At 41.1% G+C, this 288358-nt stretch overlaps 12 protein-coding genes, 2 long non-coding RNA genes and 1 other non-coding gene across 51 annotated transcripts; 7 read left to right on the forward strand and 8 right to left on the reverse strand.

Annotated features, from left to right (window-relative positions):
• Positions 1–2126: 2126 nt before the first annotated feature.
• LOC110486309 (galanin receptor 2b) lies at positions 2127–6432 on the forward strand. Its single transcript, XM_021557806.3, has 2 exons — positions 2127–2508; positions 4284–6432. The coding sequence occupies exons 1-2, from the start codon at positions 2135–2137 to the stop codon at positions 5035–5037; spliced, it is 1128 nt and encodes a 375-aa protein (XP_021413481.1). The 5' UTR covers positions 2127–2134; the 3' UTR covers positions 5038–6432.
• Positions 6433–21727: 15295 nt separating this feature from the next.
• On the reverse strand, positions 21728–68634 carry LOC110486310 (axin-1). Of its 13 annotated transcripts, XM_090196394.1 has the most exons (14): positions 68357–68634; positions 65217–65326; positions 64833–65061; positions 54642–54839; positions 43641–44615; positions 36316–36462; positions 34924–35020; positions 30966–31103; positions 27658–28214; positions 27353–27511; positions 26959–27210; positions 26421–26522; positions 24744–24893; positions 21728–24484 (listed from the first exon to the last, which is right to left on the reverse strand). In XM_090196394.1, the coding sequence occupies exons 5-14, from the start codon at positions 44534–44536 to the stop codon at positions 24364–24366; spliced, it is 2619 nt and encodes an 872-aa protein (XP_090052520.1). In that variant the 5' UTR covers positions 44537–44615; positions 54642–54839; positions 64833–65061; positions 65217–65326; positions 68357–68634; the 3' UTR covers positions 21728–24363. The 13 variants fall into 13 exon arrangements, with proteins under 13 accessions (XP_090052520.1, XP_036796921.1, XP_090052521.1 ...); XM_036941026.2 differs by lacking the exons at positions 54642–54839; positions 64833–65061; positions 65217–65326; positions 68357–68634 and adding an exon at positions 47724–47918; XM_090196395.1 differs by lacking the exons at positions 54642–54839; positions 64833–65061; positions 65217–65326; positions 68357–68634 and adding an exon at positions 47724–47910 and having other exon boundaries at positions 27353–27508.
• Positions 68635–69507: 873 nt separating this feature from the next.
• trnat-cgu (transfer RNA threonine (anticodon CGU)) lies at positions 69508–69579 on the forward strand. The gene has a single exon. It is a non-coding gene; the product is annotated as a tRNA-Thr (tRNA).
• Positions 69580–70465: 886 nt separating this feature from the next.
• LOC149978910 (uncharacterized) lies at positions 70466–103060 on the forward strand. Of its 2 annotated transcripts, none has more exons than XR_016485949.1 (3): positions 70466–70574; positions 98780–98960; positions 100538–102461. It is a non-coding gene; the product is annotated as an uncharacterized LOC149978910 (long non-coding RNA). The 2 variants fall into 2 exon arrangements; XR_016485948.1 differs by lacking the exon at positions 70466–70574 and adding an exon at positions 92704–92901 and having other exon boundaries at positions 98416–98960; positions 100538–103060.
• On the reverse strand, positions 102733–105896 carry LOC110486311 (phospholipase A2-like). The gene is made up of 4 exons (XM_021557808.3): positions 105809–105896; positions 104277–104445; positions 103427–103533; positions 102733–102910 (listed from the first exon to the last, which is right to left on the reverse strand). Exons 1-4 carry the CDS (start codon positions 105843–105845, stop codon positions 102762–102764), a joined length of 462 nt encoding a protein of 153 aa, XP_021413483.1. The 5' UTR covers positions 105846–105896; the 3' UTR covers positions 102733–102761.
• Positions 105897–106429: 533 nt separating this feature from the next.
• Positions 106430–116614, forward strand: LOC110486312 (zinc finger CCCH domain-containing protein 7A). Of its 8 annotated transcripts, none has more exons than XM_021557811.3 (23): positions 106430–106593; positions 107573–107668; positions 108032–108071; positions 108176–108379; positions 108484–108642; positions 108750–108830; positions 108923–108976; positions 109094–109130; positions 110327–110697; positions 110868–111147; positions 111508–111533; positions 111641–111785; positions 112111–112269; positions 112405–112610; positions 113383–113483; positions 113868–114049; positions 114402–114475; positions 114604–114740; positions 114832–114937; positions 115083–115191; positions 115318–115451; positions 115566–115729; positions 115842–116614. In XM_021557811.3, exons 1-23 carry the CDS (start codon positions 106547–106549, stop codon positions 116029–116031), a joined length of 3102 nt encoding a protein of 1033 aa, XP_021413486.2. In that variant the 5' UTR covers positions 106430–106546; the 3' UTR covers positions 116032–116614. The 8 variants fall into 8 exon arrangements, with proteins under 8 accessions (XP_021413486.2, XP_090052527.1, XP_090052528.1 ...); XM_090196401.1 differs by having other exon boundaries at positions 106431–106593; positions 110868–111114; XM_090196402.1 differs by having other exon boundaries at positions 106441–106635; positions 110868–111114.
• A 13525-nt stretch (positions 116615–130139) lies between these two features.
• LOC110486313 (stannin) lies at positions 130140–132405 on the reverse strand. 2 transcript variants are annotated; one of them, XM_090196404.1, is made up of 2 exons: positions 132275–132405; positions 130140–131426 (listed from the first exon to the last, which is right to left on the reverse strand). In XM_090196404.1, exon 2 carries the CDS (start codon positions 131313–131315, stop codon positions 131052–131054), a length of 264 nt encoding a protein of 87 aa, XP_090052530.1. In that variant the 5' UTR covers positions 131316–131426; positions 132275–132405; the 3' UTR covers positions 130140–131051. The 2 variants fall into 2 exon arrangements, with proteins under 2 accessions (XP_090052530.1, XP_021413490.1); XM_021557815.3 differs by lacking the exon at positions 132275–132405 and adding an exon at positions 131872–132008.
• litaf (lipopolysaccharide-induced TNF factor) lies at positions 132344–135609 on the forward strand. Of its 2 annotated transcripts, none has more exons than XM_021556161.3 (4): positions 132344–132472; positions 133841–134041; positions 134369–134525; positions 134647–135609. In XM_021556161.3, the coding sequence occupies exons 2-4, from the start codon at positions 133843–133845 to the stop codon at positions 134753–134755; spliced, it is 465 nt and encodes a 154-aa protein (XP_021411836.1). In that variant the 5' UTR covers positions 132344–132472; positions 133841–133842; the 3' UTR covers positions 134756–135609.
• On the reverse strand, positions 135108–136684 carry LOC110486314 (uncharacterized). The gene is made up of 2 exons (XR_002468056.3): positions 136338–136684; positions 135108–136233 (listed from the first exon to the last, which is right to left on the reverse strand). It is a non-coding gene; the product is annotated as an uncharacterized LOC110486314 (long non-coding RNA).
• A 1446-nt stretch (positions 136685–138130) lies between these two features.
• On the reverse strand, positions 138131–157741 carry LOC110486315 (uncharacterized). 4 transcript variants are annotated; one of them, XM_021557817.3, is made up of 55 exons: positions 157608–157741; positions 156645–156733; positions 156437–156462; positions 156140–156168; positions 155968–156025; positions 155728–155859; positions 155397–155596; positions 155195–155298; positions 154961–155073; positions 154615–154824; positions 154086–154160; positions 153727–153989; positions 151772–151868; positions 150838–150972; positions 150534–150736; positions 150283–150386; positions 150044–150159; positions 149726–149893; positions 149598–149629; positions 149398–149495; positions 149268–149296; positions 149097–149121; positions 148974–149001; positions 148799–148886; positions 148502–148648; positions 148101–148312; positions 147886–148010; positions 147623–147741; positions 147369–147524; positions 147068–147276; positions 146837–146922; positions 146164–146291; positions 145941–146066; positions 145612–145802; positions 145397–145491; positions 144823–144956; positions 144604–144728; positions 144278–144395; positions 143891–144103; positions 143576–143746; positions 143260–143415; positions 143078–143127; positions 142766–142898; positions 142404–142486; positions 142112–142241; positions 141835–142025; positions 141611–141701; positions 140590–140713; positions 140289–140482; positions 140021–140176; positions 139761–139894; positions 139386–139537; positions 139130–139224; positions 138808–139021; positions 138131–138555 (listed from the first exon to the last, which is right to left on the reverse strand). In XM_021557817.3, the coding sequence occupies exons 2-55, from the start codon at positions 156712–156714 to the stop codon at positions 138482–138484; spliced, it is 6735 nt and encodes a 2244-aa protein (XP_021413492.3). In that variant the 5' UTR covers positions 156715–156733; positions 157608–157741; the 3' UTR covers positions 138131–138481. The 4 variants fall into 4 exon arrangements, with proteins under 4 accessions (XP_021413492.3, XP_021413491.3, XP_021413494.3 ...); XM_021557816.3 differs by having other exon boundaries at positions 156645–156729; positions 157608–157662; XM_021557819.3 differs by having other exon boundaries at positions 157613–157649.
• Positions 157742–164110: 6369 nt separating this feature from the next.
• On the reverse strand, positions 164111–169595 carry LOC110486317 (ubiquitin domain-containing protein UBFD1). 4 transcript variants are annotated; one of them, XM_021557822.3, is made up of 7 exons: positions 169463–169595; positions 168375–168662; positions 165899–166107; positions 165703–165768; positions 164868–164973; positions 164697–164779; positions 164111–164543 (listed from the first exon to the last, which is right to left on the reverse strand). In XM_021557822.3, exons 1-7 carry the CDS (start codon positions 169476–169478, stop codon positions 164433–164435), a joined length of 879 nt encoding a protein of 292 aa, XP_021413497.1. In that variant the 5' UTR covers positions 169479–169595; the 3' UTR covers positions 164111–164432. The 4 variants fall into 4 exon arrangements, with proteins under 4 accessions (XP_021413497.1, XP_090052536.1, XP_090052535.1 ...); XM_090196410.1 differs by having other exon boundaries at positions 164648–164779; XM_090196409.1 differs by having other exon boundaries at positions 164643–164779.
• On the forward strand, positions 169502–180597 carry LOC110486316 (UNC93-like protein MFSD11). 4 transcript variants are annotated; one of them, XM_021557821.3, is made up of 13 exons: positions 169541–170114; positions 171071–171126; positions 171288–171395; positions 171537–171616; positions 173579–173675; positions 173781–173839; positions 174033–174180; positions 174374–174423; positions 174587–174652; positions 174736–174861; positions 174964–175138; positions 175278–175413; positions 177442–180597. In XM_021557821.3, exons 1-13 carry the CDS (start codon positions 170025–170027, stop codon positions 177595–177597), a joined length of 1347 nt encoding a protein of 448 aa, XP_021413496.3. In that variant the 5' UTR covers positions 169541–170024; the 3' UTR covers positions 177598–180597. The 4 variants fall into 4 exon arrangements, with proteins under 4 accessions (XP_090052534.1, XP_021413496.3, XP_090052533.1 ...); XM_090196406.1 differs by lacking the exon at positions 171288–171395 and having other exon boundaries at positions 169984–170114; XM_090196407.1 differs by lacking the exons at positions 171288–171395; positions 171537–171616 and having other exon boundaries at positions 169978–170114.
• Positions 180598–182952: 2355 nt separating this feature from the next.
• On the reverse strand, positions 182953–189214 carry il21r (interleukin 21 receptor). Its single transcript, NM_001124623.1, is given in 11 exon segments — positions 182953–183239; positions 183242–184267; positions 184409–184485; positions 184709–184787; positions 187508–187601; positions 187697–187841; positions 187947–188098; positions 188227–188393; positions 188495–188609; positions 188722–188819; positions 189072–189214. Coding segments are annotated over 10 exon segments (1968 nt in total). The 5' UTR covers positions 188777–188819; positions 189072–189214; the 3' UTR covers positions 182953–183181.
• A 75-nt stretch (positions 189215–189289) lies between these two features.
• Positions 189290–195055, forward strand: LOC110486319 (non-structural maintenance of chromosomes element 1 homolog). Of its 6 annotated transcripts, none has more exons than XM_021557829.3 (8): positions 189290–189697; positions 192808–192940; positions 193149–193270; positions 193364–193441; positions 193541–193687; positions 193796–193912; positions 194261–194387; positions 194571–195055. In XM_021557829.3, the coding sequence occupies exons 2-8, from the start codon at positions 192823–192825 to the stop codon at positions 194678–194680; spliced, it is 819 nt and encodes a 272-aa protein (XP_021413504.3). In that variant the 5' UTR covers positions 189290–189697; positions 192808–192822; the 3' UTR covers positions 194681–195055. The 6 variants fall into 6 exon arrangements, with proteins under 6 accessions (XP_021413504.3, XP_090052538.1, XP_021413505.3 ...); XM_090196412.1 differs by having other exon boundaries at positions 193202–193270; XM_021557830.3 differs by having other exon boundaries at positions 189542–189707.
• Positions 195056–195282: 227 nt separating this feature from the next.
• Positions 195283–198657, reverse strand: LOC110486318 (lysine-specific demethylase 8). The gene is given in 9 exon segments (XM_021557824.3): positions 195283–195745; positions 195904–195964; positions 195966–195994; positions 196116–196265; positions 196954–197001; positions 197099–197231; positions 197322–197494; positions 197690–198151; positions 198258–198657. Coding segments are annotated over 8 exon segments (1212 nt in total). The 5' UTR covers positions 198143–198151; positions 198258–198657; the 3' UTR covers positions 195283–195580.
• Between the last annotated feature and the right edge of the window lie 89701 nt (positions 198658–288358).

Here is a 288358-nt window from a genome sequence, read left to right on the forward strand (position 1 = left end):
ACCCGATGTCACAGGAAAGCCATAAAGATCATCAAGGACAACAACCACCCGAGCCACTGCCTGTTCACCCCGCTATCATCCAGAAGGCGAGGTCAGTACAGGTGCATCAAAGCTGGGACCGAGAGACTGAAAAACAGCTTCTATCTCAAGGCCATCAGACTGTTAAACAGCCACCACTAACATTGAGTGGCTGCTGCCAACACACAACTCCAGCCACTTTAATAATGGGAATTGATGGGAATTGATGTAAAATATATCACTAGCCCCTTTAAACAATGCTACTTAATATAATGTTTACATACCCTACATTATTCATCTCATTTGTATACGTATATACTGTACTCTACTGCATCTTTATGTAATACATGTATCACTAGCCACTTTAAACTATGCCACTTTGTTTACATACCCTACATTACTCATCTCATATGTATATACTGTACTCGATACCATCTACTGCATCTTGCCTATGCCGCTCTGTACCATCACTCATTCATATATCTTTATGTACATATTCTTTATCCCTTTACACTTGTGTGTATAAGGTAGTAGTTTTGGAATTGTTAGTTAGATTACTCGTTGGTTACTACTGCATTGTCGGAACTAGAAGCACAAGCATTTCGCTACACTCGCATTAATATCTGCTAACCATGCGTATGTGACAAATAAAATTGATTTGATTTTGATTTTGATTTATTGTAACCTATTTTTCCTGTGGTTTAATGGTATAACTGATAACAAATCTCTGATAACAAGTAGGTGTTGGACCTCAGTGGAGGTAGAGCAAACTAGCTTAACCGAACCCTACACAATAACTGTAAAATCTACAACACCATCAATGCTTTACTCCTTTCATGATATATCCCGATAGTGACATACTATATCTCAGAGAGAAAAATTAGCAAAAATATGAATTACAGTGAGTGAAATGGTGGATTGCACAAGCAGCTTCTGCTGTATTTTGGAGGATGAGCCATACTTTTGTCCAGAGTGGCACTTACAGCAAGTGCCAATTTACCAACACTCATCGTTGGTCCAACATGAACATTGAAAAGGAAAAATAGAGTGAGAATGGTCCAATGATGTCAGTATGCATGGTCCTCATATATAGACTGATTTACTATCTGCATGGTGTTAGGAAGTACAGTATGCATGTGTATTTCTAGTTTAGTTCACAAATGAGATAATGACTGCAGAAATGTAGACTCAAACAAGCCTCCACTGTATAGGCATACCTTAAGCTTTCATACAGTACAATGTAATCACTCTCACACTTAACAAATCAACTTCTGCATCCTCTTTCATGGTTTCATCTGAATCTGCATTTTAATATTATTAGTGATTGTGTATGTGTGTCATGTCATTTCAACCATTTCCATTAAGACGTGGGCATCTTTGAAGCGTTATTGAGGCACACTCCAAAGCCATTGTGCTGGCAAGGGCTACTGTAATCACATGTGATCTGATATGCTGATTTCATCAGTATGTAAAACCAAACTCGTTTTGTTTTTTTGCCCTAGCACTACATGGCTGATTCAAATAATCAAAGCTTAAATGATGACTTGAATATATCAGCATCTCTCCCTACTCAATTTTTAATAGACCTTGCTGCTGGTATGGCTTAGCAGCCAATGGATGTGTGCATCTTCATGCTATGAGGATGAATGCAAGAGGATAACCAGGTCACTTTGGGTGGGAAGGCTATAGAAAAGACACAAGCGGAGTGGACAGGTCCCTTGGGTAGTCTGAGCATGCATCGGCTCCCTGTTATGAAAATACATGGTGGTCTTTTTTTCATTTATCCTCACAGTTGGAACACAATCCACCATTCTTGTCAAATAAAACATCCAAAAGGAAATAATTGCTCAAATTTGTGCAATGTGGGATTCAGGACATGAGACATAATAGAAATTGATGTGTTATGAGAAATATTTAACCAACTTTCCTCCCTATCCTCGTGGTTTGAACATTTTAATTAACTGGTTTTAAAACATTTGTGAATATATACGTTCATAAATTATCAGTATTGTGTTCCCTAAAGTCCCTGTAGCCCCTTTGCAGTCATAATTCAACAGCATTAACCACATCGTGTACTTCTCTCATTCTCTTCCAGAACTTCTAAAATACTCTCAAAATGTCAGATCTGGAAGACTTCAGCAAAACAGCAGGGCACTGGAACACATCGGACAGCTACCAGCTGAATCCCACCAGTGTGATCGTGCCCGTTGTGTTCTCGCTCATATTCCTGCTGGGGACCATTGGGAACAGTCTGGTTCTGGCCGTCCTCCTCCGCAGCGGCCAGGTGGGATACAACACCACCAACCTGTTCATTCTCAACCTCAGCGTGGCCGACTTCTTCTTCATCATCTTCTGCGTGCCTTTCCAAGCCACCATCTACTCCCTGGAGGGCTGGGTGTTCGGCTCCTTCATGTGCAAGGTGGTCCACTTCTTCATCAACCTCACCATGTACGCCAGCAGCTTCACGCTGGCCGCCGTCTCGGTTGACAGGTATGTACACTGTAGCTCTTGTTGGCTAATGTCTCATTTAACATTTTTTTAAATTCAAAACATTGAAATACTCTATACAAATGTTTCTACATGCATACAAATTCCATAAGGAAGATCTTAATTATCATTTAGGGGTTAACTACTTCTTTATGGCTCATAACGAGGAGCTGATAGGAATATACTTCATTTGTGAAATATTTTGTCATTTATATTCGGTTGAGTTCTAACCGAAAGCACAGAGAGATAACCTGTGCTGCAGCTCTAAAGGTCAATGCCAATTATAGTACAGAGTTCTATTGCCAAGGTCACTATATCCCTCACCTCATTAAAGTCCAGCACACTTCCTCTCTATTCAAGCGCCCAATGCTCTCTCTACAGAAGAGGATGGACGCTCATTTAACGCTCATTTAGCAAAGCACACGGCAGTAACCTATACTGTAGTCATCCATTGGTCATTATTACAAAACAACCTTAACATTTTCACAGGGAGATAGGGAGAATGCTGTTCAGGCATTTCTTTTTTTGGCAACCCTGTTGGTCACGTTAATTGAAACCCAGTATTCATGTGATCAAGGGAAGGGCATTTTATCTCCATTAAAATGTGGAAATGAAAGAGTAGGTCTTGACCTGAAATCGAGGCTGAATCTGTGATTGAGTACAGTAAAAGACCACTAATGTGTTATCCCTACATGAAATTGACATATTCTTCTTTCCTGCATAAATGGATGCCGTTGATTCTGCAGGGCCCTCGCTATGCTCAGCCCATTGAAAATAGCCGGTCTTTTTTTTTTTCTTACATTAAATAAGGGAGCAGAAACCCTGGTGTTGTTTACCTTTTGTAGGGGAACATTCATTTGATAGATGTCCTCTATGTGAAAAATGAGCATCCACTCAGGCTTCAGCTGAGACCTAGAATACCCAGCAGCAATTATTTCACTGCCAGCTTGGGATGAGCAATATACACACACACTGTTTGCCCGTTCATTTGTTGCATTTGCAGCACCAATGTGCCTCTTGTCTATTAACCCCCAGAAGCAAGCGCTCATAATATTTGTGTGTCTTTGTGCAAGCAACACAACAGTAAAAACAATTAATTCCATTTAGAAGGTGGAGTGTAATGAAATCCCAGTTGACTTGCAATTACACATATAAAGCAAACAACATACAATGAGTGTACAAAACATTAGGAACACCTGCTCTTTCCATGACATAGACTGACCAGGTGAATCCAAGTGGAAGCTATGATCCCTTATTGATGTCACTTGTTAAATCCACTTCAATCAGTGTAGATGTAGGGGAGGAGGCAGGTTAAAGAAGGATTTTAAGCCTAGACACAATTGAGACGTGGATTGTGAGTGTGCCATTCAGAGGGTGAATGGGCAAGACAAAATATTTAAGTGTCTTTGAATGGGATATGGCGGTAGGTGCCAGGTCCACTGGTTTGTGTCAAGATCTGCAATGCTTCTGGGTTTTTCATGACCATGAGTTTCCCGTGAGTAACAAGAATGGTCCACCACCTAAAGGACATCCAGTCAACTTGGCACAACTGTGGGGAGGATTGGAGTCAACATGGGCCAGCATCCCTTTGGAACTCATTCGAAACCTTGTAGAGTCCGTGTCCCGAAGAATTTAGGTTGTTCTGAGGGCAAAATGGTGGGTGGGGTAAAACTCAATATTAGAAAGGTGTTACTTCATGTTTTGTACACTCAGTGTATATTGATTCATGGCATTATGTTTTAATACAATATGTAACTAAGTCTTTCTGTTTGGTCTAGGTATCTGGCCATTCGCTACCCTCTTCGCTCTAGAGAGTTGAGAACGCCCTGTAATGCCGTGGTTGCCATGGTAGTCATCTGGGGACTATCATTGATCTTCGCAGGACCGTATTTGAGCTACTACGACCTCATAGATTACGCCAACAGTAACGTTTGTGTTCCAGGTTGGGAGGAGTACAACCGCAAGGTGCTGGACACTTGCACCTTTGTGTTTGGTTATGTGATCCCTGTGCTCATCGTGAGCCTGTCCTACACCAGAACCATCAAGTACCTGTGGACTGCTGTGGACCCTCTGGACGGGATGTCGGAGTCCAAGAGGGCTAAGCGCAAAGTCACCAAAATGATCATCATCGTCACAGTGCTCTTCTGCTTATGCTGGCTGCCCTATCATGTGGTGATCCTATGCTATCTGTACGGAGACTTCCCCTTCAACCAGACCACATACGCATTCAGGATCCTCTCTCACTGCATGGCCTACGCCAACTCCTGCCTCAACCCCATTGTGTACGCCTTGGTGTCCAAGCACTTTCGCAAAGGTTTCAAGAAGGTGTTCAGCTGCATTCTCAGTAAGAACGGCAGGAACAAAGTGCATGTGGTACATGTGGCCAACACAGTGCCTGGGTTCCAGGCGGGGTCCACAGAAGTGTCACAAATGAATGAGGACAATGTACGACAAAATGACTGTGAGATGAGCAGCCGGCCCATCGCCGAGCCGAGGGAAGCAACTATAAGCCATTTCCAGAAACAGCCTTGAATGATGAGGCCTATGGTAAAGGACTGTGCAGATTGCCTTATCACAAAGACTTTGCTTTCCAACCTCAAAGGGAAACTCAATGGTGACATTATCTCGGTTTTTGAGATGGTGACAACTGAGAATTTGATGAGAGGGTAAAGAGAGCATGATCCTTAAAAAAACAAACATGAGAATGGTTCAAATAGAGAATTATAAATTAGAATACTAGTCATTTAATTTATGGGTTGCACCTATGTTTCATCACAATATTTGTTTGAACATTTGTTTTAGAACTGATGCCGACTGAGCATTCTACTCTATGCATTATCAATGAGCGCTGAGGAAGATATCATCAAGTGCATTACAATGGCTTGGAAATACAATTACATTTCAAAACGAGGCAATTAATTAGTAGGAAAACCTTTTGTCATCATTTTGATGTCATCAGATGGACTTGCAGAATAACGTTAGCTAGCAAGCTAAGATTGAGTGGAGATCACCGGATTTTAGCTAGCTAAGTTTAGCATTGCTAGCTATTTTCAATAAACTTTCCTAGCTAATGACAACAGTACCCTCTGTCTAAAGTACGTTTTATGAAGTGATAATGATGGCATAGTTGCGTCCTACTAAATATTTGCAACGTCATTGTAATTTAGATGAAGCAGTCATTTCCCTACGTTCAGAATGAATGTGTTTAATCTCAAGAGTGCGGCTTGAGAATGCTCATAACAATGGCATGACGCGACCGAGTGATGGAGGTGCAACCTACGAATAGGATCTCTCTTAGGTTCAAATGTATTAGGCTGGTGGTGTTATCTTTTTGCTTTGCACACATTTGTATTTTTCGCATGATTCTCTCTGATGTTTACTGAACTCAGTCACTTAAGAGTTGTGTTGCTGTTGTAAATGCCATGCTGCTAACTATATTATCCTTTATGGCCTCTATTCACTTGTATTATCTAATCTGTCTGTTAAACTCTATGAAGTCAAATGTCTCTTTTCTCTGTTTGCTTTCTTCACTTTCCTAGTTTCCCCTTTTCTAGTCGAGTCTCCTTAAAAGCTTGTATACTACCTCACTGCTGTGTTAAACTACCCTGCCTCTCATGTTCTTACTCTCCCTCTCATTTAGAAATTCCAAGAAATGCAATTTTCCACCAGCAGGACTGATTTTCCTGCAAAAGGCCAGAACAGAAAGGTATATATTTTATATTTAGAACTCTCCTTCATACCCAGCAATTTTGTCAAAATGCAATGTGCTTTCTGTATTATTTGTTTTCGCCTTTGTGACACTTCCTTATGTCTGTACTTTATGTACTTCTCTAACTTGTTTATGTGTATTGGATGAGATGATGTATTTGGTTAAATATTGCCTAACATTTTAGAAGTGGATGTAAATATCAATTATCAAATCAAATGTTTTTTTTTTGTCGCGGTATTTAATGCTATTATTGGTAACATATCAAACCCTAATCCTAGCTTCATGTGCACAACCCTGGGTTCAACCCTAAACCTAGACATATCCTTATGTAGTTTTTATGAAAGGTACGTTCGTGTAATGTAGCTATTCATAAGCAATGCGTTTAAACTAAGACGAACAAATATTGTGTGTTCTAAACATTCAAGCTCTAACAGACCATGCTTTAAAAGCTCAATTGGTTCAGCTTATTAACATGAAACAAATAGCTTACCACCTCATGGGTATCTTAGCCCATATGCTGTAGATTTTCAACGTCTCTAACGTCTCAGTATGACTAATTAAAAGCAAATTCCGCCTGGAGGAATAACAATTGCTTTCATGGGAATTGCTTTTTATCCCTATATGGGATTTCAGTCCCTACATCAGTATTCATAAGTACAGTACTGAGATAGAAAAGCAATAAGGAGTTGTAACAGTCTCATCATAGCTCATTGTGTTCTTTGCTATGCTAGGTTTGGCAACATGCACACGACCCATCTAAAAGTCAGGATGGAGTATGTATCCTTTTCTTGTTCACCCATTAATAATAGCAGGATACACACGTGACACACACTTCACATTAGAAAAGCTCTGTGTGTTCGTTTTGAGAACCTTCATTGGTAAAAAGGTAGAGGGACAACAATGCTCTAAAGTGGTCAGTATCACACATCATGTCTTCTGAAGGTTGGAAAATATAATGAGCTAATCCGATCTCAATAGAAGACAGCAACTATTATCATGCCAAGAGTAGAACTAATTTACCTTGCAAGACGTGAGGAGCCTCAATTAGCTAAATCCCATTTCAGGTATGCTATATGTCTAATAAAATGACTATTATCATGGTAACAGTCACAGGTTCAGTCTCACCCAATTCTTATGAAGCGTTTTCTAAGACCTTTCTAGTCTGGCTCACCATCCTACACATTTTATAATTGTCTCTCCAAATGGTGGTTCGATACATCCACCTACTCCATTGATCCTATTCTTCCGGTGGCAGGCAATAATTTCCCATGTTTCATTCACTGGCATTACAATAAGTACAGACAGTAAATATAATTATTGAACTACAGGCTCTCTGTTTGCACTGATATGATTATAGAAAGGCATTGTTTGTCGTGAGATTTTTTTGAGGATTTTTCAATGACGCTCTATAAGGCTCAGTACTTGTTTCTGAATTGTCGTGGCAACCAATCAATAAGCCTGCAGCCTCCCTTGTCCTCAGAGCGCTTACCCTCATCTGTTTCACACCTTGTAGCGTTACATCCTTGAATGCATCTGACCACGTTTGTACATTGAATAAATATGAAGCTGTGTGAAGATAGAGCACACAGTGCTGAGCGTGCACACAAAAGAGGATTATTTTTCTCCATTAAAGCCAGTTGAGACTGCTGAGGGGAGGACAGTTCATAGTAAAGGCAGGAATGGAGTCAATGGAATGGTATCAACCACATGGAAACCACGTCTGATACCATTCCATTGACTCCCCTCTAGCCATTATTATGAGCCGTCCTCCCCTCAGCAGCCTCCACTGATTTAGGCCTACCTGTTCTTGTCAGATTGTTACTTTTCCTCTAGGAAGTAACTCATACTGTAGTAGAATATCAAGGAAAGCAGCAAGAGAGAGTGAGAGAGCAAGAAAGGGGAGAAAGAGGGAACCCCCAGAGATCCTTGCATCTCTGGAATTTGACCTGGGAGCAGGCAGCATTTGCATACAGGAGTTGCCTCTGCTTCACTTTGAAGGAGCTCCTGATTAAAGAATAAAGCTTGTAAAGAAGAAAGTAAAATGTAATTATCATGCATAGACATTACAGAATGACTCTGGCCAATGTGTGCTACACGAAAGCAACGTTATGCATAAACAGCATGATTTGGACTCATCAGTGTATCATCATCATGGTGGGAGTGCATTCCTTAATGTAATCACGCTGTAAGGCATTTCAATCGAAAATGTAGCTTGTCACACCCAAAACCCAAAGCAAGAAATTAAGACTGGGATGAAAGCTTTTATTTTGGCACACGGTAATTGACGAACATCTGCCAATTGTGCAGTGGTGGTACAAGATGTGAAGTTAAATAGAGAGTGGTTTGTCTCTGCGAATTCGTCCCTGAGATGTGTTCCCTGACTCATTGTTGGGATAACTCCATTGTGCGGGAGACTTCCTCCATCCCAGAATGACGCAGCTCGGACACAATGTCCTGGATTTGTATATTGAAAAAAGACAAGAGATTGAAATCCATGTCCACCACACCAGCTGAGTCAAGAATCAAGTGTCTTACTGTTTGACATTGTCAAACTTCAATCTGTGGGCAGATGATACAACTGCAATGAGTTATCTTTCAAAGACAACTTCATTGGTATCCTAAAATGTCCATTATCCTTCAGTATTACCAAACTAGAAGCAGGATAATGAAACATTTGTGACAAACAAATGAAATGTGTTCCCGACAAACTGGCAAAATGTCTGGTCTTTCATTTTATGAACTGTTTTATCTTCCAGCAGGTCAATACTCCATCTAATTGTATTTTTAATTGAAAAATACGTCATTGTCTCTCACCACAGAGAGTTACTAACTCCTCAAGACCCTTATTTAAGACACTTAAAGTTTTTATATCAGGCTACCCTTATTGCTTTAAGCCTCAGACACTTTTTTTCTTGAAGAACAATTTAGTGGTTGGTGATTAATAGTTTCATTTGTATGGTTTCAGGCTTGTACTGAATTGAATCTGTTCTTATGTAACAGTCTCTCCTCTCTCATGAGCATTACGGACTTTATTTAGCTTGGGTGATAAAGTGTGGGCCAACTGGGTGGATTACAAACATACCTTAAGTGTATATAGAGAATATGCTGTTAGATTATCTCTTGAAAGAAGACGTGAAATACGTAGTAATGTGTTGTAATTACTGATGATCCAAGGAAAAGTCATAGAGGTGAGTGGACAAACCATAACCTCCATTTCCCCCAGAACCCATCTGCAGTGTAGACACTTCCTGTGAAGATGATCATAGCAGAGCAGAAAGTCTAGAGGAGTGGAGTGCTTTAGTCATGGCCTTGATGCTGTTTAAACCCCTCCATTCCTGAAACCTGTGGGTGTGAGGCAGCAGTAAACCTGATCTATGAGACTTCAGCATCCAATTGCTATGACTCAGGGTAGAATTAACTCTGATAACAATTTGGAACATAAATAGACTTTTGAAAAAAACTCACCCCAGTTACTTCTTAGCACGATATAGACTGTTCTTTTTAAAGCCCTTTTGCTTGAAATGGATCTAAGAAAGTCAGGCAGAACAGACTACACACACGCATGCACGGACACACACACACGCATGCACGGACACACACACACTTTAATTCTCTAAAATAAGGGACTTAATCATTTCCAACACTCAGCATGCAGTTAGCAAGCTCCATCTCTGCTTTTGATATATCCTATATCTGGTATATGACAGTTTATAGCGGTCTCTACTTGGTCATTTTGTACACATGTATACATTCGATTTTCTGTGACTACTACGTGTCTGTCTCATTGATATCAAATTATTAGAGGTTTGTAAGTTGTTTTTTGAAATAGGTCACTGTAATTATGTCTACGACCACCGCGCGTCCTGCGCGTAATGGTTATATGAGCAGGAGTTCCAACAGTTTCCAACACAGGGCCTAATATTTCCACTCTGGTTGTGTCTGTTCATTAGTAATTCCAGCTCAGGGCTGGTGTCTGCATAGGGGATGTAATACTCACCCACGGATTACATTTATTATCCTCCTCGCTCCCTGCAAAAGAAGCCTTGTCCTACTGCAACAGATGTAGGCCTAATTAGAAAGGCACCAGGCATATAAATGGTAGGAAACATTTACAAATTAAAAGGTTTCTCTGGGCAAGAGTGCTTGTTCAATCCAATATGTGAAATCAAACAAGGACTGTGGAAAGATCCAACAACAATCCAACAAGAACTACATGGCTGGCTGAAGGACGGAGCTTGAAGAATGTGCTTAGGCTTAAAATGCTGCCAAGTGTGCCTACGGACCCTTAAAGGAAATACAGTATACTTAACCCCTACTTGCTAATAGTGGTGCTGTGAGTCCCTCTTGACTATCAAATTTCTAGAATATTGAAAACACTAATAGGCAAGGTTGGCATGGACAGATCAGCTATTAAAGGGAAATCAATTGTTGGGTCAAGAGAGGGTAATGCCAGGGAGTTGGATATATGGTTTGAGATTGTCAAAAGCACAGGTTAATCTAAGGGCCGTGAGGAATTAGTTTAGAATTAGGAATTAAAATACTAGGTCATGAACCTCCTTATGATGATATAAAAGGTCAGACATTTTGGTAAGGGAGTTGTGAAGCCATTGGTCAGCCAGTGCTGTAATAAGATGCTATGTAAAACAACTCATGTTTATTTGCTAGCTAGCCAGAAGGTTTAAGTGGAATGATTCCCACCCCAAAAAAATCTAATGACCTACATTCCATACAAACAATGGAGTCAATCCACAGCTATACACTGCTGAAATTAATTAATTAATTACTCAACTAATTAAATTAGTTGACAGGACTTAGAACACTTGTAAATGCAACCAGTATCAATATTGTACCACACAGCTTTTCAAGAAAACAAACATTGAGACATTTATGGTCTGTTTACATATATTTTACAAGCTATTTATACCAAACATTGGTATAAAACTGGTGTAAAATGTACGTATAATGATATGACAATATTTTGGCTTGACAATAATTCTGTTGCACAATTTCTGATTGCATGCCCAGGGGTGTCACTTCGGTATGGCAGAGTAATGGCAGTCGCCTTACCCTAGCTCACCACCAACAATTTAAAATAGGCAACTAAAATCATTCCAATCCCGATTAAAAGGCAAATGCAGTTTAGCAGTAATAGTGGGCTGGTTTAAGGACCATGCGGATAACTCAGAGCAGGACGGGAAGGTTGTTTGGCCGGCTAGCTGGCTTTAGGCCTATGGACAGCGCATTGACACAGCTCTGCAGTGAGTGAACTTTTCTCTCAAAACAGTGCAGATCTGGAAGATGTCTCTAGATGGCTAGATAACTGCTGTTTGACTTGACATGAAACTAGACTTTTTGATTCCGGTGCTGAGCTAGTGCGCATAGCAGAGAATTGCTGTTTGACGGGTTTGTAGAATGTTAAGTCTCCTGTCGACTGAGGTGAAGGAAGTTACAGTAGCCAAGGTGATAATGGCTGGAGTAAATTTTTTTTTTTTTTTTTTTGTTCTCCAAAATGCATTTTAGAGTTTTGAATTGTGTAGAAATGCAGTAAATGAGCTTGAACTTTATAAACCCCATCCCCTGCCATACCCTAGGTTTAGCTTAAATGACACCCCTGCACATGCCTTGCTTTTATTTCCCTGCATCAGTAAGAGAAGGAATGCATCACCTATGCCTCTACTGCCATTCATTCCAATTAGACTGGTTTGGATTTCTGCCTGACCGCAATGGCTGCCATTTTCATACCATTCTGGAACTTTGAGGGTTTATAACATAGCGCCTCTAGTAATTTAATCGGATCTTTATAATAATAATAGCACTTTTTGTACAGATTCTCAGTCACACACAAAAAAAGATGTCAGGGAGCTGGTCTTCCACAGCTGGATGATGATGCAGTTCTGTACCGGAGACGCTTGAGTCAAGCTGGTGTCGATGGGCCAGCTAGGGAGTAAGATTATTCAGACAGGCAGGCCCGGAGCTATTCATCAGGCACCTTTGTCTCTGAAGTTCACAGCGACTACTCCTCCGCGGTCGGAACAGATTCACCACTGAAAAGTGTAGCACCCACCTGGGTGATGCTTCGTCAGCTATAAGCGCCTTAGAGACCACCACACGTCAGCAGTAATCAGCAACAGTCTCCTACAAGGCGAGCCTCTGCCATCCCCTTACAGTCCTTCCAGAAACCTGGGCAGGTGGAACAAACAGCCGGTGCATCATTGAAATTTAGATTAGCCAGCTAATGTTAGCTAGCTAAGTAAACAGACTTGCCATAGTCAATCCTGTAAATCCATGGGTTAACACCAGATATTGTAGCTCAAGGTTATCAGTTAACCCCCAAAGATTTTTAAAAAACATTCTTCAAAAATCACTTAAAAAATAACAACAGTAGGTACAATATTGACAGAGCTCTCCGTTGTACAAGGCTTTGGATTCTTCTCGGCATGATCCTGCCATCGCTGTTTGGTGAGCATTGAAACGTATTCTCGTTTAAAGAGAATTGAAAAGAGTTGCGTTAGTAGCTGTATTTTCTCTATTTTATATGGTGAAGGCTGCAGTCTTCACAGGGAGTACGAGTTACTTACAGGTCCACAAATCAATGATTATGCATTTTTTATGCTGCATGTGGTCTTTCCCTTTCACCTCTGAGCAAGATACCAGCGTAGGACTACTGTATACTGAGGACAACGAATGGGCTGATAAAAATCTAGTCACAGATTAGAATTTTGAGCAGATGTTACATTTTATATAGACGTAAACCTCAACATTTGCAAAGAAACCCAGATGAATGCAGTTTACGGCTGGAGTATCAATGTTTTAGACAAGCAGAATTTTGGACAATGTTCACTTTTCCCAATTCTCCACTTTACTACATTTTTTACTGTACATTTTTCGCCTAGACATGGCTGTGACATCCCAAAGCCCTTGATTGCTTTCTGTCTGGATCTCTAGCACTGTGAAAATCAAAGGCAGCGGCATGGTGAGGAAAATACACACACATGCGCGCGCACGCACACACACACGCACACACACACACACACACACACGCAAAATGAATGAATGCATTCTGCAGACAACAGGCTGGAAGCCATATCTATACATTTCGGATGAACGCGAGGAAAGGCCTCAATGGGGATCCACACAAAATAAAATCTGAAAAGTATGCATTAGTATGCTTTACGATAACGCCGCTATTTACATATGAAGGCCACATGCAGTATACAGCATATAAAGGCTGTGTAGTATAATTGACCTCCATATGATTTCTAGAGTATTGTTTGGTCTCAAACAAACACGTAACAAAAACACAGGGTTGAAACCCAAACAAAAGAGCAAGGAGTACCTTGAATAAATAACACACGCACACGATGATTAACACACAGACCCGTAATCATCTGCGCAATCCACAAGGGCACGAAAGCCCAAAACACACAGCACAGCTACTCACATGCACCAACGGACATTGTAAAATAATCGACAAGACCATGGAAACCAAAGTTGCACATATATACAAATATTAATCAGTGGGAATAGGGGACAGGTGTGCGTGATGAAAGTTCCGGAAGGATCTGTGACAGTACACCCCCCCCCCCCCCCCCCCCCACCCCCCCCCACACACACCCCCAACCAGAAGTGCAATGACACCGGCCTCAAGGCTGATCACAGGAACGCAGTGCGGGTTGATCAGGACATGATGCAGCTGCTGAAGTTCCGTTGTCGTTGGACAGACCAGTAGCAGTGGCGTCGGACGGTCCGGTTGTGGCGGCATCGGACGGGCCAGTTGTAGCTGCTGAAGTAGCGTCGTCGGACGGACTCGATGTGGTGACGTCAGACGACCCAGTTGTAGCTGCCAAAGTTGCGGCGGCCCCGGACGGACCAGTTGCAGCATCGTTGGACGGGCCATTCCCGCTGTCTCCCTCAATGGTCGATTATTCTGTCACGTTGGTAACAATGATTCAGGAGACAGGCGCAGGAATGCATATAGGGTTTTTTATTCAGCCCAAATTATGCCATGTAAAGGCCAACAGCATACCACCCTGCATACCACTGCTGGCTTGCTTCTGAAGCTAAGCAGGGTTGGTCCTAGTCAGTTCCTGGATGGTAGACCAGATGCTGCTGCTGGAAGTGGTGTTGGAGGGCCAGTAGGAAGCACTCTTTCCTCTGGTCTAAAAAAATATCCCAATGCACCAGGGCAGTGATTGGGGACACTGCCCTGTGTAAGGTGCGGTCTTTCGGATGGGACGTTAAATGGGTGTCCTGACTCTCTGAGGTCATTAAAGATCCCATGGCACTTATTGTAAGAGTAGGGGTCCTGGCTAAATTCCCAATCCGACCATCAAACCATCATGGTCACCTAATAATCCCCAGTTTACAACTGGCTCATTCATCCCTCTCCCCTGTAACTATCCCCAGGTCGTTGCTGCAAATGAGAACGTGTTCTCAGTCAACTTACCTGGTAAAATAACGGATAAATAAAATAATTCAAAAGGCATGGGGACTTCCACTGAAGGTGGCTCCTCTTCCTGTTCGGGCGCCGGTCGTTGTCACCGGTCTACTAGCTGCCACCGATCCCTTTTTCTTTTCTGTTGGTTTTGTCTTGATTGTTTTCACCTGTTTCTTATTTTGGTTCATCAATGGTCTATTTAAACTTCCAGTGCCCGCCTGCTTTTGTGCGGCCTTATTCCTACTGTCAGTGGTGAAGTTATTTTTCTCCTGGGTAATTTGTTGTATGTTATTTCCTGGTTTTTGGAGACATACCTGATTGATGGTCATTGCCTGATTGTTGGCTAGACCAAGCGAAATAAACGCATCCATTGGAAGTATTGCTCTCTGCGCCTGACTCTACACCCACCATTCCTATACACCCACCATTCCTAGAATTCCGTGACAGGGACGAAGACCAAACAAACACGTAACAAAACACAGGGTTGAAACCCAAACAAAAGAGCGAGGAGTAGCTCAAATGAATAACACAAGCGCACGATGTTTATCACAGAGGACGAGACCCGTAATCATCTACGCAATCCACAAGGGCAGGAAAGCCCAAAACACAGCACAGCTACTCACACGCACCAACGGACATTGTAACGATAATCGATAGCACCATGGTGAACAAAGGGCACTTTTTATACAAATACTAATCAGTGTGAATAGGGGACAGGTGTGCGTGATGAAAGTTCCCGGAGGGATCCATGACAAGTATATTCAAGACAGACTATGATATAAGAACAAAAAGCATCTCTATATCTATAGAAACACTGGCTACACATTAAGGAGCAAGACTGAAAACCAGAGCTTTGAGAGTAAAAAATGTTGAAGCCATTCTGTGTGCCACATGGGAATATCCCAAGGCCAAGGAAGAAATGAAAATGAGAGGAGATAGATGGGGTAAAAGAAGATGGCTCTTGAAGTTCAGTATTCTGAAGCAGAAAAGTGTGGTGAGGGCTGAGATGGAGTGGAAATGAAGCATGGAGAGCATTGGAATACTGTAGCTCAAGTGCTGAGGGATTGAAGTGAGAGAGGCAGAGGGAGAGGGAGCGGAGCAAGAGCGAGAAAGAGAGAGAGAGAGAGGGAGAGCAGAGAGGGAGTGAGAGCGAGGGCGATAGAGAGAGTGATAACAGCTCAATCAATATTCTACAGTGGTTTAGGAAGATGATTAGATTGAAAAGGGATACCATGCGCACTAAAAAAAGAACAGCAAAAAATGAAACAAAGCAAAAGGTGTAAGAGGCCGGATGTGACACTTCATCAGATTACAAACATTACCCCTAAACATCCAAATATGGCAACATCAGTGCGAAAGATAATGTGGAACGAAGAGGGCAAAATTCTTAGCACTCAAACACACCTGTGGTTTAGATGCTGTAGTCTGGATGAAAGCAAAGGAGTAGTCTTGATTCTGTATCGCTTCAATAGCCTGCAGCAGCTAAGACTGATACAGCAGCAGCTATGACTGCAGGAGTGATCAGAAAACCAAAGAGTCTGAAACAAAGTGATGGCCATCACTGTATGAAAAAAATTGTGGAGGTGAAATGTCAGTCACAGCCATCACTTCCATTACTAATGACTTTCAGTGAATTAAGCCCTGTCGATGTGATATGTTGGTTTATAACACAATTATAAATGTTTTACATGACCTCTCTAAGAATCGATGGATCCCTGAGAATATCTGACTCAACTTCGATCCGATCCCCGATATTACAAGGGACCTGATTTCATAGACCAGTGTTTCCAAGGGCTACAACAAAACGGTATACTGTTGGGGGTACTCGATGACCAGGGTTGGAAACACTGTCACAGACCTTCCACAAATTGCTTTCTTTATTAAAACCTCTCTAGGGTATGTGGGACGCTAGCGTCCCACCTGGCCAACATCCAGTGAGATTGCAGAGCGCCAAATTCAAATACAGAAATACTCCTTATAAATATTCAGAAAAGATACAACTATTTTACATAGGTTTAAAGATTAACTTCTTGTGAATCCAACCACGGTGTCAGATTTAAAAAATGCTTTACGGCGAAAGCATACCTTACAATTATTTGAGAACATAGCCCAGCAGACAAATCATTACAAACAGTAACCAGCCAAGTAGAAGAGTTACACAAGGCAAAAATAGAGATCAAATTAATAACTTACCTTTAATGATCTTCATATGGTTGCACTCAGAAGACATTAATTTATTCAATAAATGTTCCTTTTTTCAATAAAGTCTCTCTTTATATCTGAAAACCTCCGTTTTGTTTGCGCGTTTTCTTTAGTAATCCACTGGCTCAAACGCAGTCACAACAGGCAGACAAAAAATCCAAATGGCATCCGTAAAGTTTTTAGAAACATGGCAAACGATGTTTATATTCAATCCTTAGGTTGTTTTTAGCCTAAATAATCGATAATATTTCAACCGGACAATAACGTCTTCAACATAAAAGGTAAACAAGAAAGGCACTCCCTCGGCCGCGCGCATGAAAAAGCTCTGTGACACGGCAGGGTCCACTCATTCAGACTGCTCTTACTCCCTCATTTTTCAGAATACAAGCCTGAAACAATTTCTAAAGACTGTTGACATCTAGTGGAAGGCATAGGAACTGCAATTTGAGTCCTAAGTCAATGGATACTGTAATGGCATTGGATAGACAACTACAACAAACAAAAAAATCCTACTTCCTGAATGGATTTTTCTCAGGTTTTCAGCCTGCCAAATCAGTTATGTCATACTCACAGAGATTATTTTAACAGTTTTGGAAACTTTAGGGTATTTTCTATCCAGATCTATTTATATGCATATCCTATCTTCTGGGCCTGAGTAGAAATTCCATCCAAAATTCCAAATGCTGCCCCCTACCCTCATGATGTATCCAGGACACCAGTGGTGTTTTTAATTGATTTGACATTTCTCAAGCTGTGAGAAATGTGTGATATGCTGGAGTGCTGCAATTTGAACAGAGTATCCTGAACTGAGAGTGTTCTGAAATTGACTTGAGAGCAAGTCATCTTCAAAAACAGGAAGTTGTCATACGCACACCTCAAAACACTTATTAATAAATGCACCTGGTCGAATGAACATACAACAAAATCTTAACATGTTCATACTATTTGATTTAGGATTAATTTTCATCAAGGCAGGTCCTACAGGCCCTAGTTTTGTCGCACCTGAACCAGTGCCTGAGGGCACACACTTAATGTGTTGTGAAAAGTGTTATGACATGTAGTGTCATGTAATATTTGTTATTGTATATAACTGCCTTCATGTTGCTGGACCCCAGGAATCCACAATAAACACAAATACAACAATCCATGTTACAAGTCTCGTAAATGGGGAGGAAATGAAGGGGCTGAGCTGAGTCACATTAAGACGTTTTTCACAACAATTAACACAACCCCATGCAGTGGGAAAATATACAGCAGAAAATAGCTCAACTGAACCTACTGTTACTCTGGCCTAGTTAGAAAAGATGCATGTTGCAATTAGTTTGACACATCCATTGTGTTATTGACTGGTTTGACCACATGGAAGTGGGCTCACGGTCTGCCTGTTTACATTGTGGTTTCATCAACGCTGTTTTTCACACCCGCACAGAACCTGACTGACATTACTTCATTCCTTTGCCCACTTTTCTTTTGTCATATCCATGGTACATGGAACACAGTCCGTAGACAGTTGACAATTTTACTGACACCTATATGATGATTATCCTACCTACATAATTTGCATGGTTCTATTTAGCTGCCCACAGACATTAAGCAGAATATGTCATAAACAACAAGTACTGTAATTGTGCATTTTCTACACGAGGGACATCCTGTGTGTCCTGCTGGCTGCGCATTCCTCTCGGCCATGCACGATGAATTGACTGAGTCTAATTAGGCATACTGTTTCTGTTGGGTGGGAGTAATGTGCCCAGCTGCTTTTTATGTGTGCTTTAGACGCCAGTGATTCTCAACACTGGATACACCCCCACACACAGCAACAGCGACTGTATAACTGTCTGAATGTAGAATGGGAGTCCTGGCACAGTCTAACGGAAAGCAATAATTGATTCAAGGGGAGCATATCTTCACCATGGTATCTTGATGGAGGCCATATTGACGTTTACTTCTGAAGGATGTATCGGGATTAAATAAAATATGAGTGTTTAGATTTGGTTACCATGGGGATTTCAGACTCAGGTTCAGTGGGATTTATTGACTGCTGTGCTGCAATCTAAAACATGTATAAATTAGTCAGCAATACAAGGACTGCATGCAATTAAAATATATTATCCCTCCCTCCTCCCTCTGTTTCTCACACACTGCTCCCAGTCAATACAGGTTTCTCCGTCAGAACATTGCCTACTTGGGTGTTACACACAAAGGATATGTTCCATTTATAGGTCTATGACCCTGTAAAGTACGTGAGGCAGTGTGGTATTGTGTGGAAGGTTATGCATGAAAGGAGGTTGGACTGGCATTTACCTTCCGCTAGCCTGGGACATTGGACAATAGTGACCTGACAGGCTGACATTCATTTCTGACTTTTGATGTACAGTCCAATGCAGGTCTCCATACTAAGCACAGCATGTACAATGACGTACTGATATAGCTGTATCTGAAGTCACCAGCCTAGCCAGCGCTTCAGTGTGGCCTTTCTTTAGGTACAGGAAGTGCATGTCAGTGCATGTTCAAGCTTTAAGCAGGTGCATCCTGCTGCTTGTGTGCATGTGTCAAGACAATGAAGAACACTATGGTCTGAAAAAAACGCAGTAGACTTACACTAGTGCATGTTAAAGAACCGAGGATGCTGGAAAAGGACATAACAGCATCATACAAAGCGAGTCATCAACAGGGATGGTGTGAAGAAAGATCAAACCGGTTTGGGAAGTACACAGAGTCTCCATCAGAAGTGAGAAGAAAAGCATGCGTCTGATCATTACAGACAACCTCGAATTGATGTTCATTGCAAAAGGGTGCGAAGAGCAAAGTTTTTGCAAAAACAACAGTATATTTATATATATCTTAGAGCAGTGGCGACCGCTAATGAAGGCCTATTTCTTTTGATTTGGTCTGGCTAGTTTTAGGCACTGCTGGAGAACACACTAATGATCTTACTTTTTCAATTAAGCTGCTTGCTTCTCTAAACAGAGCCCAACATTGTGTTCCAGAATTAATTACAAGTCTATATGAGCTGGGGGCCTGTTGGGATGAAACAGCAGGGGCCTCACGGTACTGCTATTGGATTGGAAAGAAGTGAGCGAGAACACAATTAACCAACCGTGTGCTAGCAGCAGTGTTTTTAACACTTGTCTGGGACTAAGCCTCAAACTAGGGATTGGAAGACAAAGGAAGATATTTCTGAGCAGTAACAGTAGCTAATGTGCAGATATATGAAGAGTTCTTTATAAGGAGATTGCTCGATGCATAATCACCCACACGGCAGAGAGACTTGAAGAGTGTCATTGGAGGTTAATGGAGAACGTCCTACAAAATGCACTAATCAGTTTTGATCTTAAAACCCTGTCATTTCTGAGAACACTTGTTTTAAATGTAACGTGGCTTCCGCTTTATACAAATGTCCAGCATTTCCACAAACCATCTTAACCTAATAACATTTATTAACATACAAACCCATTTTGCAAGTACTTGAATCTGACTCTTATCACAACATTATCCCTTCGTAAGTCTACATCAAAGTGAATCAATCAAGTCTGCCATTCGTTAAATGTTACCGCTTACGTCTGACTTGTGTCTGTATACGCAGCTATTTCTGACAGTAGCCAGTAATGGGCCAGGTTAACCTCTAAAACTCGTTGGGGTACAAAGCTAACATATGCAATTGTTTTAAGATGGTCATACCATAGATCATTTAGCTATTTGATTTGGAATTTTAGGACCCCTTTAGGTATCCCCCCAAAATATATCCTATAGCCCATAGAAATGCATTGAATGGCACAATCATATGTGTCAAAAAAGACAGTAAAAAAATGTAATCATAAGGAATAAGGTTTTGAAGTGTCTGTCCTATATCTAGGAGATATAAGAAAGCTCCGGATTTTTTTTCTTCTCACATAATTAACCCCATATTTTTGGGACACAAATCTACCTCCATACTTCCATTCATTTGTGTGGGTTATCTTCAGACCAGTCCCGTGACACTTGTGGGGGTCATAGTTTGTAGGCCAAACCGTAGCTCAACTACATTCCACCGCAGATGCGGAAGGCAGACAAGTACAATTAGTGGATTGAGATTCAGCCCATGCAAACTGTTACCTCAAGCTTAATTTTACAGATTTTGATGGGGATTTTTTAAATTGTTACTTAGATTGACTCACGGGTGTCAATAGACAGTTAAGGATTGTTAACTGACAAGAGTGAACTGCAACATCTTCCTTTGTAGTTAGACTTGAAATACTTCAAACTTGATTCAAACTCATTAACAAAAAAGCAAAGCTGTTCTAATTACAATCCACAACAAGAGTCAATCAAGAGTTTGATTCCGATTCTCAAGATTTGATTCTGTAGCAATGTTCCAATTAATCACCTCCATCTGGAAGCCTGAACCGTTATTCAGACAACAGCCACATTCTCCAAAGCTCACCTCCAGGACCATTATCAAAGACTTTGTCTGAAACAGCTGTCATCTCAGCCAGGTTTGAGAATCTACTCCTCACACGAGCAAATGCTTCTCTCACTCTGCTGGTCATGGACTGCCATAGGTTACAGTACTGGTTTAGGTGTCATATTCTAGAGCCAATATTCTATAAGAGGTTCCCAGTGGTCAAGCAGTAGAACACTTGAGGTGCAGGTACCAGTACGGGTGAGAACCAGCCCACTTCAAGCAACGCTCACAATGCCAGCGGATCAAGACTGCCATCTTCAGTTGAAGCTGTGCCAGTCAAACACTGCAGATGTTTTATTTATTGTAACTCTACTTTGTGGGTAACACATTATATAGTGAAGTATAGTTTAATAGGATATTAAGTATTTCATAAAGTGTTGTTAGTTTATCGTGTTAAAGTGTTAGTTGACACATTTGAATGACTACCAAGTAATGGAGGAGTTCAGGTTTATTACATGTATTCATTGTTGAAGTACCTTTAAATGATAACCGCACAACTCAGCACAAAGAAACAGGTCCGGGGTATTGAATATCTCCTAAGTGAATTGCTGGTTGATGACATGTACAATGTTTTTTTACATATTTACACAAAACGTTTCTATCCAAAGTGAGATGTGACATAGGAAACAGTTGAACAGAACATGGTTTGTAAGACGCTAAATAAAAATATAAAAGCAAGGTCTTGGTAACACTTGAGAATCACACAGCGGATGTCATGAGAGGATGGCAATAAAAGGCACTCTGTGATGGTCGTTATATACATTTCATTGACCATAAGTGGGGGGGAAGTTCACTTTGGGGCTTTCACAGTAAGAATCACTGCCCTCCATTGGTAATACATACAGACAGTGAACATCTAATGATAATCATAACAGAGAGCCAAATTCTACATTGTAGTGTGACAGATGATGGCTGAGTACCAATATTGTCAAAGATCATGGAGTAAATGCCTCTCGTTATAAAAAAACATAAAGTACGGTTATTCAAATCTTTAAACAGGAGCAATAGAGGGTTGTCCACTACGCATGTTAACTTTATACAGATTCTTTAAAAATATCCATCTAAATAAATACAAAAACAGCATCTCAGAAAAGGAGATCGTCCTCTTATACGTGGTGTTGATACAGAACAACACCCAGCAATACAGCACTCTGATGAAAAAGGTCCTTACCATCCTAATCACAACGGTTAGCACATTCCACCTTGCACTGACCCTCGGCACAACGCCATAGAACAGGGCTCTCCAACCCTGTTCCTGGACAGCTACCGTCCTGCAGGTTCCCTCCGACCCTAATCTAGCGCAAACCATTGTAGTAATTTGCTGATTGATGAGCTGAATCAGGTTAGCTACAGCTGGGGTTGGAGTGGAAACCTACATGGAGGGTAGCTCTCCAGGAACAGGGTTGGAGAGCCCTGCCCTAGAAAATTGTACAAGAGAATTCCACTTCAACACAGGGATTTGGAGAATAATCAAAGAGTACCCATGTGAATGAGGGTAAATAAAGAAGAGAAAAGGGGATGACAAACATATCGACTTCTACTGTTCTCTTTGGTATATTGTGACCTATCAAAAAAAAGTAGATCACTTCATACTAAAGTTATTTCTAGAGACAATTTCTGCCAGGCACCAAATTTAGCTCTATAGAGCTATGAAAGGCTACAAGTCATTATTCAGCTGTGTTTGTGATATATTTACTAGGTAAGCATATACTATGTCCTTTCATTGTCCAGTGTGAAACCATGGGGTCAGGAGCCTTTCTGAATGCATGTGAACACACATTAGGCGATCAACACTCTATTGAGTGCGGTAGTTACTTGGTGACAAACTTCCGCCCACAGACCCTTTCTCTACACAGACACCCGTGTATGAACCTTCAGGAGACTTTTACTATGGACCCTGGTCTTAAATGCCTAACAAAAGCTCTAGGCTGTAAATAGAATCTGGATCTGAACTGTCAGTAGCATGTACACAACTGGTTGCGATTATCACTGATCAAAGACGTTATTTTCTGCCCAGATCTGCTACAATTAAGACCGAAATGTAGCAAAAATCTAAGTTACTGAACATAGTGGGGATCAATTTAAGTTGGCAGATGTCTGCAGGTATGGGAATAATAATATATTTAATGTGCATACATACTATGGGGAAAGTTAAGAGACCAGTACAGTACATTGGACACAGATCGAGCTACTGCTGGAGATGTCCCTTCCTAATTGAAAAAACGCAAAACATGAAGGCAGAATCAGTTAAGGGCAACCTCAAGGCGGCATTCCTTTTTCATTTTGCGCCATTGACACTAACGCATAATACAGTGATAAGTGCAGCACGACAACTCAATGCCACTTAACTTTAGAGGACTGGCAAGGTTGAGTGTTCCTGTTAAAAGCACTTGGTAGAACATGGGGCTGTGTAATAGTTCCTACAATACTTGAAAAACAGCCTGTGTCAAAACACTTGGATCTCGTCGAATTGGAACAGCGCCACTGTTTTAATAGGATTAAAACGACCGCTTTTTCAAATATTTAAATAGATAATATAAAACTTTATCGTTATGTTTTAAAAACAGACAGACAATCTGTACACATCTGGTACCAACACATAGAAAAATGACACGCTTACATTAGAAAGGATACCTTCTGATACGTCATATCAAAAATAATATGCTGCTTTAGTAAGCAGATTCATAGCATTTCTCTTCTAGTCAAAATTGTACAATGCTACATTACATTACACTCAGAAAGACACGGAAGGAGAGAATGTCGGCTTTCTTTTGTTTTGTCCAATGCTTTCCTACTCTGCCTGCACAATGCAGTGGCACTGAGCAGATATGAAAGCCTTGGAGTCATAAGGGTCTACCACAGTGACCACTATGCACTCGTCTCTTCATTCTCTCATCCCTTCATCCATTCCCTCCTGTAGCGACTTACTCCGTACATTTTCTGCCCCTGCCAATCCTCCCTCTAATCAAACACTTTCTCTCCGTCTCTCTCAAGTGAACAGCTCATCCGTCGATAGCGCCATCGCAGGCCGACTTTGTGAACGTCTCCTTCCTCTCCACCTCCATGTCAATCAATCTTTTCCACTTTCCCAATGATCTTCTCCTCAAAGATGGGCAGGACGGCGTCATCTTCGCGTACCTCTTCAAACACCACCCCAAAGTCATTGCTTACCTTCTTGAAAAAATACCTAGAGTCGGTTGGATAGAGAACAGTTGGTTGTTAGTTCAAGTTCTTTGAAAAAGCTTGATTTATTATGCACCAAATTTACATAAGATGAAAAAAATTGACTTTGGAATGTGGTTAATCCTTTTCCAGATGACCATAAACACAACAAAAACGTGATATTCAATTTCAAGGACTTCAGAGTTTAATAGACTAAAATGTTACATAACATCATGCTGTAAATCTAGTTCCCTGTGCCTCACCAGGTAGAGTAGTGACCTCACCTGTAGCTTCCTTTCTTAGTCAGCAGCTCTTTGAACTGGCCCAGCATGACCATGCGACCTTTGACCGACGTCCTGTACGGGATGGGCTCCCCACAGAAGTAGTAGGCCACCGTAATGTTCTCACAGGCGGGCTTCTTTGTCACTTTATGTCTGCAAACAAACAAAGCAAGAGGTTCATTCAATTTGTCAAGTCAAGTTTTCCTTTCATCTTGAGATGTTTCATGAGATGCATGAGATGTTTCAAAGACCTCAGCAGAACTCCAAGCTTTGATCATTTGATTGGGGGGGGGGGGGGGGGGATTCTGACATCCAGAGGTATAATTTCCTCTCAGTCAGAATCTGATGTAAGAAAACAAGATTTCAAGTCACTCATCCTCCCTCTTTACAACGTAGAAATGTTTTGTCTGTGAGCGCCACCAGAGTTGCTATGCAGTGAATGACTGTTTAGGGGGCGAAGCATAATCAACCAGGGGGCCTTAGTTTGATTTCCAGAGGTCTGCCAAAAAGGAGACAACCAATAAATGCAAAAAATTTGTTTGACAAACAAATTCAAAGAATCGGTTTCATGATTGGAATACTTCATGAGCCACAATGTGTGACTTTACAGCATTGATTTCCTCTAAAATGCTATCAAATTGAGCACTCCTGGTACAGGTAATATTGCCCTAAGGACCTTGTCCAGGGAAAGTATTCATTTATCAATCAGAGTTATTGGGGGTAATGTTGTTCCAGCAAGGAAATGCTCACAAGTTTAAATGAGATTGTGATGAAGAGGTGTTATGCCCAAATGCTACCAGCAGGGAGCAGGCTACTACAGTAAGTAGTGTTCCAACTGCATGCCCCTGGGCCTGTTGTTGGGTTTGATGGTGTGGGGTGAGGTGGTGGAGGCCCAGTGATAGGATGGGGTTGTAGAGGCCCAGGGGCTATGCCAGGATAGCCCGGCTTTCATCTGCTCCTTACTGCAGCCTATCCTGTCCCCCTACATCACTAAAAACTGTCCATCGGAGGAAGAAGCCACGGGACATCAAACAAACAGCAGCTTCACACAGAGAACATCAAAGCACTGCGTTCTCGCCCCACGCAGCTTACAGTACACGCCTCTCCCTAGCTGCTGCCTCCTACTACCTCCCTGTCTTCCAGTTCTATCTTCCCCATCTCTCTCCACTTAATGTCATTCTAATCCCGCTCATCCCACTAGTGTGAAGCCAAAGGTATGATCATTCTCACGGTCATCCACTGTTTTAGCCCTCACCCTGCAGCTATGGATTACTGTCTGACTAAGAAATGGCTGAAGAGGTGAGACTGACTTTTCTAATCCCCACCCATACGTAAGCAAATAATCAGATCAAATATGAATTTCTAATTGACAAAAAACTAAAACTACACACATATGTTATTGTACAGGAAACTACTACTAGATTATGGGGATACAAGGATTAGTAATCAGTAATCAAACATATACGCCTCTGTTAATCTCTATGTCTAGTCATACAGACAGGCCTCTGCTTGGCTGTGCAGATACAGAGCAGTCCGGTCTGGATGCTGCTGGTGATAGACATGGAAGGAGGTGGTGAGGTGGGGTGCTGCTGTGACCAATGGGAAGGGGGGGGTTTGAGTGCTGCTGTGACCAATGGGGTGGCTGTTAAGGGCTACTGGGGTAAACCAGACTGGACGTACTCGGACAGCTCCGTGTCAGAGACGGCAGGCACCACGCCGAGCGGCGGGAACAGGGCGGGCCTGGCGGCAGCGCGCCCCCGCTGGATCACTTCCATCACATACCTGAAGGACCCAACAACCCTGGGAGTTAGACACAGACCAGCCACAGGGCCACACCAACCAGGATACACACACCAGGGATCATGCACAGATGCGCAATGAAAATGTAAAACCAGGTTGGTCAGTGCATCCCGCTACTCAAAATGGGGTTTGATCAGTGAGGAATGTGAAGGGGAAAAAAAGGGAAGAATATTTCATTCTTTAGAGGTCTGAGACCCTGTCATGCCTCAGCTCACCCCAACATTTGCTGTTTCAGCACAAACATTACTTTTCAATAACATTATTCCTTTTTTCCTGTATTATCAAAAGGATGAGTTTGGTGATTCAGTCACATGGCTGCCACAATCACTACAACAATACAACGGATGGCTAGACATGACATGAAGAACCAGGCTGTGACAGAAACATCTCCCTTCCTCCCTAGGTAACGCCGACTCACCTCTGTTTGGTCTGTAAGGTCCCCGTCTTCTTCTTCTCCTCCTCCAGTCTCCTCCTAGCCTCCTCCAGCTGGGTGAGGGGATTGGGGGCCGGGTTGGGGGGCATGGTGGGGTCCTGGATGAAGGGGTGTGAGGGCTGCACATTGTTCCGCAGCTGGGCGCTGACCCACGGATGCACTGCCCCGGGACGCTCCACAGAGCTGGGCCGCGACACTTCGTGGCTCGACGGGGTCTTCTTGGACCCTGTGGTGCACCTGGGAGACATTCTTGTCATTGTTTGACCCAAATGTACACATACACCCATAATACAGATCAGTGTTAATTCAAATGACTTGCATCACGGTGGTTGTGGAGCGGATTCCCTACGTGGGAAAGACCCATAAAGTCGGAACTCACCCGTAGGGGCTCTTCTTGTTACGGACCGCCTCTCCCTCCATCATCCACTGGAGGATCTTCTGGTTCCTCTCCACGTCCTCCGGAGGCACGGGCACCTCAAAGGTCCGCACCTCCTCAGCCTTCTTAAACGGCCGCTTCGATAGCGTGCTACCTTTGCTACTACGGAAATTGCGTGATAAAAATGACAATGACGTTAATGGCAAGTGTATTTTTTTTTTATACAAAAATAAAAAACATCGGAGACATGGAAGAACTAAAAACACAATTCAAAGAGACATGAAGGGGCTGTGTGTTTCTGTGTGTACCTGTAGCCCATAGGATCCATCGGGCTGGGGCCCATGCCGTCAGCATAGTTGCGAGACTTGGACCCATAGTTGTGCTGCTCCATCCCCCAGTGGAAGTTACCATTGACCCTCGTGGCTGTGTCAGCCTCCACCTGCTCTTTGGGCTTCCCTCCGGCCGGGTGGTGGATGTGGTGCACGTGTTTGTGGTGGTATTGCTGGCTGGCAGCTTCCCCCTTGGGCCCCTGCCGAGCTGGGTGTTTGCCCGGGCCTGTGGGCAGTGGCATCCCAGATCCGGGCACCTTGCCACCTGCAGGGAAGCCGTCGGGTGAGCGGGACTTGGGAGAGTGGCGGCCGGTGCCCGGGGACTGGCAGCCGGGGGTCTTCATGACTCGCTGGACGTGGTCGTCCAGGATGCTCTCGGGGTTCTCCTCGTGGGCGTCAGGACGCAGCGCCAGGCCGTTGTAGCCGATGTCAGAGTAGCGGGGGTTGTTGTAGTGCTGTGGGTGGGCACCAGGGGGCAGTCTGTGACTGGAGAACGAGGTGGATGTGGAGATGTCTGCATCCTCACCCTCTTCCTCCTTCCAGAAAGAAAAATAACTCATTAAATATACTGCAGATGGTTTCTACCCAACTCAACAGCAATACTACAAGTTGACATATCAGAGATCACGTCAGTATATAATACACAAATATATTCTACACATTAATTTGTGCTGTACATTGAGACATATCTCAATTACAACCCACATGTATGAGCTTCAGTGTCTGGTCATTTCCCAAGAAAATAAATGGAGCCCCAACTCACCACATTGTGAAAGAACAACTGCTAAAGTCATTTCAAAAGGCAATTTGTTCCAATCAGTCACACCAGCAGATGGCACACTTCCACGAGCCCATGTGTTAACACGTGCCATGGCATTATCACGGCTCTGCTGCAGAGGCAATGTTCTTCCTCTGTGGTGCAAAGCTATTTCGCTCTACATCATGTCTGCCAGTATAATCTTACCTCTCAATAGAGAGGTTTTACTACAATTAAATAGCTCAATATATTTCAAGCTATTATATTGCTATGAACTAGTTCCTAGACAAAGGCGCAGTCAGCCATAGTAACAAACTGTATGATGCGTACAGCCATAGTAACAAACTGTATGATGCGTACAGCCATAGTAACAAACGGTATGATGCGTACAGCCATAGTAACAAACTGTATGATGCGTACAGCCATAGTAACAAACGGTATGATGCGTACAGCCATAGTAACAAACTGTATGATGCGTACAGCCATAGTAACAAACTGTATGATGCGTACAGCCATAGTAACAAACTGTATGATGCGTACAGCCATAGTAACAAACTGTATGATGCGTACAGCCATAGTAACAAACTGTATGATGCGTACAGCCATAGTAACAAACTGTATGATGCGTACAGCCATAGTAACAAACTGTATGATGCGTACAGCCATAGTAACTAACTGTATGATGCGTACAGCCATAGTAACTAACTGTATGATGCGTACAGCCATAGTAACAAACTGTATGATGCATACAGCCATAGTAACAAACTGTATGATGCGTACAGCCATAGTAACAAACTGTATGATGCATACGGCCCTAGTAACAAACTGTATGATGTGTACAGCCATAGTAACAAACTGTATGATGCGTACAGCCATAGTAACTAACTGTATGACGCGTACAGCCATAGTAACTAACTGTATGACGCGTACAGCCATAGTAACTAACTGTATGGCACGCACAGCCATAGTAACTAACTGTATGGCACATACAGCCATAGTAACTAACTGTATGGCACGCACAGCCATAGTAACTAACTGTATGGCACGCACAGCCATAGTAACTAACTGTATGGCACCTACATCCATTTCACCAGGTCTGTCTCCGTCTCTGCAACTAACTGAATTGCTAAGGATTTGTGGACTCGGTCTTCCACTCCCCTAACTAAAACACATCAGCCCCCATTGGCTCCTCACCGCCTCACCCTTCCCACACACCTTTGATGGCATTTCAACATGGGAATCATTGGCAAATAACAGTGGGCAATTTATGTGTTGGAGGCTTTGATGCTCACTCCAGGTAGAGGAATCCTGGGCGGGAGCTAAGGACTTTTTGATGAGGGTCTGACTGGCGCGAGCAGATACTGGCCTGGCTCTCGGTCTCTGGCTCAGAGCAGCTGTGCAGGCCATTGCTCTGCACTCTCAGTTACCCTGTTCGTGCCAAAATGAGGCCAGATCCAGACCTGCTGAGCCCATCCTGCTAAAAGGCATCTACTAATGAATGTACTGAGTCTCTCTCACTCACTCTCACCTCAGGGAAGAGGAACGTAGTGCTGCTATTGAACATGTAAATTATACATTAGGTGGGCCAATATTCAGAGCGTTGAAAAGTAAAGTGAAAAACGCCTATTAGGTTATTTCTCTCTCAGTGGCAACAATGCATTGATCCTAAAGGTTCTGCATAATTTACGACTAATTATTTCATCAGTCAACAGCAATATGACAGGCTATCCTGCTCTATTGACCCGTTCCTGTCAGACACTACTGAGGGAGTATGCCTAGACCGCATGTGACCTCTCCATCAATCAACATTGGATTGAGGCCACATTCAGTGAGATCAGGGTGTAAGTCTGTGGATGAATACCAGGTAAGAGAGTAGTGGAGAGGAATGGAAGGGGGGGGGGGGGGGGGGGGGGTACTAGCTTATCTTTGATTTAGGTAAGAATATCAGTTAATAGAGTCACTATTTGTCACTCCCCTGTCTGCCACCAGCTCTTAATAAAGAGAAACCTACTGTTCCATGATGGCGGCTCCTCTTACATATGGGCCAAACGACATAAAATATCTGCCTTGAGATTTAAGACCTGGCTCTGTGTACCGAAAGGGATTCCATTTGCGGTGAGCGCAGGCATTTCTTCACGCTCCAACTGACTTCAAACAAAGTCATTACAGTGCGCCAGGCTCAAAAGCGGCTCAGGCTGTCTACAGGTGTTCCATCTGATGCCAGAGACAAAAGGGATCCAGGATACAGTGGGATGGATCCCCGATAGGCCAGAGCCACACTTCTATCAATGATTCATAATGGAATAATGTCGGTTTCCTTTGAATGAATCAACCCGGTCCTTTCAAACAACAGAGATATTACAGTGTACCTTCTGATAGACAGCCAGACAACACAGCTGTAGAGAACATGGTAAGAGGTTGTTAAGAGGATGATGGGGGGGGGGGGGGCGTGTAGAGTAGTATAGCGCCCCACCAGGGAGAGGGGATCACACCGACAAGCATGGTAGTACTTCTGTGGACAACAACGTACCAGTCGGACTCTCTTCAGCCGCTCCTCCAGTTTCTCCTGGGCCTCCCTCTCCCTCAGCACTCCCTCCAGCCGGCTGATCAGATCCGCCGCAAACTTCTCCGGCTCCACGTGAATGTCCTTTGGTATCCGGTTGGTGCGCTAACAGAGGGGGAAACACACAATTTCCAGTTCATTTCAAATTGTACCGGTAGCCATTCGCCGATAACATTGTTGCCGTTTTCTCCTGAAAAAAAGGTCAAACCCGTGGCCACTATGCTGTTCACTTCTGTTGATAGAACAGAAGGGAGAAAATGAAAACAGGAGGAAAGACTTATCAAACACGTCCACAGTATATCAGGGAAACGCTAAACAGGGGACCTGTAATGGAAATGAACGTGCCAAAACAATAACCTCAAACCAAAGTCAAGAAGACTACTGCTTAGCAGCTCATGTGGTACCTACAAGGTCTGATTTGACATGGTTTAAGGCTTTGAATAGGCTGATATAGGCTGCTACGCAGAATGTATGATGTGAGCCGCAGGCATTCAACATAGGGTACTTCCAAAAGGTAGAGAAAAAGCATAAGATAGTTTAGTCAAATATCAGCCATAAACAACTTTTGTTGGTCAGTGACTTTTATAATAGCCGTTTAAAAGAAAAAGAAAACACCGAAATCAATCTCCAGGTCGACCCGTCGCAGCGTGACGCCGTGCCCCACTTGCCTGGATAAATAAAAGGTTAACAGCGTCTGAGCTACACGCCGCGTCTGGAAAAACACAGTGAAAGCCCACTGGTACACCACAGACCAGACTTCCTCTCTAAAAAGGTGATTGTCCATTCAAAATAAACCCCATCATTTCATGTTTAATCACAGGCAGCAGAGTGAAGTACATATTTTATCAAAAGGAAGATGCTGGGAATATGCAGCTCTTAGCTGGTATTCCCAACACAACTCAAGCCTGTAAGGTGCATTGTTGTAGTAATCCAGCAGTGAGAGATTAAAGTACATTCTGGGTATAGCCTAAATATTGTAGAGGGACGTTTTACTCAGGGCCCGACTGAAGCACACAGGATATGTCCACATGCTGATTACAAAGCCGGAGACTTCTCCAGCTCTGACTGCTATTTTCTCTTTGAATTTGGTTTCAGTTGGATTCATATTACCCAACACAGACAAAGCTTTACACACAAACAGCCCAGAGTAGCTTTATGGCCATTAGAAGACCTGGCTGTAGAAATGATTTCTCTACTGTGGCTATTACCCTCTATTAGTGATGAGTGTACACAGAGTGTACAAAACATTAGGAATTACCGTCCTAATATTGAGGTGCACCCCCTTTTGCCCTCAGACCAGCCTCGACTCATCAGGGCAATGGACTACAAGGTGTCAAAGAGATCCACAGGGATGCTGGCCCATGTTGACCCCAATGCTTCCCACAGTTGTGTCAAGTTGGCTGGATGTCCTTTGGGTGGAGGACCATTCTTGATACACAGAGGAAACTGTGTACGCGTGAAAAACCCAGCAGGGTTGCAGTTCCTGAACCAAACTGGTGCGCCTGGCACCTACGACCGTACCCTGTTCAAAGGCAATTCAATATTTGTCTTGCCCAGTCACCCTCTGAAGTGGCACATATACACAATCCACTTAATCTATAGTCACCTTCATCTACACTGATTGAAGTGGGTTTAACAATGACATCAACAAGGGCTGATTGCTTTCACCTGGATTCATCTGGTCATTCTGTCATGGAAAGAGTAGGTGTTTCTAATGTTTTGTACACTCAGTGTATGCAGTGCATTCAGAAAGTATTCAGACCCCTTACTTTCTCCACATTTTGATACGTTAGAGTTGTTATAAAATGTATTACATTTTTCTCACCAATCTACTCACAATACCCCATAATGACAAAGCAAAAACTGTTTTTCAGATTTTTATTACTTATTTATTTAAAAAACTGAATCATCACAGTTACTTAAGTATTCAGACCCTTTACTCAGTACTTTGTTGAAGCACCTTTGACAGGGATTACAGCCTCGAGTCTTCTTGGGTATGACGCTACAAGCTTGACACACCTGTATTTGGGGAGTTTCTCCCATTCTTCTCTGCATATCCTCTCAAGCTCTGTCAGGTTGGATGGGGAATGTCGCTGCACAGCTATTTTCAGGTCTCTCCAGATGTTCGATCGGGTTCAAGCCAGGCTCTGGCTGGGCCACTCAAGGACATTCAGAGACTTGTCCCAAAGCCTCTCCGGCGTGGTCTTGGCTGTGTGCTTAGGGTCATTGTCCTGTTGGAAGGTGAACCTTCGTCCAAGTCTGAGGTCCTAAACGCTCTGGAGCAGATTTTCATCAAGGATCTCTCTGTACTTTGCTCCGTTCATCTTTCCCTCATTCCTGACTAGTTTCCCAGTCCCTGCCGCTGAAAAACATCCCCACATGATGCTGCAACCACCATGCTTCACAGTAAGGATGGAGCCAGGTTTCCTCCAGATGTGACGCTTGGCATTTAGGCCAAAGAGTTCAATCTTGGTTTCATCAGTCCAGAGAATCTTGTTTATCAAGGTTTGAGGGTCCTTTAGGTACCTTTTGGCAAACTCCAAGTAGGCCGTCATATGCCTTTTACTGAGGAGTGGCTTCCGTCTGGCCACTCTACCATAAGGCCTGATTAGTGGAGTGCTGCAGGGATGGTTGTCCTTCTGGAAGGTTCTCCCATCTCCAGAGGAACTCTGGAGCTCTGTCAGTGGCCATCGGGTTCTTGGTCACCTCCCTGACCAAGTCTCTTCTCCCCCAATTGCTCAGTTTGGACAGGTCGCCAGATCTCGGAAGAGTCTTGGTGGTTCCAAACATTTTCCATTTAAGAATGATGGAGGCCACTGTGTTCTTGGGGACCTTCTATTCTACCAACATATTTTAGTACCCTTCCCCAGATCTGTGCCTCGACACTCTCCTGTCTCGGAGCTTTACGGACAATTCCTTCGACCTCATTTTTTACTCTGACACTTTCAACTGTGGGACCTTATATAGACAGGTGTGTGCCTTTCCAAATCATGTCAAAGCAATAGAATTTACCACAGGTAGACTCCAATCAAGTTGTAGAATCATCTCAAGGATGATCAACGGAAACAGGATGCACCTGAGCTCAAGTTCAAATCCCATAGCAAAGGGCCTGAATACTTATGTAAAATAAAAGTATTTCCGGTTTTGATTTTTAATACATTTGCAAAAATGTCATTATTATGTAGATTGATGAGGATCATTTTTTTTATTTAATCCATTTTAGAACATGCCTGTAACGTAACAACACGTAGAATGTCTGAATACTTTCCAAATGCACTGTACGTCTCTCCATTACCACTGCAGTATGTGTCAGGGACTAATCCATTACACAAAAATGGAACAATCAAGGACAAGACAGACAGCGTTTCCATTATTCTGCTATGCATAGTTTGTTTCTTTATTATTCTGTATTCTGTGTACCGAAAAACAGAAGTCGATGAAAAAAAATATATATATATTCTACACAAAAGCATACATGCATCCTAATGTGAGGGAGAGAGTCTTGTTAAACAGGACTCTTGACTCCGAGGCCCAATTAGGATGGGAGTGCTCTTGTAGGGAGCTGCAGAGGCATGCAGGGAGGCGGGACTGCCACAGAGGAGAAACACTGCTGTCTGATGGGCTTCAACACAGACAGACAGCTGATGGCGGGGGGACAGCACCAGGCACAGTTTAGAAAGCACAAGCCTCACTATGAGCTATTCACACAGCCTACACGGGCCCAGAGAGAGATGCAGTCAGGCATCTTACAAATGCAGGAAGGTGGAGAGATGGGAACATTTGAGAGAGACTGATGGTTCTAGAATACCAGGTTACAGCCATGTCAGCAGTCTTTGATGAGCGAGTGGGGTTCTTGCAGGTATGTGTGCGTACTTGTTTGTGTAGGGGTGTGTGTGTGTGTGCAGCTAAACCAAGGTTAACTTACAGGAATATGAGGTAGTGGCACACGGCCATTTGCTTTGGCACTTTCGTGCATCTCTCGTCGATGCTGTTTGCGATATTTGTATGGTGGTACCCCATCTCTGGAACAAAAACAAAAAAGGACAATTTTACACACATATTCAAAACTAGAAAACTCATAGGTTACTTTGAAGCTGGTGTGGTCGCTGACACCAACACGAAGAACTGTTTTATCCCAAGTCTCAGTGGCCCTGCTGGGTTTGCCTCGTCTGTGCCAGGAGCTGTGGAACAAACAGCTGATAATGGCCTCTAATCTAACCTGCTTCAGACACATGTTTTTGTCCTGCTGAGCAGCCTTTGATGTTTCTTTAAACATGCGTTCCCCCGTGCCATCTCTGAACTTACAGCACCGTTCCGGTCTTCTCTGGCTTCCCTCTGCCAACACATCCTAGCTCGATTTACTCTAAAGGAAACCTGCTGCTTCCCGCTAAGGCGGAAGAAAGAGGATTACTGAGCTAAATAACAGCTGGTGTCCAACATGGGATCCTCCAAAGGTGCTGCGTATACATTTACCCATCCTGAAACAAACCGTTGTCAGGTATGTCATATAAGACGTAGGCAATAACATTTGATTTTTTATTCATTGTGGACCGACTCCTTTTACACAATTATGAGCGCCTGTCAAAATCTACTCAACCTTTTACCGTCAATTCTCCACCATTTCCTCAGAATTCCGGGAAACTTGATTTAAAAAAGGGTAACAGGTCCCTGCCTTCAAATGATATACTTTGGCCCTGTCGTACCTCCCAGTTTATAGCTCTATAATTAGCATAAGTAATGACATTTAGCAGCGATCATTCGTGTGGGTAATGAACAGGCGGCTGTTCTCTGAGGAGAGGAGCAGAGAGAGATGTGTTGCTGCTCTCAGTGACAGACAGACAGACAGGGGGAAATGGCACCAGTCTGTGTGCAGCAGGAGGCACTACAGTCAGACTAGGGCCCTATTCATTCGGCACCAAACGGAAGAAAACATACTCAAAAAGAGGGACTACCTGAACTTGTTCAATGAGAAACCTGTTTCTGTTTTCTGTGGCAAAACGTTTTGCTACTGTGTGCCCTAATGAATACGACCCAGGTAGAGCTCAGATATACTGGGCATGGGTGAAATTGAAAATAACACACTCTCACTATTGTTTTCTATACCCACACACTCACATGTCATAAAATTGTTTGTGACGGTCCTCATGCTGAATAGCAAGGAACAGGGAAGCTAACCTTCATTCTCGAAGGCATTCTGCCCTTACTTCTGGTATGTACTATTACAGTTTGACCGATTGTGTGTGTGTGTGTGTGTGTGTGTGTGTGTGTGTGTGTGTGTGTGTGTGGGAGGTGATGCGGAGGCTGTGCGAGTACGTACACACTGCTGTCGGTCAGGGAAAGTGTGTCTACGTCGCTGGCACTGGACATGCTCTGCTGCTCGCTGTCGTTGGCGCTGGTGGCAGGGGCCATGGCGTAGCCCGAGTTGACATAGTACGGGTTGACAGGCTCCCGCCACGGCACGCGTCTGGAAGAAACGCCAACATTCAGAGAGATAGCATTAAGGCATTAACAATACATAGCACATGATATAACACAATCAATGATGTCAGAGTGTATTAGCACTGTTAAACAATAGAGTCAGGTTCACGAGACACACGCAAGTACATTTTACGAAGATTATTGCACTGTATTATCATAGCATTAAAAGGGAAGGACGTTGCTAGTTATTCTGGTTAAGAGCCGATAAGAACTGAGTGACAATGTAAATGTCATTAAGATGTAAAACAAAAGGAACATTTCCAAATAAGACTACTGTAGTATCTCTGTAGTAATACACGCCTTTCACACCAAACCACCCACATTGACATAATGAATATCCTTCAGGGGGTTTCTAAGGGTAGGTACAGTAGAGATGCTGATTTAATTCTTATTGGAAGCATCGCATCACCACAGCCTCCATCGTTGACTCATCCTCCCTCAACTGCTCCCTTCACATGCATTATAGATCTGGGTAGGCCTCTGTTCTCTTCATCTTTAAACTGAAAAAGATCCCTAAAGTGGTCCGTGCGTGTTCCCTCCCTGGGAAGTCTGAAGCTCTCAGTCTTACCAGAGACCAAACCCAGGCTACTTCTGACTGGCTATCAGTCAGCCCATATTCTAGCCAAACAAAGAGAAAGAAAATATTTTGCAAAGTGGTAAGTCAGTTTGGATTAAGAGAAGAATGGTTGAAGAATGTCTTTTCGTTCTACATCATGTAAGTAAAGGGATGAGATTCTAATATGTCTAGAGATGACACATTACAATTGGTTCTCTTTGAAAAGCAATGGCAGTCGTAACGGAAGATGGCATGTGTGTCATAAGTAGACTGCCAATCTATCGAATAAAATGACGATATAAACTAGATTTCCATGCGAATATTCCTAAATCCACAAAGTGAACACGCGCATTTTCCCACCAGTGGTGTTTCCACCAAGCTGAATTGTCACGGATATATATATATTTTTTTAAATCAGCGCATGATGACGTAGTGCACACAAAAAAATATATATTTTCAGCTTACCGAATAAAATGCGAATGTTTACCGTGTTTCCCATCGCATTTTCATCTCTACCGACAGTTTTGCCACAAAAACTTTTTGCGTTAAATAGCTAAATATGACTAGTCTGGTCTTGATGCTTTAGCCAACAGCGCACAGACACAGATCGAGTAGGCTCTGCGGTAGGCTAGTCTACATGATGATATCACAGAGAATTTTTTATTTTATTTTGTCAAAACGGCAGTCAAAGCATCGATCAATCAAAGTCACCAGAATAAGACCCTCGACATTTATTGGAAAGGAGCATCAAGATCACCATGCACTTTCACCGCCTTGTGAAGTTCATCGTAACTTATTTCCACTGTAGCCTAATAAAGTGTGTTGTTTCCTGAGTCGTAGTGGGAGGACCACACACACACACACACACACCATGTGATCGAGTGACTCCAAGTTTACTTCGATATGACGGCTATTACATATTTGCGCATAAAGGCATTTCCACCACCATTTCTCACATAATAACATTTTACAGAAACAAAAAGATCCCACCATGTTAAACTAACAACTTATCTGTCAGCGTCTAGAAAATTGTACTGAAACTTCCTGTTTCCATCACAGCTGTTATTTGATTTTTTTATACTGTATGACTTTACTCACATACATGGTTGAAACATGGTTATTGGCTATAAATGACAGGGCCGAGGCTAGTGGTACTGCCGTCACATTCAGACAGGATCATATCAAGGCGGTGTTCAACTATTCGGCAAAGAGCAATAAAAGTAAGAGACTATTCCTCGACAATCCCGGAGGCAAATTTCCCCCAGAGGAAAAAAAACAAGACAGAAACGTGCCTCACTTCCTATTCAACATAACATGAAAATAAAATACAGGTCTAATCTTCGTAAAGAACAGGTGTACAGTCATGCTTTCTGAACAGAGTCCTGTCCATCAACCATAAGTCCTATCAGCTTTTATCACTGGAAAAGAGATTACAGTTTAATACTAAAGCACTCGTCATTAAATGATGCTTATGGCCTTTTTGCATTTTCCGTCCATAAACACAGTCAGCAGTAAACCATTACATAATCTGCCCTTCAAAGGAAGTCTACTGAATTACCCATGGCGAACATGCATGACATTTGCTTTCAGCTTACAAGCCAAATCTAACAAAAACATGAAATGTCATAACGTGAACAACTAAGAAAAGAAGGGAAAGAGCTCAGATAAGTACTTCATTTGGAATAGTCAGCAATTTTGCAAAAAAAAAGTGAGTTTCCATTGAAGTCAAAAATGACTCAATATAAAAAAATTAAATAAAAAGTTGAGTAGTAAAAATCGATTCACTTCTCAAAACAGAGGCTCTGAGGAGAACACTTCTTTGCTCCGGATGCTCTAAAAAAAAAACTGCTTTGAGGAACAAAACCCACACCATGACGGCATCCCTCATGCTACATTTATCAAACAAAAACAAGTCCAACCAATACGAGCCGTCAATGCATAGAAATGTACATTTTGTGGCTGCGGTGCAACGTGGTTGTGGATAACGACAACGTTATATGGCCACGGTTTCAAATGAGTGGGATTCATTTACAAGAAGGAGCGTTACGAGAGGAAATGCAACTGAAAGGGGCAGCTGCAGGAGGCCACAGTGTTTTAAGGAGTGTGCACGGCACGGGAGCGAGCGCCAAGCAGGAAGCCTCCTTTCTACCAGGGTTTCCCCTTGACCTGGAAGCCTGCTTCCTCCTAGAAACCAGGGCTTCCAATTCTAAAACCTGGCTGTGTTCTCTCTTCAGGGCACCATGTGGAAAATGGCAGCCTCCTACCAGAACCTGAACCATCCATCCTACTGACTGGTAGTGAGGCATCTGTTTATGAGCCGAGCAGCTCTCGGATTACTGCAGCCTCTGATGATTATTCCCAGGCAGCACTCAAGCCCATGATCTAGAATCTTCTCATGATTGAAGCAGCAGCCATGATGTCAATGCTCACAGAATCACAGAGAGAGAGCAAAGAGACGGAGGTGAGAGATGCTTTCAAACTAACACTGGTTTCATCATGGTTGATTTTTTTCTGCTGTTTAGCTATGACAGTGTGGGTGCACAGCTGTAAATGGATGACATTTCATCACGTTTCTTACGACCGACGAGTAGGCCAGATGGCTTTCGATGAGCATGAGGAAATACCCGAGTGCAACAGCAGCACTGGCCAAAACATTAGTCATACCGCTCAGAAAGCCCATCAAAACATCATCCGTACCTTTGAATACCCTTGTCCTGAAAAACTTAATTAAATTGTCCTCCTGGTGCACAGTGATCGAAGCTCAATGCCAAAACAACTTTTGTTGTTCCAATGACCTGGGCATTTCTTTGGACCGAGAGAATAATTACTGGTCCTTTATCACTCCCCTTTACATTGGAGTGCAGCCACCCCTGGATCACCACTGATTGGTTTATCAAAGCCCTGCCCATACACAGCAACATACAGTTGAAGTCGGAAGTTTACATACACGTAGGTTTGAGTCATTAAACCTCGTTTTTCAACCACTCCACAAATTTCTTGTTAACAAACTATAGGTTTTGGCAAGTAGGTTAGGACATCTACTTTGAGCATGACAAGTCATTTTTCCAACAATGTGTTTACAGGCAGATTATTTCACTTATAATTCATTGTATCACAATTCCAGTGGGTCAGAAGTTTACATACACTAAGTTGACTGTGCCTTTAAACAGCTTGGACATTTCCAGAACATTATGTCATGGCTTTAGAACCTTCTGATAGGCTAATTGAGGCTAATTGACATTATTTGAGTCCATAGGAGGTGTACCTGTGGATGTATTTCAAGGCAATCCTTCAAACTCAGTGCCTCTTTGCTTGACATCATGGGAAAATAAATTTAAAAAATCAGGCAAGAATTTTTTTTTTGTAGATCTCCATAAGTCTGGCTCATCCTTGGGAGCAATTTCCAAATGCCTGAAGGTACCATGTTAATCTGTACAAACAATAGTACACAAGTATAAACACCATAGGACAACGCAGCCGTCATACCGCTCAGGAAGACGACACGTTCTGTCTCCTAGAGATGAACGTACTTTGGTGCGAAAAGTGCAAATCAATCCCAGAACAACAGCAAAGGACCTTGTGAAGAAGCTGGAGGAAACAGGTACAAAAGTATCTATATCCACAGTAAAACGAGTCCTATATCGACATAACTTCAAAGGCTGCTCAGCAGGGAAGAAGCCACTGCTCCAAAACCGCCATCAAAAAGCCAGACTACGGTTTGCAACTGCACATGGGGACAAAGATCGTACTTTTTGGAGAAATGTCCTCTGGTCTAATGAAACAAAAACAGAACAGTTTGGCCATAATGACCATTGTCATGTTTGGAGGAAAAAGGGGGAGGCTTGCAAGCTGAAGAATACCATCTCACCCGTGAAGCACGGGGGTGGCAGCATCATGTTGTGGTGCACTTCACAAAAAAAATGTATGTGGATATATTGAAGCAATATCTCAAGACATCAGTCAGGAAGTTAAAGCTTGGTCGCAAATGGGTCTTCCAAATGGGCAATGACCCCAAGCATACTTCCAAAGTTGTGGAAAATGGCTTAAAGACAACAAAGTCAAGGTATTGGAGTGCCCATCACAAAGCCCTGACCTCAATCCTATAGAACATTTGTGGGTAGAACTGAAAAAGTGTGTGAGAGCAAGGAGTCCTACAAACCGGACTCAGTTACACCAGCTCTGTCAGGAAGAATGGGCCAAAATTCACCCAACTTATTGTGGGAAGCTTGTGGAAGACTACCCGAAATGTTTGACCTAAGTTAAAACATTTAAAAGGCAATGCTACCAAATACTAATTGAGTGTATGTAAACTTCTGACCCACTGGGAATGTGATGAAAAAAATAATAAAATATAAAATAAATAAAAAATAAATAATCACTACTATTATTCTGACATTTCACATTCTTAAAATAAAGTGGTGATCCTAACTAACCTAAGACAGGGATTTTTTTACTAGGATTAAATTAGAAAAACTGAGTTTAAATGTATTTGGCTAAGGTGTACGTAAACTTCTGACTGTAGGTGAAGGAATCAGACCTGCTAACAGCTAAGTTACTCATTACATTCTCTCTACAATTACTCTGAAGATGACATGGTTATATAAAAATTGAGGTTATATATATCTAACCTGTTCATACCAGAAATTGTCATTGAGGTAAACCATCTAAACTACTTTCCGAGGGAGACCTGGAGAGAGAAGGGGCACCAGGAGAAAGGTTCCCGGTGGAAAATGAGTCAGGGGTGAATTGAATGAGTTGACAGACAGGTTGAAATGAGTCTTTCTGAATGAACAGGTTCATATAAAATGTGTATTCATGCTCATCATAGCACGTACACATATTCAGAGAGCTTTGTCTCTACAAGAACAGTGACTGGCTGAGGCCATCACCTGCTTGTCTGAGAACAACGCACAAATATCCCGCAACGTCTTTTTGTGCATTACTACACAACTGTGAAAAAAACGTGTTTTTCTCCATATTCATCTTCACTACCGAGCTGCTCCCTTTTAATTCCCTGGCTTCTGGTCTTCACACATTAAAAGACATCTGACTGCTGCAAAATTTAGTTGCACAAAACCCCGAAGGGTGATGCTAAAAGGCTATTTAAAAATGGAGGGTAATATTTTTTGTAATTTCCGCCAAATACTAGACCTAATGAAATAGTCATTTGAAAACAACCTCAAAAAATGCACTGCTCTCACTAATTAAAGCAAATCATATCCAGGGGCCATAGAATACACAATCAGAAGTAGGGTGGAGTGGGGAGTGTTTGTGGTTTTAAAATATCCTAGTCTTTCATTTTGTCACATTTATAGGCCAGCTGGAAATGAGAAAAGGCAACAAAGGCCTATACACTATAACTATACTAAAAACACTGTTCGGAGCATCCAAATAGACTGAAGTCAGACAAAACAATATTCCTTAGCATAGGCCAATAGTCTAAACAATGTGCTATTTCTGAGTAGACCTATTTCCAAAATCACAACACTAGTCCTAAACTAAAACAAAGACTTGGAAACGTTACTTTTTTAGTCAGGCTAATTGAAGACGGATTTCAAGTCTTTCAGCCCTGCAACCACAACTCTTCAACACATTCTCTGCACAGAGTGCTACTGCATCTTCTGGTTTGTTGAAGACTGTTGATAGAAAAGTGGGTCAACTTCTAGGGATAGAATTCTGCAATCTTCAATCTCTGCACCAGACAATGCCAACAGTGAATATCCGTAAGCCCATCTGAAAAGTAAAAATGCTGTGTTCTTACATATTTCAGAGCAAGGCTAAATAAATCTGCAAAATCCCTCCGCGTATCCTTCTCACAACTGGTGATGATAGCAGCTTTGCTTAGTGACCAATATGGAACAAATTCAGAGATGTGTGAATATGTCTTTTAAAAAAAATATTGATATTTAATTCGCAGACTTTGGCAGGAACATTTAGAGGCCTAATCCTTTGCATAGTGGGCTAAAAAGCCCAGAGGCGCTGTTTCTGTTCCAACAGGACGAGGATTAGAGTTTTAAGTAGTCAGTCACATCGCACAATCCCATTCTGCGCAAATGAAATGACACAAGGCTGTGACACAAAGGTTTCTGTCAAATGTAACATAAGCATCATATTACTATTGATTAAAGAATGGAAGACAGATAAACAAGACCGTACTTTTACAATCCTATTTTAGTCATCCAGAAGAGAAATATCGGGACTGCTTCCTTTGACTTTCGGCTGCAGTTAAACCAGACTTCTCCATTTTCCACAGTCAAAAGAGAAATCACGTTGAGCTTTTCTCTGAGAGAACCTTTCTTCCACTAGAAAAGCCGGCCATTCACGGGACACCTGCGTGGGGAACACAAAGAGCGTCTGCCTCCACCTTCTAACAACCAGCAAATGCTCTCCCTCCGACCCCTGCCTCACCATCACAGGTACTTAAAGGCCTCTGCCTGCACTGCATTCCTCTCACCTTAAGCTGTCCGCTGTGCTAAACTCAGAGACACTTTTCATCTCCAACTTCAGGCAGCACTCGGACAGAGGGGGGGAGGACAAGTTTATTTCTAATTCAGCACTTGCACAGAGAAGCTAGATAGTTATAGAGACTGGAGAGAGAGAGGATTTACCTGTACTCGTGACTGTCCTGGAATCTCTTGGTGCTGGTGACGCGTTGGGAAGCTGTCTCCTGAAGCAGCTTCTGAGTGAGCCGGTTGCTGGGAGTGGGATCACTCTCCTGCTGCTCCTCCAACTCGTGGTCACATCTCCACTCCTCGTCCTCGTTCAGCGTGGGCAAATACCCTGGTAAAACCTTCCCACCCCCAGAGACAGAGCTCTGGTCGCTGTAGAGCTTAGGGCTCTCCCCCCCAGTCCTGGTGTATTCCAGATAGATATCTGACTTGAGGAACAGCGGGTAGGTGTTCTCCTCCATCATAGTTTGAATCTCAGTCTGAGCCTGGTCAAACATGGCCGGGTCAATGTGCAGCCTCATCACACAGTCCTTGATGAAGCTCTTGGTGGCCGGTTTGATCTGTCTCGAGACTATTCCATTGTTGTCCAGGATGTACTTTTTATAAATGGCTTTCGCCAGTTTCAGCTTCTTCTCCTCGCCCTGGCCCTCGTTGGCCTCGAGCTTCCGGAAGCCAGTGCAGGCGAACCAGAAGTCCAACATGTCGGCACATTCCTCCTGCTTGAGGAACGTCCTGAACAGGTGGATACCATCCTGGTCGTCCAGGAGAGAGTGCAGGGACTCTGCCCACTTAAGGTAGGGCGGCGTGGGGGAGGCACTGCCCTCCGGCTCATAGCCCAGGTCCAGGTCAGGTCGTCTTGGCGTGGCCGTGGAGGCCTCGTTCTTGAGGCTCTTGAAAGAATAGAAGCCGTGGCTGTAGGGCCGTCCATCGCTGGACACCAGCTCTCCTTCCTCCCCAGGGACCGGGGGTCTGGGGGCATCCTCAGTGAAGCTGCCCCCCAGATCCACCAGGTAACCCCCCAACTTGTCGCCCACGCTCATGTTCACAGCGTCCATACACCCCGTCCCAGTACAGCCCACAGTGCAGAACGATCAGATCCACCCCTCTACTTATGCCACCGTGAAAGAATTTCTCCTGTAAGAAAAATACAAAAATAATGAGTGGAAGCTTTAAACACACGTTTAAACGTATTCACAGGCAATGACTCAAGACGTTTATTATCTCATTTTGACAACTTAGTAAAAAAGAACAAACGTTTGAGACAAATTGGAAATCCATTCAATACTGAGAAAATAAAAGCAGACTGAATATCTATGTCTAAGCATAGAATTCACACAAGTCTAATATTTCAAAAAGAAATCCTGCCAAAACAGAGATGCCATAAATTATTTCATTGCTCACATCGATAGCACCCATTTAAAAGGTTGAAAAAATATTTTGACTACTAAGAAATAAAATTCAATATCCCCTAAAGCAAAGGGCATTGAAGAAATCGATACTCACGAAAAAAAGTGATCTGTGTGTCATGTGTTCACACAGATTAGCACGTTCCATTAATGACTCCCTACAGCAATACCTTAACATCAGAAGATTCTAGAATATATTTTTATTGTTGGGTTTCTGAACTGCAGCTAGGCTATATGTTAGTGTGAATGAAATCTATTCTATAAAATACAGCGGTAGCGAAAATTAAGAACACCATTTCAGATATAGCCTAACTGCTTCATCACAATCCTATTGAATGTATTTCTGACTTGGAATGGTTGGCTGAAAATAACTGAACGGAAAAGGGTTATGGACACCCAGTAGTAGGGTGCCTCTTCCTTCCATTCTTTAAAACTGTCAGGTTCTTATTTTGTTGTTTTTTCCTGTAAGTAGAGACAGATGTGCACATCGACCCCTCTTCACTATTGAAAATAAACGTGCACGTTTGACATGTGTCATGTAAAGGACACAGAGAACAAAAACTCCACTTGAGGCCACTGATGACAGACACAGATCCGAGCAGTGTACTACAGGAGCCGACCCTGAGCATGAAATAGAGCGACAAGGGCAGAGCATTCTGGAGGTTAAAAGAGGAACTGCGGGGTGCAGGCAGAGCCCAATCTGCCATGACTGTGACCACGGCTGCTGTGTGTGGTGAATGCAGCCAGGCAGGCACTCCGACTGATCATATCAGAGGACGACCTTGAGTCAAATATTTTCAGTCCCTGCTGAGACCTGGAGGAAGTGGCCCTCCCCTGTGGCTGTCCGGGAACTATGGAGTGGACAGACAGGGTATTTTACACATCACAGTGCAAGGAAACACTAACTATACTCAATCTCTCCTTTTCACCTTGACAGAGATGATGAATCTACACAAAAATGTGATACGCTCAATTCTAGTAGCAGGAGTAGTACTTCTCTTTAAATGTTACATTTCAAGATTCTCAATATCTTTAGAATGTCCTCATCTATCTAGACACCAACTGACCTAGAATGTCAGCTCATACAAATACCTGGGTATCTGGCACTATCGTTCCACACACAAATCAATAATCTTCAAGCAAAGGTCAAGTCCAGACTCGGCTTTCTCTACCAGAACAAATCTCAATTCACACACAGTGTTAAACGCACCATGGTCCAAATGACAATACTCCCATCCTGGATAGTGGTGATGTCATCTACAATATGGCCCCAAAGTCCACCCTCAAGAAACTGGACGTACTTTACCACTTTGCCATAAGCTTTGTCACTAGTGCCCCATTCCAAACCCATCACTGTGACTTATAAGTCATTCATTAACTACATGTATGACATAAAACACACTGGCTCACATTCATATACAAATCCCTCCTCGGCAAGACCTCCCTTTATCTCAGCTCACTATACTAAGACTCCACACCACCAACAACCTGAGATCCAGCAATTACATCAACCTGGCAATCCCCAAGACACTCAGTATCTTTGGTGAAAATGCTGTTCAATTACCTGCTGCTAGAGACTGGACCATGCTACAAAAAAAACGCTAAAGCTATGCTATTTTGAGCCAACTGGTACTTTTAAAAACAAACTGTCTGAGATTTTAACTGATAACGGCATGTGTTTTCCCAGTGCCTCTTAATTAAATGCTGCATATTACTCAATCTCTTGCTGACTGGGCATTGTGTGTACTTTTGACTGTTGTATCTATGATATTGTTTCACCTATTTGTGTGTTATACGTGCTGCGCCTGCTACCTGAGAGGTCTCATTGTAAAATAAGAATTTGATCGTTATAGACACAGTAGGTGTGGACGTTAGCTAATGGCAACTGCTTTGACTACTGGGCATTAGTTCAGCCAACTGCTCAGAATGATTTGTGCAAACATTATACGCAATTGGTCATGTCAATATCAAACCCTAAATCTAAGTTCCCCTCTTCACTGCATCAATTAAACGGCTCAATTTAAAATTCAGGGGGAAAAGCTTAGGTGTGAATTCGTTGTGGGATTCGTTTTTCCATTCTCAACTTCCACTGTGTACAATACCAAAACAACACTGTTGGAATCAATTAACTTAGCAACATAGCCTTCCAGCAACAACGTAACAAACACGTTAGGAAGCTGACGTTATACTGGAACAAAATAAAAGTAACAATATTGATGCTGAAATTCTATTAAACCACAATGTAGCCTACGTAGTAGCACATTTACCAAAATAGCAAGATCACATTATCAAGAACAGGCTGTGATATGATTCCAACTGTGAACACGTAGACCGTGCAAGCATTACCATGTGCACATTCACAAATACTGTGTTGCGGTCTTCAGTTTCGTAATATGCACGTACATTTCCAAAGAGTGTAATCTGTATTACTACACCCATTCCCTACCATCCCTAATGCTTTGAAGTGATCACCACATTCATTGCATTCATGTCTTGGCCTCTGAGTATGAGCAGCACAGCAGCAGAAACGGATGGGGGAGGGGAGGCAGAAACAAACTCCGTGCACACAGCCAGGCCCTTCCGCAGCCGACCGACTAGTACACAACTTTGCAACACTATTTGCCTACTAAAATGGAAGTATCTTAGGTAATGAATGTTCAGAGTTGTTCACGACCAACACCCCACCACCATTCAGAATCGATAAAAGACGCAGCAGAGATAGAACACTCGATCTCGGAATTGACTAGCCCACACACACAGCAAAGCGATGGCACATATCATCTCCGGCTACCGCAATCCCAAACCATGAGCTGAAAAAAAGTACTCTGTACTTCACCTGTGAAAACCTACTTGCCGTTTTCGAGTGCATCGGGAATCTTTGCTTGTACAGCTCACTGTGAATCGTGTCATAGATGCGAATGGGAAGAGTTTAAAAATAACAAAGAAAACAGTCCGCTCTCCACCTCTCCATGACTGTCTCTCACTCCTGTCTGTGTGGTGGTTCAGAAGATGTACAGCGCCACGAGCGTTCAAAAAACATACTGCCGCGGTGTGGAAGAAGGGGGGGGGGGGGGGGGGGGGGGGGGGACCTGAACTGGGGGGGACCTGAACTGGAGGGAGAGGGATGATGTGCATTCTCTTCAAATATTCTACATTGTAGCTAGGCTTTCTCTACCCAGACGACAATATATTTTATCACACGTGTTGATGATAATAAAGACAACCTGATCAAACCATCTAAACAAATCAAAAGCCTAGAATGATAATGCTACATCTATACCGTTATTTGGAAATCATTTGGCAGAAAAGGGTCAAATGAAAACGCTCGTATCAGGGGGGGGGGGGGGGGGTATGTATAAGCGATATTCTTACAGAGATAAACATAACATTTGTGAGGAGAGGAACAATGCCGCATGTAAAAGCAGATGATGTGGCAATAAGAGACTGTCGACCACCTGTCTCTATACGAATGCTATTTACAATATTTTCACAAGAGCTGTTGCCAAGGAACTGTTTTGAGAATATAGATTCAAAAAGGCAAGTAATAATTTAATGTGGTTGTCCTTTGCCCCTGTTATTTTATGTATACGGCTGGTACAGAATAATGAAGAATGGAGTTATTGTGTTTGCCTGCTGCCACTGTACTGTGGTTAGTTCACTTTGAAAATGTCCGTGAAACATCAATATCAACACACGGGGAATATGAACGTGGAGTGCAGCTTATCTACTTTGAATGTCACACAAGAAGAGCCAGAGAGAGGTCTATTATCACCATATGTCCACTACATTACAACAGCCAATGAATTATTGTATCTTATCATTTAATTCTATCAGCTCTGTCAGAGTTTACCTAAGAGAAATGCAGGGTGGTATGATGGCACTCTTTAACTCTTCCAGCTCCATTCTCACAGCTTGTAAAGAGATAAAGATCAAAGGTATGCCCGTGATTGTATTCCTCCACCTGAACCAAAGGATAGAAATGCTTAGACAAAAGTTAATGCAGGTGCCTTTCAACTTGCTATTCGAATCTTTAGCCCCCTTTAAGAAATGCACAAGGGAGTAAGAATTAACGTGTATTTTTACTGGAATGTATATTTGCAAGGGCAATGTGTGTTTTGACTGTGTATCACACGCGGTGTGTTGATCTAGACCTGCAAACTAGCTGCACATTCCTGCAAACAATCAGGTCTGTAATCTCAAGGCTTTACTGTACTGAGATCAAAGGCCATTGGAATGCAGAAAGCCATTACTGGTCTTGATGGTTTGATTAGATTAGATCGTTCAAAAAGTACAGAGAATGACTGTACATATTTTTCAACTACATTATATTTTAGGGGGGATTTGACACCTGCACTGCAACAGAATGAGCCAACACAAATCTGGCATATGTGCAGCCCTTCAAGATTTGGAGGTCCTGGTGTTGTGTAAAATGATCAGAGTAAACAACATCTTGAGGTATACTTAGTTACACCCAGTGTTGTTGTAACCTGGTTGAGGTTAGATATGACTGTATGTGCTTCAAGACACATTTTATTAAGGAGATTCTCTGTGTACTTTTGTATACTTGTTAGCCAGTAGTTCTGAAAGTATCACTCAGGAGCCAAAAGTGGTCCCCGAAAATTGCGTACTACGTCACATATGTGCAGATATGTGCACCAAGTAATTGCTCTCTCTCTCTCCTGTGTCCACAGAGCCGTTGGGCATGCCCTGCAATCTCATTGGGTAATGCTGGGCAGGACTCTTCCTAGCTGTCACTCAAATGCAAGGGGCTAGAGCTCATTGGCTAGAACTCCAATTGGTAGTGGGCTGGCCCACGTGGTGGGAAATGTGCATGACATAAGTAATTTTTCCAACATTTGTTTACAGACAGATTATTTCACTTATAATTCACTGTATCACAATTCCAGTGGGTCAGAAGTCTAAATTGACTGTGCCTTTAAATAACTTGGAAAATTCCAGAAAAGGATGTCATGGCTTTAGAAGCTTCTGATAGGCTAATTGACATCATTTGAGTCAATTGGAGGTGTGTCTGTGGATGTATTTCAAGGCCAACCTTCAAACTCAGTGTCTCTTTGCTTGACATCATGGGAAAATCAAAATAAATCAGCCCAAAAAATTAATTGTAGACCTCCACAAGTCTGGCTCACCCCTTGGGAGCATTTTCCAAACGCCAAAAGGTTCTACACTCATCTGTGCAAAAAATAGTACACAAGTATAAACACCATGGGACTATGCAGCCGTCATAACGCTCAGGAAGGAGACGCGTTCTGTTTCCTAGAGATGAACGTACTTTGGTGTGAAAAGTGCAAATCAATCCCAGAACAACAGCAAAGGACCTTTTGAAGATGCTGGAGGTAAACAGGTACAAAAGTATCTGTATCCACAGTAAAACGAGTCCTATGTTGATATAACCTGAAAGGCCGCTCAGCAAGGAAGAAGCCACTGCTCCAAAACCGCCATAAAAAAGTCAGACTACAGTTTGCAATTGCACATGGGGGACAAAGATCGTACTTTTTGGAAAAATGTCCTCTTGTCTGATGAAACAAAAATAGAACTATGGCCATAATGACCATCGTTATGTTTGGAGGAAAAAGGGGGAGGCTTGCAAGTCAAAGAACACCATCCAAACCGTGAAGTACGGGGGTGGAAGCATCATGTTGTGGGGGTGCTTTGCTGCAGGAGGGACTGGTGCACTTCACAAAATAGATGGCATCATGAGGTAGGAAAATTATGTGGATATATTGAAGCAACATCTCAAGACATCAGTCAGGAAGTTAAAGCTTGGTCACAAATGGATCTTATAAATGGACAATGACCCCAAGCATACTTCCAAAGTTGTGGCAAAATGGCTTAAAGACAACACAATCAAGGTATTGGAGTGGCCATCACAAAGCCCTGACCTCAATCTTATAGAATATGTGTGGGCAGAACTGAAAAAGTGTGTGCGAGCAAGGAGGCCTACACACCTGACTCAGTTACACCAGCTCTGTCAGGAGGAATGGGCCAAAATTCACCCAACTTATTGTGTGACGCTTGTGGAAAGCTACCTGAAACATTTGACCCAAGTTAAACAATTTAAAGGCAATGCTACCAAATACTAATTGTGTATGTAAACTTCTGACCCACTGGGAATGTGATAAGAGAAATAAAAGCTGAAATAAATAATTCTCTACTATTATTCTGACATTTCACATTCTTAAAATAAAGTGGTGATCCTAACTGACCTAAGAAAGGGAATTTTTACTCTGATTAAATGTCAGGAATTGTGAAAAACTGTGTTTAAATATATTTGGCTAAGGTGTACAGTTGAAGTCGGAAGTTTACATTCACATTAGCCAAATATATTTAAACTCAGTTTTTAACAATTCCTGACATTTAATCCTAGTAAAAATTCCCTGTCTTAGATCAGTTAGGATCACCACTTTATTTTATCTTCTGAATTTTCCAAGCTGTTTAAAGGCAGTCAACTTAGTGTATGTAAACTTCTGACCCGCTGGAATTGTGAGACAGTGAATTATAAGTGAAATAATCTGTCTGTAAACAATTGTTGGAAAAATTATTTGTGTCATACACAAACCTAACCTAACCGACTTGCCAAAACTATAGTTTGTTAACAAGAAATTTGTGGAGTGGTTGAAAAACAATGACTCCAACCGAAGTGTATGTAAACGTCCAACTTCAACTGTCATTTCTATTCAATTAATGACACATTTGTCAACCAAAAATAATTATTTTGAAAAAAATAATAATAATAATTTCTCATCGGGCTGAATTTTGTGTGCACTTACAAAATACAAACGTGCTTTGACCTTGCTCAAGCTATTTGCTGGTATTTCTCAAGTGATCTTTTCTTGTTCATAAACTCTTTCACCTCCAATGGCAAAAAAAATGTAACAGTAAGGTGTGGGTCATGTACTGTAAATGATCTACTTTATATGATTGGCCTGGAGCCATCTTCTTCTGAGAATTCCGTGACCTCATCTTTTTTTTTTTTTCTTTGACTCTTCTTATCAGGTCAATTCATTTTTTATTGTTAAAAAAAAAAGTAAGATGGACAAATACGAAAGACTCTGAGAAATAAGTTGTATGAAGGTTCAATTCTTGTTATATTCTTTTGAGTCTTTGAAATGTAGATTGTATGGAACAATGGTGTGCCTCAAAATACACCACTGTGCAAGACAAATAAGATAAGGGTGATTCTATGGGAAGGTCAACCTGAGCGTGTACAAATAAAGTTAGTCATTTCCAAATGAAACCACGTTGATAATTATTCTATATGTTGGAGTTCAAGCTTTATTTGACCAGTTTATGAAGGAAATTGCCTGAATTTGGACCATTACAGATTAGGCTGCCAAGACTCAAAAAAGGCTTTTCAGAAAGGGCTCACAGAGCTTATTTTTTTCCACTCACAGCTGTTCTTCCATGTTAGTTATGAAGATGTTAATGAAGCAATACAGACCAACATTTTATTTTATGTTCTACTATCTTATAAAGATAGTGGGGTGACTGGGACAGGCAATGTAACATCAATCCAGGATTTTTTGTCGTTGTAAAACATGCACCATACATTGGATCATCTTGAAACTTCCTCTGTAAAGCCAACTTTCAACAAGGTTTCATATGGTCTATAATTGGGTTCTTACATTTCATTAGGAGTAACCTTTTTCAGCGCAATGATATCCTTAACATCCATAACGGTTGTGGATGTGATAGATATTGATGTTCACAGCCTTAGCTTCAGAAGCTTGTGAATCCACCACATTTTGTCTGCTTGTTCTGAGAAGTGTTCTTCAGACTTGCCCTGAAGTGATTGTTGATATCTTGAAAATGACGTGTTCTAGATAAGATTGTCTTGGATAATAAATTCTGATTTCTCATACAATGCAGTGCTGTTTTTTTTTTTTAGATAGAAAGATGAGAAGAGTGTATCAACAATTTTTTTGTCTTTTTCAAATGGAATATTGTTTCATGTGCATATTTTGTTGCAATATTTGTTTTTGTTTTTTTTAATACAAAAACATCTTATATTTGTGTCGACATTCAACGGGTCTGTATTGCTTCATTAACATCTCATCTACATAACTAACACTGAAGGAAAGCTGTATATGTTTAAAGATTAAAAAAATTAAATAAAAGTGGTGCCTGGCCTTGTATTCTATTCAGGCTGCCTCTAGTTATGTTTTTTTTTTATTATTATTTTTGTTATATTTGCACCCCTTTTTGTGATATCCAATTGCCGCACTGCTTCTTCACACAATGCTCGCTTAACCCGGAAGCCAGCCACACCGTACAGCTGGTGACCGTGTCAGCGTGCATTGGGCCCGGCCCGCCACAGGAGTCGCTAGGGTGCGATGGGACAAGGACAAGCCGGCCTAACCTGGACAATGCTGGGCCAATTGTGAGCCACCTCTTGGGTCTCCTAGTCGCAGCCAGCTGCGACACAGCCTGGGATCGAGCCAGGATCTGTAGTGACACAGCTAGCACTGCGATGCAGTGCCTTAGACCGCTGTGCCACTCAGGATGCGTAGCATCAGTCTCCCCAAAAAGTGTGTCCATTTCATTTAACATCCATAACACTTCTTTTTATCTTTATTTCTCCAACATGCCAATATTTAGAAGTCCACTTTTAGAGGATGTACGCTCACCCCAACGGGTACTATACACACACACACATGAAACGTTTCATTTCTATTTTGTTTGTCCCGTCTGTGAGACATTAAAGCAGTTGCAGTTTCACTCAAGTGCACTATTATTCAACCGTTGTAGCCACAAGGGCACACAGCATGCCAGAGGTCTCAAATGACACAGAATGTCTGACTAGAGGAATTGTCTGTCAACATAGAGTGACTTGGAGTGCAGTGCCCCTGCGCTAATCACACCTCCTCTATGACACATGTACATGTATTCATTATGTAAGGGATAGGAGGCTATGCACTCTATGGAAACGAATGAACGACACACTGGCGGAGTGGAACTGACCTTCCACGGAGTTGCATTATTTTCCAGAGAACGCATAGAGCAATGAGTTGATTGTCCCTTCTATACCATGGCTGTAATTTAAGACATTTGCCGCTAGACGTGTTCATTTGCTGCTAGAAATGTGTTTAGCATCCACGCAAGTAGCTAGCAAGTCTACTAGATGGTAACCAAACAGTATTCTTAGTTTAGCTAACCAAACCATCGGTCCTAGCTTTCTATTATGAAAATCAAATTCAACAATGCCATTCATGTTTTCAATTCACTTTTGTTTTCAAAATTCTACCGCGCGCCATAGGGAAATAATGCACACTCTGGAATGCCCTGCAAGCCAATCAGAAACAAGTATTCAAACGTTGCCATGGTATAAGCAGTTATTACATGGAGTGTCGACATGGAGTGTCTACACATGACTGCACAGCAAGCAGTGTGCGGTGTGTGTAACATTTCCAAGAAATATGTTCAGAAGAGATACAGAAACAGCAGCAGAGTGGTGTGCTAGTAATAGAATGCTCTATTCTCTCGGTGAAGAAAACCATCTGAAAGACCACACCTAAACCATGGGCTATTCTATAGAGAGGAGGACATGCAGCACTGCTCACAGACATGCTGTATCTGCCTGACATCTGTGTCTCATTATAAATAAGAGCTCAAGTCTTAGGCTGCAGGCCCATGAGACTGAAGACATGATGAACAGGCTCGATATTGAAAAATGCCACAAGTTCTGTAATAAAATAAGAAAATATATGTCTTAATTATGTAAAGCAACATGCCTTACCTTCAGTAAAACGTTACTCCATTGTTTAACGGATTTCTCTCCTCCAATTTGACACCCATTTGCTGAGGCTCCCATTGCAATCTCATTGGATAAATCAGGTGCCAGTAAAGACAACATCTCTCTCAATACTAGCAAAATGAAGGTGCCTGCCCATGGGGAATCTTGCCATTCCAGGATGTATTTTTTATCCATTCGGTTCTGAAACAGAGGAACAAGAAAACATTTGGTTGCATTATCACCAAATATAAAATATTTTCAATTTGTCAACAATGCTCTGAGGATGTGAAAAGCCAAGTAAAAAGTTACTTGTGCTTTTATTTTTTAAAGTTTTGACACCTCACTCAAATAGAAATTGAAGAAATGCATAAACATCACATGAATTTATGCCATTATTTAGAGAATAAACCAGCATCTCAAAATAATATCTACAACCTGCCAGACACAGCACCTTGAAGGAGACGTACTGCTGTGCAGAAGCCCCCTACCCTTTTTTTTAAAACTCAAGACTGTGTTAATTTCAATATTTCTCAGCTATGTAGCACTGTCATCCAGATAAGGAGCTATTTCAACATTACCTGGTGAATAATAACACAAGGTCTGTAGCAGTGTTCCCCAATTGAATGGAAACGGCAGAGCAGATCTCCCATCAGATGCCACCAGCAGCTGCCACCTGGGCCCTGGCTTTGATCGCTGGGCCCCCCACGGCGAACAAACCCCAGGCCTCCGGGATTCCAGGGAATACCAATTCAGCTCAACACCAGCTCACCAGCAAGATAAAAAAACGGAGAAGTTTGGGCGTAGTGCCAAGTGAATGGATACGATTTACACAGATTGCAGGAACTACCTTTGCAATTCTGCTCAGTCTTGCATAAAGTATTACATAAAGCCATTGAAGCTGCCTTCAAATAATCGTTAACCCTTACATGAATTTTATTTGGCTTGTGGCCACGTTCATTTTACATTATATCAATGTCGGCACAAAACGTATGGATATCATGTTCCCCCCATAGAGCAAACTTTTAGAATCATTTGACAGCTGTGTTTGGCAGTTTTCCTCTACTATGATGTGTAGGGATTGCGACTAGCAGCTGTAGATGCCAATCAGCTACCTGTTGATTGGCCTTGGGACTGATTGACAAATGACATGACAGGTGCAGGCTGCTAGTACCTGCCCCCTCTACAAGGCAGCTGACAAGCTAGTGAGGGGTGGGTGTGTTATTGACAGTAAGGGCTGTCTTCTGTCCCGCCCTCAAGGCAGAGCTGCCCTCAGAAAAAGTTTGAATAAGGAAAACTCCACTGAGTTTGTAATCACAAGTATAACCGGCATCAGTCTAACTTTTCCTGACCAATGCCAATTCCTCAGCAGCAAGGGTACAGTGAAGGTCCAACAAACCATTGTGTTATACGAAATCACATTTGCTTTGCAGGTATGGCAAATCTTGTCATCTGCCTTACAAGGTTTGGTTGGAATATACAGTTGATATGCAAGGGAAAGCACAGTGCAGTAACAAAAATAAAGATGGGGTACACATCAAGTTTGGTGTGGCAAGAGATTTTTACGTACCACCATTACCATGTACAGTGGGGAGAACAAGTATTTGATACACTGCCGATTTTGCAGGTTTTCCTACTTACAAAGCATGTAGAGGTCTGTAATTTTTATCATAGGTACACTTCAACTGTGAGAGACGGAATCAAAACATTTTTTTAAAGTAATTAATTTACATTTTATTGCATGACATAAGTATTTGATCACCTACCAACCAGTAAGAATTCCAGCTCTCACAGACCTGTTAGTTTTTCTTTAAGAAGCCCTCCTGTTCTCCACTCATTACCTGTATTAACTGCACCTGTTTGAACTCGTTACCTGTATAAAAGACACCTGTCCACACACTCAATCAAACAGACTCCAACCTCTCCACAATGGCCAAGACCAGGGAGCTGTGTAAGGACATCAGGAAAAAAATGTAGACCTGCACAAGGCTGAGATGGGCTACAGGACAATAGGCAAGCAGCTTGGTGAGAAGGCAACAACTGTTGGCGCAATTATTAGAAAATGGAAGAAGTTCAAGATGACGGTCAATCACCCTCGGTCTGGGGCTCCATGCAAGATCTCACCTAGTGGGGCATCAATGATCATGAGGAAGGTGAGGGATCAGCCCAGAACTACACGGCAGGACCTGGTCAATGACCTGAAGAGAGCTGGGACCACAGTCTCAAAGAAAACCATTAGTAACACACTATGCCGTCATGGATTAAAATCCTGCAGTGCACGCAAGGTCCCCTTGCTCAAGCCAGCGCATGTCCAGGACCGTCTGAAGTTTGCCAATGACCATCTGGATGATCCAGAGGAGGAATGGGAGAAGGTCATGTGGTCTGATTAGACCAAAAAGCTAAGTCCTCCTGGGGATCTGCCTTTTTACTGAAGTTGCTGGGAAATGACTGACAACACAGCTCTTAGCTCCCTCAGTAGATGGCTACTGGAGAACTTATTTGTATTGCTTTTAATCTTTTTAAATGAATATCTTATTAACACTTTGTTCTAGCTAGCTATTTGTGTAGGTAGCTATCAAGTAAACCCAATGATAAAGGCAACAACACTCGCCGTGTTTGGAGGAAGAAGAAGGATGAGTACAACCCCAAGAACACCATCCCAACCATGAAGCATGGAGGTGGAAACATAATTCTTTGGGGATGCTTTTCTGCAAAGGGGACAGGACGACTGCACCGTATTGAGGGGAGGATGGATGGGGCCATGTATCGCGAGATCTTGGCCAACAACCTCCTTCCCTTAGTAAAAGCATTGAATGGCTGGGTCTTCCAGCATGACAACGACCCAAAACACACAGCCAGGGCAACTAAGGAGTGGCTCCGTAAGAAGCATCTCAAGGTCCTGGAATGTCCTAGCCAGTCTCCAGACCTGAACCCAATCGAAAATCTTTGGAGGGAGCTGAAAGTCCATATTGCCCAGCAACAGCCCCGAAACCTGAAGGATCTGGAGACGTATGGAGGAGTGGGCCAAAATCCCTGCTGCAGTGTGTGCAAACCTGGTCAAGAACTACAGGAAACATATGATCTCTGTAATTGCAAACAAAGGTTTCTGTACCAAATATTAAGTTCTGGTTTTCTGATGTATCAAATACTTATGTCGTGCAATAAAATGAATTACTTAAAAATCATACAATGTTATTTTCTGGATTTTTGTTTTAGATTCCGTCTCTCACAGTTGAAGTGTACCTATGATAAAAATGTCAGACCTCTACATGCTTTGTAAGTAGGGAAAACCTGCAAAATCGGCAGTGTATGCAATACTTGTTCTCCCCACTGTACCTAGGGAGTTTAAAGGTCTCTCCTTGACCTTTAAAATCATGACACCATGTCACAGTCTATCTGTCTCAAGTGGTATTAACTAGCTTTCAAGGGCATCCCTGACCATAAACTCAGCTAAGGAACAGAATGGTACGTGACACGGCACATGTCACGATGACAGCCTCGTAATGGTGTAGGGCTCTATTTTCGGCTACAGTTAACCCAGCGCAATTCTCAAATGCACAATATTTTGCCATTTCAACCTCTTAAAGCAGGCACTCTGCTCTTTTCAAAGCATTGCGCCAGGGTCGGTAATTTACCTGTTTTATATCAGTCTGCTTACACTGAGGTGATATTAGAGACAGACCAAAAGCTGGTCTTAGCAGTAGGGCTGTTGTCTATGGCATGGATTTAGCCTGCACCCGGTATCCTAATCAATAGAATAGCATATCGCCAATGGTATATTAAAATATCACTTTTGGGAGCAGTTTTTCGATAATATTTATGTCCAGCTCCTGTAAAAAAAACTTTAGACACGTGCGATGCCCATTGAATGAAAGATGTCAGTAAGCCTATTTAGAAACATCAAGTTATCTGTAGGAAGCCTATTTAGAAACATCAAGTAGTTAAAAAGTCTGCTTGTTTCTCGTTTATAATTTTGTTGAAAAATGAATCTTCCACTGTCCTCTGCTGATGTCAAATCGCAGGATTTCTGAATGTTGTCAGTGTTGCTGAATCCGCTATTGTATTAATATTTGCATAGTCTGGTAACCCCGACCCTAGGTGGTTACATTGTGGGAGGCAACCCACCCCGCTGCCTATAGGGAGGCTAATATTTGACTGTTTGTTTGTTTACCTGTAAAATTCTTCACATGGCAAAGTCACCATACAGGCCATATCACTGCGAAGGTAGGCTAATCTTATTATAACATTTGGTAGGCAATGTCTCTTGTTCGGATATGCAATGCAATTTGGGCTATAGGCTACCGAAATTTGAATGCAACATTCCCACGTTGAAGGATATTACCTTTTTAAAAAGGCAAATGAAAAATTGGATTCATAAACATGTGTTATAACTAAACTATTATAGGGTTACTACTGTATGTTATTTATACTCTATGCTATTTAATAAACTAGTAGCGCTATCTTTCACGGATAGGACGAACATCCATTTTCTCCCGCCGGAGTTTATGACAACAGAACACCAAACACCGTAAATACACAACTTAAAGCAACCACAAAAGGCTTTGGAGCAGTTTTTCATTGGCCAGTGAGTGGTCAAGCCATCATAACACCTACAACATGCGCCCATAATTCCCATTGTCAAAATATCAAAAATATTTCTGACACACCCACAACTTGAGTGCGCTTAGATTTATGTTAGAGGTTAGTTTGTCAAAATAGATCCCATCGTGTACAATGATGTCATCCACTGCAGTGTATTATTATCTAACCAAAAAAAACATTCATTAACCAAGCACTTGCTCTCTCTTTCTTATTGACACCATGCCATCCAACTATCTCCACTTGTAACCAATGATGTCACTTCCTTTATAAGTATTCACATAACTTCACATAACAATATTACACATTATTCTCATAAGTATATCCTTTTGGTGCTTGTAATATAATCACTTTAAGATCAACAAACAGTTAGATGGTCAAATATCCTATCATTGCATGTAGCAGAGATAGAGCATAGCATGAGTAAGGAGGTCAGGACATCAGATACAATGTTCAGGGTGGTAATCCCAACCCTATCAAACCCTCTACGTTACACATTAACCTGACATCAATACATCATGGTGGTAGTTAGCTCCTAAAACAGGGACATGTACTGTTCATAAGAACGATTTCCTTGTGTATCCCTTTGTTCAATGATGTCTCAAATGTTGACGATTTTTCTGTGCACATGAAACAATGCAAAGTGATGCAATACGGAGGAATATGTCTTGGTTTCAGCTATGCTTTAATTTGTCTTCCTCTCTGAATTATCAGGATACAAACCCTTGGGTACAATAATGCAATGTTTATATTATACGCATGGATGATTCCTTCAATCCATTGTAACGGTCCAAGTAATATGTATTATCTGTTGGTACACTATCAACATATTGTATGCATGCGGTGTGGAAAGTACAAGGTTTACAAAGTTGCTGTGCTGTGCATGCAAAATACCATACTGCTTTATTGCAAGAGAATATTCATGGACAATTAATCATCCTACTGCTTTACCGTCAACATAGTACGTGTTATGAATTGAGTTATAATTTAACATGAGGCCTTTTAGCATTAGTGGAAAAATCCAAGTAAAACTTGGGACTCAATCAGACCGGACATTGAATTGCATCGTTTCTTTCTCCACCAAAGACTACAAGTCTTGTTTTGAAAATTGTAAACATTTACCTGTATGGGGGGGGGCTAATGTGGAAAAGCATGTTCATGCTACTGCAATGTGAGCTTGATTGAATTGAGCCCATTGTCAGATATTCACTGAACTAAGATCCATTGTTACATGTGAATAGAACGAACAGGCACACACAATGGAATACTCCATCTTTATTTATGTCTCATCAACCAGGAGTCAAAATGTTCATACCTGAATTAACAGCAGCTTAAACATTTGCCACCTATGGGCAATGGCGCACTTGATTTCCTGTGCTGCAATTCACAGCTGCCGAAGATGATAAGGTAACCTAAACCAGGCCTCTAGGTGTCTTTCACGTTCTCCATTGTCTGTGACCCAGCCATCTGCTCACCTACAGCAGATGAAAATGCTTCTACATGGATCCCTCCAGTGAGTTATATCACACAAGAATGGAGCCTGGGCCACTCAGGGAATTCATGCACTGTCTTAGACTGTGATGAAATTAAATGAGCTTTCTGCATAGCAAGTGGTATTTCAATTTTGTCTCCTCCTCCTCACCTCCTCCCCTTAAGATTGCTTAGCTTCTCATTTTCCAGACACATTTCCTGTAAATCCAAAATAAATCTCAGGGCTCTCCCACGGTCCTGCCCATTTTATCTAATTTGCACATCTGAGAGCTGTGTTTGCTTAAAGACAGTAAAGTCTCCTTGGTGAGGGGAAAAACGACCAATGTGCAAGTTTGACAGTGACTATGTTAAAGGTCACATCCCAGAATAACAGCTCATTAAATGTAATGAAGCAACAATGGGCATGCCTTTCTTTTGCAACTTCACTCCTTTTTGGGATAATTTACTGACTGCAGTTATTTCTCTAAATGACTTCAGCATGTCACACATTATTCACTGCTGTAGAAACGTGGATAGTACTGAGAATAGGATCTGAACTTACATGACGCTTGCCAACCCAACATGCTATATACCACTTTCCCAAAAGTCCAGACACATAAACTCCTATTTTGTGTATGGCTTTTACGACGATACTGTGCACATGTACTTTACACTTATGCCTCATTTGCTTGATTCATTGCTTTTTATTTCAGAGTTTCTTACTTCCTTTGAGGACATGCTGGACAATCACTCCTACATCCTAATCAGCAGGAACGAAGACAAATGACATTCTGATCTCTCAACTGTATGTCACTAATTCATGTACCCATTCAAAATGCTCAAGTTCTGTTCCGACTATTTCAGTGGCTGTGACTGAATAATATGCGGCTCAAGCTTTCAATAAACAGGCAATGACAGCCATAACGGCCGGTTGAGATTGAGAGGGAACAGAATGCGACCTGCAGATGTTCCTTTGACTTCCTTTCACACTGCACTGGAGAACCACTGTTGGCTGTAGAGAGATCTTTTGAAATAGGCATCGACTCAATACTACTGTAAAATAGTAATTGCCACCATTCTAGCTGCACTAGGAACAGTTTTAAGATGCAGCGACGGATGGACGAAGCATACATACAATGGATACACAGTCATTTTTTCTTAATAAACATGAATAAATCCTTAATTTCACATTTGTCACTTGATGTTATTAATTTGTTTGCATTATCATCGGACTGAATCAGGATAACCAAGATAAAGGATCGGGTTTTGAGGTTAAAATACAGACAATGAAAACGAATGACGAAGATCTAAAAATCACCTTCATCAGAATGTTTTGTGTTTCCTCTCCTTCGTGACAGGATAAAAGATGATGGCAATCAACAACAACAAAAATCGGCAATCATCTAATGGAATGATGCAAGCTTCCTTTCATAGAATAATCTTAACAACTTAATACATCTCCAGTTCTTATTTTCTATGTCCTTTTGTTCCAGCTGCCAATGTGGATTTTCACTCCCTTTGTAGGCCTTGCTTGAAATAGGCTTATCTCTGGAGAGGCCTCTTCACTTGACAATAGCCCATCTATACATTAAAATGAACGCTCTATTTCTTTGTACACACACAAGGCGGTATCATGTTTCAAAACCAGTAGTTTTCAAGTCACTCACAAAAAATGAAGTTGGCATAAGAACAAAAGCGCTAAAAAATATATATGTATGTCTCAAGGTTCTCATTTAAAAAAAAGGATGGAACAAGACTCAATGAAATGAAACACGCACAAATGTTTTCAGCAGCTGAGGTTGTTTTTTTTCTTCAGCTGAGGATACTGTGAACCACAGTGCAAGCTTTGGTCAAGCTTTGGTTAAGAATAATTCAGTTGCTTGAATAGAAGGGACTTAAAAGAAAGAGTGTCTCTTTGGTGTGTTGATATGCTGCTCTTTTTAGTGCTTGAACGTCTTAAAAGAGCAATACCCCCAAAGACTGTTCTGAAAATGTATTCTGGAGTCCTGCTGATGTTCTTTGTCATTGCTGAATATATCGTGACTAACAAACCCAAGAGTGGATTAGGCACATAGGATTAAACGATTTGCCGCCTTGAGTTTATATTACTACTTATAGTTTCTACTCTTCGAAACATGCATATAATATAACTACATATTCAGGCTGCTTTTTGTTTGTTATGGAATGGAAGGAACCCTGAAGAGACATGCAGCGGTGGCCATGCACCCAATGGCGAAAGTCCTCTGATCATAGAAGATCTGTTGGGTTGGACAAATGCACATGAAATTAGGCATGAAAGCTTGTCATTATGCCCAGTATTTTGGGCTTGGGATGCACTTCAAGCAGTCAAAACAATTGATGTGCTCTGCCTTGGCAAACAAGGAGGCCCGTGACAGTAGCGAGATCATCTGGGAAAGAAAAAAACGGAAACGGTTTCGAAATGACAAAGAAATGGATCGATAAACAATGCAAAAGCAGCCGTCGCTCTCAAAGGTTCAACGCTGTGCAGACAGCATTTGAATTTACCTTGTTACGCGATGCTTGTTTTTGTTCTGCTGAAATGCAGACGGCTCCGATTGTCTTGCTGTGGATCACGTCCCGCGCTGCGCAGTCTGCGGTATGCAGAGCCGCCATCTTTAATCACAACTGAGTTCATCTGTCGATGGTTCTTTCCTTTCTCCCCTCTCTTACTCTGTTCTTGTCTCTCCGTCCCGGCCCCCTCTGCGATTGTTGTGGGGGTTCTTCTTTTCTGACTGACATCAAACTGCCATATCGACAGGCTCATGTGCCGCCTGGTAGGGGGGCAGCTCAAAACAAGCAGCATTGGCCGCTCTCCTTAACCTCGCCCCACATTCACTGACCACATTTCTAGTTTTTCTCCCAAAGAATAGCGATTCCAAACAAAAATTAATCTCAGCACTGATGCCTTTGATGTGTGGAAGGCCAAATTCAAAGCTCCTCAATAGAGTCTATTGAATACATCTTTCTGTCAGATGTTCCGAGTAATGAGATTTAGAGGACTTTGATTGATCTCGGCCAATTTGTTGTCACCCGTACTGTCTCAGTCACATATTTTACGGATAACAAAGGTATTAGAGACACAAACACTTGATCCAACCAATCCGACTTTGTTGTTCTTCCGTTCTTCCGATGTACAAAAATCGAGAGCAAAAAAACATATCGTAAGTAAACAAGGGCTCAGCTGGAGTTCTATGATCGCGCCATTTGAAACCAAAACAATTCTGAGAGGCCTTTGACTACGTTTTTGTTGCTTTCATCCCGACGATGCTCTTCATCCATTCTGACACCCCACTCACATGACTCTTTTCCCCCTTTTATGGTCGGAGACTCGATTTTAAGGCTAATCTTGTTTACTGTCGCAGTTTTTTGTTTGTTCCGTAAAGTACTTTTTTTCGTGCAATAACCAGTTAAGACTCAAAATGGTCGATGCTCTCACCTGGCTCTCCTGCTGAGTGTGTCGTCGGTTCTGATTTCTCTGGTCCGCCATGACTGGGCGCAGTCGCCTGCTTGCCACTCTAGATTACTTTCTTATACTCATGAACCTGTTTCTGTTTCTTACTAGTGGATAGCTGAAAGATGTGCATCTTTACTTCATGTTGCAGCTTCTTCACTGCAACCCCATTGGAGGATGCGAGGACCAGATGATAGTCTGCAGAATCCTATTGTAACTATAGCAACAGACCCCGCAGGCATGAGTGACTTGCTCCTAATTGCTGGGTAAACATTAGAAATAGCCCACTTACTATTAGCGGATATGATCACAGTTTGTGACGAGACTTAGGGGTGACAATTACAAAAATGAAAGTGGCTTTGAACAAACAAAGCTGAACGGAGTCCTCTTCCGCAATCCAGTCTGGTTAAAAAATAAACTCTCTAGCCATGGAGAGTGGTGGAAATAGCTGTGCTTTGTTATAAAAACCTGAAGTTTGGTTATTTTTAGATCAAAGCTAACATGTGTTTAATGGATAGTGAAGATTGCGAAATGCCACAAAACACACAACAGCCACTGAGAAGAGGTATAAGCAGATGAGAGTAGTGAAAAGAACATTGGGGAAAAGGGGGAGAGATGATTATTGCCTTTGTTGTATAGCGTTATCAGCTGCTTACCTTTCATATGAATTTCACACTTGCTTGTCTTGTAGCAGCCAGGGTCAGATTTAGCAAACCCTTCCCACAATGACCGATTTTCCATTCACACTACCCCAACGAACATCCATGGTGTCGCCTGCCACTTGCATTTGCCTTGATTGCGCCACAGTAACACAAATTTTACTTTCAGATTTTCGCTTGATTTCAGTGGTTCTCTTTTCGCTCCTTCGGGCACATTCGCCAGCATCTGTAATAGAAACAAGAGAAGCTACAACACTCAAAGACATGTAACTCTGGACAAACAGCTGTCCAGTGGTATCAAGGAGAGCCAGGATTAATGTTCGGGAGTGGTGAAATGTTGGAGCAGTCAAGTCCTGGCTTGGGGAGAAAGATTTTATTTACCTCGCTCTTCATCGAAGATGAGTTGTAAGTTGTCATGGACACAAGGATTTTGTCTTATTTTTTTCTTATCCTGCAGATTCTCTCTGACGCTCCCCCAGGGGAACACAGACCTACAGAGAGGAAAATTGATCGAAAGTTTCGCCTGACATTTTTTTTGTATTTTTACCCGAACAGATGGATTAGAGAAGAAAAAAAAATCTAGGGCCAAAGTACAGTCTACAAACCTTTCATTTGGTGGAAGTGACCATTATAGTAGATGCACATTTTTACAAAATAGTCTGTGTGTGCATGGGTGTGTTAGGAACATATTGTCCTCTCTATATTGTGTTCGATTTTGTTCGTATTGCCACCTTCCAGCATTCCCTGCACATTCTCTGACTATGACGTCCTCACTACATCAGAGAGACTCGTCAAACAGATCCACTACGGCAACAATACAAAGCAAACATTACCCCGCCACGTACGCAAATGAAGACATCGACATTGTCTGACCACAGAGACAAACACTCAAAGACCTCCGTTTGGACAAAATAAACTACAAGTGCTAAGACGTCTGGCCACACAAGTGTTTTATATTATACTCTGTGCGTGTATCAGGTAATATTCCATAGTGGTGGATTTCTCATTTGAAGCCGACTGTCTTTTCATGGACACACTCACTCCCATATTTCCACTCATGAACAGAAAAACAAGCGGTGCTTATAAAAGAGAAGTTTGGCCAGTGTGTCTATAACAAGGAGCAATGCATTATTAAAAGGATAGCTACATTAAATAGTTGTCTTATTCTCGGCGGGAGAGAGTGAGTTTCTTGGTGTTTCACCACATGAATAGAAATGCCTCATAATGATGTAATTTCAGGCTAAGAAATAGCTCTCAGGGTTTACAACTGAATTGATTTACGATTCTGTTTACGGATTTGCGGGAGTTGTTCTGAGCACAAAATCAATGCTGTATGACATTACAAACTCCATACTATTTTAGTTTCAGGGATACAAGTTCTTTTCACAAAGATTCAAACACGGGAGCAGACACCATTGTTTTAGTCTCATTTCAAATGTTCCCCTTCATTCTCCATGCCTCAGATACCTGTTCTTTACTATAAAGCCTAGATGTTCTGCGGCCTTTGTTCTTCATCCATAATGTGCAGTAAAGCCTAGTTAAAGTCACTGAACAAAATCCTATCAACAGAAGTGCAATGGACAATGGATATGGCTGGTAATGACTTCTAGGATGAATGTCCTCATGTGTGGATCAGGATGTCCAAGGCCAGAGCCTCATTTTCTGTACCAACTGAGCTCTGGACAGAACCTTGAGCTCTGGCTACTGGAGAGTGTGATATATTATGGATGTTATAGGCAGGTATATGTGCTTGGCATTTATAATACGGGCCTGGCAGAGCAGAAAAGTAAGAATAACCCAACTTGTGTGTTGCTGTGTTTGTTGATTCTAGCTACTGGGCACACACTGGTTGAATCAACGTTGTTTCCGTGTCATTTCAATGAAATTACGTTGAACCAACGTGGAATAGATGTTGACTGAGGGCCCTGTGTGGCTCAGTTGGTAGGGCACAGCTCTTGTAAGGCGTGGGTTGTGGGTTTGATTCCCATAGGGGACCAGTACAAAAATGTGTGCAGTCAGTCTGGATAAGAATGATGCAAATGTATTGATGTCTGTGGGTAGTCACTACTGAATACAGTAATATCCATCCTAGTGACTTTCTTATACCAAATGTGCTTAGTGAGCTACAGATTTGTTACCCATTTTAATTGTTTTAACAATGGTTTTTTTTAGCTCAAGGATCATCATTTAGGCCTCATAGAAATGCTTTGGGTTGTGGTTGATGAATATTGTAATCCACAAATTCCATAACTTTCCACGCTTCACTGTATACCCTGTATTTATGGATTTCATAATTCTTGTGAACCAACAAATAATCTCCTACTATTGGTGTTGTTTTCACCTCATTTCACTAACTGGGCAGCCCTGCACCTATCAGCATCCCCAGACTACAGAACATGGAACCCTGAGATAAACCGCACACAATGAAATTCCACCAATGATCAACAGAGGACAAAGTAGCAGCCAGCAGCTGCAGTCACTTTTAAATCTCAACCTACAATTCAGTCACAAACAAAACAACGAGCACGGAAAAAAACAATAGACACCCTCCACAACTAATCTTGACTGACACATTCTGTATGTCAAAGACACTACGGCAGGAGCAGAGCTCATTCAAACCATTTGTGTCCCGAACATTGCATCATGACATATTGCATTTCCATTGTCTTTCTCAAATCACTCTGCTCATGTTACTTCCGAAACAATTACAACTATTTGGGACTTCATTAGCTGTGATGGCTGTTCAATTTATGTTGGCCATGCCTGTGCCGTGATGTAGCAAGCAAAGACAAACTAAACACAACTCATCTTTTCCATTGAGTGCTTTTAGATTTACATTTTTTTATTTAAACTTTAAAATGTTTTGTTTTAAATATGGCTCAGTATAGTCGCTTGTTATACTTACGAAGCATAAAAGGTAACACTAGTTTAATAAAGACATTGTTAGCACCAGCAAACCTCAAGAATAGTTTAACATAAAACAGAGCAAGCTTTTGTTCGTCTCTGGGTACTGATGATTAGGGATAAGCAGGTCAAGGTTTCATCCACAACATCTGTTGGTTTTCAACACTGACTCATTCCCAATGGTAATGAGTCTTGTTCATTTTGGAAAGCCTTTGAAACAACCCCTAGGATATCTGATCAAATGAAAGCCCCAAGGCAAGCATTTCTCTCTGAGGTTTTGGGGAAGAAGAAGATAGTGAGAGCTCCACCAGACTCATGCATATTGTATCACAAAATGTAGAGGCAATACAAATGTACTGACTATCCATATCAATACCGTAGAGCAGTTCAACTCCAGTTTCCTTTTCTCGGGTGCATTTTCCCAGTAGACTCAGAAATAACACATAAATATATCTGCAGTATTATAAAATACAGATTTGTACTTCTATAACCATACACCCTCAGTAACAATGTAACATTCCCCCCCTAGAAAGGGCAATTAAATTTGAATGTTAGTCCTTCTGTTCCCAGTGTTCCGCAATTAACAGTCTGAAAAAAAGGATACAGCTCACGCTTACATTTCCTGTCTCATGACTCTCCTTCTCCTCTCTCCCCTCCCCCATCACTAGCAGTCTGTCTCCTTTCTCTCCCTCTTTCTTTCTTTCTCTCTCCTCTCTCCCAAAGGTGTTTGTTTATTCCTCCCTCCAGGCTGTAGGACTGAAGCCCACTCCCACTGTCAAAGAAACCACCGACAGAGAAGAATAAGGGACCCAGTACAACTGGTGTAACTCTGCTGACCAAACCATCGGTGCCTCTAAGAACACATCGGAAACAGCATAGAACACACACTGCCGTTAACAAATCATTTCCCCCCCCCCCCACAGATCCCGTTAACAAAACATTTTTTTTTCACAGATTATATTGCATTTCTGCTCAGGCGTCTTGTCGTTTCTGCATTCCTGTTTAGGCCTCAATAAGAATTTTGAGCACAGTTTGGATGGACGAAAATTACAGACGTGTTAACGTTGGGCCAGTAACCCGGAAGGTCGCTGGTTTGAATACCTGAGCCGACGAGGTGAAACATCTGTCAATGTGCCCTTGAACAAGACATTCAAGGGCGCCGTAATACTATGGCTGACCTTGTAAAACAACATATTTCACTGCACCTAAAAAATATATAAATGGTTGGCCATTCGCAATTACATTCATTTAACATTACTAGCTTGGTCGTTCTTAAAATGTTGTGACAAATGTGTCCCATGTCTGCAACAATGAAAACCTCACATTTTTGAAGGGTCATTTAAATGTAAAAAGCTGTTTGAATAATAATTTTAATTGTTCTGTATATTGCATAAATTGTGTGTGTGCGTGTGTGTACTAGCTAGTCTTGTGAAGTTTTGAAAGACAGTGCAGTGTAATAGCCTCCCCCTGTGGTTCATGCAAAACATTTTATTTTTCTCATTCTTTTTTTTATTACTCACACCAAATGTCACTTCCAAAGTGACAGTTCATTTAAATAGGCCTATACTAAAATACATTATATTTTACATGCATTCAACTGAAATGGTGTTACTTCTGTCTTAAACAAAACATCACCTATTTCCAATTTAAATACATGTACACGGCATAAGCCATAAAAAAAACAAAAATTTCAGGGTAATAGCTATGTAACACATACTACTTTGTCTACATGAGATATGGAACACTCTTTCATGCGCTCACCAGCGCAGGCGCGGTGGCCAAGTGGTAAGGCGTCGGTCTCGTAAACCGAAGATCGCGGGTTCGAACCCCGTCCGTGCCTTTTACGAGATTATCAATAGCATTTCTGCTAAATCAAAAATCGATGTACCATTTCCGTACTAGAAATATAATTTATAATAGTAAGCGTAATCAGCCACAACAACAGTCATATTTGTGTTGATTTTCACTTCGACTGGATACCTGACTTTTGAAACATTGTGTGGGACTACTTTAGCATCAATAGGGGGCAGCAAACACTAATGTTTTTAATGCGCCCATACAATCTTTCCTTTACAATGAATGAGTACATAACATTGTAGCTACCTTAGAGTGAAACGTGACATATAGGCAACAACTGACTAAATTAGTGTGCTAAATTGCGCAATATATTCATATTTTAAAAGAGACATGGGGACTTTTGTAAGAATTTTACAAAAGAACGCAATGTTTTGTTTTTCTTACATCCCATTTCATCTGCATTTTCAAACCCTTTCACCAAGTCTTATTGTGAATTCCTTTTGGCGCGCGCGGAACCCTGTTCTGGGCACCATAAACGCACAAAACAGTGTGACGCTCCATGGATTTCGATGAATCCATTTCCCAGTTTCAATATTTGTATAATACTTCTAGGAAAATAAAACTCCTACTTCCATTTACAGTAGGCCTAGCATATGCCAAACTTTCCCCCCAATAGCTGCAGAAAACAACGCAGGACAACGTCATATCTGACTCTGATACGACCCCCCCCTAGAATGATTCTCTGAATTTCAACAGCCTATAATCAACAACAAAAACACATTTATTTGGATAAATGCCATATTGCTGTTGTCTGTTTTTGAGACTGCATCACCCCCTTCACGGCCTCTCTTACCTCGTGGCGTGACCATGAAGCAATGTTAGAGGCAATGTATCGAGATTTTATTTTAATGCATTGAGTCAAATCCGCCAGACACTGCTGAGCTCACCACTAGGAGCACGGATACTTAAAGAAACAACAACACATAAAATCAGACAGTCGTTCCTTCCTATCCTGCTGACTGGTCTGATATTATCATGGTAAGTTTAAAGCGACGTTATATCCATGATACACGGAATATGTTTTGCTTGAGAGTTCGGAGCGGCTGTCATGTCGTCTGTCTACTAGGGCTGGGAGGGCCAGCAGGTGTGAGGGGGATTCTTATTGCTGTCACTCCGATTATCTAATAATTAGAGGCCTATGTTATTGATCATTTTGAATAGCACAATGAACGCTAAACTTGTCTGTGAATATTTAGATAATGCTATTGTTTTGATATTAGGTATGCATGATTAGTTGTCGTATTAAATGTGCTGGGTTTTTTTTACGGGGTGGTCTCTCAGAGTAGCAGACAGATTGTGTCTGAGAGTACCTGAACTCTCTAGGGATCACCAGACAATGTCTGGGACTCAACTAACGCCCAGTGAATTCACTAAATGCACACAAGAGCTGTATATTAAAACATGTTGTTTTACATTCTATACAGAGGGACATATTGCAGAAATATGATATTAATGTGCACGTTATAATCCAGTTGTTGTACAAGGAAATGTCAGCTTGATGCTAATCAAGTGTGTAGTTTATGAAAGGGTATGTTCAAGGATTGCACAGTGATTCAAATCATGAGGATTGCATAATCAGTAATCACATCATTTGTATAAAATACACAGGCTACTGTAAAGCCGTTGTTCTTATGAAACCAGCCTTATTGTAGGTCATGTAGGATGTAGCTAGATTAACTAATTATTATAGCAGGCTGACACTGACACATTCTCAATAACAGTGGGTGGAAGTGTGTTATCTATTTTATAGCCAGACAAAACCCCTACCTAGACCATAACCCAATATCGGTTATGCAATAGCTTACACACAAACTGCACTCTTTGAAAATAAGTTGAGGATAAAAGCTGAGGATGATGTAATATTGTATCCATAAGTAATTGTAATGTGTATGAGAATGTCAGGTGGCCTCCGTGTGGTCTCAGTCACGGGATCTTGTGGGCGAGATGAGTTTGATTAGAATCCAACTGGCCCGCAAAGTCCCGCTTCTGGAACTCACCCTCTCATCTTAACCAATTAGCCCAACTTTATGTGTGTTTGTGTGATACTCTGGTTATGTTGGGACAGAATAAATAGACAAACTAGTGACAGGCGGTGGTGCCCAGTGAAGTTCAAATGTAACGCCGCAGGGAGAATGAGGGGCTTTTGGGGGCACTTGTGTTTCAGTTTCACCATCATAATGCCCCTAAAAATCCTTATTGCTCTTGCACTGATCTCCTATCGCTGTGCTTATGGGGGTGTATAAAATACATATCAGATTAAACTAAAACACATATCAGATTAAACTAAAATACATATCAGATTAAACTCATATATATATATATATATCAGATTAAACCAAAATACATATCAGATTAAACTAAAATACATATCAGATTAAACTCATATATATATATATATATCAGATTAAACCAAAATACATATCAGATTAAACTCATATATATATATATATCAGATTAAACCAAAATACATATCAGATTAAACTAAAATACATATCAGATTAAACTAAAATACATATCAGATTAAACTCATATATATATATATATATCAGATTAAACCAAAATACATATCAGATTAAACTCATATATATATATATCAGATTAAACCAAAATACATATCAGATTAAACTAAAATACATATCAGATTAAACTCATATATATATATATATATCAGATTAAACCAAAATACATATCAGATTAAACTAAAATACATATCAGATTAAACTCATATATATATATATATATATCAGATTAAACCAAAATACATATCAGATTAAACTAAAATACATATCAGATTAAACTCATATATATATATATATATCAGATTAAACTAAAATACATATCAGATTAAACTCATATATATATATATATATATCAGATTAAACCAAAATACATATCAGATTAAACTAAAATATATATCAGATTAAACTAACCCAACTCTTTCCCCTCTATACATTTCACAGTGCCCTTGGATTAATGTCCTAACTAGCTTTATTGTATTGGATTCCATTACATGGGCTGATGTTGATGGTGATGATGATGATGTTGAAGATGATGATAATGTAATCATAATTTTTTATGTTTAGTTTCAGTTCAGCATATTTTTTGATGATGATGATGTTGACTTGATGTATTTGATAAGGTGATACTTAACTTCTATCTAGGTTTTACTTTGTACTATTAGTGGTGCTAATGTTGATCATTAATATTGATATATTTATATTAATGGCTGCCCACCCATGACTAAGGCACTAGCATTGTATGTACTACCTTTGCATTCAGTATCTTTGTGATTCATATGTGTTTTATTTTATGTTTCTACGTCTTATGTGCTCCTTGTTTCAAAACCAATTGCCTTCTGGGACAAATAGAGTTGAAACATGAACTAATGTAGACCACCGTTCAAAAAGTTTGGGGTCACTTAGAAATGTTCTTGATTTTGAAAGAAAAGCAACTCTGGGATGCTGGCCTTCTAGGCAGAGTTGCAAAGAAAAAGCCATATCTCAGACTGGCCAATAAAAATTAAAACATTAAGATGGGTAAAAGAACACAGACACTGGACAGAGGAACTCTGCCTAGAAGGCCAGCATCCCGGAGTTACCTCTTCACTGTTGATGTTGAGACTGGTGTTTTGCGGGTACTATTTAATTAAGCTGCCAGTTTGAGGACTTGTGAGGCTTCTGTTTCTCAAACTAGACGCTCTAATGTACTTGTCCTCTTGCTCAGTTGTGCAGTTGTGCACCGGGGCTTTCTATTCTGGTTAGAGCCAGTTTGCGCTGTTCTGTGAAGGGAGTAGTACACAGCGTTGTATGAGATCTTCAGTTTCTTGACAATTTCTCGCATGGAGTAGGCATAATTTCTTAGAACAAGAATAGACCGATGAGTTTGAGAAGAAAGTTATTTGTTTCTGGCCATTTTGAGGCTCTAATCAAACCCCCAAATGCTGATGCTCCAGATGCTCAACTAGTCTAAAGAAGGCCTGTTTTATTGCTTCTTTAAACAGAACAACAGTTTTCAGCTGTGCTAACATAATTGCAAAATGGTTTTCTAATGATCAATTAGCCTTTTAAAATTATAAACGTGGGTTGCTGATAATGGGCCTCTGTACGCCTATGTAGAAATTCCATTAAAAATCAGCCTTTTCCAGCTACAATTGTAATTTACAACATTAACAATGTCTACACTGTATTTCTGATCAATTTGATGTTATTTTAATGGACAAAAAATTTGCTTTTCTTTCAAAATCAATGAAATTTCTAAGTGACCCTAAACTTTTGAACGGTAGTATACATCTCTGTCAAATTGTTAATTTCATGTCTAAGGATAAAGAAAAGGTTATACCTGTATTTTGTTTATTGGTCATATATGCAAATAGGTCCACGGTGTAATGTTTGTATATAGTATTACATGTACTGTAGGTAGAAGACAATTTATAATTTTATAGATTGTTATCTCACTTCTAATGATGAATAAATAATGATTGCATTGCATAAATCATAATTCAGTATGGTTATTGGCTTTATATCAATTGTGAGAGGTTTGCGTCAGTTACAACATGTAAGGAGGCATTCAAATTCCTCAAAATATTAACGCAGGGGACTTCTTAGAATTTCCCTGTAAAGAAAGGAGCCGTGTCTTCTTTCAAAGCCCAGATTGTTCCATCCTAGTCCTGAGGCAAAGGCCAGAACACACTCTTTCAGTGCTCAGAGCATGTGACACAAACACAAGCCACTGCTCAATATTTGTTTGTGTTAACATTGCCAATGTATCTCCTTGGCTTGAACAAGCCCTTTGGTAGGGAGTTCACATAATGTCATGCCTACAATTTGTGCTTCTCACAGATGGCCTTGAGTGCACAATTAAGTTGTTTTGCACCAAGGTCCGCTTACAACCCCTGTGTGTGTATCACTTTCCTGCTAAATTCCAGCTGACTGGGATCACTGAATTACTTACTATACACTGTAAAAAAATAAATAATGTGCTGGTTCTACTTTTTAAAAATGAACTGTTTGCCTCAGCTTTTTGAGTATTTCCAACTTTTTTTTTTTTTTTTTTCTTTTTTTTTTCACCTTAATTTAACCAGGTAGGCAAGTTGAGAACCAGTTCTCATTTACAATTGCGACCTGGCCAAGATAAAGCAAAGCAGTTCGACACATACAACGACACAGAGTTACACATGGAGTAAAACAAACATACAGTCAATAATACAGTATAAACAAGTCTATATACGATGTGGGCAAATGAGGTGAGATAAGGGAGGTAAAGGCAAAAAGGCCATGGTGGCAAAGTAAATACAATATAGCAAGTAAAACACTGGAATGGTAGATGTGCAATGGGAGAATGTGCAAAGTAGAAATAAAAATAATGGGGTGCAAAGGAGCAAAATAAATAAATAAATAAAATACAGTAGGGAAAGAGGTAGTTGTTTGGGCTAAATTATAGGTGGGCTATGTACAGGTGCAGTAATCTGTGAGCTGCTCTGACAGTTGGTGCTTAAAGCTAGTGAGGGAGGTAAGTGTTTCCAGTTTCAGAGATTTTTGTAGTTCGTTCCAGTCATTGGCAGCAGAGAACTGGAAGGAGAGGCGGCCAAAGAAAGAATTGGTTTTGGGGGTGACTAGAGAGATATACCTGCTGGAGCGTGTGCTACAGGTGGGAGATGCAATGGTGACCAGCGAGCTGAGATAAGGGGGGACTTTACCTAGCAGGGTCTTGTAGATGACATGGAGCCAGTGGGTTTGGCGACGAGTATGAAGCGAGGGCCAGCCAACGAGAGCGTACAGGTCGCAATGGTGGGTAGTATATGGGGCTTTGGTGACAAAACGGATTGCACTGTGATAGACTGCATCCAATTTGTTGAGTAGGGTATTGGAGGCTAACATGAGGTATCACTATGTATAATATACAATTCCAAAACATTTAGAATTACTTCATCTTTTGGATCAGTTACTTTCAGTGATCATGTCAAATATGTTTTTTATGTCTTTGATTATTTGCCATTTTAACCCATTGCTGAACACAGTGTGCATTCCACTAGCAGTCAGTGGAGGTTGAACTGTGGCCATTGTAAGATGCTGCATGTGCCTCTAGCATTAAGGGTTGTGTAACCTTGTTGATGGTGGGAATCTCATCGTTGAACGTCAATTTGCCCGATGCTTTTCATATCAGTTCATCATTATCCATTATAACTCATAGCACAACAAGCTGCTTAATACTGATACAGAAACATGCATATAAAGTTGTGTAAAAGTATCATAAAGTCAAACAATTTAGAATTACCCACAATCCTCTAAAAATGAGGCCACATGGCAAGTTGTTGGAACATTTTTTTTTATTAAGCTGAGAGTAAATATTATGAAAATATAGTAAATTATACACTGTATATTAAATTGAATTGACATTTTCAAATGTAATGCTTTTTGAAAACATACAAATGAAGTAAGGTATTACAAATATTGAAGTAAAACCCGAAACCTGAATTTGTATGTGAAAATCATATATTTTTGGGGATAGTATTTACTAAGCCCCTGAATATTTTTTTACAGTGTTAGTGCAGTCACAGCAGCTGTGGATTCATGATCAACTAATTGATTACCAACATTTTTTGCAAATTAGATGAGGGTGAACAGGTGAAGACCAAAGGAATTTTGATTAAAAGAACACTTTCAGTAGGCCATTTGCAATTCTGCTCATCTTCATGAAATATGCTGCACAGCAAGCGGGCTAAGACATAAAACGGTTGATTAGTGGTCATTCACACACATCAAGCTCTCTGTATGTCCACAAGCCTGTAGCTACTGCTATCAGGAGAGCACTTCCTTCTATGTGGGATATACTGTGAGTGAGCAGAATAGATATTTAGTTCTCTTCACCTTTACCTTGTAATTGATGACGGAATCAGAATGATCTTGACAGAATGGGTCATGAAACAAAAGTATTTTGGATTTCATTGTTGTATATGCATTCATAGAAGAATATCAGTGGAGGTGAACCCTCTTCAACTAAGCCCATCTAAATAATCTCTCAAAATATCAGCGCATAAACACATCTATATCATTGTAAACATATCTTAGCCATGGACATATTGAATCAAAACTGTAATAATCTGCATCGTGAGATGTGATGGTGGAGTCGTAAACACCTTCCCTTGCTGTGAAGGCGCTGTGTGTGAAGAATATGGTCAGGCTGTGTTGAATCACAGAGCATTTGCTGGCTTTCCAGACAGGTTTGTCTTTGCTTATCGTGAGGGAGGCAGTTACAGCTGGGGAAGTCATTATTGACACCCTATACCTTCAACGGAACGTTCCAGTCTAAATGACATGGCAGAAAGGATCTGTGCCTTTATTGATTTTAAATAAAACATCACAGTGAATGCCTATGGTAATAATATTGAAATATGAATATTGCAGTATGAGTATTTAAAATATTAAACTGTGAATGACGAGACGAGAAAACAACAGATAAACTATTAATAGACTATTTATTAATAGATTGATTAATAATGACAGTAGAAACTCTAATTGTTGGTATCATTTCTGCATCATGTGGTGCCTGGTGCCTCAGGAAGTAGATTATGAAGTAAATGACTGTCATAGTTGAGATTAGAGGTCGGCCGATTATGATTTTTCTACACCGATACCGATTATTGGATGACCAAAAAAAACAGATACCGATTAATCGGACGATTTTTAAAAATTGATTTGTAATAATAACAATTACAACAATACTGAATGAACACTTATTTTAACTTAATATAATACATCAATACAAATCAATTTAGCCTCAAATAAATAATGAAACATGTTCAATTTGGTTTAAATAATGCAAAAACAAAGTGTTGGAGAGGTAAAAGTGCAATATGTGCCATGTAAAAAAGCTCAAGTTTGAGTTCCTTGCTCAGAACATGAGAACATATGAAAGTTGGTGGTTCCTTTTAACATAAGACTTCAATATTCCAAGGTAAGAGGTTTTAGGTTGTAGTTAATATAGTATTTATATGACTATTTCTCTCTATACCATTTGTATTTCATATACCTTTGACTATTGGATGTTCTTATAGGCACTATAGTATTGCCAGTGTAACAGTATAGCTTCCGTCCCTCTCCTCGCCCCTACCTGGGCTCGAACCAGGAACACATTGACAACAGCCACACTCGAAGCAGCGTTACCCATGCAGAGCAAGGGGAACAACTACTCCAAGTCTCAGAGCGAGTGACGTTTGAAACGCTATAACTAGCTAGCCATTTCACATCGGTTACACCAGCCATTAGGCTGGTAGGCTTGAAGTCATAAACAGCGCTGTGCTTGCAAAGAGCTGCTGGCAAAACGCACGAAAGTGCTGTTTGAATGAATGCTTACGAGCCTGCTGCTACCTACCATCGCTCAGTCAGACTGCTCTATCAAATCATGGACTTAATTATAACATAATAACACACAGAAATACGAGCCTTTGGTCATTAATATGGTCGAATCCGGAAACTATAATTTCGAAAACAAAACGTTTATTATTTCAGTGAAATACGGAATCGTTCTGTATTTTATCTAACGGATGGCATCCCTAAGTCTAAATATTCTTGTTACATTGCACAACTTTCAATGTTATATCATAATTACGTAAAATTCTGGCAAATTAGTTCGCAATGAGCCAGGTTGGCCAAACTGTTGCATATACCCTTACTCTGCGTGCAATGAACGCAAGAGAAGTGACACAATTTCACCTGGTTAATATTGCCTGCTAACCTGGATTTCTTTTAGCTAAATATGCAGGTTTAAAAATATATACTTCTGTGTATTGATTTTAAGAAAGGCATGGATGTTTATGGTTAGGTACAGTCGTCCAACGATTGTGCTTTTTTCACAAATGTGCTTTTGTTAAATCATCCCCCAGCGTTGCATCGATTATATGCAACGCAGGACTCGCTAGATAAACTAGTAATATCATCAACCATGTGTTGTTATAACTAGTGATTATGATTGATTGATTGTTTTTTATAAGATAAGTTTAATGCTAGCTAGCAATTTACCTTGGCTTCTACTGCATTCGCGTAACAGGCAGTCTCCTTGTGGAGTGCAACGAGAGGCAGGTGGTTATTGCGTTGGACTTGTTAAGTGTAATGTCGCAAGATTGGATCCCCCGAGCTGACAAGGTGAAAATCTGTTGTTCTGCCCCTGAACAAGGCAGTTAACCCACCGTTCCTAGGCCGCCATTGAAAATAAGAATGTGTTCTTAACTGACTTGCCTAGTTAAAAGGTAGAATTTTTAATTTTTACATCTACAAAATCAGCGCCCAAAAATACAGATTTCCGATTGTTATGAAAACTTGAAATCGGCCCTAATTAATCGGCCATTCCGATTAATCGGTAGACCTCTAATAGAGATATCTTTGAAAGGGCCTGCAAGATATTCATCTGAGACATTTGATGTTCAATATTATGAGATAATAGCAGAAGGGTGTCTGACTTTTCCCAATGGATGTAATCCTTTGAGTAATCTCTATTAAATGATCCCTCAAATCCGAACGACGTAGAATGTTTTCTGACGCATTGTTGTGCATGAACCAAAACTATGTTGATTAGATTCTGTGATAAACTAGTAAACTTTGCAAAAATGAATCCCCAAAAGCCTCTTGCTCTTGGGTTGACGTCAGAGGAGAGGAATGCACTGGAGAACATCATTTTTTGTTGAATTAGCAAAGTACATTCACAATGACCAACAAAATGGTTTGGATTGTCACAACCACCTTTAAGATTCCAGATGTGACCAATATTTCCTGGTCCTTGCAGTCCTTAGACTGTTGTGTTTCTAATTGTATAACCTTCCTCTATAGAGGCTTCATCTACATCAACGTATAGTACTCTACTACACTGAGTATACAAAACATTAAGAATGCCAGCTCTTTCCATGACATAGACTGACCAGGTGAATCTAAGTGAAAGCTATGATACCTTATTGATGCCACGTCAATCAGTGTAGATGAAGGGGAGGAGACAGGTTAAAGACAGATTTTTAAGCCTTGAGACAATTGAGACATGGTTGTGTATGTGTGCCATTCAGAGGGTGTTCTTAATGTTTTGTACACTCAGTGTATGTGTCTGTCGTCAAGAACCTTCCCTCTACTCATCATGGGGTGAATGGATATGTATGTATGAGTGAATAGAAGATGGTGGCATGTATTCTTTCACTACACTCATGCACATGAGTCTTCCTAGTGTTATTTAGTGGTCTTCAGACAAGGCAGAACAGAGTGAGAAGGACACACAACCCCAGTTTACTGTTTAATCATCTCTGCTCGCAGGTCTCCACACTGACAGCCTGCCAGATACAACAAGCTGAGGGTGTGAGAGTCAGCAGGCCAAGAGCACACACACACACACGCACGCACGCACGCACGCACGCACACACACACACACACACACACAGCTTTTAAACAAAATACCAGGTGGCATAGCAAGATGAAATGTGCCTTTTCTTGTCAATGCACATAATATTTGAACAGGACCACAAGATGGGATGACACATTTAGTTTCAGTCTTTCAGCATACATCAGATGCTGATCTTACATCTAAGTAATACAACAAGTATTGTAATTACAGTAATTACAGTAATCCTGACCCTAAATACAGCATAAGAAGAATGTCATACCAACACTTGTTACAATGTTAAGTGTCTGATGATAAAAAAGTTTGGAATTGTTCCATTTGGAAATGCTTTATAACAATGTTAGTGAGGAAAAATATATATTTCCTTGTCCCAAAAAATCAAGACATGTGTGAAGCAATAAGGCACGGTATGAAACCCTTACAGCCAAGACTCCCACCCACATCTAATCCTATTGTGGATATGGCCATATTGAGTGCTCTACAGTTGCTGATGTCAGATTCCTTTGACATTCACACTGAGCTGCACGCACTGTTGAAGTCCCATTTTGAAGCAGGACTACTTAGACAGAGAGGGACACACAGAGACCTTGCAGGGGAACTCTGCAGGGTAAAGTATATTGAAAAATCTCACATGACAAGCCACCCTCACACAGCGATGGGGATACATTTACCCTTTCTGCCTCAGCAGTTATATTTAGAGCTTCAGTAGAAATGGCGAACAGAGGACATCATGATGCATTTGACGCTAAATGGGAAGGAATTTAGACGATTCTCTTGATTCTTATGCTCGAATCAGACACCAAACATGATTAACACAGTAAGATTAATGAATGTAGGCTGTGCTCTCTTGGTATGACAATGTAATAATGACAATAGAAATTTGTCCAGCCAAATATGACCAAGTTGTCGCTCTCACTTAAACAAAATTCATATATGTCAAGATGGCGCTGGCTCTGAACTCGGTAAGTAGCTGTCTCCTGGGCACAAGTGCATCCAACACTGTCATCAAACGCTGATTTCTCACATAAATGCACACATTGATTCAGGTTACAGACCATGTAACTACGCCTAGAACCCATAGATAAAGCAAGTGAATCAATATTAGTCAAATCAAATGTTATTGGTCACATACACATGGTTAGCAGATGTTAATGCGAGTGTAGTGAAATGCTTGTGCTTCTAGTTCCAACCATGCAGTAATATCTAACAAGTAGCTTCAGTAGGCTAGTTATTGGGTTTGTAACAATATACATTTGTGTAACTACTGTGCCGAGGTCCCATTTGAATCACGAAAAATTATAATATGTCCAGTGTTGGAAAAAGTACTAAATTCTCATACTTGAGTAAAAGTAAAGATACCTTAATATAAAATGACTCAAGTAAAAGTGAAAGTCACCAAGTAAAATTATACTTGAGTAAAAGTCTACAAGTATTTGGTTTTCAAATACACTTAAGAATCAAAAGTAAAAGTACGAATTATAGAAAATTACTTATATTAAGCAAACCAGACAGCACAATTTTTTTATTTTTTATTTACGGATAGCCAGGGTCACACTCCAATACTTAGACATAATTTACAAACAAAACATTTGTGTTTAGTGAGTCCGCCAGATCAGAGTCAGTAGGGATGACCTGGTATGTTCTCTTGATAAGTCTGCGAATTGGACCATTTTCTGTCCTGCTAAACATTCAAAATGTAATGAGTACTTCTGGGTGTCAGGGAAACTGTATGGAGTAAGAAGTACATAATTTTCTTCAGGAATGTAGTGAAGGCTGTGTAAAAGTTGTCAAAAATATAAATAGTAAAGTGAAGTACAGATACCCAAAAAACGACTTTACTTAAGTACTTTCCAACACTGAATATGCCTTTAGGGGGTGTGGATCAAATGACTCATCTCACATGTCTCGTTTTCTAAGACTGCTTTGTGAAGGCAAAATGTGTTTAGCATTGAGCATTAATGGACAACATTCATTGTAGTAATCACATCTATAAACCATACTTGAACGTTGTCCTGTGACTGATGTGAACACATCAAAAGTGGACCAATTACTAGACATATGGGGATGTGGACTGCTTTATTTCACTGTCATGCTTTATTTCACTGCCACACAAGTGCATATGGACAAACCACACAATTGGACAAGGTTATTAAAAATCTACGTGCATGTACAATTCCCAAACAAAACTGGGGGCGGTTTAAAAGTTCCAATTCACAGCACAGCACATTTTCCTCACTGAGCAATAAGTAGGATTTACATGAACTGAATCTATGATTCTTGTTAAATCCAGAATCCTTGACAGGCACCCCTGGAGACCAGCTCTGTGCAGTAGAGCTCAGCTTCCTCATATGACTGCCAGGCCTTGGAGAGAAGCCCCCAAATTAATCAGTATCAGGCCCTGCTGACTGCATTCTGGCCCAGTGCTCTCTAGCATGCAGACCCAGGAGTACCAGCTTAATTAACAACCACAATAGACATGTACTGTACCTAAAGATAAAACTACATTAGGCAAAGCTGCCAGAAAATAAATGCAGGTAGTGTTGTTATTGTCTTTAAATAGGCAGGTAAAAACACAGGCAAAATAAGATCCTCCTGTTGATTCAGTGGTTAAGAAATCACTCAGAGATATTTTGGCTGGTTGGGTTATGACTTTGGGTTGTGGCCATGTGGTTGTGGGTCAATGACAAGCTGCACTGCCAGCTATTATGAGTCCACCGTAGTCTGAACATTGTGGAAAAGAGGCAGGTAATAGGTCTCTATGCTTCGGGCCTCTGGCAGAATGTCAACCCACCCCTTAATAGTGTTTCAAGGATGATGTATTGACAGCGTTCTGAAAAATGACGACTATTCACATGACAGACATGCTCCATTTTCACCAGGATCTATGCTTTGTCGTCTAGCCCTAACTCGGTACAATGGTGCTTCTTTGACTTTTTTCTTACATCAAATGGTGACAAACAAACTCCCTTTGTTCAATCCACCATTGCAAATTAACATGTTTCTTACCTTTGAGAGGCCATTTGTCTAAGGGAAATGTTACTGTAAGTTGAATATAAAACCATATGGAGTGCGTTCTCTCCTCCCAGTTGAAAAGATCAAATAGGATTTAAAATGCTGACTGGCACAACTTACACAGAATATCGTGCAAGACCTACTCCACTGGGCGGGCACACACTGGTTGAATCAACGTTGTTTCCACATCATTTCAATGAAATTACTTTGAATCAACGTGGCACAGACGTTCAATTGAAAGCTTCAAATTCAAATCAAATCAAATGTATTTATATAGCCCTTCGTACATCAGCTGATATCTCAAAGTGCTGTACAGAAACCCAGCCTAAAACCCCAAACAGCAAGCAATGCAGGTGTAGAAGCACGGTGGTTAGGAAAAACTCCCTAGAAAGGCCAAAACCTAGGAAGAAACTTAGAGAGGAACCAGGCTATGAGGGGTGGCCAGTCCTCTTCTGGCTGTGCCGGGTGGAGATTATAACAGAACATGGCCAAGATGTTCAAATGTTCATAAATGACCAGCATGGTCAAATAATAATAATCACAGTAGTTGTCGAGGGTGCAGCAAGTCAGCACCTCGGGTGCTGAATAGTTAAAACTGGAGCAGTAGCATGGCCAGGTGGACTGGGGACAGCAAGGAGTCCTCATGCCAGGTAGTCCTGAGGCATGGTCCTAGGGCTCAGGTCCTCCGAGAGAGAGAAAGAAAGAGAGAAAGAGAGAGCATACTTAAATTCACCAAGGACACCGGATAAGACAGGAGAAGTACTCCAGATATAACAAACTGACCCTAGCCCCCCGACACAAACTACTGCAGCATAAATACTGGAGGTCGAGACAGGAGGGGTCAGGAGACACTGTGGCCCCATCCGATGATACCCCCGGGCAGGGCCAAACAGGAAGGATATAACCCCACCCAGCCCCCACACCACTAGAGGGATATCTTCAACCACCAACTTACCATCCTGAGACAAGGCCGAATATAGCCCACAAAGATCTCCGCCACGGCACAAGGGGAGGCGCCAACCCAGACAGGAAGATCACATCAGTGACTCAACCCACTCAAGTGACGCACCCCTCCCAGGGACGGCATGAAAGAGCACCAGTAAGCCAGTGACTCAGCCCCTGTAATAGGGTTAGAGGCAGAGAATCCCAGTGGAAAGAGGGGAACCGGCCAGGCAGAGACAGCAAGGGCGGTTCGTTGCTCCAGAACCTTTCCGTTCACCTTCACACTCCTGGGCCAGACTACACTCAATCATATGATCCACTGAAGAGATGAGTCTTCAGTAAAGACTTAAAGGTTGAGACCGAGTCTGCGTCTCTCACATGAGTAGGCAGACCATTCCATAAAAATTGAGCTCTATAGGAGAAATCCCTGCCTCCAGCTGTTTGCTTAGAAATTCTAGGGACTATTAGGAGGCCTGCGTCTTGTGACCGTAGCGTACGTGTAGGTATGTACGGCAGGACCAAATCAGAGAGATAGGTAGGTGCAAGCCCATGTAATGCTTTGTAGGTTAGCAGTAAAACCTTGAAGTCAGCCCTTGTCTTAACAGGAAGCCAGTGTAGGGATGCTAGCACTGGAGTAATATGATCAAATTTTTTGGTTCTAGTCAGGATTCTAGCAGCCGTATTTAGCACTAACTGAAGTTTATTTAGTGTTTTATCCAGGTAGCCGGAAAATAGAGCATTGCAATGTTACGTAGATGGAAAAAAGCTGTCCTTGAAACAGTCTTATTATGTTCGTCAAAAAAGAGATCAGGGTCCAGAGTAAAGCCGAGGTCCTTCAAAGTTTTATTTGAGACGACTGTACAACCATTAAGATTAATTGTCAGATTCAACAGAATATCTTTGTTTCTTGGGACCTAGAACAAGCATCTCTGTTTTGTACGAGTTTAAAAGTAGAACGTTTGCAGCCATCCACTTCCTTATGTCTGAAACACAGACTTCTAGCGAGGGCAATTTTGGGGCTTCACCATGTTTCATTGAAATGTACAGCTGTGTGTCATCCGCATAGCAGTGAAAGTTAACATTATGTCTTCGAATGACATCCCCAAGAGGTAAAATATATAGTGAAAACAATAGTGGTCCTAAAACGGAACCTTGAGGAACACCGAAATATACAGTTGATTTGTCAGAGGACAAACCATTCACAGAGACAAACTGATATCTTTCCGACAGATAAGATCTAAACCAGGCCAGAACTTGTCTGTATAGACCAATTTGGGTTTCCAATCTCTCCAAAAGAATGTGGTGATCGATGGTATCAAAAGCAGCACTAAGGTCTAGGAGCACGAGGACAGATGCAGCGCCTCAGTCTGATGCCATTAAAATGTAATTTACCACCTTCACAAGTGCAGTCTCAGTGCTATGATGGGGTCTAAAACCAGACTGAAGCATTTTGTATACATTGTTGGTCTTCAGGAAGTTGCTGCGCAACAGCCTTTTCTAAAATTTTTGAGAGGAATGGAAGATTCAATATAGGCCAATAGTTTTTTATATTTTCTGAGTCAAGGTTTGGCTTTTTCAAGAGAGGGTTTATTACTGCCACTTTTAGTGAGTTTGGTACACATCCGGTGGATAGAGAGACGTTTATTATGTTCAACATAGGAGGGCCAAGCACAGGAAGCAGCTCTTTCAGTAGTTTAGTTGGAATAGGGTCCAGTATGCAGCTTGAAGGTTTAGAGGCCATGATTATTTTCATCATTGTGTCAAGAGATATAGTACTAAAACACTTGTGTCTCTCTTGATCCTAGGTCCTGGCAGAGTTGTGCAGACTCAGGACAACTGAGCTTTGAAGGAATACGCAGATTTAAAGAGGAGTCCGTAATTTGCTTTCTAATAATCATGATATTTTCCTCAAGAAGTTCATTAATTTATTACTGCTGAAGTGAAAGCCATCCTCACTTGGGGAATGCTGCTTTTTAGTTAGCTTTGCGACAGTATCGAAAATACATTTCGGATTGTTCTTATTTTCCTCAATTAAGTTGGAAAAATAGGATGATCGAGCAGCAGTGAGGGCTCTTCGATACTGCACTTTACTGTCTTTCCAAGCTAGTCGGAAGACTTCCAGTTTGGTGTGGCGCCATTTCCGTTCCAATTTTCTGGAAGCTTGCTTCAGAGCTCGGGTATTTTCTGTATACCAGGGAGCTAGTTTCTTATGAGAAATGTTTTTAGTTTTTAGGGGTGCAACTGCATCTAGGGTATTGCGCAAGGTTAAATTGAGTTACTCAGTTAGGTGGTTAACTGATTTTTGTCCTCTGACGTCCTTGGGTAGGCAGAGTGAGTCTGGAAGGGCATCAAGGAATCTTTGTGTTGTCTGTGAATTTACAGCACGGCTTTTGATGCTCCATGGTTGGGCTCTGAGCAGATTATTTGTTGCAATTGCAAACCTAATAAAATGGTGGTCCGATAGTCCAGGATTATGAGGAAAAACATTAAGAACATTTATTCCATGGGATAAAACTAGGTCCAGAGTATGACTGTGACAGTGAGTAGGTCCAGAGACATATTGGACAAAACCCACTGAGTCGATGATGGCTCCGAAAGCCTTTTGGAGTGAGTCTGTGGACTTTTCCATGTGAATGTTAAAGTCACCAAAAATGTGAATATTATCTGCTATGACTACAAGGTCCGATAGGAATTCAGGGAACTCAATGAGGAACGCTGTATATGGCCCAGGAGGCCTGTAAACAGTAGCTATAAAAAGTGATTGAGCAGGCTGCATAGATTTCATGACTAGAAGCTCAAAAGACTAAAAAGTCATTTTTGTTTTTGTACATTTTTTGTAAATTGAAATTTGCTATCGTAAATGTTAGCAACACCTCTGCCTTTGCTGGATGCATGGGGGATATGGTCACTAGTGTAACCAGGAGGTGAGGCCTCATTTAACACAGTAAATTCACCAGGCTTAAGCCATGTTTCAGTCAGGCCAATCACATCAAGATTATGATCAGTGATTAGTTCATTGACTAACTGCCTTTGAAGTAAGGGATCCAACATTAAGTAGCCCTATTTTGAGATGTGAGGTATCACAATCTCGTTCAATAATGGCAGGAATGGAGGAGGTCTTTATCCTAGTGAGATTGCTAAGGCGAACACCGCCATGTTTAGTTTTGCCCAACCTAGGTCGAGGCACAGACACGGTCTCAATGGGGAGAGCTGAGCTGACTACACTGACTGTGCTAGTGGCAGACTCCACTAAGCTGGCAGGCTGGCTAACAGCCCGCTGCCTGGCCTGTACCCTATTTCATTGTGGAGCTAGAGGAGTTAGAGCCCTGTCTATGTTGGTAGATAAGATGAGAGCACCCCTCCAGCTAGGATGGAGTCCGTCACTCCTCAGCAGGCCAATTCCTCTGTGTACACATCAGCCACACAGACAGTGTGGTGAAGAAGGCGCAACAGCGTCTCTTCAACCTCAGGAGGCTGAAGAAATCAATTTTGGCTCCCAAGACCCTCACAAACCTTTACAGATGCACAATTGAGAGCATCCTGTTGGGCTGTATCACCGCTGCACTGCCCGCAACTGCAGGGCTCTCCAGAGGGGGTGTGGTCTGCCCAACGCATTACAGGGGGTACACTGCCTGCCCTCCAGGACACCTTCAGCACCCAATGTCACAGGAAGGCCAAACATATCAAATCAAATCATCAAATCAAATGTTATTTGTCACATACCCACGGTTAGCAGATGTTAATGCGAGTGTAGCGAAATGCTTGTGCTTCTAGTTCTGACAATGCAATAATATCTAACAAGTAATCTCACAATTCCCCAACAACTACCTTACACATCTAAAGGGGAGAATGAGAATATGTACATACAAATATATGGATGAGCGGCACAGGCAAAGTGCAATAGATGTTATAAAATACAGTATATACATATATGAGTAATGTAAGATATGTAAACATTTTTAAAGAGGCATTATTTAAAGGTGCATTGTTTAAAATGACTGGCGAGCCATTTATTAAAGTGGCCAGTGATTGGTCTCAATGTAGGCAGCAGCCTCTCTGAGTTAGTGATGGCTGTTTAGTAGTCTGATGGCCTTGAGATAGAAGCTGTTTTTCAGTCTCTCGGTCCCAGTTTTGACGCACCTCTACTGACCTCTCCATCTGGATGGTAGAAGCATGAACGGGCAGTGGCTCGGGTGGTTGTTGTCCTTTTGGCCTTCCTGTGACATCGGGGGCTGTAGGTGTCATGGAGGGCAGGTAGTTTGCCCCAGGTGATGCGTTGTGCAAACCGCACCACCCTCTGGAGAGCCTTGCGGTTGAAGGCGGTGCAGTGGCCATACCAGGCGGTGATACAGCCCGACAGGATACTCTCGATTGTGCGTCTGTAAAAGTTTGTCAGGGTTATAGGTGACAAGCCAAGTTTCTTCAGCCTCCTGAGGTTGAAGAGGCGCTGTTGCGCCTTCTTCACGACACTGTCTGTGTGGGTGGACCATTTCAGTTTGTCATTGATGTGTACGCCGAGAAACTTAACTTTCCACCTTCTCCACTGCTGTCCCTTCGATGTGGATAGGGGGGTGCTCCCTCTGCTGTTTCCTGAAGTCCACGATCATCTCCTTTGTTTTGTTGATGTTGAGTGAGAGCTTGTTTTCCTGACACCACACTCCGAGTGCTCTCACCTCCTCCCTGTAGGCTGTCTCGTCGTTGTTGGTAATCAAGCCCACTACTGTTGTGTCGTCTGCAAACTTGATGATTGAGTTGGAGGTGTGCATGGCCACGCAGTCATGGGTGAACAGGGAGTACAGGAGGAGGCTGAGCATGGACACCCGAGCCACGGCCTGTTCACCCCGCTAACATCCAGAAGGCAAGGTCAGTACAGGTGCATCAAAGCTGGGACTTAGAGACTGAAAAACAACTTCTATCTCAAGGCCATCAGACTGTTAAATATCTATCACTAGCCGGATACCACTCAATTATGCAACCTTGCATCTTAGAGGCTGCTGCCCTAAATACATAGACATGGTCACTTTAATAATGGAATACTAGTCACTTTAATAATGTTTACATGCTGCTTTACTCATTTCATATGTATATACAGTATTCTATTCTACTGTATTTTAGTCAATGCCACTCAGACATTACTCATCCTAATATTTATACATTTCTTAACTCCATTCTTTTACTTTAGATTTGTGTGTATTGTTGTGAATTGTTAGATATTACTGCACTGTTGGTTCTAGAAACACATGCATTTCATTACACCCACAATAACATCTGCTAAATATGTGTGTGACAAATACAATTTGATTTGATTTGAATTGATATCTGTGCCCAGTGGGACATTTCATGAACCATAGCCAAGTGTTTTTTTCTCTCGCTCCCTCTTTTTCTGTTATGGGATAATTGCGTGGCGACCTAGTCGTCTGCATTCTTTGTTTTAGTATTGCCTGACTGAGAGAAGATCATTGCTAGTCCACACAGAACCATGCTCCTAATTTTCATGAGTCATGGGGTCAAGGAAGAGGGATGGGGAGATAGGTCGGGCTGAGCTGAACCACGCCTCCTCTGCTGATTAATGCAGTGCAGCACAGCCTCTAACCAGAGGCACATGCAGGCCTTTTGCAGCCAAACCAAATGAATGAATGTCTATTATGAGACAAGTAGAGGACGGGGACAGAACAGAGAAAATGTTTAGACAAACAACTTTGTTGCATGGCCTCTCGTTTGGCAGAATCTGTTTGGGCCGTCTATGTTTGCATCTATAGTGTCTCTAATTAAAAGTGCAATAAAATAGAGCCAAAATACATTCTCATGGTGAACACATGATAAAAAAGGATGCTATATCCACTTAGAGGTGTCATGGCCATAGGTGCCACAAGGGGACCTCATATTTTTCCTGTTTTTGTTCAAATAATTACTAAACATTTTATTATTATGCATGAATTATTTCTAAAAAGACCTGTCATCAGTATTTTGCAGAGCGGGCACACTGATTGGACCAGGCAAAGAGTACTCCTACATCCTCCCAAGTAAGTGATTTCTTCCAAGGTGCATCATGAGCAAAGATATGCTAGGCAGGACGTTAGATACTCTAGTGTGTGCAGACAGTATCGCCAGTGAAGGAGGAGAGAGAGTGTTGATTGACACACAGCATTTGATTCGATTTCAGCTGCTGGTGATGAGCAGAACTTGCAGGAGGTATGTTTGTAAATTAATTTGAACAAGTTTGTAGCCTATTGATTCCTTCTTGATGAATACATAAGACAAAAATGTTTTGTTGTTTCTCTGTAATACTAAACTCAGCAAAAAAAGAAATGTCCTCTCACTGTCAACTGCATTTATTTACAGCAAACGTAATATGTAAATATTTCTATGAACATAAGATTCAACAACTGAGACATAAACTGAACAAGTTCCACAGACATGTGACTAACAGAAATGGAATACTGTGTCCCTGTCAAAATCAAAAGTAACAGTCAGCATCTGGTGTGGCCACCAGCTGCATTAAGTACTGCAGTGCATCTCCTCCTCATGGACTGCACCAGATTAGCCAGTTCTTGCTGTGAGATGCTACCCCACTCTTCCACCAAGGCACCTGCAAGTTCCCGAACATTTCTGGGGGAATGGCCCTAGCTCTCACCCTCCGATCCAACAGGTCCAAGACGTGCTCAATGGGATTGAGATCTGGGCTGATGACAACAAGCCAAGTCCGATGATGCTGTGACACACCACCCCAGACCATGACGGACCCTCCACCTCCAAATTGATCCCGCTACAGAGTACAGGCCTCGGTGTAACGCTCATTCCTTCGACGATAAATGTGAATCTGACCATCACCCCTGGTGAGAGGAAACCGCGACTCGTCAGTGAAGAGCACTTTTTGCCAGCCCTGTCTGGTCCGGCGACGGTGGGTTTGTGCCAATAGGCGACGTTGTTGCCGGTGATGTCTGGTGAGGACCTGCCTTACAACAGGCCTATAAGCCCTCAGTCCAGCCTCTCTCAGCCTATTGCGGACAGTCTGAGCACTGATGGAGTGATTGTGTATTCCTGGTGTAACTCGGCAGTTGTTGTTGCCATCCTGTACCTGTCCCGCAGGTGTGATGTTCGAATGTACCGATCCTGTGCAGGTGTTGTTACGCGTGGTCTGCCACTGCGAGAATGATCAGCTGTCCGTCCTGTCTCCCTGTAGCGCTGTCTTAGGCGCCCTGGCCACTTCTGCAGTCCTCATGTCTCCTTGCAGAATGCCTAAGGCACGTTTACGCAGGTGACAGGGACCCTGGGCATCTTTCTTTTGGTGTTTTTCAGAGTCAGTAGAAAGGCCTCTTTAGTGTCCTCAGTTTTCATAACTGTGACCTTAATTGCCTACCGTCTGTAAGCTGTCTTAACGACCGTTCCACAGCTGCATGTTCATTAATTGTTTATGGTTCATTGAACAAGCATGCGAAACAGTGTTTAAACCCTTTACAATGAAGATCTGTGAAGTTATTTGGATTTTTACGAATGATCTTTGAAGGACAGGGTCCTGAAAAAGCGATGTTTCTGTTTTTGCTGAGTTTAGCTATAGCTCTGCTTTAGCTAGCCAGCTAGATAGGGTCCCAATGCCCTCCCCCTCCATCATCACGTACTTTGTGAACCCTCTAAAATAATGGGTGCACGACGCCCCTGTATCCCCATACAGGTTATACTGAGCTGAATTGCATGGCTCCATCCCTCTGTATTTTAATGAGAAATACTATTCTAACCCAACCTCAATTAATCAAAAGAACTTACATTTCGCTCCTATTTAGCTAAAGTCATATCCCACAAGACAGGTTAATACATGTTTCACTGCACATAGCAAAACCCTCAGTTGCTGTAAAGCGTTTTCACCTTCTTCTGCTGCAAGTCAGGACATTTCCTTGTGAATCATCACACATTCCCCCTTGTCTTTTCTCAGAAAAGAAGTGAAGATAAAAGTCCTTCGTATCCCTCATTCGGTTTGACACGCTGGTGATTAGAAATACAGTTTACTGAATGATTTTCATAATCATTGTATAGGTATCTACAAGAGAGCTTCTTCCTCTCCAAGTCATGACAGAGAGGAGACAGATCCCTCTAATTTCATAATCAGATTACACACACTCCAGTCATCGGTTGATTACAGGTGTAAGTTGCCATGTGAATGATGGTCAACATGGTGACTCAGCAGGCTGAGTGGACCTGAGTGGTAGGTTTGTTGGGTGATGGTAGCATTAATGATCACAGCTGCTCCTCATCATGTCTACATGAGTGGAGTCTCATCAAAGGAGTTGGAGGACCATCCTTAAAAATAAAAATAGTTAAACATTTAAAAAAGTTATTGTTTTTAGATAAACCTATACTAAATATATTCATGTCACCAAACAATTGATTAAAACACACTGTTTTGCAATGAAGGTCTACAGTAGCCTCAACAGCACTCTGTAGGGCAGCACCATGGTGTAGCCTGAGGATATTGAGTTTCCGTCTTCCTCTGGGTACATTGACAGAGAGGGATGCTATGTTAGCTAGCTGGCTATCCAACACTGGAACTCTTCCAAGTCAAGGTAAGCTTTCGTTTGAAAAAATGTCAGATGTAAACAGCTTTTCAAGACAGTGAAACATTGTTGTGTTCACTTTTATGAGAAACAGCAGAGCCTGCCAAACAGCTACAGTAATATTCAGAACATTGAAGCACATGAGACATGTTTTCCAGTTCAGCCTGTCTTTGGTCATGTGACAATAGGTGTTGTGATGCAACACCACATTTCCCACAAAGGGCTGCTCCGCTCCAAGAAATGAACTCCTTGGCAGTCAGAGGCTCTTTTCTTGGCTTGGCCTGTGAGGTGGGAAATGGTAGAACAGGAGGCCCACAAGGCAGCAGCCCACTCTTAGAAAATCGAGTAGATTTTAACTACTGTGGTTCCTCATACTTGCTCTTGTCTTGTTAAAATGTCTTACGAACCAGTGCCACCTTGAATTACAGGTAAGAGAGATTTTATAGCTAATAATGTTATTTGACATATTGTATGTAATTGTCACGCCCTGACCTTAGATCCTTTTTATGTCTCTATTTGGTTTAGTCAGGGTGTGATTTGGGGTGGGTATTCTATGTTCTATTATTTGTATTTCTATGTTTTGGCCGGGTAGGGTTCTCAATCAGGTACAGCTGTCTATCGTTGTCTCTGATTGAGAACCATACTTAGATAGCCCTTTTTCCCCACCTGTCTTTGTGGGAAGGTGACTTTGTTTATGGCACATAGCCTTTAGCTTCACGGTTTGTTTGGTAGTGTTTATTGTTTTGTTCGGTGTCTTTTTCCTAATAAAAATAATGTACACTAACCACGCTGCGCCTTGGTCCTCTTTCAACGGCCATGACAGTAATATGAATATACATATTGTATAATGGAATGGAGAAATTGTAGCAGTAAACTCAACATTTGGGTTGCAAAGCAAAAGGATAGAGTTAAATGATGCACCAGATTGTGTCCTCTTAGTCAAATTAAAGTGAGGAGCTTCTAAAAGGAAGTTAACAGGCCCCTGTACCTGGACTTTGAATTACTCCCCTCTGGGCACAGGTATAGGGCACCCCTCAGCAGGGAAAAACAGAATGAGACAATAATTTGTGCCAGGTGTGATATCCCTCCTAAATAGCTTGTGCGACTGTTCCCATTGACTCCGTAAGGCCAGCAGGCTAGTCTTTTCCTATTTTTTATTTCATGTTTTATTTCTTATTTCTTTACTATTATTATTTTTATTGGTGCGTAACTGTTATGAAAGTTGTATTGTCAATTTTGTTTTGTATTTAAATGCCACTTTAAATGTGTACATGACACTGCAACAAAATTTCCCCATGGGGACAATAAAGTCAGTAAGTAAGTAAGGCCAACATGAAAATTAGGAATTAAAAGCACCCTCTCTCCTCCTTCCTCCTGCCTTGCCATGTGACGACCACAGCATATGACTTCCATAACTTCATCGCTCATTACCCAGTGAAGGGCTGGACACAATTGAGTGAGTGTTGTTTGGGTCATGCCCTAGATACTTGTTTCTCCCAGTCCCCAGCTCTATCTGGCCACTGTGCAGAAGCATCCACTCCCATTTCAGGCCAATTCGCCACACTGTCTGCAGGCTGCAAGGGGCTTTACATGAGGACCCATACCCAGGAAACGAATACATTTTAATATATTTAATGTCATGCAAAATGTACGTATTTCAAATACATATACATACATTTGCATCTTTGCTCAAATGCATGTAATGCCTGACAATATTCCAGAAATGCATGGCTATGACATCTAGTCTTAAGGATGGCCAAAGTGGTTCCTAATTTTTTGGGCCACCAAGCCAAAACTTTGGCAGTGATATCATTTAAATTGTGATGGTGAGTAAAAAATGTGGGGATTTCACTGAATTAAAATGATTTAATACAAAGCACATGTTCAACTTCATAAAAAACATATTTTAATATCTCTCCCCCAAAAATATATTGTAAGTTCCTCTCTTCAGCGTAATTAAATAATTACAAAAATTGAGTTGTTTAAATCATTAACTAAAACAAAACAAAAATACATTGTACAACGCGCCACAATATGTCAAAATGTGTTGTGTATGTGTTGTGCCGCCAATGAGTTATATTATACAGCTCTACAGTGGATGGTTAGCGGTGTTTTGGTGCGTTCGTAGCCAAGTGGGAATTTAACACATCTGGGAAAAATCCACTTGTACAGCCCTTCAACTGGTAATTACCAATGATGTACACAAACTCTGGATTGTTGATGCCATGTATTGGCCATTGAGGGGCTTTGAAGCCACCAGTCGTACATATTGGCTCGTCGGAGCACTCCTCCATATTAATTAATGTAATTCTACAGTATTTCGATTAAACGTTTTAAGGACAATAACATGTATTTTTGTTGTCGTGGGGACAGTAACATCTATAATTTATACTTAGGGAAAATGTTATGTATTTTGTATTTTTATGTTTAGCTCACATAGTACACTGTAAAACTATGCATCAAGTTGTCTATAATATAATACAGTCGGCAAACCCGAATGTAGACATTGATAAATGCATTTCTATAGTTTCTAAAATATTTTCTACAGTGGGGAAGTTGCAAGATTGAGACACAGTGGCTTCAACACAGCTCCCCCTGTCAGTCACCTAGTGTATACAGTGCCTTCAGAAAGTATTCACACCCCTCGACTTTCTCCACATTTTGTTGTGTAACAAAGAGGGATAAATATGTTTTTAATTGGCATTTTGTGTCACTGATCTACACAAAATACTCTAACGTTACATTTTTTTAATGAAAAATAAAATACTAATATCTTGATTAGATAAGTATTCAACCCCCTAACACATGTTAGAATCACCTTTGGCAGTGAATGCAGCTGTGAGTCTTTCTGGGTAAGTCTCTAAGAGCTTTCCACACCAGAATTGTGCAACATTTGCCCGTTATTGTTGTCAAAATACTTCACAATCTGTCAAATTGGTTGTTGAGCATTGCTAAACAACCATTTGCAGGTCTTGCCATATATTTTTAAGCAGATTTAAGTCAATCCTGTAACTCAGAACATTCACTGTCTTGGTAAGCAACTCCAGTGTATATTTGGCCTTGTGTTTTAGTTTATTGTCCTGCTGGAAGGTGAAGCAGGTTTTCCTCTAGGATTTTGCCAGTGCTTAGCTCCATTCAGCTAATTTTTGTTATCCTGAAAAACTCCTCAGTCCTTAACAATTACAAGCATACCCATAACATGGGTATGGTCAGCCTACCCATGTGAGAGACACAGACTCGGTCTCAACCCATAAAATGGAATGGTCTGCCTACCTATGTGAGAGACGCAGACTCTGTCTCGACCTTAAGTCTTTACTGAAGACTCATCTCTTCAGTGGGACATGTGATTGAGTGTAGTCTGGCCCAGGAATGTGAAGGTGAACGGAAAGGCTCTGGAGCAACGAACCGCCCTTGCTGTCTCTGCCTGGCCGGTTCCCCTCTCTCCACTGGGATTCTCTGCCTCTGACCCTATTACAGTGGCTGAGTCATTGGCTTACTGGTGCTATTCCATGCTGTCCCTAGGAGGGGTGCGTCACTTGAGTGGGTTGAGTCACTGACGTGATTTTCCTGTCTGGGTTGACGCCCCCCCTTGGGTTGTGCCGTGGCGGAGATCTTTGTGGGCTATACTCTGCCTTGTCTCAGGATGGTAAGTTGGTGGTTGAAGATATACATCTAGTGGTGTGGGGGCTGTGCTTTGGCAAAGTGGGTGGGGTTATATCCTTTCTGTTTGGCCCTGTCCGGGGGTATCATTGGATGGTGCCAAAGTGTCTCCTGACCCCTCCTGTCTCAGCCTCCAGTATTTATGCTGCAGTAGTTTATGTATCTGGGGGCTAGGGTCCGTTTGTTATATCATCTGGAGTACTTCTTCTGTCTTCTCCGGTGTCCTGTGTGAATTTAAGTATGCTCTCTCTAATTCTCTCTCGGAGGACCTGAACCCTAGGACTATGCCTCAGGACTACCTGGCATGTTGACTCCTTGTTGTCCCCAGTCCACCTGGCCGTACTGCTGCTCCAGTTTCAACTGTTCTGCCTGCGGCTATGGAACCCTGACCTGTTCACCGGATGTGCTACCTGTCCCAGACCTGCTGTTTTCAACTCTCTAGAGACAGCAGGAGCGGTAGAGATACTCTTAATGATCGGCTATGAAAAGCCAACTGACATTTACTCCTGAGGTGCTGACTTGCTGCACCCTCGACAACTACTGTGATGATTATTATTTGACCATGCTGGTCATTTAAGAACATTTGAACATCTTGGTCATGTTCTGTTATAATTTCCACCCGGCACAGTCAGAAGAGGACTGGCCACCCAGTCACCGTGCTTCTACACCTGCATTGCTTGCTGTTTGGGGTTTTAGGCTGGGTTTCTGTACAGCACTTTGAGATATCAGCTGATGTAGGAAGGGCTATATAAATAAATTTGATTTGAACATGATGCAGTCTCCACTATGCTTGAGAATATGGAGAGTGGTCCTCAGTAATGTGTTGTATTGGATTTGACCAAACCATAACACTGTATTTGGGACACAAAGTTAGTTTTGCAGTATTACTTTAGTTCCTTGTTGCAAACAGGATGCATGTTTTGGGGTATTTTTTTGTTTGTTGTACAGGCTTCCTTCTTTTCACTCCTATCAATTAGCTTAGTATTGTGGAGTAACTGCAATGCTGTTGATCCATCCTCAGTTTTCTCCTATCACAGCCATTAAACGTTAACTGCTCGACTGAGGGATCTTACAGATTATTGTATGTGTGGGGTACAGGGATGAGGTAGTCATTAAACATTCATATTAAAGACTCTTATTGTACACAGAGTGAGTCCATGCAACTTAGTACATGACTTGTTGAGCACATTTTCCCTCCTGAACTTATTGAGGCTTGCCATAACAAAGGCATTTGTAAACATTTCGAAAACATAATTCCACATTATGGAGTACTATGTGTTGGCCAATGACAAAAAAAATCTACATTTAATCGATTTTAAATTAAGGCTGTAACACAACAAAATGTGGAAAAAGTAAAGGGGTGTGAATACTTTCTGAAGGCACGGAATATAAATGATTGGTAATTACTAGTTAAATCAGCCACGAATCCCCGTCGTAACAGGGGAATGGAAGCTTGTTTTGTCCAACAGGGAGGTCCAATTAAATGCAAAAATGTGTGAAAAATATTTTAAAAAATAACTAGTTTCACCATACATAATGTAGTTCTGTCCTTGAGCTGTTCTTGTCTATTAATGTTCCGTATTATGTCATTTTGATGTATTTTCTGGGGTTAGTGGGTTAAAATGTTACTCGAAGTCACAGTATTTGCACTTTAGCAAGTCTTCATGTTGAACATCTGATTTGAATGTGACCTATATTAAAGGGCAATTAATTTCATATAACAGCCTTTTAAAATGCAATATTGCTGCATCATTTCAACTTAACATTTCAAATGTATTAAAAAAAAGGCACTAATTTCGTGGAGCGACCCAGTACATGTTAAATTCTGCCAGTTGGAAGTTTGTTGCAATGCACTCGTCAATATTTTTTACAACATTGGGGGATTGCCAAGATGGAGACACGGTGGCTTCAACACAGCGCCCCCTACTAGTCATCTAGTGTATCTATAAATTATTGGTAATTACTAGTTACATCTGCCATGACAGGGGGAATGGAAGCTTGTTTTGTGCAACAGGGAGGGCCAATTGAACACTTTAAGTTGGACGTTGGTTGCAATGCTCTCGTTAAGTTTTTGTCACACACTGTCACTACATGACCGATAATGTATCGTGTGTAGTCATTTATGTAGTAATTTAAATGCTCCTTAGTGCTTTTGGTATGTGTCAAGTAAAATAATTGGCGACAGCCTATTAGAAGACTTGGAGGCGTGGCTTGTTGGGAGTGTAGTCTCCCATGAGACGGGTTGTCATGCCAGTTAATGTGTTAAATTGTGTTCTGTGCAGGTTGGTCTGCCGGGGACTCGCAAGATGATACACCTGAATGGTTGTCGGACTTGGGAACCCATTGAAGTGGGTAGGAAAAAAAGGAATAAAGTGGAACATATTAAGAGTAAATAGAGTGCTGGACAATGAAATTGAACATGACGAGACTGAGGATTAATTGACTGCGGTGGCAGGTGTCGGGAAGACCGCGGAGTTTGAGCCTCGTCCGATGAGGATAATTTGTTTTTTTTCGGGTTGAGTGGAGAAGAGGTTGGAGAATGTTGGGTCGGTGAAAGTGACTCGAAGTGGAATCATGTGGATTTGTTTTTGCGTTTCTGCCATCCAGAAGGACAAGAACTGAGACTTGCTTTCCTCTCCATTGCAGGGCGCCGTTGAAAGGCGTGATAACTGGAGTTGAAGATTCCTGGTGTCTGTGACACCTGCCGTTTCGTGCGATGCAGACCCGGTGGAGAGCGTGGTGAAACAGAGAAGACACTCTCTGTAAATACTGAGTTTTGATGCAGAGTTTTTACCAGATAAAGTCAAGTTATCTTCATGTGGCAGCTGTGAGTATGAGGGAGATTCCTAGACGTGAGAAGTGTGCAGGAGGAATGCTTAGTGTCGTCGGGAAAAGTTGTGTGTGTAAACTGTAGGGTACACATTGCTTTGTCTCAGATGTGTCAGGTGAGAGAAAGGCAGGTTTAGGTTGCCGGGATCCGAGTAGAGCATAAGGTGTCATATGCTGAAGCAGTGAAGAGAGTAGTAGATGAAGATGGGTCCAGTGTGAGGGATCCTAAGAAGATCCCTGTGAATATGGCAGAGATCAATAACGAGTGATAGGAATAACATGCTTCATTCAGTAAGGTTGTTTTCTTGGCGTTCATGGCCATGGTTGTCACCTGTACCTTAGGAATGAAACGGAAATCACAGAAGATAGATGTTGTGGTTGCAGCTGTAGAGAAATACTTGGGGGTACAAGATTTTACATCAGAAAGCTGAATGATGGTGTCATGTCCTCATAGGCTGTTGGCCTGGTGTAGGATCAGATGGGGCCAAAGTAGTGGAATATATACATACATTAATGGTTGTAGGGTTAGTTGGTAGGGCAATTTCTTCACCATGTGTAATGAATTTGTACTACAGAATATTAGGCTTATTTAGAGCCAATACAGTTGGTGGCGGCATGCACCTGTAACATTTGTTTGCTGACCGCCATAATACCAAAGAAGAAGAATGGTTAAGCTTGTACAGTGCTAGTTCTACAGTCTTAATGACACTGACAAAAGTGCATGTGATACTAAAGAGCCTAATAAATTTTAATTGTTAAGACACTCACCATTTCATTACTATATGATATGGCCATTTAAAAAAAATATTTGCCATACATTTTAATTTAATGTATACAAATACATTTAAATACATGTTGGAATATATTTTACAAAACATTCCCCCCCCCCCCCAAAAAAATATATACTTACCAAGTACATCAATAAATACTCTTTAATGTGTTTCAGAATGTATTTTGAAATACATTAAACATTGATGCAAATGTTTACATACATTACAACATATATTACGGAATGTATTTAAAAGTTATAAAATATTTGGGGGGCCAATTTCAAATATTTCACATATACCCCAAAATGTAGCTAAAAAAATATATTTTACATTTTCCTTTTTTTTCCTCGTATGGGGAGTGTCCCGCGTGAGCTCGAAAATGGGACACAGGCTTAGCTACTTCACTGTGCTCTGTGAAAAGTGGATGCACTTACTGAAGTAATCAGATTACACTAATATGGTTGTTTACATTAGTTCTCATGATGAAGACCGTTGTTCTTCTGAGTTTACTGGTCAGTAGTGTAATACAGTATATAGCAACAGAGATCATCAGGTCATATAAGTGGGAATGAATTTATGTGCAATATAGTTGGGGTTCAAAATAGGAGTCAGACATAATTATCTCTTGACCCTACTGCTCACACTTATTGGAAAACTATTTTAATTCATTTGGGCATTGCATGAGGTACAACAGTAGACACAATGTTCAGCCAAACTAAAGTACAACTTTATTTCTTATCAATTGAATTGAAATATGATTCAGATACAATAAACATCTGTGTTGTCTTGTTCCTTCTCCCTTCAGGTCTAGTTAACTATGTGTATGACACCACCTACTGGTGCTGAGTACTCGCTGACACTACCTACAGCAGATTATGAAACAAGGAAACCATTCAGCTGGGGGAAGATCTTCCACCACCACACCACTAAAACACAAACAGATTTACTTCCTAACCTTATATGTCCTCAAACTCAGGTCTGGAAACTGAGGCCATCTCTGTAAGGAACTCACTGTTGGTCCATGTGAGAGTGAGGTGGGAAAAAGCATCATACCAATGACTTTATTGAAGGAGGAGGGCCTTCTTCTAGCAGCCTGTGTTTCCTGTGCCCATAGGGGGAGCCAGATTCCTTTCATGAGCATCTGTAGAGCTGCATCTGCACTGCCGAAGGAGAATGCCCAACATTCCCAGAATACGAACACATACCGCTGTAGATTAGACTAAAGCAGGACTTCTATACAGACTACTTATAGTCATAGCATCTGTATGAAATATCCAGCTTATTACAGGAGTTTTGGTTTCTAATGAAATGTCTCTCTTTAAGGCTATTGTTGTCATTAATCCTTTCAAAAAGCCATGCCCAAAAACAGAAATACCAAAACATTCTAAACAGCTCAATCTTTTGAAGTTAGGAATGCAATTTCTGATGCAGCGGCGCAGGACAAACATGCCCAAAAACAGTATAAGACAGACTTCAGTTGCCTCCTTTGACCTTCCCTATGCAGGTCATATGTCACAAACGTAGACAAGAAATGTATCTACCTCAGAGCAGACCTGGGTTCAATACATGCATATCTGTGTATTTTCAAACGATTTCACCAAATCAACTCCTTTAATTTGAAGTATTCTTTAATAATTATATTAATAGCCATTCTCAGTTACTTCAAATACCCCTAGGACCAAATGGACAAATGCAAAGAGTATTTTAATATTTGTATTCGAAAACACACTTCTGTGTATTTAAGCATTTAAGTACATGCCAGTACTTTTAAAGCGTATTTCCAAGTACATTGCAATATTCAATTACTTGTATTTTCAAATAAAAAATATCAAAATACTCACTTCAAGTGTTTTTGTAAGTAATTGTGTCACGTTCGTCATAAGGAGACCAAGGCGCAGCGTGATACGAATACATACTCTTTAATTAAACGAAGAAACACTAAACAAACTTACAAAATGAACGTGACGCTATATAAACCGATTGCTGACACAGGCAACTACACATAGACAATAACCCAAGGAATATGGCTACCTAAATATGGTCCCCAATCAGAGACAATGATAAACATCGTTGATTGAGAACCAAAATAGGCAACCATCGATATAAAAACACCTAGACTGAAACATCCCCATAAACATACAAAAACCCTAGACAGCGACAACACATATATCACCCTCGTCACACCCTGACCTAACCAAAATAATAAAGAAAACAAAGAATACTAAGGTCAGGGCGTGACAAATTGAAATACCCTAAATAGTATTTGCACCCAGGTCTGCCTTAGATAGAATTCATTAGGCTAGATGTAAGTATACAGTATGCTACTAATAGTGTATGAACGTGTTTGCATCTTTACTGTAAACTGTAACATGAACATGCATCTTAGCTTTGCAGTAAACATTCAACATTGCCATCTGTTGGTCACGTGCTGTATATTATAATTTACGGCTACTGAGCTCCAGCAAAGTAAACATTAAGTTGAAAACGTAAATCCGGTGAAAACTTCAGGATGCTTTTAGAATCCTTTTAAGAGGTGATATATCATGCTGGGTTAGTTAGAGAGGATTACAGCAGTGGAAAAGAGACCTCGGCAGAGCCTCAGGGAGTATAAGGTAAGGCACAACACACCCGGGTATAAGTACACTATTGTAAGTACTTAGGCTACCTGATCTCACCTTGGCTGCAACATTTCACCCCCTAAGAATAAACCCTGGGATGTTATGTAACCACTACTGAGCTCTCTCTGTTTTGTACACTAGTTTGTTACCTGTGCATGTAATTTCTGGTCATTATGCTCAATTTGGAGAGCCTCATCACACAGTTTGTTTATCTAATGACATAGTCACACTGTAATAGTGTTTCTCCTTTTCATATAAATGGGAAAAAAAGGAGATATCCATACAAAATGCCCTGAAGTATTACTGCAGTTACATGCCATTATAATGTTGTGAAGGAGATACATATGATATTCTATTAACATAAATAGACACACAGCAGATGTAAAAATCAACAAGTGTACATTTATTGAATCAGTAGATATTACATGTTGGCAGTGTACACCCACAGAGAAAGTCTGGCCACATAGCATATTTCCGTATGAAAGGTGCCTTTCTCAAGCATTTGGCTGCCTCCCTGTCACATTTGCAGAGAATCTTCTCACATTTGTCCTTGAGATCATCTGGAATGAAAAGAGGGTTAAGCGGGTGAGTAGTTTCCTTAAATGACAGCTGATGTGAAAGGAGTGGTCTGTGGAGGATGTGAAGGAAACACTCTGAGGTTTAGAAATGTTAGAAAATGTCTGATGCTCAAATAAACACCGTAAACATCCTGAACTGTGTGGCTTGTCCTATGTGCTTTTGCGATTAGCAATTATGGTGAGAGCTTAAAATACCTGAAAACGTGGGTGAGAAATGATTCCTTTCGTGCCCATTCCCTCCTAGCCCTCCTGTCCCCTATAATGTCTGCAGTGTTTGTAAACTACTCAGATGTTTGTTGATGACACATCTGTTATTTTTCCATGCACTGAAAAGACCCATTCATTTTCAACAGCAAAACTATACAAAAACGACAAAGTCATAGCATGCAGTATTTTCTTTCTCTAAACGACCACACCTCTGTAAGGGGAGGGATAGGCTTACTCAGCTTGATTTAATCATTATGTCTCATTCATGTGCATAAAACTGAGATGGCATACCACATTCTGCAGTCCTGTCTTCACATGTCCATTGATACTTTCTTGTCTTGGTGTGGCAACCAGCAATTTCTGCATCTCCGTAGCAGCAGTCATGTTTGTGACAGCACCTTAACGAAGGACAAAATACACTACTGTAACACTTAAAACAGAGCATTATAAGAACTATTTGCTGTCTCGGTGATGCACTACATAAGTAAAACAGTCCCTTTTTCTAGTTTAAAAAATACCCAATTAAAACTATTATTGTATAAATAATGTTTGAGAAACTATTAACTGAAAAGGCAGAGACTGGGCGTTTTTCCATATTATTGTAGCTTGGACCAACATCAGCTCTATTTAACACAAAGGGAAATGAAAGAGGATGGGCTCAACTATTGTTAGTAGGCAGGCATATGAGAGATCTGGAGGCTGGAGGTTCTGTAGTTTAACGGTGTTGTGGGCATTCATGTCTGTGATTAGTGGACAGAAGGAAGTTATGGTTAGGATTTTGAGTGTGGGAGTGCTGGTTGTGCATGTCTATTTCCAAATATCCAATTGACAAGAGGGCAAAACCTCAAAAGAAAACCTCAAATGATACACTTTGCAGTTTGAACTGCATCGCATAATGCAGGATGTTATTGTGGCCTACCAGACTGAACAGTTGATTGAGGGGGTTTTCATTCAGTGGTACTCTAAATGATCTGAGTTTGTTATGAAATGGCACTCCCCCCAAAAAAATATATATGTTTATAACATGTTTATAACACATCATTACAACTATATAGCTCAGTAATACATCATCAGCTTCACAGAACATGCCAGACTTTTACATGCTAGAACATCTCATCGCGCCTCTGTCCTACTGCCTCACCAGTCTGCTTTATCCCTGGGCCAGCCCTGACCCCCCAGTCCACAGTAGCAACCATACATCATATAAGCCAGGGCTGATCTGCCTGTGCTGCACTTGATGACTCCTGCCAGCTCCAGTAGCCCTCTCTTAGTTCGTGGAGGCCTCTGCAGTGACATAGAGGCTATTACCACTGCAACAACAACAACAACAGAAGAAGAACATGAATCTCAGCGCAACACAGGTACACCAATCACGTGTGCACACATCTTGTTCAAAATGTGCACTTGCTTATACTTGTATGGATGTAGCAGCCTTGCTTAGTATGTGCCATTTGCTTCATACTATCTCTTTAGACATATGTCCTGTCATCAAGTGAAAATTGAGAAGTGTAGCTCTGTGATTAGTCTCTCATATGAAAATGATTCTGAATGTCTAAGTGTTCAAAGTGTATGGATGGACATGCTGTATTATTGCAAGTCTATTTATGAAGTGACAACCTAATATTGCAATTGCAAGTCCCTCACATTTTCCAAGAAAGATGCTCTTTGTAATGGGGAATATTTAAGACAAATGAAGTTCATATTCAGTTAAGAGTAATTAACACAATGCTTAGCAAATGTTTATGTTTTCCCTTTCTGTCAGACACATGATTTCTAGTGTTCTATTTGTGACACTCATTTGTGTACGGGTTGATGGTCACTAGACTTGTCACTGAATGTTATGGATTGTTCTCATATCGTTTGATAGTGATTGACGCCAGAGCTACTGAAGGTACAAGGACTGAGGTCACAATGACATTTGGAGCACCGTGATTCTGTAGCAGCTGGCAAAGTCACTGTCTTTTGTTTGACTTCGTACAAGCCTCAGGCTGATGTTTAGAGAACATTTGATACTGTCTGATTAATATATAAGTATCTTTGCAGAGAAGGCCCAAGGTTCAAAGTGTTCTATGCTTCTATGCTGGGGTGTCTCCTTTTTGCAACTTGTATTAAACCAAATGTGTTTATGATTGACTATAATTTCTCTGACACTGATATTTTTAGACAACCATAGCTTATGAAATTAATACAATACAAAACAACTTCACACGTTTTATGGCACTGCTCTCCTTTTTGTTCAGCTGGAAATTCCCTTTACACTCTTGTACTCTGGTCTAGTTCTTTAACATCTTTTCCCAGATCAAATTCATATTAATTTGTAATGTGCATATTGGTTGTCAACATACAAGACATGGCAATTGACATTGGTACTGATTTGTTAAATCGTTAAACATGTATTAAAGTACAAATTTAACCATAAAATGTGCTCTATATAAAGATCACAAGATTATTGAAATAAAAGATTCAACCATTTCAAGATAATACAGTTGTATTGTTGTGTGAAATTAAGGAGTTGAATCATCAGACTATAACAGATCTAAGTTCCTTTCATGTTAGATCTCTGAAGGCACTCATAACATTGTCCTTTAAAATGACTTCACTCCCTCTCAATCCCTCTTAATCATTCCCTGCAAAATGTGTTAAAAAGGTAAAGAAATTCAAGCAGCAATTTACCAGAGAACAGTAGAAGTATCCGATAAAGCGCAGGCATGGTGTGCAAGAGGGAGTCTGCATGCACTGCTGCTTATTTACACTGGTGGACATAGGCTTTCAGTGCAGTGGAGAGTTTTTTTTAGAGTCTGGTTTGAATAATCTCCTGAGCATCATTCCCTCCTCCTCTCGGAATAATCTGCTGTAAACTAATCCTTGAACACTTATCTGAACGTGGTTAGAGTTCCCTCTCTGTTAGAATCACCCCAGAGTCCATAATTTAGTATTACTTCAAGCCAATTGTTAAATGACTTTTGTTCAGATTCTGGAAGACCAAGGACTTCAGTTCAGGACTAATGCCATGTAGAATACTAGAAGTAGGTCTAATTGATCAATAAATTAATGTCTGTGGTCATTGTTTTATCATGTCAACAGCCTTATTGCATGCAATTCCTCACAGAAAACATGATTATAAAGACCCAGCAAGTCAACTGTGTCAAAAGGTTGTATATAATGCTATATTTACGTTAATAATGAATATGAATTATATTTATTTGTTGACATTTCAAGATCTCATCATGTACATAGATAGCACTGTAATTTCATAGTTTACTAAAGTAAAAAGTCAGAACACAGTTTGTGGTCAACAGGGGGCCCTGTTTCCTCGAATAAGTATGGAATCTAGCAAACATGAAAAACGTCAGGCCAGAGATCAGGCCACATCATGCATGATTCGTGTCCCCAACACTCAAGAAATCACTGATGCTGGCCAGGGAACAAGTCATACATCTTAAGCTGTACTCATTTAGGTGTGGACTTTTTTATTTTTGACATATACACATTTCTTAAGGGTGAGCATATTTTAAATGTCATTATTTGTAAGATGGCTAACTAGCTAGTTTGCTATCTAGCTGCTGGCTACACCGCTAACAGTCGTGTACTGTAGCTAGCTAGCTCTCTTGCATCTCCCGCCCGACATATTGATAACTAGCTTGCTAGGAAGCTAACTAACGTTACTGTAGAAAAATGTACAGGTACTCTACTAGTGAACGTTATCTTTGACAAGCATGTAACTGCAAACTCTATAGCCATGGCTATCTAGCAATCACATTGCATACTGTTTGTGTTTAGAATATCAATATCTTTCTCGTGCCAGATCGGTTAGTCTAATTTAGTTAAGATAGCGTCTAGGTCGAACAAATACCTCAACCTAGGTAGGCTAACTAGCTAGCTACATATGTCAGTGGGTATCGAACATTTCCTCTGACGTTATGGGGCTAACTTGTGATAATGTAAACTTTATAACGTTCGTCCAGGATCAACTCTCCCAACTACTGTACTGTAGATTTGTATAGCCAGACTCGTTGTCAGTCGTAAGCAGACTCACTTTAGCTAGTTAGGTTTTTATCTTCTCGAAATATTGACCGATTACTTTGAACTAACTAGCTCGTGAAGACGACATACAGGAAGTTCAAGGCATGACGAATTTTAAAGCTATGGGGTTTTCGAGGCTTTCGCATGCTTTGTTGAGTCAGGAGCACATGAAGCCTGAAAAGTAATTTTCACCTGTTTAACGTTATACAAATTCACGATGTGAATTGTCTCGTCTTTATTTGAGTAGTTAATGAGTGAGTAACTTAATGAACGTATGTTTGGACGTATTCTTACTGTATGCAAGGCCTACGACAAAAAACGGTTTTGACAATGATACAATTATACCCTCGAGTAGGCCTATACATGTTAAGTAGCAAGCTAACTAACTTTTAAAATGACATATTGTGTTGACAGAGACCAGGACCTAAAGAAACAGGTGAACATGTCAACCCTGTGTCAGGACCGAAGCAGTCGCTGGCAGGATATTGAGAATGGGCTGCAGTTCATCCAGTGAGTATGATCAGGACTCCCCAGTCCAAGTCAGTGTACCTAGGGAATGCTGATTGGTTGAGTGCATAGGGAAATCAGGCTACAGAGCTGTTGTCAGCCACCAAGGGCTGGTCTTGGGGGAAGAGAATAACAATACGTTTTTGAAGGAGACAGACTAAGTGTTTGCATAGTGGTAACTGCCTGGAACTGTACAACAAGTCAGATGTTGTTGAGCTATTTCTGGATCTTGTGCCTCAATGTGAGTAATATTGAAATTGTATTATTTTGGAAAAGATTACTCTATGATGTCCTTGAATGGTGTAACACTTGAATGTTTTCAGTGTCAACGGAAGGAGCTCTAAGTTTGAACTTGTTTGTTTCTAGGTCAACTCTGCCCTATCCTGGGACTCAGGAACGATATGAGGTGATTATGCAATCAACCCAAATGGCAGCACCTACATTAATGACATATGAAGCTCAGAATGCACCTCTTATTTTGGTATTTAGAAGTTGAATTTGTTTTTTCAGGTGTTCATTCAGGACCTTGTGAAGAATCTGTTTGGTGAAGGAAATGACGTGTTCAATGAAGGGGAATGGATGCGGTCTATAGAAATGTACACTGAGGCCTTGAGCATAGCAGAATATGCAGATTCGGAAGACATCAGTGTACCTACTGGAACGTTGGAAAAGCTGTATGCCAATCGAGCTGCTGCTTACTTGAACATAGTACCGGTAAGTCAGATTTAAGAAAGTGGTGTGTTTTGTCTTACATTTATGAATGAAGTATTATTTATTCTCTGTTCAAAAAGTGGTATAATTTGGGAATTTTATTTCAGGGTCTGCATGATGAAGCACTAGTAGACTGTGAGAAAGCTCTTCAATTGAATGAGGGAAACCATAGAGCTCTTTATAGGAAAGCCAGAGCCTTGAAAGAGCTGGGCAGGCATAAAGAGGCCTATGAGGCTGTAGCGAAGTGCTCCCTTGCAGTGCCTCAGGTGAGACCGCAGAGAAAATACACCACGTACATTTTTTGTTGTAGATTGTTCCTTTTATAGTTCGAAGTTCATAATCCTTATTGTCAATATGTGATCGTTTCTTTCAGGATCCCAATGTCATACGATTGACTCAGGACCTGGCCAAAATGTTGGGATTGAAAATCCGTAAAGCCTATGTCAGGAGTAAGGTGAGGGTGTACTGTGTGGAGTATGAATAATGGCACATGGGCTACTTCAGTATGTGGCTTAGTATCTAACCTTGAGACATTTCTTTCAACAGCCTGCCTTAAATGTTTTACCTGGATCAAGCTATTCAGGTGCATCCAATGACAAGGTAAAGGGAGTTCCATGTCTTTGTGGGAATTCCCACACAAGACAGATTACTTGCACCAAGTGAACGTGGTGTACCAGCAAGTAAAGGTGTTAAGATAATTATTTTTATTTGTTTCAGTCTCATGGATCTACATCTGTGGAAGATATAGAAATTGGTAAGACATTCTGTGATTTAGTTTGAGTAATTTACTTGTGTTTTGTATACACTGAGTGGAATGGTAGAAACCATGTTTGATATGTGTTTGATCCCATTCCATTAGCGCCTTTCCAGCCGTTATGAGCCGTCCTCCCCTCAGCAGCCGCCACTGTTTTTAAGCCTTGAGATGATTGAGACATGGATTGTGAATGTGTGCATTCAGAGGGTGAATGGAAAAGACAAAATATTTAAGTCCCTTTGAACAGGGTATGGTAGTAGGTGCCAGGCTCACCGGTTTGTGTGAAGAACTGCAACGCTGCTCGATCTTTCACGCTCAATAGTTTCCCGTGTGTATCAAGAATGGTCCACCACCCAAAGGACATTCGGCCAACTTGACACAACTGTGGGACGCCTTGGAGTCAACATGGGCCAGCATCCCTGTGGAATGCTTTCGACACCTTTTAGAGTCCATGCCCTGACGATTTGAGGCTGTTCTAAAGACAAAAGGGGAGGTGCGCAACTCCATATTAGGAAGGTTTTCCAAATGTTTGGTTTACTCGATGTATATTTCTACCATGAGGTTGGAATAATACTGTAAAATTATTTGTGAAAATTATAATGCCCTTTTAGTGTAAGAGCTGTTTGAAAAGGCTGCCTGAAATTTCAGGCTGTTTTGGTGGGATGGAATTTTGGACTGCCTTGCTAAATTAGTTGATAGACCAATAGATGGGTTGGCTGACATCACGTAAATGATGCAGGTGCATTGTCGTGGCTGGAAGGGGTGCGTTGTTATGATTCTGAACGGTCAGATGGCTAGTAACAATGACAAGAAGCTGCCATGTGTGGAATTGTAGTAAGCTCGCTTCAACTCGCTGTATATTGTTATTGATACCATGTCTTGTTTTGACTGTCATGTATATGCTGATATGGTGAAAATTTCCTAGCTAGGTAACCAACAACTGTAACAATGTATACTGAACAAAAATATAAACGCATCGTACAACAATTTCAATCTATGGCCCTAATCTATGGATTTCACATGACTGGCCAGGGGTGTGGCCATGGATGGGTCTGGGAGGGCATATGCCCACTAGGCCCACCCACTGGGGAGCCAGACCCAGCCAATGAGTGAATCTTTTACCCACAAAAGGGCTTTATCACAGACAGAAATACTCTAATATGTTTGCACTTTCCAAATTCCCATCTGTGTTGTAGAAGTGAATCAGCCCCCTCAGGAAACTGATGGTCCAGACCCAGCCCCCCCGAACCTAGACCCATTGGCCGCCATGAAGGTGCACCCCCCTCGGAATGAGAGAATAGAAGCTGAGTCCCCCCCTGTCAGCATCATCCCTTCGGTCTCGCCTGTTGAGGTTCACACCCCAGAACCCATTCATGTTCTGGTGCCCCTGCCTATTCCCATTTCCATGCCTATGCCTACGTTGGTCAATGGTGCCAGAGCCAGCCCTACCCAGTCTTACCATTTGCCAATGCAAAAGTCTCGCCCGGACTTCGATGCGGAAATTATTGGAGATGACCTGGATGATCTGCTGGACCAAGCTGGCCCCGGGCCCACAGAATCTCCCATGGTAGGTTCATGGGAGATTGCTGCTAATGTAGGAAAAATGTTGTTTTTTGGGTTATTTTTTTTTTGCACATTAAATTATAGTTCTTTATCTGTTTTTGTTTTAAATTTGGCCTTTTCACTATCATGTTAAAGCAATATCTAATTTAGAGTGTATTGTTCTCTCTCCTCTAGATCATCCCCACCATGAAGGGCCCAATCCCTTTTCCAACCAGTGCCCCTTCAAATTCCATGTCTAGTCCTTTCCTTATGCCATCTCACATGAACCCCTTTATGCATGTGACATCACAGTGCACAGTGACTCTGCCTCCTCCCTACCACAAGCCACAAGCCAGCGGGTACTCTTTAGGTCTGGACACCTTCGGGGTCTCCTCTCCATTGGACTCACTGGATAGTCTCTCCATGTCAGAACCTCAGACAGGTATGCAAGGAGTTGCATACAGCCAGTTTAACGGTAATACCTCTCGAATGTGTTGAACATTTGTTACTATCCTTATATCTTATATTTGGGGCGGCACGTAGCCTAGCTCTTGAGAGCCAGTAACCAGTAAGCTGGTTCGGATCCCGAGATGACTAGGTGAAAAATCTGTCCATATGCCCTTGAGCAAGGCACTTAACCATAATTGCTCCTGTAAGTGTGCTAAAAGACTAAAATGTAAGTAACTTCTTATTGGATAGTGGAATCTCAATGGCTAACAAATTTGGATTTTGACAAACCAATCAACTGAAATTAGATTTTTTCGTTATTTACTTTTCATAAACTTTTTGTCAATGTTGTCTCTGATTTTTATTTTTCTCTCCCCCCGAAATCTAGGATATAGTCAGCATCCATTCATGCAGGTGAGTCTAGCTTGTCTAGTCTTCATGTCCCACTGATATTTTCACAACAGTACCTTGCCGTTTGTGTCGTTTGTTGAAATTGATATTGACATTTGTTTCCCCTCCAGTTGACTGACCATGATAAGCCAATGGGAATGGCCCTGGGGATGCCAGATGTAACCCCCCTCCCTGCAATTGTGGATCTGGCCAAAAATCCCCTGGCTGATACTCATGAATTCAAACAGGCATGCTCAAACTGCTATGTCAAAACTGGTAAGAACATGCTTTATGTAATATAAACGTAACATGCAACAATTTCAAAGATTTTACTGAGTTACAGTTCATTCAAGGAAACCAGTCAATGGAAATAAATGATTTAGGCCCTAATCTATGGATTTCACATGACTGGGCAGGGGTTTATTTCAGCTCATGAAACATGGGACCAACACTTTACATGTTGCGTTTTATATTTTTGTTCACTGTATATGAATCAATCTATTTTGCTTATTGTGCGACATCTAAGAGTATGAAACTGGGTTGATGTATGGGACATGATAATTATTGTTTGTGAAAGCTCATGTTGATATCCTATCACTAGGACTTGGAGTGTTGGATTTCACACTCTATACCGAAGAGCACAAATGCAAGAAGGACATATTACTTGGAAGGATAAAAAATCAACAAGACAAGTCATGGAAGCTGATCAGACCCAGACCGACAAAATCCCAGTATGTTGGGCCATACTACATCTGCAAAGGTAAGCCTTGAAAATACTATTACTATAATAATACTACTACTACTCCAATACTACTACTCCAATGTGCTTCATGGTCCGTCTGTGACGGTGTTCAGCTGCCTATGAGGATTATTAACTAAAACGATGATCTTGTAGATGTTGCCATTGGAGAGGGGTGCAGGTACCCTGGTCACTGCACATTTGCCTACTGCCAAGAGGAGATTGATGTTTGGTCCCTGGAGCGCAAAGGCTTCATCTGCAGAGACTTTCTCTTTGATCCATTTGGGCCCACCAGTAAGATCAATCTGACTGTCCCGAAGATCCTACAGGAGCATCACGGGATATTCATGTTCCTCTGCGGGGTAAGTTGGGCGTTTTAATGGGAGGGGGGAAAAAAGTGATATGTTCCTTCTGTAATGGGGTGTCTTCATTGATACGTCTGTCTTATTGCATTGCCATTGTTGTGCTAGAGCAGCAAGGGTGCACAACTCTGGTTCTTGAGTGCTGCAGTGGATGCTTGGTTTTGCCTTTTAATCAGCCCAGAATAATAGTGTGTGGACTCTAGACAATCAAAATGATATTAAGTGTCAGGGAGAAATGAAAACCAGCAGGACTGAGGACATCTGACTGGAGTGGAGCACCACTGTGTTATAGAGAGAATGCTTGACTTGAGGTTCCGCTGATATAACCTGACTTTAACCACATCTTGTGTCCTCATTCTTCTCACGAGCAATAGAATTCCACGGTAACAATGATGCTGAGACTACGATTTTTTTTCTGTTTTAAAAGTAAACAAAACAAAAACAAAAAACAAAAACAAAAAAACAATTATTGGCAAGTTAAACCATACAAATCTATGCACTAGAACAACTTTTTATCAATTTCCACTTACTTGAAGACCAGTGCAGATACAAAGTTTGGTAACAGAATTCCGGTTTGTTGTTTTTGCGGTCATTCTGTTACCGTGGAATAACCCTAATACAACACTAACGTTGACTGTCACATTACTGCCTCTGGTATAACCTTCAGCGTCAGTTTTATGAGTGGGAGCTGTGCCCTTTATTAAAACCTGTACTGTGTGTAGTGTCCTGTAAGAGTTCTTCATCCCTCTAATGTATCTGGTCTGATCTCCAGGTGTGTTTTGATCACAAACCCAGAATAATCAGCAAAACCAATAAGGACAACCCATCTCTTTGCTCTCACCCTGTGACAAAACATGCCTTTGAAGATCAGAAGTAAGCCATTTCACTTGTTTACACATGCTGAGAGATGCAGAGGTTTTTAAGTGAATTAAGCTGCGGTCTACTTTGTAAGTGATGGTTTGTGGCTGACCGCTCTGGTTCCTTTTGTAATGAAACACTTTATTATACTGTAAGAATGTTCATTTTGGAAACACACATTCGACTAAACATTGTGTATAGTTTTGTGGCATAACTGCATGTGAATTCAAACAGACTTTTTCTCTGAATCTTAATTTTGTGAAGAATGTAGGTGTGTTTTTTGAGTTTTGGCAACTACAGTTTTTTTGTTGCGTTAAGCCCACTAGTGTATATTGTAACATGATTCTATGCTCTGCACAGTGGGGTTGTGAACATGATATGAGTTGTTGTGCTTTTCAGGTGCCTGGTCCACATTCTGAGGGAGAACACTGTGCGCTACTCCAAAATCCGTCCGTACAGTCCGCAGAACCAGATGGACATCTGTCGGCATGAGGTGCGCTACGGCTGCGTGCGGGAAGACGAGTGCTTCTATGCCCACAGCCTGATCGAGCTGAAGGTGTGGATGATGCAGCACCAGCTAGGTAAGCCCTTACCACCTATTAAAGGTGCCTTCAAATAGCATCTAATCAAAGAATGTTATTGGTAATTCATCAAGATGACTTTTCCCAGTTGTAAGATGGTGCCGTAGCTCACAGCAGTATCTCACAGCCGTAGCTCATGGACACGGCAGCTCTGCTTCTAGCTCCTAAGCAACTTTTCAGTATTTTGTTTTTGTGTGTGTTATTTCTTACATTATTAGCCCAGAACATTTTTTTTGTGTTATTACATACAGCCAGAAAGAGTTTCTTCTCTTTTTAAGGACCTTCTTGTAACTTTTGTGGGTTTTCTAAGTGAACATCCCTCTTAAAACTCTTTGCAATCTGTTTATGATAGGCATCACTCCTGAAAATATAGTCCATGAGGCCAATAGGTTTTGGAACATGGAGGCAGGCTCCCAAGGATCCCTGGTAAACAGTCATTGTACACAACACTATATTCAGAACATGCTTTATTTCCTAAATGTATTTCTAATGTTCATTTGACTGCAGATTTTCCACATGACCTGACACAAACCATTTATTTTGTGTCCTTCCAGCAATTCACCACACCACTGAAGAGGTTTGGACCCCCAAATCTGAAGATGCAGTTTGTGTGTGGGCAGTGTTGGAGAAACGGCCAAGTTAGTGAGGCAGACAAGAACAAGAAGTACTGCACTGCCAAAGCCAGGCATTCGTGAGTAGTTCTCTCCCCTGAAACCATTTCAGGACAATTTGAATAATATAGCCTGGTCAGCATAGTGAATTTCATCTGACCTGTGTTGCAGGTGGTCAAAAGACAAACGAGTGGTGCTGGTGAGTTCCATCGAACGCAAGAAGTGGACAACGATCCGCCCTCTCCCAACAAAGAAGCCCATCCCGTCTCAGTTTGAGGTAGGACTAGGAGGGTTGCAAATGCTCCCAGAGCAACTGGTCTGACCACATACTCAGCTGACTCGTATGGGAGTCTCCCAGAGAGGATCATGTTTTGTCCTCGTGTAAAGTGCTTATGATTTGTGTGTGTGTGTTTCCCTTACAGATTTGTATGCACGTGTCTACTGGCAAAAAGTGCCAGTACATCGGAAACTGCACATTTGCACACAGCACAGAGGAAAGGGACCTGTGGACATACATGAAAGAGAACAACAGTGAGTTCATGTTACAGATGGACTGTAGTATTTGTACAGCAGTTCATGCCTGTGTGATGTACAATAAATGTATTATGATGAGTAATACAAACTTAATCAGATACTAAACTGTGTGTGTCCATTTAGTTCCTGACATGGAGCAGCTGTATGAGCACTGGCTGCAGTCTCAGAAGCCTGGCTGGAGCGAGGAGGCCTCCAACAGCGCCATCAAGGAGAACGGGAAGCAGATCCACATGCCCACAGACTATGCTGAGGAGGTGGTAAGCAATCTCTGTTTTAACCACGGCCAGATGGTTATATGACCGTCAACATGCTGTAAGTGACCACAAACCATCAACATGCTAATATCATCTTGATGATATCTGTTATGCTAGGCTGGCAACCACTGTTGGCTTTGTGGTAAGAACTGCAACAGTGACCGGCAGTGGCAGCAGCACATCACCTCAGAAAAACACAGAGAGAAAGTGTTTAACTCTGAGGACGATCAGAACTGCTGGCAGTATCGCTTCCCCACTGGCACCTTTAGAGTTTGCGAGAGGTAAGGTTTCTATGCTTGTTCAACGTTTATTTAGGTCACTGGTGCCTAATTTGGTTACTGGAAATGGTGTTATTGGTGACTGACATTTCTGGTACTGCACCCATTTCCACAGATACCTTAAAGGCACTTGCACAGAGGAGGAGTTGTGTAAACTGGCTCATGGAAACGAGGAACTAAAGGAATGGACGGAGCGCAGGGAGTTCCTTTTGATGAAACTGGCCAAAGCAAGAAAAGACCATCTTATAGCCCCAAATGACAATGACTTTGGCAAATATAGTTTTCTGCTTAAAGACATAAAGTAATGATTTGATGACCATGATTATGTTGGGATGCAATATATTTTGCAGTGTTAAGTAAAAGAGGTACAGGTTCAGGTTAGCCTTTGGGAGGCTCTAGTCTACCATTAAGAGGAGAGATGCAGATCACAGCTTGATTTTAATGGAAAGTACAAAGTTGGCCATGTGTTCCAAATGATCAGAGCTGTGTTCCTTTTATCACAGATAAAGAGATGCACCATTGCCTTTTACGTAAACGTAGCAATCATTGACGCGTCACAAAGATTGCTTGTCATGAAATGGATTGATGACCTGTTCAGAGAAGCCAAAGCATGGGTAGACACTATCAGACTAGCTCTTAGGTCAAAAGGTGACTTAAAAGGCTTGTTTTGTAGGAGTTTTTAAGAAAGGTTCTTATGACGTCTCCTTTTTGTTTTATACGATTCATACGTCTGAAGATTGGAATGTTTGAAATGGAATTCTGCGTCCATTCACAAATTATGTTCATGTAGGTCTTTTTCATTATTTCCATAATTTGTTGCATTTATGCCTGTTGGTTTTGGAAGATGCTGACCAACCAAAATAAAATCTTGATTTCTTGTTGCAAGAATTGATTTTGTACTTGTTCATTAATTAATGTAGCAGCCTAAAACATGTAGGTTGACATTCTATGCAATGTGCTTAGTTGTCATGAAGTCTAAAATGGAAGAACATTCACAAAGTTTCATGTGGTTGCATGTGGTATGAAGAATAGCATGTTTTGTGGGATGACGAATAGTTGAGTTCCTGCCTGACTACATTGCAGATGCATGCCAGATCTTACAATTCCTGGAAGGTATTTTATGTGTCAGCTAACCACACACTATATATATACACAAAAGTTTGGACACGCCTTCAAATGAGTGTATTTGACTATTTCAGCCACACCCGTTGCTGACAGGTGTGTAAAATCGAGCACACAGCCATGTAATCTACATAGGTAAACATTGGCAGTAGAATGGCCTTACTAAAGAGCTCTGTGACTGTCAACGTGGCACTGTTATAGGCTGCCACGTTTCCAGCAAGTCAGTTAGTCAAATTTCTGCCCTGCTAGAGCTGCCCCGGTCAACTGTAAGTGCTGTTATTGTGAAGTGGAAACATCTAGGAGCAACAACAGCTCAGCCCCAAAGTGGTAGGCCACACAAGCTCACAGAATGGGATCAACGAGTGCTGAAGCACATAGCATGTAAAAAATAATCTATCCTGGCCTGCAACGCTCATTACCAAGTTCCAAAAAGCAACGTCAGCACCGGAACTGTTCGCCGGGAGCTTCATGAAATGGGTTTCCATGGCCGAGCAGCCGCACACAAGCCTAAGATCACTATGCACAATGCCAAGCGTCGGTTGGAGTGGTGTAAAGCTCGCCGCCATTGGACTCTGGAGCAGTGGACATGCGTTCTCTGGAGTGATGAATCACTCTTCACCACCTAAGAGTCCGACTGACAAATCTGGGCTTGGTGGATCCCAGGAGAACACTAACTGCCCGACTACATAGTGCCAACTAATCTTGGTGAAGGAGGAATAATTGTCTGTGGCTGCTTCCCTGTTTCAGCATGACATTGCCCCGTGCACAAAGCGAGGTCCATGGTTTGTCGAGATAGGTGTGAAAGAACTTGACTGACCTGAACAGAGCCCTGACCTCAACCCCATCAAACACCTTTGGAATGAATCGTGAACGCCGACTGCGAGCCAGGCCTAACCTGAATGGAAGCAAGTCCCCGCCAGCAATGTTCCAACATCTAGTGGAAAGCCTCCACAGAAGAGAAGAGGCTGTTATAGCAGCTAATGGGGGGACCAACTCCATATTAATGCCCATGATTTTGGAATGAGATGTTTGACGAGCAGGTGTGCACATACTTTTGGTCATGTAGTGTATGTTGCAGCAATCTGTCAGACAACACCATTGGTTGATGCATGCCATATCTGAGCAGGGGAATGTGACCCATGTGATATACAGGGCCTATAGAAAGTCTCTACACCCTCCTTGGATTTCTTCAAATGTATTGTATTACAAAGTGGGTTGAAAATGGATTTGTTTTTTTGCCTATTCTCTACATAAAATAATGTGGAAGACAAATTATAACATTTACAGATGAATGAAAAATAAAAAAACAAACATACACTACCGTTCAAAAGTTTAGGGTCACTTAGAAATGTCTTAGCATTTTTGAAAGAAAAGCAAAAAAAAAATGTGTCCATTTAAAATAACATTAAATTGATCAGAAATACAGCGTAGACATTGTTAATGTTGTAAGTGACTATTGTAGCTGATTTTTAATGGAATATCTACATAGATGAGGCGGCCCATTATCAGCAGCCATCACTCCTGTGTTCCAATGGCACGTTGTGTTAGCTAATCCAAGTTTATCAGTTTAAAAGGCTAATTGATCATTAAATCAAATTGTATTTGTCACATACGACAGGTGAAATGCTTACTTACAAGCCCTTAACCAACAATGCAGTTTTAAGAAGATACCTAAAAAAAAGTAAGAGATAAGAATAGAAAAACAAATGATTAAAGAGCAGCAGTAAATAACAATAGCGGGGCTGTACCGGTTCAGCGTCAATGTGCGGGGGCAACGGTGTCAAGGTAATTGAGGTAATTATGTACATGCAGGTAGGGTTATTAAAGTGGCTATGCATAGATAATAATTGAAGGTAGCAGCAGTGTAGCTGTTCAGAAGTCTTATGGCTTGGGGGTATACATTTTTAGAAGCCTCTTGGACCTAGACTTGGCGCTCCGGTACCGCTTGCCGTGCAGAAGCAGAGAGAACAGTCTATGACTAGGGTGGCTGGAGTCTTTGACCTTCCTCTGACGCCGCCTGGTATAGAGGCCCTGGATGGCAGGAAGCTTGGCCCCAGTGATGTACTGGGCCATACGCACTACCCTTTGTAGTGCCTTGCGGTCGGAGGCTGAGCAGTTGCCATACCAGGCAGTGATGCAACCCGTCAGGATGCTCTCGATGGTGCAGCTCTACAACCTTTTGAGGTTCTGAGGACCCATGCCAAATCTTTTCAGTCTCCTGAGGGGGAATAGGTTTTGTTGTGCCCTCTTCACGACTGTCTTGATGGGCTCCACTACAGCCCTGTCGATGAGAATGGGGACGTGCTCGGTCCTCCTTTTCCTGTACTCCACAATCATCTCCTTTGTCTTGATTACATTGAGGGAGAGGTTGATGTCCTTGCACCACACAGTCAGGTCTCTGACCTCCTCCCTAAAGGCTGTCTCATCGTTTTTGGTGATCAGGCCTACCACTGTTGTGTCATCAACAAACTTAATGATGGTGTTGGAGTCGGGCCTTGCCATGCAGTCATGAGTAAACAGGGAGTATAGGAGGGGACTGAGCACGCACCCCTGATGGGCCCCTGTGTTGAGGATCAGCGTGGTGGATGTGTTGTTACCTACCCTTACCACCTGAGGGAAGCCCGTCAGGAAGTCTAGGATCCTGTTGCAGAGAGAGGTGTTTTGTCCCAGAGTCCTTAGCTTAGTGATGAGCTTTGAGGTCACTATGGTGTTGAACGCTGAGCTGTAGTCAATGAATGAATATGAATAGCATTCTCCCATTCAGTTGAAGTCGGAAGTTTACATACATTTTAGCCAAATACATTTAAACTCAGTTTTAATCCTAGTAAAAAATGTCCTGTCTAGGTCAGTTAGAATCACCACTTTATTTGAAGAATGTGAAATGTCAGAATAATAGTAGAGAGAATGATTTATTTCAGCTTTTATTTCTTTCATCACATTCCCAGTTTGTCAGAAGTTTACATACACTCAATTACTATTTGGTAGCATTACCTTTAAATTGTTTAACTTGGGTTGTTAAACATTTTAGGTAGCCTTCCACAAGCTTCCCACAATAAGTTGGGTGAATTTTGTCCCATTCCTCCTGACAGAGCTGGTGTAACTGTGTCAGGTTTGTAGGCCTCCTTGCTCACACGCTTTTTCAATAATGCCCACAAATTTTCAATAGGATTGAGGTCAGGGCCTTGTGATGGCCACTCCAATACCTTGACTTTGTTGTCCTTAAGCCATTTTGCCAGAACTTTGGAAGTATGCTTGGGGTCATTGTCCATTTGGAAGCCCCATTTGCGACCAAGCTTTAACTTCCTGACTGATGTCTTGATATGTTGCTTCAATATTTCCACGTAATTTTCCTACCTCATGATGCCATCTATTTTGTGAAGTGCACCATTCCCTCTTGCAGCAAAGCACCCCCACAACAAGATGCTCTCACCCTCGTGCTTCATGGTTGGGATGGTGTTCTTCAGCTTGCAGGCCTCCCCCTTTTTCCTCCAAACATAACGACGGTCATTATGGATGGATGCATGTTTCAGTGTTACTTGCCTCGAAGTGAGCATATAAGTTATTTAGCTCATCTGGTAGGATATACACTCAGCAAAAAAAAGAAACATCCTCTCACTGTCAACTGTGCTTATTTTCAGCAACTTATCATGTGAAAATATTTGTTTGAACATAACAAGATTCAACAACTGAGACATAAACTGAACAAGTTTCACAGACGTGATTAAGAGAAATTGAATAATGTGTCCCTGAACAAAGGGGGGGTCAAAATCAAAAGTAACAGTCAGTATCTGGTGTGGCCACCAGCTGCATGAAGTACTGCAGTGTATCTCCTCCTCATGGACTGCACCAGATTCGCCAGTTCTTGCTGTGAGATGTTACTCTCCACTCTTCCACCAAGGCACCTGCAAGTTCCCGGACATTTCTGGGGGGAATGGCCCCAGCCCTCACCCTCCGATCCAACAGGTCCCAGACGTGCTCAATGGGATTGAGATCCGGGCTCTTCGCTGGCCATGGCAGGACACTGACATTCCCGTCTTGCAGGAAATCACGCACAGAACGAGCAGTATGGCTGGTGGCATTATCATGCTGGAGGGTCACGTCAGGATGAGCTTGCAGGAAGGGTACCACATGAGGGAGGAGGATGTCATCCCTGTAATGCACAGCGTTGAGATTGCCTGCAATGACAACAAGCTGCAAGTTCCCGATGACCGCCCCAGACCATGACGGACCCTCCACCTCCAAATCGATCCCGCTCCAGAGTACAGGCCTCGGTGTAGCGCTTATTCCTTTGATGATAAATGTGAATCCGACCATCACCCCTGGTGAGACAAAACCGCGACTCCTCAGTGAAGAGCACTTTTTGCCAGTCCTGTCTGGTCCAGCGACAGTGGGTTTGTGCCCATAGGCGATGTTGTTTCCGGTGATGTCTGGTGAGGACCTGCCTTACAACAGGCCTACAAGCCCTCAGTCCAGCCTCTCTCAGTCTATTGCGGACAGTCTGAGCACTGATGGAGAGATTGTGCGTTCCTGGTGTAACTCGGGCAGTTGTTGTTGCATCCTGTACCTGTCCCGCTGGTGTGATGTTAGGATGTACCGATCCTGTGCAGGTGTTGTTACACGTGGTCTGCCACTACGAGGACGATCAGCTGTCCATCCTGTCTCCCTGTAGCGCTGTCTTAGACGTATCACAGTACGGACATTGCAATTTATTGCCCTGTTCACATCTGCAGTCCTCATGCCTCCTTGCAGAATGCCTAAGGCACATTCACGCAGATGAGCTGGGCATCTTTCTTTTTAAATTTTTCAGAGTCAGTAGAAAGGCCTCTTTAATTTCCTACGTTTTCATAACTGTGACTTAAGAGAGCGCTTACTCAGAGAGACTAATCTAAGTTTAGAGAAATGCATACATATTGGAAGAGCTGCAGAACTGTCCAGAGAGAGAGCTAAAGTCATAAATGTGCAGGGCCCTGTAGCAGTGCATGCAGTAACACAAAAAGAAAGACCGAGAGGGAGAGGGGACCCTACAGAGGGACAGAGCATTATACAATGCAGATACTGTGGACGGACACATAAGAGAAAAAAGGAAATATGCCCTGAATATGGACAAAAATGTCAATCCTGTGGAAAAACAATCACTTCTCTACAGTTTGCAAAGGGGTAGGGACCAGCAAGAGAAACAGAGACCTGGCAATGGAAAATGTGTCAGCTGACTCAGAGAGCGGTGAGGATGTTCTCTGCATCACACTAGGGCCAAAGTCAGAGAGCATCAATGTGGTGCAAGAGAAAAAACCACAGACCCCAATGCAGCTCTCTTTGCAACCATGCTGGTCAAGAAAAAGTCAGTTAGATTGTGGTGCTAGTTGTAATGTTATCCCTGCAAACCTCACAAAAGCCAGTCACCTAGAGTCCTGCAGTCAGGTATTGGTGATGTATAACAAGAGTACTCTGACGCCACACAATAAGAAAACCTACCGAGTTGAGTTCATCGTAGTCAACAAGAATGTGCACAGGCCCATTCTAGGCAGTAAGGCTATCCAGGCAATGGAGTTGATTACTGTGCAGCATCACAACATCCTGGCCATTGAGAAAACAGGATCCTGGACTCAATAGCAAATTAAACAGGAGTTCTCTGATGTATTCCAGGGAGATGGATGCTTACCCGGCAAAATGAAGCTGGAAGTGGATGAGCGAGTGGAGCCCGTCCAGCTGCCAAAGAGAAGAGTGCCAGTAGCACTATATAAACCAATCAAAGAGGAGCTCAGTGGTCTAGAGAAAAGAAGGATGATAAAAGCAGTTGAAAAAAAGCACAGATTGGATTAGCAGCCTGATCGTAGTGAAGAAACCGTCTGGAAAACTAAGAGTGTGTATTGATCCGAAACCTCTCAACAAGGCGCTAATGAGAAGCCATTACCCACTTCCCAGTAATTGAAGACGTGCTGCCAGATCCGAACAGAGCACGCGTGTTCTCTGTTTGCGATGTAAAAAAAATATTTTTGCATGTGGAACTGGAGGAGGAATCCAGCTATCTCACCGTGTTCTCTACTCCCATGTGACGCTACAGATGGCTGCGCCTGCCAATTGGAATCAGTCCAGCCCCAGAGATCTTTCAGAGGAAGTTCAACCAGGCAATGGAAGGTCTTCCTTGAGTCAAAATCATTGCAGATGACATCCTGATTGTGGGAGAAGGAGACAACGATGAAGCGGAGACTCTGGACCATGACAAAAACCTGAGAATGCTCCTGGACAGATGCAGGAAGCTCAATATCAAGCTGAATCCGGAGAAGCTGCAGCTCAGGCTGAAGGAAGTGCCCTACATTGGCCACCTGCTAACATCAGAGGAGTTGAAAGTGGACCCAGGAAAAGTGACAGCCATCAATCAGATGCCTAGGCCTACAGATGTGCAGTGGGTGCAGTGCTTCCTAGGCATGGTAAATTACCTAGCCAAGTTCTGCAGCCACGCCACGGAGCTCTGCGAGCCACTGCGTCAGCTAGCACACAAGGACTCACTGTGGGAGTGGTCAGAGAGACATGAACAGGCTTTCAATAAAATCAGGGATACCATTGCACAGACCCCTGTGCTGAAATACTACAACCCCACAGAGCAGCTCGTACTACAGTGTGATGCTTCAAAAAGTGGATTAGGAGCAGCCCTGATGCAGGGAGGACAACCAATAGCATATGCCAGCAGAGCCCCGACAGAGACTGGAAAAGGGTATGCACAGATAGAGAAGGAGCTGCTTGCAGTGGTGTTTGGCACGGAGAGGTTCCACCAATTCACATATGGACAAACTGTGGAAGTGCAGTCAGATTACAAGCCTCTAGAGAGCATCATGACAAAGCCTCTCCTCAGCGCACCAAAAAGACTACAGCGCATGCTCATGAGACTCCAAAACTACGAGGTCACTCTTCTTGGAAAACGTGTGGTGCTGGCCGACACCCTGAGCAAGGCATACCTCACAGAACAAGACAACAGAGGCCCTGTGGATGTCGAAGTGGAATCAATCAATATGAAACACTACGTCCCTGTGTCAAGCGAGAGACTAAATTACATCCAGAGAGCCACTGAGCTGGAACGGGAGCTCCAGACACTGAAAAATGTGATCCTGCAGGAGTGGCCTGAAGAGAAAGGACATGCACCCTTGGAAGTAGCCATGTATTTTCACAACAGAAATGAGCTGAGTGTGCAAAATTGAGTTATCTTCAGAGGTGAGCGAGTCGTTGTGCCTACTGCCCTCAGGTCTGAGATAATGCAGAGAATCCATTCCTCACGCATAGGAACAGAGGGATGTCTGAGAAGAGCTTGCGAGTGTGTCTACTGGCCAGGCATGAATGCACAGCTGAGAGCATACATGGCACAGTGTGGCACCTGAACTGCATGGGGTACGAAGCAGCAGAAAGAAACGTTGAGGCCACACGAAGCACCAAAGCATCCCTGGGAAAAAAATAGGTACTGACCTGTTCCAGTTCAACGACAGAGACTACATTGTCAGAGTTGATTATCTCTCCAACTTCTGGGAAGTGGACCATTTGGAGAACACAGTCGAAAACGGTCATTCGAAAACTGAAGACACACTTTGCACGCTATGGGATACCTGACATCCTTTACACATACAATAGTCCCCAGTACTCTTCAGACGAGTTCTGAAGTTTCAGCAAGGCTTGGGACTTTACACACAAAACATTGTCTCCAGGATACCCGCAAAGTAATGGGAAGGTGGAATCGGCAGTGAAAACAGCCAAAAGACGGATGGCAAAAGTAAAGAGAGCAGGTGCTGACCCATATCTGGCCCTGCTGGATCACAGAAATACCCTTCACAAGGAACAGACAGCAGCCCTGAAATGGTGCTCATAGGAAGACGTACAAAGACACTACTTATAATGAGTGAAAATCTTCTGAGACCGGGGATGGAAAACTGTCAGCTGGAGAAGTTCAAAGAAAGACAGCAGAAACAGGCAAAGTACTATGACACCTCTGCTAAGGATCTCACAGAGCTGCAATGAGATGAGAGCGTGAGAGCTCAGCCACTCACAGGACAGAAACAGTGGTGGCAGAGGGCCACAGTAGTCAGACCTGTGGAGCAAAGGTCCTACGAGGTGAAGACAGAACAGGGACAAGTCTTCAGGAGGAACAGGCGACACCTGAGGAAGATCAGAGAAATAGAGGAGGATGTCCCCACTGTTGAGGAGCCTGGCACAGAGCCAGTAAACAGAGCACCAGCTGACGCCCAGCAGGGTGCTGAACACAACCTAGAGGTGGATGCTGGACCTCAACAAGAAGATCCAAAACATCTCAGGTCATGCACCTCCTGATGTAATCAACACTCCCCACACAAGGTCTGGTAGGGCCATCCAAAGACCTATACACCTGAAAGACTTTGTGTGAAGGTAAAAAATAATAAGAATTAATGGACAGTCAGAGACAGTAAACAAACATTCAGTTCACCTTCCAGTTTATTTCAGACAGACTACAAGCCAAAGTTAGGTGGAGTCTGCCTTTTGTAAAAAAAAATCATAATAAAAAAAAGAGAACATGTAGCAATATTGATGTTACACAGGAAACGGAAATCAGATGTTACTTACTTTATTCATGTGCGGGTTGACAATATGCCTAGTAAAGTTTGCTTAACTATATACAGTGCCTTGCGAAAGTATTCGGCCCCCTTGAACTTTGCGACCTTTTGCCACATTTCAGGCTTCAAACATAAAGATATAAAACTGTATTTTTTTGTGAAGAATCAACAACAAGTGGGACACAATCATGAAGTGGAACGACATTTATTGGATATTTCAAACTTTTTTAACAAATCAAAAACTGAAAAATTGGGCGTGCAAAATTATTCAGCCCCTTTACTTTCAGTGCAGCAAACTCTCTCCAGAAGTTCAGTGAGGATCTCTGAATGATCCAATGTTGACCTAAATGACTAATGATGATAAATACAATCCACCTGTGTGTAATCAAGTCTCCGTATAAATGCACCTGCACTGTGATAGTCTCAGAGGTCCGTTAAAAGCGCAGAGAGCATCATGAAGAACAAGGAACACACCAGGCAGGTCCGAGATACTGTTGTGAAGAAGTTTAAAGCCGGATTTGGATACAAAAATATTTCCCAAGCTTTAAACATCCCAAGGAGCACTGTGCAAGCGATAATATTGAAATGGAAGGAGTATCAGACCACTGCAAATCTACCAAGACCTGGCCGTCCCTCTAAACTTTCAGCTCATACAAGGAGAAGACTGATCAGAGATGCAGCCAAGAGGCCCATGATCACTCTGGATGAAGTGCAGAGATCTACAGCTGAGGTGGGAGACTCTGTCCATAGGACAACAATCAGTCGTATATTGCACAAATCTGGCCTTTATGGAAGAGTGGCAAGAAGAAAGCCATTTCTTAAAGATATCCATAAAAAGTGTCGTTTAAAGTTTGCCACAAGCCACCTGGGAGACACACCAAACATGTGGAAGAAGGTGCTCTGGTCAGATGAAACCAAAATTGAACTTTTTGGCAACAATGCAAAACGTTATGTTTGGCGTAAAAGCAACACAGCTGAACACACCATCCCCACTGTCAAACATGGTGGTGGCAGCATCATGGTTTGGGCCTGCTTTTCTTCAGCAGGGACAGGGAAGATGGTTAAAATTGATGGGAAGATGGATGGAGCCAAATACAGGACCATTCTGGAAGAAAACCTGATGGAGTCTGTAAAAGAACTGAGACTGGGACGGAGATTTGTCTTCCAACATGACAATGATCCAAAACATAAAGCAAAATCTACAATGGAATGGTTCAAAAATAAACATATTCAGGTATTAGAATGGCCAAGTCAAAGTCCAGACCTGAATCCAATCGAGAATCTGTGGAAAGAACTGAAAACTGCTGTTCACAAATGCTCTCCATCCAACCTCACTGAGCTCGAGCTGTTTTGCAAGGAGGAATGGGAAAAAATGTCAGTCTCTCGATGTGCAAAACTGATAGAGACATACCCCAAGCGACTTACAGCTGTAATCGCAGCAAAAGGTGGCGCTACAAAGTATTAACTTAAGGGGGCTGAATAATTTTGCACGCCCAATTTTTCAGTTTTTGATTTGTTAAAAAAGTTTGAAATATCCAATAAATGTCGTTCCACTTCATGATTGTGTCCCACTTGTTGTTGATTCTTCACAAAAAAATACAGTTTTATATCTTTATGTTTGAAGCCTGAAATGTGGCAAAAGGTCGCAAAGTTCAAGGGGGCCGAATACTTTCGCAAGGCACTGTATCTTTGTCTGTCGTGACTACAACACAAAGCATATTGAAACAAGGACAATTACATTAAAGTGTCTAGTTTGAGAAATAAACGCCTCACAAGTCCTCAACTGGCAGCTTCATTAAATAGTACCTGCAAAACACCAGTCTCAACGTCAACAGTGAAGAGGAGACTCCGGGATGCTGGCCTTCTAGGCAGAGCTCCTCTGTCCAGTGTCTGTGTTCTTTTGCCCATCTTAATATTTTATTTTAATTGGCCAGTCTGAGATATGGCTTTTTCTTTGCACACTCTGCCTAGAAGGCCAGCATCCCAGAGTCGCCTCTTCACTGTCACTTTAATAGCTCTACCTACATGTACATATTACCTCAATTACCTCAACTAACCGGTGCCCCCGCACATTGACTCTGTACCGGTACCACCTATATATAGCACTGCTATTGTTATTTACTGCTGCTCTATAATCATTTGTTATTCTTATCGCTTACTTTTTGGGGGGTATTTTCTAAAAACGGTATTGTTGGTTAAGGGCTTGTAAGTAAGCATTTCACTGTAAGTTGTATTCGGCGCATGTGACAAATAACATTCGATTTGATTTAACTCACTACTTTGAGAAAATAAAAAAGAGCCCTACTAACTTCTAATAGACCCTCCCCTATCCCCAAAATTCCCTCCAACCCCGTTCAACCTCAATGACCCTACACTTCAATCTTTCCCTCTCTTCAACATACTTACGACAATATAACAACACATGCGCCACTGTTTCATCGACCATACACTCCAGACACAAACCATTCATATGCTTGCCAACCAGATGTAATGACGAGTTCAATGTCCTAAGTGCAATCGAGCAAACACCACCTTCCGTCCTAATCTGACCTTTGAACCTTGGTCCAACAACCTTTTTTTGGATTGCATATAAATGCTGGCCCTTGTGCTCAGAGACCCATCTCTTCTGACACACATCTATCAAAATGGCTCTGATCTTACATTTTACCTCACCTCTACCCAGTGGCACATTAATATCAATTATATCTAATTTCTAAGCTCTTTTAGCTAACTGGTCTACAATTCCATCCCCTTCCACACTTGAATGGGAATGTGCCGGGACCCAGCAGAATCTTACTAATAGACCCATTCTCTCAATTCTCCATAATAACATTAATACCTCCAATAGTAGGTCACTCCTGTTAGATTTACCAGATGATAAACTATTCAATACAGACAGAAAATCTCTGACATGCACTTTCAACTGTGGGACCTTATATAGACAGGTGTGTGCCTTTCCAAATCATGTCCAATCAATTGAATTTAGCACAGGTAGACTCCAATAGAAACATCTCAAGGATGATCAATAGAAACAGGATGCACCTGAGCTCAATTTCAAGTTTCATAGCAAAGTATCTGAATACTTAAGTAAATAAGGTTTTATTCAATTTTAGAATAAGGGGTCTGAATACTTTTCAAATGCACTGTAAATATTCACCACCCTTAGTCAATACATTTTATAAACACCTCTTAGCTAGATGGCTAACATTAGCTAGGATTTAGGGTTAAGGTAAGGTTAAAGGGTTAAGGTTAGATAAAATAGTTAAGGTTAGGGGAAGGGTTAGATATCATGCTAAGTAATTGCAAAGTAGCTCAAAAGTAGTAAGTAGTTGCAAATATTCTAATTACTTCAAATTGTCCGTGACGAGATTCGGACACGCAACCTTTTCGTTGCTAGACGTTTGTGGTACACAACCACAATCCTTTCGTGTTCGCCTTAAAGTAACCTATATTATGTAACTATGCCAAACATAACATATTATACTAATTGGAGTGTCCCAGATTTACATTTACTATGTTACGTCTAGTCTGAGAACAGTTTGCTGTAGTTGTTTTAAAATCACTAATGGCCTCATGGTGACACCCTTCCTGTCCTGCAGCTCAGTTCAGAAGGACAACTGCATCTTTGATGTGTCTGGGTGGTTTAGTACATCATCCACAGTATAATTATTAACTTGACCGTGCTTAAATATATATATTCAATGTCTGATTTGTTATTGTTATCCATCTACCAATCACTGGCCTTCTTTATGTGTCTTTTGAAAGGCTCCCTGGTCTTTGTGCTTGAAATTCAATACTTGCCTGAGGGACATTACAGATGTTTGTATCGGGGACAGAGGAAGGGTTAGTCATTCAAAAATCCTGTCAAACCCTGTAATGTGGGTCAATATAAGTTATGTGATTTGTTAAGCCACATTTTACTTTGAACTCATTTAGGCTTGCCTAAACAAAGGGGGTGAATACTTATGCAATTACTATATTTCAGTTATTTAATTTTGTAAAAATGTGTAGAATTTTATTTTCACTGACATTAGTTAGGGATTATTTTATGTAGGTTAATGACCAATTACAATTAAATCAACCTTTGAAAAAAGTTCAATGGGGTGTAAACTTTCTATAGGCACTGTAGCAGGTTGCGTTCTCCTGCTCAGACGTTGCATGCGTCAACCAATGGTTTCGTGCCACTTCATCGACTGTGTCATCGACTGGCAGATTGCTATAACATATGATATCGTTAGCTGAAATGTAAAATACCTATTCTGGAGTTGTAAGATCTGGCATGTCAACAATGCCTGGCCTGAGGAATGTACCCTATGTTTTGGGTAGGTCCTAACTCTAACTGCCTTCAGGCTATGTGGGAGATGGTGAATCATCTCTCTGCACCGGTATGACACTGTAGGCATTGAGCCTTCCAATTAAGTCTATGCATAATGCATATTACTTATACAGGTGGTCATACTTTTAGTAGTACTTTTAAATGTATACTGTATTTCACAAGCTGCTGAACTCACAAGACAGAAGTACAGTATGGTAACAGTCATCTCAAGTTTGAAAGCAAACTTATTGGAACCAATACTACTACCATTTGTGTAATCATATAAAAATCTCAAAATTGTCACATTAGTTTGATATTTTGCCATCTTATAAAAAGCCATAAGAATAACTATCAACTATACATACACCTGTTAGGATTTAATCTAAAAGTAATCATAAGGCCTATGGACCGATATAACATTTAAAGTTTATTTGGAAATGATACAATGGTACATCAAATGACAAAGAGAACAATAGTCTTCATAATGTTATTTACATTTCATAATACTTTATAACATTGTTTCATCAAATATCAACCTGCTCAGGTACCATAGAATCTTTCCATCAGGATTTCCTATGTTGCAACTGAATATAGAAAATATGTAATTGGCTCTTGGTAGCTTCTTGGTAGGACTTCTCAACCCATGTCAGTTGTAGCAGCTACTGTATTGTAGCTACATATGAGGACACCGAGGTACGGACCTTGCCAACATTATAAAAATATATAATAATCTATAATTTTTTTTAGGAACAGTTGGGGTCAACTTACTGTTGAGAGTTGGAATAGTAGAATACACAAGGTGCAATTTCGAACTTGGTTGTGCATCAGCAGTTTCCCTCTTCTTATATGTCACTCACTGACTGTCACTCAAGTAGCCCATGTCAATTAATTTCAAATAATTTGAGCAACTTGATATTAAGTAAATTGTTTTGTCATCAATTTACCATACATTCTTCCAACAAGCTCTGAAGAAGGTTTGGCCCACTCATTTCGTCAGAGCGCTGTCTCATGTCTATCGTCAAAATTCAGTAGTGGATTGCTGAGTTAACAAAAACTATCAATATCAATTAGATGTACATTTTTGTGTTCAAAATATGTACACTTAAGAAACATAACAATGAACTATTCACAACCTCACATCCTGACTGAGATCCACACAATGGAATGAGAAACAAAAATATCACATTTCCTAAGACATTGACATTGAGCTGCAGTCCGTTTATCATCCTTCAATGGCGTGATGAAAGATGATGAAATGTGAATGAGGAGATCCTCTTGGTTAATATTAGGTGATGACCACGGTTTCTTAATGACTCAGTTAAGTGTGATTCTCAGTGCCGTTGTGGGTGAGCTTGGTTTTGTGCTCGACGTGGGGGCCCCTGGTGGAGTACGGTACCATCAGGAAGGGCTCCTTGGTCTCGCCCTCTCCTACAATACTCTCCTCATCTTCAGACTGGCCAATCCGCTGCAGGAGCAGGTAGCACCAACATCCGCAGATGAGAACACCGAGGGCAGCAACAGCAATGAGGATCACTATGATTGTCACCACCCCAGTAGTGGGGCTGTGGTCTGTGATGTACATGTTGCAACAGGAAGGTGACTCAGAGCATTGTCATAGAACAGGGGACTTGACAAGGACTGCGTGGTATGATCCCTTGCTGATTTTGGTGTCTTACGGTTCTGCTTGGGAGACCTGGGGGTCACAAAAAGCAAATAATGTTGAATATTTAACTAACAAAAAATAACTAAATAAACCCTGTTGTCAGTGCTTGTATCTGCACATCTGAATCTGTTTACAATAAATGTTCGGCAGACATCTGCTGACTCAACCATAGGCCTATGTAATAGGACTCAACACAGAATCTAACCTCCAAATCCCCCAAATAAGCAAAAGGCTTGAAAATAATGTATTGATTAAAAATTAAGTTGGTAATCATATATTATCTATACGCTATATTCTGCATAATAGCGTATGCAATAATGAACTATGAACGGAACGCCTTTATGCCATCAATGCTAACGCATATGTTTTAACTGTGCACGCCGAATCATTGCACATTAATACGCATTTATGTATGTACATGCATGATACATCGGGTCCTAACGAGAATCAAGACGCACTAGATGAGACACCTTACCATTCCATTGAAACAGACGACGCGATCGCGTATCTTCATCAATGTGCTATGCAGCAACAGCCCTGCCTGTATCAATACATAAGATCCATGGCTCCTAATTGAACCGATTTCATTCGTAAAATTTGCTCATGCAGTGCATTAAATACACTAGTAGCCACCCACGCAAAAACCGAACTTCAAGGCCCCTGTATCAGTGCAGGAAATGAGACCATGTGATGCAGAATATATCGAAACAAATGTTATTTGTGCTGTCAATCTCTATTTTAAAGCAACAGTAGTAGCTAGATTATCTTCACTGACAACATGTACATTTAAAATATATATATCACTTCATGTTTGTCTATGGACATAATTTTGAACGGTTAAATAGTTATAGGAGCTCATAGATTTGCTAATGTGTTACCTTCTCGGTCTCATATCAGTCATAGTTCAATGTTATGTGGTGGTGTCATGCAAATACTGGTAGACCCCTCCAGACTCCAAAATATCACGTGATACATACAGGCTGCTTGTTCCTGGAAATTGGCTCGAGCTACTGTAAAGTAGCATTTTGTTTGGACGTCAAAGAAGCAGGTTAATCAGCCAACTTTACTGTCGCTAGGTAAGGAAAAGCTAGTTAGTTTAAGTGTTTGTCTTCTAAAAAGTATGTAACTACAGTACACTGAAGCCTTGAGCTCCTGTAAATATCAGGATTAACGTTAGCTTGCAAGCCGTTAGGTTTTTAGACAGCCATCGACGACGCCTCTGTCTCCGTCTTGACTAATGGTCATTTAGTTAGATAACCGAGTTGTAGCTACTGTTATTTGCCTAGCTAGCAAGCTAGTTGATTATTTGCAGTAACATGGGCCCGTGGGCCTAACGTAATAGTGTTTCACAGGTGCCACTGACTAGCTTTCGAAGTTCGGTCTTGTCCTGACAAGTTTGTTTAGTATTGTAGCTAAATTAGCTAGCTAAATGAGTTTCCTACCGTACTAGCTAGATTAGCTAGCTATAATCTAGACTAGCCTGACTGGAGTCTTGAGTTAACGTTACATGACTAACTTTAACTGTACCCTTAATCCAACTAACGTTACCTGACTAACATAGTAGTTAATTTCATTAACCCTCCTATTATGTTGCAGTTCAATTTGACCCATTTCCACTTTTGAGTTCTCTAAAATACTAGTTAACCTCTTTTTCTCTATTAAATTACGTTTCCTCATTTAGGGTCATGAACCTAACTTCAAAATGTGGACACTGGTGTGTTGTGGAATGTCTTGAGTAGATTTTGTATACAAACATGATGTTGTGGGTCATTTTGACCCGGAGGCTTCCATGTGTATAGATATTTGCACAGGTCCAAAATAAACAAGTGTCTTCTGTGTATTTTGTTTTGACTGGTTCTGGTGGCACTTCTATAATTATTTTGGGGTGAAAATGAGCTTTCCCAAGCTTATTCTCAGCGCGAGTGCAGCAGATCTCTGACACAGACACTCAAAAATGAGCTCCAAACAGAAAATGCTTGTTTTAGAGAAAGGAAATATGTTTAACAAAATAGCTCTAAATATAGAAGTTTTGAAATCAAATGTTATTGTTTTTCTTCTTTCTGAAAGGTCTGACAAGACCTTGAGCTGTTTTTACTTGATTCTTTGACCGTCTAGAGTGTGTTTAAACTGTGCGGGGCAATCTGACCCATACCACAATGGATGCACTTTTTTTTCAGCAGAGCACAAGGGTTAGAGATGTTATCATGTTCCATGACTTGTATATCTGTTGTATAACGTTGGTTTTAAAAGAGCCATGTAATACGATTAAGGTATTATTAGCTAACCTTACAGCCTGTTACAGCTGTGACTAAAGCCATGTAGACCTAGCTATCTGATTTTATTTACAAAATATGCTAAGAAATGATTAATCTATAGACCTCCAGTCATTGCAATATAAATGTAAATGATGATTTTTTTGTTGTTGATGATGATTAATAAGAAAGACATGGCAAGTGCACCACCAATGGAGACAGGTGGATTTGTGGGGCTCCCTCAGCCACCTTCCTATGAAGAATCAGTGGGTCCTCAGTACCAGGGGACGGCGCTTCCTCCTGCCTACACCAAATCTGCACAGTATCCATACCCAACACAGCCGTATAATCAAATATATCAACCAACGGCTCACAGTACTACCAGTCCAATAGGTAATTAAAATCTTCATCACATTGTTTTCACTTTTCACTATGCTGTTCCCTCATAGGTCGAACTCTCTTGACACACTTGGCTTGAGACAGCTCAAACTGGTCCATCCAGAATGCATTCTTTTGGTTTCAAACCATCTCAAGTAGCCTATTCCCTATTTTAGACTATTGGTTTGCTTTGCACTCTTAACATAATAGTTTGGGAATCTGATAGGTCAAGATGGATTAACAGTGTCCTGTGCAAGGGACCTAGCTAATCCCTAAAAGGCTACGTAATGAACGTTAGCTTTTAATTTCCTGTTTGGTGTTTTAACATTCTTTGTTCTTCAGTGTCAGTTCAGACCATTTACGTCCAGCCAGGTGTGGTGTTTGGGGATCTTCCAGTGCAGACTCATTGCCCTGCATGTGCCCAGATGGTGATCACTCGGCTGGAGCACACCTCTGGAACAATGGCCTGGTTAACATGTGCTGGCCTGTTCATTTTCGGGTAAGATTAATTTATCAAGAGTCCACCTGCAGTGCTTGCAGTGTATTGTTGTTCATAGTCCTGAAAAGTCCCATTTTGTATGGACTGCATAATGCATTATCTGATCTTTTGTTTTTTGTAGTTGCATCTATGGCTGTTGCCTGCTCCCTTTTTGTGTGGATGGTTTGAAGGATGTGACACATCGATGTCCGAACTGCAACAACGTCCTTGGAGAACACAAACGGCTTTGATTATGTCTTTTGAAAAGAGTAGTCTCTATTGAGCATGCAACCTTGCAGCCTGTCTCTATCTTGAATTGTCTAATTACAAATACTGTCAGAGGCTAAACAATCATGTTAAACATGCATATTTTGATGATGGTCATCATGTAGTCTATATCAGGGGTACTCAACTCTTTACTCTATGAGGTCCGAGCCTGCTGGTTCTGTTCTACCTGATAATGAATTGCAAAATCAGTCCCTGATTAGAGGGGAACCATTTCAAGAAAATGCAATGGAACTGTCTTTGAAGAGAAGAGTTGAGTGATCTATATAAATGTATTACCTTTATTAAGAGCTTTGTCCACTAGATAACTTGTCAATATTGCACTTTCAAATGGATTTTATTATATAATTGTATATATGTCAGTTTGAATAGTAATGTGCACACAATGTTGGTGGGGTTAGAGGTAAGACTGGTCGATATTGTGATTGTACATTTTCATAGGATCTATATGTAATCAAACTGCAATATGACTACCTGTTAAGACTACCTTTTAATACAGTCTTATTGTGATGATTACTGGTAAGTAAGCAAGCTCATCGTACAAACTGCCCTAAGTAGATCCACTTGTTGTCTTAGGCCTAAATGCATTTAGTTTGAATGAAGGAGTGGTTTTGCTGTAAATTATGCTGTGGAATTCAGGCACCTTTGAGCATTCCCAAGTCCATGGATTCACAAGGTTGTCATTGATTGTGTAGGCCCTATTTGTTTATTTTCATTCATCACGTACAATTGTGTGCGTCTGTAGAATTCACTTAATGGCACTTTTTCAATGTGTATGCATGACATAAGCACAAATAAATTAGATCATTTTACCACCAAATGTGATCATTGTTCATTCTTTAAAGTAAATGATTTGTATTTTGTTTGAGTTTGTGCTTTCTTGCCTGGACTAGCCCCCCCCCCCCCCCCCCCCCCCCCCCATCATACCCCCTCTTCCAGCACTTCTGACATGTTTAGTGTATTATATGCATATATTATAAACTGGGTTGTTCGAGCCCTGAATGCTGATTGGCTGACAGTATACCACCGGAATGACAGAACAGCCCTTAGCCATGGTATATTGGCCATATACCACACCCCCTTATGCCGTATTGCTTAATTATAGCCTATCATAAACCTTAGGCTATAATATATGCATATAATGCACTTTCTATCATAAACTGTGTTGGGCACGTACTTCTATGCTATGATCCATTACCTTTGGCAATGAAATATCAGGCAGGCCAGAAACTGCTCAAAACCAGTAGCTGTATTTACATTTAGCTAAAAATAATGAATGAAAACAAACAGGCATTGATAGCAACATACTAATTATGCTTCTTTCTACGTGAGCGTTTGCTGAAGGCCTTCCACCTCGGAACTTCCACATTCTTCTGTGAACCGCAGCGCGTTCAGAGAGGTCTGCCATCTTTACCGCGCGCAGGACAGGTTCTGGAGAGAGGGCCTGGATCATCACCATTACATGTGTAAAATCGGGGTAACAAATCAAGGGTTTTGTTAAATGTACATATTTTAGCTGCAGCTAGAAGGAAAATTAAAGTGAATCACCCTGAAGTAGGCATAGGTTGCCCTTAGGAATGTCGTTGACGCCATTGACAACGAATGTCCCTGTCTCGTCCAAAAGAAGCACCGTGTGATCCAACCGAACTTCCATTATTGTGCCTTGCATCCAAACCACAGAGACTACAAGTGCAGTGTTTTTCCATTGTCCCAGTCTTTTTATATTAAATTCGAGCTTGCCATTCAATTGTTTATCTTTTCCCTCTCGGAGTTGGCTGGAAGGAACTTTGATAGGAGGACTTTTCTTACTTTCTACTGAAATTTGTCCGGGGTCCATGCCATCTGCGAGTGAACACTTTCAAACGAATTCGTTATAAATTGTTTTTATTTCGTGTGACCTTTGACGTAATTGTGACCAATATCCGGATGTTGATTTCAACGTTTGTCTTTTGTTTATTGTTTATATATAGACTTGTGTTCCGACATGTACTTTTTATATCGATTTGTCGTTAGTAATAAAAATACAATAAAATATTTTAACATTTCAAAATAAAAGCACACGTCGTGCTAACAGTGGGTATTATCAAAGATTATAAACTGGGTGGTTTGAGCCCTGAATTATGATTGGCTGAAAGCCATGGTATATCAGACTGTATACCACTGGTATGACAAAACATGTAGTTGTACTGCTCTAATTACGTTGGTAACCAGTTTATAATAACAATAAGGCTCCTCAGGGGTTTGTGATATATGGCCAATATACCACGGCTAAGGGCTGTGTCCAGGCACTCCGCGTTGCATCGTACTGAGAACAGCCCTTAGCCTTGGTATATTGGCCATATGCCACACCTCCTCGTGCATTATTGCTTAATACATGACAATGGGAGTCGTTTTTCACAAGCGGCACCGAAGGCTGTCTAGTTCCGGCCTATCCTTTCTTTGGATTGGTGGATACATTTCCATGAGGATTGTTGATGTAAACCGCCTGTATTCATTGGAGAGACTGCTACTAGCCTAATACAATGAATATGCATAGCCATCTCAAGATAACTCCTATATAAAGTGTCTTTTCTCAAAGTTGCCGGGATGTCACGTGTCCTACTTATATCAGTACACTTGTAACAATTTTAGAAAGTTATATTCGACCAAATAAACCTCACGTAGAAAATAAGCCATTATTTTTTGTTGATGAACCAATTCGATCATCTCATCATTTATTTATTTTAATGTATTTATTTTCTACCAAAACTCCTTGCATGGTGGGCGAAACAACGAAAAAACGCCACCAGCTGCAGGGAGAAAGATTTTTCCGCCGAGTTGGGTCTCTTTTTCTCTGGTATTTTCCCTTGCTGATGATGGGCATAGGGAATACACGTTTTGTCAAATGCATTTGAATTCTTTGATCCTGATTGACCCATTCAGTTTCTTAGGCCTATCACTATTGTGAACTATTGTAAAACCATGGTCTGTAAATAATAATGACATTGACGAGCAAATATAAAACTAGAAAATCTAATTGGACACCTTTTCATTTTAATTGAAAAGTCACATTCTTTGAGAACATTTTTGGCAGGTTAAAGTGGCCCTTAGTAAAAACACACTTCGCTACTGTGGCCTATTTATTGCCTTACCTCCTTACGCCATTTGCACACACTGTATATAGACTTTTTCTACGGTGTTATTGACTGTATGTTTGTTTATTCCATGTGTAACACTGTGTTGTTGTTTGTGTCGCACTGCTTTGCTTTATCTTGGCCAGGTCGCAGTTGTAAATGAGAACTTGTTTTCAACTGGCCTACCTGGTTAAATAAAGGTGAAATAAAAAATAAAAACCAGAACACCCTCATATTAATGTGTATTTCTTTCCCATTCCCAACATACAAAATGAAATAAACAAAAATCATATATATATATATAAAAATAAAACAATTAAGTAGTTGATAAAAAAGCCTACAGTAGATATATTAATATTAATGATTAACCAATACAAAATACAATTGGAGCAATGTAGTTGATAAAACACTATATTATATGGCATATTTATTGCATACTGCACTCATTTGGCTGTCAAATATAATGTCAGCTTTAATGTCTTCTTTAAAAATAGATGACAAAAATAGATGTGATATTATAACATGATATGATTTTGTAACCTGGCCTAAATTATAATGCTTCTATTGCAATGTTAGAATCTACATTTGCACTACAATGAACAAGAGGCCAAACAGGAAAAGCAGAGGAGCTGGATATGTGCCTCTGCTCTGGCCTAAAAGATAAGGAGAGAGAGAACAGAAAAACAAGGTGAAGATCTGCATGTCTCCTGCCATTACTGTTACTGTCTGTTCCCAAACACATTCCTATACATTATAAATATAATTATGTTTACGGTACATTACAGATAACTAATTTCCCTCCTTGCAACCAAATTATTTGTACACATTCTAATGGAATCACATTTTTAAATGGATTTAGCACTGGCGAAGCATGCTAACCATTACTGCAACATTTGACACCTTACCGGAAGTTGTATTGGGGATGGTGGTGGCAGTATTTGTTGTCATGGGGGTGGTGTTTGAATCCACCCTTCCTCCGGTCAGACTGATACCCAGCTTGTCAAGCTCAGACTGTAACTGCTTTGAGACCCACTTCTGCACTACAGTGTTATTCTCAAAGGTTTTCAGGTCATTTAGGTTGGAGCCGAGGAGTCCAGACACTTCACTCACACTAAGAGCCTATTTAGAGGCAGAGAATTACAGAAAAAATGATAGATGACAATGAATATGAGTCACTGCCATCACAGGTCATTGATGAATGGTATGGTTACGGGAATGAGCACATACCTGGACGACAGCTGAATCCAAACCAATAAAAGTGTTGATGTCCATGCTAATATTCACCCTAGACAGACTCTGTATGTAGGTGATATTGGCACCTCCTAAAAAAGGGCAACAAACATGGTGAGAATGAGGACTGGGGTGGCACAAGTGTTCTCTAATGTCACAGCCCGAGTGAACTAAATCTATTAAATCACATTTATTACAGGATATCCAAGAAACCATTGTTTTTCTGTATGTATGCAGAAAATGGAACCCTTACCCAGGTATGTCTGAATGAGCTGGTAGGCTGTTAGCTGATCTGCAGTGGCGCGGGTTTGGGCGAAGTTGATAGGAAAGGCGGTCTCAGCTACTGCAAAGAAGGCCTTCTTATGCGCTGAGGAACAGCTAGTGATTTCCAGAGCATCTGCATCTCTGTTGTGTTCAGAAGGCACAAGAAAAACACTAACTATGAACACGCGAACAAAAAAAGCATATGAAAATGTTCAAACATCAATTACGGAGCGTTTAGGCCTGGATACTGTGTTGAAGTCAACCACTGCAAGAGCACAACAAAGATGCATGTGAAGTGGAGTGACTTGCATGACTCGACCACAAGGTCACTCTCTCACACAGCAAGATCTGTAGATGATCTTACCGGAGACTGTCATTTCTGATGCCTTGCAACACACTGAGGTCCAGTGCGCACAGGTTAGGCCCTCCAATTGAATTCAGTGCAGAGGCACCAAGCGAATTGCCAGCACTTAAGAACTTGGTGAAAATAACTTTGGCCTGAAATGGAAAAAGGAAGATGAAAGATACATTTAAATGCACACCTTTTAGAACCAAAATGTTTATCATGTTTTTAAAAAAAACACCATTTAAAGACATTGTTGATGTAAAGTTAAACATCCCTACTTTGGCGGAGTCCCATTCTCCATTGCCATTGTCCATCAGTGCTGCTAGCGTGTCCACTGTAGTGATGTTCCACTTGTTAATCTGCTCCATGGAAGCCACGCGAGACACCGACCCAAGCACCTGAACCTGCTGGTCTGAGAGACCTTTGGGGTACGCCTAGTGGACAAGACCACACCATAAAGAGCTGTTACTGAATGACCAGCTCTAGGCAACCTGTGAGTTTGAAATCTGTTGTGATTTCCTGTTTTGTGTCAGTAAAGTTTTATACCTGGTGTAGCTTCTCCAAAATGACCTTTTGCATGTCATCATCATCTACCTTCTCAGTCAGGCTGGCCAGATTGTCCATTACTACTTGGGCACTCAGACAGTGGTTGAACGTGGTGGTGTCATACCCAAAGGGGAATGCGTCATTACTTATGGTCACTTGAGTAATGTTGCCAAGGGAGTCTGGACATGCATTTACTAAATAGACAAGTATTGAAAAGAAATGTGATCATTCATGTCATAAAGGAGCCTCCACTATTAAAAGCATAGAACAGCTATATTGACCTGGTATTATTTAAACCTACCAGTGCTTCGTTTGGATCTCGAAGACATGGTGCATTCTTTGAACAGCTTCTTCAGTTTCCTCTTCATTGTCTTGTTTGCACGCAGTCTTTTCATGAATTTCTTCAGGAACGTGCTTTTATTCCGCTGTTTCAGTCAAAAGAGAACACATTAAGAAATAAGAGACGCATATAAGGTAAATGAGAGCTTTTCAAATTTTGATGGGTAACAATCTCAAATGATGTCACTCAAATTATGTCATTTAAAAGATAGGGGAGCTTCCTGCCATCCAGGGTCTATATACTAGGTGGTGTCAGACGAAGGCCCAAAAAAGTGTCAAAGACTCCAGTCACCCAAGTTATAGACTGTTCTCTCTGCTACTGCACGGCAAGCGGTAACGGAGAGCCAAGTCTAGGTCCAAAAGGCTCCTTACCAGCTTCTACCCCCAAGCCATAAGAAAGCTGAACAATTAATCAAATGGCCACCCTGACTACACTGCTGCTACTCGCTGTTTACTATCTATTCATAGTCACTTTACCCTACATCTACATATATCTACATGCACAAATTACCTCGACTTATCTGTACCCCCGCACATTGACTCGGTACTCGTACCCCATGTATATTAATTATTGTTCTTTTGTGTTACTTTTCTTTTCTTTTTTTCTTTAGTTATTTAATAAACATTTTCTTAACTCTATTTTCTTAAAACTGCATTATTGGTTAAGGGCTTGTAAGTAAGCATTTCACGGTAAGGTCTACACCTATTGTATTCTAGGGAGTTTTTCCTAGCCACCATGCTTCTACACCTATTGTATTCTAAGGAGTTTTTCCTAGCCACCCTGCTTCTACACCTGCATTGCTTGCTGTTTGGGGTTTTACGCTGGGTTTCTGTACAGCACTTTGTGACATCAACTGATGTAAGAAGGGCTTTATAAATAAATGTGATTGATTTGATTTTTTATTTGGCGCTTGTGACAAATACAATTTGATTTGAATACAACATATAGTCAAAGTGCTACGCAATTGTCATGTATAGTATACCATGCTGATGTGTTTCCAGAAGTTCTCTGTTAAGTACAGTGGAAGAATGTCAAGCTGCTCTAGAGTTTTTTCAGTCCATGTGCTTGGGTTTCTGAACAGATAAGAATACATACAGACTGATTAAGAAAAAATCAATAGACAAAAATGCATTGACTTTTCATTTTTTTTGTGTATTCTACACGAATACAAATCAGCACAGCTCCGATGTCAGCAATGTGACATACCCATAGGTGGTGTTGCCACTGCAGATAACCGTCTCCATAGCTTTAATCTGCTGATCGGAGAAGTCATTGCAGTTCTTCAGTTTCTCCAGGATGTAAGAGTCAGAGCTCTGAATGTAGTTCTCATCCAGAGTACATGCCATGTTGCCCAGGACCTCGAGATTATCTCGACTGAGCTGTGTCCCTTTGATGTTCTGGAATAAATCAAAACTCGTCATAATCACTGCTTTTAAACACTCAGACGGAAACGTGTGTCTTTCGTCTTGAATACATAACTCACCAGGCACTTTTTGGCATTGTTCAGTAGATCAACCTTTCTTCCATCCAACGTGCTGGACAGGACGGAGAAGTCTGCTCGTCCTGTTTCCATGAAGTAGGATCTGCAGTTGGTCTGTTGTATGTTGGTGTAGCTGGAGAAAGATACACACAGTTTACATTGTATTTATGGTTCATTTATATGGCATTTTCATTTGGTTATGTCAGCGTAAAAAAATAACAGTAAATAGTTCATCTAACATTTGTTACCGTCATTTACAATGTATGTTACAATGTCAGTGACATGACCAACTTACCTGTAATACAGCAACATATCTGATGGATAGTTGACAAAATCTTGAGGACTTTCACCTTTGATGTTGTTCCACATGCAAGTTAGCTGTAAAACAAAATGTTACTTCCTCATATGTCTGTAAAATAAGCTCCTTGAAAACAGAGAAACATATTCAATCAAAACATGTTACTAGGTTTCCAGTAACTATTGTCATTCTTGTACTGAGAGAATACATGCTTGGATTCATGTAGCCATGAAAAAGAAATAAAAACAGTCATAATTCATACAGGCACATTAACAATGTAATCTGGAGGCCTGGCTACCGGTTTTGATTGAGTAGGGCCCTTAAGTTTATGTAGAAAAAGTTGTATTTTTAATATTCACCTGTGTCTCCTTGAGAACCACCTTTCTTCGACCGGCCCTACGTCTGCAAGCTCTGATGAGACGTTGAGTTTTTATTTTGTTGAAAGTCTGGACACGAGAGCAAGTGAATCCTTGAAGCACATACTCAGAAAGGCTACAAAGAAATCAATGCAGTACCTTCATTAGAGTTAATACAGGAACTATAAATGTCATAATAACCACTTTTTGTTCAAGTACATAATAAAAATGTATCCCCATGTGAAAATGATACATGTATGATTTCTGCTCAGCTATTGGCCAGGACCAACATTCTCTAAACACTGTTACACTTACTCATCAGGCTCATCCAATGCATTTGCTACTGTATCAAAGAACAGCACAGCCTATAAAGGAAACAGAGAGAAACAGAGGTGCAGAAACATGTATAGACGTATAATAAACATGTTCACCACTGTATAATCGTGTAAATACTGAAGGTCTACACAGCTTTTGAATATTACAAACCCCTCAGTTACCTGCTGAGGTTTCCATTTTTTCTTGTTGATGTTCAGAGCAGTGAGTGTTTGATTTCCAGTTGTTGGGAAATTCAGTAGATTCCTGGGAATTTCGGTTGCCATTTCATCTGGGACATTGACTATCAGCTCCGTTGGTTTCATGTCGACTGTGATGATCTGAATAAGTAATACAAAAACATGTCAACATTTCAAAATTACTGCTGTTATTATGATTGATTACCCTTGATTTTTTCACAACACATTTAAATGAGGCATGTAGAAATATAACGCCTACTTCACATCAGTTAGTCTAGCTGCTGTTAGCTGCTGTACAAACCTTATTAACATAGATCTGTTGCACAATTGTTGGAGCAGTCAGCATGTTGGTAACAAATTTGGGGTTGGCGGATGTTGTTAGAACCTGCTGCGCAGGTATTGCGATGAGTGTTTGGGTAGGAAGACCTCCCACTAAAGAGCCCAGGTTTATTAAACTGTCGCTGTTGCTTATCTGAAGAAAGAGAACATTAAATTATGAAATATCCTCTACATTGGAAGTAGAGAGGATGGAATGGTTTAAAGCATGAATCATGGTTGTGAATGATGCTCACAACCAATAGGCCACCAGCAATAAACCTATTAAGAAGTAAATCACCTGGAAGTTTTGGGTGATGAGAATCTGTATGATGAACAAGGACTGTCCCAAGTTCCATCCAGAAACACTGCTCAGAGTACTCAGCGATTGTAAAATCACACTGGGCGGGGCTTTAGTGATCTGTCCAGTGGTCAGACTTGTGACCTGCGGGCCCAAGGCCGTGATTGATCCCGGATTGACAATTTGGATATTCGATGCCAGTGCGGAAGAAATCTGGAAGGAAATGACATCAGTGAAGATTAGGTAACAGTATCATTTAACCAATCAATGGATTGTGATCACATGGAAATAATGGCTCATTCTGTAACATTTAATTTCCATGTGTTCAAAACACAGGTCTAAGGTTAAGGTGTAACAAAAATGGAGATAGATCCTGATGGCGCTCACCTCTGAGTCCACGTTAGTACATGATTGGTTCAGGTTGCCCAGGACAACCACACTCTCTGACTCATTGAGTTTAGAGTAAGCTGAGGCTGGGACAAAACATTGTAAGTGTGGTGGAAGCCTAAAGATGTGGGAATAAAACAAAAATATGAAATAAAACACTGAGTAACACTATCTTGGATTAGAATGTCATGCCCAATTTCCCCATAGCGTCATTCAGATTCAATGTAGACTGTTGTCTGTTAACATACCCTTGACATAAATGCAAGAAATAAAGTAAGTTAGTAACATAACACCAATGATTGTAGTGGCTACTGTTCAAAACTCACTGCAGTGGGAGGAAGTTGGAGTTCTGCAGGAAGATAAGCTCAGTAAAGCGTTTCGTCAGATTTTGAGGAGCTCCAGCAAAATTGAACAACTTAATGTTGACAGGGTTCACGGCAAATAGTTGTAGCTGTAAAAAACAAACAATAAGATAAACCATTGGTTATATATTTTGGGTAACATATGATGCCCCTTCATCAAAACAGACAGGTGCATGGGCTTACCGTCGAGTCTGAGCCAAACGTGTCGAAGTCTTCAACGGTCACAAAAGTGATGAACACACCAATGTAGTTAAGGAACCAGGCGGTGGAGTTGAGATTTGGGTCAGAGGGACTATAACACTTGGGTGCTGCTGAACCTACAAGTCAGAAATCAATAAATATGTGTTTAATGTACTTGATGTGAGAAATCATTTATGCTGCTTTAAGAAAAGTCATACATCCTTGAGGAATATCTGCCATGAAGCAGAATTTCTGCATATTCTTTGGTAACAGACCTTATGCTGAAAATGTCCATTCATGCAAAGTGTTGAAAATGTCCATTCATGCAAAGTGTTGAAAATGTCCATTCATGCAAAGTGTTGAAAATGTCCATTCATGCAAAGTGTTGAAAATGTCCATTCATGCAAAGTGTTGAAAATGTCCATTCATGCAAAGTGTTGAAAATGTCCATTCATGCAAAGTGTTGAAAATGTCCATTCATGCAAAGTGTTGAAAATGTCCATTCATTCAAAGTGCAATAATAAATATATGCACAATGTAAACTGGAGTAATCAGTAGTAAGTACTAAAACACTCACTTCCCGTGTTGAGGTAGGTCTTTATGGTGCTGTACGCATCATCATGAGTTATGGCAGAGCCATTGAAAGTGAGATTGGATCCCAGTAGAGACACACTGTGAAAACCACAGCAGACAGTCATCACACTTTTCTTCCTTTTATTCACGTTCAATGATGTCGATATTTCCGTGTAATAGCATCAGCAAATGTAAGGTATTTCCAGTGTGGTAGCTTACAGTCTCCTGAAGGGTAAGCAGGAGGCGTTGAGTGTGTCAGAGGACTGGAGCAGGGCTCTGTTGAGGAACTTCAGGTAGTTCCTCAGTCTGTTGTCAAACCAGCGGTCAACCTCAGCCTTGTCATCAGTGGCCAGAGCTAAAGGCCAGACGCAGGGCAGGACTGGACGCTTCACATCATCCGGAAGATTCTCCTACAGACAGATAATGATCAAAGTCAAAGGACTGAGAGAACGCACCATTGAAGAGTTTTTTTCTTTCAGTAAATCCTAAGAAAGGGATACTCAGTGAGTGCTTGAAAATGGTGACCACAATCAGCAGTGTGTCCTTACGGTTTCCAAGAACTCAGGAGTTTTTTTGTAGTTTCGGAAGATTGTGCAGAGCTTAGTCTTGTTGTCCACCACCTCTGGCTTCCTGAGGAAGGTGCCGAGCTCTGAGGGACGTATGGTGTTGAGCAGCTGGAAACACAGATAGCATAGGATACACAGTGACTCTAGGCCAGTACACACTTTCCAAAAGTTGAAGTGCAGCTGAAACAAGTTCAATGTACTGTACCTCAGATTCCCGCTGTGGTGGAATAAGGGAGAGGAAGTTGGTCAACTTTGGGAATGTAAAGTTGAGGAAGGATTGTCTCAGGAACATGAAGAAGCTGTTGTTCCTATAGCAACGTAGTGGAGTTGATTCTGCAAACAATGAGATACTGTAAATTAACTCGTTCCTCATTTGGTCCAGCACTAAGCCCAAAACTGCAGCCCTCAGACCATAGTATATAAAACCCATTCTTCTATATGATCATGTATTTAGAATTATAGAGAAGGATCATGAGAAGTAAAGTGAGATACTAGTACTGTTACTGGTAACTCGCACTTTGTTGAGGAAAGATGTACTTGCTACTATTGTAATATGTTGTTGTATCACCCAGCTGTCTGGAAAGATTCACCCATTTTAAATGTTATATAATTTTTGTGCATCTCTTGAACTTTGTTTATTGATTCCTGGGGTCATTTCATGTTTCCGTGTGCATCTGAGCTATTGCCGTTCAAGCAGGCAAACATGATGAGTTTTGCATGATATGATGACATAAAAAAAGTACAAAAAAAAAAGTTATTTAGAAATATAATGAAGTAAAAGTCAAGTACAGTTACCCCCAAAAACGACCTAAGTAGTACTTTCAAGTATTTTTACTTAATGTACTTTACACCACTGGAGATGATGACTAGGTGAATACCTCTGAGAGACATGATTATTTGATGCTGGACAGCAGCCTGTGTGCCGTTGGACAGCGATGGTAGGATAGAGTTCAGCAACGCCACTCTGTAGGTGACAGAAACCACCCATTGATATGCATTGTCAAGCACAACTAAGAGCAGTAATGTACTGTACACGAAGGTCAGTTGCAAACATGCATCACATTATTGGAAATTATTTGTGTTTCTATAACACACTGTGCTGATCTTACGTTTCTTGGCTGATGTTGCAGCCTCTGTGTCTGACGATGTTGAAGAGGGGGGCCACATGCTTCTCTGTCAGGTTGGGTAAAAGTGGGCGGAGTCTCTGGCCCAACCACACCAGCACCTCAGGGTCTTTGATGGAGGGATCTGATAGGTTGGCATTGTCAAACACCTGCTGGAGGAGCACCTGACGCACATCCACCGGAAGGTGAAGACCCTGAAGACAGAAGCAAATGAGGGGATTGTACTAAGCAAAGGTAGATAGGGAATAAGACAGTGGTATAAGAATTGACCATCACTCATCCATACCTCAACAGCTGGAGAAACAATGTCAAAGAATGCGCCCAGATCTCTGGGAAGCACATGAATCAGTATCATGTGGACATCTCCAGGGTTTCTGAGCTGACCAGGGGTGGAGGCCACCTCCCCCAGCTGCCTGGGGCTCAGCATAGGCAGGACATCCATCTACACAGTGGAATAAAAACATGGATTCAAACTGGTTACAAATGACTCTTGGATGAATCCGTAAGTTCAAAAGGTCAAGATCATGAACTAGTACCAACCACTGAGAAGTTTCCATGCAGTCGTTTGAGTTCTTCTAGGGGCGCAAAACCAACAAACGGCCCAAAGTACTTTTTAAGCCAGTCAGTGCTGTTCTTTGAGTTGTTGACACAGTTGGGGTCTGAAACAATAACAAATATTTTCAAAGGTTGGAGAAAAATATCAGTCTTTCTATCCTAACTGATTACAATTCCTTTGTCTTCACCGTGCTTAGTAAAATGACATTTTCAGGGATCATTGACGTTACAGAATTATTTAAATGTACCTTCAGTGTCATTGCGCCTCAAGAAGGGCTCAATGAAATCAGTGTAGATCAAAAGCTGTCTTTGACTGTCCATAGCTGAGTTAGCTGGGTTAGGGTTAGCTGGTTGACGACCTAGAGCTTCCACTCTGCGAAGGCAAAGACACCACATTGAAGTACTAGATCAAGAGAGGGCAAATAGTCAACCACACTGAAATAAAATGTATGTTTTCACATACAAAATCTGGTAGGTCCCACAAGTGAAGTTCTTGGTGCTAAGACAGGACAGGAACTCTCTGGAGGCTTGCGGGAGGAAGGGTCGAAGATTCGTCAGAAACCACTTGCGGGTGTGGTTTGGGCTTCTCAGGTCATGTTGACTAAACTGGTCAATAACTACCTCCCCAAATACATCTAGCACCAGAGAGATGGATGGGCCGCTGGGCTGGTAAGACTGAACATAAAGACAATCAGAAGATGTTTTCTTGGTTAAAGACATTTACCTACAAAGTACACATTCAAGAAACTCTTAAAAAATATGTTTTAAAAGGAGCTGTTCAAAAGTATTATCATATCTTTGAACTCCCTGACAAAGGCCATGCAGCCGAAACACATCAGAGTTTTTAAACTTAGTTTTTTTTACCATGTTTGAAAACCGGTGAAGAGCCTCATCAAGAATTGCAGAATATTTGGTGAAGAACAATTTCCACATTTTTTGGGGATAGGTCAGGTTGCCTGACAGTTTGCATTGCAGGATCTCAGAGAGTTGCTCTGGTTTTAGCTGGGTACGCTGAGAGGGCACAAAGAAACACATACAATAGGACATTCATTTTTGGAAATCAATTCAATCACCACCTCAAAAATGTAATCAATCAAATCAAGCATGTTGCATGTAGAATGTGGGTTTCATGAATACACACAACGTAGACGAGTGTCAAACCTGAGGTAGGCAAGCATAATGTTGGATGGTAAAGTTGCAGAGCATAAGGGTCATATTCGTGCCAGCAAAGCTGTTTTCCAGATTAGTTCTGTGAGAAGGGAAACAAGACTTGCATGAATAAACTGTGTCTTTAAATTTGTTATGGCTATTCTACAGGGTAAGTGGGAGCACTCACGTATTCACTCCAGCACAGATGTGGCTCTCTGCAATAGGAGATTAATATGAATTACTATCAAGTTTTGTTTGATTACAAGTTAATCAAACAAAATCTGATATGGTGTTCAAAACACTGCCTCACCGTTGACTGGGGGGGTCATAGAGCACTGGTGGAAAGAACAGGAATAATGTCAATCTCATACAATTCAATTATGTATATTTCATTTGGACCATAGTACATATATTGTTGAAGAATACAAATGATTTCATTGAAACGTAATGATAATATAATGACATTGTTGACATTTCTCACCCCAAACTTAAATGGAACGACGTTGCAACCTGATGTAAAGACAACACCAACAATAGATGTCAGGACATGGAAAAATACTCCATTGAGTCACAGCTCATAGTCACATGATCATATCTAAATTCTGACTCACCCGGAGGAGCAGCATCCATTACGGAGTCCTGTGTGTCTCTGATGACTGGTCCCAAATCAGATGGGGCCGATGTAGCAGCCCTGTCCAGCCTGTTGAATCTTTGGATGAGCAATAAAAACAGATGTAATTAACTCTGCTAACAGACAAACTTGGACATTGGGGGTGTTATTTTTTCCCCCACAAACATTCCTGGTACTTACATGCTTGTGAAAGACTCACACTCAAGGCTAGCCTGTGAGAAGAAAAAAAAATCAGAAGGAGTTTAGTAAAACGTAAATATGCCCAAACAAATATATCATATAAAGTGTGCTTCAAGTAGCGACAGTACCCCTCTTATTAGCATCTGCAGCTCATGGAGGAAGTCTCGGAGTCTGGTGTCGTTGTGGAGGTGGTCAAAGACTCTGTTGATGATGTCATCTCTCTGTGGAGTTGGAGTGTGGGGCATCAGCACCAGTTCTGCTAACTGCTTTGGAGAGAGAGCTGGCAGGGCCTCCAGCTGATAGAGAGAGGAGACACACACACATCATTGTAATACTGATGAATATTGTGCTACAAAGACCTGATCACGTAGCATGCTCCTGATCCCTTAAAGACGTCCAGTTCTAGAAATGCTCTGATTTGGCAGGATGTTCATGTAAATGCTTACTGCAGAAAAGTTTCTTTGCACATCAAAGAAGTGCTGTAGCGGTGCGAAAATGGAAAATCTCCCAAAATGTCTCTTAATTGAATCCAAACTCCCATTTGAAGGGCATCCCATCATATCTGAAAGAAACGTATGCAATGTGTCGTATTAGCTTGTTCACTCAGTTCAATGCACTATTTAAAAAAAAGACAAAATACAAAATCAGTCCTACATTAAACAAATCGCCATATCAAGATAAATACCTGAATATCGGTGTTGTGAGAGGAATGGGTGAATGAAGCGTGTGTAGACCAGTTTCTGTCTCATCTCATCCATTGATGAGATGTGATCACTCAGCCCCATGACACTGTAAGTAATGAGAAAATCAGGATCTCAGAATTCACACTTTTGGTATTTCAATAGGATATTTAACATTGATATTGAAGACATTTATGAAACAAATATGTCTATGAACTGAAAAATGTATTTGTGGTTGTCTTTGTGTTGTTCGTACAGGGCTTGGTAGGCTTGACAGCTGAAGTCTCTAGTGCTGAGGCAGGATAGGTACTCCGCTGACACTGAAGGTAGGAGGGGCCGCAGTCTGATCAGGAACCAGAAGCGGATGAAGTTCTCATCACCAAGGTTCTCAGCACTGAAGCCATCTGTCGGAAGTTGGCCAAACAAGTCTGTGAGGTAGGGCCTACCCGAACTGTCATTCTAAAAGGGAAGGATTTCACAATGTGTCAAATGTCACAGTAACATGACATTTGTCTTGACTTTAATTGAATCTCTGATGATTGAACATAAAGTATTCTTACCATCATTGTGTGTGGTCCTGTCAGTATCTTGGATAGCTCTGTGACCAATAGTTTCAGATTTTCTCCAGTGAGGCTCAGGTTAGAATGGGGCACACATCTCAGGACCACAGCCAGGTTTTCTGCTGCATGGGACAACTGTTGACAGAAGAAGACATGTCATCATAAAGTCAATACAATTTAAAAGGATTTTGGAATTGGAAGTCCCCAGTGCAAGAACATTTTTTAAGTTAAAGGTAGACTCAGCAAAATGATGTTGCCACGAGCAGCTCTGCAGATGATGAGAGAGATGCAAGACTTCGCTCCCACACAGTCACACACAGTGTCACGCTGTTAGAGCCCCATGGGTACGGGACCAAAACATGTGGGGGGTTTAGCTTTGCTCTTCAAATGGACCTATTACACTCTTAGAAAAAAGGGTTCCAAATGGGTTCTTTGGCTCTCCCCATAGGATAGATCTTTTTGGTTCCAGGTAGAAGTATTTTGGGTTCTGTAGAAAGGGTTCTACATTGAACCCAAAAGGGTTCTACATTGAACTAAAAGCTTTCTACCTGGAACCAAAAATGGTTCTTCAAAGGGTTCTCCTATGGGGACCACAGCAGAACCCTATTAGGTTCTAGATAGCACCTTTTTTTGAAGAGTCTATGCTGTTTAATTTGTTCACCTACGTCATATCGCTGAGTCTACCTTTAAGATAACAAGCAACAATGAAAGAACAAACACCCATAATCGTAGCATTAGGAAAACTGATGCTTATCAACTAGGAGTGGCCTACTTGACGTCAGTGTATTTGGTTGAAATTATTTTGTCAGAACAATCTAGATTTTTGAAATACTTTGGCTATGAACCACAAAGCCTTCTCTAGATAGTGATCCCATACTGAATAAGAGATCATGAGGACTTAACCAAGGTGAACATAGTGGCAAATAAAACTCACCGAGCACATGTCATCATTGTTGCCAATGTGACAGACATCCATGGGACCAACCATTGAATACATGGAAGAGTTAGAACCCATTGGAGGATTTAATGAGCTGAAAAATAATATAGAGGCATAACATTTAGTTCAAAATATTACAAATTATCACATTCAAATGATCGGAATCAACTAGACCAGTGGTTCCCAAACATTTCATAGTCCCGTACCCCTTCAAACATTCAACCTCTAGCTGCGTACCCCCTCTAGCACCAGGGTCAGTGCACTCTCAAATGTTGTTTTTTGCCGTCATTGTAAGCCTGCCACACACAAACTATACAATACATTTATTAAACATAAGAATGAGTTTGAGTTTTGTCACAACCCGGCTCATGGGAAGTGACAAAGAGCTCTTATAGGACCAGGGCACAAATAATAATATAATTATAATCAATCATTTTGCTCTTTATTTAACCATCTTACATATAAAACCTTATTAGTTTATCGACAATTGTGAATAACTCACCACAGGTTAATGAGAAGGGTGTGCTTGAAAAGATGCACATAACTCTGAAATGTTGGGTTGTATTGGAGAGAGTCTCAGTATTAAATAATTTTCCACACACAGTCTGTGCCTGTATTTAGTTTTCATGCTAGTGAGGGCCGAGAATCCACTCTCACGTAGGTACATGGTTGCAAAGGGCATCAGTGTATTAACAGCGCGATTTGCCAAGGCAGGATACTCCAGAAATCTGGTATTGCCTTCTGATTAAAATAAATTTTCACAGAACCACTTGTTGAAATTTCGATGAGGCTCTCTTGTTCAGATGTCGGTAAGTGGACTTAAGGCAGGGCATGAAAGGGATAACGAATATAGTTGTTTGTGTCATCTGTTTTGGGAAAGTGCCTGCATAATTGCGCACCCAACTCACTCGGGTGCTTCACTATATCACATTTGACATTGTCCGTAAGCTTGAGTTCATTTGCACAATAAAAATCATGCAATGATGGAAAGACCTGTGTGTTGTCCTTGTTAATGCAGACAACATCTTAATCATAGCTTCAATTCTGTCCCACACATTGAAAATAGTTGAGGAGAGAGAGTCCCTGTAATCCTAGATTCAGATCATTCAGAGGAGAAAAAACATCACCCAAATAGGCCAGTCGCGTGAGAAACTCGTCATCATGCAAGCGGTCAGACAAATGAAAACGGTGGTCAGTAAAGAAAACTTTAAGCTCGTCTCTCAATTTTTAAAAAAAGTGTCAAAACTTTGCCCCTTGATAACCAGCGCACTTCTGTATGTTGTAAAAGTCTTACATGGTCGCTGCCCATATCATTGCATAGTGCAGAAAATACACGAGAGTTCACGGGCCTTGCTTTAACAAAGTTAACCATTTTCACTGTAGTGTCCAAAACGTCTTTCAAGCTGTCAGGCGTTCCCTTGGCAGCGAGAGCCTCTCGGTGGATGCTGCAGTGTACCCAAGTAATGTAGGGAGCAACTGCTTGCACGCGCGTTACCACTCCTCTATGTCTCCCTGTCATGGCTTTTGCGCTATCAGTACAGATACCAACATGAACATCAGCTACGTTTGGCTACATATGGACCGTTAATGGAATTCCCGCAAGAGAGTAACGGTTAATGTGACTGGATGTTAATTATTTGACTAGGCTACCTGTATTAATCATTGTGTTGCTATTTTGCTGAACACTAATTTAATTTTAAAAAATATTTTATTTTCGGCAGTGAAACGAGGCTACTCAGGCGAGAGAAAAAAACTCACCCAAATGTATAGCCCCGTTGGAAAATATATACAGTATATATTTTTTAAAGGTGAATCACATTTTTATTTGGCGTACCCCCGACGGCATTCTGAGTACCCCTGGGGGTATGTGTACCCCAGGTTGGGAATATGTGAACTAGACAAAGTCTACGAAGTCCACAAGGCTAATAACGTAAAACATTTATTAAACTCACAAGACTTGGTTGAAGACAGCAGTAAGGTTGTGTGGGATCTGAGTCTGGTTGTTGAGCTGGAAGCGGTTCAGGGCAGGGAGGACCACATGCTGGAACCAGTCCTTAAGGCTGGTGATGTTGAAGTTGCTGAGAGAGGGAGTCTGGCTGGGGACGGTCTCATTTGTCAGTGTGAAGTTGGGGGAGATGTGTCCAGCCAGCTCTGCCAGGATCCAGTTCACTACTGCCTGGGCCAGAACATGCTGTCTCTCAGAGCTCACATTCCTCTGTGGGGAGACAGTACATAGTACATAGTTTCAGATTGGAAAAGGAAAAGGAAATAATTTGTTCATACTTGTGAGATTGTAAAAGACAACACATACCACTTGAATGCTGCCCACCAAAGTCTTGATGAAACTACCCAAGGGCCTCAGGAATGACAGGAAGTCATTTAGAGTCTGCAACCACAGATTTGTAATCATTAGTTGGCTCATACTGTACATGGAGTTGATGACAGCAAAAGAAATAGCCTTGTTTGACATGAACATTTAGCAGACGCTCTTATCCAGAGCAATTAGGGTTAAGTGCCTTGCTCAAAGGCACATCGACAGATTGTTTAATTAGTCCCACTTAACCGCTAGGCTACCTGCCACCCCAGAAAAGAGACCGATAAACACACGCACGCACACAGACTCACTAACACACACATTAAATATATACATATTTTTAGTAGTATTGCTTCTATATCCTTGTATTTGAAATTTGTGTGACTGTCCTTGTCTATCAGTGTTTTGTTACTTGTCATGTTTTGTGTTTTTTTTGTGGACCCCAGGGAGGGTAGCTGATGCTTCTGCTAAAGCTAATGGGGATCCAAGTAAAAAAATAAAAAAATAAAAAAAACACATAACGCACTCTGTCAAGTTCATGTGGTCCTGTGGCATTGCCAGCAGTCATGTTGGACCTCAGTGTTGCATTGTACATCGACTGATTCAGGTGAGCATTGTTTATTAGAGGCCCAAGCAGACTCTGGAAGACCAGGCTGATAGTGTCCAGGTCTCCATTTCCGGGGTGAAGAATCAACTGTGCCTTCTGTTCCGGGCTCAGCAGTGACAGGACTGATAGCTGTGGGAGAGAGAACATTGGTCTTGATTGGTCATGAACTTCCCGTGGCATCCTATAACATCTTAATGGCATCTTGTATCTTCCCGACATTAGACTCCCTGCTTTATTAAGAGCCCGCATAGAGTTAAACACTTACACCACTGAAATGAATGTTCAGTGCAAGGAAGTCTTCATAGTCAACCAAGGTAGAGAAGGATCCAAAGTTCCGCATCAGCCACTGCTCACTGCTGTTCCCATGGACGAGGCATCCTTTTTCAGAACACAAACAGAACTCTCAATCACATCCTACAGATGACCACATTCATCAAAATGTCAACAATTCCAATATATTGAGTGACAATATCCATTCATAATGAAATAAATAGCCTACCTGCTGTATCATTTCTCTCTAGAAACCTGCGCATGAAGGACGTGTAGACTATCCTTTGGCGTTGAGGGTCCATACTCAGGATATTCATATCCAATTCGTTCACACTAAAAATGATCCAAACAACAACAAATCACTGTCCTCCATAATGGTGGTTAGTATCGGAAACACAACAGAAAAATCACTGGGAAAATGGGAAACTCACAGAGCCTGGTAGGTCTGGCAGGTGAGGTCGCTGGTGCTGAGACAGGCGAGGAGGCTTTCGGTGACAGAGGCCAGGCGTGGCCTGAGCTTGAGCTGGAACCACACTCTGGTGAAGTTGACGTCGTGGAACCTGGGCTTTGAGGCATTGAAGCTGAGCCCCTTGATCAGCTCCAGGATGGGCTGCAGATCCCTGCTCAAACTCTGTATGGAAAATAACAGTGATGTCAGCATAAAGCACAAAGTTCACTTCATGCTTTCATAACACATTCAAGGTATTTTGTCAATTCCCCCTGAAACTGTTGATCAAATGTCTCTCTCTTGTTGTACTGTACCATGAAGGAGCCTGAGTAGAATTGAAAGGCCACGTCCATAACTTCTTTGAGCCTGTTAATGTGCTCCTGGGTGTCGTTAATCCTCCTCAGCCCAGCACAGCTTAGGAAGCTGTCAAATGTAGCATTTGAAAACTACAAAATATATAGATACAGAGATGCAAATATGAATCTCTTGTTTAGCAATTTTCATTGAAATCTGGGGATTTATATTGAAGTGTAACATTTAGGGGGGAAACTCACGGGAGCACACGAACCCTCAGTCCTGTTACACATTCCACCGGTGGAGTTTCCATGGGTGCTAGTGATTACATAGATAGCAAGTTAAATCAATCTCTTAGCCCCCTGTCTAATCAGTGTTACATGACCACAGTGGCAATGAAACAAGAAACATACCCAATTTGATTTAACTTACCTATTTCCCCCATCGCACAATGTAATACACTTGAGTAAAAAAAAAGAAAGGCATTGTGATATTAGCATGGCTTGAAACACATTGACATTATCACATGGATTTAATCAAAATGTCACAATCAAACTGGTTTTCGATGACTAAGTACACCACAATAAGCATGTTCTCGACAGCTGATCCCACCATTCATCAATTGAGAGGCTCTTAGCAAAACCGGTTTTATTTTTTAGGAACAAGAGCTAGTGTATTTTTGAGATCTTGAAGATCCTGTTACTGTGCCTCGAAAATAATGTATGTTACCTGGGCTGACCCAACGGCGAAGAAACCTGAAATAAACAGAGCATTCAAGTGAAAGCATGAAACAGTAGGCAACATGGCTCTGTTTTAAGTGTAATATTGAGTGCCAGCCATTTATTTGGATGTTAAGGGTGTCAGAAAAGGTCTCCTATGCATGTTTTAGATCAATTAAGAACAACGTTAACACTTGAGGAGAAGGACGTTTACCCACCTGATCCCAGGACAGCTAAGGTGAGGGCAAGACAATACCCATGATGTCTCATTTTGCCACCACAAGTCATTGGTTCATCCAAGAACTACCTTTATGTCAAACAACAGTCACAATGAAATCACAACAGATTCACACCTAATCCACCGTGTTTCTTCCCATACTATACCACAACCAATGACAGAGGGGCAGAGAGACTCAAAAAGCCGTAACAAAACGGACACCTGACAGAGATCCTATTCGTGTTAAATTGTTGTACCGATGCTGAATATTGACATTGATTTTACATGAGAATCTCTTGATTTGTGCAAGTCACTGAAAAGATGGCTTGTTAGCTATTTCTATTCTCATTGTCTTTTTGTCCTTTTCCACCCACTTTAGCGATAGTTTGGTCACCTGTTGTGATAACGGTACAATGCCACCCATGCAGCCTCTAAAACAGTCATCTGTTTTCAAGGGCATCTAGTGTGTATAGTGTGTATATATTTGTGTATATATATATATATATATATATATATATATATATATATATATATATATGTGTATATATATATATATGTACATATTTGTGTTACAAAAAGTAACCAAAACTTTGTCTAAAAGTTATTTAATAATTCAAAGACAATTTCCTGAGACCAAAAATGATTGTAAGTATTCCTATATAAAGATGACAGTAATAAGAGTTCACTGTAAAGACAGGGTAACTCCATCTATCCCCAGGCATGTATTCTAATAAATCATATCGAGGGGAAAAGCCTTTGACTATCAGTTACAAAATAAATAAATAAATAAATAAATAAATAAAATAAATTACATACAATAATTTGGCAAAACTAATCTCTTTCAAGAATAAATCCCTATGTTCATCCATCTATTCATCATTTGCAAAGTGAAAACTGAATCCTTTAAGTTTTTAATAAACATTTGATCATATTCACAATAGTAAAAGGACAATGAAGGGCTCACCTGACCTAACTGGCTGACGATGTGAGGTACCACTGAGCGAGAATGGACAAGTGGTGACATATGAGACACCCACAGGGAACATTTCTCAAAAAGGGTGGGGAAGGGTGTGAACAACAAGCAACCCAACATAAAATACAGATTAAGATGAGATTTCACTTGGATTTAAGGACAACCAAAGTTGACAAACAAGCTATACCAACATAAAGTTATAAAAATCTGAATAAATAAACTGACAAAAGGATTCAAAAAGTAATTCTTCCAGTACATGTTTTTGCATACATGTACACTGAGTGTACAAAACATTAGGAACACCTGCTTTTTCCATGACATAGACTGACCAGGTGAATCCAGGTGAAACCTATGATCCCTTATTGATGTCACTTGTTAAATACATTTCAATCAGTGTAGATGAAGGGGAAGAGACATGTTAAGGAAGTATTTTTAAGCCTTGAGACAATTGAGATTGTGTATGTGTGCCATTCAGAAGGCGAATGGGCAAGACACAATATTTAAGTGTCTTTGAATGGGGTATGGTAGTAGGTGCCAGGCACCGGTTTGAGTGTGTCAAGAACTGCAACACTGCTGGGTTTTTCATGCTCAACAGTTTCTGGTGTGTTTCAAGAATGGTCCACCACCAAAAGGACATCCAGCAAACTTGACACAACTGTGGGAAGCATTGGAGTCAAAATGGGCCAGCATCCCTGTGGAATACTTTCAACACCTTGTAGAGTCCATGCCCCGACAAATTGAGGCTATTCTGAGGGCAAACGGGGGTGCAACTTAATATTAGGAAGGTGTTCCTAATGTTTTGTACACTCTGTGAATACAGTATACTACAATAAAATGATAATGAATTTGTAATATGTAAATACAATTATGTAAATATTGATCCAACAACACAGCATCTCTTTTCTCTCTAGGCTAGGGTATATTTATATGAAACAAACACAAGGGCAAAAATAAAGAAATGTGCACTCTATGAAGCCTAGTTTTTATTTAATTATATGACTGAACCTTTATGACACTGCCGAAGCCACTCTGTGCCAAAACAGTGGCTCAGTTATGTAATAGACAGAACATCTAGGAATATTATAGATTGTGTTACTTTTTTAAAATTTTTCTAAGTTGATGATCTGTTAATATTTACCTCATTAACATTTGTTGAGTGTTCGTCTTCAGCTTCTACTCTACATAATAAATACAGAGCCAACATCACTTTGAATTGACACTGCTTTACTGCTCATTATTGACATGTCATTTTCCCGCTAATCTTCTTTGCCTTCTTTTGCCAAAGGTGGTTCAGTAGGTTAACTTGGGCGGTTTCAAGGGGCATTCTGTGACAAATATACTGGGAACTTATAAGTAAATAGAAAACTATGTCAATCCAAAGTAATGTGTAGGTAATGTGTACAGTACACTAAGTTCCAGTAGGTACTTGAAATGAAAACAATGTGATTGTGAATGACAATTATAGGTATAAAATTGAACAAACTGGATCAGGAAACACAATCAAACAATGCATTCTCCTTGGTGAGAGAAAACAATGCATTGCAAGACGCTATTTGTATGAGGGTTGTTAAGTAAGCGATTACAGATTACCAAGTTCTTGTACTTTATAAAACTATGAACAACACCATGCAGTTTGTGAACGTCACACAAGAATGTGACACTAAAACTCAAGTTACAGTACCAGAGAACATGATTTAGGACCCATGGAGCATGAATAGGACATATGCACTAAGACCCTTATTGGGATGAAAGATTACACTATTTTACAGTAATATGTTTATCGCAAAACGATTTAGGCTAGATAGTCATTAATGTCACCACTTTGGTTACACAATGTCGTGCTTCAAACATCTTCCAATGTTTTTAACTGTTGGAATTTCAAGTTATGCGCAACACATCAGTTTAGGGACCTAGACATTAGTAAAATTGTATTCTGTCAAGGTGGCAGTTCCAAAACAACATTCACAAACATTCACAAAATACAATAGGCTACTGTTGTATGTTTGTGGGTTCAGAAGGATTACGTCCTTAGACAAAAAGTCGGTTAGGTTAGGTATCTGATGAAGCTATCAGAAAATGTGCATCTAGGAGAGGTCATGCTACTTGGTGTAGGTCTAGGACATTGTGATAATCTCATAACAATCTTCATGAGAAATGCAAGACTGTCTTACTGATAGTTAAGGTTATGCAACAAAAAAAATAGTTGTTATGCATTACTGTCTCCTTAGAAACGATAATTAAACACACAAAAAAAACATTTACTAATTGTAATGAGACTAGTGAATGTGATGATTAAGTACAAATCTGAATGAACCACAACCATGCAAGCGTGTTTAAAAAAACAAACACATTTTCAATCATTTCTAGGTTGAGTGGTTCAGTGGGAAATGTACATCATTGAAATGCATTGAAAGCCCAGGCTGTAAGCCACTGAACATGTGACAACTGTGCAAGAAGGGTGGATACTTTCTATGAAACTGTAACTATCATTGAGTATGTGCAGTCTCCATAACAACATGTGCCATGGTAAAAAAAAACACCTCATGCAGAAACATAGTTATATACAAAACAGACATTGGGCTGGCTGGTTTCCATTTATCACGTGAGAAGTATGTGGTCTGATAAGAGTGATGTAAAATAAACACTTGAGCATTCCATTTGGGATACAGTAGTGCCTTTCAAACTGGTCAAGCCAGATGTAGAGCTACAGTAGTCGATCATATCATCAAACCAAATCTTCATGATTTTTGGTTAAGAAAATTAAACAAGGGTGTGTCCTGTCAGGTAACAAGATTGAAAGGTTTCATGAGGTCACTTCCTGACCCGACCTCATCCTGTTACAACATTCTTCTTTAGGGTGGAAACCAGTGACAAACAAAAACACCTGTTATAAAAGACGTTGCATCTAATGTTAAACTTTTTAATATTTTATGTCTGGACGTTACCTGTTAAAAGTCCACTGCTCTACTGTCTCAAATGAACCTGAACAAGCGTATCTTTGTGGTGAACGTCTCACAATAAACTTTTTGAACTACTGATTAGATCACCTTTCAGTGTGCACGATCTCTAGAGGACATGGCATAAGAAATGTCCCTAGCCTATGGCATCCCACTTAGACCATTTTTATACTAAGAATTACAAAACATCATCATAAATGTAAACAATTATCGTTTTTATTCCTTTACATTTCAATCAGCTCAATCAACATACTTTAAGTAGTAACCATAAATGAATCACATGAACAGAAGTACATTTCCTTTGTAAAAAAAATAAATATTGGTTTACCTGAGGAAAATCAACATGCTCAAAATTGTTTTAGCTTTTTCCTCATAACACATTTACAAAAACCTGGTACAGTCTCTCACTTAGGCAACATATGAGGTTTGTACGTGGCATATTGGATGGTACTCTTTGGCCTGTAAAAAGAACGATGTCCAACACTCATCTAACACAATATCTACCTTTTGTTTCAGCTCTGGAACTTTATATGAGGGAGACTGTTGATAATGGATTATGGTACACACTAGTTAGGCGACCATTGACTGTCGTATAAGTGCTGCTAACACTGCTGCCTGTAGTGGTTTGGGGCCATTTTCTTTAACTACACTGAACAAAAATATAAGCGCAACATGTAAAGTGTTGGTCCCATGTTTCATGGGCGAAATAAAAGATCTCAGAAATATTTCTCTCAAATTGTGTGCACTTATTTGTTTACATCCCTGTTAGTAAGCATTTCTCTGTTGACAAGATAATCAATCCACCTGACAGGTGTGGCATATCAATAAGCAGTTTAAACAGCAGGATCATTACATAAGTGCACCTTGTGCTGGGGCCATTAAAAACCCACTGTAAAATGTGCAGTTTTGTCACACAGCACAATGCCACACGTCTTGAGGGAGGGTGCAATTGGCATGCTCACTGCAGAAATGTCCACCAGAGCTGTTGCCAGATAATTGTATGTTCATTTCTCTACCATAAGACATTGTTTTAGAGAATTTAGCAATACATCCAACCGGCCTCAGAACCGCAGAAAACGTGTATGGTGTCATGTTGGCGAGCGGTTTGCGGATGTCAACGTTGGGAACAGAGTGCCTCATGGTGATTGTGGGGTTATGGTACGGGCAGGCATAAGCTACAGCCAACAAACAAAATTGCATTCTATTGATTGCAATTTGAATGCACAGAGATACTGTGACGAGATCCTGAGGCACATAGTCATGTCTTTAAGGTATCCAACAGATGCATATCTGTATTCTCCAGTCATGTGAAATCTATGAATTTATTTCAATATATGACCTGTAACTCAGTAAAATATTTGAAATTGTTGCATGTTGCGTTTATATATTTTTTCAGTATAATTTATTCACTACTGTATAGCTAATATAACAAAACATCATTGACCATGTTTCAGAGATTCTACATTACAATGTTTGGTAGTTTGAAAGAGCCATTAAACCTGGGCATACGATGTCACAAATATACTGACAAGAGAGGGCTGTTTGCGTAATCAGATTTAACCATTATTATGAAAATGTGTAAGACTACTGGACTGCATTTGTTGACCACACTAATAAGGTCTGAGGAGATACAACCAAGGATGAATAATAACCAATTGAGAGGCCAGCAAAATGTCGCTAAAATTACAGAGTATACCAAAGGGTGATGATCTTTACTGGAAACTTGGAGCCACCTGGGTTAAAGGGTCAGGTCTTTCTCTAGCCATGTCGATAAAAAATACTTTATATTCATAGACTGGAAATTGAAGTATTATTATAACAACTGTAACCATTATAATAATATCATTTTAAGCATCATAATTGTAAGCATGTCAAGGTCAATGTTTAAATTGACGGTTCTCTGACAACTCCAAGAGATGGTTGCAATATATATATTTTTTAATGCCAGACAACACTGATATGTTTTTATAAGCTGGATGTTTAATTGACATTTAGTTCAATATCTGCTCAGTTGATAACCTTATTACTGGCAAACGTATAACCAGTTAATATCACTACAATGCCAGTCCCAAACAACTTATTTCAGTTATTTGCTTTTAAAGTGTTTGAACATTTTTTGCAGATAAAAAAAACAAAACATTTTTAGGCTTTGGAAATGTGTATGGACATTGGCAAATACAAAGCAAACTTGGACTTTGTATGCCTTTCAGTGTTTGAATACTTATTACATACTTTAAATTAAATAAAGCAATGTATATGAACGTTGCAGTTACTAGTTCATATCTGTATATAAATACATTAAGGCCTTTGCATTTCTGAGAAATTATACCCACGGCAGATGATATTGCTATGAACAAGAAATGTAAAAGTGTGACATTGTGGCCCTCTCCTGTAGGAACAGCATAGTGCATCTAAACCAGGGATGGGCCCTCAGATCAAATGTATTTTTTATTCAGTGGGTGTCTCAGTTATTGTTGCAAGCTAGAATAGTAGAATACACAAAGTGCAATTTAAAAATTTGGTTGAGCATTAGCAGTTTTTCGCTTGTTATGTCAGTCACTGATAGTCACTCCCATAGCCCATTTCAGTTAAACATTTTTAGATTGTTAAATTAGTCTAGTGGCCAGCTACAGTATCTAAACTTGGTAATCATGGTCGATTTACCGTCCGGAAGTCCCCCATTGATTTGGTTAGTCAGTCTTACTCAGATATAATTTTAAAAACATTTACCTCTGTCCACCCTATGGCAAAATATGTCGAATTACAGGAAATTAGCTGTAAAACAGCAAGTTTTCCTCTTTACCCCAGGTCAAAATGTGTAGAATCATATACAAATGTGTTATATAATTGCAAGATCTTCTCTCTGAAACATGACAAAATGTGTAGAATTGCAGCAAACTTGCTTTAAAACAGCAAAACTTTCTCTATACCCCGTTGTAAAATGTGTAGATTTGTACTAAATAAACTCTAAAGCAAAATCACATATCCGCTGTCAAGAGGGAGGCTGCTAATGTGGTGATGGGGGGGACTCACGAGCAACTGCGGCCCCTCATGAGTTGATTTTTTTGTGGCCCCCATCAGTTGCCCATCCCTGATCTAAACCATGTGATTACACTTGTTCCCTTTGCATGTGACAGAGGTCTCATGATAGCATGACACTGGATTGCAGTAATGCTCAATGTCTGGTCTGATGCTGAATAGAAACATGTTCTAAATCATCTGTGAGACTATTCCACACCACAGCACCCTTCTTAAATAATAAACAGAAATCCCCCTCAGCTATAAATGATGATTGTAAATAGCAAAACTTACATGAGTAAGTTGCTTACTACTTTAAGTTTTATAGTGATATATTTATTCTGGGAGAATCTTCATAAATTCCATTAGATGTTTCAATAATTTCTATTAACATGAACATTTATCATGACTACAGGTAAACCAATATATTGAGACCATTATAAACCGTATTCAACTTTGGTAAGTTTGCTTGTGTTGATCCATAGAATAAATAAACATAGGCTACCATACTAGTGCAGCTTTTTTGTTTTTTTCTTAAATATATTTTATTACTTTAAGAATAACTGAGAAATGCATCAGCAATCTCTGTACATTTAGTTTTATTGTTTTCCCTTGGGTTTGCGCATAAAAATGAATGGTGAACTGGGCTGAGGAATATGATGCTGCCTCATAGTGCACTTGAAACCCCAAATAATATGGTTAGTCCTTAGGCATCCTTCAGTTTGCTTCTCTAATATGCTTCAATGTTAAGTTCCTTAGGACTCCTTGTTGTCTCCAGATCCCCATTTTCATATGTTCCTGTTCTAGATCACAGTTCTTCAATGTCAGTAATAGAGGCACATTAGAAATACTGCCACTTTCCAAGGACTGTGTCTTTGATTGCATCAACAAACTGAATTGGCACCCAGTAGACCCAATACTGAGAGGCTTCTGTTGGACCCAACTGAAACGCCTAGGAAAGTGAATGACAGAAAATTAATTGCACAATAAATTACAGTAAGATATCTACTTTTGACAAAATAATGTATGTGTTTATGGAAAAAAAACATACATTACATCAACTGTCATTCTGGCTTGTGCAGTTTGTAGTAAGGAAACGTGTTACCATCATGTGATAATCCTCATGGCCTTCAATGGGTTCAGTCACCACATGTTTGATGGAGCCCATTGGGATTTTCTCTGTTCTCTCTGTAGGAGAGAATATACACAGATAAGGGTGAGTGCCATAACACTTTTTCCTTATACACAATCCAACCAAACCAGGGGGTCATCTCACCTTTAGTTCCAATCCACAGTTGATCTTGTTCCAGTTTGAAGGTGAGACGAACTTTTCCACCAGATTTGTTGTACATTCCGGCTAAAGGCACTGTTGGTAAGCGTTCCTGTGTAACAAATGAGAGATCACTTGCTGGTCATTAGTGGAAGAACAAGGAAGTAATTCACAACCATCTCCAAGCTCCTGAACGTGATAGTGTTCCAGTGGAAATATCTGTGAGAAAAATTCATAAACAGGGCAATATACACTGAGTATACAAAACATTAGGAACACCTGCTTTTTCCATGACAGAATGACCTGGTGAATCCAGGTGAAAGCTAAGATCCCTTAATGATGTCACTTGTTAAATCCACTTAAATTCAGTGTAGATGAAAGGGAGGACAGGTTAAAGAAGGATTTTTATGCCTTGAGACAATTGAGAAATGGATAGTGTATGTGTGCCATTCAGGGGGTGAACAGGCAAGACAAAAGATTGAAGTGCCTTTGAATGGGGTATGGTAGTAGGTGCCAGGAGCACCGGTTTGTGTAAAGAACTGCTACGCTGCTGGCTTTTTCACACTCAGTTTCCCGTGTGTATCAAGAATATTCCACTACCCAAAGGACATCCAGCCAACTTGACACAACTGTGGGAATCATTGGAGTCAGCATGGGCCAGCATCCCTGTGGACACCTTGAGAGTCCATTCCCCAAGGAATTGAGGCTGTTCTGGGGGCAAAGGGACAGGGGCTGCAACAATATTAGGAAGGTGTTCCTAATGCTTGGTATACTCAGTGTAAAACAACCATTAAAAGCATACTTTCCCAACCATCATTTGGGGTTTGTTGAAAATACTCACCTTTGTTCCTTTAACAGATGGCATTATGTCCTCTGGTTTGCCTTTGTCCAACACCTTTCTGTGTTGCTGAAATTCAATAGATTATTATTTTAGGTTCACAGTTGAATACAAAATATCATAACCTGTGACTATACCTTCGGCAAAAAAAGTTGTTAATTTACAAATATGGAACTCAAAAGACGTTGAAAAGTCCTACTTTTTGCCGACACAAAGGTTCCTTTTTGTTTTCTTCAGCTTTAACTTCCTGCTGAATAACCTCTTTTGGAGTATTTACAGCTAGTACATCGTTTATTGTAGATCCAACCACCATTATTTTTGCACCATTTGTAACTTTAATTTCACGTAGCGTCTTATCTTCTGGTAGCAGGCCTTTGTACATCACTTTCTGCATAGCAGGTGGAAGACCTATTAAACATAGAGAGAGAGAAAAAGAAAGGGTGGTTGAGAGACATTAATCAACACTGTGACTGTCTAGATGAGTAAAACAAGGTTGTCCACTGTCGGCATATCTATTTATTATTGCCATCGAAATGTTAGCTGTTAAAATTAGACCAAACAATAATATTAAGGGATTAGAAATCTGTGGCTTAAAAACTAAGGTGTCATTGTACGCTGATGATTCATGTTTTCTTTTAAAACCACAATTAGAGTCTCTCCACGGCCTCTTAGAGGATCTAGATACTTTTGCTATTCTCTCTGGATTAAAACCAAATTATGATAATTCTAGTATTACGTATTGGATCACTAAAAAATAGCAAATTTTACATTACCATGTAGTTTACCAATAAAATGGTCTGATGGAGATGTGGACATACTCGGTATACAAATCCCAAAAGAAAGAACTGATCTTACTCCAATAAATCTTTATAGAAAGTTAGCAAAAATAGATAAGATCTTGCTACCATGGAGAGGAAAATACCTGTCTATTTGTGGAAAAATCACCCTGATTAACTCTTTAGTCATATCACAGTTTACCTATTTGCTTATGGTTTTGCCTACACCTAGTGACCTGCTTTTTAAATTATATGAACATAAAATATTCAATTTTATTTGGAACGACAAGCCAGATAAAATTAAAAGGGCCTATTTATATAACGAATATGAATTCGGAGGGCAGAAATTATTAAATATTAAAGCATTGGACCTCTCACTAAAGGCATCTGTCATACAAAAGTTATACTTAAATCCAAACTGGTTCTCTAGTAAATTGGTACGAATGTCTCATCCTGTGTTCAAGAAGGGCCTTTTTCCCTTTATTCAGATTACACCAGCCCACTTTCGATTGTTTGAAAGGGAAATAATCTCCAAAATATCTTTATTTTTTAAACAAGCCTTAGAAAGTTGGATGCAATTTCAGTTTAATCCACCTGAAAAGACAGAACAAATAATACAACAAATATTGTGGTTAAATTCAAATATACTTATTGATTAAAAAAAATGTATTTTTCGAAGAAATGTAAAAAAAAAAAAAGTATAATTTTTGTGGATGATATCATAAATAGGACTGGTGGAGTTATTTCACACATGCAGCTAACACAGACATATGGAAATGTCTGCTCTACCCAAAATTACAACCAATTAATTGCAGCATTACCACAAAAATGGAAGAAGCAAGTAGAAGGGGAAAAAAGTAAGGAACTTGTATGTCGGCCCTGTATTAAAGAACATAAATTGTTAATATATAAATAAATAAAAACAAACACCAATTTAATTTAAGGACTTCTTGCAACTAACATAATGTTATATATATATGGGGGATACAATCTTCCCAGCTCTGCAGATTCTGCTATGAGGCGGCAGAGTCATTAGATCATTTATTTTGGTATTGTCCATATGTAGCTCGTTTTTGGTCACATGTCCAGGAATGGCTGAAGAATTACAACATTTGCCTAGAACTAACGCTGCAGACAGCAATACTGGGTGATTTGAAAAGCCATAGTCAATCAATCAATAATATAATAATTATTTTAGCAAAAATGTTTATTTTTAATTTACAATCTGTAGAAGCTATGAGAATAGAAAGGTTCAAGTCGTTTGTGAAGCATCACAGCACAGTTGAAAAATATATGGTAAATAGAAATCCAAAATGGATGATGTTGAGAGATACATGGGAGAGGTTGAATGGAGCTGAAGGGTGGGACTAATAGCAAGATAATACATGAAGAACATACGGGGTCTGTAAAATGTATATATGCTCAGAACGTTTGTGAAATAGCACAGTTACAAATAGAAATCAAACTGGATGGACATCAGAAATAGAGGAAGGACTAAAAACAAACAAAAAATAATTATTGTAAAATAGACTGTGAATGTAAAATGTGTATTAAGATGTATAAATTGAAGGTAAAAGCCGAAGTGTTTATTAGTTTACTCAAATTGGGGGATCGGTGGTAGGGTTTGCGGGGAATAATAATAAAGGTATATTCTTTAAAAAAGTATGCATGTCTATATAGGTATGTGTATGTATATATGTATGCATGTGTGTATGGATATATATATTTACCCCCAAAATATATGGGGGATTGGAAATGATGCAGACAATTACATTGATGGAACCAATATTCTTTCCGCAATATTTAGCTGATTCACCCCTTTAAAAAAAAACACAAAAAAACTCTGTGACTGCTATACATATCCAAGTAGTTAGTACGCAAGCCTAAACAACTACTTACCAGTGAGTGAATGGATTCGCTCTTTCAGTTTGGCTCCAGTGCCATCTAAAGGAATTTTGAGATCATACTTATTCTTGTTCCAAATAATCTTTACATCCACCATCTCCTTTCCTTCATCACTGTCATCTCCATTGCTGACAGTAGGGTCCTGAGTTGAAGAGCTTTCCCCGGCATTATCTGTCCGAGACACAGTTTCCAATACTTCAGCATTCCCTTTGCCAACAATTTCACACAGTGGTTGTGGCTCTTTCAACGTGGCTTCAGTTTCCATTACGACTTCTTCACTTCCTATGAAAGGATTATGAAAGGCATAGCTTAGCTGAGAATTCTCAGCTCCACAAGAATTCTCAGCCAGACACAGCTTTGTCAAAGCCATAGAGTATGTCAAAACTCAATGTCTGGGAATAGTTTGTTACATTAAGTATCCTCAGCCAAATAATAACTACCAATTATGGCTTCATGCAGTTCGTTTGTTATGACAAAGCAGCTGCAAGCAACTGGCTGGTTGACCTATTTGGTATTCTGTGGGTCGTTTAGCCACGTTAGCTAAATCTGACATCTCACGTGGCTGTTAGCGAGCTACTGTAGCTTATTTGCAAATAGCGCTAACTTGCTAGCTACCTAGTCATGCTAGCTAAGTTAGCTGACACATCCAAGCTACATTTGCAGTCAGATAAGAGTTTGCTAGCTATTTAATATAACTTGCTAGCTTATAAATGCCTAATATAGCTAATGTTGATAGCTACAAAATAACATAGTGTTGGCTACAATTATTACATTTTCCCTAGGTTTCTGGAATCAAATTACAACTTATGTAACAGTAGCTCTAGTTATTTGGCTATGTAACAAAATCGAAAGAGCTAACGTTAGCTAGCTAAATATGGTTGGCTAGCAGCTAGCCAGTGACCAGGATAACAGGGCGAACATTGGATTATGAAGAAAATATGCTTTTAAATCACATTGACATGTTGAATTTTGACCAACGCCAGAAATACAATTAAATGCCTAAATTAATGAATTTAAAATTGCTAAATTGCACCGCATAGATATGTGGGAAAGCATAACATTATATTTTTTTCAATACCTACCATCCTGGGTCGCCATGATGATTGTGTACAATATGAAGTGAGACTGCTGGGAAACGGACGCGCTGACGTGTGTTGGTCCTACGGGGCTTCCATTGACTGTAAAGCGTTTGATAAATCTCAACTGTATGCTTGGTTTCTAATGAAAGTAATTTGTCCCCCCCTCACAACAACGACATGAAGCTTGGTCGTATTGTATGCGATCACGAGAAACTTCGCTAGCTAGCTATTAGATACATAGCCTACTAACTACAACAACCTACCAAATGTGCTAATGGTAGGGTTATGCTGAATTGGCTCGTGCTGATAACTTATTGACAGAGAGAGCGTGCGGAAGAAAAGTTACCGTATGGACTTTTGAAGAAGAGTAGCCGAAAAGTGCTTGTCCATCAAAGGCGTGGGGGTCTCTAGCTATATCCTATGCTTTTTGTATTTGCTTAGCTATCTTAGAAATGTCTGGTCGACGCAAGAAGTGTAACTGTTGGAATAATCTTATCTCATTGCACTGAGTGCTGTGTAGCGACCTGGGACATCTACCAAGAGGTGGTGCAAGAATAATATAATCATGGCAGACCTCAGGATTTACAACGTTGTCATTCTGGGACTAGGATTTCTGTTCATTTTCACTGCTTTCACCACCTGTGGAAACATTGAAGTAAGTCAAAGAACACACTTTCACTTGTGTGACCTTAGCTGAAGTCGTTACCCAGGCAAACTATTTTGACTGGTAATTTGTTTTGTTTGCTAGAGTCAATATAACTGGAGAAAATTCACGCCTACTCAATAATATTTCAGATACTAGCAACTTCTGAGCTAGCTAATTTATCTGAAATTGACAGCTCTCCCCTTCAAATTACATGTCGTGGGCCACATACTTTTAATTTATCAGAAATATAATATCTGTTGTCATTTGACATGTTTGTAATATATTGACTGATCAGTTGTTTTGTTTGCTAAATAGTCCATTTAACGTGAGACAATGTATTAAGATGTATAATTGATAACTGCTATCTAAAGTTGGTAGCTGTTTGATATCTTAAAACGGGTTACATTAGACATGTCATAATTGTTTATCATTCATGGTACATCAATATTGATATATTTCTTAATTCCATTATTTTACTTTTAGATCTGTGTGCATTGTTGTGAATTGTTAGATATTACTGCACTGCTGGAGCTAGGAACGCAAGCATTTCGCTACACCCGCAATAACATCTGCTAAATATGGGAATGCGGCCAATCAAATTTAATTTGAATTGTTGTCATTTTGCAGTTATGCTTTGCTTTTTTCAAGTCCATTGCCTTTGACTCTCAAGTTTAAGGACTTTTACCCCATGATAAATTGCATCCGTTTATTTTCCTGTGCATCTTCCAGCTCACATGATGTCCTTAGCAGCCTTGTCAGTGGTGCATTGTTGGAGGAGTCCTGGGTCAGGAGCATCTTGTGTTTCCAATTTCTTTATCAGTCAATAGATTGTCATGCCAAAGGAATTACTCAAATGAATACATGTAAAGGTCAATGTCCACACGGCACATTGGTAGTAGTGGCAGCAATATTTGAGAACATATTTTCTATGTTCATATGCTCACATTAATATTTATCTTTTATAGCAAACCATAGTTAAAAGCCTGGACAATGATACCTTCACTGGAAGTGGTTATCACAGGTGAGTTGGATGGTGTTACCATAGGCTAAATATTTGAAAACCACATTATCCCAGCGAAAAGAGTGGGGGAGATAAGGTGCGTCTTTCAGAATCATTGACCCTTATACCAGACACTAAACTTTTTCCTACTGTACTGTTTTCTTTCTGTCCTTGTACAACAGCCTTGGAATCATCTATGGAATTTTTTCGTTTTCAAATTTGATAGCTCCAACTGTTGTTGCAATAATTGGACCACAGTTTACAATGTTTTTCAGTGGAATTCTTTACAGGTGAGTATCAAGAATTCTAAAGGAATTCCCCCCCCCATTCATTTTCTATTTGCAGATCAGTAGTTGATTGATATTTCTGTCTGAAGTAGTTATAACAAGGTCATGTGCTGTTGTTTGTTATGGTTCCATTCTTTTCCATAGTGGTTACGTAGCTGTATTCATCACCCCATCAACATGGTCCTTTTACTTCACCTCAGTACTAATCGGCATAGGAGCAGCCAGTAAGTCCGGTTTCATGGGATCTCTCCTTTGTTCCCTCTGGTATCTGGTTAACATTCCCCGACTCCAGAATCATTCACATTATTACATATTGGTACAAATATGTTTTTACATTGAACTCTCATGATTTACATGACAGTTTGGTATACAGTCATAGACACTATATATACAAAGTACTTGTATGTGGAAACCCCTTCAAATGAGTAGATCTGTCTATTTCAGCCACAACCGTTGCTGAAAAGTGTATAAAATCGAGCACACAGCCATGCAGTCTCCATAGACAAACATTGTCAATAGAATCACATTACTAAAGAGCTCAGTGACTTTCAACGTGGCACCGTCAAAGGATGCCACCTTTCCAACAAGTTAGTTCTTCAAATTTCTGCCCTGTATTTGCTGTTATTGTGAAGTGAAAACGTCTAGGAGAAACAATGGCTCAGGCGCGAAGTGGGAGGGCACACAAGTTCACAGAATGGGACTGCCGAGTGCTGAAGCATGTAGTGCGTAAAAATCATCCTTGCTTGCAACACTCACTACAGAGTTCCAAACTCTGGTAGCAACATCAGCAAAATAACTGTTCTTTCAGGAGCTTCATGAAATGGGTTTCCATGGCCAAGCAGCTGCACACAAGCCTAAGATCACCATGTGCAATGCCAAGTGTCGACTGGAGTGTTGTAAAGCTCGCTGCCATTGGATTCTGGAGCAGTGGAAAATAGTTCTCTGGAGTGATTAATCACGCATCACCATATAACAGTCTTTCGGACGAATCTGGGTTTGGCGGATGCCGGGAGAACTACCTGCCCGAATGCATAGTGCAAAGTTTGGTGGAGGAGTAATAATGGTCTGGGGCTGTTTTTCATGGTTCTGGCTAGACCATTTACTTGAAGAGAAATTGTAACGCTACATCATACAATGGCATTCTAGACAATTTTGTGCTTCCAACTTTGTGGCAACAGTTTGGGGAAGGTACTTTCCTAATTCAGCATGACAATGCCCCTGTGCACAAAGCGAGGTCCATACAGAAATGGTTTGTTGAGATCGGTGTGGAAGAACTTGACTGGCCTGCACAGAGCCCTGACCTCAACCGCAACAAACACCTTTGGAAGGAATTGGAATGCTGACTGTTAGCCAGGCCTAATCGTGCCCAACCTCACTAATGCTCTTGTGGCTGTAAAATGGAAGTAAGTCCCCGCAGCAATGTCTCAACATCTAGTGGAAAGCCTTCCCAGATGAGTGGAGGCTGTTATAGTAGCAAAGGAAGGACCAACTTTGTATTAATGCCCATGATTTTGGAATGAAATGTTCAACGAGAAGGTGTCCACATACTTTTGGTCACGTAGTGTATGTTTCACCTCTGTGCATATGCCTAATCCAATCCAAAATTCTCTACATGCCTCTGGAGTCTGCTATTCTCTTACGCATGCTATTCATTCCTAACAAATTTGTAAACTGAGTTAACCCATTTTTTGCTGTTGGAATAATGATTTGTAAGTAGATCAAATGCCATAGTAATTACACAGTATTATAAACAGTTATCAATATGGGTACGGAAGATCAAATCAAGAAGGAGCATATGTCCTGTATGCATGGTAAAGAGTATCGAGTCTGTCTTGTCAGTTGTTGAGCATTGGACAAAGGTTACCATGGTTATAAAGTCTGAAATGGAGCTTGTTAATGATTTACATAAAAGGGAAATGCTTGGGTTATGTTCATTATCTCTGATTGCAAGCAAAGCAAATATTTTACAAATGGGAGAGCTAAATGAGAATTCTTAGGGCAGATGAAACAAATTGTTTGATAATGTTAGTTTGTTCTAAATAAAATGGACACATTTTCACTGAATTGTTCCCCGATTAATGCATTTTGATCTATTCAAATGTCATCAAATAGCAACCATCTCTATTCATTACATCTGCAGTTCCTAATCAGCCTCTCTCACTCACTCTTTGTATCCCATTCATCAGTGCTTTGGACAGCCCAAGGACACTTCCTTGTGGAGAACTCTGATGCTTCCACCATTAATAGGAACACAGGGATGTTTTGGGCCCTTTTACAGTGCAGGTATATTAATGGCATATATTAATGGTAGGCTATATACTAATGGCAGTTATTTCCATTATTTGGTGGCCAGAATGTGTAATTGTAACACATTGTTTTATTTTTCAGCATGTTATTTGGCAATCTTTACATTTATTTTGATTGGAATGGAAGGATGGATATATCAGGTATGTGCATGTGAAGCTCATCCAATGGGTAAATATAGAGAAAATAGAGCTAACATTAAAGAAAACTTGCAATTGCATTTTTGTTTTCATTTAGGATATGACTCATATGTCCTTCCAATATTGTTGCCCTACTTAGTAATGGTGTGTGTTCTCTGTTTGACACTGTTTCCTTTGTTCTTGATGTCCCTCTCAGATAGGAGCAGAAAGACTATCTTTATAGGTCTTCTGGTTACCTCAGTGCTGGGAACACTCAGCTTCCTGGCTCTGAGAAAGACTTTTCCAACTGAGGAGGAGATGCTCAATGAGGAGGAAGGCCAGCCTTTGCTCTCATCTCGCACGATGTTAGTTTCCTAATTAATTGACAGTACTCTCTCACTGTACCCTTATTCAAATGGGAATCCGTGGCACTGCGTTGGTGTCTCTGTTTTAAATGGTGGTTATTCATTCTGCTATGAATTTGAATATCACAGTATTGAAAATAAATAGTGTATTTGTCTTGCTAATTTGATCATTTTCCATCTTAATGTTTGGCAGGTATAAGCAAAGAGCCAACTCTGCAGTACAAGATGCAAAGTCAGAATTCAGTAAGTTAATGTAGCTTCACAGGCACATTTGTTATTATACAATCAATCACTAAACAATTTCTTTGGGTTAAAGGACACCTCTGTTACCTCGTTTATGTTGTTTCACCGTTTACTATCCTGTTAGTCATCCAACGTAATTCCTTGTGTGTCTCCTTCTCTTCAGAGACAATCCTGCAACTGCTCAAAACCAAAACCATATTGCTCCTGAGCTGTTGCATGGCATACAGTGGTAAGTAGATTGTACTGCACAACCAAAAGTCCAGACATTTCCCTCAGAGGAATAGTGTTTTTACCAGTATGGTGTCATCGTAGGTCTGGAGCTATCTTTCTACAGTGGTGTGTATGGGACATGTATCGGGGCAACAACAGAGTTTGGAGTGGCAGCTAAAGGCTTGATTGGGATCTCCGGAATCGTGGTGGGGATTGGAGAGATAGTTGGTAGGTTTGTGTTGCCCAGTGTAACGTTTACCCATCACTCTTATGTTGGTGTTACAATCTAACAAGGAACTAGTTTGACAGTAATCTGATGTGATTTGTCAGGTGGAGGCGTCTTTGGACTAGTATGTAAGAATAACCGCTTCAGACGGACATCTGTGGTCTTCCTGGGGATGGTTGTCCATTTTGTCGCTTTCTACTTGATCTACCTCAACATCCCAGATGATGCCCCTGTGGTTTTAAAAACTAGCACACTGAACAAGCCATATCTGACACCAAGGTATTGTTTTAATATTTTAAAAAAATAAAAAAATAAAAGCAGGGCTGTATATTGTTTTAATATTAATCAGAAATCATGTCAGTTGAAAACGACTTGTTGTCCCCCCCTCACAGTTGAGTGTCTCCTATCTGTTTCCTAGTATCTCCATCGCATTGCTGTGTAGTTTCCTGCTTGGACTCGGTGACAGCTGTTTCAATACTCAACTGTACAGCATCTTGGGGCGTGTTTATGCTGAGCAAAGCGCGCCTGCTTTTGCCATCTTCAAATTCATCCAGGTAACCCCCGAGAGAGTTTGATACAGCTGATCGTTTACTAAAACATATGTACCAGCAACTGATTCTGTGGTGAGCTGGGTGTAGTTCGTTGCAATATAGTTAATTAATAACTTATGGATGTTTAGGTATACGTAGGCTGATGTACACTACCGGTCAAAAGTTTTAGAACAACTACTCATTCAAGGGTTTTTCTTTATTTTTACTATTTTCCACATTGTAGAATAATAGTGAAGACATCAAAACTATGAAATAACACAAATGGAATCATGTAGTAACCAAAAAAGTGTGAAACAAATCAAAATATATATTTCATATTTGAGATTCTTCAAATAGCCACCCTTTGCAATGACAGTTTTGCACACACTTGGCATTCTCTCAACCAGCTTCATGAGGTAGTCACCTGGAATGCATTTCAATTAACAGGTTTGCCTTCTTAAAAGTTATTTGTGGAATTTCTTTCCTTAATGTGTTTGAGCCAATCAATTGTGTTGTGACAAGGTAAGGGGGTATACAGAAGATAGCCCTATTTGGTAAAGGAGAACTTGTTCTGAGAACTTGTTCTCAACCTGGTGAAATAAAGGTGAAATAAAAATTAAAGAAATAAAATATAAAAAAGACCAAGTCCATATTATGGCAAGAACAGCTCAAAATAGAAATGACTGTCCATCATTATTTTAAGACATGAAGTTCAGTCAATATGGAACATTTCAAGTACTTTGAAAGTTGCTTAAACTGCAGTTGCAAAAACCATCAAGTGCTATGATGAAACTGGCTCTCATGAGGACCGCCACAGGAACGGAAGACCCAGAGTTACCTCTTTTGCAGAGGATAATTTCATTAGAGTTACCAGCCTCAGAAATGGCAGCCCAAATCAATTCTTCACAGAGTTCAAGTAACAGACACCTCAACATCAACAGTTCAGAGGAGACTGTGTGAATCAGGCCTTCATGGTCGAATTGCTGCAAAGAAACCACTACTAATGGACACCAATAAGAAGAAGATACTTGATTGGGCCAAGAAACATGAGCAATGGACATTAGACCAGTGGGAATGTGTCCTTTGGTCTGGAGTCCAAATTGGAGATCTTTGGTTCCAACAGGCGTATTTTTGTGAGACGCGGAGTGGGTGAACGGATGATCTCCGCATGTGTATTTCCCATCGTAAAGTATGGATGAGGAAGTGTTATGGTGTGGGCGCTGCTTTGCTGGTGACACTGTCTGTGATTTATTTAGAGTTCAAGGTACACTTAACCAGCATGTCTACCACAGCATTCTGCAGCGGTACGCCATCCCATCTGGTTTGGGCTTAGTGGGACTGTCATTGGTTTTTCAACAGGACAATGACCCAACACATCTCCAGGCTGTGTAAGTGCTAGTCTACCAAAAAGGAGAGTGATGGAGTGCTACATCAAATGACCTGACCTCCACAGTCCCCTGACCTCAATCCAATTGAGATGGTTTGGGATGAGTCAACCCGCAGAGTGAAGGAAAAGCAGCCAACAAGCTCTCAGCATATGTGGGAACTCCTTCAAGACTGTTGGAAAACTATTCCATGTGAGCTGGTTGAGAGAATGCCAAGAATGTGCAAAGCTGTCATCAAGGAAAAGGGTGGCTATTTGAACAATCTCATATATAAAATATATTTAGATTTGTTTAACATTTTTTTGGTAACTACAAGATTCCATATGTGTTCTTTCATAGTTTTGATGTCTTCACTATTATTCTACAATGTAGAAAATAGTCCAAATAAAGAAAAATCCTGGAATGAGTAGGGTTTCTAAAACTTTTGACCCGTAGTGTATCCCTTGTGTGGTTATACTGTAAGAATAACTAGAGGGAAGGACGATTGAAGGCCTTCTTGTGTCGGTCTATTTAGCCACACAAACATGCATTCGTTTATTACATTAGAATTATGTAAGAACTCACAATCAAAGATACAATTCATACATTACTGTGACAGAGTAGTAACACAAAGTCAACTCTTTGTATTACTTTCAACAAGTTTTTGTTTTCTTCTTTCCTTTGCCAGTCCATTTTTGCAGCAGTTGCCTTCTTCTACAGTGGCTACTTGCTGTTGACATGGCAACTGCTCATTATGGTCATCCTGGGCTTCACTGGAACGCTCTGCTTCTTCATGGTGGAAAGAATACAGAACTTCTCTGTAGACCTACAACAAGAGTATTAGGATCCGTCATTTCAACACTGGCACAGTCATGTATGTCAGACTTACATTTCTAGGTTTTTTAACAGGAAAGATACTTTACACCTTCAATGTCTTAGCTATAACTTATCTTGCACAACACACTAATTATATCATGATTAAATGTCATTTTTTAACTTTTCCAATCGGATTGTGTGTGTGTAATATAAGACGTAACCACTCACCTGATGTATTGGCTGTCTTTATGCATTGCTCTCAGGGTTGTTATTTAAGATAGTGTCATTGTTTAAAATTCAATTCTGTGGTAGTGTTATAATACGTCATACATTTTGTAACTTGATGGAATTGTTTTTAGATGTTTGTTAGAATTTAAGGGGCATACGAAACAGAAGAAATGTTCATATTGAGGCTTATTAAATGATCTTACAGTTTGAGAAAATATGTTATTAGTGACAATGCTAGCTACGTATGGGGAAAAGATATTGATGTATACCTGCAAATGTAATGCTGTGTGGAAATGTGTCTAGACAGACACAATTGTTCAAACCTAATCTATGACAATTCTCCACATCCACCATGCCAAAGCTTACAGGAGCTATCCAGTGATTTAAAAAACCCAATATTGCCTTATAATAATACAATTACTGTACAACTTATTTTCAGTGCCCATAGCATGTAGTAGAGTAGTTAAAAAATACATCCATATACATTAACATTTATGGTATCCTTTTACTTCCATTTTTTATATTTTACATATCAATATGTTGTCAGTCATGCATACTAAGTGCCTGTTCATGTTTTGGTGATTTGTATTTGTTATAAATAAAGCAAATGTCTATTGTAAACTTTTTTTTAAAAAAAATATACACTGCTCAAAAAAATAAAGGGAACACTAAAATAACCCATCCTAGATCTGAATGAATGAAATATTCTTATTAAATACTTTATTCTTTACATAGTTGAATGGGCTGACAACAAAATCACACAAAAATGATCAATGGAAATCAAATTTATCAACCCATGGAGGTCTGGATTTGGATTCACACTCAAAATTAAAGTGGAAAACCACACTACAGGCTGATCCAACTTTGATGTAATGTCCTTAAAACAAGTCAAAATGAGGCGTGCCTGTATGACCTCCCTACAACGCCTGGGCATGCTCCTGACGAGGTGGCGGATGGTCTCCTCCCAAAATCCGCCAACTCCTGGATAGTCTGTGGTGCAACGTGGCGTTGGTGGATGGAGCGAGACATGATGTCCCAGATGTGCTCAATTGGATTCAGGTCTGGGGAACGGGCGGGCCAGTCCATAGCATCAATGCCTTCCAATGCCTTCCAATGCGCATCCAACCCGGAAGCCAGCCGCACCAATGTGTCAGAGGCAACCTTGGTTAGCGCGCACTGCGCCCGGCCCGCCACAGGAGTCGCTGGTGCGCGATGAGACAAGGACATCCCTACCCGGACGACGCTAGGCCAATTGTGCGTCGCCCCACGGACCTCCCGGTCGCAGCTGGTTACGACAGAGCCTGGGCGCGAACTCTGATGGCACAGCTGGCGCTGCAGTACAGCGCCCTTAACCACTGCGCCACCCGGGAGGCAATGCCTTCCTCTTGCAGGAACTGCTGACACACTCCAGCCACATGAGGTCTAGCATTGTCTTGCATTAGGAGGAACCCAGGGCCAACTGCACCAGCATATGGTCTCACAAGGGGTCTGAGGATCTCATCTCGGTACCTAATGGCAGTCAGGCTACCTCTGGCGAGCACATGGAGGGCTGTACGGCCCCCCAAAGAAATGCCACCCCACACCATGACTGACCCACCGCCAAACTGGTCATGCTGGAGGATGTTGCAGGCAGCAGAACGTTCTCCACGGCGTCTCCAGACTGTCACGTCTGTCACATGTGCTCAGTGTGAACCTGCTTTCATCTGTGAAGAGCACAGGGCGCCAGTGGCGAATTTGCCAATCTTGGTGTTCTCTGGCAAATGCCAAACGTCCTGCACGGTGTTGGGCTGTAAGCACAACCCCCACCTGTGGACGTCGGGCCCTCATACCACCCTCATGGAGTCTGTTTCTGACCGTTTGAGCAGACACATGCACATTTGTGGCCTGCTAGAGGTCATTTTGCTAGAGGCCTCCTGCTCCTCCTTGCACAAAGGCGGAGGTAGCGGTCCTGCTGCTGGGTTGTTGCCCTCCTACGGCCTCCTCCACGTCTCCTGATGTACTGGCCTGTCTCCTGGTAGCGCCTCCATGCTCTGGACACTACGCTGACAGACACAGCAAACCTTCTTGCCACAGCTCGTATTGATGTGCCATCCTGGATGAGCTGCACTACCTGAGCCACTTGTGTGGGTGGTTAGACTCCGTCTCATGCTACCACTAGAGTGAAAGCACCACCAGCATTCAAAAGTGACCAAAACATCTGCCAGGAAGCGTAGGAACTGAGAAGTGGTCTGTGGTCCCCACCTGCAGAACCACTCCTTTATTGGGGGTGTCTTGCTAATTGCCTATAATTTCCACCTGTTGTCTATTCCATTTGCACAACAGCATGTGAAATTTATTGTCAATCAGTGTTGCTTCCTAAGTGGACAGTTTGATTTCACAGAAGTGTGATTGACTTGGAGTTACATTGTGTTGTTTAAGTGTTCCCTTTTTTGAGCAGTGTATATTAGGTATAAGTAACCTATTTGCAATGAGTTCCTGTCCTCTGTGGTAACGAGAAGGTACAAACACAATTAGATTTTTTCAATTTAAGCCAACTAGTGCGCTTACTTGTACCTCTTCTTCAGTTTGTGTCTTCCAAAGTGTTGGTAGACGTCACTGGGCAAGTGCAACACTAGATGTTTTACTGGGAATTGAAGTTCTAGATTGCACATTCAATATCAGAGGTTATTGTGTGAGACAACGACATGCAATACACATTATGCTCAGGAGATGGTGCTAAAATACCACTGTAGGCCCCTATTTAGATTAGAATGAAGGAAACCGTAATGTTGATCATACAATCAAAAGTGCTCTAATTCAACTCCTATTTCAACTATTCCTTTCTAAAGACTGTCAGGTAGCACCTATACTGTTGCGGTTCTCCTTTTCTTAGATGCAGGAAACGGATATGGTAACTCAGTCCAAGCAGAGACATTTGCATCCTCATGATAATGCACTTCTCGTTTTTTTCCTACCATGGCAATAGGTTGCGTGTGCAGTTTTCTATTGCAAGTCCTTTCTGGTCCTGTACGTCATAGTAAAGGTGTGGTACATACAGTGGTGGAAAAAGTACCTAATTGTTATACTTGAGTAAGAGTAAAGATTCCTTCATATAAAATAACTCAAGTGAAAGTCACCAGAAGTAAATGTATCAAAGTAAATGTAATTGCTAAAATATATTTAGGTATCAAAAGTAAAAGTATAAACCATTTCAAATTCCTTATATGAAGCAAACCAGACGGCACGATTTTCTTGCTTTTTAAATTTACAGTTAACCAGGGGCACACTCCAACACTCAGACATAATTTACAAACAAAGCATTTGTGTTTAGTGAGTCTGCCAGATCAGATGCAGCAGGGATGACCAGGGATTTTCTCTTTACGTGTGTGAATTAGACCATTTTCCTGTCCTGCTAAGCATTCAAAATGTATTGAGTACTTTTGGGTGTCAGGGAAAATGTATGGAGTAGAAAGTACATGATTTTCTTTAGGATTGTAGTGGAGTAAAAGTAAAAGTTGACAAAAATATAAATAGTAAATTAATCTACAGATACCTCAAAAAACGACTTAAGTAGTACTTTAAAGTATTTTTACTTAAGTACTTTACACCACTGGGTACATATTGCTAAAGGTGATGCAGACTTTCAGCCTAAAATATTTTCATTACAAATGCTCACCTTAAAATGCTTCTTTGTAAAACTTTTTATTACACTTGCAACAATTTAGCTAGAAAGCTAAAAAGAACCAGATAAAATAGATTTAATTGTTAGTACTCCATAAAAGTGATGTATATTTTCTCCCTCTAAAAAGGACATTTTAATGTTGATCACTGGCAGGAAGATGTGACATCACTACAGTTCATTTGTTTTCCAAGCAAGGTTCAAGAGCAGGGCCCATAAATCAAAGAGGTGGATGAGGAGCCTTAGAGAAGCGCGGGACCAGTGAGGGCACCAGAGGTCCCACAGTACTTCACAGGTAATTGAGTATTGATTGCATTATAATCAGAATCCTAAAGTGTTCTTCCTTTGTGCTATTTTCTAGTCAATTGTGCAACTTGATACTTTGCATACAAACATAAAGAAGAATGTGTGGTATAAGTCCTGAAATGTACATTATCTATTGGAATCTACAAGTGTTCACCTGGTATTTCTAAAACTAACTGGACCGAAGCTTAACGTACCTGCAACACAGAGAAGTACATAGGTATTTGAGCTATTGACAGAAAGTGGTGCACATGACACATTTTCAAGAAAACCTTTGAGCTGCCTTTTTATCCTCAACAAAATTCAATTTTGCAATGAAGCCTGTGAAAAGTAATTTCCATCACTTGCATTGCCTGTCCAAAGCATTTGAAGTATGACATAGCTGTGAATGCCACCATGCATTCCTGTATGCTTGCTCAATATATGACAAGTTGGCATAGCAGCCCTGTGGCTCTGTGAAAATGGCCTTACACAATCCTCTCCGATGTCTCCACACTTCTATCTTGGCCTTTGTTCAAAAACATCCTGTCACAAAACCGCCACAATACTGTGAAATAAATTATGCTGAATGCCTCAGTCATTCCAACCGTATAATATTATTGATGGTTAAACTGGCAAACGCCTCACAATTTTCTGCATGATAAACCATCGCTATGTGTGTCACTAGTCAGGTAGTCTTTATTCAAGCTTCGCCAGTTAAGCAAAGAGCTTTGAAGGGAAAAAAGTGTTTATGTTTTCTACAATAAACACTACAAAACATGAACTTCATCCTCAGAATTTTTTTGTTTTGTTTAACCTGATTCGCAACGCATCTATGACATCAGGGGCTGGCTCTACTTTGTGGGTGTGTATTTCCATGGAAGCTGCAATGTACTTGTTTCAAGAAACAACGCAATAAGGAACTAGGCCTACCACTTTTTTCTTCAGAAATTCAACCTCATGCTTGAGGGTTGTACTGTTAAAACTATTTTGTCTATCAAGCATCAGATGCAATGAAACTGTCTGACTATTTGACTATTTTGGGAAGCCATTAGAAGAGAAGTAACTTTTAGAGGCTGGAGACTAGTTTGACAACCTTGATGTGTAATCTAGATGTTATTGCTCAGTATTTCAACTGAAGTACACATCCTTATTTTTTTCCATCCCAGATGATGAACAACATGTTTCAGACAGATGAGGCAAAGACAAGTCATGTTGTATCTCTTCAACAATTAACTGTTGCAGTTTCCCACACACAAATGTTTATTTACAGAAGCAGTACATCCAAAATGTGGAACATTTCTGGACTTGAGACTACAGCATTTTCATGGCAGAATGGTATTCAAACTGTTTGTATAATATAGAAAAAACATATATATATATATATGAGCTCAAGTCCCCAAAATAAAATAAATTGTGAAGTGCAAAAGTGTCTACCGTATAATCACACACCATGATAAGAGCTGTCATTGTCTATTTGCATTGCTTGGTCTGAACAGAAACAGTAAGAAAGGGACTTCCAGGTATCCGACATTGTCCTCCCTGTGAGTTGGGTATGACATTTAGAGGCATGTTCCCCATGGAGCTTTGAGGGATCTCAGTCTCCAGACACTTGTTCAGCAGTTTGTCTGAAACCCACTGATCTGGGCAATTTTGTCCCAGGCTCTGTAAAACCTGATAATTGCCATCACTCGGGGGGAGGCTGCATCCAGCGTCAGGCAGGCTGTGGTAACATGGATCCACATCGTAAATCAGAGGCTCTCTGTCCACATCCTGGAAACCCTTAAGTGGCAGTGTCACATCTATGAAGGCATCAGTTCCTCTCTCACTGTCCTTACCAACCGCCTCACTGAAGCTCTGATATCCAGCAACGACACTGATAACATCGGACACGTTAGAACCGTAGATCAGACTGGTGTCCTCTGATGACGTGGTAGTCTCTGAATCATCACTGGCGCCATCACACGGGTGAAATGAATTGTCGGTTTGCAAGAGGGGTTCACAGTTAGTGGACAAATTAAGGTCTTGTTGACCAGTACCAAGAAACAGCTGTGGATGGCCATTTCTCAACACTTCAGCCTCACCAGAATAGTAGGAGGAGTTACAAAAGAGCAGAGGCCGCGTAGGAAATGAGGACGCCTTGCTTGGTGTTAACTCTTGAAGGGAGTTGATGGGCACTGAGGGGGAGAAGGTAATATTGTTGTAACAAGAACCTCCAGACTCACTCATGAAATTAAGAGGTTTGTGGTCAGATGAACACACACCAATGTCTCGACTTGACTCAGGGCAGTTCATTTCTGTACCATCATCGGTCATAGGAGGGGCTAAGAGCAATGACTGAGGATTCCCATCCAAAGGAACAAGGCTGGGAAAGACTTTGCTCAGGGCCTCTTGAAGATGGCTAATGATCTGCACATTACTAGGCTCCGGGCTCGTGGAACATGTGTGGGCATGACCCAGGGAAGACGATGAGTCAAGCTCTGAGCCACGGCCTCTTCCACTGCTCCCATCTACTGTCGCGGGGTTTGTCCTGTAGGGAAAAGACCAGCGGGAAAGTTACAGTGAATTAAAGAGTATTTTCATTGCAAGGACTTGACTGTCCATGCGAATAAGACTGAAACCGAAGACACCTTTTAATTTGTCTATGTTTATATTGCATCAATATGCTCACCATGTTTTTTCTTCGGTGTCCATTTTTGAAGAATCAACATAGATGGAGGATAAAAGTATTTTGGGAGGAGACAATACCTGTGGTGGAGAACAAAGATCACTCAATGCAAATACACAAATGGAAGCAATTACAGTAGGAAAGTAATGAAGGTTTACAGTTTATTTAAACATGGAATATTGCAGCAATAAGGCCTGAGGATGTGTGGTAAATGGCCAATATACCATGGCAAAGGGCTGTTCTTATGCACGACGCAATGCGGAGCTCAAACCACCCAGTTTATAATTAGAGATAGAGCCTCACCTTAGGTACTGCTGGAACCATATACAAAAGGTCTGGGTTTGAACATTGAGGAATATTATCCCACAACTTGGTTTTGAGTCTGCAGAGGGGGAAAATAGGAGGATTTGAAAGCCTATAGGGCCAATATGAAGCTGTATGATAACATATCATAATAATAATGGGTCAGCGGTAAAACAACCTCCACGCATCACTGTCAAACGCTCCCTGAAACACTTCAGTGAGCAGGCCTTTCTAATCGACCTGGCCCGGGTATCCTGGAAGGATATTGACCTCATCCCGTCAGTAGAGGATGCCTGGTTATTTTTTTTAAATGCCTTCCCACCATCTTAAATAAGCATGCCCCATTCAAGAAATTTAGAACCAGGAACAGATAGCGCCCTTGGTTCTCTCCAGACCTGACTGCCCTTAACCAACACAAAAACATCCTATGGCGTTCTGCATTTGCATCGAAAAGCCCCAGTGATATGCAACTTTTCAGGGAAGTTAGAAACCAATATACACAGGCAGTTAGAAAAGCCAAGGCTAGCTTTTTCAAGCAGAAATTTGCTTCCTGCAACACAAACTCAAAAAAGTTCTGGGACACTGTAAAGTCCATGGAGAATAAGAACACCTCCTCCCAGCTGCCCACTGCACTGAGGATAGGAAACTCTGTCACCACCGATAAATTCACTATAATTGAGAATTTCAATAAGCATTTTTCTACGGCTGGCCATGCTTTCCACCTGGCTACCCCTACCCCGGTCAACAGCACTGCACCCCCCACAGCAACTCGCCCAAGCCTTCCCCATTTCTCCTTCTCCCAAATCCAGTCAGCTGTTGTTCTGAAAGAGCTGCAAAATCTGGACCCCTACAAATTAGCCGGGCTAGACAATCTGGACCCTTTCTTACTAAAACTATCTGCCGAAATTGTTGCAACCCCTATTACTAGCCTGTTCAACCTCTCTTTCGTGTCGTCTGAGATTCCCAAAGATTGGAAAGCAGCTGCGATCATCCCCTTCTTCAAAGGGGGGGGGGGGGGGCCACTCTTGACCCAAACTGCTACAGACCTATATTTATCCTACCCTGCCTTTCTAAGGTCTTCGAAAGCCACGCCAACAAACAGATTACCGACCATTTCGAATCCCACCGCACCTTCTCCGCTATGCAATCTGGTTTCAGAGCTGGTCATGGGTGCACCTCAGCCACGCTCAAGGTCCTAAACAATATCTTAACCACCAATACTGTGCAGCCGTATTCATTGACCTGGCCAAGGCTTTCGACTCTGTCAATCACCACATCCTCATCGGCAGACTCGATAGCCTTGGTTTCTCAAATGATTGCCTCGCCTGGTTCACCAACTACTTCTCTGATAGAGTTTGGTGTGTCAAATCGGAGGGCCTGTTGTCCGGGCCTCTGGTAGTCTCTATGGGGGTGCCACAGGGTTCAATTCTTGGGCCGACTCTCTTCTCTGTATACATCAATGATGTCGCTCTTGCTGCTGGTGAGTCTCTGATCCACCTCTACGCAGACGACACCATTCTGTATACTTCTGGCCCTTCTTTGGACACTGTTAACAACCCTCCAGACGAGCTTCAATGCCATACAACTCTCCTTCCGTGGCCTCCAACTGCTCTTAAATACAAGTAAAACTAAATGCATGCTTTTCAACCGATCCCTGCCTGCACCTGCCCGCCAGTCCAGCATCACTACTCTGGACGGTTCTGACTTAGAATATGTGGACAACTACAAATACCTAGGTGTCTGGTTAGACTGTAAACTCTCCTTCCAGACTCACATCAAACATCTCCAATCCAAAGTTAAATCTAGAATTGGCTTCCTATTTCGCAACAAAGCATCCTTCACTCATGCTGCCAAACATACCCTCGTAAATCTGACCATCCTACCGATCCTCGACTTTAGGCAATGTAATTTACAAAATAGCCTCCAATACCCTACTCAATAAGTTGGATGCAGTCTATCACAGTGCCATCCATTTTGTCACCAAAGCCCCATATACTACCCACCACTGCGACCTGTACGCTCTCGTTGGCTGGCCCTCGCTTCATACTCGTCGCCAAACCCACTGGCTCCAGGTCATCTACAAGACCCTGCTAGGTAAAGTCCCCCCTTATCTCAGCTCGCTGGTCACCATAGCAGCACCCACCTGTAGCACACGCTCCAGGAGGTATATCTCTCTGGTCACCCCCAAAACCAATTCCTCCTTTGGCCGCCTCTCCTTCCAGTTCTCTGCTGCCAATGACTGGAACGAACTACAGAAATCTCTGAAACTGGAAACACTTATCTCCCTCACTAGCTTTAAGCACCAGCTGTCAGAGCAGCTCACAGATTTCTGCACCTGTACATAGCCCATCTATAATTTAGTCCAAACAACTACCTCTTCCCCTACTGTATTTATTTATTTTGCTCCTTTGCACCCCATTATTTATATTTCTACTTTGTACATTCTTCCACCGCAAATCTAACATTCCAGTGTTTTACTTGCTATATTGTATTTACTTTGCCACCATGGCCTTTTTTTTTGTCTTTACCTCCCTTATCTCACCTCATTTGCTCACATTGTATATAGACTTATTTTTCTACTGTATTATTGACTGTATGTTTGTTTTACTTAATGTGTAACTCTGTGTTGTTGTATGTGTCGAACTGCTTTGCTTTATCTTGGCCAGGTCGCAATTGTAAATGAGAACTTGTTCTCAACTTTCCTACCTGGTTAAATAAAGGTGAGATAAAAATAAATAAATAAAATATGTTTGTGGAAACAGACATACTGTCACCTACAGACATGTCAGGACAACTTACCTAACACTGCACCAAAACAAAGCACTTGTGATGATGATAACAGCAATGCAGCTGAAAACAATGACAATCTGGAGCACTTTCCGAGATGATGCAGCTGTGGAGCAGAGAAGAATATACAATGAGCTACAAGGTGAAAGTGGAATTAAGGTTTGAAAACCCATGGATGATAAATCTAATTTAATCACTTACGGTTAGTGAATTCCAACTCTTCACTCCAGTCACTGAAACGGCCGCTCCAGTCAGTATAGGTTCTGACCTTCAGAGCATAAATGGTGTTTGGCTCCAAGTCTCTGCCAAGTAATTCATAGGAAGTTGTTGATTCATTTTTGGACACCTGTAGGAACAAAGGAAAGGGCCAGAGGGAAAGTTGTCTTGGTGATGTGATAGCAAACAGGGGAATGAAGTAATATGAGGGATTTATTATATCCCCCTCCTTTACCTCATCTGTTTCTCCTTTCTTTCTGTAGCTCAATTCGGCAATCAAGTTCTTAGAAAACTCTTTCTTATCAGGGTAGTTTGTCTTCCATTTGATATGGAAATTCCCATTTTTTGTTGGTTTCACATATTGGATGGTGGGGGTTTTGGGTTTTACTGTACAGGGCAACGATAGGGATGGTTTGACATATCAATCAATTAAAGCATTGTTTAATTTCATGCAATATTCATTATAACAGTAATTAATTTTCAAATAGCAATCTGCATATGTAGATGCAACTCACTGGTGTAATTGATACTGAAGACTTCGGAATTTAGGCGCTTCCCAGAATTCCAAAGTGTTGCATTAAACTCCTCCCCAGAAATAAGGGGCATTGGATCAATAGAGCATCCACATTTGGAAACATCATTGGACCTCTCCTTTTCCTTGAAAGTACAATCATTTTTGCCTCTGGGAAATAAGTTGAATAATTATGCAGTTTTGAAATGAAATATGACTTCTTGGTGAGATTAACATCGACAATAGAAAAACTTAAACAATAATAAAGTTACCTATTTTGTTTCAACGTCATGCTGTATTCAGCACACTTAGACTTGTCAGTTATAAAATGACAAACCATAGTTTCGTCATAGTCGTTGAAGCATTGAAGATTTCCGTCACTCATTGCTACAAGTAATTAACAAACAAAAAGCTTGTCAAATATTAATCATGATCAGGCAAAAATACCGTGGTTAAATCTACTTACATGTTTATAGGCTATGTTAAAAAGACTGCTTACCATCATCAGCTATCAAAGTCCCAAGCGTTGTGACTATAATAAGCAATATAAACATTGTTGCTGAATACTTGAGAGTAAACCACACAGTATAATTCAATCTGAAATCAGAAAGAATTGTTTTTTCCTGTTAGTGTTTAAATTCCTGCACATTAAAATAGGCTACATGTTAGCCTAAATGTGAAGAAGTGATTATTAATACAGTAATACGTTGTTTAAAAAAAAATCGTTATACGTTATTTTTTATAGTAATACGGTTTTTGTGGGTCAAAAGTTGCTTTTGTTAATAGACCTAACTTTCCCACTGGATTCCCTTGATTACACAGAGATATAGCAAATAGAAAGTCACTCACCCACACAATGATGATATATTATAGTTTTGAGGACGTACTCATTCCTTCAAAAGAACAAACAAAAAACAATGAATCTATAAATCAGTATATAGTCTTCATACGATATATAGTGATAACAATCATTTGTCACTTTACACAAATAGAAATAGCTGCGGTTGCGAATTGCTTACTGGAAATTACAGTTCCAACAGGACACACCTTTCATGGGAAGATCTTTTGATCGTCCCCCCCTCCTCCTATGACCATAACGCACGCACCCACGCTTTGTTTTTGTTTTATGGTTGATTACAACTTTCGAATTCCAACAATGACATCTTAATAATATTGCAATATTTTTGCAACTTGATCTATTGCCGGGAAGTTCGGTTGCAGATAAAGACATGGAACACTGAGCCACTGAGTTTCCAATCTAAACCAGAGCTAATGTACTAAGTTTGGTCTACCAGTCCGCTTGGGGGCGGTAGCACCTTGGCTTCAAGGTGGTTTTCCAGAAACACCGTTAACGTAACTGCAAGGGAAGAGGTAGGCCCTTTCAAGTCTCACGTTCAACCCGCGTAAACAAAGCTAGCTAGCTAACTTTTGACAGAAGTAGAAGAAACAAAATAGAGCAAGGACTGACTTGCCTGGTGAGTGGAGGTGCTGTTGTTTTAAAGTTTTTATCTATTTGTTTTTTGATATATGCTGGTGCTGGTCTATTTTGTCCGGAACATTTGCTGACCTGTTGTTACTGCTGGTTAGCTTTCGTTGGTTAATAATGTTAACTGACTAGCCAAATCAAAGTTTATTGGTCGCGTTGCCGTACACAGTAGCAGTTATGGTGGATGCAGCGATATGCTTGTGTTACTAACAGTGAAGCAAAAATGTCAAACAACTACACATAATAAAAAACAAGAAATACTGTCAGAACATCTCCAGACAGTTTGCTAACAACCCCTATATAACCACGTTTATCATTATTCCGGATAGTAACTCATATCCTAGTATTATTCAGGATAAGTTGTTTACATAACGTTACACCTGATATCCCGCTCAATATATTGCTCCTTTAAATTCTTAAGGATGAAATGGAATAGTAACTGATATGGACACTGACTGTATGCCTTTAACCTCTAACATACTATATATTAATATATTATAACTCAGGCAGAAGTATGCACTTCTTAATGGTACAACAAATGTTCATTTAGTCTCGAACAGGAGTGGACAAATTATTTATTTAATCTCTTGAGAAAATAAGAACGCATGTGTAATGTGATATCTTCGACACTTATGCAGGTAGACAGTATTTCAATGTATCAGCTTAAAATGAATTATTATGGCGGATCGAACTGCACAGGTAGCGTACTTTTTGAGGTGATTTATTTAACAATCAGATAAAAACACAACACATAACAGCACCCATTATATGTAAAACTGAGCCTGCTCAAAAATCTACAGTAAACGGGATAAGATGTTTACATGCCACAGTGTCCCGTCTAACATAAGCATATCACAGGCATGTTATCGGTTTGCCATAACTGCAATATACGTTTTTTGGGTTTATTGTAAACAGGATATGATGTTTATATGCGTCAACTCAAAAACAGAGTACTTGAGTATCCTGTGTAATAATGGGAGATTAGGTGTGCATGTAACATGGTCATTGTAATCAATATGCAATCTGCATACAGTGCCAAGGGAAAGTATTCACACCCCTTGACTTTTTCCACATTTTGTTACGTTGCAGGCTTATTATACAATGGGTTAAATAAATACAAATCCTCAGTAATCTACACACAATACTTCACAATGACAAAGTAAAAACAGTTTTTTAGAAAGTTTTGCAAATGTATTACAATTAAACAGATACCTTATTTACACAAGTATTTAGACCCTTTGCTGTGAGACTCGAAATTAGAGTTTGTGCATCCTGTTTCCATTGATCATCAAATCAACGTTAATTTGTCAAGTGCGCCGAATACAACAAGTGTAGACCTTACAGAAATGCTTACTTACAGGCTCTAACCAATAGTGCAAAAAAGGTGTTAGGTGAACAATAGGTAAGTAAATAAAACAGTAAAAAGACAGACTATATACAGTAGCGAAGCTACATACAGACACTGGTTAGTCAGGCTGATTGAGGCAGTATGTACATGTAGATATGGTTAAAATGACTATGCATATATGATGAACAGAGTAGCAGTAGCGTAAAAAAGGGGTTGGCAGGTGGTGGGTGAAGCACCCTTGACATGTTTCCACAACTTCAGGGGGGTGACCAAGAACCCGAGCTCTAGAGTTTCTCTGTGGAGATGGGAGAACCTTCCAGAAGGACAACCATCTCTGCAGCACTCCACCGATCCGGCCGTTATGGTAGATTGGCCAGACAGAAGCCACTCCTCAGTAAAAGGCACATGACAGCCTGCTTGGAGTTTGCAAAAAGGCACCAAAAGACACTCAGACCATGAGAAACAAGATTCTCTGGGCTGATTAAACCAAGAGAACTCTTTGGCCTGAATTCCAGGCTTCAAGTCTGGAGGAAACCTGGAGGAAGCGTGGTGGCAGCATCATGCTGTTGGGATATTTTTCAGCGGCAGGGACTGGGAGACTAGTCAGGATCGAGGCAAAGATGAACGGAGCAAAGTACAGAGAGATCCTTAATGAAAACCTGCTCCAGAGCGCTCAGGACCTCAGCCTGGGGCAAAGGTTCACCTTCCAACAGGACAACAACCCTAAGCACACAGCCAAGACAATGCAAAAGTGGCTTCGGGACAAGTTTCTGAATGTCCTTAAGTGGCCCAGCCAGAGCCCGGACTTGAACCCGATCAAACATCTCTGGAGAGACCTGAAAATAGCTGTGCAGCAACACTCCCCATCCAACCTGACGGAGCTTGAAAGGATCTGCAGAGAAGAATGGGAATAACTCCAGAAATACAGGTGTGCCAAGCTTGTAGCGTCATACCCAAGAAGACTCTTAACACTTATTTTCTTAAAACTGCATTGTTGGTTAATGGCTTGTAAGTAAGCATTTAACTGTAAGGTCTACCTACACCTGTTGTATTCGGCACATGTGACAAATAACATTTGAAAGTCAAGGGGTCTGAATACTTTGAGGGCACACCAAAAATATATTTCCAAATAATGTGTAATATACAGCATTAGACATATTACAGTGACCTATGTCGAGAATCCAGTGTCTAAATAAAGTGTTGCTAACAAAATGCAATGTACAGTGGTAGATACAGTATATTATGGGGCTCCCGAGTGGCACAGCAGTCTAAGGCACTGCATCTCAGTGCTAGTGGCGTCACCACAGACCTTGGTTCGATTTCAGGCTGTATCACAACCGGCCGTGATTGGGAGTCCTATAGGGTGGCACGCAATTGGCCAAGCGTCATTAGGGTTTTGGAATTTAGGAATTTGTTCTTAACCGACTTGCCTAGTTAAATAAAAATAGTAGAATGAGCAATGTGAAGAATACAGTATATGAATACACAGTGTGAAAAACGGTAAAGAAACAGACCAGTATTTTGTCTTTATATACATATCTTTTCAGCCCACGTTGATACAGTGATTTTCATAGCAGATCTTTTCCTAACATCAACCTCCGTCTCCTAACCTGCTACGCTAATTCTCCTAACCTTGTCGATGTGTGTGCCCAGGCACTAGCAATTCTTGGTCAACCACATCGTGTGAGGTCCAATGGAATCTCACACACTCAAATGCTGCTTATTCAAAATAGTTGTTGAATGTTTTCTAGGGCTTTCCTTGCACCATGGCTCGACCACTGGGAGAAAGCCATAAAAGGTTCCTGCAAACCATGATGGTCAATGGGATCATTGATGGTGCCAAGGCAAGGGCTCTCCACCGACATTGCTGTGAGACACACGGTGGTAAGAACAGCATAGCTGCATACTATTTTGCCCCGAGTCCTCTACTGTTTATTTTGTGTCAGCATGGTAAACCCTTAAACTCAAAGGTCCAGTTTTCTAGACACAATAGAGATTCTCTATTGAAAGTGCCTTTAAGTCCAGGAATAGGCTTAATCTAGGTCTGTTTTTGTTGAGGGCCACTCACTCACATGTACCCCTTTTTATACAGCACACTATGCTCATGATAAACTTGATGAATTCATTGACGTTATCAATGCCCAGCTACAGCCCATGTTCATGCAGATCAGAAAAGGGATGTCTGAGGAGGATGGTCTTCAGTACCATGCTTTGGTCAGTGACACTAATACAATTAATTCAAAGTTTTACTACTACAACCATCATGAACTGCTCTTATTTTTCCTGTTGACATCTTCTCCCGTCCAGGTGAACATGGCTGAAACTGATGTGACCAGGATGTCAACTGATTATGCAGACAACGAGTTGGAATTATTCCGAAAAACAGTGAGTAGGCTGTTTTTAGTAAATGCTAATGACTGACAAGACTTAAATAACATTTGAATATCTCTGTAATAATTGGCATGTTCTTATAATTTTTTTTAGATGGACCTGATTGTGGACTCTGACAATGGAACCGCCTCTTCCACAGACATTCTTAACTGTGCCGACAGCCTCCAGACAAAGAAGCTAAAGAAAAGAGAAACGGAACATGTACTGAACAGGCTTGTTCTGGATAAGTGGCTGAATGAGGTGCCGTCTCTGAAGACCCATTCTATGCATGCAGTTATTGCTTCTTGTGGGCACTCACATTCTTGTGCCACTGATTGACTTGCAATCTGTGTTTTATATTTTCTTCAGAAAAATGGTGACTACTCTCTCTCCACTCGATGTATAATGGAGATGGAGCAATATATTCGGATGTTGTATCAAGACCAGGTCAAGGTCTGCCACATCTGTCACAATGTGGCCTTGCAGGTAAAGTGATACAACTTCAATTTAAACGACAGTAAATACGTTGCATTTAATGTATTCCTCCTGCTAGCTAAATTGGACCCCGTGTCAAATCCAAATTGGTGGAACATCTGATTTTTGTCAAAGATTCCCAAACTCACTTTTCTCAATCCTCTGCTCTCTGTTCAAAGGTAGATATGAATGTTTAATGTTGCGTTGGATATGCTTCTCATGAATGGTGTAGTTGCTACTCAAAATATGTTGACTGAATTTAAAATGGGATTGACACCACTGATATAGCCTGGCTTTCTAGGCAAAGCATTTGGTTTCATGCATCATTTTTGTAATAATCTGGTATTTTTTACCTCTCAGTGCCAGATGTGTGAAAATCCTACATGTGGCATCAAAATCCACACCCCTTGTGTCGCCAGATACTTCAAAGGAAGGACTGATCCACGATGCCCTGCCTGTGAGGACTTCTGGCCACATGAGATCCCAGGTAATAATGTTACACTGATCCAAGAATTGCAACAAGTTGTACCATGATAGTCTATAATAGTTTGTATAAAGGTCTGTGTATACATATCACTTTCATCTGTTTCGACTCAGACAAAGAATAAACATATTTACCTACCTTATCTAGTCATTCATATGATTTAATTTCCCCTTCTCTTCCCTATAGATGTGTATAGATCTCCGTCCTCTCAGAGCGATACTCAGTCAGCAGCCAAAGAGAATACGGCCCCCACTCCTCGGTCTACAGCTCAGACCCGGAGGACCAGGAGGTCATAACCTCACGGATGCATGTATAGCTGTCAGAACTTTCAGTACAATGTTTTGCCTTCATTCAAATGTACAAATCAATTTAGTTAAGTTTGAAAGTTGAAAACGTTTTTATAATTGTATATCAAATGTTAGATACTTTCAGGAGAACATCTTTCATTGAATTGTCAATGGTCTCCCGTGAACTCCTCTTAACTTGATTATCTTAATTTTATTAAGTTACTTTCTAGGGGAGCAATTCTGGGAAGTGTGGCAACAACAACAATCATTATTTCAGGCAGTTTAAATGGAAAGCTGTGTTTACATCATTTGTGCCTGTGGTTCCTTAGGTTGTTAAATAAGGCAGTACTATTCTAATTTGAATAAATTATGGAAATTACCTAATCTGAGTATCTGCGGGAACAATTAAATATGCAAATTTTAACACATACCCTATCAAATTAAATGGGTAACAACTCCATATTTTATATGCAGTAGGAAATGAGCATACATCAAGTGCTCCTTCATGTAATGTAGTAATGAGTGGAAGCAAGAGCCGATCATGCAGGTAGCTTGGCATTCAATATGTGCCATAATCACATTCAAGTGTTGACAGATTGAATACAACTGGCTTTCCTTTGTCATGGATATGAGGTGGGATACTTTTAATTATGTGATAGGCTATTTTCCTCTACTTAAGTTAATTGAGTTGAGCAGAATTTGTTTATAGAATCAGGTGTTTTTAAAGCCATTTGGTGGGCGAGGCTCAGTGCTGAAGCAATGAAAGGACAGACATGTTAATGATTGTTTACGAAAATAACATTCAGACTTAAGTCACAACATGCGTGAGCACAGGACTTGCATTTTACAAGACCACTGCAATAACTAAGATTCGGACTAAAAACAACCCGAATCTGGATCCCTCATGGGTCATGACCACCAGAAGCTCACAGAAAAGCTGAGCTCCAAAGAACGCACGTAATGCCAGTGCTTGACTGGGATGAACAAGACCTCCCCAGGTTGCAACACACACTCTAGGTAGGGAGCCTTCACAAACTCTGGGAATCGCACCACGTCTGGGCTCTCCACCTCCACCTGCATTAAAGAAAGCTTTTGTGTTTAAATGGCAAACACTTTACTAATTTCTCCCATTCAAAGTATGCAGCACTAACAGTTTAGAAATAACACTTATATGCTAGATTGTTTTTAAGATCATAGATCTGGTGCATGAAGAGATTAAATGTAATTTTAACCTGACTAGTGTTGTGTAGGAGCTGCAATTGGTGAGGGTAGAGTTTCTCAGTGTCCTCGGGAATACAGACGAATGTACTTTCTCCCAACCACCTGTTACACAATAGGGAAACCATGTCACCAAATTATGATTGGCAAAAATACAGGATCACATCCCTGGCAGGGTCCAAATTGCTGTGAGTCTGATCCTACTCGCTGGATGTGTTGGACTCACCTGAGCCAGGAAGTTCTGTTGAGGATCCTGATGAAGTGATGACACTGTACCTCCTGGCCCAAACCAAGCATTGATTGTGATGTCATCTTCATCTCCCTCACCAAGACAACAGTAGTCAGGGATACGGATGTCGTCTTTCAGCTCGGGGACCTTGGAGAAGAGTACATTGAACAAAACTGTTTTTGTAACTGAAACTTGTATGCTTTAAATGTATTTTGTACAATGCAAAAATGGAGGCAAGGATTACAGAAGCCTGTATCCTACATTTCCAGTAAAATGTACATTTGTTGTATTTTAGTTTTATAGTGAACAAAAATATAACTGCAACATGCAAGAATTTCACTAAGTTACAGATCATATAGGAAATAAGTAAATTGAAATAAATTCATTAGGCCCTAATCTATGGATTTCACATGACTGGGCAGGGGTGCAGCCATGGGTGGGCATAGGCCCACCCACCGGAGAGCAATGCCAATTGCACGTTCCCCCAGAACTTGAGACATCTGTGGCATTGTGTTGTGTGACAAAACGGCACATTTTACAGTGATCCTTTGTCCCCAGCACAAGGTACACCTGTATTGATCATGCTGTTTAATCAGTTTCTTGATATGCCACACCTGTCAGGTCGATGGATTATCTTGGCAAAGGAGGAATGCTCACTAAGAGGGAAGTAAACAAATTGCTGCACAACATTTGAGAGAAACATTTCTGGGATATTTTATTTCAGGTCATGAAACCATCAATTTACATGTGTTTATATTTTAGTTAAGTATATAATCAACACTGACATCCTCACCCAAATGTGTTATGTAAAAAACAGGACAGGGCAATAACCAACCTGATCAAATAGCTGGTGCTGAGCAAGATATCCCAAACTTGATGCGTCCTAATGTGAGTGAGAGAGAGCAGGATTAGGCATTGAGTGAAAAGAGTCTATCCTTGGCTTATTCTTGGGGCAATATTTTTCACGAGGAAGTACTTACTTTCACAACAATATAGCGATCGATGAATTCATTGACCGTAAGGAGTGTCTGTGACCATTCCTCATCGGTATATCTTGAGCCTACTTCAACAGGTACAGTCCGACAACCAGCAACAGTTTGCAGGTATTCTATGCTTTGCAAAGGGAGAAAACAAAATCAACAGAGGTGTCTAGGGGACTATGAGAAGGTAAGGGAAAGGGACACACAATGTAGAAAAAGGTACCTCCAAGGGTGGTTTTTGAAGGCTGGCCAGTGATCTATGATACCCTCTAATATGACTGACTTTTGGGGATCCAAGTAGTCTTTCTTGAAGCTCTCCAATGATGGACAGTGTATCCTTGGTACTGCCAGAGTCTGCTTGACCACAGGCACTGACACACAATCAACCTTCATTTTCTGTTGAGAAGAATTTAAACATAGCATAAACTAACACAGTTTGACTTGGCGAATAAGCAATATGCAAAGCAAACTAAAATAGCCTACTAGCATTTAAGAAAATTGAGAAAAAACAAAAAGGGATATGACACAGGCTCACAGACTGGTTAGAAAGCAAGAGGCCACAACATACACAGTATAAGATATGAAATCAACCTTGGCACTAACTCCTTCACTAGGATCCTCCTCATTGGAGTGCCTCTTCCCGATTTCATTTTGCAGGATCCTTACAATGGTTTGTAAAATATTGTCCATGATGGCTGCCCCCATGAGCAGGCCCAAGTCACATGTCCGTATGGCCTCCTGCACTGTAGCTGGTGAGGCATCATCACGGCACAGGGCAGCTACTTTGAACAGGCAGCCATATGAATACAAACACCTCCACTCCTTGTCCACATCACGCCATGTTCCTGTGTTGAGCTTCTCCCAGGAAAAGTCCAAGATGATCTGAGCGTTTTGCCTCCATCGACCGCTCCTGGTGTACAGCTGCTGCCTGCAACGTTTCAGCACATCCACCACAGAAGGCTCAACTTTTTCACTGAAGTCAAGTGGAAATTCTGCCTCCGTCACAGGCAAAGCAGCAGAGATAGCTGACCACAGTTCTGCCATAGACTCGTGCTGTGGAATAGAGAGAACTGTTAGACCCAATCAAAAGGTACAGTGCACAATCAATCTGGTCTGAAAACCACTAGTGTTATAACTTAGCTAGCTGGGGGCTGCCTACCTGCAAAACCTTTGCTACCTGTTAACTATAATCAAGAATACACAAGACTTCTATTAAAACCACAATTTGCCATATCCTTCCTCAAGTATGACATGATGTCGCTGAATTAAATTTGAAGAGAGAGATTTTCAGGGAGCGAGACCCCTGCACCGGTCCGGTAGGAGCAAGAAAAAAAGCCCTATCCCCAAATATTGTTACAATGGATCAAATATCTAATGAAATACTGTTTGGCTCTTCCCCAAGAAAACGTATCATCACTGAGCACATGTCCTCTTTAATACCCCGAGAATGAGATTGTGAAATGTAAACGGTCTAGTAATTCGGATATTGCACAAAACACTTTTAGTTCCCCTTGTTGACATGTGTAGACGTTGGTGTTGCAATAAAAGAGCTCCGTGTAGAAAACGAATACATTATTTATGTTCCTTGTCGACGTGATGATAGGGTTCGACCCTGCAAACAGTAATATCACATTATTTTGCACATGAAGCACATTTTTCGTAAAAAACAACAACATTATTAAGCAAAATACATCTATCCTGCCAGCTCCGGTCTGAAGAGTGGACAATTTGTATTCTCCAGCTGTGCTGACTAGTGACATATTAGCTCTGCACCCGGCAAATGGCGCTATTAGTCTTTATGTATTTGTAATTTGCCATTGGCTAACCTAATTTAGCAGGTTTAAAAAATACCTAAAAAGACGCCTGTCCCCACATTCGTTTTTACGGAGAAACGAAATTTAGGTTGAAAATACTGTACTGTAACTTACCCCAGATTCTCCCATCACGATAAAACAATGGTTAGTTATAATTATAAACTGGGTGGTTCGAGCCCTGAATGCTGATTGGCTGACAACTGTGGTATATCAGACAGTATACCATGGGTATGGCAGAACATTTATTTTTACTGCTCTAATTACGTTGGTAACCAGTTTATAATAGTAATAAGGCACCTCTGGGTTTTGTGGTATACGGCCAATATACCACGGCTAAGAACGTGCCTAAAAACAGCCCTTAGTCGTGGTATATTTGCCATATACAACCTTATTGCTTAAATATATTTGACTGTATTTGACTGGAAAAAATCCATAACTGTACTGTTCTTGTGCCATTCATATCTAGGGCTTTCATTTTTTCTCTCCTTTACGGAGTTTAATTCAATAAGAGGAAAACTACAACATGGAGAATTTAAAATAAAGAGACGGGCGTGCCAGAACAATGATACAGTGCCTTGCGAAAGTATTCGGCCCCCTTGAACTTTGCGACCTTTTGCCACATTTCAGGCTTCAAACATAAAGATATAAAACTGTATTTTTTTGTGAAGAATCAACAACAAGTGGGACACAATCATGAAGTGGAACGACATTTATTGGATATTTCAAACTTTTTTAACAAATCAAAAACTGAAAAATTGGGCGTGCAAAATTATTCAGCCCCCTTAAGTTAATACTTTGTAGCGCCACCTTTTGCTGCGATTACAGCTGTAAGTCGCTTGGGGTATGTCTCTATCAGTTTTGCACATCGAGAGATACATTTTTTCCCATTCCTCCTTGCAAAACAGCTCGAGCTCAGTGAGGTTGGATGGAGAGCATTTGTGAACAGCAGTTTTCAGTTCTTTCCACAGATTCTCGATTGAATTCAGGTCTGGACTTTGACTTGGCCATTCTAACACCTGGATATGTTTATTTTTGAACCATTCCATTGTAGATTTTGCTTTATGTTTTGGATCATTGTCTTGTTGGAAGACAAATCTCCGTCCCAGTCTCAGGTCTTTTGCAGACTCCATCAGGTTTTCTTCCAGAATGGTCCTGTATTTGGCTCCATCCATCTTCCCATCAATTTTAACCATCTTCCCTGTCCCTGCTGAAGAAAAGCAGGCCCAAACCATGATGCTGCCACCACCATGTTTGAGAGTGGGGATGGTGTGTTCAGCTGTGTTGCTTTTACGCCAAACATAACGTTTTGCATTGTTGCCAAAAAGTTCAATTTTGGTTTCATCTGACCAGAGCACCTTCTTCCACATGTTTGGTGTGTCTCCCAGGTGGCTTGTGGCAAACTTTAAACCACACTTTTTATGGATATCTTTAAGAAATGGCTTTCTTCTTGCCACTCTTCCATAAAGGCCAGATTTGTGCAATATACGACTGATTGTTTTCCTATGGACAGAGTCTCCCACCTCAGCTGTAGATCTCTGCAGTTCATCCAGAGTGATCATGGGCCTCTTGGCTGCATCTCTGATCAGTCTTCTCCTTGTATGAGCTGAAAGTTTAGAGGGACGGCCAGGTCTTGGTAGATTTGCAGTGGTCTGATACTCCTTCCATTTCAATATTATCGCTTGCACAGTGCTCCTTGGGATGTTTAAAGCTTGGGAAATCTTTTTGTATCCAAATCCGGCTTTAAACTTCTTCACAACAGTATCTCGGACCTGCCTGGTGTGTTCTTTGTTCTTCATGATTCTCTCTGCGCTTTTGACAGACCTCTGAGACTATCACAGTGCAGGTGCATTTATACGGAGACTTGATTACACACAGGTGGATTGTATTTATCATCATTAGTCATTTAGGTCAACATTGGATCATTCAGAGATCCTCACTGAACTTCTGGAGAGAGTTTGCTGCACTGAAAGTAAAGGGGCTGAATAATTTTGCACGCCCAATTTTTCAGTTCTTGATTTGTTAAAAAAGTTTGAAATATCCAATAAATGTCGTTCCACTTCACGATTGTGTCCCACTTGTTGTTGATTCTTCACAAAAAAATACAGTTTTATATCTTTATGTTTGAAGCCTGAAATGTGGCAAAAGGTCGCAAAGTTCAAGGGGGCCGAATACTTTCGCAAGGCACTGTATGTGTGATGATTGTGAGGCACTATACAAATTCAACAGTCAGATGCAACCTTGTCTCAGATTATTTTGTGCCATTCTGTACGTAAATCTGACACACTCCAATTAGTATGACATGTTATGTTTCGAATTGTATGTATTAATTTGTGGATGTCCATCATCCATTTCGTATGATATGTTATCCTCTTAAGAATTACAAATCGTATTATATGTTACACATTTGCAAAGTAGCTAAAAAGTAGTAATTACTTGCAAAGTTGCTAATTAGCTAACGTTGTCTGTGATGAGATTGGAATTTGAAACCATTGGGTTGCTAGACGTTTGCGTTGATGAGATTTGAACTCGAAACCTTTGGGTTGCTAGATGTTCGTGTTATATGCCCACCGATTCATTCTATCGATGTGGATTAGGCATGGTATCTAACGTAGTACCTGATGAGCAAGGGTTTATTTAGTCTTCTAGGGCGGGCAACAAGTAATGACAGAAAAGAAGCTGCATCTAATTATAGACAAGTTCATTAACAAATAGCCTACCAAAATGTTGTGGTCTGCGGTTGAGAGGCCAATTGGACGTACTGCCAAATTTCTAAAACAACGTATCTAATATGACATTGGAAGTGTTTTATGGTAGAGAAATTAACATTACATTCTCTGGCAACAGCTCTGGTGGACATTCCTGTGGTCAGCATGCCAATTGCATGCTCCCTCAAAACTTGAGACATCTGTGGCATTGTGTTGTGTGACAAAACTGCACATTTTAGAGTAGCATTTTACTGTCCACAGCACAAAGTGCACCTGTGTAATGTTTCATCAGCTTCTTGATATGTCACAGCTGTCAGGTGGATGGATTATATTGGCAAAGGAGAATTGCTCACTACAGGGAAGAAAACACATTTCTGCACAAAAGCTTTTTGTACATATGGACAATTTCTAGGATCTTTTATTTCAGCTCATGAAACATGCCACCAACACGTGTCACATTTATATGTTTGTTCAGTGTAAATTAGTTAATAAAAATACAGTAGCAGTCAAAAGTTTGGACACATTCAAGGGATTCTCCTTCAAGGGTTTTTCTTAATTTTGTACTATTTTCTACATTGAAGAATAATAGTGAAGCCATCAAAACTATGAAATAACACATATGTAGTAACCAAAAAAGTGTTAAATCAAAATATATATTTTATTTGAGATTCTTCAAAGTAGCCACCCTTTGCCTTAATGACTGCTTTGCACACTCTTGGCATTCTCTCAACCATCCTCATGAGGTAGTCACCTGGAATGCATTTCAATTAACAGGTGTACCTTGTTAAACATTAATTTGTGGAATGTCTTTCCTTTTTAATGCATTTGAGCCAATCAGTTGTGTTGTGTTTTTTGGTTACTACATGATTACATATGTGTTATTTCATAAGTTTGATGTCTTCACTATTATTCTACAATGTAGAAAATAGTAAAAGTAAAGATACCTTAACAGAAAATGACTCAAGTAAAAGTTAAAGTCACCCAGTAAAATACTACTTGAGTAAAAGTCTAAAAGTATTTGGTTTTAAATATACTTACGTATCAAAAGTAAATGGAATTGCAATAATATACTTAAGTATCAAAAGTAAAAGTAAAAGTATTAATAATTTAAAATTCCTTATATTATGCAAACCAGATTGCACAATTTGTATATATATATATATATATATATATTTTAAACGAATAGCCAGGGGCACACTCCAACACTCATACATTAATTTACAAATGGAGCATTTGTGTTTCGGTTGTCCTCCAGATCAGAGGCAGTAGGGATGACCAGGGATGTTCTCTTGATAAGTGTGTGAATTGGACCATTTTCCTTTCAAAATGTAACAAGAACTTTTGGGTGTCAGGGAAAATGTATGGAGTAAAAAGTACATTATTTTCTTTAGGAATATAGTAAAGTAAAAGTAGTAAATAGCGAAGTAAAGTACAGATACTGCAAAAAACGAAGTAAGTGGTACTTTAAAGTACTTTACACCTCTGTTTACCCCACACACCCTCTTGTCAAAAAATCTTTCTAAAATCTCTGGCTGTAAGCTACAGAGCATTTTTTATATTTGCGGGTTTGGGTCTGGTGCGGGATTCAGATTTTAACTTTATCACACATAGTCAGGCATTTGCAGGGGGGTTATTAGCAATTGTGGTTGAACAAACAGCTGACCTGTACATGACTAATCGCTTAAACCCAGAAACATTAGTTTTTACGCCCAGTGGAGAGTGGCCATAGGCAAATGCCAAAAGACGTAAGGAATAATAGCACTGTCTGGCAGCAGCAGGACTAGTGACAGGTCAGAAGGCATCTTGATTTTTATCTTGTCACCCCATCCAACAACATCAGCATCTCTGAGTATTTAATGAGTATTAAAACTCTGAATATTTAGGCAATTTCATTGATGACTATATGCAATATATGACACATGTCTCCTGACCCCTCCTGTCTTAGCCTCCAGTATTTATGCTGCAGTAGTTTATGTGTCAGGGGCTAGGGTCAGTCTGTTATATCTGGAGTATTTCTCCTGTCTTATCCGGTGTCCTGTGTGAATTTAAGTATGCACACTCTAATTCTTTCTTTCTCTCTTTCTTTCTTTCTCTCTCTCGGAGGACCTGAGCCCTAGGACCATGCCTCAGGACTACCTGGCATGATGACTCCTTGCTGTCCCCAGTCCAACTGGCCGTGCTGCTGCTCCAGTTTCAACTGTTCTGCCTGCGGCTATGGAACCCTGACCTGTTCACTGTGATTACTATTATTTGACCATGCTGGTCATTTATGAACATTTGAACATCTTGGCCATGTTCTGTTATAATCTCCACCCAGCACAGCCAGAAGAGGACTGCCCACCCCTCATAGCCTGGTTCCTCTCTAGGTTTCTTCCTAGGTTTTGGCCTTTCTAGGGAGTTTTTCCTTGCCACCGTGCTTCTACACCTGCATTGCTTGCTGTTTGGGGTTTTAGGCTGGGTTTCTGTACAGCACTATGATATATCAGCTGATGTAAGACAGGCTTTATGAATACATTTGATTTGATTTGACACAGGTTGAAATCATATTTTTATTCTGAAGCAAAGGATACCTGACAATGAACTGTGGAGAAGGAGATGAAGGACTGTGGCATGTCATGGAAAACCATCCCCAAAAAAGGCAGACAAGGCTCTTGTGGGATGCCTTATATTCTACATAGGAACGAAAATTATGACGTTTTTAAAAAGTAAGCAGGGTCATTTCACAGAAAGAGTGCCTTTTGTGTCCCTTTGATATTTTAGGTAGAAATTGTGCACCAATATCTAATTTTCAATGCATGTGTTGTATTACATTTTTTTTCTATAAATAAAGGCTTGCTAAAGTGCCGAAATGAAGCATTCTGACACGTCCCTCCTTCAACCCATTACTTCTAGGAAGATTTTAACACACTTAATCCCAAACTCTCTCTCAATTTTGCCATCATTGTAAAGCCCTAGTTATTTGGTTGCTTTTTTGACCAAGTCATTCCTAAAGACGAGGAGCATCCGCGAATGGGATTTCATTTGGGATTTTAAATTGAATCCGTTTTGCATTATTTTACATGCCATTTAATTCCATGCAATAGTAATATAATTGTATATTAATAATCCTTAATTTCAAGTGTCATAGTTTGCAAATAAAAGTGAGGATGACAGTGAAAAATTGAAGGTTTGCCCTTTACAAAAACTGAACTTCATGAAAGAAATGTCCTGTTGGTGACATCTTGTCACTGTACACCCACACTGTGTAAACCCAGCCAACCCATGGCTCTCTTACCCAGTCACATCTGCTCACGACCTCCCAGAGCTGTAGCCTCACAAGATCAATCTATCAATGTCGCATCAATTTTATTTGGACTGTTGCAGCCAGGCTTGATTTGGCTGGATAACCTGCACAAACTGTAGCATGCTCAGTGGACTGAAGCAAATTGAAAATAGTTTAACACCGTAAACACTTTTGTTAGATAATTGATTATACATTGTCTGGCTTTACCAGACTGTTTAGGAAATGAAGAGCCCAACATTGCATGGGTGACTGGTTTAGGGGAAACGCCAGTTATGGCATTGCCCAAGTCCACAGGAGGCTGCTGAAGGGAGGACGGCTTATAATAATGGCTGGAATGGAGCAAATGAAATGGCATCAAACACAAGGAAACCATGTATTTGATACCATTCCACCTTTTCCGCTCCAGCCATTACCACGACCCTGTCCTCTCCAATTAAGGTGCCACCAACCTCCTGTGTCCAGGTTATATGACCTGCTACCAAAATAGAACCGTTGTCAGTGTTTATTTAATACATGCTTTACTTTACTGCACCTGGAAATTGCTATACAATTTCCAAAAGTAAAATGAATAGAACTTTGTGTGGTTCATGTCTTCATTGTTTGTGATGGCTAATGATCTGCAGATTAGATAAATGTTGATGTCATACTCTATTCACAAGGGAAGTGTGAGACAAATACACAATATTGTTTTGATCTAATGATGTGCATAAATGCTTCAAGTACAAAGTACATGATAAGACAACGCAGAAAAATATGATGCAGATTAGATCAATTCCCCTCTAACCCACTGCTATTATTTTCCAATTAACATCAGAGACTGAGTCAACAGACCCATGCTTAAAGATGTTCGCCAGCGATTTTCTGTTGAAAAGCGATATCCCAAGTATACAGTAAAGTACACACATAGAGGGTAAAAACAATGAGAAAAACAATGCTTTTTAGACAGAACTGCAAACGCCTGGGAGTAGGGCATTCAAAGAATTGGTTTAAAAGTCTGATGTGATGTCATCGGCCTTACCCCTTCCTTAAGGAACAATAAAGGAGCAATAGAGAAAAAAAGTGACCCCCCCCAGCTGTGTTATGTCATACTTGGACAACCTTTTGTTAAGTAAATCAGGTATTAAATGAGGTGAAAATTAAAACGGAGGATGACTTTAAGCACAGTGTATTTCCTCAGAATATGCTATTTCATCAGACTCCCTCGATCAATGCCCATAAAGTCTCATTTAAGTGGTATGGAGCAGCGCAAAATTCAACAAATATTGACAACACAATAGGGAGGATAGCCTCAGCTTGGCTCATTCATTTACAGCCTTCTATAAATTAAAACATTTGTTTAGTCCTTAATTTAGTGGTAATTCCTCCCTTGGCTATTAGTCTGACTATTAGATGGAAATGGGCCAGCTGCCTGAGACTGGCGATGGGAATGCAGTTAGATGATCTGTGAAGGATTGTGTGTGTGTGTGTGAGGAGGCCAGGAGGATAGTTTCGTAGCTCTATTGAATAAACATGCTAAATGAGAGGGGGGTCTCATTATGGTGGAAAGGGCACCAGATGACAAGAAAATAAAAAAATTGAATATTAATAGATAATAGATCATTAATAGAGTAAAAGCTCTAATGTTGTGACCCACAGTGCTGAAAAGATGTGTGTCAGAGAGACCCACCCCCCCCCCCCCCCCCCCCCCCCGTATCCTCAAGCTGAACTTCAACACACCTGCTGAGATGACCTTGATCTATATATGTGCCAAAGTCCTGTCGTTTCAAAAGCACAGCGATTGAGTCAATCATAATGATAAACATGTTAACAATATTGAAAGGACAAGACACTCCATCAAGGATTTTGGACACACTGACAAACAGAACATACTGCTCTATCCTGGCAACTCTATGGGGCCTGTAGCTGTAGGCAGAATTGTAAAGATACAGAACACCTTCAACCTGTGTGTTAAAAGTCCTTCTCCATGCCGCTGTGTGTCTTTGAAAGGGAAAGCTTGTGCTTCAGGGTGTGTGTTGCACAGCGTGATTTCATCCACAGAATCGTCTCGTTGGTTTGACATGCTGGATGAAAGTCTCACCCATGGGAATTGACGGTGAAGTCATTAGTACGTGAAACGCTGAACAATTTGTTTTCGCTTCCCTCTGTCACCCTTTCATTACAATTGCTTGCTAAACATAGGCTGAAGATAAATACAACAATACCTATTTGGATGCAATGGCAATGCATATTTTTGCATCAATTTTCTTCAGACATGATTTCTTTCATGCTCTGGTTATTATAATATGTATAAAATAATTTATGGTAGAGAACAACACAAGGTATTATACCAAATGGGGGGAATCATCCCAGCAGGTGCTCCAACATAAACGTAAATATACACTATATATATAAAAGTATGTGGACACCCCTTCAAATGAGTGAATTTGGCTATTTCAGCCACACCCATTGCTGACAGGTTTATAAAATCGAGCACACAGCCATGCAATCTCCATAGACAAACATTGGCAGTAGAATGGCCTCACTGAAGAGCTCAGTGACCTTCAATGTGGTGCCGTCATAGGATACCACCTTTCCAACAAGTCAGTCCGTCAAATTTCTGCTCTGCTAGAGCTACCCCGGGTCAACTGTAAGTGCTGTTATTGTGAAGTGGAAACGTCTAAGAGCGACAATGGCTCGAGCGCGAGGTGGTAGACCACACAAGTTCACAGAACAGGACCACCGAGTGCTGAGGCGCGTAGCGAGTAGAAATCGTCTGTCCTCGGTTGCAACACTCACTACCGAGTTCCAAACTGCCTCTGGAAGCAACGTCAGCACAATAACTGTTCGTCAGGACCTTCATGAAATGGGTTTCCATGGCCAAGCAGCCGCACACAAGCCTAAGATCACCATGCGCAATGCCAAGCGTTGGCTGCAGTGGTGTAAAGCTCGACTCTGGAGCAGTGGAAATGCATTCTCTGGAGTGATGAATCAAGCCTCACCATCTGGCAGTCTGATGGACGAATCTGGGTTTGGCGGAGATGCCAGGAGAACACTACCTGCCCGAATGCATAGTGCCAACTATAAAGTTTGGTGGAGGAGGAATAATGGTCTGGGGCTGTTTTTCATGGTTCGGGCTAGGCCCCTTAGTTCCAGTGAAGATAAATCTTAACGCTATAGCATACAATGACATTCTAGGCAATTCTGTGCAGTTTGGGGAAGGAGCTTTCCTGTTTCAGCATGACAATGACCCCGTGCACAAAGTCAGATCCATACAGAGATTGGTGTGGAAGAACTTGACTGGCCTGCACAGCGCCCTGAACTCAACCCCATCAAACACCTTTGGGATGAATTGGAATGCCAAATGCGAGCCAGGCCTAATCGCCCAACATCAGTGTCCGACCTCACTAATTCTAGTGGAAATCCTTCCTTCCATGAAGAGTGGAGGCTGTTATAGCAGCAAAGGGGTAACCAACTCCCTATTAATGTCTGATTTTGGAATGAGATGTTCGACAAGCAGAGGTCCACATACATTTGGTCATGTAGTGTACAGTAGATGAGTCAGATTGATATTTGATTGGTATCTTTGTTTGTGTTCGTTTGGCTAATGAAAAAAGCTACAAAATAATTATAGGCATGTCTCTTTGATCCGATCCGAGGATATTTGAGTTCTCAGATCCCATTATAATATGGTTTTGGGGAAACCTGAACAAACACAAGAGGAAATCTACTGTCACAGACCTCAAAATAATCTATAGACACAGCGCTATTGTTACCTGTCAGACACCCCATGAAATTCAAACCGTGGAGCTGTTCCCGTATGTAAAGCAGATGGAAAACAAGGCAGCCAGTTCTTCTAAGAATCACAAGGGACTGTAAAATGTTTCACGCATTCCTATTCACTAGCTCGCTATGTAAACAGCCTGAATTCTGGGAGCTCACTCCATTGTTCACCTACTGGAGTGGAAGCAAGATTTTAGTACCCCATAAATGCTTTTTGCTCTCTGCGTTTCCCCACTCTCCAGGATTTTGTGGGGGCATTCCAATGCACCACAGGTTTGTTTGAAAATTATTCCATAAAATAATGACTTCTTCTGAGTTATAGACTACATTCTATTCTCAACAAATCAAGGATAGCATATTTCCCATACCCTTCCACATTTCCCACCTTTTATTTCCAAAGATGTGAAAGTCTGATCTCAGATATCAGCTGCTATCAGCTGCTGGGTAGCCAACATGATATCATAGGAAAATGTCCTAATGGCAAGTTTTTTTTCAAAAGGTAATTTGTCACAGTAGGGGACGTTTTTCTCAGTACATTGCAGTCAATGGAAAAGATGAGTGCCACAGGGTAGACGTTTTTCTCAGTACATTGCAGTCAATGGGAAAAGATGAGTGTCACAGGATTGACGCTTTTCTTGTTTATCTCATCTCTCTCTCTCTCTCTACCGCCTCTTTATCCCCATCCACCCTCTCTCACCCTCTCTGTCTCTCTGTCTCTCCCTACCTCATTCTCCCCCTTTTCTCTCATCCTCTCCCCCTTCATTCTCTCTCCCTCCTTATTTCCCTCCCTACCGCTCTTCTCTTCTTCCTCCCCTCTCCCACCTCTGTCTGTCTGTTGACTCTCTTCCCTCCCTCCTCTCTCTCTCCCCCCCTTCACCCTCCCCCTCTGTCTGTCCCCTCTCTCTCCTTACAATCCCATTTCTCTCGCATTCTCTCTCCCTCTTTCTTTCCCTCCCCCTACAACCTCTCTCTCTCCTTCCCTTCCCTTCTCTCACTCTCCCCCTTTTATTTCTCTCCTCCCCCTCCATTTTCTGTCCCTCCTTCTTTCCCTGCCCCTCCCCCTTCTCTTCTCTTCTCTTCTCATCTCTCTCTCTCCCTCCCTCTCCCTCCTCTCTCCCACAGACAAGGCGACAGATGGACAGGCAGACACAGACAGACAAACAGACACAGACAGACAGGCTCTTAGTTTCTATAACTGCTTTTTTTTTAATGCTTTGGGGTCGATTGACTTAAAATGTTATATGCCGGAGCATGACAGTCCCCCGGTCACAAATATGTAAAATGTTGGAAGATTAAACCTTTTTTACTCTCCGAAACCACCCTTATGACCCCCAATTAAGTCACGTCCTGTAAACAGACAGACATACAGGCAGACACAGACAGGCAGACAGTTAGGCAGGCATACAGGCAGACAGACAGTTTCAAGTCAATACATTTTTGGGGGACCAATATCCTCTTCAGAATTCATTGAAGAATTCATAACAAGGCTCTTAGTTTCTGTGAAGAAGGGATGGAGGGGAGGGAGGGAGGGAGGGAGGGAGGGAGGGAGGGAGGGAGGGAGGGAGGGAGGGAGGGAGGGAGAAAAAGAGAGAGGAGGGTGTCATCTCTGTGATACATTTCTCCATATTGTGATACTAATCTTGCCCCATTGAATGCAATGTATTAAATTAGTCATCAACACTGTGACAATCATCTTTTCCCATTGACTGCAATGTATTGACATAAGCATCAACCTTGTGACACTCATCTTTTCTTATTGACATAAGCGTCAACACTGTGACACTCATCTTTTCCCATTGACTACAATTTATTGACATACGATTCAATTGGTGACACTCATCTTTTCCCATTGAACCCAATGTATTGAGATAAACGCCAACCCTCTGACTCTCATTTTTTCCAATTGACTGCAATTTATTGAGAAAAACATCAGCTACGGTGACATTTGACTTTTTTGCAAAAATGTGCCATGATGTTTTCAGGCTGATAATGTGCTGGGGTAGCACTACATCATTAGAACATGATGAGGAAACATACACTTGGCCTCAGCTGGGCATGCAGTGAGAGTGTGTGTGTGTATTCTTGCATGAGGTGCTGTGGGAGAGACATGGCTCACACTGTGATGTAGATACCATGTTTGTTTATCTCTGGGTCTGTCCGAGGTGTGGGTGTCGCTGCAGGAGAGAACAATGTATTATTCAGATGTGTATCACTCTGTGGGGGTGAGGGGTGTGTACTGTATGTGTGTGTGTGTGTGTGTGTGGGGGGGGAGGGGGGGGGGGGGTGCAGTGAATGCCAGAGGCCCAGCAATGCTATATCTCCCTGGGCTGTCAACTCTGACATCACCCGCTGGCCGTTTTGCCAGGCCCTAATCGGCAGGGGTCTGTGACCTTCTCCTGGTTCATGCAGTAGAGAGAGGGCTGAGAGATCTCAACATGTCTGTTATGCCCAGGGACTCACTAGCTGGTGTCACACAACAACACACACTGCTTATCTATTCTGGATCAACACATTTTGATAAACAACCTCCGATCTCTAATGCAATATTAGTTTGAACCCTGACCAATAGCACTAACTCTGATGGTAAATGAAAGTGGCAATGTGTTTCAGGGTGTCCTTTTGTTGTGATGATTTTCCTTTGAATCTATTGGTGGGATTGACAATTGGCTCTCTTGGACTAACTTGGGTTGGTACAGAATATTGCTCCAACTTTTAGTGGCAGTTAGGACACTCCGTAGTAGATTAAAACCATCATTTATAGTTAGTTACCTCTAGTGTCTCTCTACCAGCTGTGGAAAACAACTTGGGGTAGAAAAAGACCCCCCAGAAAAGCTAAACTGTAATTACATTTACATAATCTTGTCATAGATTATTATCATCATAATCCTCAAGATTACAGTCAACTAAGTGATCTTGCTACTAGCACTATAGCACTCGATTTCAAATCCCATACATTGACTTTGTAATCAACAGTCCCTTTAGCGTGTTAGCTGCCACCATAGAGCCGGAAAGTATTACGGACAATTGCTGGACTCACTGTGGGTTAATCCCTGCAACACTAGGCTTGTCTCTCCATTGCAGCAGCAGCAGCATTAGCAGCATAAGCGCTGCTGGTGACATTATGAGGGATGCCAGGACCCCAGCCAGCCAGGGCATCAGGGCAGCGTGGAGCGTGACTGTCAACAGAACATTCCCAGGGGCCTGCAACACTAAACCACCAAGGCCCCATCGCAGGGATGAAATCACCCCCCCCCCCATTACACTCCTGGTTCTCTGAAAAAAAATAATGGAATGAAATAACCCTGCGGTGGTGTTGCCGTGGATCAGAATCCAATTAAACACTGTTTAGCTCTAAACAAGCTGCCAGTCTTAGCCTGTTGACTCATGAAATTAATGTATTGTTTTGCTAAAAATAAACGGGTACAACAGAAAGCACAGTGTTACCTCAGGCAGCAGCCAATCAAACTGACATGGGAGCATACCTGGATGATGTAAATGTCAAATTGTACGTCGCAGATTGGGTTGTCAAAGAGACAATACAATATAGCATTGATAAGTCTGATCCTGGCAAAATTGAAAACTGTGGGCTAGTTTGTAGTTTATATTTCTTTAAGGCTCGTGTAATTGCACATGCAGTACAAACATGAATTGGCTCAGTGAAGCAACTCCCCAGGGGACTGTGTTCTACTCCCTAGCTGCCATGTCAATATAACTACTGACCACTGCAGTATCTCTGAGCATCACAAAGACAATTTATGCATGCATCAAGCCGTTTGAGGTTAAGGGTTCCTCCTACGCTTCATGGATACTCTTAATGGACATTTGTAAATGCCTTGAAGATGTAACAAATGAGAGGTATAAAGTTAAATGTCCTGTGAAATCATAAGAAGGCCTACAACAAGCAGGTATTTCAGCCTCAGGCGCTTTCCGAACACAAGGCAATTATCTTGGGTACAGCCAGCCCTTATCTCAAAGTGACCACAGGTCCGCATCAAAAGCTTGTTAATTTACAGATGCTGCCACTTCTCAGCTGCGGTGGCAGAAATGACTGAACCGTCCCTGAGGTCATTGAAAAGACACACTTCCGCCAGTTTGGCATGCCTCTACACTGTAGAGCAGAGCTGTAGTGCTGTTGCTCAGCTCAATCCAGGCAGGTGCTCAGTTCCCGTGGCCTAATGTGAGACGCCACAGTGCAGGCAGTCCGTCTAAACCACTTTGGATCAAATTAATGCAACCAGGTGTGGCCCCACAGTAGGGGCTCAGGTGACACCTGCTACTTCCCTTTAATTAGAGCTAAAACAGCTGTTTCAGGGTAGACAGAGGGGGCAATAGTCCCATGTCTCTCTACAGCCTGAATCAGTGGTTTGAATGATCAAGTATAGGTGGCATCTGTATGTCGCTGACGGTGTTAGAGATGCAAAAAGCCAATGAGCCAATGACACGAAAGCCAATGGGGCGGTATTGCAGGTTAGTCCTTGTCAATAGGATTATTTAGTGTATTCAATATTTCTGCCAAAGAGAAATGTATTTCTCTTTCTAACAAGGTCGTACAGAGAGATAGAACATGATGTTTTGTGGCTACTTGTCTTACTGGATATGATGAATGTTTTTAGACAGCTGTCTGTGTGGGGGAAAAGTGGGCATGTCCCTCCTGGCAATTGGCAAGCGAGGCCTGAAGGGACGGAAATGGAAGTAGTGGCAGGATTCACCTACTCATTCTAACAGCAGGACATATCCACAAGGGACAGTTAGTGGTGAGTGGTAGGGAAAGTTTAAGCTGGCTTTGATGTTACTCATATAATAGGCATAGTATATATGAAGAGTGGGCACCATCTAGCATTCTGATTTTCTTTGGTTTTTAGACAGAGAGAAAAAAAGAGAATGTGACATAAGTGTGCAAACGAAAACATTTTGTAATGTGGAATCCACAGATGTATTTAGTTCTGTTTTTGTAAATGCAAAGTGGGTCACCAGTGCACTCTTAAGCCATCGTTCCTCTGGAAAGAGACAACCAAAACCCTAAAACCGAAACCAAAGGACAATGAAATCGAGACCTAGATCCAGCCGACAGTAAAAATTTGAATAAAGTTGATGACATTGATGAGATGGTCTCTCTCTCATCATATATCAGAATAATGGACTGTGGGTAGCAGTTACAATTAGATATCCTTTATTACATCTTAATTAATGAGGTAATGATTCGATTATGGAATGTGCACTCAACCAGGGATGCAAATTGACTCCCGTTCGTGGAGACGCTTTCATTCAAATGAGGAGCCTCTTGTTTTATAGACCTCAGAATGGTAGAGACCTCCTGTGTGATGGATTATGTTGACACGTGTTCAGATTCCCTCCCTGGTGTGTTGGGATGATAAAGCATTTATATGGTTGATCATGTGGATGTAGAATACCCCATACACGAGATGGAATAAGGCACACTGTGCATTAAATCTGGAGTGTTATTCTGTCAGTATGTTTCAAAGGAACCTGAAGGTTTTATCTCAAAATTCTCAGTACCAGCATTTTTTAAAAACAAATACTTTCAAGTAATTTCCCACCATTTCCAAATGGTATTTCACACTGTAAAACGCTTATTTTCCAGTAGAGGGCAGTAGTGTGGCAGCAAACTGCTTGTCAACCCATGTGTTTCTACTGTATTATTACTGCTAAGCGCACTAGTAAGCAAAAACCAAAGAAAGTTTTTAAAATCATGTTTAGATCGCTCTTTGTGTTGATTAACTATGTCACATGCTATATGGAGAAAACATGCTCTTTATATAAGTTCCCAGCGCATTGTTGTGACCGTATTTGGCATCAAAAGGATACTGATGTTGGTTCCCTTAAGGACTCTGAGCGGCTGGAAACAGCTATTTTGAAAGCAACACAAAGTGAATGTTCACATTGATAAGCGGATTTATTCAATGTTGAATACAAGGTCGGGAAGATAATTGTCCTGGGGTCCATTCAGAATTTAACTGATTATTTGAGGTGATAAGATATCCGCACAGACAAATAGAAGCTCCCTTTTCAATTCTGAGAGTTTCTTTTGACTGCAGTACATTCTACTCAAGATGACTACCACAACAGAAACCGAAAGTAGTCTGTAGGTGTTGCTGTTATCTATATAGAATGATCCTAGAGTGTATAGAAAAACACACTTCCTTGTGTTCACCTGAGTATAAGAATGGCTTTGGGCAGCTTGTGAACAAACAAAACCTTCAGGAAGTGTGGGAGGAAGTGTGACCTTGAGACTTAGTCTCAAACTAGGTCAGCAGTCACCTTTGCTTGTGTAGAGGAGTCTATTCTTCGCTCCAGTACCAGTACAATCTAATGCCCTGGGTGGATGCATACGCACAGTCCTCTCTGCACTCGTGGGAGGGTAAACGTTCACACTTGTTTTCTATGGGAGTAGGAGATTGATAATTTCTCTGGCACCTGTGACCTGCCTCTGTTTCTGCCACCACCAACTGCCAGGTCATTTCAGAGGGGAAAGAGGAGGATACATAGTGGCAGAAGAGAGTCTAGCTTTCAGTTGGAACCGTGTGCGATACTGTAGGTGCTGCACTTTCATCGTTCAAGGCTGTGCAGAACCCTGACAAGTGTATGCCATCGCTTGCTATTGATTTAGGAGATCTAAGGAGTAGCTTGATGATTTCTACTCTATCCTCGCTTAGCAATGAGCCTCCCCCTCATTGCCACTCTGCTCACTTAAGCCTGTTGGACAGTGACGCTTCCTGACTTTAAGAACATCATTTGCATCCATTTTATTTCCATTACAATAAATAATTTCCATACACCTGTCATGCCACTAGATCATTATTTAACTAATTTTCATAAAAAGCCCCTTTCGTTATTTTTCTTTGGCAGAGAGAGGTGCTTTAACGTGCATTGGACAAAACAGAGTAGTCATTTATTTCAAATTTCTTTAATCTCTCTCCCCCATACTTCCTTGATCGGTGAGTGCCCATGAGATGGCATTGAACATAAAATATTTTGCTCAGGCCCTCTGACTTCATGAGACCTTTGATCTTCACATTACAGTCAGATGTTTGCATAAGGATCCTTTGATTATCCCCTGTTTTCACTTGTTCTCTGAATATTGCGTTCTGGACGACTCCATCTTAACACGATACAAACAAATGACAAAGCAAATTATGTTTTTAAAGTAAAGACCAAAATGTAAAAATGCACAAATTCTCTTACATCATGTGTGGATTTTCCTCTGTAACACAAATGGTGTCCCCACAGGACTCTAAATAATAGAGCTGCCTCTGTGGTATCCTTGGAAACTGAAGGTGTTATGAAAATGGTTTTAAATCGAGTCTTCCATATTGTAGATTATGATCATTTCCTGTTATGAAAAAATGGCATTTGGACAGTAATAATGAATCAGTCAGACTAAGAACTTCCTGCTTTTGCTTTCCTTCCCCCTACCTTTTACCAAAAACGACAAAACATTGGATGTTCCCTCCTAGATCTATCTGCAAGACCATATGTTTCACCAGTCCATATAAACAACCAGTCCATTATTTAAAAAAGTGGAGACGAAAGAACATGCTTTGTCATATTAGCCTACATGGCTAATTATGCAACAAATATTGTGCACATTTTAGACCGTCTCTGGAAAAAGAGGCAGAGTCATAAATGATGGTGAAGACACATAATTGAACTGGCTGAAGAACTGCAGTTGCCCAAAAGCTTCTTACACTTCCTCTGAAATCAAAGCCCAAACCATTTAATTATTTTCTTCTGTCTACTTTAGTGGAGAGTAGCCTCGGGCAGTCACACGGCAAGGCTGTCTGTCCATTGAAACATTTAGTTGAGATTGTATTTTGACATTGGTGATGTAACTGGTTCACCAATGGAAACAGCTTCATTCTCACACAAATGGTTCTATAAAGCATTAGGAGTTATTATGTAACACTGTACTGATTACAGAACAGCATTAATGTCATTCATTAAACCTTACTTGTATCCTAAGTGTATCTATTTTTTTTTTACCTTTGTTCGTATCCCCCAGGGCAAGTGAACTGATTCCAGAGCCTGACCCAAAACACAACTAGAGGAGGAGAGGTACTCGGAATGGACTTCTAGTCCGACTCAGGAGGCGCCCACACCACCCACCGCTTCCGAGTACATTACTCGCCAATGTTCAGTTTCTGGATAATAAAGTTGATGAGCTCAGGGCGAGGATTTCCTTCCAGAGAGACATCATGGATTGTAACATACTCTGTTTCACGGAAACATGGCTCTCTCAGGATATACGTACATAGGATATATATATATGAGTCATACATATATGAGTCCGTTCAGTCAGTTGGGTTCTCAGTTCATCGCTCAGACAGGAATAAATATCTCTCCGGGAAGAAGAAGGGTGGGGGTATATGTTTTATGATTAACTACTCATGGTGGGATTGTGATAACATACAGGTCCTCAAGTTATTTTGTTCACCTGACCTAGAATACCTCACAATCAAATACTAGTCAAGGATCATATCACCTCTACCTTACCTGACACCCTAGACCCACTTCAATTTGCTTACCACCCAAATAGATCCACAGACGATGCAATCGCCATCACACTGCACACTTCCCTATCCCATCTGGACAAGAGGAACACCTATGTAAGAATGTTGTTCATTGACTATAGCTCAGCATTCAACACCATAGTACCCTCCAATCTCATCATTAAGCAGACGATACAACAGTAGTAGGCCTGATTACCAACAATGACGAGACAACCTACAGGGAGGAGGTGAGGGCCCTGGGATTGTGGTGCCAGTAAAATAGCTCTCACCCAACAAAACAAATGAGCTGATCATGGACTTTAGGAAACAGCAAAGGAAACACCCCTATCCACATAGAAGGGACAGCAGTGGAGAAGGTGGAAAGCTTCAAGTTCCTCGGTGTACACATCACTGTCAAACTGAAATGGTCCACTCACACAGACAGTGTGGTCAAGAATGAGCTACAACGCCTCTTCAACCTCAGGAGGCTGAATAAATTTGTCTTGCCACCTAAAACCCTCACAAACTTTTACAGATGCACAATTGAGGGCATCCTGTCGGGCTGTATCACCGCCTGGTACTGCAACTTCACCAGCACAGACAAATAGAAGCATCTGGAGAGCCCGCAACTGCAGGGCACTCCAGAGGGTGGTGCGGTCTGCCCAACGCATCACCGGGGCAAACAACCTGCCCTCCAGGACATATACAGCATCCGATGTCACAGGAAGGCAAAAAAGATAATCAAGGACAACAACCACCCGAGCCACTGCCTGTTCACCCCGCTATCATCCAGAAGAAGAGGTCAGTACAGGTGCATCAAAGCTGGGACCGAGAGACTGAAAAACAGCTTCTATCTCAAGGCCATCAGACTGTTAAACAGCCATCACTAGCACATTAGAGGCTACTGCCCTATATACATAGACATGAAATCACTGGCCACTTTAATAATGGAACGTGTGTCACTTTAATAATGTTTACATATTTTGCATTACTCATCTCATATGTATATACTGTATTCTATCATATTCTGCTGTATCAGTCTATGCTGCTCTGACACTGCTCACCCAAATATTTCTATATTATTAATTCCATTACTTTACTTGAACTTTACTTTACTAGATTTGTGTGTATTGTGTGTATTGTTGTGAAATTGTTCGACATTACGTGTTAGATAATACTGCACTGTTGTAGCTAGAAACACATGCATTTAGGTACACCAGCAATAATATCTGCTAAACACGTGTATGTGACAAATAACATTTGATTTGATTTGATGTCACCCTGTCACCAGTAGAACCTGATGAACAACATGGGTGTGAAGAATATGGCCATGCTTTTTGTCCTACCAGATCCGTGACGAGAATGTTCTAGCTACTGTCTCCCTCTGTCCTTAGACTCTTGTTGGAGATAGCCGTCCAGTTTATCAGGTGCCAGGCTTCCATGACTGTTATGATTGTGTATTTACAAGTTCATTACAATTAGCTATTTGCTTTAGCGCCATTTGTACCTGATAGAGCAGATCTAGTCTCACGTGGAAGTTAGCCGTCTGATGTGACCGAGAGACTCATTGGGGGAGGGAAACTAAAACAGACCCAGACATTTGGACCAGACGCACATGTGAGTGCCCCAGGACTGTCCATTTACTTTGTACTGTTACATTTTATGCTGCATTTACCACTCATAGAAAATGGCTGGTTAAACAATCCAAGCATTGTTCACATGGCCTATGCTTCCATGGCAGTCACTGATCAGCATGTTTGGAACAATATATTTTTTAAACAGGAAAATGTACACATGTCCTGCACTTTTATGAGCATTTAAAACATAATCCATGAATTATATCATATTTTGATTTTTTTTTTTTTTTAAACAATCACAAGTCAGGCGCCTCCCCCAATGCCCGAATGGGCGGGTCGCCGCTGGCAGAAAGGAGCCTGTGTGAAATTACACAAACAATTCAAGTCGTACCCGTCAAGCTATTTTTCAATGCAGTCAATGTATTTTCTTCCGGACACAGGCAAGAGGGGGGAAAAACACTTTGATTTACAGTGCATGACTTGAACAGTTCCCTATCTGAACAATCTGCAGGGCCCATCTCAGTATGTGCCACAGACCACTGTCTTTAAACCACTGTGACAGCACACCTCAACAAGAAAGAAGTTTCCATTCTGTCTCCAACATGTCAGATCATCTTATCAAAGGCAAAGTCACTCTTCGAATGGCTGTGAAAAGGACGGAGTAGGCACTGAGACTACTAGGATTAAAATAATTAATGTTGGACAAAATTTAAAGATAAAAGACTCCATCTCCAAGCCTACCAGTAAAAACTACTACTAATCATTACCATTACTGCTGTTACTTACACAGTTTATGACACGTAATAGGACTGTTCAACTGCTCAACCTTTACGTAACACAGTCTTAACCATAACTCACAGTCTTCCTCACCTTATTCTAATACGACTAATAAAGAGTTCCCTGGAGCCAAATGTTCCCGTTCAGTAGTCCCATTGCGACAGTGCTACCGGTGGAGTTGGTTGCTGTAGCTCACAGCACCAGGCAGCAGCAATAGCAGTCTCCCTCAGCCTCTCCTCCCTATCCTCCACAACCTCCTCAGGCCTCACAATGTTGTCAAACTTTTCATTCGCTACCACGTACACAAGGGCATGATTACTGCACTACCTGTGCGATAGAGACATTTCCTCTGTGGTGTAGGTTCCTTTCATTAAAGCACAGCCATACATCTTCCCTGTGTCGTGGTGGTGTACAGGGAGTGCAGCCAACCTCCATCCAGGGGAGCATACAGACATATACACTGTATCATTTGTGGCAACCTGTTAACACTGGGCTCACCTTTTTAATTCTGATTTAGAGGGAGAAGTGAGGAGTTGGGCGGAGGTGCTGATGATACAACCCTTCACACCAGGCCCGCTGAACAAAAGAGTCGACGGAGACCGGCTCTCCTCCAAGAGACACATGAATCATCGATGACAAGGCTCCTCTCTCCTGGTGTTGCCGCCATGAATGATCTACCTTTGTAAAGGCCTTGATCAATTAGTCAATTGTTCAACTGCGGCCCACAATTAATGCATGCGATTCCCAATGCTGCTAGTTCCTAACATGTTGTGCATTACTTGATGCTGCCAATTAAAGGATCAGGCAGACACTAGGACTCGGATCCGATATGGGGTTGCTTTGTCATGGGATTCATCTGAAACCTGCATTGCCTGTGAAGGTGGTGGTTGGGAAAGCATCTCTCTCAGATTGATGTGCTCAGGAATGCTGTTGGAGAATACATTGTTTTTTATAAATTCAGAGAGTGGGTGCCATTCACCTGAATTGGCGACTATAGATACCAGGTTTCTGAACAGAATTTGAAACGGAAGCGGAGGGGGCGAAATGGAGATGTCTCTCCTTCGTTCAAGCTGAATACTGATTGGTATAAGGATGCGTGTTTGGCCCCAGTGCTCCGCAGCAGCGTGCAGCTTCCCGGAGCCCACTCCAAGCACACCGACGCATGCGTCAGGGGGGACTGTAGTGCGTGAGGCTTACTGTAATTGGAGCAATCTGTTCCCTCAACCTGGAACTGCTGGGGCTTCCAGGGCTGTTTATGTGTTTGGAGTCATAACCCCATGCAAGATGTCCTCCTTTTCCCCCAGATCCATTAGCGAACAGTGTGGCGTCAGACCTGTTGTCTGAGGAGGCTCCAACCTCTGCTCCGGCACCACATGCTCCCTGCTGTACCTGGTTGGTCGCACGTTGACATCTTCACTTGCCAACACTTCCAGAAGATTGTCTGCTTCTCTTATTCAGAGATATTTGCGCTGACACCATCTCTGTGCTCTCTCACCTCCTAGTTTTATTGTGATTTACAGTGAGCACCTAGCATTTAAATGTACCTGTGTATTAGTGGTACTGATTGCCTCACATGACTTTCAGATATGCTTTTGTAATGTGGACTTATTGGTCAATGGTTTGTGATGGTGTTGATAGCCTTTTCTCGTAGACAACAAATGCAGGGGAGAAGGTGTTAATCATTCCGCAAATAGGATTTACAGTATATGGCAATACCATCTATCATCTAGACTCAGGAGGACAGTGTGTGTGAAACATCTAACTTGACACGATTTCAAGTAAACTGTAGAATTGCATTTTTGCTTTGCTACAATTACATCAGTCTTTTTATGAAAAGCCCAGTAAGGTTAAATTACGACCATATTGTGCTGACATGTTATAATATTTAATATCCTGGTTTTACTGACCATAGAACTCACTGAACTCACTTTTGAATAGCTGTCACATTATTACGCTATGTTGAAAGATTTCCCCCGAAATTCTATTGCACATTTAATCTAATAGCTAAGAGAAATATAGTCCAAACTGTTGGTCTGGTCTTTATAATCTAGAGTAAAGTCTTAAAGCAGGAGATGTCCTAAGAGCATAATGAGTCATAACCTACATCAGCCATTTCTAAGCCTGTGTGATTTGCATTAGTCTTATATATTTGATTTTACTGTCACATGCTTGACAGGCACTCAGGCCATCAGTAGAGCGGCGACGTGTGAGAGAGAAAGAGGAGAGGGGGGGAGTCCGAAACAGGTTTCAGGTGATCTCTACAGGAGTCTTAACCCATGTAATAGAGCAGGGCCATGCTCTCTCAACTAGAAAGCAGCATACATAAACAGCCACATACATCCTCACATTAAAATCAAAGTGGATGGACTCCCATCAAAGAGGCTAGGGCAGATGCATGACATTTTCTGGCTCATTTAAACCCCTTTACTTCCTTTATCTTCTCCAAATTAGACATGCTTTGTTGGAGGAGTCACGTCCTCAGAGGGAGGGATTAGTGTTGTGGGTCTCGTTTGAAGTGCACAGCTGAAAAGAGGTGTGCTCATGTTGTGAAAAGAATCCATCTGTATTTAAGGTCTTTGATTGTTATTTGTCTCTCTGAAGGGACTTCACTGCAATTTGGGGTAAGTGCTATTCACCCAGACTTTACTACCTCAAAGACAAGGCCATCATAATATTCACCCAGAATTACCATGAGCAATGAATGAACAGAAATCTATGCCCTATATCCCGCCATCAATGACAGCGGGAGGACAGCGCCTCATCAAATCCATTTAATTGGATCAGATGACATAGCCAGTAATTATTTAGATATTTCCCATATCTCGTAATAGGACCTCCAGAGCTACTGAGGAGCTGTGATGCAATGGTACAGCGCGACAATATTGATTACAGACATGCAACTACTGAGCAAATGTAGAGACTGCTATGAATGGCTATGTGCCACCAAGACAATGTGGCACTGTGTGCAAAAAAAACAAACAAGTAGGGCACCAGCTCTCTGTGCCAGGCAGCACTAAGCAGCATTACGGACAGTGGCAGGGGTGAAGGAGATGTACCAAAGAGGTGTGCTTCACTGGTCATCACTCACACTTACCCCCATGACAAGAACCTATGGCAAGGCTACTTATCTAGTGCACTCCGTAGAGAAAAACCCTCCCCCAATGTCCTGGAGAATTACCAAGCCTGAGACTAGGATAAACACCTTAGTCTCCTTAGAGGGCTGTGAGAGTTTGGGTTTTATGCCAAGCTATTGGCTAGATTGTTATGAGTGATATATTGTTGTATTCTTGTTGAAATTCATTATGCAGTAATGCCTGTTTCTTAAACCAATTCGGGAGAGTAATGGAGGAAATATAACATTTTTATTAGAGCAGTACATAGTAAGGATGTGAGATGGCCTCTAATTCTTTGTCTACTTTTTGCAAAACTATTCAAAGTAATGTGGGAATTGGAAGTTACAGTCTTCCTTGACAGGAGTCGACGATTCCTTATTTTGTGTGGTTCAATATTATAATTTATCCTCAGATCAGTCAAAGAGCAATCACATTAATGTAATGTGCTGAAATATTCATCCCTCACATGTATCATGAATGACAATGGCTGTAAAAAGAAAGGACACATAGACAGATTTGAATCTTAGCTGTAGAGGGGGAGGAGAGTGGGAGCAGACCATTGTAGTCTTAAGCCATGACTATTGGCAGAGATATCTGGAGACAACAGTGGAGAAGTGGAGTCGGCAGATTGACTCCTTTGTGATATTAATGAAATTCCCTGATCCATAGTGGGCTGAGCTGTCATCAATTATGATACACAAAGGAAGTGGCAGTCGTGAAGAGATGAGGATGAAGAGACGAGTGTTTGTGTTTCATAATCTAGCTCATCTGAGAACAGTTTTATTTTACCCAAGTCAGTTAAGAGGAAATTCTTATTTTCAATGACGGCCTAGGAACAGTGGGTTAACGGCCTTTTTCAGGGGCAGAATGACAAATTTGAACCTTGTCAGCTCGGGGATTCAAACTTGCAACCTTTTGGTTACTAGCCCAACGCCCAACCACTAGGCCACCCTGCCAGTGCCCAGATTTATCAGTATGTATGTAGTGTACATTCACTGATATCAATCACTTTTCAAATCATAGAGCCTGTTTCACCCAGCTGTGCAAACATAATCTTTTCTCTAAAATACAACAATACCCCCATTCAACAAAAGGGTCATGAATACTGTGTCATGATGTAAATGTTTCAAAACAATTTACTAGTGCATCAGCATCATTCTTTATCTTATAGCAGTGAAAGGCTAACAGTAGCTAGCCCATCATCAAAAATGTCCCGGAGTTCATTCCGTGTTTTAGAGAACATGAATATCGCTGCCCTAAATTCTTTGTTCAACTGAAACAACCATATTTTCTGCAGCACACACAGTTTTATGTCCAGATGAATTTCACTCAGCAAAATCACCTTCTGCCAGAATAACCAACTAAATGAAATTGGATATTTAACCTTTCCCCCAGATAACTTCTGAAAAGGGAAACGGTACTACTCATCGGCTTTGGCCAAGATATAACCATTTCCAGTCATCATAAGACAATGGCTGACGCAGCACAATAAGTTATGACGTTCCCTTATAAAAGGTGACACATTGCAGCGGAGTGGAGGTGATTGGTTCACCCAACGTGACCCTCCAGATCACCGTTTCATTAGTGTTAACAAAATGTTCCCCACCGTCAAGGGTAAGCACCCAGCGAGCACATTTGGTTCCTTGGAAGTTGTGGGAACGCATGTTTTTGGTTTCACGTGGCTTGTGGGAACGAAGCCATACGTTTCCTGCCCGGTAAAAACAGATGCACAACTTTAGACAGTTCTGGAAACGTTTATTTTTAGGTTCTAAGGGAGGTCTGAGAACATTTTACTCGGGAGGTTTTATTAATGCTTTGAGAGCAAAAATGAAAGCTTATTTGGAGGTTTTTGAATAACTTCCATAACACTTTCACTGAATGTTTCATAAAGGCCTTTAATAACACTGCTAGATTATTTATTTCTTTTTCTTTTTTTTAAACTCCAAACACAGATACTGTAGACCACATACACTACCGTTCAAAAGTTTAGGGTCACTTAGAAATGTCCTTGTTTTTGAAAGAAAAGCACATTTTTTGCCCATTAAAATAACATCAAATTGATCAGAAATACAGTGTAGACATTGTTAATGTTGTAAATGACTATTGTACCTGGACACTGTCGATTTTAATGCAATATCTACATAGGAGTACAGAGGCCCGTTATCAGCAACCATCACTCCTGTGTTCCAATGGCACGTTGTGTTTGCTAGTCCAGGTTTATCATTTTAAAAGGCTAATTGATCATTAGAAAACCCTTTTGCAATTATGTCAGCACAGCTGAAAACTGTGGTTCTGATTAAATAAGCAATAAAACTGGCATTGTTTAGACTAGTTGAGGCTCAAAATGGCCAGAAAGAAATAACTTTTTTCTGGAACTCGTCAGTCTATTCTTGTTCTGAGAAATGAAGGCTATTCCATACGAGAAATTGCCAAGAAACTGAAGATCTTGTACAACGCTGTGTTTTACTCCCTTCACAGAACAGAGCAAACTGGCCCTAACCAGAATAGAAATAGCATTGGGAGGCCCCGGAGCATAACTGAGCAAGAGGAACATTAGAGTGTCTAGTTTGAGAAACAGATATCTCATAAGTCCTCAACTGGTAGCTTCGCAAAACACCAGTCTCAAAGTCAACAGTAAAGAGGCGACTCCAGGATGCTCTCCTATCAAATCAAAGCAAATCAAAATGTTTTTGTCACATGCGCCGAATACAACAAGTGTAGACTTTACTGTGAAATGCTTACTTACAAGCCCCTAACCAACAGTGCAGTTCAAGAAGAAGAAAATATTTACCAAGTAGGCTAAAATAAAAAGTAATAATAAAAGTAACACAATAAGAATAAGAATAACGAGGCTTTATACAGGGGGCACCGGTACCGAGTCAGTGTGGTGGGGTACAGGCTAGTTGAGGTAATCTGTACATGAAGGTGGGGGCAAAGTGACAATGCATAGGTAACAAACAAACTGCGAGTGTATAAAAGGGATGGGGGGGTTCAATGTAAATTGTCCGGTGGGGATTTTATGAATTGCTCAGCAGTCTTATGGTTTGGGGGTAGAAGCTGTTGAGGAGCCTTTTGGTCCTAGACTTGGTGCTCCGGTACCGCTTGCTGTGCGGTAGCAGAGAAAACAGTCTATAACTTGGGTGACTGGAGTCTCTGACAATTTTATGGGCTTTCCTCTGACACCACCTATTATATACAGTTAAAGTCGGAAGTTTACGTACACTTAGGTTGGAGTCATTAAAACTTGTTTTTCAACCACCTCACAAATTTCTTGTTAACAACTATAGTTTTGGCAAGTCGGTTAGGACATCTACTTTGTGCATGACACAAGTAATTTTTCCAACAATTGTTTACAGACAGATTATTTCACTTATAATTCACTGCATCACAAATCCAGTGGATCAGAAGTTTACATACACTAAGTTGACTGTGCCTTTAAACAGCTTGGAACATTCCAGAAAATGATGTCATGGCTTTAGAAGCTTCTGATAGGCTAATTGACATAATTTGAGTCAATTGGAGGTGTACCTGTGGATGTATTTCAAGGCCTACCTTCAAACTCAGTGCCTCTTTGCTTGACATGGGAAAATCAAAAGAAATCAGCCAAGACCTCAAAAAAAGGAATGTAGACCTCCACAAGTCTGGTTCATCCTTGGGAACAATTTCCAAATGCCTGAAGGTACCACGTTCATCTGTACAAACAATAGTACGCAAGTATAAACACCATAAACACCGTCTCCTAGAGATGAACGTACTTTGGTCCGAAAAGTGCAAATCAATCCCAGAACAACAGCAAAGGAACTTGTGAAGATGCTGGAGGAAACTGGTACAAAAGTAGCTATATCGACATAACGTAAAAGGCCGCTCAGCAAGGAAGAAGCCACTGCTCCAAACCTGCTATAAAAAAAGCCAGACTACGGTTTGCAACTGCACATGGGGACAAATATCGTACTATTTGGAGAAATGTCCTCTGGTCTAATGAAACAAAAATAGAACTGTTTGGCCATAATGTCCATCGTTATGTTCGGAGGAAAAGGGGGGAGGGTTGCAAGCCGAAGAACACCATTCCAACTGTGAAGCACAGGGGTTGCAGCATCATGTTGCGGGGCTGCTTTGCTGCAGGAGGGTCTGGTGCTCTTCACAAAATAGATGGCATCACGAGAAGGAAAATTCTAAATGGACATTGACCCCAAGCATACTTCCAAAATTGTGGAAAAATGGCTTAAGGACAACAAAGTCAAATAATTGGATTTGCCATCACAAAGCCCCGACCTCAATCCCATAGAACATTTGTGGGCAGAACTGAAAAAGCGTGTGCGAGCAAGGAGGCCCACAAACCTAACTCAGTTACACCAGCTCTGTCAGGAGGAATGGGCCAAAATTCACCCAACTTATTGTGGGAAGCTTGTGGAAGGCTAGAATTGTGAAAAATGAAGTTACATTTTATTTGCCTAAGGTATGTAAACTTCCGACTTCAACTGTACGTACAGTCACTGTGGGGATGACGTCATCAATGCACTTATTGATGAAGTCGATGACTGAGGTGGTGTATTCCTCAATGCCATTGGATGAATTCCGGAACATATTCCAGTCTGTGCTAGCAAAACAGTACTGTAGTGTAGCATCCACGTCATCTGACCACTTCCGTATTGAGCGAGTCACTGGTACTTCCTGCTTTAGTTTTTGCTTGTAAGCAGGAATCAGGAGAATGGAATAATGGTCAGATTTGCCAAATGGAGGTCAGGGGAGAGCTTTGTATGCATCTCTGTGTGTGGAGTAAAGGTGGTCTTGTATTTCTTTTCCCCTGGTTGCACATGTGACATGCTGGTAAAGATTTAGTAAAACTGATTTAAATCCCGGCCAGGGGAAAATAAATACAAGACCACCTTTACTCCACACACAGAGATGCATACATCACACAGAGATGTATACATTAAAGTCCCCGGCCACTAGGAGCGCCACTTCTGGCTGAGCATTTTCTTCTTTGCTTATGGCCTTATAGAGTTGGTTGATAGTGGCCTTAGTGCCAGCTTCGTTTTGTGGTGCTAAATAGACTGCAATGAATAATACAGATGATAACTCTCTTGGTAGATGCGGTCTAAAGCTTATTATAAGGTACTCTACCTCAGGTGAGCAATACCTTGAGACTTCTTTAATATTAGACATCGCGCACCAGCTATAATTGACAAAAAAGACACATACCCCCCACCCATCGTCTTACCTGAGGCAGCGTCTCTGTTCTGCCGGTGCATGGAAAATCCCGCTAGCTCTATATTGTCCTTATCTTCGTTCAGCCACGCCTCGGTAAAACATAAGATGTTACAGTTTTTAATGTTGGTAGGATAATCTTAATCATAGGTCCTCCATTTTATTGTCCAATGATTGCACGTTAGCAAGAAGAATGAAAGGCAGAGGGAGTTTACTTGCAAAAGGCGAAGCGTGGATCTGGGTCTGTTCCAGTGAAAGCAGAAAATCCTTCTCGTTGGACTCGTTAAAGGGAAAAGTTTCTTCCAGTCCGTGGTGAGTCATCGCTGTTCTGATGTCCAGAAGTTATTTTCGGTCATATGAGGTAGCAGCAACATTGCATACACAACAAGTAAAAAAACAAGTTACACTAAATGCCCCAAAAAGAACTACATTTGTATTATTTTATTTGTCTTTGCAACTCTGCCTAAAAGGCCAACATCAAGGAGTCGCCTCTTCACTGTTGAACATGACTTTAAATAGAACCGTGAGGGAACCTTTTGGAAATGTTACGCTAAAGTCCTGAAATTCCCACAGAATAATGTTTTTTTTTTTTTATCCTCTATTAACTATTTGAGAACATTCCCAATGTCAAACCAGTTATAAAACCTTCCTAGAACATCATCAAAATGCAAATGAAATTTAACCATGTTTGAACTTTTAGGAAATGTTTTATTAAAGTAATGAAATATGAAGAAAAAACATTTCCTTAAATGTGCTGAGAAAGTTCCAAAGCCAAGCAACTATCCTGTACCATTCCCAGAAAGTTGTGGGATGGTTATATGCAAATAACCATAGGACAACCAGACTCTCAGCAAGCTCTAAGAAACATATGGTTCTCAGAACGTTATGCGCTAGCTGGGCAGAGATTAAGGGACTGGGGTTCACTGTCACCTTCACTTTACTGTGTGTGTGTGGGTATGTGTGCGTGGTTGAGTGTGTATTTGTGTGCTGTTTAGAGTTTCCACCAATGAGGGGTTGATTTTCCCTAGTCAATGTGTGTCAGTGAAAGTGGAATTTATTATGTGTCAGACCTCTATAAGCAGGGCTTGCCAGTGTCACAATTGCTAGGGGAAAGCTATTATGCCTCGGACTGGAGCTGAGAAACTATTCAAAACAATAGCAACAGCATGTGAACAGCAGATAAACCACAGTCAGAAGCAATGAAAAATGTCCCTTTTAAATTGGAAGAATTTTCCTAGGGAGGCTGCAGCTGGATTTATGTCTTCAAGTATGGTCCTTGACCCAATGGTGTCTTCTCTTTACAGCTGCAGGGCCTACCCAGAGTGCATTAGGAGGGTTGGACTCAGGAGAGTCCCCAAAGTGCATCAGAGCACTTTCTAATTACTGCAGTATAAAACCCGTAACAGAACCACCGTGACTTAAACCTCCCCGGAACAGTCTGTTGTTTATGCTACGGACAAAGGAACAATAACATTGATGCTTCACGTTTTAATATGAATTTATTCCAGGCAGATATTATCGATGTTGTTGTAAAGCAAAACATATACCATGCTTGTACCTTTGGTGTCATGATTATATTAAAGTGAGAGGCAGATAAATTAAAGTTCATTATTTTGGGTTGGGGTTGTCAGTCAGCTTTGTGTTCTGAAACCGTGACACCCTTTGAAGTTTCAAAAGCAATGATGCCCACATGTTTATTATTATTGACATTCAGGCCAGCCCAGGTTGGCGCATTAGCTACAGGTCACGGAGCCCTAACAGTCAACATGAATAATGACACAGAACACCATCTGGGGGACTTCAAAGCTTCACATTAGTCTGTGATTAACACCGGAGTTATGACGAGGGTCACTAAGCAAATCCAAATGACAGTACACAACTGTCCGTGCATTCAATAGATACACATGTATTCAAAATGTGCAATATAAAAAGCTGTCACTCACTCAGCAGTATGTAAATCATTTTAACACAACGGCATATATTCCCTGACTACACCTAGAATGTACATAAATTACCAGAAAGATATACCGTATATGAATGTTACAGGTATTACCAATAATCCCATCGCATTAATGTTCATGAGTGGAAAAGGTCATTTTTACAAACATAATGAATGCATCATAAATCTCACATACTGCTGTCAAATGATATTGGCATTCTACCTTTGTGTCTAATGGAGAGGCAGACATAGCAGAGCATTGCATTAGTATGTTCTGGGCACTGCGTCTCACTGCTCTTCAGCTGCACAGCTCTGCTCTGCTCTACCTGAGGCTGTCGTCTCCCAGTGATTGGTAAGCCTCTCCAGCCTGAGTCCCTGTGTGTCTTCAGAATGTAAGAGCACGGAGTACTCTTTCCAACCTCTGTAAGCAGCTGCTTGGGGGGGGGGGGAAGAGACCTTGGAGATGCCTGATGTAATGAAGCCCGCAGACAAGTGCTGCTTCTCAGAAACCCATTGTCCTTGAGAACACGATGCACTGCTTTTGTTTTAAGTGATTCGGGATGGGAGAGAACAGTCATAGCAACATTACCAGGAAAAGCAAAGAGAGTGGAACATGATGAAAATAGCAAATTACAATTGATAATGCCATGTGAGTTTGTGATTGCCATGTCCTCGCCAAGTTTTCGTTGCAATTTTATATACTTATTTGGAAAACATATGAAGCAGAATACCAAACTGCTGTAGTTTCACATATTCCAATATGTTCTATGTTATTTGTAGGTTGGAACATTAACAGTGCTGTCACGGCAGATTTCCTCCTCTTCCTCTGAAGAGGTGAAACAAGGATCGGACCAATACGCAGCGTGGTAGGTGTCCATGGTTTTAATACCAAAAACTCAACATGAACACAAATACAAAAAACTATAACCGTGAACTAACCGAAACAGTCCTGTGTGGCACAAACACGGACACAGGAAACAATCACCCACAAAATACCCAAAGAATATGGCTGCCTAAATATGGTTCCCAATCAGAGACAATGATAGACAGCTGCCTCTAATTGAGAACCAATCTAGGCAACCATAGACATACAATTTACCTAGACAGGAAACAGCCCCATAAACATACAAACCCCTAGACAAGACAAAACACATAAATCCCCCATGTCACACCCTGACCTAACCAAAATAATAAAGAAAACAAAGATAACTAAGGCCAGGGCGTGACAGGTGCACATCAAAGCTTTTATTTCCCCTATTGTACCATACTGCCAGTCACATTCTGTTAAAGGTCCACAAAGCACACGCGTCTCTGGGTCGCTTGTCTTTTCAGTTCACTGCAACAAACACTCAAACTGGACAGTTTTATCTCAATCTCTTCATTCAAAGACTCAATCATGGACACTCTTACTGACAGTTGTGGCTGCCTTGCGTGATATATTGTTGTCTCCACCTTCTTGCCCTTTGTGCGGTTGTCTGTGCCCAATAATGTTTGTACCATGTTTTGTGCTGCTACCAGATTGTGCTGCTGACATGTGTTGCTACCATGTTGTTGTCATGTGTTGCTGCCTTGCTATGTTGTTGTCTTAGGTCTCTCTTTATGTAGTGTTGTGTTGTCTCTCTTGTTGTGATGTGTGTTTTGTCATATATATATAAAACACACATCACAAGGAATTTTGTTAGGCCGTCAATATAAATTAAAAAGTTTGAATTACGTACACAACGGTTTAAACAAAACACACACACACATGCACAAAATGATATACACACATCATACGTAATTTGATTGAAGGTACATGACAATAGGAAACTAATTTGTTCACCACACATCACTCTAACCTGCCCTGCGTTGCAACATAGTTTGGCATGTCACAAGTGGAGGATGTGAACATATTCTTCACCACCTTAAACTTGGACATTTCTTAGAATTTGAAGTAGACGTTTTTTCCTCATCATCGTCCTTCATTGCCTGCTTCTAAATCATAATTTCATTCAGACCCTCCTCTCTGACACATTGTTCCTCAACATATCCCAGGAAGAAAAGGGTCAGCTCCCGTGCATCTCTGGCAGCCAGAGTACTATACACCCTATCTGCAATGACAGAGGACAGAGGAAGCCATATTGGTGTCGGAAGAGAATAATGCAAACGTAATTACCGTTAGCTATTAACTAAAGCCCAACTCAGCTCAGTCTCCTTCTAATTGTCATGACAGCTAAAACTTTTTTGTCTTCCGTTCGTGTGGAGCTTAGAAGGACCCCCAGCTCTGTAGCTGTAACTGGCGTGAATGGGGTGATATGGGCGTCTTCGATGACTGTGACATGGTGGCTTAAGTTTCCCCCCTGTCTGTTCAACATGAATAATTGTGGTGGAATTTGAGCATGCTGATCATGAAATGTGTAAGGCTAATCCAATCATTTCCAGTAAAGGGTGTAGAAATTGGGGATCTGAGAAATACACTAAACCTGAGAAGGAGGACTTCACATGTTGTGGAAAAACAACTAAAGGAAAGTGTTTGATGTCTTTAATTTAATAATGTGTCACCCTTGTATGAAAGAGTTAAAAGTGTTTCATAATTTGCTCAAAAACATTTGCATACATTTCTAACTTCTTCCGTTGGAAATGCATATCAAATTTGCCCTCTCAGTGGATGTGACAACGTTAATTTGATAAACGAGGATGAAATATGCTCATGTCTCATGTACAGCATAGTCTCTAAAGTCTTCTCACGAGGTTGACTAGGCAATCCAAGGGTGTTGTATGCGTTGTGTTACTCAGATAGTATGATCCCACCAGTCTAAGGACTAGTGCGGCATAGGAGTGACACCACCTGTCACAAGACAAAGAGACCATTTTCTTACTTCTAAGAAGTTATTTGAGGCAGTGTGACAATTCTTTGTCTTTATTGTGATTCAACAACAGGAAGTAGTCTATTTACCGCTGTCTAGTGAGTAGAGGTGTATCTAGTTGTCATACAAAGGTCACCATATTCACTGGACTCTGGGGTCTCTGCCGATTAAGAAGATCACATCTTTGTTTTGTTTCTCAAAGGAAGTGAAGAAAGATGATTAAAGAGTTGTTTTTCAACCTTGGAGTCTGATCTCTTCACAACAAGGTATTTTACAGAATGAATCAGCATTCTGCCAAAATACACAGAAGATTATTTGTAAAGGGAGAGACCATTTTCCCCTTAATAATACCAACTCTTATCACCTTGTCCATTTCATTCAAATCTGAAATGTTTTCCATTGCCTTTGTTAAGTCTTCATTACCTTTTAACCACATGGATATGAACTCGGCATGGGTTATTATGTATTTTCATTGAGTTGAATTACAATAGAATAGCCATATAAAGTTAGATTTTCTTATTCGGTAAACCCAAAATGACATCATTGTGACGTTTCAACTTTTCATCCATCATTACGGCAACAGATGAAGCTGAAGTCCACTTGATCCAGCGAAGAGTTCAACGTATCTGACAGTTTGACAGAAAGGCAGTGAGGCGCATTCAAGATCTAAGACAAATTAGGCTCTAAATATCGGTTCAGATCTTAGAATAAACAGAGCAACTGCAAATATATATATATTTTTTTACAAAGTATAAACATTTATCAATTGAATGAAGCTATGGTAACTGACTGTCAAACATCAGTTGCCATAGCAAACATCCTTTGAAGTATGCATATTAAAAGATGCAAGGTCAAGATGCCATCCACTGACCCTGTTTAGTGATGATCAGGAAAACTTTTTGTTACTTCAAAAATAAGTTGACACATCAGTACTTTTACCAAATTCAGTTACGATTTAATTTCCCTGGGGTGCCGCTCTCTGCTAATTTCATATTCTAATCTCGTTAATCAGATTCGATGTGATATAGAGGTAAATTAGATTTGCAGTTATTGGCATGCATATATGTAATTACATAATCATATGGATAAGAACTTGCCATTGTATTGGGAAGTGTGAGAGAGGAGATTGAGAAACTATGTCCCATATATATCATGTATCAATATAATGCAGACTTGTGTTGATTCTCATTTAGTTGGCTGAATAAACCAGGCCTGAATTAGACAAGCAGGTCAGCGACCAGGCGATGATGGGTCTGGCATTTTGTTGTGCAAGATTTCTCTCTTACAAAGTACTGTCAAATTGAAGAGAATACAAAATTAACATATTCCAATTTGTTTGAGCAGTATTTTGTTGTGAAAGATTTCTCTCTTCATTGGAATACACAGATAGTATGAACATTCATCCAATTCAAGACCAATGACCATATTTGCATTGACTAGTTTAATTAATGACACATTACTATTGATTTAATTCATTTCCTGACCAATATCCCTCAACGTCAGCTGACGCAAATACATTTCTCCATCCAGCTTACTATCACTCTTTTTTCAGGGCACACAACGATTCCAACACCATGATTGGAGGTAATTGCACTCCTCTATAACTGCACTCAGGAGAACTTACACAGCCGAGGAGGAAAACATATATAGTGTAGCCATTCATTTGCCATCTTCAAAAAAGGGCATCAGCGATCTGTGAAATCACTTTGTTCGTTTGAGATGGTTGCACATTCTGTCCATTTATGTCTGATAATGACTTAGATTATGTGCCTCTCCCTCTCTGCCTGCCTACTTTTGGCAATTGCAGTAAGTCAGACTGGAGCATTCCCATACCCCCACTTCCTGACGAAAACCTTGAACAGCCTCAGCCTCATACTAATCAAGAGAACATATTAAAGAATGGGAAGTTCCAGTAATTCCAGGCTCTGAGTAAGCGAGCCACAGTTTGTATGCTGCGATCCATGAAATAATATGTCAATAGGACAGCAGAAAACATGTGAAGTCCCTCCCACCGATTCATTTTTTATCGTCAGTCTTCAGTTCTGCCCATGTGGTTTTATTGCTCCATGGGAAGTCTCTGGCACTGTCGCTCCATTCTCTATTTTGCCACTGATGTTTCATGAGGAATGCTGTAAATTCCTGTAATTAGCAAGCCTTTGAATGGAATCCATCATTTCTGCTGTGTAGATGCGCCTATAACAGTTCCAGTTCCATTATATGTATTACTCCACATATATTGATTGAAGGCAGATGCTGAGAGGGGGATGGAGGTTGAATAGACTTCCATGGGGGGATTTCTGATTGAACGTTAGTGTGAGCCCTATTTACCAGTCTAATAGCTTCTATCATGTGCTGCATATAGCAATTTCAAACCAATGCAGTCCCCATCAATTGAAGTCCACAGCAAGCTGATCCCCCTATTTAACAGAGGATCTCTTGTGAGAGGTTTACTGATTTCCCCATTGTGAAGTACTTCTTTTAAATAAACATATTCCTATTCCACCATACTGGGTATTAACACCTTACTTCATGCAGCTGTGGATGCTCCTCAACATGACCCTGTCCTTTATGGTTGAACCAGACTCACAAAACAGCATGCTCATTTTGGTGGGTAACTTCAAGTTCAATAGTGTAGTCAGTTCAATATTTACATTTACATTTTGGCCATGGAAGTCATTACATTGCAACGCGTGAAATGATTAAAGCAACTGTATAACTAAAATAATTTCAGTATGATCCACTTAAATGATCATCCGTTTAATTACTAAGATAAATTAATACTGTCAGCACAAGAAAAGCAATTACTTGTCTTTCGGTAACATTTGTGCCTTCAGAAAGTATTCACACCCCTTAACTTTTTCAACATTTTGTTGTTTTACAGCCTGAATTTAAAATGTAATCAATGTTTAGATTTTTTTTCTCACTGGCCTACACACTATAATACACCCCATAATGTCAAAGCGGAATTATGTTTTTCGAAATTTTTACAAATGAATTAAAAATGAAAAACTGAAATGTCTTGAGTCAATAAGTATTCAACCCCTTTGTTATGGCAAGCCTAAATAAGTTCAGGAGTAAATATTTTGCTTAACAAGTCACATAATAAGTTGCATGGACTCTGTGTTCAATAATAGTGTTTAACATGATTTTTTAATGACTACCTCATCCCTGTACCCCACACATACAATTATCTTTAAGGTCCCTCAGTCAAGCAGTGAATTTCAAAAACAGATTCAGCCACAAAGACCAGGGATAATAAAGCAGACATTGACTTTCCCTTTGAGCATGGTGAAGTTATTAATTACACTTTGGATGGTGTATCAATACACCGTATCACTACAAAGATACAGGCGTCCTTCCTAACTCAGTTGCTGGAGAGGAAGGAAACCTCTCAGGGATTTCACCATGTGGCCAATTGTGACATTTACAGAGTTTAAAACCTGTTAAGACTAGGCATAATACTGCCCCCTTTGGATGAATTGCGTGCCCATAGTAAACTGAAAAAAATTGCTAATATATGCATATAATAATTATTATTGGATAGAAAACACTCTAAAGCATATCTGTGTCTTTGTGGTGGTTTGACATAAATATGTGCTATGCTTTCGCCATAAAACATTTGAGAAATCTGACTCGCTGGGTAGATGAACAAGGTGTTTATCTTTCATTTGAGCTATTGGACTTGTTAATGTGTGGAGGTTAAGTATTTCTAAAAATATTTTTGCATTCCATGCGCCACCCTTCCAGCTGAACGGGGGGGGGGGGGGGGGGGGGCGTTCCCTGAGAGGAACATCTCGTCTTAACAGGTTTAATGGTTGTGATAGGAGAAAACTGAGGATGGATTAACAACATTGTAGTTTCTCCACAATACTAACCTAATCAAAGCAGGGACAGAGAGACTGAAAAACAGCTTCTATCTCGAGGCCATCTGACTGTTAAACAGCAATCACTAACATTGAATGGCTGCTGCCAACATACTGACTCAACTCCAGTCACTGGAAAAATGTATGTAATAAATGTAGCACTAGCCACTTTAAACAATGCCACTTCATATAATGCTTACGTACCCTACATTACTCATCTCATATGTTTATACTGTACTCTATACCATCTACTGCATCTTGCCATCTTGATGTAATGTATCACTAGCCACTTTAAACAATGCCACTTTTACATGTTTACATACCTTACATTACTCATCTCATATGTATATACTGTACTCTATACCATCTACTGCATCTTGCCATCTTGATGTAATGTATCACTAGCCACTTTAAACAATGCCACTTCATATAATGTTTACATACCCTACATTACTCATCTCATATGTACATTTGCAAATAAATTCATAAAAAATCCTACAATGTGATTTTCTGGATTTTGTTTCTCATTTTGTCTGTCATAGTTGAAGTGTACCTAATTACAGGCCTCTCTCATCTTTTTAAGTGGGAGAACTTGCACAATTGGTGGCTGACTAAGTAGTTTTTTGCCCCACTGTATATACTGTACCCACTGTATATCATCCACTGCATCTTGCCTATGCCGTTCTATGCCATCATTAATTCATATATTTTTTTATGTACATATTCTTATTCATTCCTTTACACTCGTGTATAAGGTAATTGTTGTGAAATTGTTAGGTTAGATTACTCGTTGGATATTACTGCATTGTTGTAACTAGAAGCACAAGCATTTTGCTACACTCGCATTAACATCTGCTAACCATGTGTATGTGACAAATAACATTTGATTTGATTTAATTGACAGAGTGAAAAGAAGGAAGCCTGTACAGAATAAAAATATTCCAAAACATGCATCCTGTTTGCAACAATGCACTAAAGTAATTCTGCAAAAAATGTGGCAAAGCAATTAACAGTTTGTCCTGAATTCAAGGTGTTATTTTTGGAGCAAATCAAGTACAACACATTACTGAGGACCACTCTCCATATTGTCAAGCAAAGCATAGTGGTAGAAGCATCATGTTATGGGTATGCTTGTAATCGTTAAAGACTGGGGAGTTTTCAAGGACAAAAAAGAGCTAACCAAAGGCAAAATCCTAGAGGAAAACCTGGTTCTGTCTGCTTTCCACCAGACACTGGGAGATGAATCCACCTTTCAGCAGGACAATACACAACACACAAGGCCAAATCTACATTGGAGTTGCATACCAAGACAGTGAATGTTCTTGAGTGGCTGAGTTACAGTTTTGGCTTAAATCTGCTTGAAAATCTATGGCAAGACCTACAAATGGTTGTCTAACAATGATCAACAACCAATTTGACAGAACTTGAAGAATTTAGAAAATAATAATGGGCAAATATTGCACAATCCAGGTTTGCAAAGTTCTTGGAGTCTCACCCGGAAAGGGTCACAGCTGTAATCGCTGCCAAAGGGGATTCTAATACTGTATGTGTTGACTCAGGGGGTTGAATAGTTATCTAATCAAGATATATTAGTGTTTTATTATTCATTACTTTATTTTACAAATGTTATAATTTTTCTTCCACTTTGACATACAGAGTATTTTGTGTAGATCGTTGACAAACAATGTCAGTTAAAATCCCAAAAAAAGTAAAGGGGTGTGAATACTTTCTGAAGGCACTCTTTAAACAAAATTGAACATGAAGACATACTGTTATATAATATTGTATTAATCTGTATGAAATAGTCTGTCATTTTATATTTTTGCCAAACATTTCCTGATTGTCGGGCCCATTCTTAAAGCATTCCATTTTTTGGCACTGGAGCTATGATGATGATAAATTAAAATTGTCATATGCTTGACTGAACTTGAATGTGAGAGGTGAAATGGGAAAAGTTTTCCCCACATTGCTATTCACCTGGACTGCCTGTGCTGTGCAGTCTGAGAAACGTCACTGTAGTTGTAGATCAGTTGGGGATACACTTACAGCACATCTCTGTAGTATTGTCTTGTTGACAGTAGAGGTTCTCTGGAGTGGGATAGATGATTGGGCGGCAGGTAGCCTAGTGGTTAGAGCGTTGGACTAATAACGGAATTGTTGCAAGATTGAATCCCTGAGCTGACAAGGTAAAAATATATCGTTCTGCCCCTGAACAAGGCAGTTAACCCACTGTTCCTAGGCTGTCATTGATAATAAGAATTTGTTCTTAACTGACTTGCCTGGTTAAATAAAGGTAAAATAAATATTGATGTGTCCAGGCCCTCTGAGGTTATGTTATACACCAATAGTTTCCTTGAAACATAGGAAAACGGCCCTTTTCATCTCATTGTGGCAACTTTTAGAAATGCTTTCCTTTCCTTGGTTACAAAACTTCAACAAACTCCCAAGGGATCTATGCATGGCTTAGCAGTCTCTCCTGTCTACATACACAGAGAAATAATGAAGTCAGAAGAGGTCAGAGAGCTCTTCAAAAGCCCTGCTCCCTTCCCAGAGTTAAGTATGTGACACTATTTCCATCGTTTGTGGAATATTAGAGGCTTGTATCCTGAACTGACAAAATATAAATTTAAATTCCACACTTGGCTAACAATTCCAACCCACAATGAGAGGATTCTTCCTTTTCCTCTGTGCTCTTTTTGGCTAAAGCTGAAAGGACACCAATTAGTTAGAGGCAGAACAACACTTCTAGCAATACCCTTCCACAACACTCAGGAGATCAGTCTCTACTATTAAAGTGAATACACTACAATGCTTCAGATGTTTCTAATTGAAACCTTTGGGACTGACTTTTTGAGCTTTGAGAAAAAGCATGTAAATGCTAGGAAAGAGCTCAAAAGATCAGAGTCCATCTTCCTGGTTGAAAACAATGTAGCAGAGGAGGCCAAGAGACAACCTCTCCCCTTCCCCTGTCAGGAATATACAAACTATCATAAACGATACTTTACAACCTCTCCCCTTCCCCTGTCAGGAATATACCAACTATCAGAAACAATACTTTACAACCTCTCCCCTTCCCCTGTCAGGAATATACCAACTATCAGAAACAATACTTTACAACCTCTCCCCTTCCCCTGTCAGGAATATACCAACTATCAGAAACAATACTTTACAACCTCTCCCCTTCCCCTGTCAGGAATATACCAACTATCAGAAACAATACTTTACAACCTCTCCCCTTCCCCTGTCAGGAATATACCAACTATCACAAACAATACTTTACAACCTCTCCCCTTCCCCTGTCAGGAATATACCAACTATCAGAAACAATACTTTTCACTTCTTATTGGATATGGCTGGATTCTGTCTTTAATTCACCAATGAGCGGTATACGTAAGAGTATCTTTAGTGCTGTTTAATTCTTTATGTGTTATGTATGTTTAACATGGCATAATACATCATAACTAATTATTCAATGTTTCATGTGTTAAATATTCTCTTCCATGAATGTCATAATTTGGAAAACATGATATGGATGACCAATTAGCTTTAGGAAGACTGCCTCCACTTCAGTTACTCTCACCGTGACAGTCCTCTCAAAGTTCTGAAGGTAAAATGTGTTCATCCAGTGCAATAAGGAACTTTGAGGCAGCAGCCAGGACTTGGCAAACGGCAGGTGTTAGCAAATGGCAGAGTGCCTCACACAGTGGCATAGTGCGGTATGCTGATGCTACCCATACTGCCCTCTCTTTTGAGGGAGTACACAATAGGAGGTGTCAGCAGTTTAGGTCTTGCGCAAAAAAATTATCCACGGCAACAAAAAAAAAGGTAGATTTGGGGAATTTGTGGCCTGTTACATTGATGGCCTAAGTCATTAAGCATGGAACACTTTAAAAAAAAGCACACACTCAAACTCTCACAAATCCTATAAGTCACCAAGGGGTTAAGAGAAAGAACATTTGTCAAATTAAGTGAAACCTGTGGTATTGATTTCTTCTAACCAAGGTAAATGAAAGATCATTAATTACAGGGGATTAATGGATAAATGAGGGCACGGCAGAGGCATTTCCTAGGGCGCTTTTAATGGCCCACAGGGTAGATGAAAGGGTGCTTCTGCTCTCCACTTTATTTTGTTACCACTGGATAACAGCCAACATAGCACTGTTTCACTGTGTGGCCCTCTAATGTGCATTGTGTGGCTTGGCTCATGAGAGCAGTCATAGGGAAGCATAGGGAGTCACAGAAGCACTGCAGAAACATTCAATTACGGTCAACGATGTAAAAATTACGTGACATCATGTGTAATTGCACCTCTCCACGGTCATGGCCATTTGTCCCGGACTAGTTGATTGCTGGGCCCTGTGGCAACGTGATTAGAGACTTAGAGTCTACAGAAAACCTTTGTGTCTCTTTTCTACCCAACACACTGAGGTCTGTGGCTTGTTACTCAGGCTTCCTGAGAGGAAACAGCTGTTCGCGTCTTCTGTCTTCATGAGGAAGATGGATGAGCACCTCAACATGTTTATTCTGTCACTTTGGGTTCCAGAAATAATTTTCCCAGCCCAGATGTTTTGAGAATTTATTCTTAATGATACTTAGAGTAACATCCCACTGGGCACACAATGGTTGAATCAATGTTGTTTCAACGTCGTTTGTCAACCTATTGTGACATGGAATCGATGTTGAAAACCCATTTTGATATTCAAAAAGTAATCGACCAATACTGTTTTCATCTAATATCAACCAGCATTGTTCACATTGAAATTAGGGTAAAACTTAACAACTGAAATACATTGACTTAACCTGACTAAAAGATTGTTACATCAGTTGAATTTCAACATAATCACCAGAACTATGTATACATTGAAATTGTATAAAGAAATTATACTAACAAACGTTAAAAGCTTTTCATCCTAAATTCAATATACAGTATATTGGTGGTTGAATAATGACGAATTTCGTATGTTTGAATAGACATATTTTATTTGACCTTGTTTCAATGCTGACAGTAAAATGGAATGTTTGAATCAATGTCATAGTTTCAACGTCATGCCAACAACCTAAATAAAGAGGTATATTGAAATAAAATGTGAAGCCACAGTCCAACGATTCCTGGCTGAACAGTGACTCCTACTGGTATGAGGGGTAATGCACTGTTGTTTAGGTAGTCTACGCAATTTTTCTTAATTTTTAATTTATTTCACCTTTATTTAACCCGGTAGGCTAGTTGAGAACAAGTTCTCATTTGCCACTGCGACCTGTCCAAGTTAAAGCATAGCATTTCAACACATACAACAACACAGAGTTACACATGGAATAAACAAAACATAGTCAATAATACAGTAGAACAAAAGAAAACAAAAAGTATATATACAGTGAGTGCAAATGAGGTAAGATAAGGGAGTTAAGACAATAAATAGGCCATGGTGGTGAAGTAATTACAATATAGCAATTAAACACTGGAATGGTAGGATGTGCAGAAGATGAATGTGCAAATAGAGATACTGGGGTGCAAAGGAGCAAGATAAATAAATAAATACTGTATGGGGATGAGGTAGGTAGATAGATGGACTGTTTACAGATGGGCTATGTACAGGTGCAGTGATCTGTGAGCTGCTCTGACAGGGAGATATGAGTCTCCAGCTTCAGAGATTTTTGCAGTTTGTTCCAGTCATGGGCAGCAGAGAACTGGAAGGAAAGACGACCAAAGGAGGAATTGGCTTTGGGGGTGACCAGTGAGATATACAGTGCCTTGCGAAAGTATTCGGCCCCCTTGAACTTTGCGACCTTTTGCCACATTTCAGGCTTCAAACATAAAGATATAAAACTGTATTTTTTTGTGAAGAATCAACAACAAGTGGGACACAATCATGAAGTGGAACGACATTTATTGGATATTTCAAACTTTTTTAACAAATCAAAAACTGAAAAATTGGGCGTGCAAAATTATTCAGCCCCTTTACTTTCAGTGCAGCAAACTCTCTCCAGAAGTTCAGTGAGGATCTCTGAATGATCCAATGTTGACCTAAATGACTAATGATGATAAATACAATCCACCTGTGTGTAATCAAGTCTCCGTATAAATGCACCTGCACTGTGATAGTCTCAGAGGTCCGTTAAAAGCGCAGAGAGCATCATGAAGAACAAGGAACACACCAGGCAGGTCCGAGATACTGTTGTGAAGAAGTTTAAAGCCGGATTTGGATACAAAAAGATTTCACAAGCTTTAAACATCCCAAGGAGCACTGTGCAAGCGATAATATTGAAATGGAAGGAGTATCAGACCACTGCAAATCTACCAAGACCTGGCCGTCCCTCAAAACTTTCAGCTCATACAAGGAGAAGACTGATCAGAGATGCAGCCAAGAGGCCCATGATCAGCATCATGGTTTGGGCCTGCTTTTCTTCAGCAGGGACAGGGAAGATGGTTAAAATTGATGGGAAGATGGATGGAGCCAAATACAGGACCATTCTGGAAGAAAACCTGATGGAGTCTGCAAAAGACCTGAGACTGGGACGGAGATTTGTCTTCCAACAAGACAATGATCCAAAACATAAAGCAAAATCTACAATGGAATGGTTCAAAAATAAACATATCCAGGTGTTAGAATGGCCAAGTCAAAGTCCAGACCTGAATCCAATCTAGAATCTGTGGAAAGAACTGAAAACTGCTGTTCACAAATGCTCTCCATCCAACCTCACTGAGCTTGAGCTGTTTTGCAAGGAGGAATGGGAAAAAAATTCAGTCTCTCGATGTGCAAAACTGATAGAGACATACTCCAAGCGACTTACAGCTGTAATCGCAGCAAAAGGTGGCGCTACAAAGTATTAACTTAAGGGGGCTGAATAACTTTGCACGCCCAATTTTTCAGTTTTTGATATGTTAAAAAAGTTTGAAATATCCAATAAATATCGTTCCACTTCATGATTGTGTCCCACTTGTTGTTGATTCTCCACAAAAAAATACAGTTTTATATCTTTATGTTTGAAGCCTGAAATGTGGCAAAAGGTCGCAAAGTTCAAGGGGGCCGAATACTTTCGCAAGGCACTGTACCTGCTGGAGCGTGTGCTACGAGTGGGTGCTGCTATGGTGACCAGTGAGTTTTGATAAGGTGGGGATTTACCTAGCAGAGACTTGTAGATAACCTGTAGCCAGTGGGTTTGGCGACGAGTATGAAGCGAGGGCCAACCAACGAGAGCGTACAGGTCGCAATGGTGGGTAGTGTATGGGGCTTTGGTGACAAAATGGATGGCACTGTGATAGACTGCATCCAGTTTGTTGAGTAGAGTGTTGGAGGCTATTTTATAGATGACATCACCGAAGTCGAGTATCGGAAGGATGGTCAGTTTTACGAGGGTATGTTTGGCAGCATGAGTGATATAGGAAGCCAATTCTAGATTTAATTTTGGATTGGAGATGCTTAATGTGAGTCTGGAAGGAAAGTTTACAGTCTAACCAGACACCTAGGTATTTGTAGTTGTTCACGTATTCTAAGTCAGAACCGTCCAGAGTAGTGATGCTGGATGGGCGAGCAGGTGCGGGCAGTGATCGGTTGAATAGCATGCATTTTTTTAAACTTGCATTTAAGAGCAGTTGGAGGCCAGGGAAGGAGAGTTGTATGGCATTGAAGCTCGTCTGGAGGTAAGTTAACAGTGTCCAAAGAGGGGCCAGAACTATACAAAGAATGGTGTCGTTTGCGTAGAGGTGTACCAGAGAATCACCAGCAGCAAAAGCAACATCCTTGATGTATACAGAGGAGAGAGTTGGCCCGAGGAGTGAACCCCCATAGAGACTGCCAGAGGTCCGGACAACAGGCCCTCCGATTTGACACACTGAACTCTATCAGAGAAGTAGTTGGTAAACTAGGTGAGGCAATCATTTGAGAAACCAAGGCTGTCGAGTCTGCCAATAAGAATGTGGTGATTGACAGAGTCGAAAGCCTTAGCCAGGTCGATGAATATGGCTGCACAGTAATGTCTCTCATCGATGGCGGTTATGATGTCGTTTAGGACCTTGAGCGTGGCTGAGGTGCACCCATGACCAGCTCTGAAACCAGATTGCATAGCGGAGAAGGTACGGTGGGATTCAAAATGGTCGGTAATCTGTTTGTTAACTTGGCATTCGAAGACCTTAGAAAGACAGAGTAGGATAGATATAGGTCTGTAGCAGTTTGGGTAGACTGTTACCACTTTTGAAGAGGGGGATGACCGCGGCAGCTTTCCAATCAAATCAAAATCAAATCAAATGTATTTATATAGCCCTTTGTACATCAGCTGATATCTCAAAGTGCTGTACAGAAACCCAGCCTAAAACCCCAAACAGCAAGCAATGCAGGTGTAGAAGCACGGTGGCTAGGAAAAACTCCCTAGAAAGGCCAAAACCTAGGAAGAAACCTAGAGAGGAACCAGGCTATGTGGGGTGGCCAGTCCTCTTCTGGCTGTGCCGGGTGGAGATTATAACAAAACATGGCCAATATGTTCAAATGTTCATAAATGACCAGCATGGTCAAATAATAATAATCACAGGCAGAACAGTTGAAACTGGAGCAGCAGCACGGCCAGGTGGACTGAGGACAGCAAGGAGTCATCATGTCAGGTAGTCCTGAGGCATGGTCCTAGGGCTCAGGTCCTCCGAGAGAGAGAAAGAAAGAGAGAAAGAGAGAATTAGAGAGGGCATACATAAATTCACACAGGGCACCGGATAGGACAGGAGAAGTACTCCAGATATAACAAACTGACCCTAGCCCCCCGACACATAAACTACTGCAGCATAAATACTGGAGGCTGAGACAGGAGGGGTCAGGAGATCTTTGGGAATCTCGGACGATACGAAAGAGAGGTAAAACAGGCTAGTAATAGGGGTTGCAACAATTTCGGCAGGTAAATTTTAGAAAGAGAGGGTCCAGATTGTCTAGCCAGGCTGATTTGTAGGGGTCCAGATTTTGCAGCTCTTTCAGAACATCAGCTATCTGGATTTGGATAAAGGAGAAATGGTGGGGGCTTTGGCGAGTTGCTGTGGAGGGTGCCGGGCAGTTGACCGGGGTAGGGGTGGCAAGCATGGCCAGCCTTAGAGAAATGCTTATTGAAATTCTCAATTAGAGTGGATTTATCAGTGGTGACAGTGTTTCCCAGCCTCAGAGCAGTGGGCAGCTGGGAGGAGGTGCTCTTATTCTCCATGGACTTTAAAGTGTCCCAGAACTTTTTTGAGTTAGTACTACAGGATGCAAATTTATGTTTGAAAAAGCTAGCCTTAGCTTTCCTAACTGCCTGTGTATATTTGTTCCTAACTTCCCTGAAACGTTGCATATCAAGGGGGCTATTCGATGCTAATGCAGAACGCCACAGGATGTTTTTGTGCTGGTCAAGGGCAGACAGGTTTGAAGTGAACCAAGGACTATATCTATTCCTAGTTCTAAAATGTTTGAATGGGGCATGTTTATTTAAGATGGTGAGGAAGGCACTTTTAAATAATAGCCAGGCATCATCTACTGACGGGATGAGGTCAATGTCATTCCAGGATACCCCAGCCAGGTCAATTAGAAAAGCCTGCTCCCAGAAGTGTTTTAGGGAGCGTTTGACAGTGATGAGTGGAGGTCATTTGGTCGCAGACCCATTATGGATGCAGGCAATGAGGCAGTGATCGCTGAGATCTTGATTGAAAACAGCAGAGGTGTATTTGGAGGGCGAGTTAGTTAGGATGACATCTATGAGGGTGCCCGTGTTTACGGATTTGGAGTTGTACCTGGTAGGTTCATTGATCATTTGTGTGAGATTGAGGGCATCAAGCTTGGATTGTAGGATGGCCGGGGTGTTAAGCATGTCCCCGTTTAGGTCACCTAGTAGCACGAGCTCAGAAGATAGATGGGGGACAATCAATTCACATATGGTATCGAGAGCACAGCTGGGGGCAGAAGGAGGTCTATAGCAAGCGGCAAGAGTGAGAGACTTGTTTCTGGAAAGGTGAATTTTTAGAAGTAGAAATTCGAATTGTTTTACTTCGTGAAAAATTATCACATGTAAAATCTACAAATGGCAAAAACGTTGGGGTCATATGTTAACAGAATGTACAATTTTGTCTATTAAAAACAAAAACAATGTTTCATGTAAGAAATAGACAGGTCTGATGACAAAAAAAGATTGCCTACTTCACCCAAATTCTTTTCAATTTGCAAAGAAGTAGTGTGCAGTTCCAGTAGTTAGCTGCTACATGGCATAAACGTCATTAACTACTGAAAACACAACCTAGATTTGAATTGAGTTCAACTCCCACCAAGCTATTGCAAAATATAGTTAAATACAAGTTGGCCTACATGTAGTTCACTAATCCCCAACACTGATGGAAGCTGATCAATGACTAAATGTGTTGACATGATAGCTCACATACACACACACACACACACACACAACCACCCACCCACCATACACTGCTATGAGACCCCTCTTTCAATGTCCCTGCAATCTCTTCCTTAGGCCTGGTAACCAAATGAATGGGCAACTGGGCATTTTGATGCATGGCCCTAAGCATCATGGGATGTTGAAATTAAATGCATGTAAGAACCTGTTAGTCAGGTTGTCATTTAATTTAAGTTTTACCCTAATTTCAATGTTTACAACATTGGTTGAAATGAGATGAAAACAGTACTGGTAAATGACTATGGGTTTTCCATGTAGATTTCACTTCACAATGGGTTGATAAATGACGTTGAAGATATTAATAGAAAATGACTAATGTAAAAGCAGAGGTCACCCAATAAAATACTACTTGAGTAGAAGTCTAAAAGTATTTCGTTTTAAATGTACTTAAGTACAGTAGTGCAAACAGTATTACATTGTCATACTTGAGTAAAAGCGAAGATATCTTAACAGAAAACTACTCAAGTAAAAGTCACAGAATAAAATACTACTTGAGTAAAAGTCTAAAAGTCTCTAGTTTTAAATGTACTTAAGTACAGTGCTGGTAAAAGTACTTGATTGTCATACTTGAGTAAAAGTAAAAAGTAAATGTTATACATCAAATTCCTTATATTAAGCAAACCAGAGGGCACTCCTTTTTCTTTTTCCTTCTTTTTTTTTGACTGACGGGCACACTCCAACACTCAGACATAATTTACAAATGCAGTATTTGTGTTTGCGAGTCTGCCAGATCAGAGGCAGTACGGATGACAACGTGTTATATTAATAGGTGCGTGAATTGGACAATAATTCTGTCATGCCTAAGCATTTGAAATGTAAATGTGCGCTTTTTGGTGTCAGGGAAAATGTAGTGGAGTTAAAGTAAACATTGTCAAAAATATAAAGTGTAAAGTCAAGTACAGATACCCACCAAAACTACTCAAGTAGAACTTTAAAGTATTTTACTTTACACCATTGTATGTATTTCTTGACCCTACTGGTTTAGTAGTGTTTAGTAAACCATGTGGATTGCTGAGGCCAATTCAGAGCCAGCTGCAGTGTGTCATGTTTGCAACTGGCAGTCTGAAAGAAAGGCGAAACAATGTTTTATTACAGGAGCAGTACCTACCTCGGCAGAACATATATTGCACAAACCAGCACAGGAGAGTTTAGCGTAAAATACCACAATGACACAATAAACCTGTCAGCTGCAGAAACCTGCTGCAGCAACTTGAAGAACAATATCTGACCCACTTTTAAAATGGATGGAAGTCCTCACAAATCATTTTGCAATGTGTGAAAGGAGGAGGGGGGGGGGGGGGAATCAATGTAGTTCTGCAAATTGAGTTTGCAGCCCAGTTGACAAACTTCAAGCTCAAGATCCATTGCACCAACTAAGCTAAATCATGTTGTCAACTGGTTCTCAAGAGCAGCAAATGTGATCTTGGAGTTTTGCAGTAAATGCAGTCTAATCACCACAAATACACACCAGACTATGTAGGAGGAGGAGGAGGAAGAGGAAGAAGAAGCGGAAATCTACTCATCAGGTTGTTGTCTCTCCATTTAGACTTGTTCACAGCCAGGACTATGATATTCAGGCATCTATGTAACAGAGCATATATTCCCCCCTTTCATACCGATCCCTTTCCTTGCCTGAGGACTGTAAGCTACCAGCCTGCAAAGGAATAGCAAATAAAGTTCTGTCATAATTGCTACCATCAATGTACTCCAAATGAAACTAAAAAACAGAGGTAGGTGGGAAAAGAAAAGTGGCCGGCATTTCAGTTAGAGTTAAGCGACCCAGGACTCTGTAGATATTAACTGTCGCACTTAGCAGTGAGGCAGAAGGTTCCTGGGTATTCCCCCTTTTTCAATTTGTCACCCAAAACGCAGGACGTTCCTCCTGAGACTGTTGCATTTCCATAAATGTGCAGTTTATTTGCGCTTGCCGATTTTGATGGAAGCACTTGGATAGTGGCACTTCAACTGGTCGTTATTTATTTGATCTCCTTGGTGTGATTTAAGGCACAGACTGGCTGGTAATTAAGCCGTGTCAGCGGGCAGGCATGCAGATGGTATGGGGCCTATTGATTTACAGTAGATTACCATCTTTAGGGGAGAAACAAGAGTCAGTGCGTGATAATTTACTCTAATTCTCCCTTCCATCAAGGCCTCCTGCTACTGAATGTCAGCCGAGCACAACAAGCCGGTAGAAATTGATCCATCTATTTGTCACTGAGGCTTTATTGCTTCAACTGTAGTGCCCCTGTATCAATGTGTGGTCTTCTCTCATTTGCATAACTTATTTTCAGACAAGCGGTCTTCTCTGACATCAATTGACAAAACACCAATATGAAAGTAAGGCAACCACAGTTTCAAAATGACAAAACTAAACGCATATAGCAGATGATGGCTTTGATAGAGCAGCAGAAGTCAAGTGTCATGCATGAACAATTACAATTTCTCTCTTGCTCTGTTCGTCTTGGTTTGTGTTTGTGCATTAGAAATGTTTTCTTTCTGAATGCATTCCTCCACCAGGTTAGGAAGGTGACTCATTAAAAACTACTTCAGTCAGGCATATTCATTAATATACATAATATCTGGTACATTCTAATTAATATTTCCCTGTGTTTTCTGTTTTGGCAATTAAATCCACTTCCCCAGAGGCAGATGGACTTGTGCATACCTTTCTTCATATTAGACACAGAGACATACAAATGGTATCTACAAGTTTATCTGACTTCTGGGGAAGTAGATACTGTAAAGGGCTTCATTGACAAAATCCCAAACTATCCATTTATGGTGAAATTCAAGTGCAAAGTGGATACCTAGTCAGTTGCACAACTGAATGCATTCAACCGAAATGTGTCTTTCCACATTTAACCCAACCCCTCTGAATCAGAGGGGTGCGGGGGGCTGCCTTAATCAACATCATCGGAGCCCGGGGATCAGTTGTTGTTTAACTGCCTTGCTCAAGGGCAGATCAGAAGATTTTTTCGGTTACTGGCCCATTGCTCTTAACCGCTAGGCTACCTGCCGTCCCGGCCACAGTGCCATCCCAAAACTGTTTTGAGGACTGAGGGCAGGCATGGCACCAGAAGAAAATCTATGGGAGGCATATCGTTCTAAACAGTGGTGTAAAGTACTTAAGTAAAAATACTTGAAGGTACTACTTTTTGGAGTATCTGTACTTTGCTTTACTATTTTTGACAACTTTTACTTCACTAGATTCCTAAAGAAAATTATTTAAATTTTACTCCATACATTTTCCTGACACCCAAAAGTACTTGTTACATTTTGAATGCCTAGCACGAGAAAATGGTCTAACTTATCAAGAGAACATCCCTGGTCATCCCTACTGCCTCTAATCTGGCGTACTCACTAAACACATGCTTCATTTATAAATTATTTCTGAGTGTTTGAGCATGCCTCTGGCTATCCGTAAATAAAAAACAAGAAAATGGTGCCGTCTGGTTTGCTTAGGATGAGGAATTTTAAATGATATCTATCAAAAGTAAAAGTATATAAGTATATTTGAGCAATAACATGTACTTTTTTGGGGGAATTATACCCCTTTTTCTCCCCAATTTCGTGGTATCCAATTGTTTTTTTAGTAGCTACTATCTTGTCTCATCGCTACAACTCTCGTACAGGCTCGGGAGAGATGATGGTTGACAGTCATGCGTCCTCCGATACACAACCCAACCAAGCCACACTGCTTCTTAACACAGCGCGCATCCAACCCGGAAGCCAGCCACACCAATGTGTCAGAGGAAACACCGTGCACCTGGCAACCTTGGTTAGCGCGCACTGCGCCCAGCCCGCCACAGGTGTCGCTGGTGCGCGATGAGACAAGTATATCCCTACCGGCCAAACCCTCCCTAACCCGGACGAAGCTAGGCCAATTGTGCGTCGCCCCACGGACCTCCCGGTCGCGGCCGGTTACGACAGAGCCTGGGCGCGAACCCAGAATCTCTGGTGGCACAGCTGGCGCTGCAGTATTTTACTGGGTGACTTTCACTTTTATATGTGTCATTTGCTATTAAGGTGCTTCAGTACGATAATTGGATACCTTTTCCACCACTAGTTCTAAAGGGACAGTTATGTGGCAAGCTAGCTGGCTTCATTCCTAATAAATAACAATTCTAATACAGCAATATAATAATTCATATATGACATAAGTGATATACCGTAATTTGCTTGTCCCACTCGGTCACTGATACCCACTGTTGGGGGAGGAGACGCTCTCATTTCGAGAGCTGTGAACAGATTGTGAATAGATGTTGTGTTCAACCTGTTGGTCTAAAAGGTGCACAGCCTGGATGGTGAAACCGATGTCATTACATTGGTATGTGGTAGATGCACCAGTAATGATGCTGATTTCAGATTCTCTTACGTCAGCATGCCTGAAAATTCCCCACCGTTTTCTTTCCACCAGATTTTCCTCCAAGGTATTTTGAGTCCAGCAATGCTCCCAGGGTAACGTTTCCTGCCAAATGCTCTGTTTTCTCCAAGTTTCATGCACATGGTCTGTTGCTCTCCGTGCAGTGCTGAAAGCTCCAGGGTGGCTCAACCTCTTTTTGTGCCCAGTATCTACCCCCTCCGTCCCCTTATTGTAGTCGCCATCCAAGATATTTTTGTTCCCTCTCACTGAGTCTTGGAGACGTGGAGGCTGTCATTGGCATATCTGGAGGGAGGGGCAGCCCATGGCCTCACTTCTCTGCGGTCTGTTCTCAATGCTGCTGTCTTGTCTCTGTTAATTTTGGATTGTGCCTATTCTTTCCTTGTCATTTTTTTGCTAAATTTGAGTGGTTGGATTTGTCATGTTGGGGCCTAATAAATGTCTTTATTAAAACGTTTTCTGCTTTGCACAAAGAACTGTTTAGATTTTTTTAATGCAACACAAAATCCTCCTTTCCTCCACTGAAACACAATCATGACTGCATTTCTACGGCACCTTTTGAAGGCTAAAGCAGTGTCTCCTAGTTCTGTACAGTGATATTGGGATATACAGTATTTGCACCAGAGGCTCCCCCATTGGCACACAAGCAACTTGAATTTCCCTGGCTAAATTGCTCCATCCATGTGGCCAAGCATAAGCACTGCGTCTCTCAACCGTGAAGTAAAATATTTGACAGAAACGCGGAAGTTTGACAGCCGTTGTTTTGGTGTTCAGATGGATTATTTCATATTACAATCTTTTTATTCTAACTCTCAACCCATTTTAGCATAGTATCCTAGAGCCTGGATAGTACGCATAGTAAATTCAGAAACAGGTCCACTACTTTTGCATTAGAAAACTCTTACATGGCTGGTTGCTTCGCACGCTTGGCAGCAGCAATGATTTATACAGCTAATAATACAAAGAGTGGGCTTTCTTCATGGGCTCAGATACCTCCTATGTGGAATGGGATTATTAATGATCACAATGCACCAGGACATTTTCTTTAACATCTCATTTGATAGGGATCCTTTCTTATAAGACACCTGTCCTGTAACTACAATATTAATGGTTTATTTGACCTAAGAGAGAGACATCTATACAATTTGTTGAAAGGGGGTGTATGTTGAATCTTTGTAGGTGCCCTGCCCCTGCACTAACTACACCTAGAGCTGCTAGACAAAGACCATAAGATTGTGTGTATGCTACTTGCCAAAACAGGTTTCTTATTTGGCCGTATGACTCAGCAGTCAATCTTAGGCCTTTAACTGCAATGACTACTGCCCCCTTTTCCGAATGTAACAGACAGTATTTCAGCAGGTTGCTCCTAGGGAAACCTCTCGAGATACATAGTACTGTCTGAGTGAGTTTGCCATTTACGCCTGAAGCATCATGACTTTGAGACCATCGTTTGAGTCCCTCGTTTCACCAACTTGTCATTGCTATTCTTTATTTAAAAAAATATATATATTGGTATTTGAGTAGCCCAAAAGAATTAGACAGAACTCACTGACATTCAGTGGGATCTGTCATACTGTATTTTCTCATCCCTGAAATGCCTGACAAGTGTGTACTAATTACGTTTTGCAACAAATCAATAGCTAATCCCCAGGATATTGTCTTGTTAGGGCTCTTAATTGTAAGTCATTTAGATACATTTTCCCTACACGTATTATGTCAAAGACCTGCTATGATTATATATATATATATATATATATATATATATATATATATACACACACATTTATATATATATATATATATATATATATATATATATATATATATGTTGAACAAAATACAATTATAGTGTAACGATCATCTGAGGTGGAAGAAGGTGAGGACCAAAGCGCAGCGTAGTAAGTGTTCATATTTTTTATAAAATAACTGAACACTGAACAAAACAATAAACGACAAAACGAACAGTCCCGTAAGGTGCATGAAAAAAACACTAAACAGGAAATAATCACCCACAAAACACAGGTGGGAAAAGGCTACCTAAGTATGATTCTCAATCAGAGACAACGAACGACACCTGCCTCTGATTGAGAACCATACCAGGCCAAACACAAAACCACAACATAGAAAAAAGAACAGACTACCCACCCCAACTCACACCCTGACCAAACTAAAACAAAGACATAACAAAGGAACTAATGTCAGAACGTGACATATAGTATCAGTTACAGTATATCTGGTCTCCTGTTGGAAAGGTTAATATAGAGTTATCAACTGAAACTTGATATTGTAACCAGTATAAATATTTACATTTCTTAATTTGTGAATAATTTCGGCCTCTGAGTACAGCCACTCTTAACCATCCTGTTGTGCTCGTTTCATGGTAATTAATTCTGTGGTCCCGGTCCAAAATGACCGCCCCATTATAGCTGATTATAAATCCATAATAATACATATTTTTATCTCCTAATGTTGTGTCAGATCTTTCTATCAATCTCAAGTTCTTGTGAACATTACAAGTTTTGAACTTCTATTTGCTATTTATGGCCTGTAGGCATCATTGACGTAGGCATCATTGACCTGAGCTCATACAACTCATTTTTGAGTAAAACAAGCATAATGTATGGATTATTTTGACAATAACAAATACTCAGATGAAACACATTGTACTATTTATCACAGACTACTTTGTGTCAAAGTTTAAGAAGGACTCTCCTCCTCACCAGTGTCATGATCAAATATATGATCAAGAGCCTCACATACAGTATATAGTTTGGTCATTGTGCTGCCACAGAATTAATTGTGAGCAAGGCCTTAAAACAACTTTATGTACCAGAGCTACGAGAAAAAGTTCTAGATATTATTGAAACAATGTTGCGATTGTTTGTGAGAATGCCAACAGGTGTGGTTCTTGTGGGGTAAAAATTATATTGGGGAAAGGTTCCCGTGGGGGTTACCATGGAAGCCAAGAAGGGAAGTGAGGTGCATGTGTAGGTGTGAGTGTGTGTGTATGTATGTATGTGTGTATGTATGTATGTATCCATGTATGCGTGTGTGCTCAAACACACATGCATGTGGGGGTCTGGGAGAGGAAGTGTGTCCATCTGATGAATGGGTATGTGCCTGAACTCAATTTATTACATTAATTGTAGTCTCACCCATTCATTTCTAATGACCAGTCATTTTTGCCCGGGAACACCACAGCTGCACAAAAGTTAAATAAAACACCCAACATTTCATGAAAATCATCTAAATGTATTTTGTGTGTTCAGATGCCCTGTGTGGACAAAGTCATGGAACCTTATAACAATCAGATTACATGAACTACATTTTAGAGAGAAAACTTGTAAATCGGTCCAATTCAACCGGAACACAGCAGGAGGGTTAATAGCCTTTTTCATAACCTGGACAATCACTGTCTGTCATTGCTGAAGTTATAGTTTTCTATATAGTATTTAAGTTTTTTAACAAGTTGTTCCACCTGGTAACTACTGCTACCTCTTCTGGAGGTAGCACTCTTTATCTGACCAATTGTACTATTCATATTCTTGTCACGCCCTGATCTTAGAGAGCCGTTTTATTTCTCTATTTGGTTAGGTCAGGGTGTGAGGTAGGGTGGGCATTCTATGTTTTGTTTTCTATGTTTCTTTATTTCTATGTTTTGGCCGGGTATGGTTCTCAATCAGGGACAGCTGTCTATCGTTGTCTCTGATTGGGAATCCTTCTTAGGTAGCCCTTTTTCCCTCCTTTCAGTGTGGGTAGTTAACTTTGTTAGTGGCACTTAGCCCTGTAAGCTTCAAGGTTGATTTTTGTTTCTTGTTTTGTTGGTGACATTTGAAATAAAGAGAAATGTACGCTTACCACGCTGCACTTTGGTCCACTTATTCCTTCCAGGAAGACGGCCGTGACAATCTTACCATTCATTCACAATCCTGTGCCCCCACCTCCTCTTGTACTGCAACGCCAATATTTCCCACATTATTTACAATACTTACAATTACAATACTTACAAAACAAGGTAAAGATTTTATTTATCAGCTGTTGAAAAAGTTTATACAAATGTGACATTCATGATACCCTTATGCAGAATGTATATTTAAGACATGTTCATGATCAGCTGTTACCAATTTTAGATTTCTCATTAAATGTGAAACTATGCCAGAGTGTGATTCATTATGCCAGAAAGCAAGACTTCTGTTTGGTGTCAAGTTGATGTATATCCTGTTTTTCTTTCCTAATGAACAGAGGAATCACAAGCTTTGCACTCCCACCAAGAACAGCTATTACCTACTCCAGTATGTTTCCTAGGTACTGATCATACTAACATGTTGAGCCAATAATACTAGTGTACTGTAACTCACACCCCTGATTAGCATATCTGCATTGAAAACCACTGCATATGATATTTTTAAAATATGTACAATTTGTATTTTGCCGCTTTAATAAAGAGCATTTTTTAATGCTTTTTATTTTTTAAATATTTATTTTATTTATTTTAAGAGGTGGATCAGCTTAATATTGCGGAAAGATTGTTGCTTCCATCAATGTAATTGTCTGCCCTGACCTTAGAGACCCCTGTTTATTCTTTATTTTGGTTAGGTCAGGGTGCGCCTTGGTCTACCCTGTTTCAGTATGATATGTTGGATAAAGGAATAAAGCCAGACACCAATGTCAAGTTCAATAGCCTTGTTATGCATTGTACAAATCCCTACACGTGGAGTCCGGGGAACAGTCCGGGTAGGCGAATACCTATCAACTAGACTCCGTAACATCATCCTTTTCAGTAGAAAGTGCAAACATAACATTAAATTCTTAACAGTCAAGTCATAACAATTGAAAAAGCATGACATTTTCTTTTTTTCTTCAGTTGTCATCTTCCCTTTTGTATTTTTTATTAACAGACGACAAGTTAACAGTCTCTTGCTCACAGAGTAAGCCTGTCCGGTGGCTTGCACAGCTGACCCACCCATGAGTAATTATTGGCTCTGAAAGGGGTAGGATTAGGGCCAAGGGCTGGAGAGCTTGGTGGGGTAGAAGCCTCACCTTCAGTTGGCTCATGTCTCAATTCTGTGTCCCTTATCCTTAGGTCTGGACTGTGATCCAGCTCATCTAGGTGAGTGTATGGCATGTTCTGGTTTGTCTGCTCTGCTACGCGCAGATCTACCCGATTGCGACGATAGAGGGAGCCACCAACATCCACCAGGTAAGAACGTGGTGCAACTCTCTGTAGGCATGTGCCCAGCCTCAAGTCCTGTGCGGTCTCCCGGCAGCGGTTTCATCCTTATCGTTTCACCCACCTCCAGCTCTGGTAGGTCTTGAGCAGTCTGGTTGTAGAAGCACTTAGCGAGCTGCTTTCTGTGACGCAGTTTGTCTGTGACGCCAACCATGACGCAGGGCTCAAGTAGCTTGTTAGCTACGGGGATTGTAGTCTTCAGATGTCTGGACAGAAGGTGTTGTGCTGGGCTGCTGTCCATGTTTTCGGTGGGTGTGTTCCTCCACTGTAAGATTGCTTTCCATGGGTCGTTGCTGTCGTGCAAGGCCCGGCTTAACAGGTTTTTTGCAATCTTGACAGCTGATTCTACCTTGCCATTTGCTTTTGGATGTCTTGGAGAGGAGGTCACGTGGTCAAACTCCCATTCTGAGGCGAAACGCTTGAACTGTGCAGTGAATTGTGGGCCATTGTCTGTGATTACCTTGTCAGGCTGACCTTGCCTTGCAAACTGCGCCTTGCAGCGCTTTATGACTGACTCTGCAGACAAGTCAGGGAGCAGTTCAATTTCCCAAAAATCAGAGTAGTGATCAACGATGAGAAGATATTCAGCCACAGACAAAAGGACTAAGCCATGCTGATGATTTGCCAGGCCCTTGTGGGTAGTTCGTGACATCATGGTTTCCTTTTGCTGTTCATGAGCGTACTCATTGCATGTGGTACAGATGCTGACAAAGTCTTTAATTTCTGCTTGCATGTTTGGCCAGTATAATGTTTCACGAGCCTGGCAGTAGCATGCGTCACCTCCAACGTGACTGGAGTGTATGCGGGTAAGCATCTCTGGACGTAGTAATTTGGGAATAATGACCTTCTGACCTCTGAACAAGACATCATTTTGCACGCCAATTTCATCTCGAAAGGTCCAGTATTCTCTCACTGTGAAAGGTGTCTCCTCTTTCAGGTATGGCCAACCTGCGAGAGCCATGGACTTCAGTGACTGTAGGTGTTCGTCCTTGTCAGTGTGATGCCTGATCTGGGCTAGGCGGTGATCTGTGACGTTTAAGGAGTCTGCCTGATTGATTTGTTGAACATCTGGTTGTTCCTGTTGTAGTGAACAGATGGCCTGCCGCTGATAGAGAGTGCCTCTGCCTGTACATTGTGCTGTTGCCCTGCTCAGTGTGTCGCTGATGTACATGTCTGATCCTGGCTTGTAAATGACCTTCGGGCTGTAGTTTTGCAGAGTCAGGAGCATGCTTTGAAGCCTCTTGGGCGCATTGAGGAGAGGTTTACTGAATATGGCAATGAGTGGTTTGTGGTCCTAGCCAATGCCCTAACAATGACCTTTCAAGGGAGTTTTTCCAATGTGCTTCAACACCTGCATTGCTTGCTGTTTGGGGTTTCAGGCTGGGTTTCTGTACAGCACTTTGAGATATCAGCTGATGTACGAAGGTCTATATAAATACATTTGATTTGGTCAGTTTCAGCGGTGACCAGCTCTCGACCATAAGTAGTGATGGAATCGCTGGCAAGAGAAGACGATGCTGAGGCACTCTTTCTCAATTTGTGCATAGTTTTGTTCGGTGGGGGTGAGCGCTCTCAAGGCAAATGCAATGGGCTGGCCTTCCTGCATAAGGCAGCATCCAAGTCTACTTTGGCTAGAGTCGCTCTGGATTGTGACAGGCTTTGTGACCACGTATGGCATGGATGAAGCCAGAGATTTCATCTCCTGCACTGCGGCCTCGTGCTTGGGTAGCCAGTGCCATGGTGTGTCTTTGTCCAGCAACCGGCACAGAGGCTCACAGACTACTCATAGGTGTGGCATGAACTTTGCAAGATAGTTTGCAAAACCGATGAGACGCTGTACTCCTTCTGCATCAGACGGGTTTGGCATGTCGAGGATCGCTCAGACCTTGTCTGGGTCCGGCTTCAGGCCTTTTGCCAAGAGAATGTGGCCTTGGAAGTGGACGTCTTTCAACTTGAACCGCAGCTTCTTTAGGCCAAGACGAAGCTTAACTGATGGGCGTAACTGATCGCGTTCTGCTTCTTCGTCTGTGTCACCACAGCCTACAATCAGGACATCATCGGCGATGGGTTCAATGCCCTTGAGCCCAGCCAGTAACTTGTGCTGCTTGCGTTGGTATACCTCAGGCACCACTGAGACACCAAACGGGAGCTTGAGCCAGCGTTTCCGACCCCAGGGGGTCCAGAAGGTAGTCATGAAGCTGCTTTCTTCGTCCAGCATACATTGAAGGAATGCATCTCGGGCATCCACCAAGGGGAAAATCCTGGCCTTGGGACGCTTATAGAGGACATCCTCTAGTGTCGGCATGATGTAGTGGGATCGTTTCAGTGCTTGGTTCAGATGCTTTGGGTCGATGCAGACCCTCAGCTTCTCTGTTTTTTTCACTATGACCATATTGCTGATCCAGTCAGTTGGTTCAGTCACAGATGTCATTTGGCCATCGGCCTCATACTTGTCCAGCTGGGCCTTCACAGCCACTTTCATTGCAATGGGCACATTGCGAGGAGCACACTGGACTGGAGTGATGCTCTCATCCACTTCAAAGTGTACCTCCCCAGGCACTGATTCAACGGGCATGTTGAATACATCGTCATATCTGCTGAGTAGTTGTTCTTTGGACAGGGGTCCATGCTGGACATGATCCACAATGTGCAGGTCATTTGGTACAGTGAACTGCATCAGTCACAGGCGTTCGCATGTAGAGCCTGAGAGGAGAGGATGTTAACTGGTTTTCACAATCTCAAACTCCAGCTTGTGTTTGCGTCCCCGAATAACACATTCTATGTGCCCATGGAGCTCATTATTTCTCCTGAGTACAGCTTTAGTCTAGTGTCGCTGGGCAATAGATGTGTGTCAGGTGCCAGATTTTTTTGTTGTCTTTGTAGCTCATTACGTTGCATGTAGCACCAGAATCCAGTTGACGTTGTTGCTTGTTGTGTAATCGTAGTGTCACAAACCATTTCTTCCCTCTTGAGTGTACAGGCCCAATGGATTCATGCATGTAAATTTCACTTTCACTCAGCTCTGAACATTGAGTGACATCATCAACACAGTGAATCTTGCACTCACCCTTCTTTTGCTTTTGAGACACACTTTTTCGAAGTGATTATTAGTTCCACAAGCTCTGCATGGTTATCCGTAGGCAGGGCAGTGCTCTTTGCCACGTGTGTGTGTATTCCCACAGTATTTACATGCTACGGGGCTCTCTGTGTTCACCGTTCGTGGTGAATTACTCTGCCTTGATTGGTTTTGTCTGAATGTCTGCCTAGCAACAGCGTGAACAGTATCAACGTCGGAGCGTGGGGTTTCGATTTCCATTGCTCTCATTCTCATGTCAGTGACTTCAACAGTGCGGCACATTTCGATGGCAGTTACTAATGTTACGCCTCTTTCTCTCTCAGTAGACACCGGCGCGTATCCTCATCTGCAATTCCGAGTACTATTTTGTCACAAATCAATTCATCTTTCAATCCCCCGTATTCACAAGCGGCAGATTTTTCTCTCAAACGGGTTACAAAGTTGTGTACTGACTCACCCTCTTCCTGTTTGCAGCTTCCGAAAACGAACCGCTCGTAAATGACGCTTCTGGAGGGTTCTGAAGTAATTCTCCAATGCATCCAATATAGCCTTTGCATCACACTGTTGTCGTGCTGTGAGGGTGAGATAATGCCGGTAGATATGCCTGCATTCGCTGCCCATTAAACTCCTCAGAGTTGCCGCTTGTACCTCGTTGGGTTTCTCATGTAGCCCGGTCACCAGCGCATAGTCCTCAAATTCATCCCTGAAGTTGTCCCCCCAGTCCCCTGTGAGAACCATGGGATTTGGTGGCGGAATGTTCGCTGCCATAGCAATGGAATAGGAGATTTCTTTGCCTTCAGTCATCGAAGTAGGTAGGGATGCTAGCTAGCCAGCTAACAACAAGTTGATCAGCGTTGTGAGTAGGAAACGGCGTGTGTTCGTATATGGAACGTAACTGCGCCTATACTGTACTTAGCTACAAAAATAACAAACGTGTGTTTTGCGAGCCACTTCTGACACCATGTTTCAGTATGATATGTTGGATAAACTAATAAAGACAGACACCAATGTCAAGTTCAATAGCCTTGTTATGCATTGTAAAAATCCCTACACGTGGAGTCCAGGGAACAGTCCACGTATGCATACATATACACATTGTGGCAAACCTCTTCAAGGTTAGGAGCGTTTGTCACAAATTAAGTGAGAAACTGTCACCAAATCACCCCAGAATGAGAGTTCTTTCGAACAGGACAGTACATGTGTGTTTGTTTCTCCGTCCTGGTCCACCCAGGCCGTAGGCAAGGTCAACGATAGCAGGGTTCGGTACACGAATCGGGTTCTCGGTAGGTCCAGGTCCAAATGCCAACAGGTGAGTCCAAAACAGTCCAGCTCATACACGGTAAATCCAGCCAATCTCTATTGTCTCTTTCTCTATTGTTCATAGATCATTCCAGTCCTCTCTCTCTCTCTTCCTGGTTTTTCTTGACCCTTTATCTTTGTGTCAGCTCCACCTTCTGAGGGTTCCCCTTGCTTCTGGGACTTGTAGTTTTGGTGGTCGGCCATTTTGTGATCTGTAGTTCTGATCGGCGTGGCCATTTTAGTGATCGGGTAGAGCCCGTTTATTAGTTCTGCTCTCACATATCTGGCATTTATCACTCAACCCCCTTCTTTGCCACAACATATATACACATACTTTTTAAAGAATATACCTTTATTATTTCCTGAAAACTCTACCACCCTTCCCCCAATTGGAGTCCGGCTCTCACAGACCTGTTAGTTTTTCTTTAAGAAGCCCTCCTGTTCTCCACTCATTACCTGTATTAACGGCACCTGTTTGAACTCATTACCTGTATAAAAGACACCTGTCCACACACTCAATCAAACAGACTCCAACCTCTCCACAATGGCCAAGACCAGAGAGCTGTGTAAGGACATCAGGGATAAAGGTGTAGACCTGCACAAGGCTGGGATGGGCTACAGGACAATACGGTCAATCATCCTCGGTCTGGGGCTCCATGCAAGATCTCACCTCGTGGGGCATCAATGATCATGAGGAAGGTGAGGGATCAGCCCAGAACTACACGGCAGGACCTGGTCAATGACCTGAAGAGAGCTGGGACCACAGTCTCAAAGAAAACCATTAGTAACACACTACACCGTCATGGATTAAAATCCTGCAGCACACGCAAGGTCCCCCTGCTCAAGCCAGCGCATGTACAGGCCCGTCTGAAGTTTGCCAATGATCATCTGGATGTTCCAGAGGAGGAATGGGAGAATATCATGTGGTCTGATGAGACAAAAATAGAGCTTTTTGGTCTAAACTCCACTCGCCGTGTTTGGAGGAAGAAGAAGGATGAGTACAACCCCAAGAACACCATCCCAACCGTGAAGCATGGAGGTCGAAACATAATTCTTTGGGGATGCTTTTCTGCAAAGGGGACAGGACGACTGCACCGTATTGAGGGGAGGATGGATGGGGCCATGTATTGCGAGATCTTGGCCAACAACCTCCTTCCCTCAGTAAGAGCATTGAAGATGGGTCGTGGCTGGGTCTTCCAGCATGACAACGACATGAAACACACAGCCAGGGCAACTAAGAAGTGGCTCCGTAAGAAGCATCTCAAGGTCCTGGAGTGGCCTAGCCAGTCTCCAGACCTGAACCCAATAGAAAATCTTTGGAGGGAGCTGAAGGTCCGTATTGCCCAGCGACAGCCCCGAAACCTGAAGGATCTGGAGAAGGTCTGTATGGAGGAGTGAGCCAAAATCCCTGCTGCAGTGTGTGCAAGAACTACACGAAACGTATGATCTCTGTAATTACAAACAAAGGTTTCTGTACCAAATATTAAGTTCTGCTTTTCTGATGTATCAAATACTTATGTCATGCAATAAAATGCAAATTAATTACTTAAAAATCATACACTGTGATTTTCTGGATTTTTGTTTTAGATTCCGTCTCTCACAGTTGAAGTGTACCTATGATACAAATTACAGACCTCTACATGCTTTGTAAGTATGAAAACCTGCAAAATCGGCAGTGTATCAAATACTTGTTCTCCCCACTGTATATCTCACTAGGTCAGGGTATCTAAGTCTCCATATATCCACTAATTCCAATATATGCATGACATTCATGATTTCCTTAAGTGCCCGAGGGTGATAGTTTGTAGTGTGATTTCCTTTCCGGTCCATAGAGGTATTTAAGACCGTATTAAAATCTTCCACCATAAAAATAGAGTCTAGTGTTGCTTGTAGAGTAGATAAATGATTATATATATTTTCAAAGAAGCTTGGATCATCATCATTTGGACCATATAGGTTAATTAGCCATATCAGTTTATTGTCCATAACATTTTTTAAATAATCCATCTACCTTGATGACCTGTTTGGACAATTTGCACATTTGGATCAAAATTACTGTTAATTAAAACCATCACCCCTTTTGAATTTTTTTGCCCATGGGATAAATATATTTTGTCCCCCAGTCCTTTTTCCACAAAACTTAATCTAAAATTGTTGAATGAGTTTCCTGTAAACAATATATATTATATTCATTCTCTTTTAGCCAGGTAAATACTGATCATCTTTTCTTATTATCTGAGAGGCCATTACAATTCTAACTGGCTATACTTATTTCACCACTTACTATAATGAGACACAACATTCAATTCTATTTATCAAAATATCTGTTTGTAAACGTACCATTAAAAAGTAACATGATGATCGAGTGTCTATATAGCTGTACCATGATATTTGCATTGCTACTAAGTAAATCTCCAATTGGTCCACACTATTCCACCCTCTAAAATCCCTCCTCCTCCCGAGTTGGTTTGTCATCCCAATGCCCGGCAGACCACCCCCGACCCCCTGTATCCCATAGCACTGAAAAGACTGGGATCCATCCTTCGAAAAGAGCACACAGTGCCATTTACAGAACAGAAATAGATCAACTGCCAAATGCATTTCCATTGCCCTTGCCTCGATTTGTGTTATATATAGCCATCAAAAAATATATATATTTTAAAAATCCTCTTTCTTATTTTCTATAATTAGCTATTAATATTTGTAGTAATGTAGGCAATTTATGCATAGGATTTTACCTCTCACCAGTCACGCCATTACCAAAATTACATTATAACAAGCAATTATTATATTAGCAAACAGTTGTTGTGAATCATCCTCTATTGTCCCTAACATCTTTTACTCCTTCGCAACAGTTGTGGGATATGCACATACACCCACAAACTCATACGCACTCAACCCTTTCCCCCCACACAACCATAGGCTCACATTCTCAACAGTAGCACCATCCCAGAGCCCAACTCAAGAAAGGTCTTGATTCACGAAGGCATACATGTATACGGCAGGTAGCCTAGTGGTTGGAGCATTTTACTAGTATTCGGAAGGTTGCAAGATCGCAATCCCCGGGCTGACAAGGTAAAAATCTGTCGTTCTGCCCCTGAACAAGGCAGTTAACCCACTGTTCCTAGGTCGTCATTGAAAATAAGAATTTGTTCTTAACTGACTAAATAATATACAGGGCAACTGACCTACTGACCACCTTTGCAACCACTGTATGGAGTAAATAAAAGCAACGACTTTGAAAATGTATTCTGTGAACCCTGTGAAATGGAAGTGGCAGTCTGTGAGGTACACACAGCTCTATTATGTCCCACTACCCAGCTACCAAGCTGTCACTGGAGAAAATCTGATATTGACGAATTAACAGTGGCTGTTCGTAAGTCCATTCACTCAAGTGGGCCTACTGTTTACAGCAGGTGGTACTCAAATACAATTTGAGAATGTCCAGTCACACAAATGTCCTAGGAGGCAAAGGTCCGGATGGATATTCTCATTTATTGGCGTAGTAACAAACCCCCACCTCGTGACCCATGTGACCCCCCCCCCCTCACACACACACACACACACACACACACACACACACACACACTTCAGACTCCTCTTGTTGTCTGAGAGAACATTTGGCAGGTTTAAAGCTTATTTCCTGAAATTCTATATTTTGCCATGGGTTGGAGAGAAAATGTTGCCGTTTTAAAGCAAAAAAATCTAAACTAAAGTACAGTATGTATCAACCTAATCACTGCAGCCACCTACTGGGCACACACACTGGTTGAATCAATGTTGTTTCCAGGTAATTTCAATGAAATTAGGTTGTACCGAATAGACGTTGAATTGACGTCTGTGCCCAGTGGGTAATGTGCAAAGAGAACACAACATTAAAATTAAAGAGAATACAACATATTATTGCAAAAACATCAGGGCAGAAAACAAATATTTGATCAAAGCATGTATTATTTCTTAGTTTGCTCTCAGATACAGATATTTTTCTTCATGTATAATATATAACCGAAACCAAGGGAAAGCACATTTCATCTTCACTACAACTTTTTATAGTGGCAGAGAAATATTTAACTAAACTTGAAAGATTAAAATGGCACAAAAATGGTTATTTGTTCCTACATTACCGTGGAAAAAACACAACTAACAGAGAGCCACTTCAAATATGGCCCCTCCCACTGTCTTGAGATCAAGGCCGATAAAGGAAAGCTTGATAATGGTAGAAACGTTGCAATTGATGTGTTCCTACTAGATGTTACAAAACCCCCTCATCACATGCATTTGGGGACTCTTGTTAGAAAGAAACAGTATGAACCCAGAGAAAGTTCACTATTGCTCAAGGGGAATGCGTCCTTATTTTCATCCTTAATTGTTTAGATGAGCATTTCCATCCTTAATTGAACAGCGACCTTGTCCAGTTCTGTTAGTACTAGGAGAAATAACTAGACACAGTGCTAGTAATTACAGTTAATTAAAACATTGCCATAATTATGCCTTATAGATTAGTTTCAGCTAACAGACCCAATTTATTCATGTTTTACAAGGGAAGAATAAGCCTGGAGAATTGCCAAGGCATATCTGAAAAACAGCCCTAGAGCTTCTTTTATCTTGTTGAAACATCTACACATCTCAACAATAATCTGCACTGCATCAGTGAATACAAAATAATGTTAGGCGACAGAAGGTCAAGCTTTGACAATTCCATTCTATGGTTTACAGGTGTATCCACAACAAGTCACCAGGGCAACAATAACAATGCAATATATTCTTATGACAGTCAGACGCTGCGCATTTCCCAAAACTATGAATACCGTTGTGGAGGGGAGACACACAAATGCATTTATACCCAAATATCCAATATATACCTAAATCTAATTTATCATTGCCATTGCCTTGTCTGTACAGAGGAACGAGAACAGACAAAGATCCGACCAAGCGTTCAGAAGGGTATTGACAAGAAGAGAAATGAGGGAGTGACTGTGGACGAGGAGCATCATTTCACAGAGCCTGGGGCGCAGAGTTTCTCTCCTCTTCCAGTGAAATGCCTCTGCTGCAAGTCTGACTGCTTGCTGTTTCATTATGATGAGGCTATGGGCTAAACGTAGCCAAGCATATCAAATATCCTGGAAGCACGTACTAAATAAATCATTTTATTCATTCCATTACTGGTGGGATGTGCTTCCCTGTAAACCATCTTGAGACCATACTAACAAATAGAAAGCTTTTGTGCCTCCCCCTGCCGTCTCGGCTATGGCAGGGACACAAACACTTAGCCTGGCTCCTCAACCCAACTGTGGTCTCTCCATCAGCTAGAGGTTTCATGTCCTTCCCCTCCATGTGATACAGAGGCTCCGAAGTGGACGGAGGCATGTCTCCTGTGTGTCTTATTACTTTATGTGGCACTATTTTGGTCTGTATGGTGTCACGCACTGTTCAAGGAGTCCAAAACAGAACACTTGGTGGAAATGAATGATGGTGGAAATGAATGAACTCTGCAATGAATAGATGACAATCTCAAATATATCTTTACTGATGGGTTACTCATCTTATTGCAAATGCAGGGTTGGTATGACATTGATAAACGCATCAACAAAATAAAAGTGCATTAATTCTGGGAATGTTGCCAGAAGATTGTTAGATATGGAGAAAATCTTTGGGAGGAATTTGCACAATCCTTGTCTAATCTCAAGTCAGAAGTGAGTCATGGGAAAACCAAGTGTCTTCATATCTGAGATATGACAAGACAAATCAGCCAATGTTAAGGAAAAACATAAAGGCGATATACTTTCTTTTTAAAGATGGTTTGCTTTTGTTTAGGAGCAAAATCTGTCCCGTCTTTGTGTACTCAACAGTGAACACAAGGGCTACTGAGGACACGGGAAAGCAATTCTACTCACAGTTTAAGACATGTTTCCTGTAGCTCCTCTGGAGACTATCAACAGAGCTCCTCTTAAGTCAAGATCCTCTTTATTTAGGTCTGGGTGGGGTTGGGAAAAGGGAAGTGAGGGTGGGAGTGGGGTGGAGGCCCACTTCTTTTTTGTTTTCTTTTCCTGTTAAATTGTATTTATTATTACTTAAACTCTGCATGTATCCCCCCCCCCCCCCCCGCCAACAAAAATAACAAAACCAATAAACATTTGGTCAAAAAATGTAAAATGCTATATTTTCTCACAGGAAATCATAGTAGAATGGTAAGTCATTTTCTCTGAATCAATTTACATTCAGCAAATTAGAAATCAACTGTGAGAGGAAATGAGAGGAACATTGTTAGGTCAATGCTGCCTCTATTAGAGTTCTGATAATGTTAGCCAAAAACTAGGCCGTTTTTTTGTAAAACCACAGCAATTTTGAATATGATAATCTGTTTCTTGCTCAAAGCTGAAGAGTTGATGCATTGTTACGACTTCCGCCGTAGTCGGTGCCTCCTTGTTTGGGCGGCACTCGGCGGTCGGCGTCGCCAGTCTACTAGCCATCGCCAATCCACTTCTCTTTTTCCTTTGCTTTTGTCTTTGTTTCCACACACCTGTTTTCCATTTCACAATTATTTGTTCCTGTATTTAAACCCTCTGTTTCCTACATGGTGTTGTGTGGGATTATTTCATGTTCAGTTAGGTTTATTTTGATGGCTGGTTTTTTTGACGGGTGCTGTGTTCACCCGTGCGTTATCTTTACCGTTTTGGTCAAGTGTAATTGTTACCTTGTGCCTTGTTGAGGAAAGTACGTTGCTCACTCATTCTGCTTTCCTGCGTCTGACTTCATGCACCAGCTACACTCACCTTCTGACATGCATGCTGTTCACGTGTGTATGATCAAACTTAATGATCTTCCTTTTCAAAAGGATGACAAGATAAAGCATATTAATGTTATGCATTTGTGTTCCTCCCTTCATTGAGTTGATAGACGGTAAGGCTCATCTGGTGTGTATTTGCGAAAAACCACAAGGGAAATGACAGGCAAATTGTGAGACTTAGCAAAGCTTGGAGTTATTGCATTGTTAAAACGGTCCCTAAATCCATCATTTTTTTTGTGGTACCATCCTCTCATTATGGACAAACTGCCCATCTATCAGTATTCTGACCACCTACATTCTGACCTCCTTTCAGACAACATTCTGGAGATAACTGCAATAATGTAAGCCTAGCCAGGGTTCTCTCTAGTGTTGAATGTCTTGATGACTTCATACTGCACAGAATCGTTTTATGACCCAGAGGGTTCAAATGTTAATGTTCACATTAAGATGCTCTTGTGAATCCAAGAACTGGCACAGGGATAAAACTATGCATCACGAGAGTAGTAATTTCCCAGAGCTTCTCATTTGATTTGATGCTATTATTATGCACAAATCTTTGCTGACTTACAGCCAAAATATTGCATTTGAAATATATTGACTCTCTCTCTCTCTAGAGAGGAGAGAATGTTGTTATTTTTACCTCCTCACCCTGTCTTCTTAACACATCAGATAACAGGTGATGTCTTGATGGGTGTCTGTTTGCTAATTCAGAGTTCAAAAGAAAGGCCTATACGAAGGAATGATCAGTGTTATGTTGTCATTGAAGACCGCATCTGTCATGATCGCTGCTAAAAAAATATGTTTTGCGACAGCATTTCACCTCATGGTATCAACAAATATTTTCCGATATCCTCAGGTCTCTTGCTCAGGATGTGCTGATGCACAAGTCCCATAGAGCAGTGCTGGTTAGAGAGGCAGAGATGAGCTGGAAACCATGGCAACTCAGTGCTTCACTTCTCCATTCCCCAAGCCCTGCTGGAGAGGAGACGAATACCTGCGCAGGCCTAATCCCATTCAACACCTGCATACAAAGAAGGCCTCCGTTTCGGCATGATATGAAAATACACAGGGGATTGACAAGATACATTTTTGATGGACTGCTGTTTTCCTGTAATGTCTCCATATCACACGGAGTACACACCAACGCTGACAAACAGCTCTGGCTATTGGTTTGGCACCCTCCACCTAATTCCATTGGTGAAACATTTACTGTGGGGAAACAAATTAATCGCCTCCTCCTTCTACCTCTAATGACTGGAAGCTAAACCGTATTTGTATCCCAAGCCATTGATTAAAGCTACCAGCACTTGTCATTTTATTTTATTCTCTTCTATAGAGGCCATGATGCACATTGACATAAAGGAATATGGGCTCCCTAGCTAGCACATAGTGTTCTGAGAACCATATGCTTCTTAGAGCTTGGCGAGAGCATGGTTGTCCTATGGTTATTTTGCATACAACTTTCCCACAGCGTTCTGGGAACATTCACAGCACAATTAAGGAACTTGACCCCCCAATTTATTTTTTATATTTTAGTACTTTAGCATAAAGTTTCCTACATGTCTCCTCATGGTTCTTTTTAAAGCCATGTTCTCAAATTGTTCCAAGAACATTAAGAAACAATGTTCTTCTGTGAGAATTTCAGTACTTCAGCATAACTTTCACACAGGCTTCCTCATGGTTCTACTTAAAGTCAGGTTCTCAAATTTTTACGATAACGTTAAGAAAACTTCAGTAGTGTTCATTGAACGTTTTAAGAATGTTATTTAAAAACATTCTTAAAATATACAGTTGAAGTCAGAAGTTTACATACACTTAGGTTGGAGTCATTAAAACTCGTTTTTCAACCACACCACAAATGTATTGTTGACAAACTAAAGTTTTGGCAAGTTGGCACATCTACTTTGTGCATGACACAAATCATTTTTCATACAGTTGTTTACAGACAGATTATTTCACTTATAATTCACCGTATCACAATTCCAGTGGGTCAGAAGTTTGCATACACTAAGATGACTGTGCCTTTAACAGCTTGGAAAATTCCAGAAAATTATGTCATGGCTTTAGAAGCTTCTGATAGGCTAATTGACATAATTTGAGTCAATTGGAGGTGTACCTGTGGATGTATTTCAAGGCCTACCTTCAAACTCAGTGCCTCTTTGCTTGACATCATGAGAAAATCAAAAATAAATCAGCCAAGACCTCAGACAAAAATTGGAGACCTCCACAAGTCTGGTTCATCCTCGGGAGCAATTCCCAAACGCATGAAGGTACCACGTTCATCTTTACAAACAATAGTACGCAAGAATAAACACCATGGGACCACGCAGCCGTCATACCGCTCAGGAAGGAGCTGTCTCCTAGAGATGAACGTACTTTGGTGTGAAAGGTGCAAATCAATCCCAGAACAACAGCAAATGACCTTGTGAAGCTGCTGGAGGAAACGGGTACAAAAGTATCTCAATTCACAGTAAAACGAGTCCTATATCGACATAACCTGAAAGGCCGCTCAGCAAGGAATAAGCCACTGCTCCAAACCCGCCATGAAAAAGCCAGACTACGGTTTGGGGATACTGCACATGGGGACAAAGATCGTACCTTTTGGAGAAATGTCCTCTAGTCTGATGAAACAAAAATAGAACTGTTTGGCCATAATGACCAACGTTATGTTTGGAGGAGAATGGGGAATGCTTGCAAGCTGAAGAACACCATCCCAACCTTGAAGCACGGGGTGGCAGCATCATGTTGCGGGGGTGCTTTGCTGCAGGAGGGACTGGTGCACTTCACAAAATAGATGGCATCATGAGGTAGGAACATTTTGTGGATATATTGAAGCAACATCTCAAGAAATCATTCCGGAAGTTAAAGCTTGGTCACAGGGTCTTCCAAATGGACAATGACCCCAAGCATACTTCCAAAGTTGTGGCAAAAGGACTTAAGGACAAAAAAGTCAAGGTATTGGAGTGGCCATCACAAAGCCCTGACCTCAATCCTATAGAACATTTGTGGGCAGAACTGAAAAAGCATGTGTGAGCAAGGAGGCCTATAAACCTGACTCAGTTACACCAGCTCTGTCAGGAGGAATGGGTCAGAATTCACCCAACTTATTGTGGGAAACTTGTGGAAGGCTACCCAAAACATTTGACCCAAGTTAAACATTTAAAAGGCAATGCTACCAAATACTAATTGAGTGTATGTAAACTTCTGACCCACTGGGAATGAGATGAAAGAAATAAAAGCTGAAATAAATCATTATCTCTACTATTATTCTGACATTTCACATTCTTCAAATAAAGTGGTGATCCTAATTGACCTAAGACAGGGAATTTTTACTAGGATTAAATGTCAGGAATTGTGAAGAACTGAGTTTAAATGTATTTGGCTAAGGTGTATGTAAACGTCTGACTTCAACTGTACATTTACAACATATACAAACTCTATCTTTGTAAGTGTGTTCAGGTGTGTTGGCCGCGCCCACTAATTGGCATCAGCTGATGTTAATGAGTGCGTATTTCCTTTGAAATTGGGTCTGTTTGAATAGACTAAAATCATCTGCATTGTATGAGTAAAAAAACATGACATGTTTCTGTAGCTCCATCCAGGTGATGCAGTGGACTAATTCCATGGACAGAGAACTGAAGATTACAGGTTCAAATCTCTGTGTTACAATAAAAAAAAGAAATGTGTTTGCATGATTAATGCCTAAGGAAACCAATTTCCATGTGTCCTATATGTGCTTGGAGTTCACAAAAGTATAATAAACGTAAAATACGCAAGTAGTGTTAAAACTCTTATTGAGGAAGTCATTCAAAAACCTCCAAATAGCCTACTGCATAAATGAATAAATGTTCTCAGAACATCAATAAAAATATACTTTCCCAGAGCAGGCTACATTTTCACGTCCGTTTCTCAGAAAGTACAATTTAAAAAGAAATGTTTTACCAGTCAGGCAAGGTATGGCTTCATTCCCAGAACCAAAGGGAAACCTTACCACAACTTCCAAGGAACCAAATGTGCTGGTTGGTTGGTAATGTAAATGTATCCTTCCACAACGTACAATACAATGTTTCTTTGTTTATTTATTGTACAATACTCCCACAGTCATGTATTGCAACAATGCACATGAAATTAGATTCTAAACTCGCCAATACAGTAACACGCTTCCACTGCTGTTTTGTGTTGAGTTTGACAGGTGTGGTTTGTCGAAATAGAGGCACTCAAGATTAATACATGTCCTGTAATCTAGTGTATGTTGAAAATTGTGCACTCATTGCTTGGATGGCATTCACTTTGCTCCAAGCACTGAATTCCTGTGCTGTTTGTAAAGATTTCAGTGTTCAGATTCCAACAGTGGCAAACAAAAACAGCATCCGCTTCCAAATGGTCTCATACCTCCGTTACCCCCAGCGGTAAAGTGTCTGAGAATGACATTTGAAAATACGGTTTTAATACCAAAGGTGTGGGTGTGAGAAGCATAATACTTTTTTGTTCTATGATTAAACAGTGACATTCTAAAACAGATTCCTGTCGTTAATATCGTATGATTGACATGGTATGTACTGAAAACAAAGGTTTCACAATGACAAACACCTACTTGACTCAGGGTTTAACATTGTCTCCACTGGTCTTGTATCTACTGAAATGTCATTGTAGGCCTTTAACATACTGTCTGAAGCCTCTCTCCACCACATTGTTCCATATGTGCAGTATGTATACAAGTGTGACTGTTACGGATACAGGTATTCTGTGTGTGTGTTTCTTTTCTCTCCTTCTCCCCTCCTCACAGGTGGCAATCATCCTTCCCCAATCAGTCAACATGTAGTCATCAATCAGAAGGCACACCTCATTTTCCCTTACCCTATCACATTTCCTTTCCTTTGCTAACCAACCTGGCAATCTTTTTTACCACCTACTGTCAAGGTAACATGTATGTGTGGGAACCTATTTATTGAATTCCATTGTACAACAGTGTAGAGAAAACAATGGGTGCTATTTGTCAAATTATTACCCATTTTGGTTTCATGGTTCTTGAGAGAGGTTATACATGTCTATGTCCTGGGAAATGTTCTTGTTACTTACAATTTCATGCTAATCACATTAGCGCACATTAGCTCAACCGTCCCCTGGGGGGGACACTGATCCCGTAGAGCAGGGGTGTCAAAGTCAAATGGACGGAGGGCCAAATAAAAAAATCAGCTACAAGACGAGGGCCGGACTGTTCGAATGTTCATTGAAACATTTTTAAATGACGCATATAGTCTAGTGAACCTAATTGAACCTACTGAAAACCTAACAAATATATTACAATATGATCAGATAAATAAAGCAATATTTTCTTATGGCTCTGTCAGTAATCTTTAATTTTCAACAGACACAAAAGACAAATTTCCTTTATATAAATATCCCCATAACATGAACATTAAATGAAAGAAACCGGTATTCAAGGCACCATCAGTAGACTATATTTTCTATTTTAGCAAAAGTGGGCTAAATTTACTTCAAAGAAAAAACAATAATAGCAATTTTCTATCATCCACTCAACTGAAATATTTTTAAAATATAATTGGATTGAAATACAAAAAAATAAAGTGCAAAAATCTATTAATCAAAAACAACACTTTGTTTAAGGAGAAGTAACATGCAGTGAAAACAAATATTAAATTTTAACTTTTAAACTTGAACTGAGTAAAAACTCTAAATATGTGATTGCACAGTAATGTTCACTTGTTTGAGGTTGAGGGTGATACTTGGTGGTGTCCCATCTTTTCCACAAGTTCATCAATGTTCGGGGTAAGGCTCTGAGCTGAAGAAATCCTCAGAATTGAGTGGAGGTGTTCAGCAGTAAGTCGACTTCTGTGTGATGTTTTGTTCAGGTTCATCAAAGAAAACAGTTGTTCACACAGGTATGTGCTGCCAAACATAGACAACGTTTGAGCAGCCTGGATGCGCAGCTGGGGCATTGTGCCGGGGAGGAAACGGGCGAACTCCGCAGCACCCACTGCCGCATATTTTGCCCTCAGTGCATCATTGCATTGGAGGTCAATCAACTCCATTTGGAGGTTTGGTGGTGAGCTTTCCACGTCAACAGCAAATGGGTTACCGAGCAGTTCCAACCTGCTTTTTTGTGCTTCAAAGTCAGCAAATCGGCGTCGAAAGTCAGCGGCAAGCATACCTATTTTATCAGCCAACTGTGTGCTCGGGAACGCACTGGTAGAGAGCTTCTCTTTCATGGTCTGGCAGCTGGGAAAGTGGCTCAAATTTTCTTTCCGCATCTGCGTCTCCCACAGAGTCAGTTTGGTTTTAAATGCCTTCACTGTACTGTACATATCAGAGATGACACGATCCCGACCCTGCAGCTGCAAGTTTATTGCATTCAGATGACTCGTAATGTCACACAGAAAAGCCATTTCACACAGAAACATTTCGTCTCGGAGTTGTGTTGTGTCTTTCCCTTTGCTGTCCAAGAACAGACAAATCTCCTCACGAAGCTCGAAACATCTTTGAAGCACCTTTCCCTGGCTTAGCCATCGCACCTCTGTGTGATAAGGCAAATCACCATGCTCCGTTTCTAACTCCGTCAGAAATGCCTTGAACTGGCGGTGATTCAAACCTTTGGCTCTGATAAAGTTAACTGTGCGCGTGATGATGCTCATTACATGCTCCATTTTCAAGGCTTTACCGCACAACGCTTCCTGGTGTATGATACAATGATAAGCTGTCAGCTCACCTGTCGCGTTTTCCTCTTGCATCTTTTCCCGTATCTTCGCCACCAGTCCGCTCCTGTGTCCACACATCGCAGGTGCTCCGTCGGTTGTCAAACCCACGAGTTTTTCCCAAGGCAGCTCCATCTCATTTACACATCTTGACACCTCTTCATACAAATCATGCCCCGTAGTTGTGCCATGCATAGGACGTAAAGCCAAAAACTCCTCTGTCACGCTTAGGTTGGAGTCCACTCCGCGGATGAAAATTGACAACTGGGCAATGTCAGAAATGTCGGTGCTCTCATCCACAGCCAAGGAATATGCAATAAAATCTTTTCCCTTTTTCACAAGCTGCTCTTTTAGATTGATGGACAACTGGTCTACTCTCTCGGCAATGGTGTTTCTGCTCAGACTCACATTTAAAAAGAGTTGCCTTTTTTCTGGGCAAACTTCGTCACAAACTTTAATCATGCAGTTTTTGATGAAATCCCCCTCCGTAAATGGCCGGGCTGATTTAGCGATCTCTTCTGCCAAAATAAAACTGGCCTTGACAGTTGCGTCCGCGTGTGTGTCCGCGTGTTTCGTTTCATAATGTCGTCTCAGATTATACTCTTTCAGTACCGCCACACTTTCTCCACACAGAAGACACACAGGTTTTCCAGCTACCTTCGTGAACATATACTCCGACTCCCACCTTGTTTGAAACCCCCGGTTCTCAGTATCCACCTTCCGTTTTGCCATTTTTGATGGGTATCTGAAAGTTAATTTTACTGTGATGCTGACGACTGCTGTGCCAATAAATATTGAAATGAAGCAGCCTACTGCTCGGTGCGTCACCTTTGCATTGTGGGAAATGTAGTATTGGTGCGTGTAAAAGATCTGCGGGCTGCCGGCTTGCTGCGGGCCGGTTCTAATAATAAATCAAGATCATCCCAGGGGCCGTAAAAAACCTTCTTGCGGGCCGGATGTGGCCCGCGGGCCTTGACTCTGACATATGTGCCGTAGAGGATACTACTCTAGCATTAAGAAGACAAATTCATAGAGCGAGGTTCATGAACGTTAAATGTGGTATTATGGATGTGTAGTGTAAAACGAGGTCCACTGCACGTTAGGTATGATATGTCTAAAAAAATATTTGTTTGATAACAGCACCATTTTGCAGTAATTATTTATCACATTTATAATTTTACAGTCTGTCAGGTTATCCACTAACACATCTTGAATAATGTAAGATATATATTTTTTTTAAAAGGTCAATGACAATAGTTAAAGCTATATTTATTCCCAACTGTAAAACATTTTTTGTAAACACTACATCTGGCCATTGGGGTATTGACCAGAGTGAGCTGCCACTTAAAATGAATCACCAAATGCTATGTTGTGAGAATGCAAGATATGGGGAAAAACACTGGTGGAGTAAAAAACTGGCAATTAAAATAACATGTTATAAATATAAGCAAACAGGTTGTGAGTGACGGCAATGCAGCATTTATTGGCCAAATATACATAAAGAAAGGGACATTAATGACATTTTTGTTCCAGGAATCACATTGTAGGGGTCTCTCAGGGGCTTTAGTTTGGCATATTGCATTAGTTATACATGTGCTTGTTTGAACTTCAGAGTTGTGGCCGAAACAGTGGCCCTCAATCTTGTAAAGAAATGACCAAGGAGCCAGTAAGAAAGAACATCAGTATGTAACCATAAACACATTAGCGATGCTAAGTGTGACATTTGTTGCTGGGCCACAAATGCAAATCATCAAGATTGTGGTATGGTGAGCACTGCTTAGTCTAGTCCGGGTGCAGATCACGTCTGCGTAGCTTTTAATCGGCCCTTTCCAAAGACGTCTGCTAAGGCTACGGCACATACAACCTAGGGGCAGCAGAGGGGTTGAAGTACTCAACTTGTTTCAGCTTTTCTCTTGTGCTTATTCCAAACCCCTCATTCTTGTGCATTTCATAACATTCCCGGTATCATAATTTGATTAGAAAATGTGCATTGTAGCCTACAGTCTCTTTGTCCCCCTCTTGGTTCTGGCACGTATCAAATCAATACTGTTTATTATTTATGGATGTCTATGGAATAATGCTGAAGATTATTTCATATGAAGTTGTTTCCTGAAATATGTGGTCAATAATTCAGTGCTACGTTATCCCAAGCGGTCCGCTCCACCATCAATGAGAGTAGAGAAACAAGAGGTTATGCATTGGATCTCTGTTGTGTTCGTTAGGGCTTTTCTACTTGTTTGAAACCCAAACAGATGTACCTGTAAAGAATATAGCTTAGCTGAGAAATGGAATCCTGGGCCCAGTTTCCCAAAAACATCTTAAGGCTAAGTTCATCGTTCAATAGTATCCTATGAACTTAGCCTTAAGATGCTTTTGGGAAACCGGGCCCTGCTATCTTATATTCTCCTTGGGTTAAAATGCACTCATGGATGCATAAAAAATAGTGTATGTTGGTTTGATATATATACTGGAATGTGCTATTGTACCTGTATCTCTGCTAAATTCTTCAGTTTGGGTTTTTCAAGTGACTAGTCATACTGAACAGGTTTGACTGAATGGTTTGACAAATGATAGCAGTAAAAGCATACTGATCTTATTTTCAAGTAATTAGAAATAGAAATTGAACAAGATTGTGTAAATGTAAAGTTATATTATCTATGGGGAAATTAGCACAGCTAGTTTTAATTATCTTATCTTTCTAATTGGTTCTTTTAACTAACCAATTAATACATGTAATGATTCCTGTAAAGTATCCTATTAAAAAGCTTTCACAGTATACTCCTGAAGAGTACACGGGAGAGCACTTGGCATCAGCTACAATTATAGCCTCCTCATTTCCTCACGTATGGCACCCCTTCTCAGTGATCCCATGGAAAATTGCTATGAATCCTAATTCCCTCCTAGTGAAATTCACAGGAAAAACAAGACAGACTTAAACATGCAGTAGATGACATCTGAAATCTGGCATACGTACATCTTTAACAGTATATTGTTCTACAACATTGCGGCAGGGTAGCCTAGTGGTTAGAACATTGGACTAATAACCTGGAAGGTTGCAAGTTCAAACCCCAGAGCTGACAAGGTACAAATCTGTCATTCTGCCCCTGAACAGGCAGTTAACTCCTAGGCCGTCATTGAAAATAAGAATTTATTCTTAACTGACTTGCCTAGTTAAATAAATAAAATATCTATGACTAATCAATATATTTTCAATAACCTTGAAGAGAAAGGGCTTGACAAACTGTATGGATTTAATAGCCATTATTAGAACAGTACTAGAGCAATGTTCCCAATAACCTGTTCCTCCCTCCTCTCTTGTCTCTCTCTCCTCCAGGGCCCATCAATCAAAAGCCTGATAGATATGGGTGTGACTCAAACACAAGTCAACCAGGCTCCTTATCGCTCTTGCTAAGCTAGCTATATGTAAATTAAACAGTATGCACACACAATATCCCCCCATGAGACATTTGCTGCGCTTCGTGTTTGAGTCCATAGTTTGGCCAAATCTTGGCAGCAGTAGTGGGAAAATAGCAGAGTAGATAGGCTAGAAAGAAGATGAGTTCTGACAGGTATACATTAACTCATTAACTCCGGGATAAAGGCCTTCTAGGCAGAGTTGCAAACAAAAAGCCATATCTCAGACTGGCCAATAAAAGATTCAGATGGGCAAAAGAACACAGATATTCGACAGAGGAACTCTGGCCTAGAAGGCCAGCATCCCGGAGTCGCCTCTTCACTGTTGATGTTGAGACTGGTGTTTTGTGGGTACTATTTAATGAAGCTGCCAGTTGAGGACTTGTTTAAGGGTCTGTTTCTCAAACTAGACACTCTAATGTACTTGTCTTCTTGCTCAGTTGTGCACCGGGGCCTCCCACTCCTCATTCTATTCTAGTTAAAGACAGTTTGCGCTGTTCTGTGAAGGAAGTTGCGGAGTTGTACAAGATTTCAGGTTTTGGCAATTTCTCGCATGGAATAGCTTTCATTTCTCTGAACAAGAATAGACTGGCGAGTTTCAGAACAAAGTTCTTTGTTTCTGGCCATTTTGAGCCTGTAATCGAACCCACAAATGCTGATGCTCCAGATACTCAACTAGTCTAAAGAAGGCCAATTGTATCGCTTCTTTAATCAGATCAACAGTTTTCAGCTGTGCTAACATAATTACAAAATGGTTTTCTAATAATCAATTACCCTTTTAAAATGATAAACTTGAATTAGCTAACACAACGTGCCATTGGAACACAGGAGTGATGGTTGCTGATAATGGGCCCCTGTTTGCCTATGTAGATATTCCATAAAAAAATAAGCAGTTTGCAGGTACAATAGTCATTTACAACAATAACAATCTTTACACTGTATTTCGGATCAATTTGATGTTATTTTAATGGACAAAAAATGAGCTTTTCTTAAAAAAACAATGACATTTCTAAGTGACCCCAAACTTTTGAATGGTAGTGTGTATATATACAGTATCAGTCAAAAGGTTGGACACACCTACTCATTCAAGGGTTTGGAATCATGTAGCAACCAAAAAAGTGTTAAACAAATCAAAAAACAGTAGCAGTCAAAAGTTTGGACACACTCATTCCTACTCATTCCAGGTTTTTATGTTTTTATTTATTATTTTATACTTAGTGAAGACATCAAAACTATGAAATAACACATAGAATTATGTAGTAACCAAAAAAGTGTTAAACAATCAAAATATATTTGACATTTTTGATTAGTCAAATTAGCCACCCTTTGCCTTGATGACAACTTTGCACACTCTTGGCATTCTCTCAACCAGCTTCACCTGGAATGCTTTTCCAACAGTGAAGGAGATCCCACATATGCTGAGCACTTGTTGGCTGCTTTTCCTTGATTCTGCGGTCCAACTAATCCCAAACCATTTCAATTTGGTTGAGGTCGGGTGATCGTGGAGGCCAGGTCATCTGATGCAGCACTCCATTACTCTCCTTCTTGGTCAAATAGCCCTTACACAGCCTGGAGTTGTGTTGGGTCATTGTCTTGTTTAAAAACCAAATATAGTCCCACTAAGCGCAAACCAGATGGGATGGTGTATCGCTGCAGCATGCTGTGGTAGCCTTGCTGGTTAAGTGTGCCTTGAATTTGAAGTAAATCACTGACAGTGTCACCAGCAAAGCACCATCACACCTCCTCTTCCATGTTTCACAGTGGGAACCACTCACGCAGAGATCATATGTTCACTCACAAAGACACAGTGGTTGGAACCAAAAATCTCTAATTTGGACAGGTTTCTACCGGTCTAATGTCCATTGGTCGTGTTGCTTGGCCCAAGCAAGTCTCTTATTATTATTGGTGTCCTTTAGTAGTGGTTTCTTTGCAGCAATTCAACCGTGAAGGCCTGATTCACGCAGTCTCCTCTGAACAGTTGATGTTGAGATGTATCTGTTACTTGAACTCTGATAAGCATTTATTTGGGCTGCAATTTCTGAGGCTGGTAACTCTAATGAACTTATCCTCTGCAGCAGATGTAACTCTAGATCTTTCTTTCCTGTGGCAGTCAAATCAAATCAAACTTTATTAGTCACACACGCCGAATAGAACAAATGTAGACCTTACATTGAAATGCTTACTTACAAGCCCTTAACCAACAGTGCAGTTCAAGAAGAGTTAAGGAAATATTTACCAAATAAAATAAAGTATAAAAAGTAACACAATAAAATTACAGTAACAAGGCTACATACAGGGGGTACTAGTGTCGGGGTACAGGTTAGCAGTCATTTGAACATGTAGGTAGGGGTGAATTGACAATGCATAGATAATAAACAGCCAGTAGCAGCAATGTACGTAACAAATGGGGGGGGGGGGGGGGGGGGGGGGTCAATGTACTAGTCCGGTGGATGTTTGATTAATTGTTCAACAGACTTATGGTTTGGGGGTAGAAGCTGTTAAGGAGCCTTTTGGTCCTAGACTTGGCACTCCGGTACCACTTGCCATGCGGTAGCAGAGAAAACATGACTTGGGTGACTGGAGTCTCTGACAATTTTATGGGCTTTCCTCTGACACCACTTATTATGTACAGTGGGGCAAACAAGTATTTAGTCAGCCACCAATTGTGCAAGTTCTCCCACTTAAAAAGATGAGAGGCCTGTAATTTTCATCATTGGTACACTTCAATTATGACAGACAAAATGATAATTTTTTTTCTCCAGATAATCACATTGTAGGATTTTTTATGATTTTATTTGCTAGTTATGGTGGAAAATAAGCCCCTGATGGGCCCCAGTGTTGAGGATCAGCGTGGCAGAAGTGTTGTTAGCTACCCTTACCACCTGGGGGCGGCCCGTCAGAAAGTCCAGGATCTAGTTACAGAGGGAGACGTTTAGTCCCAGGGTCCTTAGCTTATTGATGAGCTTCATGGGCACTATGGTGTTGAATGCTGAGCTGTAGTCAATGAACAGCATTCTCACATAGGTGTTCCTTTTGTCCAGGTGTGTAAAGGCAGTGTGGAGTGTGATTGAGATTGCGTCATCTATGGATCTGTTGGGGCGGTATGCGAATTGGAGTGAGTCTAGGGTATCCGGGAGGATACTGTTGATGTGAGCCATGACCAGCCTTTCAAAGCACTTCATGGCTACCAATGTGAGTGCTATGGGGCGGTAAACATTTAGGCAGGTTACCGTCGCTTCCTTGGGCACAGGGAATATGGTGTTCTGCTTGAAACATGTAGGTATTACAGACTCAGTCAGGGAGAAAATGTCAGTGAAGACACTTGCCAGTTGGTCTGCGCATGCTTTGAGTACATATCCTGGTAATTCATCAGACCCTGCGGCTTTGTGAATGTTGACCTGTTTAAAGGTATTGATCACATTGGCTACCGAGAGCATTATCACACAGTCATCCAGAACAGCTGGTGCATGCTTCAGTGTTGCTTACCTCGAAGCGATCATAAATGGCATTTAGCTCGTCTGGTAGGCTCGCATCACTGGGCAGCTCGCGTCTGGGTTTCCCTTTGTGGTCCGTAATGGTTTTCAAGCCCTGCCACATCCGACGAGCATCAGAGCCGGTGTAGTAGGATTCAATCTTAGTCCTTAATTTATGCTTTGGTTGTTTGATGGTTCGTCTGAGGGCATAGCGGGATTTCTTGTAGGCGTCCTGATTAGTGTCCCTCTCCTTGAAAGCGGCAGCTCTTGCCCTTAGCTCGATGCGGATGTTGACTGTAATTCATGGCTTCTGGTTAGGATATGTATGTACGGTCACTGTGGGGACAACATTGTCGATGCACTTATTGATGAAGCTGATGACTGAGGTGATATACTCCTCAAGGCCATTGTATGAATCCCGGAACATATTCTAGGCTGTGCTTGCAAAACAGTTCTGTAGCGGTCCTCATGAGAGCCAGTTCCATCATAGCGCTTGGTGGTTTTTGCGACTGCACTTTAAGAAACATTCAGGTTCTTGAAATGTTCCCGATTGACTGACCTTCATGTTTTAAGTAATGATGAACTGCCATTTCTCTTTGCTTATTATAGCTGTTCTTGCCATAATATGGACTTTTATCAAATAGAGATATATTCTGTATACCACCCATGCCTTGTCACAACACAACTGATTGGCTCAAACGCATTAAGAAGGAAAACAATTCCACAATTAACTTTTAACAAGGCACACCTGTTAATTGAAATGCATTCCAGATGACTATCTCATGAAGCTGGTTGAGAGAATGCTTTGAGTGTGCAAAGCAGTCATCAAGGCAAAGGGTGGCTATACGGAAGAATCTCAATTATAAAATATATTTTGATTTTTTTAACACTTTGATTACTACATGATTCATGTGTTATTTCAGAGTTTTGATGTCTTCACTATTATTCTACAAAAAAAATAAAAAATAAAGAAAAACCTTAAGCTTTCTTATATCTCCTAGATATAGGACAGACACTACAAAATTATTTTCTATGGGCAATAGCAGTAATGACCAAAGGTAATATTTCAAAATTCTAAATCAAATAGCTAAAGGATCCATGGCATGACCATCTTAAAACAATTCTATATGTTTGTAAGGACCGACGCTGGAGAAGAGAAGCATGTACTGGGAGTAAAACATTCAACATGGAACAGACATCAAACAGGACAGAGACAGCGTCAGAACCGGGTATGCAAAGACAAACAAACATTAATCCTGAAGCAGGGAACACAGCTTGAAAACAAACAGATATAGGGGAGGTAATGACACAGGTGATTGAGTCCAGGTGAGTCCCAATAATCGCTGATGCACGTGACGGGGGAAGGCAGGTGTGCGTACTGATGGTGGCAGGAGTGCGTAATGCTGGGGAGCCTGGCACCTTTGAGCGCCAGGGAGGGGGAGCGGGAGCAGGCGTGACAATGTTAACTTGTATTTTGGCTGGTATGACCCTTCTGCAAAGTCCAGATCCTTTGGCTGCCGTTATAAAGTGTGTGTCATTGCCATGAGCAAAATAATCTTAATCTCTCTCCAAAATCTTCTTAACTCTAGCTCCCCAGAGTTGCTTGTTTTGAATTATTCCCTAAATAAACACTTGATTGTGTAGTTAACTCAAATTAGCCTAAAAACATTAGCCCACAAGTTCTGTCTGCTTCAAGTCCAGAAAATCTAAGCAATATCAGCTTTTGAATGTCGTCAAGATGGTTGCCTGTACACTGAATAGAATCGCCAGATGGATAATCACTTGATAGTCAAAATTCATACATAGTTATACCTACAGTATAATAAATATATGAATTTAAACTTTGTTGTTTGCACTACCTACGATTTGAATATTGGAACTAGAAGTCTTCCTCTGGGAAAACAAATAGTGTCCGTTACAGTAGAAAGCAGCACACAATGACAAACATATTAAACTGTCAAACAGCTGTCAACATGATGCTTCCTCCACAGATACAAAATATGCAAATCTACTAAAGTTGTAGCTGTATAGTGGTACTAGTAAAAAGTATATTTCTCAGTACTTGATACAACAAAGACTGTGTATAGAATGTGTTAAGCCAATTAAACATTCCGTGCAGATAACCTGGAATCAATAGAAGAGCTGAACATTAGCTATTTTAAGGTCACTGCCTACTGCTATTCTTTAAACTGTCAGATTTCTAATTAATTTGTTTTGCCCACTTCATGAAAATACACATATCGGACCTTATTTATAAAACCTTTATAGCAATGAAGGACAAGACTAAGACTGGCCATACATACTGTACATCCATTCATTTTTTAAAACCGGTACACCTTCAGACGAGTTCCGTGACAAGGAGAACACCACCATGTTCATGAGTCTCATCTTTCCATAGAGGGGTCATATTAGTTTCCTGGTCTGACAAACAGTGCTGTAGCTCTGCCACTTTCCACCGCAGTTTGCAGATGTGGAAAGCCGACAGGCGGATGTGGTGGATTGAGTGAAGCACATACAAAAAAACCCCAGATATCTTCAGCTTAAAAAGACTGATTTCTGTCACGATCGTCGATAGGGAACGGACCAAGGCGCAGCGTGGGTTGAGTTCCACGTACTTTATTACAACGGGAAACTACAAAAACAATAAACATAACACGACCGTGAAAGCCATAGTGCACAAATAACTAACACAAACAATATCCCATAACGCAGGTGGGAACAAAGGACAATTTAAGTATGATCCCCAATTAGAGACAACAATAATCAGCTGCCTCTAATTGGGAACCATACCAAATACACCAACATAGAAATAACAATACTAGAGCACCCCCTAGTCACACCCTGACCTAAAACACCATAGAGAAACCCGAGGGCTCTCTATGGTCAGGGCGTGACAGATTTCCAAGGGGATTTGTTTGTTTTTTTACTCACAAGTGCATCAATCAACTCTAGGGGGTTCAATAACCTATTTCAATATATAATAATATGTTGCAATTGTTCACATGAACTTTCTGTGTACTCATGGAATTGGCATACCATTACGAATTGTATGGCCTCAGCCATCAGCCACTCAATTGCAATTCTTACCTTTTCTACGTTAAGATAGAAAGAAACACCGATATTAGCCCCTGCTTTAAGTCTTTTCAGTCCACTAGAATGGGAAAAGTAGTAGGGATGTATAAGTAGCAGGACTATGTCATGAACTCAACATTGGTTGCAAGATTGTTGATGATGAATAATAAGAGCAGTAAAATACTGTATGTACAATTACTGGTAAGTGGGTTTAAATTGACTAAATATACATCGTGATTATGTTACAATTAGAATCTATAGTAATACTATTGTAATTGGAACTGTAAATGTATGTTTTTATTTTCTTTTATCTTTTTTTTTTCTTTTTTTTTACCCCTTTTTCTCCCCAATTTCGTGGTATCCAATTGTTGTAGTAGCTACTATATTGTCTCATCGCAATAACTCCCGTACGGGCTCGGGAGAGACGAAGGTTGAAAGTCATGCATCCTCCGATACACAACCCAACCAGCCTTACTGCTTCTTAACACAGCTCGCATCCAACCCGGAAGCCAGCCGCACCAATGCGTCGGAGGAAACACCGTGCACCTGGCAACCTTGGTTAGCGCGCACTGCGCCCGGCCCGGCCCGCCACAGGAGTTGCTGGTGCGCGATGAGACAAGGACATCCCTACCGACCAAGCCCTCCCTAACCCGGACGACGCTAGGCCAAATTGTGCATCGCACCACGGACCTCCCGGTCGCGGCCAGTTACGACAGAGCCTGGGCGCAAACCCAGGGACTCTGATGGCACAGCTGGCGCTGCAGTACAGCGCCCTTAACCACTGCGCCACCCGGGAGGCCCTATGTCTTCATTTTCATCAAAGACATTCAAAAAGTATTTTTCCCTCAGGCGTATAAAACTGAAACTGTTCACATGCTTAAGCACCGTTTAACTACATTTCCATAGGAAATGCTTTTGTTTACGTACTTTCTGTTGAAACGTGACTACATTTCTCAGAACCTGGACAAAAACTTTAGTACAGCTGTTAATCTAACTGCACTGTCCAATTTACAGCAGCAATTACAGTTCAAAAATACCATGCCATTATTTGAGGAGAGTGCACAACAACAAAACACTTATCACAGCAGCTGGTTTCATACATTCACCTCTGAAGGTAAACAATGTACTTACATTCAGTAATCTTGCTCTGATTTGTCATCCTGAGTGTCCCAGAGATAAAAGGCAGCACAGTTTTATTTGATCAAATCAATTTTTATATTCAAATGTAGGAACTGGGTTTTACAGTTTGAACCCCTGCTGTCTCTGGCCCCACACCGACCCTGCCTGGCCATCTAGATGTGTGAAAGTTAGTGTATTTTCTGTAGGGAAGCTAATTATCCATCATGTCTGACTATCTTGGGAGTGTGTAAACGTACATTTTTTTTATTTGAAATGTTCTCTATAGTTATGTACTTGAAAATGTATCAATTGACCAATTCGGCTCATTTGGAAAAACTCCTGGCAGACTAGATACAAAATACAGTGCAGTAATAGAATGCTATACTGAATAAGCCTGAAACCTCGCACACACACTGCTGCCATTTGGTGGTCAAGATCTAAATTGCGCCCAAACTCATATCTGATTATGTGGCCTTACTCTTACATTTCGAAGATGATAACGTTTTTTTTAAACGCATCTTTTACCAGATCTAACCTGTAATATTCTCCTACATTCATTTCACATTTCCACAAAGTTCAAAGTGTTTCCTTTAAAATGCATATCCTTGCTTCAGCTCCTGAGCTACAGGCAGTTAGATGAGGGTGTCATTTTAGGCAAAAACATTGAAAAAAATGGTATTATCCTTAAGAGGTTTTAAGTACAGTACTGCCTACATATGAAAAGCATTCGTTAAACAGCGAATGCCAGTGTAACGGCATTCAGAGGTGGAATAAGGTGAGGACCAAGGTGCAGCGTCGTAAGTGTTCATGATTTTTAATAATAATCAAAACCGACCACTGAATAACAAAGAAACAACTGAAACAGTTCTGCCTGGTGCAGTCACACAAAGACTGAAAATAACCACCCACAAAACACAAAGGAAAATAGGCTACCTAAATATGGTTCTCAATCAGGGACAACGATAGACAGCTGCCTCTGATTGAGAACCATAGCAGGCCAAACACAGGAATAGAAAATATAGAAAAACTAACATAGACTGCCCAACCCAACTCACACCCTGACCATACTAAATAAAGACAAAACAAAGGAATAAAGGTCAGAATGTGACAGCCAGAGCCATAAAATACAGGGAAAAATAACAAATAAGAAAGTACTTGTGCCTCTCGCTCTCAGAGGATACTGGAGCCATCAGCTGTAAAGACATGGCCTGCGCTGAGGCGGACTCTGGGAATATTCAATTTGAAGGCCATAAAATAATATTGTCAACCCTGTTAACAGCCGGCCCCTAAAAGCAATGTCTGGTTACATGTTAGGAGTTAGCGGGTGGAAGTGCTTGCCCTACACACTCCATCTACCCCAAGGAGATTTAGTGTGAAGATAATGCGCCAAGAAAGATGTCATAAATAGTCACAACTTCAGCCTCTCCTCCCTGTATACCCAATGCAGTCTTCTTCTTGAGGTATCTACAAGGTGTGGAGACAAGCCAGTGTTAAGTGTAATACATAGAGACTCAGAGCTCACCAAGTCTGACATGGTCTTTGGACAAAAGGTTTTTCTAAAACATTTATCAGGCTGATGATTAAATGTAGTTGGACTCATACAACAGTTGGTTTAAACAAACAATCTTTGACAACACAAACAATCTGTTATCTCGAATACAAATGTATAGTTAGATTTATAAAATGTTTCACAATTGTACAGTTGTCATTTCATAGCACTCTAATGCCATAGCAGTTTAGACTTATAAAGTTCTCGCCAACGATCCATGTTCTGTATACGTTCATTTTCTGAGGTGCGTTTAACAAACTAAATTATTGGCGAACGTTAGCTAGCATTTTTTTCCATTTGTTTTGTGTTAGCCGCAAACATTTGCTAACGTTAGCTAACAGTCGGAGAAGGTAGTGTGTGGTAAATGTAAGTGTCTGTTTCTATCAAACGGGTCAGTAATCATTTGACGCGTCAAATAAGACTGATTGACAAGTCAAACAAGCTTATTGACCAATTAAGACTTGAATGTGACTGCACTTCACTTAAAGGGCAACTCTGCCACGTTTCAACCTCATATTCATTATCTACCGTACCAAACCAGTAGGATGGGGAGTTACTAGAGGTTAAAGGGCAACTGCCACGTTTCAACCTCATATTCATTATCTACCGTACCAAACCAGTAGGATGGGGAGTTACTAGAGGTTAAAGGGCAACTCTGCCACGTTTCAACCTCATATTCATTATCTTCCGTACCAAACCAGTAGGATGGGGAGTTACTAGAGGTTAAAGGGCAACTCTGCCACGTTTCAACCTCATATTCATTATCTACCGTACCAAACCAGTAGGATGGGGAGTTACTAGAGGTTAAAGGGCAACTCTGCCATGTTTCAACCTCATATTCATTATCTACCGTACCAATCCAGTAGGATGGGGAGTTACTAGAGGTTAAAGGGCAACTCTGCCATGTTTCAACCTCATATTCATTATCTACCGTACCAAACCAGTGTCTACATACTGTACATGAAAACGGCATTTTGTTCTACATTTTGTAGAACAAATATAACATTAAAAGTTCTACCAGATGACACCATCAAAAGTTTAAAGATTTTAGCGAGAAAATACCCTTCCTCTGGCTAGAAACTTGTTGCAGGTTTTGAAAATCACAGTTTTGAATCCTACTGTGTGGTGTCACCACTACGTTTTTGGGGGGACTTTTCTTACCTCTTTAACCACAGACGATAGAAATGTGCTGTTTTCAAATAATGTAGACACTAGTTTGGGGATGGAGATGTTTTATTTTATTTAACCTTTATTTAACTAGGCAAGTCAGTTGAGAACAGATACTTATTTACAATGACTGCCTACCCCGGCCAAACCCTGACGACGCTGGGCCAATTGTGCGCTGC

The sequence above is a fragment of the Oncorhynchus mykiss genome, chromosome 13, assembly GCF_057628025.1.
Source record: "Oncorhynchus mykiss isolate SJ-2025 chromosome 13, ASM5762802v1, whole genome shotgun sequence".
In the NCBI taxonomy this organism is placed as follows: domain Eukaryota; kingdom Metazoa; phylum Chordata; class Actinopteri; order Salmoniformes; family Salmonidae; genus Oncorhynchus; species Oncorhynchus mykiss.

Excerpts from the sequence above, each read along its gene's own strand:
- LOC110486310 (XM_090196394.1), bottom strand. The coding sequence starts at position 44,536 with ATGGACGCTGTGAACATGAGCGTGGGCGACAAGTTGGGGGGTTACCTG. Across the intron at positions 31,104-34,923 it reads TGCCACTACCTCATATTCCT|CGCACCAACCGGATACCAAA; the intron begins GTAAGTTAACCT and ends CCCCTCTGTTAG. Across the intron at positions 28,215-30,965 it reads GGCTGAAGAGAGTCCGACTG|GAGGAAGAGGGTGAGGATGC; the intron begins GTACGTTGTTGT and ends TCTTTCTGGAAG.
- LOC110486309 (XM_021557806.3), top strand. The coding sequence starts at position 2,135 with ATGTCAGATCTGGAAGACTTCAGCAAAACAGCAGGGCACTGGAACACA. Across the intron at positions 2,509-4,283 it reads GCCGCCGTCTCGGTTGACAG|GTATCTGGCCATTCGCTACC; the intron begins GTATGTACACTG and ends TGTTTGGTCTAG.
- LOC110486312 (XM_021557810.3), top strand. The coding sequence starts at position 107,263 with ATGACGAATTTTAAAGCTATGGGGTTTTCGAGGCTTTCGCATGCTTTG. Across the intron at positions 112,270-112,404 it reads GCCATACTACATCTGCAAAG|ATGTTGCCATTGGAGAGGGG; the intron begins GTAAGCCTTGAA and ends ATGATCTTGTAG. Across the intron at positions 114,050-114,401 it reads GATGATGCAGCACCAGCTAG|GCATCACTCCTGAAAATATA; the intron begins GTAAGCCCTTAC and ends TGTTTATGATAG.
- LOC110486315 (XM_021557817.3), bottom strand. The coding sequence starts at position 156,714 with ATGACTTGTGGTGGCAAAATGAGACATCATGGGTATTGTCTTGCCCTC. Across the intron at positions 150,737-150,837 it reads CAGGACCACACACAATGATG|AATGACAGTTCGGGTAGGCC; the intron begins GTAAGAATACTT and ends CTTCCCTTTTAG. Across the intron at positions 146,067-146,163 it reads CACCACAGCGGGAATCTGAG|CTGCTCAACACCATACGTCC; the intron begins GTACAGTACATT and ends CTGTGTTTCCAG.
- LOC110486319 (XM_021557829.3), top strand. The coding sequence starts at position 192,823 with ATGGCTCGACCACTGGGAGAAAGCCATAAAAGGTTCCTGCAAACCATG. Across the intron at positions 193,271-193,363 it reads GTCTTCAGTACCATGCTTTG|GTGAACATGGCTGAAACTGA; the intron begins GTCAGTGACACT and ends TCTCCCGTCCAG. Across the intron at positions 194,388-194,570 it reads CTGGCCACATGAGATCCCAG|ATGTGTATAGATCTCCGTCC; the intron begins GTAATAATGTTA and ends TCTTCCCTATAG.
- LOC110486316 (XM_021557821.3), top strand. The coding sequence starts at position 170,025 with ATGGCAGACCTCAGGATTTACAACGTTGTCATTCTGGGACTAGGATTT. Across the intron at positions 171,396-171,536 it reads TTCAGTGGAATTCTTTACAG|TGGTTACGTAGCTGTATTCA; the intron begins GTGAGTATCAAG and ends TCTTTTCCATAG. Across the intron at positions 171,617-173,578 it reads AATCGGCATAGGAGCAGCCA|TGCTTTGGACAGCCCAAGGA; the intron begins GTAAGTCCGGTT and ends CCCATTCATCAG.
- litaf (XM_021556161.3), top strand. The coding sequence starts at position 133,843 with ATGGCAAGTGCACCACCAATGGAGACAGGTGGATTTGTGGGGCTCCCT. Across the intron at positions 134,042-134,368 it reads CAGTACTACCAGTCCAATAG|TGTCAGTTCAGACCATTTAC; the intron begins GTAATTAAAATC and ends TTTGTTCTTCAG. Across the intron at positions 134,526-134,646 it reads GCTGGCCTGTTCATTTTCGG|TTGCATCTATGGCTGTTGCC; the intron begins GTAAGATTAATT and ends TGTTTTTTGTAG.
- LOC110486313 (XM_090196404.1), bottom strand. The coding sequence starts at position 131,315 with ATGTACATCACAGACCACAGCCCCACTACTGGGGTGGTGACAATCATA.
- LOC110486311 (XM_021557808.3), bottom strand. The coding sequence starts at position 105,845 with ATGCCTGCGCTTTATCGGATACTTCTACTGTTCTCTG. Across the intron at positions 104,446-105,808 it reads GATACTTCTACTGTTCTCTG|TGGTAATAGCCTCTATGTCA; the intron begins GTAAATTGCTGC and ends TTGTTGTTGCAG. Across the intron at positions 103,534-104,276 it reads CCCAGGGATAAAGCAGACTG|GTGCTGTCACAAACATGACT; the intron begins GTGAGGCAGTAG and ends TCCTTCGTTAAG.
- LOC110486317 (XM_021557822.3), bottom strand. Across the intron at positions 166,108-168,374 it reads GCGAATCCATTCACTCACTG|GTCTTCCACCTGCTATGCAG; the intron begins GTAAGTAGTTGT and ends TATGTTTAATAG. Across the intron at positions 164,544-164,696 it reads ATGAGGATTATCACATGATG|GCGTTTCAGTTGGGTCCAAC; the intron begins GTAACACGTTTC and ends TCACTTTCCTAG.